The 274330-nt window shown below is 40.4% G+C and overlaps 3 protein-coding genes across 3 annotated transcripts; all 3 read right to left on the reverse strand.

Moving 5' to 3' along the window:
- Nucleotides 1–789: 789 nt before the first annotated feature.
- On the reverse strand, nt 790–34972 carry TGFBR1 (transforming growth factor beta receptor 1). The gene is made up of 9 exons (XM_065753043.1): nt 34793–34972; nt 26483–26734; nt 25650–25892; nt 19215–19445; nt 10992–11159; nt 9823–9979; nt 4516–4640; nt 3757–3887; nt 790–2729 (listed from the first exon to the last, which is right to left on the reverse strand). The coding sequence occupies exons 1-9, from the start codon at nt 34869–34871 to the stop codon at nt 2604–2606; spliced, it is 1512 nt and encodes a 503-aa protein (XP_065609115.1). The 5' UTR covers nt 34872–34972; the 3' UTR covers nt 790–2603.
- Nucleotides 34973–44909: 9937 nt separating this feature from the next.
- On the reverse strand, nt 44910–198010 carry COL15A1 (collagen type XV alpha 1 chain). Its single transcript, XM_065753005.1, has 35 exons — nt 197894–198010; nt 197687–197769; nt 161896–162443; nt 159184–159258; nt 158626–158721; nt 141647–141773; nt 140659–140771; nt 135527–135589; nt 133954–134079; nt 129048–129110; nt 125870–125905; nt 125534–125677; nt 119517–119552; nt 119340–119423; nt 113438–113503; nt 107463–107498; nt 105759–105821; nt 104080–104157; nt 103927–103962; nt 99111–99164; nt 98949–99008; nt 97078–97146; nt 96651–96692; nt 90085–90130; nt 84920–85009; nt 79577–79626; nt 76708–76809; nt 75406–75541; nt 58925–58989; nt 53750–53878; nt 53561–53620; nt 51866–51925; nt 50809–50994; nt 46042–46157; nt 44910–45692 (listed from the first exon to the last, which is right to left on the reverse strand). Exons 1-35 carry the CDS (start codon nt 197902–197904, stop codon nt 45476–45478), a joined length of 3366 nt encoding a protein of 1121 aa, XP_065609077.1. The 5' UTR covers nt 197905–198010; the 3' UTR covers nt 44910–45475.
- A 32196-nt stretch (nt 198011–230206) lies between these two features.
- On the reverse strand, nt 230207–233601 carry LRRC14B (leucine rich repeat containing 14B). Its single transcript, XM_065752175.1, has 2 exons — nt 232697–233601; nt 230207–231189 (listed from the first exon to the last, which is right to left on the reverse strand). Exons 1-2 carry the CDS (start codon nt 233599–233601, stop codon nt 230544–230546), a joined length of 1551 nt encoding a protein of 516 aa, XP_065608247.1. The 3' UTR covers nt 230207–230543.
- Nucleotides 233602–274330: the final 40729 nt, after the last annotated feature.

Genomic DNA, 274330 nt, shown 5'->3' on the forward strand with positions numbered 1-274330 from the left:
AGTTACGTAATATATACAGACACAGCCTTTGTAAAAGGTGTTCAGTTTTTGTAATGTAAAAGAACACAGCATGAAGTTGTGGTATCTGAACTGAGGATACATACAGATCCATTCAGAATTTTCCTGTACTGCATTCGAATATGAACAACATAGTTGTCCCAAAATAATATTTGTAATGTCACACAGTATTGAGTATCCTTCCCATGGCATGATGTTTCTAAATTATGAACTATACCATTTGTACCTATGATAAAGAACCAGGTAAAGCTATGACAAACTCAAAATTTAACACTATTTAAATAGGAAGTCTTTAAAATTAGTAATGGAGCTAATACTGCGTCCTCCTTTCACTGACCAGTTTTCTGTAAGCATTTTTCTGTATCTATAGGACGTGCTAAAGGGGCGTGCCAAATAAGTAGAATGAAGAGTTTAGTTTTACATTCAGTAATTTTGGTCATAATTGGAAAACTCTGTGGCACATAGCTGCTCATTGCATAAAGGTAGTTTGCTTCAAATCCCTATATGAAGTCATTTTGATTTAACTTTGACTGATAGTAGCCAGAAAGCAGTAGTGTCAAAAAGAAACACAACACATAGGTGTGACAGTTGTATGAACATTTCAACCCAACTGTTTTCTACTAAGAACTTATTTTCTATTGTTTTCTGTTTTGGTAACTCATGCACAATGGTGGCTGAAGAAAGAATTTCATTACATGCAGTTCAACCTCTGCTAGTCTGTAATTCCCTTATTGGCCTAGTCTTTTGCCACCTATGCAGCTTTTTTTGTTTGTTTTTACTGGGACCCACCCATCTTACTGCCGTTAACAACTGCATATCACAGACAGAGGGACACAATCTCAGCTACGCTACTATTAGCCATCACCTTGCCATCCCCACTAGCTTTGTGAAAAACCTTCAAGGAGTTATATGCTGAAAAACAAAAAGAAAGCAGAATTAAGGTTACTGCGTGTTGCTTGCCAAGAATACTTCCAGAAAATAGAAGGTTAACTGTTAGGTTACATGCTAATTACCAGGCACATTTACAAACAGAAATCCTGGTAGGCATCAAGGAAGCCAAAGATCAACCAGGCTTTTCCTATCTCTGCAATTAAAACATATACCGGAAACATTTTAAAAAGTTTTTCATGCAGATTCCCCTACTCTCATTCAGAAGTTAGGCAGGAAGGAATTCAGTTTCTAAATAAGCTTGTGAAGATGTTGTGTGGTCCCTACAATTTCTGGCAAAGGTTGACTAAAGCCAGGCATACTGTTCTGTACTCTTAGAATAACACAAGCCATTATAAGCTTTGTTCTTCTAACTCTGAAGAACATTGATGGAATCCACTAGTATTTGTATCTAAAGACCTTCTGCTCACTGGTTTCTGCAGCTCATCACTTTCTTCATATGTGGCACACACAAAATACAGACACATAATATTTACAGGCAGCTTCTAGCTTTCTTGTACAAAAGCCTAAATTAATCTCTCTAGTTACAAATACACTTCACATTCATTTAATTGCCAATACTAGTTTTTAAAGCCTAAAGACTCTGCAGAACCACACAGAAAATATGCTTCTATTATTTAATTTGAAGAAAGAAAATTCTCCCTTAAGATCATCTTAATTTCCTTGCTATTTTTTCTGAAGTAGATGGGTGCTTTAATATTTTAGAATTACCACAAAATAAATCTTCAAATTATGATTCGTGACCTGACCATTACAAAATGTGACAGCGAATTAACCAGTTTATACGATGTGAAACTCATACAGTGGTTTAAAGAGTCAGGTTTTAGTAAAATGAAAAGGTATTCCACAAATTACATACTCACTTGCTGAAATGAGTATGAATTAAATCTTAGCTAGGGAAAGGAACAGTTCATTCTTTGAAATAAAAAGTACCATAGACTTTGTACACTTGCTGGTAAGCATTAAAAGACTCAAAAGCAGCACTTACTGATACAATACAATCTATTTTGAAGGCAATGTAGTGTTTTGAAAATATGAAAAAAAAAATAAAAACAGTAATCATGTATATAGTTGCATAATTTATGTTCCCCACTACTGAATGAGGTCAATTTGCAAATAAAGGTAAGCATTCAAAAGACATACAAACTTTATGGGTAGCAAAGCGTATTCCAACAGTACATTCAAAATCTGAATCAAAGAACTGTAACAGTGGTTCAGAATACTCAATGTACCAGACAGGAATAATGTTGCTTAAGAAGCCATCAATGCACTCTAGAACAATACAGTGAACCACTTCCATTTTCAAAGTGATTTCATTTTCAGTACAGTTTACAAGAAATTAAGACCAGCTATGAACTTTCCAAATACAAACTCATAGGTTAATAAAAGTAAAACTAGTCTACACGATGTTTTATAAGTAACCTTGGAAAGAGGTTCATAGTGCACAGAAAGGACCCAAAACAACTGCTTAGCACATCCACAGAAATCCTAACATAATCCTATGAAGTGTTAAAAGGCAGCAATATCCTTCTGTTCCCCCAGTGAGGTAGAACAATTAACCTTCTTAACACGCCACTCTGGTGCAGATACGGATTTTTACAGTATTTCTTTGTTTGTTTTTGGTAGCAAATCCAGGACTACATCTTTATTCCCTCCTGTTGACTAAGTTGTGATAGTGTTTTCTTAATACGTAAAGCTGTTAGCCTAGCAGCTCCATTGGCATACCAGCATTCCCGCATTATTTTTGCCATTACTCGTAATGCCTGCAAAAGAAAAAAATTATGTGCATTTCTGTTCCCATGTAACCTCTGTTCTGTCTTAGTCTCTTATAACATATTTCTAAAGTCTGTTACTAGTACTACATTGGCATCTTGTATAAGAAAACTCAAATCTTATTTTAAATAGTCTTTTTCTGTAAATAAGAGAACGCTAGTATTAGCACGTGCAAAAGTATTTTAACAAAATTTAATAGCTTGTCTGTAACTATTTTCTAAACTAAATTTTTGCATTACAAAAATACACTAAATTTGCTCTAAATCCAGGTAAAAAGCAGTAGTAAAAAAGAAGGAAGCACTCAATATTAGCATGGAAATGCTGTGTAGCTGAGAATGTACTGAGCAGGTGCTGATCTTTTCTCTGCTAATCAGCAATAAAACCTGAGGGAACCTTGTGAAGCTGCAATATGGTAGATTCATTCATGTTGGATATCAGGAAAAGGTTCTTCACCACAAGGGTGTGGTTGGGTACTGGAACTGGCTCCCCAGGGAAATGGTCTTGGCAGCGAGCCTGCCAGCATTCAAGAAGTATCTGGACAGCACCCTTAGTTATATGGTCTGATTTTCGGATGGTCCTGTGTGGGGCCAGGAGTTGGACTCAATGATCCTTACAGATCCCTTCTAACTTGTGCTAACCTGTAATTCTATGATTCTAGGAAGATTAACTGTATCCTAACCAGATGCTGTACAACCTCCTATTACACTATTTATTCACAATGACACTTCCTATACAATGTTATTGATACTAGCTTTTACTTATATTACCTTCACCTATGCTTCACAGGAATGAATACTAGAATCCTCTATAGAACATTAACTATTCACTTCTATAGGACTTCCTTAAATACTCGTGAATAATCAAAGTTCAAGAACATTCAATAAAGCCATGATGATTAGAAAAAGTTTTCCCACAGGCAATCTTTCTCTCTTCCACAATAAGTACAACTTCTAAGCTGCAGAAATCAATTAAAGCTCTAATGTTCATTAAAACAGCTTTAGAGAGGTTAGACAATACCTCACAGCTCTGCCATCTGTTTGGAATATTGGGCCTTAACTTCTGCTCACAAACAACTTTTTTCATTTCTTCAACAGAAGGATCTGAAGGAACTAGGTCATAATATGGCAACTGGTAATCTTCATGGATTCCTGTAATTGGTTGAAAAAAATCATTTATTTTACCTAGCACTGAAATATCCACTCTACTTTTTACTTATGGCTCTTACTGGTACCATTTTATTTTTCTGCTTTTATTTTTATAAAAAAAATACATCATCACTACAATAACATTTAAGAAAAATCCTTAAGTATTTCTTTACATTACCTTTGAAGACTTTTGAAATACATGTATTTGGAAAAGATAAAAGCTTTGTCAAATCTTTATATGCTATACTAAAGAAATCTTTTGGAAACATACAATTTTGAATAAACTGTACGCTCTACATAAACACATGCCTAGGTCTTAGTTGTGGTGTTTGCCCCTTGATCTCAAGGGCATTTAACTCCAGTCTTTTATTCTCTTTATGTCAAAGTTCTAGAGAGAAAAAAACAAAAACAAAACAAAAACAATAAAGGCAGGACTATTTCCCATATTCTTCAACCAGTATAGTTCATTATTTTACACAGAGGTGGAATCAACCAGACATCATTTACAGGATTTAATAATTAGTGTCTGAAATACACTGCATTGCTCTTAGAGAAAACTGCTTAATCAAGCTTCTATATGCAAGGTTCTGTAAATTAGAAAATTTGAGAGAATTATAAGATTGCTACATACCACCGATTGAACATCGTCGAGCTATTTCCCAAAATACTAATCCCATTGCATAAATGTCTGCTCGTTTGAATGACTCAAAATGTTTCATATTTATGGAATCATCTAAAACTTCAGGTGCCATGTACCTATTTGCAATAAAAGAACAGAAAACATTTGATTTCATAAATACCACCTGTAGAAGAAATTCAGTGTTACTGTTCAGCTCAAAAAACATTTACATGAAAAGGGAGACAGACAGAAATAATGCACTTTACTAAGATTAAGATTTTCAAAGTTTACCTGCATTTGGCATATACATTTACATAAACAAACAAACAAAAACAACAAAACAAAGCATTAAAATAAACAGCTGTAAGATTTAATGTAGTCCTCAAACAGAATTTATCAGGGATAATTAGATTTGATTATTAACAGAAGACACACTTCACAATTTAGAACACAGTAAAGAAAACAGAGTGCCAATTTAAAGAGCAAGGGAATGAAGAGTAGAGAATGGCTTGAGTTGGAAGGGTCCTCAAAGATCATCAAGCATCAAACCCCTGCCACAGGCAGGGAAGCAATCTGCTAGATCAAGAATTAGATCAGATTTCCCAAGGCCCCATCCAACCTGGCCTTAAACACCTCCAGGGACAGGGCATCACCACTGGGCAATCTGTTCCAGCACCTCACCACTTTTTTCTCAGTAAATAGCTTCCACCTGATATCTGATTTAAATCTCCCTTTCTTTAGTTTAAAACCATTCCTGCCATCCCTATCTACCTGTGTAAAAAGTTCATTTCCCTCATATTTATAGACTCCTTTAAATATTGGAAGGCTGCAATGAGGTCTCCCTGCAGCCTTCTCTTTTCCAGGCTGAACAAGCCCAGTTTCTTCAGCCTATCCAGGCCTTGGATCATCTGTATGACCCTTTTCTTGACCCTCCCCAAAACCTCCACATCTTTCCTGTGCCGGGAGCCCCAGACGTGGATGCAGTACTCCAAATGAGACCTCATGAGGGCAGAATAGAGGGGGACAATCACCTCCCTTGCCCAGATTGCCATCATCCCTCTTCTGATGGAATCCAGGATACCATTGGCCTTCTGGACTGCAAGTAAACACTGCTGGCTCATTTTCAGTTTTTCATCCACCAGGACCAGTAAGTCCTTCTCAGCAGGGCTACAGGGGTGAAAAGTCTCAAGTTTTCACAAAAGACAGAACCAGAAAGAATTCCCACATAAAAATACATGGGCAGCAGTTTAGTTAGTTGTTCTTTACACAAAAGAGAGTAGATCAGCAGGAAAAAAAAAGAAAAAAAAAAAGGATTTTTTGAGAATGCTTCTGCGGTATAGGGGAAAAGACTTGCGGGAGATAACACTAAAAGGTAGTTGGAGGGTGAGAGCATTTGCTTCATTATGGTTAACCAACTAAAGATCTTTCATTGTAAAGTAGATAAACAGAAAGCAATATGAAAAGGAACAAGGGGGAGTAAGTAAACGATGAAAAAACAAAGAGCCATAACCATGGTAGACACGTGGTAACTGAGACAGTAATGATGACCAAAAGCCTCCAGCCACTGATTGATGGGCTAATAAGAAACTTCAGGCATAGCTTTCAAGAAGGCCAGTCTGGACTTTTTAATTGCTATTAAGCATGAAAGCAAGGGAAACAAGACTGTGGATATTCATACTGTACTGTGGGACAACATGAAACTTAACAAGCAGTGTTTAGAAGGATGGAACCCTAAAGGAGCAAAACTGAGGGAATACATAAGAAGACCTAACAAAAGGGCCAGGTGCATGTGAACAGTTGCCAGACAGTCTGCTTTTCTGATCAAGCCTGGTCTCTGTCTGCTCATTGCTATATTAGTAAATTTTTTAAACTATCATTCTAAATATCATTTGCCATCCCATACTGCACATGTGCTCTAAGGTCTATATGCCACAACTGGAAAAAGGTGTGATTCAGAGCAACTAGAATCAGATCAGGGATAAAGGTGCCACTCGGCCTGGAGTGCTGTCAGCTAGAGAGGAAGAATGTCTCAGCAGCTGGAAAGGGAGCTACACATCCTAGAAGCATGCACCCAAAGGTCTTTGGAGCATACATCTGGAGTGATAGCTCTTGTGGGAGAACCAGCGTGAGTGAACTCTGGGCCCAGTAAATGCAGTTAAACAGTGGGTGAAGACATCCCTGAGACTGGGTTGCCAGCAACTGGAGCAAGTTGTAGTCTCACTGCCAGTGCCAGCAACTCAAGCAAATGAAGGTTTCTGCTTCAGACACTGGAGTGGGAACATGGGTTATAGTGCACATAGTTCCAGTTTACAGGTACCAGCTTCTTGCAGGACTGGGATAAGAGAAGAAGAGTAAGGGGCTCTCAGCATCAAGAGACTGAAGATGGGATTGCAGGCCACTAGTAACATCCCCCTGCAGATTAAATGCTGAGCACATGAGGTCTCAGATAAAAAAATATTCTTAAGAGTTCCCTGGAAACAATCACTCTGCCTTGTCTGCCTTATAGTATTTGATTCTTCATGATGTAGTCAATGCATCCTACCATAAACCAACATGCATATTATACATACCAGGTGGGTATTTTTTTTTTTTTTGAAAAGTAAATCCAACATGAGTTACATGCTCTGACAATCATGCTTACAAGTTAGTCTTCTAAATGCTCCCTGCAACAGCAAATCTCTTATAGCTGTTCAACAGAGAAAAAGAGATCAAATACTGCTTAAGGTATCTAACGGAAGGTTACCTTTATTGGTAGTACTTAATGTTGGAAGATTAAGTAGCATGCCAGGGCAGAACTCACTGAGTTAGTGACAGCAGCCTGTGGTAATGCTGCCTGAAAGAATGAATGGTATTTATCTGTCAACAAGGTTGTGATATTGATTTCTCAATCTGGTATAGGTCTGACAGATAAACCTAGTAAGTAACATTTAGCAGATTCTAGTGCATCATTCCACATCGCTGCCTCATCAATCTCAAACTGATGTACAAATGAAGCAGGCAAACAAATGACATCAAGGCTCTAGAGACCACCACAGTTACCAGATAAAAGAAAGTAACATGCATAGATTACTGCAATGTCAGCCAACAGTTCTACTTCTGGAACAGCCACAGAAGCTTATATACAATTTTATTCAATCAACAATAGTACAGCTTAAAGACTTAAAAATGCTAGGACTCCATTTTCTTAGCACCAGAGATAGCATGTAAAATACAAGACTGGAAGTGACATACAAAGAAGGAAGGGCTGTCAACAAGAACACAAAAATATGCACTGACCACTAAGGGTTGTTGACGAGAAAGTTCTCCTGAACAGGTACATAAGGCTTACCTTGACTAATTACTGAATGAAATGTATTTATAAATTTATACATCACAGTCTTTAACAAGTCTCAAATGATCCTAGGCCATCTACATTGAAAACTTTAGTCAATACAAATGCAAAATTATAATGAGCATTTCCTGATTTCGACAGGGACTTTGCACACGTATACTGGATTATAATCGTACATTACTTCATGTACAGTATAGTGCTAGAGTGAAGAATATTTAATCTATCTCAAGATCATATGGGAACAGTGGGGACAAGAATACTGAAGGAACCTGAAGGATAGGGGAAATAAGGACAAAGCAAAATATCCCAACCATGATGCTAGTCTGCTAAGCATAATATCTTACTCAAGCACTAATGGAGATGTCTTATTTCCGTACGTCATCCCAGGGACAAGAATTTTAGCAGAAAAAAGATCCCAGAGGCCTGTGGTAATTGTTTTGAACTCATACCCTCAAAGAAGACCAGAAAACAAAGGAAATCCTCCCTCCTGAAAATGTGACTTCTAAGAGGAAACTTAGCTTGCACCCTAGACCATATATTTTACTGCAGATAATCACTGGAAAAATATTAACTTAGTTGACTAAGTCTCTCTAAATTTGCATACAGAGCTTCCATGCACAGAAGAGATACCAGCACTGCTACTCATCAACTGAAGTAAAGTTGTTACTGAAACAGTGAAAGCTGAGCTTTACTATGGAAAAATAAGTGAAGATTCAGCATTACTTACCTAAGAATACACAAGAGGGAAGAAGAAGGGACCAAGCCTTTTTATGAGAATGAACAATTGTCAAAGTGACTAAAGTCTAAAGTGGGCAGTGGACTTAGTCCTGCTGCTGCCCATTGCAGAAAGAGAGCTGCTACATCTTCAACCTTGTGAAGAAGCATGAGGCAATGATTAGTGAGGATTTTGAGGAGGAATAATGCCCAGTATTTTGTAATCTAGCAGAAATTCAGAAAGTAAATCATCTGACCACTTGTGTAGTATTTTTATATTTGGTAAAGGAGTAAGAAAAGCAGAGCTTTAGAATGAAGTAACGGTAAGTAATTTCGGCAACGTAACTGTCAGTAAAATAACTTGCATTGAAATTTCTAAAAGCTTTGCTCACACATACACACATAGTATCACTCACTAATATGAAAAGAAAAAACTAAATCACTTTTAATTTAACAATCAGAGATCACGCAACATCAGTACAGAATATTCTCCAAGACAGCTAGAGCATGTGGCTGAACTGAAAATTGCATAGCCCTAGATCACAGGGTTTCCACACATTTCTCAGTAACCGATTTTAGCACTTAGTACAAGTAGCATGCACTTGTATGCAAGTGCAATTATACAACTCTGAGAAGTTATTTTGAGAATGAGAAAATCTACATTTCTAAATTTAGAGGTAGATTTTTATTTTTTTTTTAAAGGAGTTATTGATTCTTCCATTGATAATTCTGTTTATGCAATAGATGGCATATAATAGAGGCAGACTGCCTTTTTTTTGTATTTCTCTCAAAAATGTAACTCCATGAAAGTCTGTGTTCAAGACAGCACTTTGTTCTACCATATGGGCTTCAGATCTGTAATAAATAAAATTCTGTCCCCGAAAAAAGCAAGGAAAATAGACAAGCAAAAAAAGTACACTTTTTACTTTCACTATCAATATCCTGTCTTACATGCAACCAGACAGCAACAAGGCAAAAAATACAAAGACGAAACAAGTGAAACCTCTACAGTCATAATTTCTGAGGTGTCCCAAGTGTTTTAAAATGTTCAAACATTTCATACACATGCTAGCAATAGAACGCAACAACCAATGTGTGCTTTAAATACAGTTTGTCTAAATCACCAGCTGGAACACAGTGTGCCACAGAACTTTAACTGACATTGTTTACATTTACTTGCTACTTCAGTTTGTAGCTACAAATTTTCTAAATTGAAGAAAAAGCAAAGCATTTTATTAAGAACACGCCTAATACATCACACTAATAATTTTTACCTTTTTGTTCCTACTCTGTGGTTGGGGGCAATGTCAATTGTGTCTGTAGCTGAATCATGCCTAACTGCCAGCCCCAGGTCTGCAATGCAGCATGTTCCATTCTTTTTTACCAATATGTTTTTTGATTTCAAATCTCTGTGGGCAATCGCTGGTTTGCCTGCAAAGAATAAAACAAATCAAAACATGTAAAAGATGATTGCTAATATTCTAAACCTGGTACAGATTTTGTTTCAAATTATGGAATCCCTTCCAGTTCTGCTACTTTATGAGCTCATTCTCAAGGAAATCCCTGAAATCCTTCACTGTGGACTAGCTAGCTGACTGGAGAAGTGCACTAAATGCTTACTGTATTACCCCAGTCTCTGTTGCTTCCCTCCCTCATCTAATGTACATATATACAGTACACTAATACTACTTGCTGTCAAAATACTTTTATCTCTTGAAATAAATCCATAATGATTCCACAAATCAAAATTAGGCACCACATAAGTGTTTTGTATGAAAGATTATTACATAATCACAAAAACTGAATATATCACAGAAGGGAAGGTTAAAAAAAACTCAAGCCCCCAGAATACCTCAACAGATCATCAGTTAGGAAGTTACAAGAGATATCAGTAAAACTTCATATAGGTATTAACAGCAAGGAAGTTTATGTGAGTTTATTTTCTTTGTAAGCTTTGGAAGAAAACCAAAATGATTTTGCAAGAGCAGCCATTTTAGCATGTAAAGGAGTATGGCTGGTGGGTGACAGCTGAAAGAAAAGATGTGGTAAGCAAGAAAGAAGGGATAAGCATTCAAGTATAAAATATTTTCAGAAGTTCATCCCCTTGTTGTTTTTTTTAAGTAGAAGAAAAACTTTCAATTTCATATTTTCTCAGTAGAAACTGATACTGAGACACTGAGACACACTGTCTACATAAAATTAAGATCTTCTTTTAGTTCAGAAATTACTATAGGTCTTAAACAGACATTTTTCAATTAAAATGGCTCCCAAAAGATTATAAAAATATTTTTTTCCGGCTATCTGCAAAAAAAAACTAGTCTGAAAGAATTTAAAGTTCTAAATAAGACAATTACAGTAGAAAGAGCTAAGTGTCATTAAAAACAACAACAACAAAAAGCAGAACTATTTAGCCATGTAACAGACTGAACAATTTTAATATTACCTTGTGTGCCTACAATTTCCATGTGAAGATGAGCAAGGCCACTGGCTGTGGACAAAGCTAATTTTATCATTCCTTCCACAGTTACTGTATACCTGTTCAGGTAATCAAAGAGCGACCCATGTTCGTGATAATCTGACACCAACCACAATTGCGTCCATGTACCATTGTCTGCAAAACAACATTGGCATGAATACCATAAACACAAAAATGCACCCATAGACCCCACACTTATACAGTGCTAAGGAATTACAAACTGTTTCATAACCTCTGCCTGTTGGACTTCAGGTCTTTACTTCTTCCTCTGTAATGGGCTGGTCTTACCACACAATGAACATCTTAGGGAATATTCATTTATTTAAATTAAAAAGCAAACTGCAGAAGCTGATGTCACTAATGTTCCTGCTTAGGGAACAGCACAAATGCATGATGCAAAGCTAATGAAACCAGAACCAGTCTAGTTTAGTACAAAGTTGTCCAGACTATCTATAGAAAAAAACAAACCCATCTAAAAACTTCTGCAAGTCTACTACATGTATATAGCTTAACTTGCATAATTTATTACTGGTTTTTTTTGCTTTACCAGGCTAATTATTTGGGTAGAGTGTTTAAAAGAAAATAACCAATTATCTCCTGCCCTTAATAATACTTCTGCACAACTATATGCTTTCGCAAATCAACTTTTTAAGTTTTATAACTCCTTCAGTCTCTCTCTGTTACCTATCCAGCCTCAGCCTGTGACACAGTATCCACAATGATGAGCAGCCATTGTATTTTTCTCCTGTAGTGGTGACTTGCAAGCAGAAATCTGTCATTTTATCTCAAGAAATAAACCAAATCCCACCACCAGTGACCTTGAATTTGCTGGCCAAAACCGAGATTTTCAGAAAAAATAAGGATAAAAAGAATGAAAAACACTGGTTACGAGAAAACCAGTTTGCTATACGATTTTCCACTGAACTATGAACTGGACAGGCTGTAATACATATGCAAATATCTCAAGTCACAAAAGTGACAGGTAACAACTAAAGTCGTTCAAACCATAAAAATGATGGACATACTGTCTTGAAGTTTATCCACATAAAGACAGCTAATAAATAAGTCAAATCATGGGGAAGAAAGGCTTTTTGACCCAGGAAGCTGAAGTATATCCACAAAAGAACAGTCCTGTCACTAAGTAGTTTTTCTGATTATTTCTTTACTAATGAAAATCTCAAGACAGATCTGAAAAGTACTTCTATAGCTACTTTTGTAGCTATATTTCATAATTATGAAATTGTAATCCAGGACTTCTATCCTGAATTACACAGCCATTACTCCCTAATAACAGGTGAAAACTCAAGCTAAAGATACAAAGAACAAAATCTGAAGAATAGGAAGAAGGGAATGAAGCAATTAGTTCCTATCATAAATATACTGGTTATCAGTCTGAAAGGTATGCAGCTTCTTACAATTCTTTTTTCTTCCTCCAGTCTCCTCAAAAACACACTTGGCTCAGAAAAGTCAGAAGCACAGCACGCCAGATCTGCAGATCACATACTATATATGTTTAAGTACTATTGTGTGGGTGAGAAAACTTTAAAGAAATGCTTCTATTTGAGTGTTTCTAGAGAGGCCAGAGTTACTATTAAAGGAAAAACTGCATCACTAATAATACATTTTTAAAATCACCTGAACACTTCAGGGCAGGAAAATAAAAGTCTAATTTACATTAAATCAATTCGTATACTAGAAAAATAGTTCTAGTTTACTACATTTATAGTTTACTGTGAAATAGGCTTCAAATGTAACTTCACTGAACCAGTTTTATAGAACTACTAGAGAAGGATAAGCATTTACAGGCACAAAAAATATTATTTTCAATATTTATATTCAGTAAGCTCAAAAAAGCTGTAGGAGTTCAAAATGAAATAACATAGTCACAAGTCAGAACATTTCCTTACGTTTAGTCTCCTGCTTCACCAGTTACATTCCCAACTGACTGAACAATGCCTAGACATTAACACTATATACACTGTCATATGCACAGTGATTGACTCATCTTCTATGTTTCTTATGAATGGGATTTTTCACTGTGTATTTAAATTAAGCAGTAAGTACAGAAGTCCAAGAGCAATTTAGTTTAAGCTGCCTACTAGATCTATTGCATTTCAAAGACACTAAACTGCTTAGTGTTACTGTGTTGAGTCAAGACTATATTGTCTATGCATAAAGTTTTTTCCTCAGAACTCCAGGTGCTCATCTAAGAAGAGATCACCCTTCTAATTACAGATCCCTGTTTTCTTTTGTACAACTCTACTACCTGGCAAGGTGCAAAATCATAGGATATTCCAAGTTGGGAGGGACCCATAAGGGCAATCAAATCAATTCCTGGTTCCATACAAGATCACCCAAAATCCAAACCATGTTTCTTTGAGCACAGTCCAAACACTCCTTGACCTCCAGCAGGCTTATGTCATTATATGGAGAATGTGCTACAGTGCCTGACCACCCTCTGGTAATGAAGCTTTTCCCAAACCCCAATGTGACCCTCTCCTGATGCAGCTCTATGCCATTCATTCTCTTGGGTCCTGTCACTGCCATCAGGAAGAAAATATCAACACCATCCCTTCTGCTCCCCTCATAAAGAAGCTGTAGTCTGCCATAGGGCCTCCCTTGGGCTAAACAAACCAAGGGAATTCATCCACTCTTCGTAAGTTTTGCTGTAAAACTATTTGATGGTGAAAGGTCTATGTCTTCCGTGCACCCAATACTTCACACAGCGATCAAGGTGAAGCCTTACCAGCTTAGCAAACAGCGTGACACTCCCTCCTCTTAATCAGCTGGCAGTGCCAGGCTTGATGCACTCCAGGACACAGCTGGCCCTTTTGGCTATCAGGTCATGCTGTTAACTCATATTCAACTTGCCATCAGCCAAAACCTCCAGATCCCTTTCTGTGGGTCTGCTCTCCAACCTCTCGTTCCCCAGTCTGTACATTTATTCAGGGTTACTCCGTCCCAGCTATAAAAATCCAGTGCTTACTCTCCTTCATCTTCATGCAGTTGGTAATCACTTCACCCTCCAATTTGTCAAGATCTCTCTGTAAGGCCTTTGTACCCTCACTGGAGTCAACAGCTCCTCTCAAATTAGTATCATCTGCAAACTTACTTAGTATACCTTCAAGTTTTGTATTCAAGTCATTTATGAAAACATTAAAGAGAACTGTCCCTAAAACAAAGCCTTGCAGAACCCCACTGATGACTGGCCACCAGCCATTTACTGTAATCCTTCGGGACTGACCATAAGACAACTGCTCACCCATGCCATTATGTTTATGTCTAGCTGCATGCCAACTGCTTTGTTCAGAAGGATACTGACAGAAACAGTTTTGAAAACTTTACTGAAATATGAAAAGATTATATTAACTGATTTTGTTTGGTCAGTTTGGTGGGTAATCTTACCATAAAAAGTGATTAAGTTTGTTAAACAAACTTGTCACAAATCCTTGATGACTGTGGACAATGACTGCACTGCCTTTCAGATGTTTTTCAGCAACTCTCAGAATATCTTAATTTTGCCAGGCACTGAAGTGAGACTGATAGGCTTGTCATTACCAATTTTCTTAATCATGGAAATTGAATGTTTGTTAGCTTCTGCTTAAATGGCATTTCTCTAGATTCTCAAGACCACGAAAAATAACTGAAGGGTCTCAAAAAATAACATCAGCTATCTCTTTGAGAACCAGGGATGAATTAGGTCTCACAGATTTATGTGCATCCAGCTAAAGCAGCAAATCTAACACAAGGTCAGAGCTGACTGGGAGTTTATCATTAACACAGTCACAGTGCTCTAACTCAGGGCTCCAGGAGTTCCAGATGTTCATCAATGCTCAAGACAGAGGCAAAGATGACTTCAAACATCTCTATTTTATCTGCATATCTATTCGTAAGGCATCCATCCCCATCAAGTAGTGAAACAATTTTATCTATGATCCTACTTTTGCTACTGACACATTTTATAAAGCCCTTTTGGTTGTTCCTCACAGTACTGGTCAATGTCAACTCAAATCAAGCTTTGGACACACAAATTTTCTTCCTACAATGACAAACAGCATCTCTGTATTCCTCCCAGGCTTATTTCCATTGGCTTTTTCTTTTTCCACTTAAGCCCCAGAAGATGATCCCTGCCCTGTCTGACTTCTGACACAGTGGAATTGTCTGTGACTGGCCTTAAAGAGGTGACACTTAAGAAGAAACCAGCACTGATGGACCTGAATGCCTTAAAGAACAGTTTCCCAGGGATCCTGCCAACTTGTTCCATGAACAGACAGAAGTCTGCACTCCCCATATGTAAAGTTAAAGTTTCGGTGGCAGCTTTCCTCCTATCAAAGATTCTAAACTTGACAAAGTATTATGGCCACCAAGTCCAAGACAGCCACCAATTACAACTTCACTCAAAAGACCCTTTCTGTTTACAAGTAACAAACTTATGTGGGAACCTTTCCTAGCAGGCTCCCTTAGTACCTGTAGCAGGAAGTTGCCACTGACATGCTTTAGGAATCTCCTGGACCTGTTTGTAGCTGCTGCACGGCATTCCCAGTTAACACCTGGCAAGTTGAAATCATCCATAAGAACAAGGGCAACTGACCTAGAGGTATCTCTCACTTCCTCTAAATACTCATTCATTGATGTCATTATTGTGGCTGCATGGATAAGCACAGATTCTCAACCACGCCATCATCATCTGCGAGCTCTCTATAGTCCAGCCCCTTCCTCACAGACAGTAACTGCCTCCTGCCTTGCTTTCCCTGCCTGTCCCTTCAGAAAAGTCAAGAACTGTCCACTGTGACACACTAGTCACAGGTCTCTTCTTAGCAGATTTCACTTATTCCAATGAGATAAAGGCTTTGGGACTTAGCTAAGACTTCTTGCTCCTCTTGCTTTATTCCTCATGTTGCATGTACTACCATAGAAATGTTTTAGATGTGATCCAGTGTGCATAGCACCTTGTGGAAGAGACTAAAGATCATCATTAGCATGCAGCCTTTCAAATATGGTATGCCATTCCATACTACATCACTGGTGAACTTGGTCTTTCCCATTTCCTGAATCTAGTTTAAAGCTCTATAAATCAGTTCTGCTAAGTCCATAAGAAAAAAAAGTCATAGAATCATAGGGGTTGGAAGGGACATCTAGAGATCATCGAGTCCAACCCCCCTGACAAAGCAGGCTCCCTACACCAGGTCACACAGGTAGGCATCCAGGTGGGTCTTGAATATCTCCAGAGAAGGAGATTCCACAACCCCCCTTGGGCAGCCTGTGCCAGTGCTTCGTCACCCTCACTGTAAAGAAGTTCTTGCACACATTCGTGCAGAACCTCCTGTGCTGCAGTTTCTGGCCATTCCTCCTTGCTCTGTCTCCACACACTTCTGAAAAGAGTCTGGCCTCGCCACTTTGTCCCCTACACCTCAGATATTTATAAACCTGGATCAGGTCCCCTCTCAGTCTTCTTTTCTCAAGGTTGAACAGACCCAGTTCACTTAGCCTTTCTTCATAGGAGAGATACTCCAGGCCCTTCACCATCTTTGTGGCCCTGTGCTGGACTCCTTCCAAGAGATCCCTGTCTTTTTTATACTGGATAGCCCAGAACTGGACACAGTACTCCAGATGAGGCCTCATCAAGGCAGAGTAGAGGGGGAGGATCACCTCCCTTGACCTGCTGGCCACACTCTTTTTAATGCATCCCAGAACGTCACTGGCCCTCTTGGCCACGAGAACACTGCTGGCTCATGGTCAACCTGTTGTCCACCAGGACACCCAGGTCCCTCTCTACAGAGTTCCCCTCCAGCAGGTCATCCCCCAGCCTGTACTGGTGCATGCAATTATTCCTCCCTAGGTGCAAGACTCTACACTTGCTTTTGTTAAATTTCATCTGGTTTCTGACTGCCCAGCTCTCCAGCCTGTCCAGGTCTTGCTGAATGGCAGCACAGCCTTCTGGCGTGTCAGCCAATCCTCCCAACTTCAAATCATTTTCAAATCATCTAAGAAAGGAGCTTCCCTTCAGGTGCCAGCAGGCCAGTGTTGTACAGAAAAACCCATAATCAAGAAGCCCAAAACTCTGCTGGTGACTCTAGCCTTGAAGCCATGAATTCATCAGCTGGGTTCACCTGTTACTTTAAATATTGTTCCCTGCTACTGGAAGGATAGAGGAAAACACTACCTGATTCTTTAACCAATTCCCCCTTGGCCCTAATGTCCATTTGATTGCTCCTGGACTTCTTTTTGCTACTCCATTCATATTTAGTGTTTTTACCTTCTTTCCAAATGAAATAAATAAATAAATAAAGCTTGGCTTATTACCCTTTCTGAAAGAAGTCTTTTTTTTCTTTTTTTTTCTTGGTATTATGTATGTTTGCGGCCCTCAGCTAGACTGTAAACAAGCCATGGTCTTACATACAGGCTTACATGAATATTATTAGATACAACAAGTTGAAATGTAGCAGTAAGAACACTGGAGTTCAGCTTTTAGATGGAACCCACTGGAGCATTTACACCTTACTATATTTGACAAGCTAAACATTTATATTTCTTTAGTGACATAAGCAGAACACAAACTATTATGAATTTATTAAGTCTTAAACTGTTGACAGTGTGGTTAATTATTACCTGGTGACCCTGAATGTTCTGGCTGCATAGAAAACAGCATCTGCCATGAAGCTCACAATTACATGACTCACATTATTAAGTATGAAAAAGTAGTTACACTGTCATAATTACATGTAGTGCACAACTTTCCATAACTTTCCATAAGGTAACCTAATTTATCTAGTACAAACAGTATGATCAGAAACTTCAAGCAATTTCAGAATGGTCAAAAAAAAGAAAAATACTGCAAGAATCTAGGTATCTTCTTGGAAACCAATTTAAAGGAGTTAAATAATTTCATCCATTTGCAAGAAGCTTTCTGAAAACATTTTAACATCATGAAAATAACTTGAAGGCAAGAAGTTACTTTCGCAAGACTAATAAAATTTGAAATTCTAAATAATCTTTCAGATTTGTTTTTATAACACTGATTATAGAACATGAATTTGAAGCAATTTAGACAGTCTCCATCTGAATAATATTATTTCTTACAGTTGCCTTATCAAACCTATGCAACCAAATTTCAATTAAAATTAAATTGATTTCACTAAGGTGAAAAAAGCATTTTTCACACTGTTACTCACAAAACAAAAATCTGGACTGGTGCATGTTTGTCCATAAGCCAAATACTAAGTTTTAAAGTTTGACAGTACTGCTTGGTGATGAGAATTCTTACCCCAGACTTATGTTCCAAGTCAAATGTTTAAAAGCTACAAAAACTACCAAATTTCTTATGTTCTCTAGTATAATGCAGTAAAATGTATATCACTGTGCTGTGAAACATCTTTTTTGAAACTGAAACTTTTTTTACTTCCAGAGAAACAGCTTGACTACCACACTAAGATGATCATTTGAGAAACTAATGAATGACATGTGATTTGTATAAACTAGCAAGACCATCCAGTCAATTGCCTTCTTCTCCAGCTAATATCAGAGCTTCAGACAGATAGGCAAAACCATTTCTCAAGAGCAAGGAAACTGTGCTCATTCCTCTGCAGTATGTTGTCTAACATTCTCAGAAATAGACTTATCGTATAAGACAGGCTGATTGAACAAAGCTTTTACTTAAAGAGGTACAGCTTTTATTAAGGCGAATGAACAGAAGTTGAAGTACTTGAATGCATAAATTTACCTGCAAGTATGTAGTGTAGCTTCAGCTTACATATAGTATGAATACAATTATGTCTATGGACATCTGAACTCGTGGTATTAATTAGCACTGGGAACAGAAGTTACTGCCACTGCTTGTAGACTACTGCAGATACTTGACACGTTAAAATTAGCTATCAAACAAAACAAATAAAAACAAATAAAGAAGCCACAAAAACCCCAAACTACATGCTTAGGTTGTTCAGAACATGGAGAAACATAGCTCCAGAAGCCTGTAGAAATTACACCTCACTAAGTATGCAATCCTTTTTTTTTTCAATTTTTAATCTAAAAGATGTAAAGAAAAAAATACAACAAAAATTAAACATATCAAATTAAATGTTCAAGTAACTGTTTTTTTTTAATTCTTAACTGTATACTCACAAAATAATTTTTATAATTACCATTCTGAGAATACAACAATCAGCAAAATTAATTAGTAACATCTCTAACCTTTATTGTCCGCAGCTATGAATCCAAGAATGTTTTCATGTCGTAGCATAACTGTTTGATAAATTTCTGCCTCTCGAAACCATGAGCGCTCTTCTCTTGAAGAGAAGATCTTCACAGCAACTTCTTCTCCTCTCCATTTCCCTCTCCATACTTCCCCAAAGCGACCCTTGCCAATACTTTCTTGAAGTACTATAGTTCGTGCAATTGTTCTTTGTACGAGTAAAGGCAAACCTAAAAAGAAGATTTAACATTAAATTTAAATATCAAAGGAAGCACTTAGCGTAAGAACTAAATATATTATCCATACGCCATTGAGATATTTCTCTTAAAATACACAAACTTTAAGATTTTGACAGCTTGCTGAGAACTTTTAACAAGCATATGGGCAAGATGTTGCCTGCAATCTTAAAAGCCAACACCACAAAAATTGAATCATACTATGCTGCAAGCTGCCTCTACAGTCATTCAAAGGAAGGCACAGACTTTCTGTTTAGAGATGACACAGAGATAGACAACAGGCAGTGACACAACATGAAACACAGTCAAATGATATACAAAACATGAAACAATCAGGAATATGGGTAGTTTTTTTGTTTGTTTGTTTTTGTTAAAGATCTGTCCATAACTCTCTTGGCAAAGCCATACAAGAACATGTCTGCCACTAGTCCACTTACTTGATTTCTTGCTAGACAAGACTTGATCAGTTTCTAAGTTGAAGTTAAAACATGCTTATCAGCAACACTGTCAAACATTCATGCTGATGCCCAAGTACACTAGCAGCCTGTTAGTACTCTCAAACACCTCTAACACTGGAAAACATCCTTGTAACATTTTCCCCATTTCACAGGTCACTCTTGTGCACTTCACTAGCATTATACTTGAGAAAAATGCTTAGATTCATGCAGGATTTACAGCTTCAGAACATCTACATGCTTTCAACTCACTGCACCTCATAACATGCTGCCATGAACTTACACAATAAACAAGAAGCACTGGTATCCCCCAAGCAGGGTGGGTTTTTAAGTCTCTTCTAACTAAGAGGCTTGTTGTAGAATTCTGCAGTGATACTACATTACAGGATGAATCCATCAGCAAGGTTATCTGCTCACAATAAGGTCTTTTGATACTGGGTCATTTCACTTATATCAAACACCTGAATCTATTACTCTATAATCAACGTTCCGGTAGCTGACAGAAAAACCTATATATTTTCCATTTCCTTAAGCTACAGAAAATAAACAACAACTAGAAGCCTGAATAATTACTTTCTCTCTGAACATTCTTTGCAAATAAGATTTCTGAACATTCTTTGCAAATAAGAGCACTAGAAGATGATCTGATCTGGTTGACAGCATTAACATGCTTATGTCTCAGTCTTTGAGAAACACAAATTAAAACATTTCAGTGTTCGTGAGTCCCTTGAGAGTTTCAGATCTAAAGGTATTCCCTGCGTGATCTGTACTGACAATGTATGCACTCCTACATGAAGAAAAAAAATGGAAAAATGCAGATACCAGATATCTAAACATTTTAGGAGACGCAATATTATTTGCAGAGAAAAAAAAAGAAGACAAACTTTTGTTGTAATAGCTATCCTCAGGTCAATTGTGTTGTCTGCTCAAACTGCAAGTGCTTATCTATGAAGCCTAATTTGCATTCTTTATGTATATGTTTTTGAACTGCAGAAAAGGCCAGACAATGACAGGACCAAACTCATTCCTGAAAATGTGAAATTAGAAACTTCTTGCCAGCAGAATCATTCTTAACATTTATGCATTATAGAATCCTTATACAAACTTGGAATACAAGCTGATTTTTGTTCTTGAAAATGGTGATGTGTGCAGTATTTTCTTTTACCACACCTGTTTCCAAGAACTATTTATCTTCCGTTTCAGATGCACTGCTTTCCTCATGCCGTACTATTATGAACACTGCTTGTATAAAAATGATAGCACATCCAAGAATATCAGCTAATCCTGAAATAGATATTAAGCTTTAAATCTTCTAAAAAAGAGTCATGTGTTTTACTTTACAAACCCTTAAATCACTACAAGACAATCAGATTCATTTAGGTTGAAAAAGACATCTAAGATCATCAAGCTCAACCATTAAACTAGCACTGCCGAGTCTACCACTACACCACATCCACAATGACCGCATCTACAAATCTTTTCAGTATCTCCAAGGATGGTGATTCAACTACTTAGCAGTCTGTTCCAAAGCTTCATAACTCATAAAAAAATAAAAATAAAATAATTCCTGATATTCAAGCTAAACCTCCTTTGGCAGAGCTTGGAGCTGTTTCCTCTTGTCCCGTCACTTGTTGCTTGGCAGATTTACCCTCACCTTGCTACAGCCCCCTTTGACGTAGTTGTAGATGGCTATAAGGTCTCACCAAAATCCCCTTTTCTCTTGGCTAAATAACCTCCATTCTTTCAGTTGCAGCTCTGTAGACTTTATCTGTAACTTAACTGCCCTTATTTTGGATGTGCTCCAGCACCTCTATGTCCTTGTAGTGAGAGGCCCAAAACTGAATACAGAATTGCAGATGCAGCCTGGTCCCACCACAACTGAGTAGGACAAGTTCCTAGCCCTGCTGGCTGCACTGTTTCTGGTACAAGCCAGGATGCCATTGGTCCTATTGGCCACTTAAGCATGCTGCTAGCTCATGTTCAGCTGGTTGTCAGTCGTCATGCCCAGGTCCTTTTCTGCAGGGCAGCTCTCTGCCGCTCCACACTACCGCACAGAGTTACCACTTAGCCTTCTTGAACCTCATACAGTTGGCCTTGGCCTATCCAGGTCCCTCTGTGAGCCTTCCTACACTCATGCAGATCAACACTCCTATGTAACTTGATGTCACCTGCAAACTTACTGAGGGTGCCCTCAAACCCCTTGACATTAAGATGCCACAGTACAACTGCATTATTATTATTAAAAATTAAAAAAAAAGTTTCATTTGCTTCTATTTGTTCCAACCTTTCTTTCTTTTTCTACTGTTGATTGTCAGAATCCAGGATTTCCTATTAATCTTAAGTCCACAAGAATTTAACACCCCACAGTGCTGTTTTTCAACTGAGTACTTTCCTCTTTTTGGTATACAAGAAAGAGCTATGTATCATCAGGAACTTGAGCAATTTCATTAACGTATACAGACTGCCTGAAAAGTAGTAGCTGGAGAGGGCCCCAATGTTAGCCTTTATTACATAACACACTGGACACAAGTATATTTCAAGCATAACTTCTTTTTAACTGCATGAAGAAAGACTACAGTCAGTCAGGTGATCAGGAAAACGAGAAAAATTCAAGCCCACATTAAATTCAACACAAGGTCATAACCCTTAGCATCTTATATACAACCACAGTCATCCAATTTATCCCTGAAGCATCCACCATCACCTTCATATCTAAGTATTCTCAAGCCTTCTAAGAATTTTATTTTATTTTAACTTTTCACATGTTAACCATGCTCTGAGAATAGCCTGGACATAGTCCAGCATATGAGAAGTTGGTACCTGGCATGGATAATCCAGTCTACGTTAAAGAGTCAGTTCTAAAACATAAAAGGTAGTCAACAAAAATCAACTGCTAGAAATTCGTTGTTTAATCACTGAACAGTTTATGCTTAAAGACCATCTAGTTTTAACCTCCTGCCATGGGCAAGAATACCTCCCACTAGAGCAAGATGTCCAACCTGGCCTTGAACACTTGCAGGGATGGGGTGTTCACAGCTTCTCTGGGCAACTTGTTCTACAGCCTTGCCACACTCATAGTGAAGAATTTCTTTTGAATGTCTGACTTCAACCTACCCTCTTATACTTTAAAGCTGTTACCTTGTGTCCTGTCATTATGTTCACTAGTAAAAGGTCCCTTCCCAGCTTCCCTGTAGTCTGCCTTCAGGTACTGGAAGGATGCTCTACAGCTTCCCCAAAGCCTTTTCTTCCCAAGATTCAACAACACCAACTCTCTCAGCCTGTCTCCAAGAAAAAATGCTCCAGATCTTTGACCATCTTCATGGCCCTCCTCTCAAACATTTTAACACAATGCTGAATTTACCTTATAAGACTCTGGCCTTAGAAGACTGTTCCTAAAGGCCCACAACTGGTTAAGTCTAATTCTCTCCAAACTTCTGTGAACTGCGAATAAGTTTAAGTAGCTGTACACCTAGTACAACTAGCTTCGGTTGACAATAATTTTTTGATATTCTACTTTTCAAATGCTTCAAGTTCCTTCTTGAACTCACCTACCAATAACAAAAGCTTCACAGCAGTTTTATATGATTCCGTTTCCTTGCAACCAAGTTGCTTCAGACACTTCTAAGCTGGAGAGTAAGAGTGGTTCATTTCAGCCTATGTAATGTCATTATTTCAGAGATTTACATCACAATCTGAAAATCACTCACAGCTTAGAGTGGTTGAGACTTAGAAATTCCCTTAGATCCTTCTGTTGAAGTTTTAGCTTCTACTTTAAATGTTTTATGAACTTCTTTCATCAATTTTCTAATTGTGTTAGGTTTAGCATTATTACCTTTAACAATAGTTTTGTATTTATCACCACAGAAAATGAATCCTAATTCCCTTTACATTTGAGCTCACTTTCAGAATTCTGTACACTCTGATATGCTTCTTTTCAGAGAATACCGTAATACAAGTGCTTCTGATCCCTTTGTAGGATTTTAGGAGAACTTCCATGCCAGCAGCGTGAACACTTTCTTGGGCATACTCTGTGCTGATCAATCAGTGGTTTTATGCCTAAACTAATACCACTAGGAGCTCTGACTTCTGATTTGAGTTCATTTCAAGAGTAAAAAGATGACATTTATAAGTGTGCAGAATGAAAATTCATATTTATATCAAAATGTTGCAGGCATTTTGGGACACTGAAATTATAATTTAAGTACTGGAGCACAAAAGGATGATAATTTAGAAAGTAACTGACAAATCTGGGGACAAAATGATATGTCATGGGAAATACATACACTACTAACAGCACAGAAAAAAAACCCAAAAACAAAAACAACAGTACTTGAAGCACTTCCAGTTCTACTCCCATAACAAAAGGGAAGTACAGAACTTAACAACAGAACATTATGGTTAATACCTGAACAGCTTGAATAACAGCAGAATAACATGGATTTTACTGTAGCTCAAGTGTGACTGTGTGCGAAAGTTACAAAAACATCCAGTCTTCTTGTTTTACAGAGAATGTAATTTTGTCTTTCAGGCATAAAATTAGTGAATAGTGAATAAAATAGTGAATTAGTGGTAAGTTGAACTCAACCTTACTTCCTAGTTTTCTTCCTCTGATGCAGCTATCAGAGGCAATGCTCAAAAACAACAGTAAGTCAGGATTTTCTGAGACTCTAAACCAGGCATGACTGCTCTGAAAACTAAATAATTCCCCTGGCTCGATGCATTTAACACCCACTATTTCCACACCCCCTCTTCCCCCCCCTCCCCAATTATATTTTTTCCTAATTCTGTGCAACTGCAACTGAAGGATTCAGAAACTGATAATTAAATACAAACATTTACTGGCAGAAAACAGCACTGTGGAAGTGCATGGATGTTTCAGCACACACATCTACTAGTAGAAAGATCAATGTTTGACTTCTATATAGTAGAAGGCTGATGAGAAGTTGCCATACACATCTGTTCTGTTACCTAATTCCTATAGGATGTAAGTAACATAACACAGGCCAGAGATTAATTAATTTGTGCAACAATTTGTGTGATGTATTATCCCGTATCAATGCTTACTACACCATGTCGATATGACAGACTGACACAACCCTATTGGCAACTATGTCAGGACTACAGCAAAAACTACATACAGTAAACAAAATTATGGATTCATCCTCCCAGAGGAATACCTATTGAAGACAGAATTTTAAATAAATAAATAAACAATCAAATAAATAATGAAGTCAAGGGATAGAAATTCTTTGAACATAATATGCAGCTATTTGCAACTGACATCTTCTCAGAGAAGAAAACTGGTTGAAGCATTAACTTTGTGCTTAGAACTCAGAATATTCTTCATATACCAATAACTATACGAATTTTTAGTGAGATTAAAAAAAACACAACAGAACAATTCCACAAATTATTTCAGAAACAAGAGATAGGAATTTAACCATGTTGTGCAGAACAAAATGTATATGACTGGACCCTTGCTAATAATAGAAAAGATACTTACAACAACTGAATATACAAGATTTCTATTCCATATCAGATTGAGGATAAATAGTATCTGCAACTCAGCATGACTTTATTTTAGTTATTTCAATGTATTTGAATCTGTACTGATACCAAATGAACCCACTTGAAAGCAGCATATATTCCAGTTTCTTGTGAGTTTATTTGACTTCTTTAAAATAAAAATTGCAAAACTCTTACAAAGCTTTTAAACAAATTATTATTACAGGTATGACATTACCTGATCCAGAGCCTGAAGTTGTCATATCATAAATCAAATCCTTTAAAGTAGTCCCTTCAGATATAAAGGGACGATCCAATGAAGGATCTTCTTCACTTGGCACACGATGATGAATTACAGTACGGTTATGACAAAGATACAGAATCAGCATCAATGAAATGCAGACAAAACAGACAGGTCCAGCAATAACAGCTGCCAGTTCCACAGGTCCTAGACTAGAAGCTGGCCTTCCTGGAGTAGGACCTGATGGTAAAAAAAAAAAAAAGACAGTATTACCATTTCCTTCTATGTAACATCATGAAATACATCAAATTAATTTACTATGTAGTATTTGAATTACTTTAACGTATTTGTTAAGAACTATTCTTCAAAAAGTTATTGTACAATTAAAAAAAAAAAAAAAGTGTTAGAATGGACAAAAGTAACTATTTCAAAGACTATCCAGAATTGAAAGGGATCCACAAGAATCACCAAGCCCAACTCATGGCTACTACACGTGACCACCCAAAATTCAAACCCTACATGCGGGTCCAAACACATATAAATTCTGGCATGCTTGGTGTCGTGTCTACTGCCCTGTGAGTGAACCTGTTCCAGTGTCTGGTCATCTTGGAAACTGATAATATTTAAGCTGTATAGAAGCCTTTGAAACTGGCCATATTGTTCCTATCCAGGATAGTAATATCTTATTCCAAAGCTGAAATTTTATTTGCAGAATTTAAGGTATACTTCAGACCTTCAAGTTCATAATCAACTTCAAAACTGGAACTCTTTCAGAATTTTCCATCATTAAAAAAAAAAATAAATAAAATAAATACATCAAAAACTATTACCTGGTGTTGGAATTGGAAGTTCTATTTTATTGCAGTGGTCTTTGTCACAGCAATGAGGCAAAGTAGTAACTCCATCTCTGGAGGATGGTGCACAAACAAATGGTCTGTCTCGGGGAATCAGATCAATTTCTGCTATACACATGCTATTGTGTATGACTCTATCTGCTATCCTCGTTACTGAGGTAAAACAAAGCCCATCTGTCACACAGGTAAAGTTGTCTTTTGTGCATAAATGGCAGTAACATTGTAATGCTGTATTCAGGAGAAAAAAAAAATGTTAGTCTTGGCAGTCATTTTGAATCACAAAGCAACTCCAACTACAGAAGGATAGTATAAATATCTATAAAACTATAAATAGGATGCTGCTGGCTACCTAAGTAGATTAATACTCTATACTTTACATTATAGCTTTAATTTTTGCTGAGGAAAGGACATATAAATGCTTAATCCTCATTAAAACAAACAACAAAACCTAAATCCTAAACAATTTCCAAACTACTTAAGAACATATCCTTTCACACAAGCATTGTATATTTCATTTTCTTTTGGTGTGAAAATGCAAGAAAACAATGCTTTAATATACTGATATAGGTTGGTTTGACTCAGGTTCATGGTTTATTAAAGCTACCAACTGAATTAGTAATTCAAAGGCAGGAATACTAATCACATACAGGAAGATGTGAAAATCTGGTTTCATTCTTTAAATTGAAAAATTTCCTGGAAAGGTTGTTACTACAAACTTCTTTCTCCACTCCTTCCCATATATACAGTACCAAAGCCAGAAACCAGTGCAATAAAAATAAAGATATCAGTACATGGACTCTACTTGTTCATCTGAGTAGAGCAAAAGCTGCATGATGGCTTTTGAAACAGAAGTGAGGATATACTATTGCCAAAATGAAAAGAACAGTACATTAAGGAGGAAAGGAGTTACCTGTACACACATACACTGAATTTATTGAACGCTGTGCTCACTTCTCAACTAGAGCTAGCATAGAAACTGCGAGTACATGTAAAAGACTGAAACGTAGAGACTTTAACAAATAACACATCACCAATGACCGATTCAAAAAATGCAATGAATCATAAACAATTCTCTTTTACAAGGGTACAAAACGTCACATCAAATGAATATTAAGGGGAAAAGAGCAGAAGATGCCCTGAAACACAGTACTTGTTTTTTCACTGAAATTCCAGATTCTTCACTGAGTTTAAGACAACTACTGCTTGAATTGTCTTGGATTTTCCATCCTTCTCTATCCTTGGATAACACTGGCTAAAAGATGTGAAGAAACAATCTGATCTCAAATATTCATTCCCTCGCAAATTCCTGATTTTAAGTTGTATCCCCATCTTTGACACCTTCTGACAGCATGATTATCAACCAAACCAAAATACAATGTCCTCCATCCTCGGAGAAATAAGGAAACTCTTAACAAAGGCACATCAACAAGAAAGTAACTAGATCTACACTTGAGCAAATTATTTTTAATCCACTGATTTCTACAACATTCACATTAATATTTATTTACTTCCCATAAAATTTTCAGAATATAACTTTATTTAAAAACAACAAAACCTTACAGGCCTTTATCTGACTTGCTTCATCCAATACTTTTTCTAATTTCAGCTGGCGTCCTGTTACAAGTGGTGTCCCCCAAGGGTCAGTTTTGGGGCCCATCTTGTTTAATATCTTTATTGATGACCTAGACGAGGGAATTGAGTGTACCCTCAGTAAGTTTGCAGATGACACAAAGTTGGGAGGATGTGTCAAACTGCCTGAGGGTAGGGAGGCCCTACAGAGGGATTTGGATAGGCTGAACAGCTGGGCTGAGCTCAATGGGATGGGGTTCAATAAGACCAAGTGCCGGGTCCTGCACTTTGGCCACAATAACCCCATGCAATGCTATAGGCTTAGGGCAGAATGGCTTGAAGAATGTAGAGAGGAAAAGGACCTGGAGGTGTTGGTTGATGCTCGGCTCAACATGAGCCGGCAGTGTGCCCAGGTGGCCAAGAAGGCCAACAGCATCCTGGCCTGTATTAGAAATAGCGTAGCCAGCAGGAGCAGGGAGGTGATCATCCCCCTGTACTCAGCTCTGGTACGGCCGCACCTCGAGTACTGTGTTCAGTTTTGGGCCCCTCACTACAAGAAGGACATTGAGGCCCTGGAGCGTGTTGAGAGAAGGGCAACAAAACTGGTGAGGGGTCTGGAGCACAAGTCTTATGAGGAGCGGCTGAGGGAGCTGGGATTGTTTAGTCAGGAGAAGAGGAGGCTCAGAGGAGACCATATTGCACTCTACCACTTCCTGAAGGGGGGTTGTGGTGAGGAGGGGGTGGGCCTCTTCTCCCTGATAAATAACGACAGGACGAGAGGGAATGGCCACACGTTGCGCCGGGGAAGATTTAGATTAGACCTGAGGAAGCATTTCTTTTCTGAAAGAGTGGTCAGGCACTGGAATGGCCTGCCTAGGGAGGTGGTTGAGGCACCATCCCTAGCGCTGTTCAAGAAGCGTTTAGATGAGGTGCTAAAGGATTTGATTTAGTAGTTGGGTAGAGATAGTGATAGGAGGATGGTTGGACTAGATGATCTTATAGGTCCTTTCCAACCTTATGAACTTATGAACTAATTAAGTCATCTTCCGGGTTCACTGTAACAGTAGATGCATCTGAATGCCTGCAGTAACAGACTTTTCAGTGATTTGTTTATTTACACTAAGTCATACTACATAGGATAAGTTACATTAAGTGAAAAAATAGACCTTATTACATTTGTTCATCTTCCTGACCATATACAACTTTAAAAATACACTAGTACCACTCATACTAAATAAAGCATTGATTACATTTCTTGCTCACCTTATTTTGTTCCCACCTTTAATATGTCAGAGTTCCCAATCAGTTTTATTTAACAATTTATACTTCTGTCCCAGTTTGATTCCATTATATTTTAGTCTGTTATTAACACAGCACACTGCTTATACACGACCAAATGGCTTTCTACACAAGTAAGTCCTTCCTTCTGAAGCTATTTTCCTCTTCAAAAAAAGGGAGCAGGAAGGATAACACCTACTCAGCAACAGGCAAGCTTCTGGAAATACAAATTTTTGCTGCTCTCTTGTGGGCACATTCTTAGGGGGAAAATAAATAAATAAAAGCATCAGCCACCTTCCTCCTTTAGTCATTTACATTCTTAATGCCTTACAACTTACAACTGTATAACAGTAGAATTTTTTTTACACTAATAGGAAAACCAAATTAGGTATCATTAGCAACAATCCATATCAAGTGTAGAGGAATGAACTGTAATGTCCATGCCTACATCTCACCTTCTAGTTAGTTATCTGTACTTAAAGAACAAGTATATGAATTTATGAACATGAACACGTTGTAGATGACATTTAACACTAATTGGTTGAGAAAGAACTGCCAATGACTAGCTTATCAGAATAATTTAACTGAATGCAAGTGTTTTCACCTATACTTTGAATCTCTAGGAAAAAAAAATTATCCTGCTATCATCTTCGAGAGAAGTTTTTGCTTCATTTCCAAGTATTTGATTTTTTTTTCCTGACAAAAGCATTATATTTAAAAACAGACAAAGAATCCAGTCAGATCAGCACTTAAAATAAACATTCACAATTGCAGATTGCTCCAGAAGTGATGCCTCCTATTAATTTCCATGGAAACTACAAAGAGCACAGTAATGCTATTTATGATAGTGCAAATTCTCACCTTTGGAATACTATTTTTCATTGTAGTCACTACTATTAGCTATGCATTTCTGTGAATGCTAAACAAGAGTCAGCATGCCACACTTGTAAAAACTGGCATGAGCAGAACTGACTTGCTGTCACCACTGCTGAACTGTACCACCCACTGCCTCATTGTGCTCACATCCGTTATTTGGTCTCCATGAACATTCAGTAAGCATCTATGAATGTCAGCAGGTGCAATTTTTTTTCAGCATAGAGGAATTTACCTTTGCTTCATCTGCACCACTGTATGAGACACACTTTGTCAGACTGACCCTCTACTGCTCTCTGTTGCATGGCAACAAAATGTAATGGAATACTGATGGGAAGATTCCATCTCAAATGCCATACATTTGCCTCTGAGGTGGTGGACCAAAATAATAAAATGAGGTATTACTTTTGGAGCAGCCCTATTTTTCAACTATAGTAGGTTGACAGCTGTATGCCTTAAGAGAATGACTACCGTATCTCATCTCCCAGAGCCAGTAGTATCATTTGGGAATAACACATTCCAATCAATTCTGAACCCTAACCTCTCCCTTCCCCCAGCAAAGCTACTATCACAAAAAGCTCTTGCAGAAGTACTACACCCAAATAAGAGCAAATTTTAATGTTTCAATTCAAGTTTTAGTACATATTTCAAATGGCACAGAACGTTTCTTTTTAAGAAAAACTTAATTACAACAGTGTGTGGACAATTAGCACAAAGCCCACAGTGCAGATATAATGAGCTGGGAACATAAGTGAGATAGAAACTACGCAGACTGTCAAGAAGAGCTCTGTTATTAACACTATATACAAAATGTGAACAGAGGATAATTAATTATAGCCTATTCACTTAAGTTTGAAGAGCTTTTTCAAGTATTTGTGTTCTCAGAAGTAACAAAATTGCATTGTCTTTATTTTGAAACTACATAAATACCTATGAATCACTGTGTACTGTTTGTTTATGTTCAGTAAGACTATTTCATCCAGACAGTTCAGCACAGATCACCTTCAACCAAAGAATTTTTACTGACTTTTCAGCACGTGAATTTCAAACAATGCTAACAAAGTATTTAAAAAGTAGACAAAACTTGTGCCTTTGCTTTTTAGAACACCTCACATCTCAATGCCAGTAACTAAAAGTTTTATACTGTTAATAGTTTTTTCAAATACCTCTGTTTTAGAAATTTCAAAAAATCAAATCAGTAGCTACATGACTTCAGGCCCCAAGAGAAACATGCTGAACAAGAAACTCCAGATCCTACTTTGTGATAGTATAACTCTTCTTCCATAGAAAATACAAGCGAAATCTTGTAAAACCAAGAATAATAATTAAAAAAAAAAAAGTTAAAAAGAAAAAGTGTACCACCAGAAGGAAAAAAAAAACAAAAAAACAGGACTCTGGTTCCATAAGTTGCAATGCTTGAGCAGAGAAAGGATCAAGGCTACCGTGTATCAGAGATAGCAAAAAGATCTTGGGGAAGACAATCAAGTGAGCAAGTAGTGTTCACCGGTATCTTCTTCCTTCTTCCAATAAATTCTGTCAGTCACAAGCAAAACCACAGAAAGGTGATGTTAGCTTCCTATACTCTTATACATGTATTTCCCTCAAACAATACTTACCTCTGAACTCTTTTAAGCTGAAGAAACAAAACTGTTTAGGTACAATATCTGAAATATTACTAAGATATTTTTCAACCATGATATTTCTCTGCTAAGTTACTGTTCTCACAAAGGCACTATTCAAGTTAAATGCTGTTAGGTGTCAGCACTGGTTACCAAATAATTAGGACAGCTTTTACATACATTTCAGCCTTTGTTAAATAAAGCTTTCAATGAGAACAACAGTTCTTGGCAACCAGTGATGCACTCAAGCAAGCAGAAAAACTACTTCATTGAGGCACTATCTACAACTTGCAGGTAACAATAAGGCCTCGTGAAAAATCTCAGCTTCAATGAAGTAGCATTCTGTTCTCTATAGTGCAGGCAACAAACAGCAATACTTGTTACACCATTCATGCCTCTTACAGCAAAACGTAAAAAAAAGTTTTGGTTATCTTTCATAGAAAAGTGTGGTTTAGAAAAACCAAAGATTAAATTTAAACCAGGGTCTTTAACTTTTAGCTTTACTAACAGTATGGGGACTGCTAAGTCACAGTTTGAAACACTGACTGAGCACTTGAAGGAAAGACTGGGTCAGCCCTGGGAGTACAGATGAAGGCAATTCCAGGTGAAGGGCTGGCTCCACCCCTCTTTGATCTCATTTAAGGTCTGACTGCCACTGAGGAAGGATCTCTTGTTAGAGATCTCTCTGGAGTTCTTTCCTTGCAGGCCTAGATCCTTGGAGATGGGTGAGCATTTGTTTTCCTTCCTTTTGTAATATCTCCCTGTTTGCACTGGTCCCTTTGCGTTAATGAAAACAAAAAAAACCTTTCATTTGTACTTCTAAATATACTTCTTAAGCGTACAAATCAAATTTCTATTCTTATGTGTGTTAAGAAATAATTGTGAGAATGCAAGAGAATTGCACCAGAGATTTTGAAAGGTTAAAGACATTTTTAGCTCATATAGTTGATTCACGTTTTCATTTTTCATGGGTTGCCTTACAGATTCAGCAGTATCTGAACAGTAGTTCAGATACTAGCCATTGTGATTTGTGATGTGTCTGACCTCAATTTAAACAGTATGAAAGGATTCACCTGCAGAGTAACACCAGTACACTGCAAAACAGAAGCATCAGAGAACACTTAACTTTTGCCAAGGTAAGACAAAAGAATACTAAGTAGCAGTATGCAAACCATATGTCATCCTTCTTCCACAACTTTGACTGTTGTGTGCTACCATTCACCCCTTTAGTAGCAGAAGACTTGTATGTGAGCTACAGATTAGAAGGCCTGGAGTTCCTACTGCCTTGAATAGGACTGTTATCTTTTCCCACTACCCTGTGCTTTTTTTTTTTTTAAGCAGCAGAACCAAAACAAAGAAAACATGCTGCCACCTACAATCTTCAGGTTTTGTGTGGAAATTTATTAACTCATTTTCACATGATTAAAGAGAATTCTTGACAGAGCAGAAGCATCAAAAGGGAGAAGAATGGTTCAGAACTCAAATCAAGTTAAAATATCCTTCATCTAAAATGGATGTGTTACACACAAGTTATTAAAGCCTGCTACACCTTTTCAAGAATACAAGAAAATAAAATGATGGGTAACTTAAGCCTACTTCACTGTTTCTATACTGAAGATTCTCTACTTTCTGCACTATGAACAGTGACAATGCAGCATTTTAGTTTAGCAAATTGCTTAGCTTTAAGAAATACTTTCTTTACTGTATAAGCACCACCTTCAAGTGAGTTGTGAACAGCACACAGAAACCCCAGGTGTCTTAAAGTCTGAATAAAGTTGTGGTGCTTTTCCACTTCCTCTTTAAAACCCAAAGTAAAATACAACTCAGACATCTGAATTCAGGAACTGATTGTGAAAAGCAGAATTTGTGCCTGTGTTATCATTGTCTAATCACAGAATAAAGTGGAGCCTAAACCAACTAGAGTAGGTGTCTGTACTTCTGTGTATCGCACTAGGGCATGTACAGAACTGCTATTCAAAGAACAAAATGTTTTGTGTAAGTGTATCTCTTTCAGAACGCTGATAACAACTCCTGTTTAGTGCATTAGCTCTGCCCCAGTACAACTCGCCCACTAGAGACCAAAGGCTGAGGGAACAAAATCATTTTACCACATGACGCCCATGGAAGATTTCCTTTCCTCAGGTTTCAGTACTCAAAAAGCAACCACCGCTGACCGTACCGCAGGCTGCGTGCACAGCACAGCAGTTGTCAGAGCAGCCGCCGCTGCGTCACACAGCGCAGCGGGCACCGACGCAGCTCCGTCCCCGCCGGACACCAAGCTGAGGCCCTCAGGCTTGTGCCCCGGTCCCTGCCGGCCTCATCGCCCGCCAGCGGCCTCAGTACACTGGCAGGACCCGCAGGTCGCAGCGGCAGTCGCAGCGGCGCTCCCAGCCCGATGAGGACGGCGGCAGCAGACAAGTTTTCCGACGAGACGTCTTCCGCGGAGGCAGGAGGTTCCTCCGGGCCGCTCCGCTCCAGCCGCCGACACGAGGAGCGCTCCCCCACATAGCACCCAGAGCCGCGGCGACTCGTGCCCCCAAGGAGCGGTAGGGACCAGGCTCCAGCCTGCCGGCACGGGAGCCAGCGAGGGAAAGGAAGCGAGCGAGCTGCCGCCGCCAGAGCGCCGGACGGACAGGGTCCGGGGAAGAGCGGCGGCGACCGCCTTGCGACACCGAACCCGTGCTACCGCCGCCGCCCCTCCCTTGGATCCGACGCCGCACTCGGCCAACAAAGGGACGAGTCGGGCGCGGGCCCCGCAGGGTTCGGACACCGGGAAGGCGGCGACTCCGCCCTAGCCAGCCCCTCCGCCATGTTGTTGAAAGGAACCGACGGGGACCCGCAGGCTGCCGCCGCCGCTGCTCTCCTCTCCCCGCCCCGGGCGCCGATCGCTCGTTTTCCCCTCCCCCCCGTTCCCCGTAGGCACGCACGTACGCACGCACTCACTTACCGGCCCCCCAAGGCAAGAGGACGGCGGCTACCAGCAGGCGCAGCAGGGCCCGGGGCCGCCGAGCGCCCTGTAACGCCATAGTCCGGTCCCGAACCAGCAGAGCCAGTGCGCGCACTCCCGCGCGAGAAATCCGCCGCGCGCCCCCTTTGCCGCTCCTCTCCCCCCCCCCCGCCGAAGAGAGAAACATCAACGCACTCGCGCCTCCCCTCACGCCGCTAGCGCAACTGCTGCGGGGGCGCTGCCTGATTGGCCGCCCTGCCCCGCTCCCCGACCGCCCCGCCCTCGCGGCAGCTGCGGGGACCCTCGACGGTGACCGGCGGCTGCGGAGCGCGACTGTTGTGCGGCGTAGAAGCTGGGGGGCAGGAGGAGCTGCTCGCCACTGGGACGGTGGGTTGGGAGTGAGGACCGCTGTCGCTCGGCCGCCCGGCGGAGAGAAGCGGGCAGGAAGCGGCAGCACGGTGCGCTGCGATGCGCCGAGCTGCTTTCCGCACACAGTGCCTCGAGCAGCTTCCTCCGCAGTCATCGTCGCCCGGCTGAGACGCTATCCCGGCTCAGTGAGTATCGTCGCTGCGGAGGGGTCTCCTGGTCGTGGCTGGCTGGGAGTCGAGGGGCCGCGGTGCCATTGACCGAAGATGTGGGCAGGAGTTGAGCAGCTCTCGGTTTGTCTGAGGAGAGTGGAAAAAAAACATAGCATCTGAGGGATTCCTCTTCGGAAACTGCGGGAGGGACGTGAACCGGGAGAGGCCCTACTACCTTCTCGTCTTGATACTTTTTTTCTGACCAGCGTTGTTCAGTCGGGTGCACGTGTAGTACTCAGACACTTCACGCTCACCTGGTATACCTACGAGACAGCTTTGCGTTTGTGTTACTTGTTCTGAAGCCTGATAGAAATTCAGAAGGAGACGATGGGTCTTCCTGGAGCACGGAGTCACAGCGTGGAGCCTGCATGCGTCGTTTCTTTGTGGAGATAAAAACAGTACTGTTCTCAGTGTGCAGCTCCTTTGTTATTTCACAGCCTGTTCACTCACCCTACGTAAGTGCAGGAATTGTTTGGGAATTAGAAGCGAGCTTGCATGATCCAATGCGGTGTCTGAAATTCTAGTTAAAATTTGCAGCAGCTAGGATCTGCCTGGGTTTCTTGCTTTTATCCCTAGCCTTGTTAGCTTCTGTGTGGTGGGAAGGAGGACAAGCCCTCTTCATCTCCCTTCTGATCACATAACCACTGTCTCAGTGGTTACCTGCTCCGTCTGGAAATTTCCCTTCTCCTGCCTCCTTGGTGCCCTGATTCATCTGCCTGGCTTTTGTGTTCAGATCCTGAATCAGTGCAGTCTTGTAATTCAGTATATGTTTTTATGCTGCTTTTGTTGCTAGGCTTGCTTGCTGTGTAGCAGAATGAGCCAGTACAGATTGCAGGTGCTATTTTTTCTTGCTTCCTATCATCACTGTTTTTGAGATTTTTTTGCAAGCTTTATGTACTATCTCTGCCATGTGATGACTTCCCAGTTCAGTGTTCTGGACAAAAACTTAAACTCTCTTCAGAGCCACACTCAATTCCATATGACAGCAATCTGGTTTCTCCTTCCTATTTGCAGTAGTTCTGCTAATATATTCTTCCTAAAAAGTCTTGTTTCTCCAGCAATACAGTTCACCTGGTGTATGGGAACTACTGAATCACGGCCTGAACCACTGATGGGTCACCTGAGGTGAGCACCGAGTTAGCCATGGGGGCACAGGTGAAGGTGATATACCTGTGTGATTGGAAGGGGTGGAGCCTGGCTCCACCTCTCCCAAACCCCATTTAAGGGCTGACCACCACCAGGGAAGGATCTCTTCTCAGGGATCCCTCCCATGTGGACTCCCCTGCGAACCTTGACATCCTGAAGGTGAGTGAAGGTAAGCCATCTTCTCTTTTGTATTATTTGTATCCCATCTATATAGAACTACTCAAAATATACTATCATGTATGCTATTTCTTTGTGAAGTACTATCCTTGGGAGTTATTTACCCCACACCTGGATAAGAATCCTGATGGTGTAACTGTTCAGAGTGAACTAAGTATTTGTTAATTCAACCTTTTTCCCTTTCTCTCCTTGTTAAGTATAAACAGAAACTAGTTATATTTTTCTCTTGCAAATATTGTTTTAGTGACAGTATTCTTTGTGACAGATGATGGACTGAACATGTGGATTCAATACAAATGCATACTGTATGGAGCTACTGAAGTTGACATCACCAGGCAAGCATGTTCTTAGTTATCCATATATAGAAGTGTGCAAGGGATTAATCCTAGTAATATGCTAGCAGCAGTAAGAAATACTGAGGTATCCTTTAAAATCATAAAACATTAAAAATATAACTTAAGAAAATTGTACTTGGAAAAAAAAATCCTTTAATTTGTCACCCCATGCCATTTGAATTACAGATTGACCACAGAAAATCTCTCTGAAGGAAGGTAAGGAACAGGAAGCAATGAATTAGTGAAGGATTTCTTTCAGGGCTGTAAGTTCAGTTTTAGGGGAAACAGTGAATTAGCGTCCTGAGCAGTGTTTGGCTAAGTTAGTAATTTGAAGTGACAACTCACCAAGATGGTTTCACATCACTTTCAAGTGATGATCGTTGCCAGCATAAATTATTTTCAACAGGCCTTATTGTTCTTTCATAACATGCGCTGTGTAAAGACCTATACTATGTCAGACTGAAGAGCCAAAGTAAGCTCAGAGCTGAAGCAGCAACTTCAAAGCTACCTAAATTGAATTTGTGTAAACAGAGTCACCCTTTTTCCTGCCAAAAGGCTATTGACCTTAAAAGGGCTCTAATAGAGAATTAGACCATGTGGGAAGGTCACTGACCATGAAGGTCAGTCCCTCTTTTTCATGTAAGATTGATCCCTGTGTTCTGTCATCTTTCTTCCACTGTTCTGCATTTAATTAGCCTTTTGTTATTTTTGTGTTCTGGTTCCTTCATATGAGCATCACTGCTTCTTGTGCAATCAAAGTGTTCTGAGTAGGGCTTTTTTTGCTGTACAAGATGGAGCAGTTAGAAGAAAAATGCAAAATACAAACGAAAGCTTGAGAGCATTTGAATTATCAGGGTGGCTCTGTTGGAATTGATCTGTTTAGACTGTCCAAAATTATTTAACCTATTTTTAAAAAGTGCTTGCTACCTGGATTGAGTAAAACAGGTTGTTATACAGGGATTATCTGCAAATTAAACACAGAATTATTTTTTGCCTCTACTAGTATATGGTATTTAGGCATGTTATGCAAAATAAACAGCACCCACAGGGAGACGGTACTAGTTTCATGTCTGTCAAGAATTACTGTCAGATTTTGAATGGTTTTTGAATCCTTTCTAGAAGGTGAAATGTGAAATACTTGGGATTACATGAAAACAAAAAAATCCAAAACACTAAGGATCTACACAGAACATTAAAATATAACTGGTTTTGAAAAGGGACAAATAATAGAAAATTGTACAAAATAAATTGTTCTATGAATTGATCCATGTTTAAACTTAATTGGTACACACATTAACGTGCTACCTAATCCAGCAGGTGCTGGAGTAAAGGATGTGGGCAAATATTTTAGGTTGCCCTGTTTGTTAGTGTTGTACATCTTGGTACGAGTTATCAGTCGTATGGAGGACCTTTATTTCTCACAGATCTGAAACTTATAGCTATGTGAAGAACCACTCCTTGCTCCAGACAAGAAGCCTATCACTGCAAAATGAGATGAGAATAAAAGGATAGCACAACACCTCTGTGTAGGGCAATGAGATGGCGTTTTGAGGACTCTCCTTTGTTTCTTAAATGTATCTGGCCTGAATGTGTAGATTACATAAATATTTGCAAGAGGGTTTTATGTTAAGCCTGGCAAAAATGCGTAGAGGTATTGCTGTTTGTGCCATGAATATCAGAAAAGCATGTCCCATATTTTCACTGCAGGCTTTTTGTTGGGTTAGAACTCCAGCTAGCCCTGAAACCAGACACAATGGTTAAGTACCTGTTAGTATAATTAAACCTTTGTGTTCTCAGAGAAGTAGCAATTGGAACATGTTGTCCTGAACTACATACTGCAAATTGTGACATGGGCCAGAACTATTCCAGGGAATAATTCAGCAATCAGTCATGCCATTTGTACTAATGTTTGTACCCTGGCTCTGATAATTTGCTAGTGTTAATGTAGCCTCAGAGATTGAACTAGCTTCAGTTAAGACCCTGTGGCCTGCGGATTTCAAATACGTAACTAACGCAGAGCTAAACATCAATGACCTATTTTTTTAAGGTTAACATGATTAACATGGCAGAGGTCCTGGTGAATGTTTGGAGACAAAGAAGGCTGAATAAAATTACTGTGAGGTGGTAGTGGTACCAACCAATGGAGAAACGGAGTTGTATACTGGTACTGTTCTTAGGAACATACTTGTTTTGAAGAGCAAGATACAAAACACCTTTCCTTAAGAAGCATTATTTTCACCATCTTGGCTTGAATTTGCTGGTGATCTCATGTCTTTATTCTAAGGTCAGGCAGGGCTATTATTCTCTTTTCTGTGAAACCATCACTAGTTCTGGTCCTGAGACCAGCTTAGGAGAACAGGTTATAATATTACTCCTGATCAGTGCTAAGGTATGATGATGAATTCACTTCTCATGTAGACATTCCCATAGCTTGTGCTGTCTACTATGTGCACTGAGCTTGGAAGAGATACTTTGCAAGAGCGTACATTTCTCTGTAATGGGAAGAGGAGGAGTTGTTTCTTGTTGGATCTCTCTAAGTTCCCTACCAAGCTACTGCTGTACACACAGTAAAATACAAATTGAAGTTGGTCTTCAATGCTTATTCTGGTGCTGTGGAAAACAGAATGCAGCAGATGTACATGAAAGGTGAAACCTTTGTGTGAAGTATGCTGTACCACTGCAGCTGACAACTCTGAAAAGTGTTAAGTTTTCTGTGGGAGAGCAACAGCATCTTTAAAAATAAATAGTTGGAGAAGGACAAGTGAAGGAGGAGGTCAGTCACAAGATAGAAGAAAGGACAAATGAAAAAAAAGTCTCGTTCACTTTCTCTGTACTGCCCATAGAGGATGAAGATGTGCTCTGACTTGAGAGTTTTCTCTCCCGTTGGGCAAAGACTAGTACAGCTGGAGCTGAGCCATCCACTTTGGGTGCACCTTCAACTTAGTCTGTATATACGTGACCACGACCATGACTGAAGAGTAGAACAGGTTTTGTTTTGGGTTGATTTTATTTTATTTTATTTTTAATCACAAATGAAATGGAAGAGGATCTGGCAAGTAGAAGGTCAGAACCATGGTAAGTGGAAGTTGCACTAAGTTAGAGAGTAAACCATTTAAGTGAACAAGTATTGACCCTCTGGCAGGTTAACAATAGGGGACTACATTCAGATGAAAGCTGAGTTGGGAAGTAATTGCTCACTTGGAAATTCTCTAGCCAATTATTGTTGAAGCATTATGGACAAGCAGCAGAGAGGAAACGTTATGTCATAGGTTCTAACTAGATAACAGACCATCAAATAACAGCCAAGTCCTGAACAGATACATTTTTTAAGATATGTGCTTACCATTAACTGTGATATTTCAACACCAAACTGAAATTGAAATTCTAATTCCTTTAAAATCTAGGAGACAGGTTCTCTTCTGTGGGCAGACAAGGGAAAAAACAAAAAAATGCTATACTACCTAAACCTAGGTACAGAAGAGTATCTGCAGTGTCTTTGAAGAACAGTACACGTTCTTTTTTCCCCCCACTTGAATACACAGCTCAAAAGTAAGACCAGATGCTCTATGACTGCACCTAGGCTAATTTTGTTAATTGTCAATCCTTTGAAATGTATGGGTTGCACTTCAGAAACTTACAGCTTTGGCTTCTGTATAGTAGCAATCAAAGGATAAACACTTCATCTCACTGTAGTTCATTCAGGGACAGCAGTGCTCTACTGATCAGTGATGACACATATTTTGTGACATTCTATAGAAAAGATCCTTAAAGTCAATAGGGCCTCCTGATACCTGCCTCTAACAAAGTCAGTGGACCAGAACAGGACTATCGAATATCATCAGCAAATGAGCTAAGGGAGAAAACTTAATATACTAAATATGATAGAGGAATGCAAGATAACACAATACAATACAATATAAATGGAATTTAAACTAATAAATCAAACGAGAGAGCGTCCAAAACTGAAGGCCTTAACTCTAATGCTGTAGACAAGATGGCTGAAGAGCACACACCACAGAGATGAGCAGAAAAAGAGCAGTCTCATGACTCCCAATTACTTTTACCTTTTCCCTCTGAAGGGAAAATAGAAATGGAATAATGAAGTCTTCTGGGAGATGTAGTTTGTTCATTCTCTTCCAAGACTGGAGCTGAAGCATTAACTCCCAGTGCACTGCTTGATTTATGATGTGGAATACTAATAACAGTAAAACCATTACACCTTTCAACAGCGATCTGGTGCTAGTCTAGATGATAGATTCATTTGCTTTAAACACAGTTGCTTACCAGAATTAGCAAATCTTCCTCAAGTACTCTTGACCTTTGTGCTGAACTTCAGAAGTATTCAGCTTTAATAGGGAAACTAATTTAAGTACTGGGTCTAATTTGTCTGTCATACACTTGAGAAACATTACTATATCTCTGCATTTATACCAGGAAGTATAAAGAACCTCGTTGGCTCTGGTTGTAATGACAGAGATTGGTTTATCAAAGGGAAACTTCAGCTTATTAACAGGTCTCTCCTATTGATTCCAGCTTAGCTTAGCTGCCTAGCAGGCATGTGAACACTGCAAGTGTACTTGGCACTGGGACAGCTTCGTGTATAAAGTTGAAGAATGTACAATAGATCTTATAGCCTTGTCAACTGATGTTAGAGGTGGGAAGCAACAGTTAAGACATCCCTGGCACCACATTGATGGTGTCTGACTACCTCAGTTTCCTGCTAAGCTCTAATAGCTATCCAGGGTACAGAAAGAAATTAATTCCACAAATGACTGATACAAGCAGAATGCAGCACGTGTTTATTTTGGGTCAGATTTAAATGCAAGTTTAGTATCTCTTAAAAACTGCATGCTTATTAGTCTTCCCTCCCCCCTCCCTCCTCTCCCCCCCCGCCCCCCACTCTTAAGCACTCTGTGATTTCATCTCCCTGATATTACAGTTGTAGGCAAGGAATATCCAAGTCCCTGTAACTGATGGCTCTAGTTCAGGAGTGGAAGCATAAGAACTGACTTTAATTATTGGGGATAGGGTAAGGGTTCAGGTTATTATTAATTACTTATAATTACTGACTGCAATCATAAACACTCATTATCCCAACTTGGAGAAGCTGAGATCTGCATGTAAAACAATTTATTTTCCCACTTGATTCAGAATGAAATCCCAGTGTACATCTTCCAACTCTTCAAACAGAAGGAACTTAGCATTTCTCAAGAATGCTTAGCATGTTAGGGGAAGGGATGGACTATAAATGAGTGAAATTAGTTGTTTTGCATACGTTTAAAGTGTAATATAAACAATTTTTTGCCTCATTAACATGTAATAATAAAATCTCATCTTTTCAAAGAAAAAAGAAGATATGATTAAGCTGACTTTATATGCTTTTATGGTAAATTAAAGAAATAAGGCTGGATTTCACATCCTTATGTTACATAATAATTAGATCAGTTTAGTGTAGTAAATACGATTTGTCTTCTCTCGATTTTGAAAGAAGCTGCCTAGCAATTTAGTACTCAATTTGTCACCAATTTGGTAAGTATTTGCAACCTAGTCTCCAGGTTAAATCTTTAAAAATAATAATATGATGCTTGACTACCATAGTTACTGCCATATAAAAACCAAGTAAGTGCTTTTTTTAGAGTATTTAGTAGGCAAATACTTAGGCAAGAGACAAGATATGGTGATACTGCTTGTGAGGAATAATAGCATTTAATAGTGACTGCTGTTCCTGATGCTGTGATTTTATATTAATACTTCTTTCACTATGTGAATGTCAGAAGGGTAAGTTCACAAAAACCCTAATCGGGTTCTGCCAGTTAAAACAGGATGCTATTTATTAACATTGCTCCAGGTTTCTTGGTAACAATAGCACCAGAATAAGGACCAGGTTTATCTAGGTTCAGTCCTCCTGCATAAAACACTATTTCCAGAATCTATGGTGGAAAAAAAAATGGCTGCTAAATTAATGTGCAAACAACAGGTTGTAATCTGTAAGTCTTCTGGGAGTTAGATATTTATGTATTAGTACTGAATCTCCATTGAGACTCCAAGGATGCAAGCTCCTTTGTTCTTAAAGCTTTTTGACAAGTCCATCCCTGTAAAATTTAGCACCATCCCTTATTAGCTCAGTACACATGGGACAGTATGTATATATACATACATCAAACACAGGAGTCAGAAAACCAGCATAGCTAAACAAGGACTTGCAAGGAAGACAAATGGATAAGAATGAAATATACAAACAGTGGAAGTAGGGACATATTGCCCGTGAAGAATACAGGGATGCTGTCTGAACATGCAGAGACAGGATCAGGAAAGCCAAGGCAAACTTGGAACTGAAGTTGACAAGGGATGAAAAGAATAGCAAGGGATTCTACATGTATATTGGTCAGAAGACACAGGCCGAAGAGGCTATATTCTCTCTGATAAATTGGAAGTGAGAACTGACTGCAAAAGGCATGAAAAAGGTCAGGTATTCAAAAAGTTCTTTGTTTCAGTCTTCACTGACAGTCAGGCTTCCCAAATCTCTCAAGTCCTAGAACCTTTAAGTGGGAGTAGGGGGAATAAAATAGAGCAAGTTCTGTACCACTTAATGAGACTGAATGTGTACAAGTCTATGGGGCCTGATGACATGCAAGCTAGAGTCCTGAAGGCTGATGTGGTTGCCAAGCCACTCAAAATAATATTCAAAAAGTCGTGGCTGTCAAGTAGATTCCTTGGTTATTTGAAAAATGGAAATGTTACTCCCATTTTTAAGGAGAAATGAAGCCAGAAAACTACAGGCTGGTAAGCCTCAGCTCTATGCCTGGGAAGAAAATGAATGAAGATGATCTTCCTTGGAAGCTATGTTAAGACATACTCAAGATGAGGAGGTGATCTAAGACAGCCATGGTTTCACCAAGGGCAGGTTGTGCCTGATCAATCTGGTGTCCATCTAAACTGGAGCAAAGGCATCAATGGACAAAGGAAGAGCAACAGATGTCATGTACATAGGCTTCTGCAAGACCACATCTTTATCATAAAGAGAGAAGGATTTGAAGAGTGGACTATTTGGTGAATAAGGAATTGATAGAATAATCACAGTCAGAGGATTGCATTTCAGTTGCTTTATGTCCAGGTGGAGGCTTGTGATGAGTAGTGTCCCTAGGGGGTCCAAGTTGAGACTGGTGCTCAGTATCTTTATCAAAGACGTATACACTGGGATCAAGTGCACCCTCAGCAAGTTTGACAACAAACTGAAAGAGATGTCATTTAAAGGGACCGTAACAAGCTCAAGAAGCGGGCCCACATGAACCTAGTAAGGTTCAATAAGGCTAAGTGCAAGGTGTTGTACTTGGGTTGGGACAATGTTATATATGTGTACAGTCTGGGAGAAAGACTCGTTAAGAACAGTCCTGTGGAGGACTAGCAGTCCTCATGGCCAAAAAGCTTGACATGAGCCAGCAGTATGTTCTTGCAGCCTTGGCTGCATCAAAAGAGGGATGGCTAGCAGGGTGAGACTGTTCTCTACTCTTCCATTGTGGGCTCCCTCGTGGAGTATTGCCCCCAGATCTGGCTTCCTCACCTCAAGAAAGACGAGGAGCAGTTGGAGCAGGTGTAGAGGGCCAGAAAGATGATCTGAGGGCTGGAGCACCTCTCATATGAAGAGGGAGCCTTGCTTATTCAGAAGAGAATAAGAAAAGAAGAGGAGAATAAGAGAAGAGAAGGCTCTGGGGTAAACCTCATGGCAGCTTTCCAGTGCTTAAAAGTAGCTTATAATCAGCAGGGAGAACAACTTTATAAATGGTTAGATAGCAAGAAGACAAAGGTGAATGATTTTAAAGTAAAGTAAGGGAGATTCAGATTAGATATTAAGAGGATTTTATTTTATTTTTATTATTTTTATTTTATCATTTTATTTATTATTGAGAAGTTGGTGAGGCATTGGAACAGGTTGGCCAGAGAAGCTGTGGATCCCCATCCCTGGAAGTGTGGAAGGCCAGGTTGATTGGGTTCCTGGACAACTTGATCTAGTGGTTGACAAGCCTCCCCATGGCAAAGTCCCTTCCAATTCAGGCCATTCTATTATATATTCAAATAGTGCTTTGGATATTCAAAATCTATGCAAGTGAAAAGAAGACTTATCTGCAAAACTTATCATTGAGGCAGGCTACTGAATCTCTCTCGTAGCCCATACTTGACTAGTGCCCTTCACTGATCTTTCAGTTAGAAAGACAAGAAACTGAGTGAAATGTTGGCATATCTTGAACCATACAAAGGTTGGGTAGAAAGAAAAGCTTTAAGTGTGCCTCATGAACACTGAATGGTCCACCTAACTGGAATATGGTTTGTGTTGAGGTATGTTTTCTTTGGCTGTTTTTTCCTGAAATACGCAATTACAAAAAATAAAATATTTACACCATCACAAATGAATCTTGTGTGTCAGCTTTTTCTGTCATAATATAAGTGAGTTATTTTCCCTGGGGGTCAGATACAAAACTATTTTCAATACAGAGAACAATAAACTGATTATTACAGCTATATGCTTTCTGATCAAGAAGTTTCCCCATCTTCAGCGGTGATGCTTGTCCCATAGCTGCCAAATCAGCTGTATGCCAGGCTTCACAGTAATTGCTGACCAGTCGAATCCCATTTGTAGTTGAACCATGCCATATTATTTTTTGAGGCCTGAAAAGTGATGTTAATAAGTTATTTGCTGTAAGAAAAATCATTTTTAATACATACGTATTTTAATTCAACTGCATGCCTACATATAGTGACCTTGTTCTGTTCATACTATGTAACCATTATTTTTTGTACTCCTTCTGCTTGAAGCAAAGAGTGGGTATGGAAAGATGAAGGCAGAATGCAAAGGCGGAAAAGGAGAAAACAGTCTCAGTTGTAGCCTATCTGAAATGAAGAAGAAAGATTGCAGAAGAAAATGGAGAATTTTTCATCACGTTTCAAGTCACCCACTTGTACTATCTTTTAAAAATAAATGACGTGTAGAACTTAAAAGATAGTATCATAAACTCACCAGAAAGGATCTGTCATGACATTCCTCCCATCAAAGGAGTATATTGGAACATGAATGTCGAATTGCCCACCATTTCCATTAAATATAGATTCCCAGTTGTTGAAAAGTGTTTCTCCCTGTTAAAATTTCAGTGCTATGTTTATAAACACAATAAACCTGAAAACTACATCATACTTTATTTTTATAAGACTCCTCTACAAATCTAAAATCTTACCTTCTTTTAAAAACATTTAGGATTCTAGCTTTCACATCTTGGATTCTGCATGATGCTTCTGAATGAACTCATCTATCACCTCTGTGCAAAGAGCTCTCTGATCCACACCTTTGCCTTATAGTTTCATCTCTGCTCTATTGTCACTCTAGATATTCAGCTTGATCATAGTCATTGAATCATAGAATGGTTTGGGTTATAAGGGATCTTAAAGATCATGTAGTTCCAACCCCTTGCCATGGGCAGAGAGTCCTCTCTCTAGACCAGACTGTCCAAAGACCCATCCAGTCTGACCATGAACACCTCCAGGGATGAGGCATCTTCTTTGGGCAACCTATTCCAGTGCCTCACCACTATCACAGTGAAGGATTTCTTCCTTCTAGTCAAATCTACTGTTTTAGTTTAAAACCATTATACCTTCTCCTGTTACTACACTTGCTGGTAAACAGTCCCTCTGCATCTTTCTTGTATGCATCCTTTAAGTGTTGGAAGGCTGCAATAGGGTATCCCCTGAGTCTTTTTTAAGCTAAACAACCCAAACTCATTCAACCTATATTTATGGGAGAGGTATTCCAGCCTTCTGATCATGTTCATGGCCATCCTCTGGGGGCCACGTAATACATCTGCATAATGAAGTGGGAGAGTCACTTCCCTTGCCTGGCTGGCTGTATCACTTTTGATTAAGTCCAGGATACAGTTGGCTTTTGGCTGCCAGTGCACACTGCTATTATCTAGTCTGTCATTCAATACCCGCAATTCCTTCTCCACAAGGCTACCCTCAATCCATTAATCGCTCAGTCTGTACTGATACTGGGAATTGCCCCAACATGGACCTGTTGAACTTCATGAGATTTGCATAGGCCCATATCTGGAGTCTATCTAAGTCCCTTTGGATGTCATCTCTTTACCTCTATTTCCACATTTCCTCTATTTCTTCTTTTAACTGTCTAAGGAATTGTTAGAACAGAACAACAGAATGGTTCCTTGGAAGGGACCTCAAGGATCATGAATCTCCAACCCTCCTGCCACAGGCAGGGCCACCAACCTCCCCATTTAATACTAGACCAGGCTGCCCAGGGCTCCATCCAATCTGACCTTGAACACCTGTAGGGACAAGGCATCCACAACCTCTCTGGGCAGCTCATTCCAGCACCTCACCACTCTCATTGTAAAGAACTTCCCCCTGACATCCAATCTAAATCTTCCCTCTTGCGACTTAAAAACATTTCCCCTTGTCCTGCTGTTATCTACCCTTTCAAAGAGTTTACTCCCCTCCTGTTTATAGGCTCCCCTTAGGTACTGAAAGGCTGCAATTAGGTCACCCCACAGCTGCCTTCTCTGGCAGCTCCCTTAGCCTGCTATTGTAGGGGAAGTGCTTCAGCCCCCTGATCATCTTCGTGGCTCTCCTCTGGACCCACTCCAACAGCTCTCTGTCTTGTACTGGAGGCTCCAGACTTGGACACAGTACTCCAGATGGGCCCTCACAAGTGCAGAGCAGAGAGGGACAGTCACCTCCTTGTCCCTGCTAGCCACCCCTTTCCTGATGGAACCTAGGATTCCACATGCTTTTTGAGCTGAAAGAACACACTGCTGGCTCACATTAAGTTTTTCATCCATTCTTCTGGCCCACATGCTTGACTTACTACACAACAGGATTCCCTGCTTCTGGCCTTTTTAATAGTGATACTTGAAAAGAGACGATCTCTCACAGGCCTCTAAACCCTCTAGAGACAGTTCCCAGAGGACACTGCTAACTAGCTCCCAGAGTAGCTTAAAGCTGCTCTTTTAAAATGCAAACTGGCAGTGCTGCTGACTTTTTTTCTTTACACCAAAAATTTTAACTTGACTATTATCACTGTGACCAAGCCAGCCATCTACCATCACATGTCCTGCAAGGTCTTCTCTATTCTCAAACAAATCTAGGAGGGCTTCTTTTCTATTTGTCTTCCTGAGTGCTTGTGACAGGAAATTATCTTCATTGTGCTTTAGGAATATCCCAGGCTTGCTTGGAATCATATAATATTCTGTGTTGAAATGGAACAGAGACCAATGTGCCCACCTTCTGGCTGCACACAAGATCACTCAAAAAGGAGAGAACTGGAGAATTGTCCAAATGCTTCTTGAACTCTGGCAGGAGTGGTGCTGTGACCACTTTTTTGGGGAGTTCATTCAAAGACCGGATCATACTCTTGAAGAATTGTTTCTTAATAGTCAACCTGACTGCCAACTGATGCTGCTCCATGCCACTCTCTTGGGTCCTATTACTGTCACCAGAGCGCAGAGATCAGTACTTGTCCCTCAATTCCCCTTGTGAGGAAGCTGTAGGCTGCCATGAGGCCTCCCCTCAGCCTCCTCTTCTCTGGGCTGAACAAACCAAGTGACCTCAGCAGCCTCATAAATTTTGCTCTTTAGACCCTTCACCATCTTTGTTCCTCTGAGTCTTCATAGGAAGTGTTTTTGGGTTCAGAAGGAGCAGAGCTCTTGCAGACAACCTACTGAGAAGGTGCTGCTGCTTGTTGCAGCAGAATGATATATGTCTGGGAAGTTGAAATCTCTTATAAAGACAAGGGCAACTGGTCCAGAGATTTCTCCTAATTGCCTATAGAATACCTTATCTGAGCTATTGTCCTGCATGGGTGGTCAACAGTACACACCCACAATGACATCATTGTTATTCATCTCCTTGATCCTCACCCACAGGATTTCTACCACATTATCCCTAAGTGTAAAGGCTGTACCAGTCTAATCTCTCATTTACATACAGTCTGACACCTCCATATCACCTGCCCTGCCCGTCCCTCCTGGACAGCCAATCCCAACATTCCAGCCGCGGGACTCATTCCAGCAAGTCTCATTAATACCAATGATATCATAACCCTAGGAAAGGACCAAAGCTTCCAGTTCATCCTATATATTGCTCACACTGCATGTATTGGTATACAAGCATTTCAAATGTGCTCCTGCAGTGCTCCCTGGAGTGGCACAGATGTCCCCATTAACTTTACCACTCTCACTGTGATGTACCAGCCCTTGGCTTTGCATTCCAAATGGTTTCCTCTTCCCTCATTGATCCTAGTGTAAAGCTCTTTAATTCGGTCTTGCCACATTTAGGCCAAGAGATGTTTCCCCCTTTAAGAGGTTTATCCTATCAGGCCTCAGCAAGACTCCAAGTGTGTTTCATGACAGTTAAAATCCAAAATTCTGGTGGAGGTATCATTCTTGGAGCCAGGCATTGATGACCTGCACTTGCCTGTCTCTTACTATTAGTAGGAGAATTGAGGAATATATTTATCTCTCTTCTTGAATCCTTAAGGTATCTTCACATGGCCCTGAAACCTCTTTTGAAAGACTCTGGCTCCTTGATTTGACATTGTTGGTACCCACATAAAAGATCAGGAGTAGGTAATAATATGAAAACTGCTCGTAATCCTTCTGTTTGCCATCCCTGATCTGAGCCCCAGGGAGGCAAAAAACTTTCCTGTGAAGATAATTCAGTCCCTTGAGGAGGTAGTTGCCCACACTACAACTCCCTGCTGTTTCTTCATGGTGCTGGTCTTTCTGCTGCACTTGCTACAAGGGTTTGTATGACCTGACCTTGGTGGGTGAACTTGCACAAATACCTCTCCTTCCATCTATTCTCATTCCTCAAGGAATTGATTACAAGAACTTAGCTAAAGAGAAGATACAGGGATAGTTTTCAATGGAAATACAAATTCTGTATAATTCTGCCACAATGTTGTGACAGACGTTGCAAATGTGAAAGTCGAAAGCTTTGTATCACGCTACCTCTTGAACTGTTTTGAAGTTTTTCTTCCAGTAGAAGGAATGACTTTATCTTTATTTTTTTTTTTTCCCCCAAGGCTGGCATATGTTTCAGAGTAGCATCTATTCATCATTTTTCAATCATCATGAGTTATTTCTTTTGGTTTATTTGGCTGTTCTTCTCTGGGAGCCACCCAATACCACAAAAACTTGGTTTCTTTCCTCAGTTTTAGAATGTGCGTGTTTATGTGAGATCACAACTTGACTCATGTTGCAGACTTCTCAGACTTTCTCCCCACATTTATTGGGATAAATCCAGCATCACTCCTAAGCATAGAATTTGCTTTTGTGTTAAGAAATGAGAAGAAAAATCATCTTAGTCTACTGTGCTCTGTAGTCATACTAGAAATTAGAGCATAGTAACTACCTTTGAGACAAAAAAAAAAACCAACAAAAAAACACTTTTCTGTGTTGATATAAAAAATATCCAGAACAATGAACACCAGACTGTTGACAAAGCAAAAGCATACCTGAAGTAAGCCATTCTCACAGATTTATTTCTACCACAAACTTTAGGACACTTAAAAAAAGTAACCCTTAGAAAGGCAAAGGAAATATGAGCCTGTAACTTCATTACTACCTTTTTCCTCTTGGAGCCTGACTCCAAAATATGAAGCAAAACTTCTTTATAAAACACAGCTTGCACTGAAGCTTTGTGCTTTTCCCATTTTCCAAAGATTTTGGGACACCCAGAACTCAGCATAATCTAACAAGTACTAAGCACTGATTTTTACCTTAAGATTTACTATTGGTAAATTGTTCCGGTCTGTTTTTCTGACAACTGTGACCAGATCTTGTAAATGTGATGAGAGAAAGGCCCTATAGGTAGTCATCAAACCTGCTTGCTGAGCCTGTTGAAAACAGTGAAAGTCTGCTCTCACGTCACCAGAAAATGGTAAGTTTAAAGCCACCAGGTGCAGCTGGAGAGATGAGAAGAAAACCACAATTTAAAAGAAGTTTATAATGTGAAAAAACATATATTTGAAACAACTAGGCCCCATCCCTTGCTAGCAGAAGATATAGTACCTTCCATACCCATATAGAAGTTATTTGCCATCATAATATTATATTTCTAAAATCTATGCAGCCCATAATACACTTATTTATTTTTTGAACAGCTGGGAAACCATGAAGATTATATATATGCTCCTAAAAAATAAAACTATTAAAAGTAGCTAATATTTTTTAAACAACAACAACAACAAAATCCAAGTAAAATCCAAAATCACATAGTCCTGGAAATAAATAGTAAGAGGCAACCATACATCACTTAAAAATTCACTGCTACCAAATACAAATGGTAGCATACTCTATTCAAACCATACAAATGCAAGAACTAGTCAAAATCTTTGTTTTACATGTAACTCTGTTATTTTACTTTCCTTGACAAATATTTAAAGTATTTTAAGAGAAAGCTTATATTCTAAAGTATCTATTTAAAAACAAGCAGCATCATGAAGATAGAAAAAATTCTAACTAGTATTTTGATGATTTCATTGTAACACAATTGTTAGCTTAGAAATTAATGTGCTGCAGATTTCTTGGTACAATCACTAAGTGAAGAGGTATTCCTAACTCAAAATCAGATATAAAAGAAGTTAGGAGACAAAAGTTGTCCAGGAAATCACTTAGAATTCTCTGAGATTTATAAACTGATTTTAAAAAGGTACTTTTAACTTTCTGAAGCAAAATCTGTGAATTTGAGGATGAAATATTACACATCTCCCTGAATACAGAAATTATAATGTTTCAAAACACAGTAAAAAGTTGTAATACAGAACTCATACTTACCGCTGGTTTTCCACTGTTCACATTTGATATTGGATTTGGTATTGGCAGAGATTGAAATTCCTGTTATTTTAACACATGCAGATATATATGTTAAGCATGATACTCAGATCAGAATTTTAGTTACTCAATGATATTCTAAGTAAAGCAAACACTGAATGCTGGGAAATCTGGAACTGTTCTGCCTCAGAAAAATAAACTTGAATCACGTATCCATGTATACTTTATATATAATAAATTTAGTCTGTCACATAAATATGTGTTTGAATGCTGTCCTAATGTCCTGGTTTCTGCTTGGACAGAGTTGTTTTTCTCCATAGTGTCTGGTATAATTCCATGTTTTAGTTTTAGGAGAAAACCAATGTTCATAAAACAAAGTTGCTATTGTTGCTGAATGGCACTGTACAGAGCCAAGGGCACCTCGGTTTCCTCATCTTTTTGTACGGTCCTGCCAGCAAGGGAGCTAGGGGACACAAGGAGCTAGGAAGGGACAGAACAAGGACAACCTGACCTATACTGGTCAAAGGGATCGCTCAGGTTGGAAAAGACCTTCAAGATCATCAAGTCAAACTACAACCTAACCTAACCTGCCCTAACTCTAACTACCCATGCGAAATCATGTCCCTGAGTGCAGCATATTCCATATCATATGACATCATATGATTTTTACTATTGTTTCTCCCATCTCACTTGGACAAGGTGGAGTGAGTGAAAGGCTGTATGGTAATTAGCTGCTTGCTGGGTTAAACCACAACACCCAGACAGAACTGACTTTCTAAATCTGAGTGTAACCATTTTACAACACTCTGTCAGTGCCAGAGTCCACCTGGAGTCCTGCATGGAAGTAGCCTGCCCTTGGCACAGAAGACCAGTTGAGGTAAAGTAAAATAGAAAGGATAAGAAAAATGTGTAAACAGAAAGTGTAATGAGTGGGAACATTTCTTCAGGCCTCAGTAATTCCCTCTCCCAAATGTGTGGAATGCATAGCTAATTCAGAAACAGCAGCATTTTCTTCTCTAGTCATAGAAAGCATAAGTAGTAAGTCAGTGAAAGTTGCACTTGGGAAAATTGTGGTGTCAGCTAGAGATTGCAGACCATTTCTTGTAACATGAGATCAAGACACCTAACCAGTGAGCTAAGTGAACTTCTTTCTGATCTACTCCAATTACATTTTTCCCCTGGTCATCTTCCTTCTCCTGCTCCTTCCTAGCATTCTCTTGCCCTTTCATTATTGCAGCAGTCAGATCAATTAACCTGTTTTCAACAAGACTATGTTTCAGCAACCTGTATAAAGATGATAATGATGTATTACGAATAAAGGACTATAAAACTGTAGAGAAAGCCTGCTTGTCAGAGGTATTTTTCTAAACTTCCGTGGCAGGAACTAGAGTTTGATACAACCGAATTCAGTGTTATGAAACTGAACACTGATTTTTTTTTTTTTTAGTAGGCAGTCTGCTTTGTCCTGCTTTTTATAGAGGATGCTTTGCCTCTGCCATGTTTGGATTCTCATAATATAATGTAAAAAACTAATGGCTGGCCAGCATGAACTAGTTTGCAAGCTTATTTAGTGGTATTTTGAACTGACAGGTCTCAGAAGAAAATCATGTTATGCAGATGCCTGCAAATTCTGCCAGTTTATCACCTGTTTTTACACATTTAGACTCAGTTTTTCACAGTCAAATATTTTGTACTTACATAACTTGATGCAGCTGGAGGAGGAAGGCTCTCATCTGGGACAGGAATTAGCTCACTTAGCTGAAAGAACAGAAAAAGGAAAAATAAAGAAAACCATATGAGTAGTAGCTGCTTCTCCATCCCTGTAAAAATATCCACTACTCTATTTTGAGTAAGAGAGCTGGAAAGGATAGGATAGTCCAGCAGTACCTGCAATTTTCTCCATCCATTTCGAACACGGATAAAAACCTCGCTGGTTTCTCTGAGATAGATTAGTGTACCTTCTGTTACCAAATGAACCTTTTCCAACATACCTTCAATGTTTTGAAATGTTGTTACCTGTCAAACAGCAATACAAAACATTTTGCAAGTTAAATATAAGTTTCATTTGAACACACTAATGTCATGGCTTTTTGCTTAAGAAACTCTCATAAAGTTGGTTTAACATCACTTCATAAAAAAAAAACTTTAACAAAGACATACTTTGGCATATCAACCTCACCATTCTGTGGATTTTAATGGAACTATACAAATAGTTTATTCTGTATAGAGTAAGATGATTATGTCTTTAAAATTTAGCATACAAGATGAAATATGAGCGTTAGGAAGGGACCTCAGCAAGGAGACTTGGTAAGATTTGATTAATATATGCAATTGTAGATGCATTTTTCATACTGTTTTTGTGATCATATTAACATAATTTATTCAGATATTCCTTCTTTTGATTTTCATGGGATGAAATTTTAAATCAGGCATCTGAGTGAAAATGAACACTAATAATGGAGTGAATTCAGATGAGGTAATGATACATTTAAGTTGAGATAAAACCTTGTCGAAGTCCAAACATCATTTTAGAAAGCTTCTTTTAGGACAAAGAAACAGAGGAGAGCAAGCACTTCTATAAGATGCATTTCTGAGAGCACAAGAACCCTCCAGTAGAGGAGGCAGGAAACCAGCATAGCTCAACAAGAACCTGATGGTTAAACTGAAGCTTAAGAAGGACATATACATGGAGTGGGAGCAGTGACACATGGCCTAGGAAGAACACTGGGGTGTAGTCCAAATGTACAGAAATAGAATCAGGAAAGTGCAACCTCAGCAAGTCTGCAGATGACACTGAGTGACATGAAGCTGAGTGGTGCAATGGACAAGCGAGAGGGAAGGGATGCTATCCTGAGGGACCTGGTCAGGCTTGAGAGATGGGCCCATGCCAACCTTGTGAAATTCAACGAGGACAAGTGCAAGGTCCTGCACCTAGGTCAGGGCAATCCCAAACACAGATACAGGTTGGGTGGAGAATGTCTTGAGCGCAGCCCTGAGGAAAAGGATTTGGGGGTGTTGGTTGAAGAGAGATCCAGCATTAACGAACAATGTGCGCTTACAGCCCAGAAGACCAACTGTATCATGAGTTGCATCATGAGAAATGTGACCTAAAAATTGAGGGAATTGATTCTGCCCCTCTACTCTGCTCTTGTGAGTCTACACCTGGAGCACTGCAACCAGTTCTGGGGCTCCCATCACCAGAAGGACAGAATTGCTGGAGCAGGTCCAGAGGAGACAGATGATCAGAGGGCTGGAACACTGCCTCTGTGAGTATAGGCAGAGAGAGCAGGGGATCTTTAGCCTAGAGAAGAGAAAGCTCCAGGTGGACCTTATAACCCCCCCTATAAGGGGGCCTACAGGAAAGCTGAGGAGGACGTTTTATACAGGCATGTAGAAACAGGAAGAGGGGAAATTATTTTAAACTGGAAGAAGGTAGATTTAGACTAGATATTAGGAAGAAATTGATTACTGTGTGGGTGGTGGGACACTGAATCACAGAATCACAGAATTACATGGGTTGGAAGGGACCTCTAGAGATCATATAGTCCAACCCCTCTGCCAAAGCAGTCTCCCTAGACCAGGTTGCACAGGTGGGCATCCAGGTGGGACTTGCAAATCACTAGAGAAGGAGACTCCACCACCCCTCTGGGCAGCCTGTGCCAGTGCTCTGTCACCCTCACTGTGAAGAAGTTCCCACACACATTCGTGCAGAGCTTCCTATGCCTCAGTTTGTGACCATTTCCCCTTGTCCTATCACCATACACTGCTGAGAAGAGTTCAGCCTCATTCTTTTGCTTCCCACTCTTGAGGTATTTACAGACATGAATCAGATCCCTGACTCAAAGTCTTCTTTTTTCCAGGCTGAGCAGTCCCAGGTCTCACAACATTTCCTCATAATGGACGTGTTCTACACCCTTTATCAACTTTGTAGCCTTCTGCTGGACTCTTTCGAGGAGGTCCCTGTCTTCTTTGTACTGGGGAGCCCAGAACTGGACACAATACTCCATGTGAAGCCCCACCAGGGCAAAGTAGAGGAGGAGGATCATCTTCAACCTGCTGGTCTCACTCTTTTTAATGAACCTCAGGATACCATTGGCCTTTTTGGCCACCAAGGCACACCACTGTCATCATGGCCAACCTGTCATCCAGCAGGACAGACCTTCTCAGATCTCTCCTCCAGCAGATCATCCCCCAACCTGTACCAGAGCATACAGTTATTCCTCCCTAGCTTCAAGACTTGATATTTGCTCTTGTTAAACCTCATCTGGTTCCTTTCTGCCCAACTCTCCGGCCAGTCCAGGTCTCATTGAATAGCAGCACAGCCAGCCTCCCTCAGCCGTTCCTCCCAGCTTTGTATCATCAGCAAACTTGCTTAGGGTAGACTCTACCATCATCAAAGTCATTGATGAAGATGCTAAACAGGACTGGACCTAGCACTGACCCCTGAGGAATACCACTAAGTACAGGCCTCCGACTGGACCACCAATCACAACCCTCTGAGCTCTGCCAGTCAGACAATTCTCAATCCACCACACTGTCCACTCATCTACTCCACACTTCCTCAACTTTGTTATAAGGGTGCTGTGCGAGACAAACTGTTCCATCACCTTTCCAGGGACAGGAGTGAGACTGACTGGCTTGTAGTTCCCTGGATCCTCTTTCTTGCCTTTTTTGAAGGCTGGACTGACACTGGCTATCCTCCAGTATTCAGGCACCTCTCCCATTCTCCAAGACCTCTCAAAGACGATAGAGAGAACTGACGCTGCCTGGACACTCTCAGACCATCTCCTCCTTCACCAAAGGGGAGTCTTCCATTCTCCAGACCATATCACTTACCCCCACACTCCAGGAGTTCTGAGGGGGGAGTTCCCACAGTGAAGACAGAGCAAAGAAGGCGTTCAGTATCTCCTCCTTCTCTGCATCTCCTGTTACCAGAACACTGTCCTCATTCAGTAGGGTATCCACATTTTCCCTAGTCTTTCTTTTACTGTTGACAGACTTAAAAAAACCTTTCTTATTACCCATTTTCTTCTTTGCCAGATCCAATTCCAGGTTGTCTTTGGCCTTACTCATTGCATCCCTGCAGGCTCTGACAGCATTCCTATATTCATCCCAAGTGGTCAGACCCTTTTTCCACATTTCATGGACCTTTCTCTTCCCTTTGAGTTTATGCATGAGCTCTTTGCTCATCCACACAGGTCTCCTGCCACCCTTGCCCGATTTCAGGGATGCACCAACCCTGATCTTGGAAGAAGCACTGTTTAAATGCTGACCAGCTCTCACAGGCCCCCTTACCTTCTAACACCCTAGCCCATGGGATAGCTCCAAAAAGGTCCTGGAAGAGATCAAAGTTGGCTCTCCTGAAGTCCAGGGTGGCAATCCTACTTTTTGGTTTGCTTCTTGCGCTCAAGATCTTGAACTCCACCATCTTGTGATCGCTACATCCCAATCTGCCCCTGACCTTCACTTCCCTCACAAGCCCATCCTTATTAGTAAGAACAAGGTCCAGTAACACCCCACTCCTCGTTGTCTCTGCCACCACCTGCATCAGAAAGCTATCTGCGCATAGCCGTCCATGGCAGCATTCCAGTCATGCAAGCTGTCCCACCATGTCTCCATGACTGCTATGAGATCATGGCCTTGCAACCACATGTAGACCTCTAACTCTTCCTATTTATTTCCCATGCTGTCCACATTAGTATACAGGCACTTTAGGGAAGTAGCAGATACAGGTACCCCTAAAGGGATGCAAGAAGATTTCAGGTCAGAGAAGATTTCAGGCAGCTACTGGCTGCCCAAAGAGCTTGTGGATGCTCCCTTCCTGGGAGTTGTTCAAGGCTGTTATGGATGGGGGTTTGAGCAAACTGGTGTAGTGGGATGTGTCCCTGCCTACAGCAGGGGGACTGGGACTTCATGATCTTAACGGTGCCTTCCAACCTAAACCATTCTATGATTCTATGAATAGGACAAAAGGAAGTGGTCTGTAGTTGCACAAGGGGAGATTTAGGTTGAATAGTTGGAATGTTTTTTTCCACTTCAACAGTTGTGTATCTTTGGTATAGGTTTCCTAGTAATGTACTTGGGTCACTCTCCCTGGAAGTATTGAAAAGATATGTAGACGTGCTCCTTAGGGATGTGGTTTAGTGACAGACTTGGCAGTGCTAGGTTAATGCTTGGTCTTGGTGATTTAGAGATTTTTTCCATCCTACATGATTGCATGTTTCTATGAATGCTTTATGAATCATGCAGATGTTAATAGTAATTTGCATATTGTTTTTTTAACGTTGTTTTTGACCTAACTGGTCTTGTAGCTCCTCGTCTGTAACCACATTTCTCTACCTTGTAGCCATTTTTTTTCTCCTTCATCTGTAAGTATTATAAGAATTGTTAGGATGTGAATTTCTGTAAGAAAAAATTGTTAGAAAATATGTGATACTGTGATGGGAAAGCATTCACACTCCCATTAATTCCTTATTTATGATGCAGACGATCAAAAAACCTGGTCATTTATTAGTGCCTTCTCTCATGATTGCCAAAGGTATGCAGATAATTTGATTTTCTGACCTAGCCTGAGAACATGGAAAAGAAAACAATTGCAGTGAAACCTCTGCAGGTTTTAGAATATTTTTAATATTCATTTAATTTAGAAATTAACAAGATATAATTCTTAGTCGTCCTTTTTGCTTCATGGATATCAGGGGTATAATCTGGGATACAACTGAGTCATCTATTAAGAAAAGGAAATAATTTTAGTGTATCTTCTGGCACAATTTTTACATTTGTTAGGGAAGATTACAGTTTTCATCTTAAAATCAAATAACCTGAATTGCTATGAAGTGTTTTTTTTGTTTGTTTGTTTGCATGCTTGCTTTTTTTCTTTTCTTTCCATGTTGCCCTTCCCAGCTGTATGGATTTTTTTTTAATTATGATGTTCATAAAAATAGAAAAAAATCTAACAAAAACACTGGACTGAGCATTCCCTCCTTTATCACTGCTAACAGTGGCCCCCAATAGACTTGGAAAACAAGTTTCAATGGCAAATTCCATATTTTGTTGTCTTACCAGATTCCTGGTTACAGGTGACCCTGGTTCTCCTGGAGGACCTGGTGGTCCAGGCATTGTGGCTGCTAAAACACAACAATAACATGGCACATGTTGAAGGTCATCTGTTTAGAGAGAGGGAACAACAGAAAGAAAGGACCTGGCAGTGTTGCCTAGGAGCCTAGGAGGCAGTGAGAGGTTAAAGTGGCCATGTTCCATAGATAGCCAAGATCTGAACAGCTGTGTTCAAGTCAACTACAGAAAATTCAATCTAAAGGTTTTTATTTATTTATTTAAAGCAATAATGAAACTTAGTCTCCTCTATTCTTTGGGAAGGTAAATTCAACAGATTGGAATATGCTGTGGGTATTGCAAATAAAGATCAACTTAAATCGACCAGGACACTCTTCTGTTGTTAAAAATATGCAGCTCCCACCTATAAAGACTTTGAGAGAGCCATTTTATCCTCTTCTATAAAAGTAAATAAAATCAAACTTTTTATGAGATTAAAAAAAATCACAAGCGTAAATTCAGCTTATGTTTCAAAGCAACAGAATCCTTTGATGCTATGAACCCAAAGCTCTAAGATCGCAGTCCACAGCATAAATTACCTAACACTCTACTCCAGTACTGAATTTTTTCACCTTGAACTGAAAGTCACCGCTTTCTAGAATAGAAAATACAGAGAGATAAAGTAATATTCAGAAGACAGAAAGGAAGAATACTGTGTGAAGGCGATATATGATAATGGTACTCTGAAGCTGCTTAGAAGAAAGAGCTTCCACATGCAAACCCTAGTGAGAATCATGGCAAACCCCAGTGAAGCTCAGTAGCTAATATCTAGACAGATCTTATATTAAGCACAGTTAGAATATTCCTCCTGTAGAGGAAAAGAAATACATAAAGTAGAAGCAACAAAACAGATCCAAAGGTATCCATGAGAATATACTAGTATACTGCTAGGAGTGAATGTAAAAGGCTCAACAAGAAATACAATTAGAAACAGAAAGTCATGATATGAGCTGGTATGACAGAGCAGTAAGAGAATTAATGTTTAGTGGGTTGCTGAGTTGCTGCCACGGTGTTATCCGTGACAGTGACCCAAGGGAAACCGAGAAGGGAGAGAGGAGGGAAAAAAGAAAAAAAAACTGTCAGTGGCCACGCAGCCGCGAGCAGAGCCGCGCGCTCCGGGGGGAGGGGGAAACAGCGGAAAGAGATGGGTCTACAAAAAAACAACGGCACGATCTGAGAAGGAACGGTAACTTAACTAAATCTAATAAAATTGAACAACTGAGAGAGAGAGAAAATTACCAAACCAAAAGCTGTGAGCTTACATTAAGGAGGAAACTGCAGGGGAAGCACACGTGCTGAACCTCCATGGCAGCCCACAGGAACGCGCCCAGGCAGAGCACCGCCTGGCATCCGGTGCGGAGCTCCGCCCCTCTGCTGCTCCCAACAGCATTAACTCCTTAACTGCCTGCATGATGTTCTGGTGTGGAATACCGGCATCAAAACACAAAACCACAACATTCCACCCCTTATTCCACATCATCACATCATGCTTAACACATATCTATACATAACCAAAACAGCAATAACATAAATTACATACAAACATATATATATACATACATACACACGTAATTACAGACTGCATTCCCCCAGCATCAAATTCCCTTGTGGGACACACTGGACGTCCCCATTTTTATCCATTACCCACCAGGTGCACCCAGGTCCCTGCGCAAAAACGGTTCCACGGAGAGGCTTGCCCTTTCCAGAGGCTGGAAGGACACACACTGCTTTTCCCAACATGCCCCTTACATGTACCACAGGGACCTTATCTCCCTCTATGGTCTGTAGGGAGCTGGACTGTGTAGGACCCTCTCAGTTGACTGATCCCCTAGTGTTGACCAACCAGGTGGCTTCTGACAAATTCTTCTCCCAGTGCTTAAATGTTCCGCCACCCATTGCTTTCAACATTGTTTTTAATAACCCGTTGTAGCACTCAATCTTACCAGCAGCTGGTGCATGGTAGGGGATATGATAGATCCATTCAATGCCGTGTTCTCTGTCCCAGATGGCCACAAGAGAATTTTTGAAATGAGTCCCATTATCGGACTCAATTCTTTCTGGAGTGCCATGTCGCCATAGGACTTGTTTCTCGAGCCCTAAGATGGTGTTTCAGGTGGCAGCATGGGGTACTGTGTATGTCTCAAGCCACCCAGTGGTTGCCTCCACCATGGTGAGCACATAATGCTTACCATCGAGAGATCGTGGCAAGGTGATATAATCAACCTGCCACACCTCCCCATATTTATACTTTTCCCATCGCCCTTCCTGCCAGAGAGGTTTCATCCTCTTGGCCTGTTTAATTATGGCACATGTGTCACAGTCATGGATAACCTGTGCAACGGCATCCATAGTTAAGTCCACCCCTTGGTCTCTAGCCCACTTATAGGTCGCATCCCTTCCTTGATGGCCTGAGGTCTCATGGGCCCACCGAGCTAAAAATAGCTCTCCTTTGTTCTGCCAGTCCAAATCGATCTGAGACACCTCAATTCTGGCAGCTCGATCTACCTGATGGTTATTTTTCTGTTCTTCAGTAGCTCGATTCTTGGGCACAAGCATCTACGTGACGCACCTTTACACCCAACTGTCACGGTGTTGTCCGTGACAGTGACCCAAGGGAAAACCGAGAAGGGAGAGGGGAGAGAAAAAAGAAACTGCGTCAGTGGCCCCGCGGCCGCCCGAGCAGAGCCGCGCTCCGGGAGGGGGAGGGGGAAACGGCGGGAAGGGATGGGTCTACAAGAAAACAACGGCACGATTTGAGAAGGAACGGTAACTTTACTAAATCTAATAAAATTGAACAATTGAAAGAGAGAGAAAAAATTTCAAACCAAAAGCTATGAGCTTACGCTAAGGAGGACCCGCAGGGGAAGCACACGTGCTGAACCTCCACGGCAGCCCAGAGCAACGCGCCCAGACCGAGCGCCGCCTGCATCCGGTGCGGAGCTCCGCCCCTCCCCTCTGCTGCTCCCCCAGCATTAACTCCTTAACTGCTGCATGATGCTCTGATGTGGAATACCGGCATCAAAACCACAAAACCACAACATTCCACCCCTTATTCCACATCATCACATCATGCTTAACACACATCTATACATAACCAAACAGTAATAACATGAGTTACATAGAAACATATATATATATATATATACATACATACACACGTAATTACAGACTGCATTCCCCCAGCATCAAATTCCCTTGTGGGACACACTGGACGTCCCCATTTTTATCCATTACCCACCAGGTGCACCCAGGTCCCTGCGCAAAAACGGTTCCACGGAGGGGTTTGCCCTTTCCAGAGGCTGGAAGGACCCACACCGCTTTTCCCAACATGCTCCTCACATGTACCACAGGGACCTTATCTCCCTCTATGGTCTGTAGGGAGCCGGACTGTGTAGGACCCTCTCGGTTGACTGATCCCCTAGTGTTGACCAGCCAGGTGGCTTCTGCCAGATGCTTCTCCCAGTGCTTGAATGTCCCACCACCCATTGCTCTCAACGTGGTTTTTAACAACCCGTTGTAGCGCTCGATCTTACCAGCAGCTGGTGCATGGTAGGGGATATGGTAGATCCATTCAATGCCGTGTTCTTTGGCCCAGATATCCACAAGAGAATTTTTGAAATGAGTCCCATTATCGGACTCAATTCTCTCTGGAGTGCCATGTCTCCATAGGACTTGTCTCTCGAGCCCTAAGATGGTGTTTCGGGCGGTAGCATGGGGTACTGCGTATGTCTCAAGCCACCCAGTGGTCACCTCCACCATGGTGAGCACGTAACGCTTACCATCGCGAGTTCGTGGCAAGGTGATATAATCAACCTGCCACGCCTCCCCATATTTATACTTTTCCCATCGCCCTTCCTGCCAGAGGGGTTTCATCCTCTTGGCCTGTTTAATTATGGCACATGTGTCACAGTCATGGATAACCTGTGCAACGGCATCCATAGTTAAGTCCACCCCTCGGTCTCTAGCCCACTTATAGGTCGCATCCCTTCCTTGATGGCCTGAGGTCTCATGGGCCCACCGAGCTAAAAATAGCTCTCCTTTGTTCTGCCAGTCCAAATCGATCTGAGACACCTCAATTCTGGCAGCTCGATCTACCTGATGGTTATTTTCCTGCTCTTCAGTAGCTCGATTCTTGGGCACATGAGCATCTACATGGCGCACCTTTACACCCAACCTTTTTGTTCGGGCAGCAATGTCTTTCCACAGTTAAGCAGCCCAAATAGGTTTACCCTTCCGTTGCCAGTTGTCCTGTTCCCACTGCTGCAACCACCCCCATAAAGCATTTGCCACCATCCAAGAGTCAGTATAAAGATATAGCATGGGCCACCTCTCCCGTTCAGCCACATCTAAGGCCAGCTGGACGGCCTTTACCTCCGCAAATTGGCTTGACTCTCCTTCTCCTTCGGTGGCCTCTGCAACTCGTCGTGTGGGGCTCCACACAGCAGCCTTCCATCTGCGATGCTTCCCAACAATACGACACGATCCATCAGTGAAGAGGGCATACGTCTTTTCATTCTCTAGTAGTTCGTTATATGGTGGGGCCTCTTTAGCACGTGGTATCTCCTCTGATGGGGATGTTCCAAATTTCTTGCCTTCAGGCCAGTCCATGATCACCTCCAGGATTCCTGGACGGTTGAGGTTCCCCATCCGAGCTCGCTGTGTAATCAGTGCAATCCACTTACTCCAGGTGGCATCGGTAGCATGATGGGTGGGGGGAACCTTTCCTTTGAACATCCAATTCAGCACTGGCAGTCGAGGTGCCAGGAGGAGCTGTGTCTCAGTACCAATTACTTCAGAGGCAGCCCGAACCCCCTCGTATGCGGCCAAAATCTCCTTCTCAGTTGGAGTGTAGCACTCCTCTGAACCCCTGTACGCTCTGCTCCAAAATCCAAGGGGTCGGCCTCGGGTCTCCTCAGAGGCTCTTTGCCACAGACTCCAAGTGGGACCTTTCTCTCCAGCAGCAGTGTAGAGGATGTTTTTCACATCCTGTCCCAACCGAACTGGCCCCAGGGCCACAGCACGGGCTATCTCCTGCTTGATTTGCTCAAAGGCCTGCTGCTGTTCAGGACCCCATGCAAAATTATTCTTTTTCCGAGTCACTTGATAGAGGGGGCTTACTATGAGGCTGTAGTTTGGGATGTGCATCCTCCAAAAACCTACTACACCCAGAAAAGACTGTGTCTCTTTCTTGCTAGTGGGTGGTGACATACTGGTGATTTTGTCAATCACATCTCCTGGAATGTGACGACGTCCATCTTGCCATTTTACTCCTAGGAATTGAATTTCTTGGGCAGGTCCCTTCACTTTGTTCCGTTTAATAGCAAAACCAGCACCCAGAAGAATTTGGATTATTTGCTCTCCTTTTTTAAAAACTTCCTCTGCTGTATCACCCCACACAACAATGTCATCAATATACTGGAGGTGCTCAGGTGCCCCACCCTGTTCCAGTGTGGTTTGAATCAGCCCATGGCAGATGGTTGGGCTGTGTTTCCACCCCTGGGGCAAACGGTTCCAGGTGTACTGAACGCCCCTCCAGGTGAAAGCAAACTGTGGTCTGCACTCTGTGGCCAAAGGAATAGAAAAGAATGCATTGGCAATGTCAATAGTGGCATACCACTTGGCTGCTTTTGACTCCAGTTCATACTGCAGCTCCAACATATCTGGCACAGCAGCACTCAGTGGGGGTGTGACTTCATTCAGGCCACGGTAATCTACCGTCAGCCTCCATTCTCCACTGGCTTTACGCACCGGCCATATGGGGCTGTTAAAAGGTGAGTGAGTCTTGCTGATCACTCCCTGGCTCTCTAGCTGACGGATCAAGTTATGAATGGGGAGCAAGGAATCCCTGTTGGTGCGGTACTGCCGTCTGTGCACTGTTTTTGTAGCGATAGGTACCTGCTGCTCTTTCACTTTCAGTACCCCCACAACAGACGGATCTTCTGACAGGCCAGGTAAAACAGACAGCTGCTGAATGTTGTCTGCATCTACAGCAGCTATTCCAAAAGGCCATCGGTACCCCTTGGGATCCTTGAAATGTCCCCTTCTGAGATAGTCAATACCGAGTATGCATGGAGCCCCCTGTCCAGTCACTATGGGATGCTTCTGCCAGGTTTTACCGGTGAGGCTTATTTCTGCCTCCAACACAGACAGTTCCTGAGAACCCCCAGTCACTCCAGAAATATGAATCAATTCTGTCCCTTTATAACTCGAGGGCATCAGAGTGCACTGTGCACCAGTGTCCACCAGTGCCTTATATCTTTGTGGCTCTAATGTGCCAGGCCATCTAATCCACACAGTCCAATACACTCTGTTATCCCTTTCCCTCCCCTGGCTGAGGGCAGGGCCCCTCTATTGGTTACCTGCAGTGACGGGAGCAATTTCATTGGTGGCTGATCTCTGCTGTAGTTCTCTCACCCGTGCTCGCAGTACAGGAGTGGGTTTTTTATGCCACTTCCTCATGTCCTCTCCGTTTTCTCGTAAGAAGCTCCACATGGCCACACGTGACATGATGTTACTGCCGTCATTTGCTCGTGCAGAGGGGCGGTTGCCTTTGGTGGCCGAGACTTTCAACAGTTTGATCAATTGCTTCATCAGATTCTTTGGGTCATGCTCGTCTTCATCAGGTGTTTCCAATACTGACACAGGTTCATCCCTATTCATCAGTAATGACAGTTCCTCCAGTATAGTTTTCTGTGTCTCCTTAATCTCACCTACTTCTTCTGCTACTATAGCTGCAATGGAAGCACGTGATGGTGGAAACTGCTGTTCAAAGTTTTGGAGAGTAATAGTCAGTTCATAAACTGGGAGTCTTCTGTCTTGACCCTCGAATCTATGGAACATTGCTACCAGTGTACTTGCGTACCTCTCTGGTGCTGTTTTTGAGAGCTTGCGATATACATCAGGTGTGCACCTTACTCTATCAGGATCACGGTCCTGGTGTGGATTGTTAGGGACGAAATTGGGATCATACAGCATCTCTACTACGGCTGTTTCTCTCAAAAATTGGATGCCTTTCTCCACGGTGTTCCATCTTTCCACCTTAGGCTCCAGATCATCTTTGTAAGGGTATCTATCCTTTACAGCCACTAGTACTCGTTCCCAGAGGGTAGCGACTCCATTCAGACATCTGCCAATTCCTCTGTCGATAGCTGGGTCTCGGGCAATGCTTGCCAGTTGGCGGGCTTCACTGCCATCTAGGGACACGCTGCTGGCACCGCTGTCCCAACACCGCAGCAACCAGGTGACAATAGATTCACCCGAGCGCCGTACAAACTCCTTTCTTGAACCTTGTATTTCAGTCATCTTTAGGGGCCGACGAGTAGTGGTAACAGTGACTCCATCATCATCGCTGTCTTCTCCATGTCTCTCACTTTTCTTAGTGGCCTTTTTAGGTGGTGGTGGTGGTGGTGGTGCTGAGGAGGGCCCCTCGCCTGGATCTTCCTTTTTTTTCTCTGCTTCTTCTTTCCGTTCTAGGCGCGAGGACGGCCGTGTCCATTTCTGGCCTTCCACAGGGGCAACCGACACTGATACCGGTGCTTCCTGTGATTGGTCAGGTCTAACTTCGAGGTTTTCATTTTTGCTTTGGACCTTGGTTTGGAAACCATTTCTCTCCAGAATATCAATTATGGCTCGATAAGCACAAGCCAGACCCCAAACAATACATTCCTTCTCAGATCGTCCTGAGTCACATGACTCCTTACCTAAACACTCACTGAATTTCTCAGGATCCCACAGGTGCTCAAGATCAAAATTGCATAACACCGGGGGTCCCCACGCTTCTAATTTCTTTCCTAATTTTTTCCACCTTCCCTGCCATTCAACACTCTCTGGTTTTGAGGAACGCTCCCTCCACATGATGTAAATTACTATTGCAGAGCGTGCATGCAGAAAAACAGATAACACAGTTGCCGGGCTGACATCTTGAATATAGGTAAAGACCTGAAAAGAGTAATTGGAAACCGTTCCAAATGCCGCATAATCCGTCACGTTAGCCAGGGTGTTTAGGTAGGAGGCATGTAACCCCCTCAGCACACTAAAGTAGCTGTATATCCACACTACTCCGGTGCTGAACGCGAGGAGCTTAAAGAGACGCCAGCATGCTATGAGGTACATGAAAAACCTTAGTCCACTCTGCACCAGATTTACAATGGAGTGCCAATACTGCACTGCCCGCATTCTCCACCAATAATTGTCACGGTGTTGTCCGTGACAGTGACCCAAGGGAAAACCGAGAAGGGAGAGGGGAGAGAAAAAAGAAACTGCGTCAGTGGCCCCGCGGCCGCCCGAGCAGAGCCGCGCTCCGGGAGGGGGAGGGGGAAACGGCGGGAAGGGATGGGTCTACAAGAAAACAACGGCACGATTTGAGAAGGAACGGTAACTTTACTAAATCTAATAAAATTGAACAATTGAAAGAGAGAGAAAAAATTTCAAACCAAAAGCTATGAGCTTACGCTAAGGAGGACCCGCAGGGGAAGCACACGTGCTGAACCTCCACGGCAGCCCAGAGCAACGCGCCCAGACCGAGCGCCGCCTGCATCCGGTGCGGAGCTCCGCCCCTCCCCTCTGCTGCTCCCCCAGCATTAACTCCTTAACTGCTGCATGATGCTCTGAGGTGGAATACCGGCATCAAAACCACAAAACCACAACACCAACTTTTTTGTTCGGGCAGCAATGTCTTTCCACAGTTAAGCAGCTCAAATAGGTTTACCCTTCCATTGCCAATTGTCCTGTTCCCACTGCTGCAACCACCCCCATAAAGCATTTGCCACCATCCAAGAGTCAGTATAAAGATATAGCATGGGCCACCTCTCCCATTCAGCAACATCTAAGGCCAGCTGGAAAGCCTTTACCTCTGCAAATTGGCATGACTCTCCTTCTCCTTCGGTGGCCTCTGCAACTCGTTGTGTGGGGCTCCACACAGCAGCCTTCCATCTGCAATGCTTCCCAATGATATGACATGATCCATCACTGAAGAGGGCATATGTCTTTTCATTTTCTGGTAGTTCATTATATGGTGGGGCCTTTTTAGCACGTGGTATCTCCTCTGATGGTGATGTTCCAAATTTCTAGCCTTCAGGCCAGTCCATGATCACCTCCAGGATTCCTGGATGGTTGAGGTTCCCCATCCGAGCTCGCTGTGTAATCAGTGCAATCCACTTACTCCAGGTGGCATCAGTAGCATGATGGGTGGAGGGAACCTTTCCTTTGAAAAATACAGTTCAGCACTGGCAATCGAGGTGCCAGGAGGAGCTGTGTCTCAGTGCCAATTACTTCAGAGGCAGCCCGAACCCCCCTGTATGCTGCCAAAATCTCCTTCTCAGCTGGAGTGTAGCACTCCTCCGAACCCCTGTACGCTCTGCTCCAAAATCCAAGGGGTCAGCCTCAGGTCTCCCCAGAGGCTCTTTGCCACAGACTCCAAGTGGGACCTTTTTCTTGTCCAATCCGTACTGGCTCCAGGGCCACAGCACGGGCTATCTCCTGCTTAATTTGCTCAAAGGCCTGCTGCTGTTCAGGACCCCATGCAAAATTATTCTTTTTTCAGGTCACTTGATAGAGAGGGCTTACTATGAGGCTGTAGTTTGGGATGTGCATCCTCCAAAAACGTACTACACCCAGAAAAGACTGTGTCTCTTTCTTGCTAGTGGGTGGTGACATACTGGTGATTTTGTCAATCACATCTCCTGGAATGTGACGATGTCCATCTTGCCATTTTACTCCTAGGAACTGAATTTCTTGGGCAGGTCCCTTCACTTTGTTCCATTTAATAGCAAAACCAGCACCCAGAAGAATTTGGATTATTCGCTCTCCTTTTTTAAAAACTTCCTCTGCTGTATCACCCCACACAACAATGTCATCAATGTACTGGAGGTGCTCAGGTGCCCCACCCTGTTCCAATGTGGTTTGAATCAGCCCATGGCAAATGGCTGGGCTGTGTTTCCACCCCTGGGGCAAACGGTTCCAGGTGTACTGAACGCCCCTCCAGGTGAAAGCAAACTGTGGTCTGCACTCTGTGGCCAAAGGAACAGAAAAGAATGCATTGGCAATGTCAATGGTGGCATACCACTTGGCTGCTTTTGACTCCAGTTCATACTGCAGCTCCAACGTATCTGGCACAGCAGCACTCAGTGGGGGTGTGACTTCATTCAGGCCACGGTAATCTACCGTCAGCCTCCATTCTCCACTGGCTTTACGCACCGGCCATATGGGGCTGTTAAATGGTGAGTGGGTTTTGCTGATCACTCCCTGGCTCTCTAGCTGACGAATCAAGTTATGAATGGGGAGCAAGGAATCCCTGTTGGTGTGGTACTGCCGTCTGTGCACTGTTTTTGTAGCAATAGGTACCTGCTGCTCTTTCACTTTCAGTACCCCCACAGCAGACGGATCTTCTGACAGGCCAGTTAAAACAGATAGCTGCTGAATGTTGCCTACATCTACAGCAACTATTCCGAAAGCCCATCGGTACCCCTTGGGATCCTTGAAACGTCCCCTTCTGAGATAGTCAATACCGAGTATGCATGGAGCCCCCTGTCCAGTCACTATGGGATGCTTCTGCCAGGTTTTACCAGTGAGGCTGATTTCTGCCTCCAACACAGACAGTTCCTGAGAACCCCCAGTCACTCCAGAAATATGAATCAATTCTGTCCCTTTATAACTCGAGGGCATTAGAGTACACTGTGCACCAGTGTCCACCAGTGCCTTGTATCTTTGTGGCTCTAATGTGCCAGGCCATCTAATCCACACAGTCCAATACACTCTATTATCCCTTTCCCTCCCCTGGCTGAGGGCAGGGCCCCTCTATTGGTTACCTGCAGTGACGGGAGCAATTTCGTCAGTGGCTGATCTCTGCTGTAGTTCTCTCACCCGTGCTCGCAGTGCAGGAGTGGGTTTTTTATGCCACTTCTCATGTCCTCTCCATTTTCTCGTAAGCTCCACATGGCCACACGTGACATGATGCTACTGCTGTCATTTGCTCGAGCAGAGAGGCGGTTGCCTTTGGTGGCTGAGACTTTCATCAGTTTCATCAATTGCTTCATCAGATTCTTTGGGTCATGCTCGTCTTCATCAGGTGTTTCCAATACTGACACAGGTTCATACCTATTCATCAGTAATGACAGTTCCTCCAGTATAATTTTCTGTGTCTTCTTTATCTCACCTACTTCCTCTGCTACTGCTGACACAGCTGCAATGGAAGCATGTAATGGCGGAAACTGTTGTTCAAAGTTTTGAAGTGTAATAATCAATTCATAAACTGGGAGTCTTCTGGCTTGACCCTCGTATCTATGGAATGTTGCTACCAGTGTACTTGCGTACCTCTCTGGTGCTGTTTTTGAGAGCTTACATCAGGTGTACACCTTACTCTATCAGGATCACGGTCCTGGTGTGGATTGTTAGGGACGAAATTGGGATCATACAGCATCTCTACTATGGCTGTTTCTCTCAAAAATTGGATGCCTTTCTCCACGGTGTTCCATCTTTCCACCTTAGGCTCCAGATCATCTTCGTAAGGATATCTATCCTTTACAGCCACTAGTACTCGTTCCCAGAGGGTAGCGACTCCATTCAGACATCTGCTAATTCCTCTGTCGATAGCTGGGTCTCGAGCAATGCTTCCCAGTTGGCGGGCTTCGCTGCCATCTAGGGACATGCTGCTGGCACCGTCCATGCTTGTCCCAACACCGCAGCAACCAGGTGACAACAGATTCACCTGAGCGCCGTACAAACTCCTTTCTTGAACCTTGTATTTCAGTTATCTTTAGGGGCCGACGAATAGTGGTAACAGTGACTTCATCATCATCGCTGTCTTCTCCACGTCTCTCACTTATCTTAGTGGCCTTTCTAGGTGGTGGTGCTGCTGAGGAGGGTCCCTCGCCTGGATCTTCCTCTTCTTTCTCTGCTTCTTCTTCTTTCGGTTCTAGGTGCTTGGACACCCGTGTCCATTTCTGGCCTTCCACAGGGGCAACTGATACTGATGCCGGTGCTTCCTGTGATTGGTCAGGTCTAACTTCAAGGTTTTCATTTTTGCTTTGGACCTTGGTTTGGAAACCATTTCTCTCCAGAATATCAATTATAGCTCGATAAGCACAAGCCAGACCCCAAACAGTCCGTTCCTTCTCAGATCGTCCTGAGTCACATGGCTCCTTACCTAAACACTCACTGAATTTCTCAGGATCCCAAAGGTGCTCAAGATCAAAATTGCGTAACACTGCGGGTCCCCACACTATTAATTTCTTTCCTAATTTTTCCCACTTTCCCTGCCATTCAACACTCTCTGGTTTTGAGGAAGGCTTCCTCCACATGATGTAAAATACTGCTGCCGAGAGTGCATTCAGAAAAACAGATAACACAGTTGCCAGGCTGGCATCCTGAATAGAGGTAAAGACCTGAATAGAGTACCTGGAAACCAATCCAAATGCCGTATAGTCTGTCACATTAGCCAGGGTGTTTAGGCAGGAGACAAGTAACCCCATCAGCACACTAAAGTAGCTGTACACAGATATGACTCCGGTGCTGAACATGAGGAGCTTAAAAAGACGCCAGCATGCTCTAAGGTACATGAAAACCCTTAGCCCACTTAGCACCAGATTTACAATGGTGCACAAATACTGCATTGCCCGCATTCTCCACCAATAATTGTCAAGGTGTTATCCGTGACAGTGACCCAAGGGAAACCAAGAAGGGAGAGAGGAGGGAAAAAAGAAAAAAAAAAAACTGCGTCAGTGGCCACCCAGCCGCCGAGCAGAGCCGCGCACTCCGGGGGGAGGGGGAAACAGTGGGAAGAGATGGGTCTACAAAAAAACAAGGGCACGATCTGAGAAGGAACGGTAACTTAACTAAATCTAATAAAATTGAACAATTGAGAGAGAGAAAAAATTACCAAACCAAAAGCTGTGAGCTTACGTTATGGAGGAAACTGCAGGGGAAGCACACGCGCTGAACCTCAATGGCAGCCGAGAGGAACCGCCCAGGCAGAGCTCCGCCCCTCTGCTGCTCCCCCACAGCATTAACTCCTTAACTGCCTGCATGATGTTCTGGTGTGGAATACCGGCACCAAAACCACAAAACCACAACAGTTGCTGAGGGTTGCTCTGAAAGTAATACTTCTATTTTATTATGCTGGCCCACAGGGTTATAAGTGGACATTGGTGGCATGGTAACAGAGCTTGAACTTTCCCACCAATATTCCATTAAATTTGGTTGCCGTATGCCAGGTGGCAGCAGAGGGGCAGTCTGACAAAATGATATCTGACATGAAAGTGTGTAGGAGACAAAGGTTTGTAATTCCTTGTATAAAAAATTACACTCATTGACATTCATGGACACTTGCTGAATATTTATGAAGACCTAACGGTGGATGTTAATACTGTCAGGCAGTGAGTAGTGTGTTTCAGCAGTGGCAACAACAACAAAAAGACAAACCGTGTTCTAGACAGTAGTAGTACTCAGCTGTCACACCGTGAAATGAAGTGTGTTTCAATCAGCTAACCCATGCGAACAGGTGGATTATGACCAGGAAACTGTTTGTGGACTTGAATATTGGTTTCAGTGCATTGGAAATGATGGTGGAAAAACTGGAATATCACAAAGTTTGCACCAAGTTGTCCCATGAATGCTCACATAGGGAAAGAAAGAACACCATATGCGAATTTGTCAGGACCTATTTAACCAGTTATAGATTTAATGGAATGCATCATTACTGGTAACAAGATGTGGTGTCACCACTACAAGCTGGAGTCAAAATGGCAGACCATGGAGTAGTGACATGTGAATTCTTCATGGAAGAAAAAATTCAAGATGCAGCCCCCAGTGGGTAAAAAAATGTGTAGTGTCATTTGGGATAGGAAAGTGGTGATTCTTCTGGATTTCCTGGAAGCCAGACAAACAATCAACTTTGACCACTACATTAAGACACTGCCTAAGCTGGAAGGCTCAAACTTTGAGAGTCAGGCCAGAGAAGAATATAACCTTTATCTTGCAACATGATAATGCCAGGACCCAGATGAATTTGAAGGCTGTGGAACACTTGTTTGGACTGTCCTATCGTTCCCACCATATAGTTTGGATTTTGTGCCTTCTGACTTCCATCTGTTCAATCTGATGAAAGATGTACTCTATGGGAAACATTTTCCTAGCAACAATACCATCACAGCAGCTGTGAATCAGTGGTCACCTCTGCTGGTACAGATTTTCATGAGCATGGCATGCAGGTTCTTGTTGATCAATGGCAAAATGTAATGGTGGTGAGTATGTTGAAAAATTGTGTTTTGTAGCTGAGAATTTGCTCTATCAATATGTTATTTTTCTGTTTGTGTCTGTTGTAGTCTCCATGGAAATAAACAGGAAGCATTGCTTTCAGAGTGACCTATGTATCTGTGCATGGGGAAGTCTAGCTAGTTTTCAGCACACTGGTAAATCTGTTTTATGAAATATGCACAAACACCTGCAAGGTTCAGCTCCTAGCTACTTCCCAACTCCTACTTTGCTGGGCACTTTCAAAGTATCCAGTTGCTCTCAGCTTATCAAACAGTCCCATAACCCTAAACGTGGACAGATCTGCTCTTCAGTGCTGAAGAAGAAATGGAGTAATGTAGAAATATTCTCTTAACCGTGCTTAGGAGAAATTTGATTGCACACATCTGGGCAGCCTTACTGCAAGACCTACCTAACTCCACTAATCCACAGGTTACTGAATAATTTGGAAACAAACAGACTAAAGGAGAGGAACAGAACATAAGCTAAAGAAGAGTATAAATTTTGCCTTCATCATTTTCAGAGGAACTGGGAACAGTGATCTTGAGTGAGAATTGAATTATGCATTCCTTCTCCCCTGCAAATACCTGCATTAAAATAAAAATTAAAATAACTTGTTTTTTACTGAATTATAACTTTTGAATTGGGAGGCTGCAATTACACACCAATAAAGCAAGCTCTAGTGTTCAATATATATATATATATATATATATATATATATAGGTGAAACTTTGAGAAATGTTGAAAATTGCCTCTCACAAGTTGAAGAATCTATGTTCTGAGGATTCTCTAGAGTGATTCCTTCATACCAGTGGCAGGAAAAGGGGGCTCCTTTCTCACAAGCATTCAAAGGTATTTATCTAGAGATAAGAAAATCCTCTTTCCTCATATTACAGTCAAAACTTCAATAGTGTTGACTAGGTGCCTTAAAGATAGTAAATAAACAAACACCTGTCTTCATAACATTTAGTAAAATGGTCATCCATCAGTGTGCTGCCAAAAGAAGCTTCTTACAAAGCAAAGAGGAAGATGCATAGAAGGGTGATGAAGACTAACAGCAAAGCAGATAAGCTAAAGTGAAAGAAATGGAACAGAAATATATATATTTGTATATATATTCGTCTGACTAGCTAATATTCAGAACTACTTGATGTAAATTACATGAGAAAAGATCTAAAGGCCTGTATGAACTTTATGGATGCCAAGAATATGTCCATTCTTTTATGATCAGAGGCTAATATAGGTAGAGACCTATGTTCCAATGATGAATATAGTAAGGATTACTGCTTCTTCAAATATTCATTAGAGGATGAACATTTCTGGCAGACACTCCATTCATAATATTCACTGAATGAGAGTTTGGAAGTCTCACCTTGTCCCTGGGCAGCTGCATAAACCAGTCCGACTAATTTCAGAAAACACCTGAAGACAACAAATTTGAGACACAGAGATCTGCTTCCCAAACCAACATATTGGAAGCACAGATATTGCTGGAAGCATTCTGATCATTATGTCTCAGAAACAGGTCTTTATATTAAGTAAGCCAACTGAAACTTTGGGCAAGACAAATCTGCGTTATATTCTCTCTATGCAGTTAATGTTGTTAGTGTACTTTCTTCCTTCAGCTAAGATTAGGGAATGCTTTCTGCTGGAATTTCCTGACAGAGGCACAAGGGTCTCTCACTCAGATATCACTGTTGAGAGATCCTCTGACATAACCCTTGATGTGATGTCAGCGGAGCCCAGAAGTCCATCAGAACCTAGTCTAAGTGTCGGACATTAACAGTATGAGGCTTGCAACTAGCAGACCTGTGACCCAGAAGGAATCAGAATTGTTACTGTCTTGAACTCTGACATTTCACTTAAAGCCATGCATGCCTTTAATATAAGTTTGAGGGTATCTCAAGCACCATCTCGTTGACGAAGCTTATGTTATGCATTAGTGCTCCCATAGCACTAGTCAAGGAAAACAAACTGTAGAGTTGTCCCTTTTGTGCTTTCAGTTCAAATCTACACTTCCTACAGAAAAAAGTAGCAATCAGAAAAGTGGGGGAGCAACGTGATTCAAGTACGAAGAGTAGATAGGAAGAATGAAGAACACATACCAAAATAACAGAGTGTGTGGGGGGCATGTAAGTATGCATATGTGCTCACATACATAGTGAAAAGCAAAATCCTCTCACCTGATCCATATATTGCAGGGGGTCCTGGTGGGCCTGGTGGGCCTGGTGGTCCAATTTTTCCATATCCTGGTAAACCAGGTAAGCCAGGCAACCCTGGAGGTCCTCTGGGTCCAACAACTGAATCCCCTTTAGGTCCCTATTAATGATAAAATGTACTTATTTGACTGTATCAATGTTTGTTATGGTATGCTCCATGCCTTTGTCCCTGAGTTTCCTCTTTCAGCCTGGTCATTAAGCCCAAGGCCTTGCTCATACAATGAGGCGCAAAAGCCCTTGACCTTGCTTGGGACTGATAACAATCGAGATATCACTGGAGACTGCAATACTGTCTCAAACTCAGTGCACAAGGGTATAAGAGCAGATACCTGGCTCAACAGGTGCCAAATCTAAATACTATGACTATGAGTCAATTATCTTACTTCACGAATAGCAAGGAGACCAAGAGCCCCTTTGAGCATTCCTAGTTCCTCAGCTAGCTGCACATCAGGATATCCCCTTGTGCAGGAATGCTTCTTGAGGCTGATTATGCTTGTGCAGAGATCCCTTACACCTAAACATGGTGATGTCTTGCTGACACAGATCCTCAGTAAGTGATTTATAGTTTTAACCTCTACTAGTTTTACTGAGATTCACTTTTAGATCAATTCTGCAACCCCATCCTCTATGTAGCAAATTATCAACAGTATCTATCCATTTCAAACCTTGTTAAAGTCACTGTCTTCTTTGTTTAAATTACTATATTGTATCTATTTTATATCAGTAAGTATCTTCCTGCTTCACTTATGATTGAAATGTATACTGCTTAGTTTCTATCTGTGATGATGTCACTGCTGCAGGTTCTTCATCTCTGATGGCAATATTCTCTGATGGCAGGCAACCATACTACTTCTAAGTTATAAGCATTTTTTTTCTAAGAGCCATGGAATCTGAAAATTGTACCCATATATGTTAAAGTAAATTCAAGCAATGAAGTTTCAGACAAGAAAGTTTTCTGGTAGTTCTTGCAAAGATATATATATTTTCCTGTTTTGTATTGCTACTGATAGCATGAATTGACACACTGACATAGTGTGTTAGGCAGCTGAGCATAGCATTGCATCAATTTCTCAAAGCAAATTAATTTAATGCACAATAGTGAAGTTTCTGTGTTTATGCCTAATGGAACTCTGTCTTACTGAGCTGATGGTTAGCACATAAGTATGCATATAGTTCTCATATTGATGCTTATCTCTTATTAGTGTCCTCTAAGTTAAAACAATATGTATTCATAAATAATTATATTATACAACTTATGTATCTTACAACTAATCCTGGTCTTCCAGGTGGTCCAGGTGGTCCTGTCAGGTAAAATCCTCCATTTGGTTCTCCTTTTTCTCCTTTTACACCATTGTCTCCTTTTTCACCCTTTAAAGATAACATAGTATTTGAAGATAACATAGTATTCGCATTCAGCTGAAGCAAGATCAGAACCCCATGCACTCATCTTTTAAAGTTATCTGAAAATTCTAAGCTTAGTAAAGAAGAGCATCTGCTCAACATATTTTTGACACTGCTTCCTTCTTCAGTGATATGGAATAAAAAGGAAGTTGCAAGGATTTCTTAGGTTGTAGACTAGGGAATGTGGGAATAAGGTGCAAACATATGAAAGTGCCTCTGCTGCTGTTTCCTGCTAATTTAAATATCAAAGCTTTGTTCCGTGCTGAAGCTGGAGGCAAAAAGGAAATTGGAAAAAACATAAAAGCTATTTATCTCCCCCACTTAGGAAAAAGCAATTTATGATTGACGTGAATTTGATAATTATTTAAAGGAATGTTATAAAATGATAATGACAGTGCATAGGATAACACAAAAGGACAGGGGAATATGCCAGAGTAACAGAAGAGACATGACACAAAATTGCAGACACTTCAACTGCATCTTTTATATTATCCTACTTCAGTGATTAACAGCTAATTGGGGAAAAGATTGATAGATAAGAAGTGTTTAAATTCTAGATCAGTACAAAATGACCCATAGAAACTGTAGGTTCTACTTCAACTTATTTACTTCTCTTTGTGCTTTTATTTCCTTGAATTTTTTGGTGTCTACTTTGGTAGTAGACTTTTTTGTAATAAACCTGTGAATAGAAGTAGTGAAGGACAAAGCTAGCAGGTAGCTGGAGAAAGTCAATAGAGATTTCTATACATAGTTTTCCCTTTGACTTTTTTTTGCAGTTTCCAGGTAAAAAAAAACAACAACTATAAAGCTTTCTTTAGATAGGTATGAAGGGGGAAGGAGAGGAAATATCACTTGCTAGGGTGGAGTGAATAGTTCAGAGATGTCAACTAGATCAGATGGGGTAGGAGGATGGAGGCTTGGGGATGTTGTCATTGTAAGAGACTGCAGAGAAATAGCTCTGGACCACCCTGTAGGATCTTGTGAGGACTCCCCAGAGGAATTACCATTGTGAATTCCCCACCTGAAATCTTGTGTCCCTTTAGGGGCACCTGTATCTGCTACTTCCCTAAAGTGTCTGTACACTAATGTGCACAGCATGGGAAATAAACAGGAAGAGTTAGAGGTCTATATGTGGTCAAAAGGCCACCATCTCATAGCAATCATGCAGTGTGTTGAAGATAGCTTCCTGATGCAGGTGGTGGCAGAGACGACAAGGAGTGGGGTGTTACTGGACCTTGTTCTTACTAATAAGGATGGGCTTGTTAGGGAAGTAAAGGTCAGGGGCAGATTGGGATACAGCGATCACAAGATGGTGGAGTTCAAGTTTTCGAGCGCAAGAAGCAAACCAACAGTGCTTCTTCCAAGTTCAGGGTTGGTGTGTCCCTGTGCATAAGAAATCGGGCAAGGGTGGCAGGAGACCTGTGTGGATGAGCAAAGAGCTCATGCATAAACTCAAAGGGAAGAGAAAGGTCCATGAAATGTGGAAAAAGGGTCTGACCACTTGGGATGAATATAGGAATGCTGTCAGAGCCTGCAGGGATGCAATGAGTAAGGCCAAAGACAACCTGGAATTGGATCTGGCAAAGAAGAAAATGGGTAATAAGAAAGGTTTTTTTAAGTCTGTCAACAGTAAAAGAAAGACTAGGGAAAATGTGGATCCCCTACTGAATGAGGACGGTGTTCTGGTAACAGGAGATGCAGAGAAGGAGGAGATACTGAACGCCTTCTTTGCTCTGTCTTCACTGTGGGAACTCCCCCCTCAGAACTCCTGGAGTGTGGGGGTAAGTGATATGGTCTGGAGAATGGAAGACTCCCCTTTGGGGAAGGAGGAGATGGTCTGAGAGCGTCCAGGCAACGTCAGTTCTCTCTATCATCTTGGAGAGGTCTTGGAGAATGGGAGAGGTGCCTGAATACTGGAGGATAGCCAGTGTCAGTCCAGCCTTCAAAAAAGGCAAGAAAGAGGATCCAGGGAACTACAAGCCAGTCAGTCTCACTCCTGTCCCTGGAAAGGTGATGGAACAGTTTGTCTCACACAGCATCCTTATAACAAAGTTGAGGAAGTGTGGAATAGATGAGTGGACAGTGTGGCAGATTGAGAATTGTCTGACTGGCAGAGCTCAGAGGGTTGTGATTGGTGGTACAGAGTCCAGTCGGAGGCCTGTACTTATTGGTATTCCTCAGGGGTCATTAAAGTGTCTTCTGTGCACTCAATCAAGTAGAAATGAAATCTGAATATAAGATGGCATCAAGAAGCAGATATGTGTTTTCCTTCACTTTATTTTGTTCAGTGTGTTTGAAAGATAAACAGTAATAAACAGAACTGAATTTCTTTTTGAAGGTTTACTGTTGCTTTTTTTTTTTTTCAAGGGGCCCACTAGGAAATGTATGTCTCTTACATGAGTTGTCATGAAAACAAAAGCATTAATTTATGGCAAATATATTCCAACTTATGTTAGATAACAGTAAATTATGACTCACTTTAATATCTCTGGGAAGGCAAAAAGCCAAATTAATATATTTTTCAAGTTATCTTTATCCTTTTTTAAAGTGTTCCTTACAAGGTATTATGCATAAAATAGTATAGTGAGGTGAAATACACAAAACATATAATTAGATCAACAATTTTATATTTTATTTATTTATTAAATTGCAGCAGCAGAGACAAGGTTATTATGAAGATATAGTAGATGTCAGTAAGATACAAAGAATTCAAATATAAATGGGATATAATTACCTTCATGCTATTAACAAAGTGGCTGAAATATGATGGAGGCAGAGGTGGACCTGTGAAATGAAGAAAAATACAATAAAGTATGATAATTATTTGTAATTTCCTCTTTAAAAGCACTGCTCTCGGTGTTTCTGACTTAGTTTAAGGGAAAGTGATTCACAATATCAGTATTAACATTTAAATCTAACATCGTTAATTTTGTTTCCTAACAAAGCCAGGTTTATATGCCTGGTATTGTCTATTACTACACCTTAACTTCTGAACCTTACTGTAGATGTCAGCCAAATTTGAAAACAAAGAAGTCTCCAAGATGAAAAGTGCATAGTTTTCAAAAAAATGTCAGCTGGGTGTTGGTTGAAAGAGAGGCCTCCAAATTAACTCTGTTAACAGAAATTAAGAGACAAGGAAAGTGTTCTATATGTTTTGCCAGCAATGTCAAAAATGCTTGGAAAATGACTCTTTCCAGGTTCCCATAACAGCTACAGACATTTTCTTCCATTGCATTCTGAACTTTGGGACCAAAACTGCTCCAGCCATATATTTGAGATTTAGATACAGTTAAATCATGTAGACAGTGTATACATTGGTATTTCAAGACTAAAATGCATTGCTAATATTGCAGCTGTTTTGATTTTATTTCAACCCTGACAATTACTGTTCAGTCCATGAAAGGTGATTGATTATAGACAGGTGGATTGATAAGTGTCCATCTCAGATATAGCTTAATTTAACTCTCTGTTGGGCAATATTTGAATTCTTTCTTGTTTGACTGGAAAGCAGAACAGGCCAGGGCAAGGTATCATAGAATCATAGAATGGTTTGGGTTGGAAGGGACCTTTAAAGAGCATCTAGTTCCAACTCCTCTGCTATAGGCAGGAACACCTCCCAATAGACCAGGATGTTCAAAGCCCCATCCAGCCTGGCCCTGAACACCTTCCAGGGAGGGGGCATCTAGAACCTCTCTGGGCAATCTGTTCTAGTGTCTCACTGCCCTCACAGTAAAGGATTTCTTCATAATATCTAGTATGAATCTACCTTCTTCCAGTTTAAAGTCATTTATCCTCATCCTGTTGCTACATGCCTTCTAAAAAGTCCCTCCTCAGCTTTCCTGTAGGCCCCATACAGGTACTAGAAGGCTGCTATAAAGAAATCCCAGAGCCTTCTCTTCCCTAGGCTGAGAACTCTCTCAGCCTGTCCTCACAGGGGAGGTGCTCCAACTTTCTGGTCATCTTTGTAGCCCTCATCTGTACCTACACCAACAGCTCCATGTCCTTCTTGTGTTTGGAGCCCCAGTATTAAATGCAGTACTCCAGGTGGAGTCTCACGAGAGCAGAGTAGAAGGATAGAATCAATTCCCTCAATCTGCTGATTACACTTGTCGTGATGCAGCCTAGGATATGGTTGGCCTTCTGGGCTGGAAGCACACATTACCTGTTCTGAGGAAGAGAAAGGACATCACTCTAAAAGAACAAAAAAAAAAGAAAAACAACCACACCAAGAATGGCTTCAGGTAGGAGAGAAGAGCTGTGATCTGAGATCCAAAGGCTCCACTCACACCAGACAGTAAAACAGCTCCTTAGCCCCAAGATCAAGTAGCGTAGCTTTCATCCATACTGCCGAACTGTAGAAGAGTCTACTTACACACACAATCTGTTGCACTGGTTCCTAGTTTAAGCTATCTCCCAGACTATGTGATGAAACCATTAATTGCTCTAGTCCAACTCCAGACCAGAAAACATGCTAACATTTAAACTGCAGGAAAAACGTCCCGTATGTCCTAGCAATGCCTAGCCAACACAGACAGAGAAGTGGCATACCTAGTTCAGTCCTCTTCTCTAGACATTTTTGATAGGACATTTAGAAATCTTAACATCAACTGGAGAGAAATATGCTCTGTTGCATAACCTGTGCCAGCAGATCAGACATTTTCATTTTGTTTTGTTTTCAGATTGTATGGGAACTGCTGAATCATGTCCTGAACCACTGATTGGTCACCTGAGGTGAACACTGAGTCAGCCATGGGGCCACAGGTGGAGGTGATATACCTGTGTGATTGGAAGAGGTGGAGCCTGGCTCCACCTCTCCCAAACCCCATTTAAGGGCTGACCACCACCAGAGAAGGATCTCTTCTCAGAGATCCCTCCCACATGGAGTCCCCCTGTGAGCCTTGTCATCCTGAAGGTGAGCCATCTTCTCTTTTGTATTATTTGTATACTATCTATATAGACCTACTCAAAATATACCATCATCTATACTATTTCTTTGCGGAGTACCATCCTTGGGAGTTATTTACCCCATGCTTGCTGAGCCAGGCAGACCTAGTGATAATAATTCATACTTACCTAACATGTCCTTTATTTGGAATATGCTTAAAAGGGCCAGGGGGGAGAATGTTACCCCCCTAGACCAGACAATCCCTGGTCTAATTCCAGGGTCCATGGGGTCACCCTACTATGGGTTGGCATCCATTATTGAGAAATGGGGACCCATGCAGGTTCCAGGGATTGCCTCTCCCTCCCCATCTTATTTGACCGACTTTCTCTGATTAGATAAGGTCATACTCATTACAAAGGAGCGGCAGCTAGCCGCCTCTGCAGTAGCCTGGCCTCTAGTAATGGCCATACATAAATTAGATGCTGCAAATATTAACATGGAAACTGAAAATCAATTATTAAGAGAGCGTATTGAGAAACTTGAGCAACAGCTGGGTACATTAACAACCAAAAAGCCTGGCCTAAATGTCCCCACCAGACAAATACAGAGTATATCAGTAGAGGACATCCAAAAATCAGAGGAGGCAGATTTAGATATGGCAGAAAAAAAGATCTCTAAGGCAGATCTCAAAACTCTATCTTTGATGGACCCATTCGAGATTTGGCCTATTATACCTCAAAAAACAAAGAAGACACAAGATAGACCAGCAGGGGTGCCTCCTGACCAATGGCCCCCTGCTGAAACCTGCATCCATGTGACAGCTCGCCCATATACAGCTATTGAGTTGATGGACCTAGTACAGCGGTTCCATCATAAACCAAGGGAAAGCATACCATCATGGCTCCTAAGGTTATGGGATGCAGGAGCTGAAAGTGTTTTAGTGAATGGGACAGAGATGTCAAAATTAGCATCCATAACAATGAACTAGGCCTTGAGGCAAAGGTTATATGTAGCCGTCCACTACAATGATGAAAACCATTCTATTTTAGATTGGTTGATGGCAGCATGTTGCCTAACATGGCCTAACAAGACCGATGTTCCCCTCAACACCAGTTTGTGGTCCTCTATGGAGGACCTCCGGACATACATCCGAGAGTTAGATATGAGGGAGGTTATGTACGCAGGCACTTTTGAAAGCCCCAATACAGAGAAATTTACAGCGGGCATGCGTGATCTAATACTGCAGCAGGCCCCCTCCCACCTCTACAGGATGTTAGTTTCCGTATTTAATCCGTTGGTGGCATCAGAGGCCATCATATAGCAGGCAGCCCAGTTGGTGGCAGATTTAGGAGAAACAGAGTGCGTAAGAACCAAGTGCAGTGTCCATATAGTGGAAGACGCTGAGGCCTTCCCTATTAAAACTAGAAAGCCTGCTCCACGGATACCCCGATCAGGCCCCGTACGGGTATCCTGGAAGACTATGTTCAATGACCTCGCACGGGCTGGGGTTGCGTTTACCAAAACTGATGGGCAACCCAACCATGTTTTGTTACAGCTGTGGAAACAGCTTAAAAATGATCAAAAATTTCAGAGTGCTCCCAGAAAATCGGGAGTATGAATTATACAAGAAACACCACCAAGAACCTGGAATCTGGCTGATGGGGGCACAGGTGGAGGTGATATACCTGTGTGATTGGAAGAGGTGGAGCCTGGCTCCACCTCTCCCAAACCCCATTTAAGGGCTGACCACCACCAGGGAAGGATCACTTCTTGGAGATCCCTCCTACATGGAGTCCCCTGTGAGCTTTGACATCCTGAAGGTGAGCCATCTTCTCTTTTGTATTATTTGTATACTATCTATATAGACCTACTCAAAATATACCATCATCTATACTATTTCTTTGTGAAGTACCATCCTTGGGAGTTATTTACCCCACACAGATGTTGCTGAAGTAGTGCTCATGCAGAATTCCATTAGTCTATCAATAGTAAAATCATACTCACACTCATAGGAGTTTCAGAATGTTGGTGCCCTTTCTTTCAGGGAAAAAGAAAATATATATATACTGCTTTCAGATCTGCTTTCAGATCTGGTTTCTGATCTATAGAAGAACTCAGTTGCTGGAGTAACAGAACTGAATCATTACAGGAATTAATGCTTGCCCAGTGAGATGGCATCTTGTTTCCTCTCCCTTCTTTCATTTTAGCTCCAGTATTACCAAAAGTACTACCAGTATTACAAAAAAGAAGGGTGAAAACTCTTCATAAAGAAAAGAAGTCACAAGACAAAAACAAAACCAACAACAAAACATTTTCATGTTCTACTATTCTGCAATTTCTAGCTTGTGAATTTCCACTGTCAGAGGTTATGTGGTTATCTATGAGACCTGGAGAAATTGTTTATATCAAAGAATTTAGCAACTGCAACAATGGGTAGGAAAATATTTAGAGAAGAAACAGAATTGGTTTAATTGGTAGGCAAATTAATAGATGTTTTATTTTAGGAGGAAGACAGAGGCAAGTCAATCTAACTAGCAATCTAACTAGAATTCTTGTTTTCTCTATCCTTAACAAGATGCAGCTTTACATAAAATCATTAGCATAATCTTTTCTTCTTAAGTAACTGAAATAAACTGGTATGGAAAAGAAAACAACGGTAGGACATTAAATTGCATTAAATACAAAGCCTGGGAATGAGGAGAAATGTAGATAGCGAATAAACTTGCGCAGAAGAGGAAATGTTCTTAATTTCTGAATAGGAATGTTCCTTGCACTTTTTTTCCAAATTAATTAATGAATCGGAAGCACTAGCTGCTACTTCAAGGCATTGGATATTGACCAGCAAAGATTATTAATAAGAAGTTTGATTCATGATCAAAGAGGTGTCCTCTTAAAATAAGCAAAATGTCTTCAATCGAGTCAATTTTGGCTTTGAAACAAAGCTACAGTTTTGTATTAATTATGACTTCATTAGAGAACAAATATTATAAATATGGTACAAATAGTTATTTCCAGAGAATATTTTTTTTTATAACATTATATGCTTTGTTGTTCTGGACCTCTTAAACAAGAAACTAGATATAAGTCTTCAGGTAGTCAAAGCTGTAGTGGAAAGTACCCAAGTGCATTGTTGAACTGCATTTTAAATTAAACACATTCCTTTACAGGGTGCTGGTGACAGATTTAATATACCTGGTGGTCCTGGAGCACCTCTGTTTCCCTTTTCTCCTTTTAAGTCCACTGAATTGTGCAGCCTCCAGCAATCTCCATTTCCTTTAGCATCTGCAATAAAAGCATCACGAAGAAGACAAATTAATGAGAACTTTCAAGCAACAGACTAGACTAGTGACAGTCAAACCACTCAAAATAAGTACAGATTTTCCCGCAGGATATGTCACTCCAGGTCTCTATATGCTTGTATCGCTTTCCTTGTAAACACTGAATGGCTCCCTGATTGTTTTCCCTTATATATCAACCCCAACATGTGTAAAATGACCTTTCTCTTACAAATCAATCTTTCGGTCTTTTTGATGACCTAGTTTGATGACCATAAGACCTGTTGAATAAACCTGTTCTCACTGAATTTGGGAATTTCATGGGACAAGAACAGAAATAATTCCTCAAATGAAGATTTTTTTTTATAACAAATCTTCTACTGTCTCTACAATATAGAAGAAATCAATATATGATATCTATAACTATGGATGTCAAAAATATTACAGCTTATTGCTCTCTTACACCATAAAGACATTATTAATGAAAAAATATTCTCTGAGATCAGAAAAGCTTTTATAATCATTTTCCTTCCAGGCAAACTGAAGATAGAGTTATACTCAAATACATCTGGATAAACTATTTTTCTAGGTATTGTTCAACTTTCGTGGTACTTTACACGATAAAAGATCTAGGTAAGCTGACTTGAGTATTTAGATTTCTCTGATCTTATTTCTTTTCTTTCTGCTTTATTAGTTGTCAGTATATTTACAAAATTCATGTAAAATATCTTTCTGTCACAGTAACATCTTATAGCTATATAGCTACTTTCTTAAGGAAGAAATGCCTTTTCCAGTTTAAGGAGAGGTGATCCTCTCTCAAATAATGAGAAGGTGCTGAAGTATGATGGCAGGGAGGTATAGGACACGTCTGTTGAAGCAGTTTTCACTCATGATAGCCTCAGCCTGTGTTCAGTTGTGACCTATGTTGGGAGTCAATGAATCACTCAGAGCACCGGTGTTTCTCTAATCTGATCTGACTGCATTTGTGAATTTTGTGGGGATAAACACAGATATAACATTGTCTTGCATGGGTACTCAATCTATGCTCCATGACCTGATACTAAATGTAAATAAGACTTTTTTTTGTAAGAAATAAAGATTTAATGATAAGAGACTCCTAATTAGTTTTCTGTGGCAGCACTTGTCTCACTCTCTGCCCTGACATTTTAGGGTGAAAAATATTGCAAATATCTTTCCTTTTTCTAGCTGTGCAGAAGTGCCATGAATATGGAAGAATCAAGATTAACTTCTCTTTAAGATTTGCATTTTACAAGAGAGGTTCCCAAGCAGATCCTCTCTGCCCTTCTTCATTTTTTAGTCATAAGAAGTAAAAGACGATCACGTATATCACCATTTTGGATGACTCTTGGCCTTCAGCTACAAGTCCACATTAAGATGGCTATTGATAGAATGGCAGGGTCTCCTTCTATGGTTTGAAGCCAACTACATGATCTATCAGGTGTACAGATAGTTTTGCAGGTTGCCAGCTGAATATTAACTGTGCATAATCAAAGCAAATTCTGGGGTTGCATCCTTAGAATTATTTTCAAGTCAAGTTTCTAGTTCAGCCATCAGTATTTTAGGCAGTCTTAAAACATCAAGATAAATATGGAACATACAGAAGGAACCTCTAGCTTTCTCTTCTTCAGGAGTTCATTTCTCATCTGCTTAATCCAATCCCCTTATCCTGATCTCTTGCACTCAGTTTTCCTTCTCTTGCTTTCTTTTTTTCTGTTTACACCAAGATGGTGTTGTCTTTCTGACTGTCTCAGTCACTACAGAGGTAGAGGAACTATTCCAGTTGCTGACACCAGTCCACTGACTATTCTGTGGACCATGCTAGTGTACCCAGGTAGTCATTTCTTCCTCCAAAAACAGCCACAAAGCACAGCATCTGATACCATATTCTACTACTGCAATATTTAACTTTTTTGCACATAAGGGATCTGATTTATTTAATTAATCCACAAACTTTCCAGACTCCTTTGTACAGTGATAGGAATACAGTAACTGGGAAAGAGATTCAGGATGCATATTGGAGATTACACTGAGTTTTTTCCACAAAAATGCTATGAAAGCATAATAAAGGTGGGAATTACCCTTCATAGTAAGCTAAATAAAGGGAGGAAGAACTACAGCATAGGAAGTTCCACATGAATGTGCACAAGAACTCCTTTATAGTGAGGGTGACAGAGCACTGGCACAGGCTGCCCAGGGGGGTTGTGGAGTCTCCTTCTCTGGAGATATTGAAGACCTACCTGTGCGATCTGGTGTAGGGAACCTGCTTTGGCAGGGGGGTTGGACTCTATGATCTCTAGAGGTCCCTTCCAACCCCTACAACTCTGGGATTCTGTGAAGATCAAGCATTTCTGAGTTTATTTCCTCCATAATCTTGAGAAGACCTTCTTCATCAGTGTATGCTGTTGGATTGACTACCAACTGACTACTTCCTTTGGATGCTCTGGAACTTCATTTTTTAGCTCCCAAAAGCTCTGAAGGAGCAAAACTGTCACAAAAATTTCTGCTGTTCTTGGAACGGGAGGACTTCTACAGTATTTGATCGTGGCATCACTGACTCAGTCAACATTTACTTAAAAAAAAAATACATATATACATACATATATAGTATGTGCATGCAGAATTGCAACCTGTTCCCCTCTACATGCAATTGAATCTGTCCCTGAAGGAAGATTTTGAGAAACAGCAAAAAGCTAAACTACAGACGCTGGCTTGGTTTATTTTTAATCTCTGGTGCACCCATTAAGCTACAACTTTGTGTTTATCTGGTGGAGTATAACTTCAGAATGGAAAAGGTAAGTAATTTTACAATAAATTGTAAATGGAATGGACTTTTAATGCAAATGGTGACTTTTCCTTCCCAAGCCACAGTAATTACTGTTTGGGCTGGGAACTAGTATGCACTTAGAGAAAAGACACTATAATGAGAAACTGAATACAACCTAGAAGGTTTAAATATTGTCAGAGTACAAATCCTCACTTTCAAGTTCTTATTTAGACAAAGTCTAGAAAGAGAAGGATGTCCTTTTTAGCTTGAAATATTGTAGAGAATTGTTTTGATTAATTAATAAGTTGATTACCATTTCTTGTCATCCTCTCAAGTACAGGCTAATGGACTGATGCAATGAATAATTAATTGGAATCAACTCTTTGAATCAAGGAAAAAAAAAAACCATGAATCCATGGCTTCCTGTAGGCATTTATTCCATTGGATCATGAATTCTTCTTCAAAAACAAAGATATGGACAAAGAAATCAAGAGTCCTTATGTACAGAAAGGGACAAAGAATTGGAAGCTTTTGAATTTTGGCACAGTACTATGCAGCTTAGGCTCTCTGGACCACGTTGTTTGACCGCAGTTCTGGACCCCAGAACAAATGTGGACAGTTTTCCAAGCACAAGACCAACTTATCTGTAAGAAGTGAGTCAGCCATTCTGTCAGAAGGATTTAGAAGGCTCAGGCCTTCACTGGACCCCACAGATTTCACCCTTCTTTAAAGGGAATGAAAACTGAAAAAAACTTCTATTAAAAGGAGTGAAAATTGACAGAACTTCCCCAGTGCAGTAAGAATTTTTCCAGGCATCTCAACCTCCTTTCTATCCAGCCTTATTTACTTTGTCTGCCTTTCAGTATTTTCTAGCTATTCCTGAATCCCAGAAATTACTTTCTTTTCGACAGGCCTCAACTTCCTAGGGTATGAGGCATATAGCAACTTCTGTCTCACCTGAAAACTCAAACACCTTTCAAAAAAATCACCAATATCTTGTGCTTTACATCAGTAACATTCTCTATGGCTCCAGCAGTCAGTTTGTTCCCTCTGTGACAGCTTTCTTTTGATCAATAACATAGTGAAGTTCTCAGGCAAGTACAGTAGGCCCTGAACCAAAGTTGACTTTTAGATGAACTTCACTACCAAATCTTATACCATATATGCAATACAATTGTAATCTATTTTGCTGTTTTAACATGAAATATATTTTGTTGCCAATTTATAAAGGTCTGTTGTAACACTGTGTGACACTAATCCCAATAGGGGATGTTAATTTGTTTAGGGACATGTTTACAGGGCTGTAAAACCTTGTGAGCAGTGGAACCAGATATACGATCTTGTTGAGAAATTTGTGGTTAAAGCCCAAATAGACAGAGACACTCCCTTGAGCCCTGGCCAAGCTTTGGGTAGAATACAACAGGAGGATGACACCAGATGTTTCCGTGCTTAAAGTTACGTAAGCTTATTTATTCAGCTATGTAAAAACTGGACCCAGGTGTAGCAAGTCTGGAGACTTCACCTCCGAGTGGATGCATGGCACAGGACCTCCCAATGGCCAGGAAAGGCTCTCCAAATCCTGCAATCCCTGCAATCACGGCTCTTCAGCAATTGTAGATCTGGATAATGGTAATTAGGTGCAGTTCCTTCCTCTGAGTTCTTGCTGTACTATTTCACTTATTATTTTATTCCTTTAAGCTTAAGTAAAAGTAAACTCAATTATTCAAATTCGGTGCCTGTGTCATTTGTGCTGGCCCCATTCATTATCAAAACAGACAGGAATCATAAGATGAGTGTATTTTGGTATCAGTTAACACAGAGAAGGGAAGTATTTCTGACCTCATCAGTACGACACTGGAGGAATGAGACAACTTGGTTGTTTGGTGGGATTTAATGTCAAGTGGATATTAGAATTTGAATCTGAGGAGCACTGCCAGAGCAGAGAATGGCTTGTCACAGTAGTCTGTGATGCCTGCTTTTCTCACAGTGCTTCTTTGCTCTGACAGAGGGCTCCTAAGATTAGAACCTGTGGAACCTGTGCTGCACTGCTTTATTTATAAGTCTTAGCCTTTGAAGTGCAGACCTATGCTCATTTGTTCCTTGGTCTATGTATTGAGGCTGGACCAAGAGAGAATATTACAGCTTCAAAAGAAAAGGAAGTGAGACCACTATTGTCTTTCCTTTCTCACCCCACCCCCCTTGCCCAGCTCCATAAACTCAGTTATGCAACAACCAAGAAAAATTGTTTGTTCACATCAAGAGCAGCTTATTTAAACCATGCCACAAGAAAAACTCACCATGAACATTAAGAACTTTTTGATTTCCAGGGTAAATACTGCTCACCTATAGACAAAGAAAACTCACTTAAAAATTATCCATATCCATTAACTGGTGGAAATACATCAGTTGGGAAGCCTGACATATCTGCATGCTATCACAAAAAGTATGCAGATTGCTCCAAAAGTAACGTTTCCTGTTTATTTATGTGGAAACAACAGATAAAAAAACACAACAATACTATTTGATAAGCTCTCCACTACAAAACACTACTTTTCAACACAGTATCTGCATGTCTCTCTGGAGCATGGCTTGTCTTTCATGTCACTGTTGCCACTGTTGAAATGGATCGCCCGTGCCTCACTATGCCATCATCCATTGTTTGGGCTCCATAAATGTTCAGTAAGTGCTGATGAATGTCAATGGATGCAATTTTTTCCACGTGGAGAAATTCAATTGCACATCTTTGCTTCATATGCATTTCCATGTCCACTAGGTCAGGTCTCAATCTGAGTTAGAACACTTCCAGTGATGGGGCATCCATGATTTCTCTGAGCAACGTGTTCTAGAACATCACTGTGCTCATACTGAAAATCTCTTCCTAACGTCTAGTCTAAATCTATCCTCTTTTAGTTTAAGACTCTCACCGTTTGTCCTATCACCACACTGCCTAGTAGTGTCTCCTTCTCTTTCTTGTAGCACCCCTTTAAGTACCAGAATGCTGGTAAAATGTACCCTTCTGGAGTCTTCTCTAGGTTAAAGAAACTCAGCCCTCTCAGCCTATCTTTGTAGGATAGGTGCTCTAGCCCACTGATAATTTTTGTTGCCTTTCTCTGGACCACCTAAAAGTCAATATGCTTCATATGCTGGGGGTCTTAGAGCTGAACACAGTACTGAAGATAGGGTCTCAAGAGGGTGGCATAGAAAGGGCAATCACCCCCCTCAACCTGATGGCCACATTTTTTATTTTTTTTAATGCAACCCATGATACAGCTGGGTTTCTAGGCTGAAAGCATACACTGTGAGATGTCATGGTTTTTTTTGTTTTTTTTTTTTTGTCCACCAGTACCCCCATGGCTGTTCTCAGTCCACTCAGTGCCATACTTGCATTCATTTCTGAGACTCTCCAGGCCCAGGTGCAGGACTTCCCACTTGGCCTTGTAGAATTTCATGAGGTTTACATAGGTCTACCTCTCAATACCTCTCATTAGGGTCCCTCTGGATGGCATCCCTGCTTTCTGTTGAATTGACTCCATTACTCATCTTGGTGTCCTTCACAAATTTGCTAAAGGTGCACTTAATTTCACTGTCCACATCACCAACAAAGATGTTAAATCATACCAATTCCAACAAAGACCCTGTAGGTGCATTATTCATCATTGTCATCCACCTCTTATAAGGCTTTCAGTGCAACCATACAGCCAATTCCTTATCTACTGAGTAGTCCATCTGTCAAATTCAGGTCTTCCCATTTTAGAGATATGGATGTTGTATAGGACAGAATCAAAACTTTTCATATGTTCAAGTAGCTGGCATCAACCGTTCTTCCTTTACCCACTAATGATCGAATCCTCCTATAGCAAGTCACCAAATTTGTCACACATTTATTGTCATGAGGTAAAGCCATGTTGGTTATCACAGATCACCTCTTCATTTTTCATGTACCTCAGCACAGTTTCCAGGAGGATCTACTCCATTATTTTGCTGGGTATATAGAAGTGAGATTGACTGGCCTGTAGTTCTCCAGGTTTTCCTTTTTTCCCTGTTTAGAATGGAAGTTGTGTTTCCTATTTTCCATTCAGTGGAAACATTACTGAATTGCCACAACTTCTCAAATATGATGTCTTAGAAACTTTGTCTTTCTAGTTCCCTCAGGACTTTTGAATGCATCTCATCAGGTAAGGTACTTTCAGGTTCCATGGAAGGTTTGGCACCCAATCTGCTCCTATACCTACATTCTGCCAAGGCTACCTGTCTGTACTTCCATCTTGCATAGGCTTTATTTTGTGTTTGACTTTGGCTTCTTGTTCATCCATGTAGACTTCCTGGCATTTTTCCCATTCTTTCTCTTTGCTTGGGTGCATCACTCCTGAGCCTGGAGGAGGTGAATATTGCCTATTGCCTTCAGGACTTCATCCCATGTTACTCTGCCAAGGAGATCCCTGAAGACACTAAAGTGCTTTCCTGAACTTCAGGGAGGTGAGCTTGCTGTTCATCTTCCTCGCAGCCCTAAGGATATTGAGCTTCCTCCATTTCATGGTCACTGCAGCCAGGGCTGCCTTTTACATTCACATTCCCCACAGGCCAGTCCTTATTGGTTAGAATGAGGTCCAGCACAGCACCTCTCCTCATTGGCTCCCCTATAACTTGGAAAAAGAAGCTATCATCAAGGCACCCCAGGAACCTTCTGGATTCAGAGATATTTCTAGAAAACTCAGTCTGATCGACCTCTCTGATTATTATCCTTTATTGATAGTTCAGGCCAGCAGCGATGAGGTCACTGACAGAAGTCTGAGGACTATAGAAAATGATTTTATGGGCTGGAGAGGTTAGCTGATGGAGCAGGCATGCAAGTAGTATTTGCCTGTATTTCAGGCAAAACAGGGAGGACATTAAGAAGATCAAAACACCCGTCTTATAAATACATGGCTGAGAGGCTGATGCAAATGCAAGAATTTTGGGTTCTTTGAACATGGAGTGGTCTACTAAGCACCTGGCCTCAGGTCTGCCAATGGGTAACACCTGTCTCAAAGGGGAAAATGGATCTTTGTCCAGGAGCTGGCAGGACTTTTAGAGACTTGAAACTAGATATGACGGGGAAAGGGGATAGAACCAGGCCCACTAGAGATGAGCCTGGGAAAGCACTAATGGGATTAGGGGTGAGGTGAGGGGCTCAGCTGAAGTGCATCTACAGCAATGCACATAGCATGGGCAACAAAGAAGAAGAGTTGGAAGCTATTGTGGAGCAGGCAAGCTATGACCTAGTTGCCATTGTGGAAACATGGTGGGACCGCTCCCATGACTGGAATGCTGTAATGGATGGCTACAAACTCTTCAGAAAGGATAGGCAAGGAAGGAGGGGTGGCAGCATGGCTCTCTATGTTAGAGAGTGCTTTGATGTTTCTGAGCTTATGGCTGTGGATGATAAGGTTGAATCCCTATGGGTAAAGATCAGGGGAAGGGCTGACAAGGCAGACATCCTGGTGGGCATCTGTTATAGACTGCTGAACCAGGATGAAGAGACAGATGAGGTGTTCTATGAGCAGATGGTAGAAGCTGCACGATCACCAGCCCTTGTCCTCATGGGGAACTTCAACTTCCCCAGCATATGCTGGGAATACAGTATAGTGCAGAAGAAGCAGTCTAGGAGGTTTCTGGAGTATATGGAGGATGACGTTCTGAAGCATCTGGTGAGAGAGCCTATGAGAGGAGCTGCCCCATTTGACCTGCTGTTCGCAAACAAAGAAGGTCTGATGGGAGATGTGGAGGTTGGGAGCTGTCTTGGACAGAAAGACTATGAAATGGTAGAGTTCTTGATTCTTGGTGGAGCCAGGAGGGGAACAGCAAAACTGCTACCTTGGACTTCTGGAGGGCGGACTTTGAATTGTGCAGAAGACTAGTAGGAGGAGTCCCATGGGGTTCAGTCTTAGAGAGTAAAGGGGTTCAAGACTGCTGGTCGCTCTTCAAGAAGGAAGTCTTAAAGGCACAGGAGCAGCCTGCCCCCCTGAGCTGCAAAACAAGCTGGAGGGGAAGAAGACCGGTGTGGATGAATGGGGAGCTATTCTTAAGGCTCCAGGAGAGAAAGAGAATCCACCTCCTGTGGAAGAAGGGAGGGGCAACTCAGAATACAAAGAATTTGTTAAGATGTTCAGAGAGAAAATCAGAAAGGCAAAAGCCCTGCTTGAACTCAACCTGGCTGCTGAAGTAAAAAGGAACAATAAACTCTTTTACAAATAGATCAATAGTAAGAGAAGGACCAAGGAGAATCTCCATTCTTTACTGGATGAGGCTGGGAGCATGACCAGTGAGGATAAGGAAAAGGCTGAGGTTCTGATTGCCTTCTTTACATCTGTCTTTAAAATTCAGGCCAGTTATCCTCAGGGTACTCCACTCTCTGACCTGGAAGTCTCAGCTGGGGAGCAGACAAAACGCCCCATGATTCAGGAGGACACAGTCAGAGACATACTAGTCCAACTGGACTACCGCAAGTCCATGTGGCCAGATTATATTCATTTGAGAGTGCTGAAGAAACTGGCAGGCGTGATAGCTGAGCTGCTTTCCATCATCTATCAGTGCTCCTTCATGACTGGTGAGGTCACAGAAGACTAGAGGCTTGCCAACATGACTCCCATCTACATGAAGGTTTGTAAGGAGGATCCGGGGAACTACAGGCCTGTTAGCTTGACCTTGGTGTCAGGGAAGGTTATGGAGTAGATTGTCCTGACAGAGATCACATGGCATGTGAGGGATGACTGGGTGATCAGGCCTAGCCAGCATGGGTTCATGAAGGGCAGGTCCTTTTTGACCAATCTGATCTCCTATGATCTAGTGACCAACTTGATGGATGAGGGAAAGGCTACCTAGACTTCAGCAAAGCCTTTGACACTGTCTCCCACAGTATTCTCTGGCAGAAGCTGGCAGCCCGTGGCTTGGACTGGTACACTCTTGGCTGGGTAAGGAACTGGCTCAAGGGCCGGGCCCAGAGATGGTGAATGGAATTAAATCCAGCTGACAACCAATCATAAGTGATGTTCCCCAGGGGTCTGTACTGGGGTCTGTCCTCTTCAATATCTTTATTGATGACCTTTATTGATGAGAGCATCGAGTGCACTCTCAGTAAATTTGCAGATGACACCACATTGGCTGGAAGTGTCGATCTACCTGGAGGTAGTGAGGCCCTACAGATGGATCTGGACAGGCTGGATAGCTGGGCTGAGGCCAATGGGATGAGGTTCAACAAGAGAAATTGTTGGGTCCTGCACTTTGGGCACAACAATCCCAGACAACGCTAAAGACCTGGGGCTGAGTGGCTGGAAGACTCTGCGGGAGAAATGGACCTTAGGATGTTGGTTGATGCTCAGCTAAACATGTGTCAGAGATGTGCTCAGGTAGCCAAAAAGGCCAATGGCATCCTGGTTTGTATCAGAAGTAGTGTTGCCAGCAGGAGCAGGGAAGGAATTGTCCCCCTGTACTCAGCACTAGTGAGGCTGCACCTTGAGTACTGTGCTCAGTTTTGGGCCCCTCACTGCAAGAAAGACGTTGAAGCCCTGAAGCATGTCCAGAGAAGGGCAACAAACCTGGTGAGCAGTCTGGAGCAAAAGGTCCTGTGAAGAATGGCTGAGGGATCTGAGATTGTTCAGTGTGGAGAAGAGGAGGCCAAGGGGAGATGTTATTGCTCTCTATAACTACCTGAAGGGAGGTTGTAGTGAGCTGAGGGTCAGTCTCTTCTCTTGTGTAACTAGTGATAGGACTAGAAGGAATGGCTTCAAGCTGTGCCAGGAGAGGTTCAGGCTGGTTGTTAGGAAATACTACTTCTCTGAAAGAGTGGTAAGGCACTGGAATGGGCTGCCCAGGGAGGTGGTGGAGTTACTAAACTTGGAGGTGTTCAAAGAACGTCTGGACGCTGTGTGGAGGGACATGGTTTAGTGAGAACTGTTGGTGATGGGTGGATGGTTGGACTGGGTGATCCTGTTGTTTTTTTCCAACCATGGTGATTCTGTGATTCTGAGTCTTCAATTGCTTATGTCCTGCTGTGTTAGTCCCTCCGACAGATACCAAGTTGACTGAAGATCTTCATGAGGACCAGAGACTGTGAACATGACTCTGCTCCTATCTGTCTATACAGTGCCTATTCTGCCTTAGTTCTCCTAGTCAGGTGACCTGTAGCAGACCCCCACTGTAATGTCACCTAACCCTGTTTTCCCTTTAATCTTTTCCCATTAGCTCTTGGTCAGTTCCTCTATCCCCTAGCAGAGTTCCATGCACTCCAACTGATCACTGGCACAGAAGGTGACCCCCTTCCTGTCCTTCCTAAAAGGCCTATATATTTTCATTACAACACTCCAGTCATGTACTATATGTGAATAGACTGCATATGAGTGTCAAACAAGGAATGTGTTCTTTCTTTTCTGATGCACTTTCCATGTCACACTGAAATATAGAAAAAGTCTTATTTTGAACAGAGAAATTGGAAACACTCGAAGACATAACAACATGGAAACATTACTTGTATGTACATCTAAAAGGTTATTTGTATATGTATATGTAAACATTAGCTTCTCAAAGCAATTCTCAAACTGTAGAAATGTGGGGTTTCGAAAGACATTGAAAGAGACAACCAAGGAATTAAATTGCTTTGAGTGAAAGGTTACCATGTTTTTAGTTCTATATTTTTTACACGTGGCTAACATTGAATATCTAAACACTTAAAAATCTGTTACCTTGGAGGCAAAGTAAAGCATATCTCTGGTGCAAAGCAGAAGTCATGGGGTAAAAAGCTGCTACCCTGGTTGTGCATATAACTACTTTCGTAATGCATTGTCATGGCCATGCATCTTGCGAAGAGCAGATTCTTTTTGTGACTTACTGTATTCTTGCAGTGAGGTCTAGGAGAAACTGGGAAAACTGTCTATTGAAATAGGATGGGAAACAAGTTTAATGAATGTAGGCAATAATACACAACATAATGTACCTAATAATAATATCTTATAGACATAACAAGAAAAAGCCAAGAGGCAAAAATCAGCACCCTCTGAACAGAGCCTGCTTGCTGCTTGGGAGCTCTCAGGGCTCTGTCAGCATGTCCCAATATGTATGCATTGGGAAAAACTTTTATACGACAGTGGCTCATTTAAAGAAATTTCTTCCTATGCATAAAAGCAAGGTAATCCACCCTAAATGCCATTCCTTGAAACAAATTTTGAGATTTTATTTTAGAAAATATTTTAAGAACAGCATATTTCTTCTTCAGAGGAAAAAGATTAACAGATTATTAGATTATTCAGTGTACTTACTCCTTTGATGTGAACAATATGTCCTGGAGGTCCAGGGGGTCCAGGGGGCCCGGGCAAACCAGGAATGCCCTGGTAAAAAAAAAGTGAAATAAAGATAATTAGACAAATCTTTTCAAATGGGCCTAGGGAACAAAGGGCAACAGCCTCAGAGAACATTGTTTAACCAAGAAGTTTTTTTACTTTTTGACTTGAGGGGAGATTGAGCTTTCCATTACAAGGACCAAGCTAAGCTGGAAGGTGAATTTTAGTATTTAGCCTAAATCTATGGAGAACAGAACAGTCTAAAGTTATTATTTCCAGGGGAAAACAAACAAATAAACATTCAGTCAAAAGCACTAAAAATTGATAAGATCTCCAAGATAATTGATAAGATCTTACAATGATAATTGTATCTTCAAGACTATTGATTATTAATTAATTATCGATCAATTAATCATTTAATTAATTATTTAATCAACCATTGATTATTAAATTAATTAATTGTTATTTATCATGCATTTGATTATTTAATTATTTAATTGTTGATTGATTATTGATTATTATTAATTATCTCCAAGATAATTGATAAGATCTCCAAATCATTGATAAGATCTTACAATGGAGGCATAACTGCCCTTCACAAAAAGCCTTAATCAACTCTTCACTGTGTCATTTAAAAACTTGGCTCTGCACCATGTTCAGCTTTCAGTCGGCACTGATGTAAGGTTCAGTGAAATGGCACATCACCTCAGTAATAGCTATAGATCTAGCTAGAGAGCTAGTGATGCATTGATTTTATCTTTTCCTGAGCACTTGAGAAAGTGCTACTAGAAGATGTAGCCTGTTTTGCTTACTTTTTTGCTTTGATTTCCCAGCCTAATAAACTTAATCTAGTGACACAAGTTTTAATAGCTTTACTAAAGTAAACAGTGCAGAAAATTAATCTTGACTCTGTTTGAAGATATGGAGAAATCTGTTCAATATTTTCTGACAGACACTGCTCATCTTTTCTGTTTGCTTTTCTCCAGTTAGAATTTGCCTAATTTCTGGTTTGATCGTCCCACAACCAGGTTTCTATCTCTTCTTAAGTCTAGCTTATTCCTACTTATGATTTCTATGATAAAGTAGTAAGAGGCCCTTGTCTTCTTCTTTTTTCTTCCAGCATATCTCTTATCCAGATGAAATATTATTAGCTGCTGTTGCAGTGAGTGCAATTTTTTTCCAGCACAGATTGGCCCATATCAGAATAGTTACAATCAATACACTAGACTGAAACACACTGCTTATGCTTATTGTTGTGTAGCCCAGTCTTCATGTTTGCCATGAGACCAGTGGAATAAATTCTACTCATCGCTTCTTATTACATAGTTACAGGATGTAGGTGGACATGTATGTGCTATCATCTTGGGAGCATATGCAGTGGTCATTACTGTAGATGCATGTACATGACAACTTAAGCAGGTAATATGTGTCAGTAACCATTTCCTTGTTAGTAGGGCAGCTGACATTTCATGACATACTTACATACTCTTTGGAAATATGCTAGCTATTTAAAAGCCCATGGGGAAATCATCAAACAATGAAGATACTACATAGTTAGGAAAAGGATTTGCAATCTCAAATCATTTGCTATTTGAACCACCTGTGTAGTGAATCACAGACAACTACCTGTTACATCTGGTATCTGAAACAAATAGCTGTATGTGTAAAAATTGTCCAGATGGACCCAGAAGTTGTCTTTCCAGTGACTTTTGTCACATACGAAAAACAGCAGGAACATCTAATAATTTCAAGCCCATTTTAACTTTTTAGTCCTGCCGTCATTTTAAAGGGATTCAGACTTGACTTTAAACTTCAACAGGATTTTTATTCAATTAACTTTAAGAACTTACATTTAATGCCTCGCCTCGTTCACCTTTCACGCCTTTCAGCCCATTCAGTCCTGGACGGCCCTGAAATAAATATGTAACAGCAGAAAAAGAAGTAGAAACAACATAGTATATGTCAGAAATTAGCTGCTCTATCTTTAATCAGTTTGAGAGCTTAACACATACCGGGCGTCCAGGGAAACCAAGTTCTCCTTTCGGTCCAGAAGGTCCTATTGGTCCCTGGCCAAATAAAAAAAAAAAGAGAACAAAATTGAACAAATGCTATATGGAATATATCTATGAGACACATTTTATTAGAAATAGAGGTATATATTTACATTTGCATTAAAAAGTAGTCTGATTGTTGAAAATGTGCTTATTTTTCTCTCTACTTGTTCTTCTAAATGATCTTTGAAGCTGAGAGGCCTGTATAAAACAGTATTAACAGTGTTCTCCGGTTTGGAAAATATTTGTCTTCTGAAATGAAACCTGAATTCTCAGCCATTGTAGTGTGTGCAATTCAAGATTAAGTTGCCATAAATCAAAGCAAAAATAAATGCATCAGCCAGTAGAAAAAAAGCTGTTAGTGGTGTACGCTTTGTGCACCTGCTTTTGGCTTGAACTGTTTTATTACTTATTTTTGAATCAGATCCTGTAAGCCTGTAGATCAGACTGAGACTTCTGATATCTCTGAACTCTGACATGTCTCTTGACAGTTTGGCTATGCGGACTCATTGGGCTGGCAGTTCAAACAGGTCCTTCTTTACACAAGTTACCCCTCAGGCCTTACAGACTGATCAAAAAAGCAGTAAACCTATGGACACCATAAGCTTTTTTCTGCCATCATCTTTCCAAAACTTCCAAAGCTACAGTTTAGACAACCTCTTTACTTATGTGTCAATCTTTCTGGTTTCATATATATATATATTTTTTCCCAGTCTAATGCTCATGAATACTTCTTGCATTATTGCATTTGTGTTTTACCTACAGCCATGGTCCCATGTGCATATGGGAGAAGCGGAAGGCTACACGTAAGTTGAATGCATAAAAACTGAAAGTTAATCTTCTGATACATAAAACATTATTGGTTACATAACCTCTGCCTGTAGATCTCATTCAGATATCTCTTGCAGTTGATAAGTGCTGTGTTTTGTCCCAAAAAATCACAGTATTTTCAATGTGCTTATTCTAACAGACTTTCTGTCACTACCAGCAATATAGCAATTAACTCACACCTATGCTGGTGAAGGAGACATTGGCTATTGCACACCCTACAACAATTTCTTGACATCACTTTAACAGTAACCAATATTTGTTGGTATTGTGACTGCTACTTCAAAGAATAAATAGTAAATAATTGAAAAAGAAGAAATCCTCACCTCTACACTCATTTACTATCAGGGAAAGCAGAGACTAAGAAGGAGGCATGTTTCTGGCAAAACTGAGTCTCCTTACAGTTCAGTTCTGCTGCAATCAATTCAAGGCATAAAACAAGCATGAGCAAATTAAGAGCTAGAAAGATTGCAAGAAGTTACCTGATAATAAACTTCCATTATTTGTGTACACTAAGTTTTGCATCAACAGAATCTTGATGGGTAAATACCATCTGGATTCAAACACCATCCTCTCGACAGTTCATTTTCTGAATTAAGCTACTGTGAAATAGATATAATTTTCAATTATCAAAATATTTTTTCCAAACTCCTCTTTGTCCTTCTGTTCATGTAATATATATTTTTTAAAGTGATTTTAATTTGTGGTAAAATTATCTGGTGTTGATGAGATGATCTATCTTAGGCATTCTTTGATTAGTTTTTTGTAATTTTTGCAATATCAGGTGTCATTAAAAAGAGTTCATTCCAGAATGAATTCCATGGGACAAATAAATTTATAGATTATATAACCTCCAGTTGAATGTTCACTAGTGCTTCCATGTCTGTTTCAATCATACTAAAACTTAGGACTGGAATAGAGATAAAACTGAGAAATGGTTAACAGGTGAATATATTGTTTGCAACATCACTAATGTAATCAGAATTATAAACTGGCTAATGAACATCTGAAACTGTCTGAAGACTTTTATTTCATTTCCTGTTTGAAGGTAACTTTGACCCATGTGATCAGTACTACTGTCTGTTGAAAGCAGTCCACTGGTGTTCTCTGACAGATATTGCACCATCAAGTTTTAAAAATGAGTCAACTCATCTTTTCCTACTCCAATATACAATTATGGAGTTTGATAAAGAAGAAATCAGAATGTTATGGGTTATTTTTGTACTTAACTTCCTATTATTTGAGCCTTAAAAGAACAGTATGATCTTGTATGGGCAATGAAGATGATTAGAAATAGTCTTTTTTTGTTGGTTTAAATAAACAGAAGTCTCTAGATCTCATGCTTTAACTGGGACTTTAAATGTACAAGATTGCACAGAGTGACAATATCAAAGTCACCTGTACTATTTCTTCTGTCAAAGCCTCTGCTTGCTCCACACAGAAGTTACAGAATCCCTGAGACAGAAGCCAGAAGTCAGCTATAAGTGAAAGAACAGAGTGAGGAAGCTGCAGAAGACTGCTTATCAGAAAAGGAAATTTCATTTGCAAAAACAGGGGAGGTGATTTGTTCAGGGTTATCACTAAGGGCTCCTATTAAATAAAGTGTGGTGGTTTGCTTTAATGACAGTGAATAGCATAACCGAGCTGGTAAAAACTTCTAATTTCCCCTGTAGTAGGAGGTCTGATTCAGTCTGTCTCTTTGACATTTTTTTCCTAATAGCACTAACCTCCTGACTATCCCCAGCCAAAATCCTGCTTGTATGTACCTAGTCTATTGTGCTCCAAACTCCTGTGATCCTCACTTCTATTCATCTGAAGTCTCAAAAAGGAGGCAACCCATTATGGGGAATTATTTTAAATTCTGGAAGCTTGCCTATAAGTTTGTTCTGCCCCAATAGCACAGAAAAATGATCACGAGTCCTCAACTATCTCAATGCTGTTCTTGGGGCAGAGCTTGACTTTATGCCAAGTGAAACAGAATAATTGGCACAAATACCCAGATAAGTTAGGCCACCAGACTGGCCAGGTACTCTGAAATTTGTATGTTATTGCTGCACAGGACTAGCAGTAACTACAAAATGTTTTTTTTTGCTGTGGGAAAATGCTAAAAAGAATCATGTTTATCTGCAGTGATGATTGAGCTAGAGGTATGCATTAAGAACCCTAGGCACTAAAAATACACTAAGATGGGAAACTTGCTGGTCAAAATCTTAAGACAGGTTCTGTCCACAAAATTATCCTACAGTGTAATCATTCACATCTGTCTGGCATGAAATTTCTCTGAATGGCCTTGTCTATACACAAACTGTATGAAAGATCTCATGGCAGTACAAAAGGTGGTGTAAACACAGAGCTTGAGACTGACAGAAAAAAGGACATGTCCTGAAGAATGCGGAGCAGTAGGATGAGAGGCAAAAGACACAAGCTAGAACAATGAGAAATTTCAAATAAATGCAGTGAAAGAAGTTATTTATCTTGAAGGTCATTATATAACCAGAACTTGCTGGCCAGAGAGGCTTCAACATCTTCTGAGAGACACTGAAGACTTGACTTCTGCACGTCCCTGAAATAAAGGGACCTGCTTTGGCCAGAGGGGTGTAAAAGGTGTCTCTGAAGTTCACTTTCATTCTAAATTACCCCATGATTTTGTGTCAAGGTGAAAGGATAAACTCCTCCAGCAGCCATAAAGAGGACAAAAGGAACTCTTCTTCTGTTTAGGTGGGATAGCTCTCTCAAGGTATTCTAATGCACAGTATTCAAGCAGTTTATCAACAGTCAGTTGAGTCAGCTAGTCCCTTGTAAAGACCCCAGCAACTGATTGCAAAATGTCCTGTTCACCTTAATGCACAGAATCATAGAATCAAGGAGTCACAGAACAGCTTGGGTTGGAAGGGGCCTCGAAGATTACCTAGATCATAGTTCTAAAGTTGGAATTTTTTGTGATTGCTACAGCCTATACTGCCTCCAGCCTTAACCTCTTTCATGAGCTCATCAGCAACCACAAAAACTACTAACAATAAGTTAGGCACAGTGGAGCTCAGGCTACATAACAGACAGATACAAAGAATGACTCAGGATTGTTGATCTTTGTAAAATGAGAGACTACAGTAAATAAATTCCTGCTCTAACAAAATTATTGTGCTTCTGTACATCTTGTGTCCAGTCAAAGACTTTAGGCCAAGTTTGTGAAACAAGGACACTAAATCCCAATTTCAGTAAATTATCTGATGCTACTTCCTGATGTGCAGCTTCCTCTAAACCCAAGGGAGTTAGTTGCAAATTCTTGGATCTTATAGAAATTGGGGCTGATACCATCTGTTGTGATGAGTTATATAATAGCATCAGAGAATAATTTAGTTCTGGTCGAACCTTTAAAGCAAGGCAAGCTTTTAAATTAGATCCTGCTGTTTAGCATCTTGCTCTGAAATCCACACCGCTCTGAGCACTTAGATCTGTGTTGAACCACTTTTACTCTCATTTTTCTTTTCCTTCTCATAATTTCCCTTGCTGCAAGATCAGTGGTACACATCTTTTTCTTGGGTACCTCTGAGGAGATCTGACTATGCTCTCCATAATTCCCTTCCATTCAGTGGCAGAGAGCAACTAGAGCACCTCTCTCTTTTTATCGTAGGGGCAAACCAGCCTAGTTCACTCACAATCTTCTCATAAGTCATACAAGTTGATAGGTCTGAAGATATTGCATGGATTAGTAAATAATTTGTGCTACCACAATTCAAATCCTCTATCAAGTCAGTAGTTTACAGTACAATATACATAAAAACAATATTTTTTTCTAAAGAACAGTGAATATCTGAAAACATGGATATTGTTTACTGTTTCTATTCAGAAGATATGAAAAATTAAAACAAGCAACATTTACAATTACTGACATCTGTAAAATAAACAAAAAATATCAAAAGAGAATCACTGAAGTTTGGAAATGTCTTACCATTGGTCCCATTGGTCCTACCACTCCAGCTTCACCCTATTGAGGACAGACACATGCAACAATTACAAGGAGAACATCCACAGTACCTATCAGAAGAGGCTGATAACAAGGCCACCCAACATTCTGGAAGAACACAAAACAGTATTAACTCACCTTCTGCCCTTTTCTTCCTAATAGTTCACTTAAAGATCCATCAGCAGTGATAATAGCTCCAGGTTCTCCTTTTTCACCCTGCAATTATAGTCAAAGTAGATCTCACTGAGATAAACTAATGCTTTCTTTTTTAAAAAGACTTTCAATTGCTCTCAGTAGATTATCTGTATGAAAAGTGTACATAAGATCTCTGTCAAAGGGAAATGGGCAATGAAATATTCCTGTGTACTGTCAGCTTAGTTACTGGTTAGTAAATCCTGTTGTAACTGTAAATTCTTTATAGAACACTAAGTAGAAAATGCCAAACTATCAGGAAAGCAAGAATCTTTATTTCTATGTCCTTGGAGCACTATGCAATTCCTTTATCGTTAAGGAACACCAATCTCCAACATTCAAATTATGAACCTCTGAGTTTCTTTTCTTCGATGCATTTTATTGAATAATGGCAACACAATTACAAATTTTAATTCCCAGTGCAAACACGTGATTGCCACCCTAGATCATTCAGTTGTAACTTTCTGCCTTCTATGTCAGGCAGTCTGAGTATCTTGATATAATAGGTTTCCCAAGAAATTTGTTTTGAAACTAACAGTTGCATTGATGATTAAAATAACTCAGGTTACAAATTTCCATTGAGTTTAATCTCCTGCAGATTTAAGGAATATTTTGAAGAGTCCTTGAGGCTTAGTTTTACTGACTTTGTTTTCTGTGAGATTTAACGGATGTGAGGCTGCAATAGAATCATTTTATAATCCTTATAGGGAAATAACCTGGTGTTTACATGTCAGAAACAGACTCTTCAGCAATGTCTGTTGTTACAATGCAAGGGAAAATGGTTTCATACTAAAGGAGTGGAGATTTAGACTGGATTTAAGGAAGAGGTTTTTTTACAATAATGGTGGTGAGGCACTGGAACAAACTGACCAGAGATGTGGTGGAAGCCCTGTCCTCAGACATTTAAGGCCAGACTGGTTCAGGCTCTGAGCAGCCTGATCTGGCTGTATGTAGATGTCCCTGTTCAATGCAGGAGATTTGGACTAGATGACCTTTACAGGACCCTCCCAGCTCTAAGGATTCTATGATTCTGTAATTTTCACTGGTGACAAACAGCTATGGACTGCATGCTGTATTCTTAGAAATCTGCACCAGTGGAGCTGATCCACTGTTAACTGTCACCACTGCTGAAACACATCATCCTCTGTCTCACTGTACTCATATCCACTGTTTGAGCACAGAATTGTTAAGCAAGCATTGATAAATGTCAGTGGGTGCAGACTTTCTTGCGTGGTAGACTTCAATGACACATCTTTGCTTCATCTGCAGTTCCATCTCAGATGTCATTTTGTCAAACTGCCCCTCTGCTGTAATCTGTAATGTGGCAACATAATTGTGTAGAATAGTGGGAAGATTAAAACTGTACTTCAGTAACACCAGTATTTGCCTCTGAAATCCTGGGCCAACATAATAAAATAGGAGGCATTATTTCAGAGCAGCTCTTGTATTATATCAGGTGTCTTGTTCAGCACTCTTTCAAATTTCTCTTAGTACATTTTTTTCACACTAGCTTATAAAATTCCAATCTCTAGTAAAATCAGAATCATAAAACTTACAATGTCACAAATGATTTGTTATCTAGTACGTTTTGTTGTATGTATTTTACGTAAAGCATTTACTCTTACCTGTTGTCCTTTGAGTCCTTTCAATCCAGGCAAACCAATATCACCCTTTGGTCCCCGAGGGCCCTAAGCAAAATCAAATATAAAAAATCCATGGTGAGTTCTGCTGAAAATATTAAGCCATTTCAGGCCATTTTACTACATGCCATTTTAAATAAATGAAACAATGTAAACTTGAATCACTCTAGTTGCAATCTAAGTCTTGATTTACAAGTCTTAGTCTTACAAGACTTAATTGCTGTCTGAATCTATGTATTTCCTAAATCAAATATCAGATAGGGATAATCTGATTAAAAAAAAGGAAAAGAATCTGATGTTTACACATATTCACAGAGGGAAATAAGCAAACGTTAACAAGAATGGAAATTCAGCCTAAAATCTTCTCTTTCCTCCCTACCATACTTTCTCTACACTCTGGTCTGTTTTTTCAATTATTTATTTATTTATTTATTTATTCATCACTAAGTCTGATTTTCAACAGAATTTTTGTAGTTATATTTTCAAGAAACAGGACAATAATATATATATATATATATATTGCTATATATATATTACTTATAGAGAGATTGCATATTCGAAATAGAGATTATTTTTGTATCTGTCCTGTAGTAAAAGTATTCTGGCCAGATCCTCTCTTGTTTTGCAATCTTCTATAATAAGTGCATTCAGAAAATCTTTCTTGTTTACTTGTCAAGAAAAAAAAAATTTACATGATTTCAGTGTTAGTGAAGAGCTATAGAAAATACACAAGGTAGGGATAAATACGGTATTTTCATGGAAAAATTCTGAAAGACTGATTATTAATTATATCATTTTCTAAATATTGTCAGCTCTTTTTTAACTGAATAGCATTTTGAGGGTTTTTTTAAATGATATTTATTTTGTATGGTTTCCTGTGGTATCCTACCATACACAGGACCCAGTAAACAATCCTTTGTATAATTTTGGATTATTTGACAACATTATTTGTCAACTTCCCCAGTTTTGAACTTATTTTCAGGCAGTACAAATGGTCTTGAGATCACATGAACACATCTAAACCATAAAACACTCAAAATAAGGGAAAATAATGTTATCACATTATATAAAATATAGATATGATAATACAAACAATACTATAAGTCACAAAACAGATAATGCTTGTATGAGATAGCATTACGAACACAATAGGGAACATAATATAACGCACTATTTTTGGCTGTGTAATGCTTCTAATATGGCATCCTTAAAAAAAGTGGTTATTCTAAAAAAATTGTTGAATTTTATTAAAAAAATACCCTCTTATGTCTTTTTATCATCCTAAAAGACTTGAGAAATAGTAAACCTAGCAGTTCTCTACAGTGGTAACAAAAAAAAAAAAAAGGCTTAAGGAATAATATAATTCCATATACATATGAAGACAGTGTTTAGAAGCCCATTTTTGTTCCATTTATTCCTATTTCACACAGAACTTTTCCTTTGGTAGTACTTTTTCATTAGACTCTAATATATTTGAACTACAATACTGACTCTGAGATGAGCAGAAATGTGAGTTGTACATATAACAGTATATTTTCCAGGGCTAATTTCTACTGTAAACATTGATTAAAAAATACTGTCTTATAGGAAAATTCATCAGACTTTATACAAATTCTGTTCAATATAGTTCTTGAAATATTAAAACATACTGAAAAACGCTTACTTTGACTGTAGGAACATAATACTTACAGGAAATCCTGGTAAACCTGGCTTACCATCTGGCCCCTGCAAAACACAAAGACTTACTCACAGCCACATAACACAGACTTGGAAAACAGTACGGATTTTCGGTGTATTGTCTAATTTTTGAGTATTAATTGATTGAGTATTAATTTTTGAGTATTGATTGATTTTTGAGTATTGTATTAATTGATTGAGATTAATTTTTGAGTATTAATTGGCTCAGTCCTCGTGATCAACTGCTTTGGAGTCGGCACAGCCGGAGCTGCAGTGGCTGATTGAGGTACAGGGTGGGTTTTCGGGAGGTTCCAGTCTCTCAGGATCCGAGTGAGAGCAGGCAGTCCCAACGGCTGTTCTCGCGAGAGGTTAACGAAGCGTTAACGAGGCGCAGGTGTTAACGAGGTAGGTGTTAACGAGGCATAGGCGTTGCCAGGGTTTCAGCGCCCTCGCCCACACTCCTCAGCTGATTAGGACTGAAGGGGTATATCCCTGAAGGGCTCAGGGAGGGCCGCGAAGTATCACATTACAATTCATATCTATCTATATATTATTATAAACCATTATTTATTTATTTACTCTCAATTTTTTTTTCGTTTCTTTGTTTTTATTTTTTTCTGTCATGGTCTCTACAAGACAGAGGGCTTGCCTTAAGAAGGCTGTGGCAACCCAGACAGAAGGTCTGCCTAGAAGTGTGGCTACACAGGTCTCTGGTTGCAAGGAGTGTCAGAGCCTGCTACTACTAGATGAGGGTGCTAAGCAGTTCTCCTGTGCAAGGTGTGAGCAGGTGGAAGATCTGCTTAACATGGTGGTTGAATTGAAGGAGGAGGTTGAGAGACTGAGGGCCATCAGGGACTGTGAGAGGGAGATTGACTGGTGGAGTAACTCCTTAGAGTGCCAGAGAGAAAGGTACCAGGGAGATCCCCCACAGTTTCTGGTGGACTCCCTGACCTGTCCCCATAGGGCAGAAGGGGGATATCTGAGGGATAGGGCGGGCTGGCAGAGAGTCCCTGCTCGGTGCCGTGGGCGATCTCCCCCTCTGCCTCCCCAGTGCCCCCAGATACCCCTAAGCAATAGATTTGCAGCATTGGAAGTTGAAGAGGTGATAAGGGGTGAAGTGCAGGAAGATTCCCGCAGGAGGTCACCAATGGCAAGGCAGTCACCTCCGTGCATTGAGACTGCTGCTACTAAGAAAGAAAGGAAGGTGATCGTAGTGGGTGGCTCCCTTCTAAAGGGAACTGAGGGCCCCATTTGCAGACCAGACCCAAACCGCAGGGAAGTGTGCTGTCTCCCTGGGGCTCGAATCAGGGACATTACTAGAAGACTCCCGGACTTGATACGCCCCACCGACTACTACCCATTACTAGTAGTTCAGGCAGACTGCAATGAAATATCTCAGAGAAGTCTGCGAACTATGAAAAGAGATTTTAGGGGATTAGGGCGATTAGTTCAAGGGGTGGGAGCACAAGTGGTGTTTGCTTCCATACCTTCTGGGGTGGTGAAGGACACAGAATGGGCTAGGAAAACACAAGTGATGAATAACTGGCTGAGAGGTTGGTGTAGAGATAGACACTTTGGGTTTTTTGACCATGGGACAGTTTACTCGGCTCCTGGCCTGTTATCTGTTGATGGGACACACCTATCCCAAAGGGGGAAACGAATCCTAGCACAGGAGCTAGCTGGACTCATTGAGAGAGCTTTAAACTAGCTGTGACGGGGGAAGGGGATAAAACAGGGCTCTCCAGTAAAGCGCCTAAGGAGGCTGTGCTGGAAAAAGGGGTGAGGCAGATATCTCAGCTGAAGTGCATCTATACCAATGCACGCAGCATGGGCAATAAACAAGAAGAGCTTGAAGCCATTGTGAGGCAGGCTAACTATGACCTTGTAGCTATTACAGAAACATGGTGGGACCTCTCCCATGACTGGAATACTGGGATTGATGGCTACAAGCTCTTCAGAAGGGATAGACAGGGAAGAAAGGGTGGTGGAATAGCTCTCTATATCAAAGAGTGTTTTGATGTTGAAGAACTAGTGGTTGGAAATGACAAAGTAGAGTGTCTATGGATAAGGATCAGGGGGATAGTCTTTAGGAGTGACATCGTGGTGGGGGTCTGTTATAGACCACCTAGTCAGGATGAAGAAATAGATGAGATGTTCTATAAACAACTCGTAAATGTTGCACGATGGCCAGCACTCGTTCTCATGGGGGACTTCAACTTCCCTGATATATGCTGGAAATACAATACTGCGCAGAGGAAGCAGTCCTTGAGATTTCTAGAATGTGTGGATGATTGCTTCCTGACTCAGCTGGTGCAAGAGCCTACCAGGGGAGATGCCTTGCTTGACCTACTTTTCACTAACAGGGAAGGACTAGTAGGGGATGTGAAGGTTGGAGATTGTCTTGGCCGGAGTGACCATGAAATGGTGGAGTTTGCTATTCTGGGTGCCGTCAAGAGGGTGACTAGCAAAACTATTACCTTGGACTTCCAGAGGGCAGACTTTGACCTGTTCAGGACGCTTGTTGCAAGGGTCCCTTGGGACTTGCTCCTGAAGGGTAAAGGGGTCCAGGAAGCCTGGATGCTCCTCAAGATGGAAATCTTAAAGGCACAGGAGCAGGCAGTCCCGGAGTCCTGTAAGTCAAGCCGGAGGAGCAAAAGACCAGTGTGGATGAACCGGGATCTTTTGTTGAGACTCCGAGAGAAAAAGAGAGTCTATGTCCTCTGGAAGATGGGACAGGCTACTTGGGGTGACTACAGAGAACTGGCCAAGATCTGCAGGCAGAAAATTAGAAATGCTAAAGCCCAGCTTGAAATTAGGCTGGCTACTGCTGTAAAGGAGAACAGGAAACCCTTTTACAAATATATTAACAGCAGGAGAAAAACTAAGGAAAATTTCCCTCCTTTACTCAACGAGGCAGGCAATATAACCACAGACGATAAGGAAAAGGCTGAGGTTCTCAATGCCTTCTTCACATCTGTCTTTAATAGACAGGACAGTTATCCACATGGTACTTGCCCTGACCTGGAAGTCCGGGACGGGGTGCATAATGCACCCCCTGTGATTCAAGCAGAGACAGTCAGAGATCTTCTCCTCCATCTGAACTGCCACAAGTCCATGGGGCCAGATGGGATCCACCCAAGGGTGCTGAGGGAGCTAGCAGAGGTGATTGCCGAGCCACTTTCTGCCATCTATCAGCATTCCTGGTTATCTGGAGAGGTCCCACAAGATTGGAGGCTTGCCGATGTGACTCCCATCTTCAAGAAAGGCCGTAAGGAAGACCCGGGGAACTACAGGCCTGTCAGCCTGACCTCGGTATCAGGGAAAGTTATGGAACAGATGATATTGAGGGAGATCACACGACACGTGCATGGCAATAAAGGGATCAGACCCAGCCAGCACGGGTTCACCAGGGGCAGGTCGTGCTTGTCCAACCTCATCTCCTTCTATGACTGGGTGACCAGACAGGTAGATGAGGGAAAGGCTGTTGATGTAGTCTACCTGGACTTCAGCAAGGCCTTTGACACGGTCTCCCACAGTATTCTCCTAAGGAAACTGGCAGCCCGTGGTGTGGACAGGTTCACTCTTCTCTGGGTGGAGAACTGGCTGGAGGGCCGTGCCCAGAGGGTAGTGGTTAATGGAGTTAAGTCCAGCTGGCGTCCTGTAACGAGTGGTGTCCCCCAAGGGTCAGTTTTGGGGCCCATCTTGTTTAATATCTTTATTGATGACCTAGACGAGGGAATTGAGTGTATGCTCAGTAAGTTTGCAGATGACACGAAGCTGGGAGGATGTGTCAAACTGCCTGAGGGTAGGGAGGCCCTTCAGAGGGATTTGGATAGGCTGAACAGCTGGGCTGAGCTCAATGGGATGAGGTTCAATAAGACCAAGTGCCGGGTCCTGCACTTTGGCCACAATAACCCCATGCAATGCTATAGGCTTGGGGCAGAATGGCTTGAAGAATGTAAAGAGGAAAAGGACCTGGGGGTGTTGGTTGATGCTCGGCTCAACATGAGCCGGCAGTGTGCCCAGGTGGCCAAGAAGGCCAACAGCATCCTGGCCTGTATTAGAAATAGTGTAGCCAGCAGGAGCAGGGAGGTGATCATCCCCCTGTACTCAGCTCTGGTACGGCCGCACCTCGAGTACTGTGTTCAGTTTTGGCCCCCTCACTACAAGAAGGACATTGAGGCCCTGGAGCGTGTTCAGAGAAGGGCAACAAAACTGGTGAGGGGCCTGGAGCACAAGTCTTATGAGGAGCGGCTGAGGGAGCTGGGATTGTTCAGTCTGGAGAAGAGGAGGCTCAGAGGAGGCCTTATTGCACTCTACCACTTCCTGAAGGGGGGTTGTGGTGAGGAGGGGGTAGGTCTCTTCTCCCTGATAAGTAATGACAGGACGAGAGGGAATGGCCACAAGTTGCGCCGGGGAAGATTTAGATTAGACCTGAGGAAGCATTTCTTTTCTGAAAGAGTGGTCAGGCACTGGAATGGCCTGCCTAGGGAGGTGGTTGAGGCACCATCCCTAGCGCTGTTCAAGAAGCGTTTAGATGAGGTGCTAAAGGACTTAATTTAGTAGTTGGGTAGAGATAGTGATAGGAGGATGGTTGGACTAGATGATCTTATAGGTCCTTTCCAACCTTATGAACTTATGAACTTATGAACTTATGAACTTATGATCTGGAGTAGCTAAACTGAATTAAGAACATAATTAAACCAGTGGTAAAGTTGTGGTCATTTCAAAATATCTCATGCTTCTAACTTTTTCTGAGACATTCAAATTTACTTTCCAAAACTGAAGGGAAAGATATCCAGGAAAGTCTGAATAAACATGACATTTGTAAATCAGACACTTCTAAGTCTTTTACAGAGTCCACACAGAAATCACAGTAGCCCTCCTCCCTTTTCCATTGAACCCCTGGTTGCCAAGATAGAAAACAGCATGTCAACTAGATTGTGAATATAAATATGGATTTGGATTTGTACTGGTTAAGATTGCCCCACTGTGTTATCTGCAGAGTCACACTTTAGTTCTCATTTAAATCATGTGAACATACATTACTTTAGTCATTATGATAATCCAACCTTCTCCCAGTCTATGATCAACTGCAGTTGAACTGCGGTAATAAACACCACACAGGAGGAGTATCCTATATTCTGGCATCTGTAGTGTCCAGGGATTAAGAGTCTGCTATCAGGTGCACACACTTTTGTTTTTTTATCAGGTTTTGAATGTGAGGGGTATTCACATTCAATAATAAGCAAAATAAAAGCAAGATAATAAGCAAAATAAAATGAACAAACAACAGTCTGCAAATGAAACTGAAGCCATGTTCTTAGTTTGTGGAATTCAAATGTTGTGAAGTGCAATATATTATAGCTTTTCAGGCAAGCTCTACCTAACATGGAACGGACTCTACAGCCTGAAGAAGATAGATTTCTAGTTCTAATTACTAGGATCTAGTCTCAGTAATTTGAAAACCTTACTAGGAACCATCCATCACTTTAAATATTTAACCACAGCCAGAAATTTCACATCTGTTGTTTTATGAGATTTCCTGATTATCATCCACAGATATAATTGCTGTGAAATTAAATTAATACACAGGAGCTTAGTATTCATTGTTGTAATGTCAGGAAGAACTGAATAAAATATTTCATCCCAAGATATCATGAATACAGAAAATAAGAAAAAACATTATGTACATATGCATCCCTATTATTGCATCAGTTACACATTTCTGTCATTCTGATCATATTGTTGAGATTCAGAGCTAAAGCAAGCACTTCAATTCCTTTCTTTCAGGCAAAAGTTTAAGAACTAATTAACCCACACAGAATATATGTGTTCCCTGAAGTACTCTCACACAGCTTATTGCTGAATCTAGTGGGAGTTATACACATTTTTAAAGCACAGGAAACTCTCAGCTTTGGATACTTAAAAAAAACCCAACCATTAAAGACAGAGCAAGGAAATTTAATAAGAGAGCATATACTCACAGGAGGCCCAAGCAGTTTTTCAATTGCGGTGAAGTTAAAAATTCCTTTTGTATCATTGAGAAGTAGCTAAAGAAGTGGTTTAAGATCAAGTTATTTCAAATACCAAACTGAGCACCTGGGGGTATGCATACACTTTTAGAAATCTGCAGAAAGTTAAAACATCTTATTTTAAATATGCTGAGAACACCACAAGTAAGGTCACAGGAAATGTTAGTTGATATAACTTTTGTTACAAATCTGGAATAGCAGTATGTAGCAATTGCATTTTACTCGTTAAGTAAGGATTTCAGAATGTTTTAAAAACTTTCATTAACTGACACATACATTTTTAAGTTTAAAACTGTAACTTCATGTGTTGTAATCTGAGGTCATTTCTCCATGGTAAAGATTAAAATAAAAATTTTATACTCCAGTATGTCACTGGCATTCTGACATGGTGAACTTATCTGACCACAATCTACCTTGTAAATTCAAAGCTAGAATTATGTTTGGGACATGTCTGCATCACACAATGCAGTGCCATGGTAGCAATTCTTAAGTTAGCTCTGATCATGCTGCTGTATCTAGATGGTGCAATACAGAGTAATCAATGAAACTAGCTTGGATCCCCAAAACTGTATAGTTTATCGAGAGTAGTACCATAGCTAATGAGTTCTGAGTCTTATGAAGCCTAAACAGAGAAAAGTAATAACAATGCATTTATGCTTCTTTCTATCCTGGTACTAGTGATCTTTACATTAACTCAGACATCTCTTCAGATTTTGAAAGTTCAAAAGGGTGTACCCCTGCTGTTAAGTGACACAGGCAAACTGATAACAGTAGACAAGGAGAAGGCTGAGGTACTCAACAACATTTTTGCCTCAGTCTTCTCTGATAACTGCTCATCACACAGACCTTGAACAATTGATTTGGAAGGAGGGGCTGGGGAAGCAATGTCCCTCCTGTTGTGAGTGAAGATCACACACATGAACACCTGAGGAACATCAACAAGTCTGTGGGTCCTGTGAGATGCATCCTGAGGGAATTGGCTGATATGGTCACCAAGCTGCTCAATTATATTTGAAAAGTCACAGCAGTCATTTAAAGTCCCTGGAGACCGGAAAAAAGGTAGTATCACATCAATTTTTAAGAAGGCTAAAAAGAATGACCTGGGGAACTACTGACCTGTCAGTCTCACTTCTGTGCTAGGAAAGATTATAGAGCAGATCCTCCTGGAAGCTATGCCAGGACATATGGAAGACAGAGAGGTAATGTGGGAGAAACAGTATGGCTTCACGGAGGGCGAATCCTGCCTTACCAAGCAAGAAGCCTTCTATGATGGTATAACTGCATCAATGGACAAGTGAAGAGCCAATGATGTCATCTATCTGGACTTCAGTTAGGCCTTAGACTTGATTCCCTCTTCTCTCCAAACCAGAAATATATGGATTTGAAGGATGGACTATTCTATGGATGAAAAACTAACTGCAGGATTGAAGCCAGAGAGTGGTGGTCAATGGCTCAATGTCTAGATGGAGATTACTTGATGTGTGGTGCCTCCAGAAGTCAGTGCCCTTAGAGATACTCTTTAAAATATTCATCGTTGACTTTGACAGTGGGGTTGAGTGCAGGTTTGTGGATGACACCAAGCCTTGGAGTGCGGTCAATGTTCCAGGTGGATGGGATGCCATTCAGAGGGACCTAGACAAGCTTGAGCAGTGGGCCCATGTGAATATCATGAAGTTCATCAACCCAAGTGCAAGGTCTTGCACCTGGATTGTGGCAACCCCCACTATCAATACAAGCTGGAGGATGTAAGGATAGAGCACAGCCCTGACAAAAAGGACATGGGGATACTGGTGGATAGGAATCTGGATATGTGCCAGTAATGTCCCCTTGCAGCCAAAAAAGCCAATCATATCCTGGGATACATCAAAAGAAGCATGGTCAGCAGGTTGAGGGAGGTAATCCTGCCCCTCTACTCTGCACTGGTCAGGCCTCACCTGGAATACTGCGCACAGGAGTGGAATCCTCAGTGCAGAAGAGACATAGATCTGTTGGGAGTGCATCCAGAGAAGGGCCACAAAAATGATCCATGGAGTGAAGCACTTCTCCTAGGAGGACAGGCTGAGAGAACTGGGGCTGTTCAGCCTGGAGAAGAGAAGGCTCTGAGGTGAACAAATAGTGGCCTTTCAGTATCTAAAGGGGAGCTACAAGAAAGAAGGTGATGGACTCTTAAGCAGGGTCTGTGGTGACAGGACTAGGGGAAATGGTTTCAAACTTAAAAAGGGTAGATTTAGGTTGGAAATAAGGAAAAAGTATTTTACAGGGAGGGTGGTGAGGAACTGGAACAAGTTGCTCAGAGATGTGGGAGAAGCTACGTGTGTCCCTGGAGGCATTCAAGTCCGGGCTGGAGCAATGTGATCTAACTTGAGGATGTCCTTGTTCATTGCAGAGGAGTTTGACTAGATGACCTTTAAAGGTTCCTTTCTAGTTTAAGGATTCAATGATTTTGCTCATAGAATTAGATTAATGAAGCTGGACCACGACTTTTAATCCAACTTCCTGTTCAAAGCTGGACAAGTGCAGTAGGGTCTCAGACACCTCCTGGAATGAAAATGCCACAGTTTTTTCTTAGCAACCAATTCCAGTATTTGAGCTTCCTCAGGAAAAAAAACAAAACAAAACAAACAAAACAACAACAACAACAAAAAAACCACAAACCTCATATTGAATCAGAATTTCTCACTTTCCAACTTGTGGCCATTCAGGTCTCATGGTAATGCTATATAACTCTATGCAGAGGTTGGCTCCATCTTCTCTGTAACCCCTGATTAGGTAGCTATAAATAGCAACAAAATCTCTCCATAGCCTTATTTTCTCCAGGTTGAACAAAGGCAGTGTTTTCAGCATCCTCACACACCATCTGTACTGGACCCTTACTATCTTGATAGTCCTGCATGGGGCTTTCTTCACTATGTTAACATATTTCTTGTACATGGATGCAGCTGGACATGGTACTCCAGATACAGTTCTGTGAATGCCCATCACAACTTTTTGAGCCCAACACTTGAGCCAATTTTTCACCTATTTTATCATCCTTTTAACTAATTCATAGGTGAACAGCTTGGTGATAAGACTATGGAACACTATGGTTTAAAATCTATAAGCTAACTTTCTAGTTAAATAGGTCTTCTGAATGCTACATAATACAATTGCACATTATGTCGAGTATGTAACTACTTCCACTTTCAGCTGTAGATGAAAAGAGATTCTTATTTAGTTTTGTCATTTGTTTCATTTCTTTCATTATAACACCCCAACAAAGTGATAATATAACCTTGTTTTGAATTCAGAAACATGTACCAAATACTTTTAGAATCTTGATCTAATACCAGAGCAGAACATAGATTCATGTGCCAGGATTCTCTCACACATGAAAAAGTATGTTGTACTGAAGGTACTGTGGAATCTGAATGCCTCTTCTGCATGTAATGATGTCCAGATCATAGCTGCCAGATCACAGACCTTTGTATCATTTGTTCTGAATGTAGTATACAGGACCAAATTTTGAAGTTGGTTTGAAAAAATTCTCATTTAAGTCACTGCTTTGAATGGCTGTTTGACCAGATGTTCTCCCTTCCAACTACTGTATGAGTCTCTGAATACTATTTTTCTAATCTGGGATGTGAGGAACACAATTGCATAGTCTTATTGTATGTCCTACTCTATCCTATGCTAGCTTATCCATCTGAGCATGGCAGTTTATGGTAAACTTTCTGTACTGTGAGTTACTATTGGCATCATGATTCATGCAGTAGAAGTCATTTCTACCAGATGCTGCTCCCTGATTTGTGCCCATATCTTCTACAAAAAAACACTGGAAGACTGTCATTGAAGCAAATAAAAAGTCTGTTTACGTCCTGCAGGCAGCGCTTTTCCTCTCCTTCCTTCTCTTATATATATACACTGTGCATAGTATTAGATTGTGTAGTATTTTGGAATATCAAAGAACAGAAAAATTGGATGTTGTTGTTTTTATATAAGGGCAGACTTCTGACTGATATAGCAGAAGCGAGTAGAGGAGGTAGAAAGGATTGTCAGTTTGTGAGGTGTCAAAAGGTAATGCTGAAGCCTACTGCAGACCTCAGTTTTATCTTAAATTGAAAGAATTACTGCAAGCAGACCTAACAATTTCATTTAGAATTACAGAACCAACTGTTGTGATATGGATATGGGTTTAACCCAGATAGAGCAAATTTCTGAATTGAACGACAGATGTTCTACGTTTTTGGATAATTTAATCTTCTGCCTCAGTATATGTATTTTAAGCAGAGAATAGATGGCTCTTGCTGTACGTCCACGGAATATTTGTTCACTACAGATGTTCATAAAGCCATGTATCTATGCACCCTACTTTGTAAAGGAGCTTACTTCTTAAACTCTGAGGCATTTAGAAAACTGCTTTCTGTACAGATTTTTAATACACTGGGTAAAGTACAGCTTCTAGTAGGCTCAATACATTTCTTTAGCTCAGTGAAAGTAATCCTTATAGAAGTTCAGGAGAATTCAAAGGATGTATGGGAGGTTTCTTCAGAAACATTAGATAGATATGTGAACTGTGACTACCACAGCACATAGAAAGCCATGCAGCTTCCAGCAAAGTAATGTAATTAGTTTTCTATGTCAGCTTAATTAACATTTTTGCATTTCTTATACATGCTGCCCTCCTCCAGTATTTTTGAAGTGTAAATTACTGCAAACAGAGCTATCTAGTCACTAGTATGAATGAATGCCCCACAGTTACACTGTAGCAGGGCTGGGAGAAAACGTAAGTTTTATGTCAACATCTCTGTAACATGCACTCCTCTTCCTTTCACAGCTATTTAAGGAAATTTTAAGTTTCACAGAAACATTATGAAGCATAGAGATGGTGATACTCCCACTTTGAGCAGGTGTTTGAAGTACATGATCTTCGGATATCATCAAATCATGGAATGGCATGGGTTGAAAAGGACCTCAAAGATCATCTAGTTTTGACCCCCCTTCCAACCAACATTTCTGTGTATTTATATTTCTGCTCACCAAGGACTTAGCATGACAAGTCTATGTCAGAAGTTAAGAATAGATAATAATAATAATAAAAAGTAATTCTTTGAGATTGGCTAGTCTGTGGGATGCCAATTTATGCTATATTTGCTGTGAACAGCAAATACTGTAGGTGGATGGTTGGACTAGATGACATTGGAGGTCTTTTCCAAACTCAGTGATTCTGTGATTCTATTATATTTTTTGTCAGTTTGAAAGGGGATTCATCCTAATCTTTAGCTATCATTACTGCTAACTAGAATTATTTTTACAAGGGCTAATGTACTAAAGCCAAACCTGACTCCACAAAAATAGGCAGATAGAGGATATTGGGCAGTTCTAGCTTTAGCTAGAAGCTGAAGTTTCTAGCATTTTACCTTTTGATACTTTTGTCTTTTGCTTACACTACAGAGTCAGTACTCTGGTTTGTATAGTGGATACCTGCTAGAAAAACCAATGCTATATCTCTCTTCTCCATATTGATGTTACTCACATAGCTTGTTATGTTAAACATTCCCAGTTTTGTATTTCTCAGTTTTTTTTATGCGACTTTCACGATTTGTGCACAATCACCTGGTTTTTGGGTTTGAGAGGAGCTCTTATTATTATCCCATAATTCTTGCTATTTACTGTTTTCCCTTCCTCTTTAATCTTTTTGAGATTTAAGAGATACCCCTTTAGATGCAGAGAGATATTAAGATCTTTTGTTTGTTCTTTTTAAGGAGTGGACTTACGACCTGAACATCAACACCAGAACTGACAGTTAGGCAACTACTTGGGAGCTCTTCACTTTAAGTTGAATTACAGAGGTTCTTATGCTTGAAAAAACACTTACCTCTGGTATGGCTATGACTGGTCCTGGTGGTCCTGGTGGCCCAGGTGGACCCACAATATTGCTCCCATCCTGTCCTGGTTCACCCTATTTCAACAACATTACAAATGGAAATCTCATTAAGTAAGTGCTATGCTTAACGTATGTTTCTTAGAAAGAATTAAACCCACCCAATCTCACCTGAGGTCCTGGGTCTCCCTTCTCCCCTTTTGGACCCTTTGCATGATAAAAAAATAAAATAAAATAAGCGTTAATGATTTTAAAAAGAAAATGTTGTTGAAAATTTTGCCCAGAGAGATTGTGTATGCCCTATTCCTGAGGTGTTCAAGGACAGATTGGATGGGGCCCTGGGCAACCTGTTATAGTATTAAATGGTGGCCCTGCCTGTGGCAGGGGGGTAGGAGATTCATGGTCCTTGAAGTCCTTTCCAACCTGTGCCATCCTGTGATTCTGTGAAAATGTAGTTTAACTCCAGAAAACGCTGAAGAGTGAAACACAGGTAAAGCACTGTCCCCAGCCCTCTGAAAGCACAGATGGGACTCAGATTCTCTGTGGGACTGATGTTTAAAATTATTCGACTTTGTTCATAAAAGGCAAATGAAAAGACACCATATCGTCAGTTGGACATTAATTCAACAAGCCTTTCTTTCACTGAAATGAAATCAGATGCGCCTGCCAGCTTCTTCTTTTTTCATCACTGACCACCTCAGTTGTGTTCTGGATTGCCTGATGTACTGAGCAGGAAAACACAAATGAACTGATGAATCATTTTTCATGTAAGTTATTTCTATGCTTTATCAGCCCCTCAAGATTCACTCTTCTGGGGACAGAGACATTTCATTTCATGAGTGAGAGGAAGATGGCAGTGAATGAGCTTCCAGCTGAAGAATTTTATAATGCCTGGGGATATAAAGCAGGAAAAATGCATTTAAACTACCTAAAAACTTGCTGTCTTCCAAATAATTAAAAGCAGAACTAAATTCTGAATAATTAAAAGCAAAAGGATCATCAAAGAATGAGAACTGTCCTCTGGAGAGCTCCATATGGCTTTTGATTAATGAAGAAGGCATTGGCAAAGAATATTGCGCAAGTGTTTCGTGTCTATGATAAATGCTCCACATTAGATAGGAATAATTCAGACCCAGCTCTCCACATGCTGTTAGCAAGTATTGTGGGCTCCAGCTGAACTGTAAGATACAGGTTTAGGAGCAAGTGTGTGTTAGGTGATCATAGCATATGATAGCCCAACCCACCATGCCTCCAAGAAGTCCAGCGATGCCAGATTTTACTTCTGTCCTTGGTCTTCTCCAATATATACTTTATATCAGAGTATATATATAAGTGCAATTATATATATATATATATATTTATATAAAACAGTACTTATATATATATGTATATATAATAAATATATATACCTTTATCCAAGATAATCAGTTTTCAGTTTCATACAAGAAGGCATCTACCATTTCAGAGGGACAAAGTATCTGGATGAACTAATACTGTATGTGGGGACTTCTATGGAGTCAGGATCAGTAGTTCTTATTAGTCATCAGACCTCTTTGCTGGTCCTGCTGTTTCCCTGTCTCCAGAAAAGATCTTTCCAATGCAGCTTCAATAATTCTTCATCACTGCTCCCACCTCTGCTTAGCAAAAGGGTGAGTTGTTAGTTTCCCATAGGGTTTATTTTGTGTGTTACTTCCACTTTCAGTTAAGTGACTCTCTGACCCGAGGTAGAGGTGGGAGAGATATTAAATGTAAATGAAAGTGGGTGGTAGAGCTGTTGGGATGTGGGCCAAAAACTCTTGATAATTCCTACTCTAGTTCAGTGGAAGACTTGCAATTTAGCACTAAGAATCTAATCAATTACTCTGCATTCTATGGGAAAAACAGAAAGTATTACCCTGTAATAATGCAGTTTCACAGAGAAAAATGGATAAAAGAAGGCTGTAAATTCTTAAAGGAATAGCTAAATAGAAAACCACCTTTTTCTTCCTTTTTTTTTTTAATCTGTTTTTCTCTGTTATGTGGAAGAGCAAAGAAAATTGCACAGAATAGCCTCGTGGTTCATCCAAGTGCCAAACTAGCATTGTATTGTTTTAGTAGTGTTTTTTTTTCTTTGTTTCATTTTATTTCCTTTTAAAAAAAAGTTGTTTTTGTTCTGACATATTACTCTTCAAAACATATTTTTGGGTTTTCACAGTAGACAGTACAATGAAAATCAAATAAACAGAGACAGTTCCATGAATATTTTGATAGCTGTCAAAAAAGTAAACAATAAATTATTAAAAATAGTCAGGATAAAAAAAGAATACAGTGCATGACCATGCCAATGCAAATACTTACTTTATGCCCATAACTGAATACTGTGCATTAAATCAGATGTTTCATCTTAAAAGAGATTTTGTGGAAATGGAAAAACTAATGAAAAGAGCAGTGAGAATAATGAAAGGTTCAGAATGGCTGCTAGATGACACATCATGGTGTAAACTATGACTCTAGTGTGGAAAAGGGACAAATAAATAAACGGGTGAATAATACTTTATAGGCTTCTAAACAGGCTGAGCAATTATGAATTCACTTTTCTAATGGAAGAAATAGTGAATATCAAATGAAAATAACTGGAAGAGGTTCATTCTGTTTGTATCTAAGTTGGCAGATCCCCTTGCCTTAAGATCTCATAAGTTATAAATGTCTGTATAAATGTCAGGGAAGGTATCAAGTTAATGCAGAAGAGATCTATGAAGAATTTCAGCAACCATTTCGATTCAAAGAAGTCTCTGAGCCAAAAATTGTTGGAGTCTGGAAGATTACTCAGGATAATTGCAATGTAATACATGCCCTTTTCTAAGGTCAAACCGTATCTAAGCATCTGCTCAAACTTTATCCACTTTTGACTGTTGTTGGAATCAGGATACTGAGATGGATGGATGTGATCCAGTTAAACCACTGAGAATTATCTAGTACTCTGAAGGAATCTCTGAAAGAATAACAGAACTTTAAAGGATCCAAAGACAAATGTCCTTCTGTGCTGAAATTCTTGTGTGATGGAAGAAATTCTAATTAACAGTTTATAAGATTCCAAATTCTCTCTCTTCTTAGGCTTTATTGCAGAACCATGTTCATAAAAGATTTAATATGTCCACTACACTAAGAAAACATTTTCTCGCTTATATTTCTACTTTTGTCTGTGAAAACAAACAAACAAGCAAACAAACCAACCAACCAAAACACCAAGATATGGAAGTTTATTAAGATAATGTTTTGCCTTTAAGGCATTTTCATTTTATACAGCACTGCAGGATAAAACTTGTCTGTGATTGAAAAGGGGATTTAGGAACCTAAGAAACTAATTGGGAAATTTAGGCATCTATATGACTTCTAAAAATGGTTCTTGTAACTTAAGTCTCTTCAGTTCTTGTAGAAAATGGTAAGTGTATGTCTATGACAAAAGTAATCAGGCAGAGGAAATAAGTTTGAACAAATAGCATTCTCCAAAGAATATTGTTATTTCAAGCATGATGGTACAGGGAGATCAGATTTCTATTATTACAGATACTGAATAATTTCATCAACTGATTTGACTATGGCAATTTAGTTTGGAAGAAAAGTCCCAGGATAGTATGTTGTTTTACTGTAAATAAATTACATGCAGACATCCTCGTTTCCATCTCCCTTCATATTTTAAGATTGTAGAGATGTTAATTGCTAAAATAAAATAAGGCTAAGACTGGCTAGATCTTTTTAATCTTTTTCTTCTCCTGAGGATTGAAGAGTCTGACTGTCTTTAAATAACATAGGAACATTCCATTTACAATATATGCATGTGATTGAAATGTATCTATCACAGCAGCAATAATAGTTACTGGAACAATGACCACAGAACAGAGCATTTATATTAATAAAAAATAAGAAAATAATCTTTAGCTTCAAGCAAGATCAAAAAGAAAAGGCTAAAACAACTGTCCTATGCACTATTGCATCAACTTAAGTGATCACAATTACAAATATCTCTGTGAAATGACTAAAAATACATACAGCAGGTAGAATTTATGGCAAATAGAGTGCTGGTACTTTTATTTTATTTTATTTTATTTTATTTTATTTTATTTTATTTTATTTTATTTTATTTTATTTTATTATTTTGTTTTATTTTGTTTTGTTTTGTTTTGTTTTAATAAATAAGCAGGTGTTGGTAGAAGACTGTAGAAATAATTCTGTGAATATTCAGCTAATAGAAGGGTAGATTAATAATTACTTTCATACTGTTTTGTATGGTAACTCTTGATTACAGTAACGTCTCAAATGGAAAAGAAGCCGTTGTTCTGCTCTATTCCTATTCTATTCTATTCTATTCTATTCTATTCTATTCTATTCTATTCTATTCTATTCTATTCTATTCTATTCTATTCTATTCTATTCTATTCTATTCCATTCCATTCCATTCCATTCCATTCCATTCCATTCCATTCCATTCCATTTATAGCTAGAGCTAGGGCTCCAGGAAGGATCAAAACCAGAAAAGACAGGGATGGTAATGGGGAAGATTGGAGAAGACATATGGCATTGTGCTCACATCCTGATTGAGGATTTTGGCCACCTAGATGTTTGCCAGAAGTCCAACTGCCTTACCTCTTCAGGACTAACTAAAAAATAAACATGTTACTGAGGGCTTTGTCCAAATGTCTCCTGAACACTAACAGGCACTGGGTATCAGTGACCTCTCAAGGGTGCCTGTTTCAGTGTTTTATCACTCTCATTCTAAAGAAATAGATCTTAATGCCTTGTCTGAACCTCCCTTCATGCATCTTTGTGCCATTCTCATGTCATTGGTTAGTGGGAAGAAGAGGTTGGCACCTTCCTCTCCACTTTGCCTGTTGAGGAGTTGTAGAGAGCAATGAGATTGCCTGTCTCCTCCAGATTGGACAACCCAAGTGTGCTCAATCTCTCCTCATAGAATACGCCTTCCAGCCTAGAAGGCATGTTTACTGACTTCATTGCCCTCCTTCAGATGCTTTCAAGTACCTTAAAAACCTTTCTGTATCGTGGAACACATGATATTCCAGGTGAGGCTGCACTAGTTCAAAATATAGTGCTATAATCATCAATTTTGACTGGCTGGCTGGCTGGCTATGCTGTATCAAACACATGCCAAAATGTAGTTTGCTTCTTGGCTGCCAGGGCACACTGTTGACTCGTGCTGAGCCTGCTGTTGACTAGAATGTCCAAACTCATTTCTGCTGCACTGCTCTCAAGCCACTTATCTCTCAGTCCGTACCTCTGTCTGGCACTTCTCAGTTCCAGGTGCAGAACCCAGCATTTACCTTTATTGAAACATGTTGATTGTCCAGCATTCCAGTTTTTCTAGATACCTCTGCAAGGTCTCTCTTCCCTCCACGAAGTCATCAGCACCTCCCAGATTAGAATCATCAGCAAGCTTGCTGAGAATGCTGAGAATGCACTCCATTGCTGCACTCAAATCATTGTTAAGAATGTTGAACAGAACTGACCCTAGAAGTGATCAGTGCTAGCCATTATCTGCCAGCTAGATGAATCTCCATTTACTACTGCCATTTGTCTTCTGCTGTTGAACCAGTTAATCACCAAGCATAGTGTGAAACTGATTATCTCACAGCTGGACAACGAGTCCAAAAGTACACTGTGAAGAATGATCCCAAGTGCCTTAGTAAAATGCAGAAAGATTAGCTCTGACACCCACTCTTAATACACCAAATGGATGACCATGACAGAAAGAGATCAAATTACTAAGGCAGGAGTGGCAAGATTCATTAATGAACCCATACTGAGTATGCCTGATAATTTCTTTGTTCTTTAAATGACTTTTAATATCTCCCAGGTCAATCTTATCCTTAACTTTTTCAAGGACTAAGGTAAGACTAATTTCTGTAGTTTCCTGGGTCTTCTGTCATGTAATTCTTGTAGATGGATATAACTCTGACTATCTTCCAGTCATTAAATAAATCCAATCCTTGCATGGTCAATTAGATTGTCCAAGTTCCCATGGTAAAAGGAATTGTAGGTTGCCCATAGGAAAGTGTCAGTCTGTAACAAATGATTCTGTCTGTAACAAATGATTCATCAATTCCTTCTTAGTTGTGAAATATAGAGATGATTACATTGTCCCTTCTTAAGGGAGTAGATCCATAACTGTAATAACATTCTTGATAGTAAAATACCTCAGATCCTGAACTGTAGCTTAGATCTGTAGGTCCAGGAGGTCCAGGGGGCCCAGGGGGCCCAGGGGGCCCAGGTTTCCCAGGAGAACCATCAGCGCCAGCTTCTCCTTTGGGGCCTGCTGGTCCAGTGAATCCAGGATCACCCTAAAATAAGCAGTCAGTCTACTCTTAGTTATCTTGAATATGCACAAGCCAATGCAATTAATTGCTTGGGGTTCCAAACCATAATCTATTAGACTTCTTAGCTACTTCCTGTGACAAGTTATAAGTAACGTATTGGAGTTACACAGTTTTCCCATAAAGTCACCATCTTTTTTTCCTTTTTTTTTTTTTTACCTTTGCACCAGCAGAACCAGGAAGACCTCTATCGCCCTGTAAAAGAAAAGCAATCCTTATTATTTTAAGTAAGAGCACTAACCATGTAAATCAATCAATCAATCAATCTTGGCTGCGATTTCTTAATTAAAATGCCCAACACAAAGTTCTGTGTTGTTTAACTTGATGTCATGATGTCTATTATATAAACCATTAGGCCCCTAAAGTTAAAAAGAAAACAATCCCTTTTTCAGAATTTATAGCAACAAAATGGTTCTGGTCTGGTATACGTACAGATAGCAATATTGTATTTCAATTTTCTGGAGATATTGAAGGTCTAGAGAATCAAACACTATAGGTCATGTCTTCATGCTTTTCAATTTAAATGAGAAAAAATCCTCATGGATGGTAACAGAAATGGAAACTGATACCATATAAGTTGTCTAGGAAACCAAACAAGGGATATGATTACCAGTATAGTTTTAGGCTATTCTGCAGAAATCACGTTATTTGATTTGCTTTTATGTACTTTACTTACATATCATTTTCTCATGTCTAATGTAAAGAAATGACTGAAACGCAGCATGAGAACATTTCTTTTCTAAGTAACATTGAAGCTAATGGGCTTAATCAGTATACTGGCAATCTCTTGTCCTTACATATGCAATAAGAATTGGCTGAGCGAGGTCTGAAAAAAATGGGTAATCATCAGCACTGAAATGATAGCAATCACTTCTTCCAAAATTAATTACCAAAAAACATATTAAATATCACTCCAGGGAACTAACTGACTTTACTTTCCTCTCTTCAGTACATTCTGCAGCTTCTCCCAGCAGTTTATTTTGTATTAACCATGAAAAATGATTATGATTAGATATAGCAATATAGATGAAACCAAGGCTTTCAAAAAAAAAAAAAAAAAAAAAAAAGAGATATCCTATGAAATCCTATTATTCCAAGGTGCTGTGGATTGTATTGAGCAAGAACAATATATAGTGCTTCACTTTTAATTACATTTTATCAATGTATGTAGAAAACAAAATCATAAAACAGGTACAGCAAGGGAAAACGGTCAACTTCTTGCTCTTCATTTCAGTTCTATATTATTTCTGAAAATTATTGTTTTTCTTCCAATTAATTTTCCACATCAAATTCTTCTCCAATAAACAAAAATTCAAGTTTAAACTACTGATTATACATTCTAGTAGTTACCATTCACAGAATCACAGTATCACAGAATGTAGGGGTTGGACAGCACCTCTAGAGATCATCTAGTCCAACCCCCTTTGAAAGCAGCTCCCTAGACCAGGTTGCACAGGTAGGTGTCCAAGTAGCTCTTGAACATCTCCAGAGAAGGAGGCTCCACTACCTCTCTGGGCAGCCTGTTCCAAAAGATGCATTCAAAGATGCATTCTTTATTTTCTGGATAACTGCTAGATCCCATCTGTGCCATAGTTCTACTAACCTCAACCTTTTGAAATCACAGTTTAGAATCTTTATTCTCAATACATCACATTAAAAAACTTATTATTTAATAAATAATCATGTAAATATTCTACTTGTTTAAGAGATACATTTTCATTTCCTTGTAGTATGTGAAGTTTCAATGTGTATTTGTGAATCTATTTTCAAGCTCTTGTGCATAAACCTTGGTATAGAAGGTCACTGAAAACTGAAATTTTCCTATAGCTATTTAACTCTGGGGAAGGCAGAATCACAGGAGGAGGATGGTACAGGGCCTCTGGAGGCCTTCCAATCCCTGTTCCCCTTGAAGTTGAAATATCACCATCTCTACATCACATCAGTCATGGCTCAGTCCAGACTGGGCAAGAAAATCACTGAAATGGAGGTTACATATCCTCTCTGGGCAAAGTGCCACAGTTCTGCACCTCTGGTAGTGAACAGGATTCTCCTAACAGCTTCTTTAAGATGCAGTTTGTGACTAGATTTATCATTTGTTGCAACATCTGGCACAATGAGGAACTGTTTGGCTTCATCAGCTTTGCTGCAGGCCCTTCAGGCAATTGCAGACAGCTATTAGGTCACACCTTTGTCCGCTTTTAGCCAAACTTAACAGTTTCCCACTCCTCCCCTTGTGCTGACTGTAGTACTTAATCCTGCATGAAGCCATTCAGCAAGTCAACAGAAAACTAAGTAGTCCTCTGCTACCATTCGAAATATCTCACCAAATGCTGCATGAAGGCTGGGGTTGCCAGAAGTGTGGGGTTGGGATATCATGGCTGAGAGTGATAGCACTGCAGTGGTAATCGTTAAGACAGATATGAACTACCACAGAAGTGCGCAAAACTTGCTCTGTTAGTGTTCAGCAGGCCTGCTTTTGTGCAACTTGGGATAAAGCACATGAAAGAGACTACAGAATCCAAACACAATTCCAGTAGCTCTTATATGCATACGTACATGTTGTGGTTTTGTGGTTTTGATGCCGGTATTCCACATCAGAGCATCATGCAGGCAGTTAAGGAGTTAATGCTGTGGGAGCCGCAGAGGGGCGGAGCTCCGCACCGGATGCCAGGCGGCGCTCTGCCTGGGCGCGTTCCTCTGGGCTGCCGTGGAGCTTCAGCGAGCGTGATTCCCCTGCCATTCCTCCTTAACGTAAGCTCACAGCTTTTGGTTTGGAAACTTCATTTCTCTCTCAATCGTTCATTTTTATTAGATTTAGTAAAGTTACCGTTCCTTCTCAGATCGTGCCGTTGTTTCTTTTTGTAGACCCATCTCTTCCCGCTGTTTCCCCCTCCCCCCGGAGCGCGCGGCTCTGCTCGGCGGCCACGTGGCCACTGACGCAGTTTTTTTTTCTTTTTCTCTTCTCTCTCTCCGGTTTTCCCTTGGGTCACTGTCACGGATAACACCGTGACAGTACACCATGGAGAAAGCCTTCTTCAATCTGAACTAGGAGCTGGAGCTCATCTTACAGACTTTCCAGCTTTTCATTGGTGAATCACAGTGGAGTAGCTCACCCTGCATATAGAAAACTTCATGCAGCAGAAAATGAGATTGCAGCCATCTGGATTTCTCAAAATGCCTTTTATGATATGTTCTTATAATCTATTAGCAGCCAGATTTTTAAAAAAATGAAGCCAGTCAGCCCTGTGTTGCAAGGACAATAATTTATATTTTTTTATAGCTTAATATTGATGAAGATATCACATTGAAGTAGGAGCAACACAAATATTTAACCTACCTTTTCTCCCTTCTGTCCCGGTGGGCCAACCACTCCATCAAGCCCAGGAAGACCCTCATGACCCTGTTGGATGACAGCAGGTCTGTAGCAGGTGCCATTTGATAGTCTTTTTCTTAGCACACACAGGGAAGCATTTTGCACCAACTCATGAAACAGCAATATAAATTACTAATGTGGTCCTTTACATGGCACCAGGAAGCAGCTCACAAGTTCTGGCACTTTTATTTCATGTCTTCTGACAGTTTGGTTTTGTATCAAAGCATTATTAAAAAGTATACTAATAGAAAACTATATCAAACAATCACACCGTAAAAAGTAACGAAAATTACATAATATAAATATGATGTTTGCATGTAAAATAGCCGATTTATGCAAACAGGTTTTGAAAATACAAACAGATGTGCTGGGATTGACATATACTTCAGCCATCCACGCTTTTGGCAAACTCAAGACCAGATGAGAATGATATGAGGTCAGTATTCAAGTAATCAGAAAGTGGCGCAGGCTTTCCTTGTCATGTCTCACTATTCTCATGCCTTGAAAGATGCATACTTAGCTCTTCACTTGATTTACTGTGTTATATTCATGACAGAGAATGCATTCAAGATGACAGACAGGCTGGGAAAAATTGGCTTTGTAGAGTCAACCAGTCAATCAATACATGTATTAGAGCATGAGTGTCCAACCTTTTGGATTGCCTGGATCGCACTGAGTGAACAGAAATTTTCTTGGGCCACATATAAAATATATAATACGGTTGCAATATGTATGTAACAAAAATTATATATATATATATATATATATGTATATATATATATATTAAAAAATGCAAGAAAACCATAGAACTAGTGGGTCATTTAACCTTGTTTTTGTGAAACTAATGTATTAATATCTGGTTCAATTGAAGTGCAACAATTCTTACGAGTTCTCAAAGTGCTTGTCAGATTTTTTCAATGAAATATTACTATTCTTGTGATTCATCCTTGAAAATAGTTGTTTCACAAATGTGTGTACTGCCAGAAAGTGATGACATGAACGAGGTGTGATTATGGAGCACAAGATATTTTTCTCTGTTAAGATAGGTCTTGTAAAAGTCTAGTAGAGAGACGTGATGAAATTTTTTCTTCAAGTTGTATGTCTGTTTACAACCCAATACATTTCATTTGAAAATTCACTAGTAATGCTGACTGAAAGTGGAGTCATAAATATAAAAAGATAATGATTTTTTTGGAAATCCTGAAACCTGTTCTTAAATTCCTTTATCAAAAATGGAAGCAAGGCTGCTTATGTTCACTGTTCACAGGGCTGTGTTTAGTTATTGCATCAAAATGCACAAAATAATTTTCCATAACTTGAGCTTGCCATGATTTAAGTTTCATTTTGAACGCTGTTATGGTTAGAAACATAGCACAGATAAGCTGATTTTTGCCTTGAAGATGCATGTTTAACTCATTTAAATGTGCAGTGAAATCTACCAAAAATGCTAAACCTGAAAGCTATATTTCATCTTCAGATTCTGGCACAATTTTCCCTTTTGAATCATAGAATCACCAAAGTTGGAAAAGACCTAAAAGATCATCCAGTTAAACCATTCACTTATCACCAATATCTCCCACTAAACAATGTCCCTCAACACAAGATCCAAGTGTTCCTTGAACACCCATAGGGACGGTGACTCCACCACCTCTCTGAGCAGTCCATACCAGTGCCTGACCACCTTTTCAGAGAAGTAGTATTTCCTAGTGTCCAGCCTAAATATCCCTTGGCACAGTTTGAAGACAATTCTCTCTAATCCTATCACTAATTACACGAGAGAAGAGGCCAACCCCCAGCTCACCACAACCCCCCTTCAGGAGGTTATAGAGAGCAATAAGGTCTCCCCTTGGCCTCCTCTTCTCCAAGCTGAACATTCCCAGCTCCTTCAGCCTCTCCCCATAAGGCCTGTGCTCAAGACCCCTCACCAGCCTTGTTGTCCTTCTTTAAGCATGTCTGGCGCCTCAATGTCTTTCCTGCACTGAGGGGGCCCAAAACTGGACAGAGTACTCGAGGTGCAGCCTCACCAGTGCTGAGTACAAGGGGACAATTACTTCTCTTTTCCTGCTGGCAACACTGTTTCTGATGCAAGCCAGGATGCCCTTGGCCTTCTTGGCCGCCTGGGCCCACTGTTGGCTCAAGTTCAGTTGAGCATCAATCAATACCCCCAGGTCCATTTCCTCTACAGTCTTCCAGCCATTCTGCCCCAAGCCTGTAGTGCCGCCTGGAGTTGTTGTGGCCAAAGTACACGACCCGGCATTTGGTGTTGAACCTTTTGGTTCCCTAAGCCACTAGATTTCATTTCACAAATCATAAAACCTTTGATGATCATTTGAATGATGTTATCCATTTTTAAAGCTTTCACAAATAAATTTTCTTGTTGTGCAGTGAAATGATATTTCATTATATGTGTGAACAGTCTAATGCAATTGCATAATGTTCTGTTAGTTTTATAAATCCCTCCTTTTTACCAACCATCACTGGGGCATCATCAGTAGCTATACCAGATATTTCTTCAGTGACATTATATTCATTCTCAATACCTCTAATGAAAATGGCAAGTTGAGCTATATCTGTATTAACTTTCATCTGTTGCCGAAGCATAGAACTTGAAATTAGCACCTTTTACTCTCCATATTTCCTTCAATTGCTGTCTGTATTTCTTCACTTTCCCTGGCTACATTCTGGTGAGATAAACGTTTTTTAGAAAAATTATTTTATTATCAGGACCTATTATATCCACTACTTTGCAAATATTGCATAATAAACTCAACATCAGTAAACAGTTTTGATTTTTTTTTCGATCAGATTTACTTACACATTGCTAGTTTTTTAAACAGAATCTGTTTCAGTTTTAACTTTTTAAAAAAGATTTTGTTGAGATGATATTTTTTTTCAGACTCTATTTTGTATTTTTGAAGCATTCTTCAATATGCATTGAATTTGGTGGCATGTTTTTGCACATAATACCTACTTAAATTGCAATCTTTTGAAATCTGACATGATTTCCTTGCAAACTAGGCATAGTGTCATATTATTTGTCTCGACAAAAATTACTCATCTGTTCATTCTTTGTTGACTATTCTTCCTTTATCCATTTTACTTTTTTGGGTTCTGTTTTCTTTGGAAACACCAAAAGACAGGTTAAAATAGTAGTATCAGCAATCACTGCATTTCACTCAACATGTGGCATAAGTGCATAGGTTCATAGGTTCATTAGGTTGGAAAGGACCTACAAGATCATCTAGTCCAACCATCCTCCTATCACTATCTCTACCCAACTACTAAATCAAATCCCTTAGCACCTCATCTAAATGCTTCTTGAACAGCGCTAGGGATGGTGCCTCAACCACCTCCCTAGGCAGGCCATTCCAGTGCCTGACCACTCTTTCAGAGAAAAAATGTTTCCTCAGGTCTAATCTAAATCTTCCCTGGCACAACTTCTGGCCATTCCCTCTCGTGCTGTCATTATTTATCAGGGAGAAGAGGCCAACCCCCTCCTCACCACAGCCCCCCTTCAGGAAGTGGTAGAGTGCAATAAGGTCTCCTCTGAGCCTCCTTTTCTCCAGACTAAACAATCCCAGCTCCCTCAGCCGCTCCTCATAAGACTTGTGCTCCAGACCCCTCACCAGTTTTGTTGCCCTTCTCTGAACACGCTCCAGGGCCTCAATGTCTTTCTTGTAGTGAGGGGCCCAAAACTGAACACAGTACTCGAGGTGCAGTCGCAGCAGAGCTGAGTACAGGGGGATGATCACCTCCCTGCTCCTGCTGGCTACACTATTTCTAATACAGGCCAGGATGCTGTTGGCCTTCTTAGCCACTTGGGCACACTGCTGGCTCATGTTAAGCCGAGCATCAACCAACACCCCCAGGTCCTTTTCCTCTCTACATTCTTCAAGCCATTCTGCCCTAAGCCTATAGCATTGCATGGGGTTATTGTGGCCAAAGTGCAGGACCCGGCACTTGGTCTTATTGAACCTCATCCCATTGAGCTCAGCCCAGCTATTCAGCCTATCCAGATCCCTCTGAAGGGCTTCCCTACCCTCAGGCAGATGGACACATCCTCCCAACTTGGTGTCATCTGCAAACTTACTGAGGGTATATTCAATCCCCTCGTCTAGGTCATCAATGAAGATATTAAACAAGATTGGCCCCAAAACTGACCCTTGGGGGACACCACTCGTAACAGGACGCCAGCTGGACTTAACTCCATTAACCCTCTGGGTACGGCCCTCCAGCTAGTTCTCCACCCAGAGTAGAGTGAACCTGTCCAAGCCGCCGCATGTAATAGCCGCATGTAATAGATGCAGGCTTTGACGTAACTCAGCGTGTGCAACAGGTGTGAGAGGATAAGATAGCCTTGCACTACACCTTACCCATATCCCAGGGCTGGGCTGGGCACACTTGGTGGGGAAGAACTGCTGCCCTGATGACATGGCAGTGGGCAAGCTGCATTGTAAGCTGTGCTGGGCTACATGTGCCCTGCAGGCTCTGGGTTGGACATACCTGGCTTAGATCTTAGGAAGAAATTATTTACTCATAGGGTAGTAAGGAAGGCACTGAAAAAGGCTGCTTGAAGAAGTTGTGGATGCCCCATCCCTGGGGTAGTTGCAGGTCAGGTTGGATAGGACAGTCTGATGTAGTGGATGGCAATTCTTTCCATGACATAGGAGTTGGAACTAGATGGTCTTTAAGTTCCCTTCCAATCTAGGCCTGTGATTCTATCTATGTTTCAATCTATGATTCTATGAATCTATTAATTTGCAATATTACCAGGAATTATATAGACTGTAGGCTGTTAAGACTGAAAGCCTTAGAACATCCTGCTTTATGGCAGGAACAAATCAAAACTTATCTGTGAATGGTTACTCACTTCAGGGCCCAGTTGAGCAGCAGATCCATCTTCCCCTGGTGACATAGGAGGTCCTACATCTGAATCAGGGGCTGGTTTTCCTGGAAGGCCATGCAATCCTGGACTGCCTGGTGGCCCAGGAAGATCCTGGATAAATTAGAATTGTTAGAATGCCCTGATAGATATACTCAGTTCTCTTTTGGCCAAATTCATTTATTTACTATACATGGAATGGGAGAATTTCATACTAACTGTTCAGGTTCATAAACTGTTCAGGCCTTTGGTCCCTATCCCCCTTCCACTTCAAAAAGAAACAGTTCTAGTTTCATAGATATACTCCTTATGTACGATCTCACTGACTTTCTCTATCCTTGCTCTCTGAATTGTGCCACTTTGTAACATGCTATATTAGGAAATCGAAAACTGAAAAATACTGTGGCTGCTTTCTGTAATCCCATAAATACCTTAGAGATATTCCAATGATTAATCTGAAATGAATTCAGGGGATCATGGAACAAAGGATAATGGTTAGGTATTTCCCCACTGATTTCAGAGGACTTCTTCTATGCTATTAATAGAGCACTCAGGACTCATGATGAAGACCTGACTATGCTTGGTTCTTTTTTAATCCATAACCCTGCTTATGTGAGTACTGTCTCTTAAAATGTATCAGCTCTCAGTGAAGGGGAAGTGCAAGAACAGTGCACCACTTCAGTCTCTAAAACAAGGCTTACTTCAGCTTGTTAACACAGTGCAGTAGAAGTGACAGATTCAGCTAATATGTTAAAGAAGTACTCATCATCCTACTTGTTCTCTTCTGTTTGTGGAGCCTATTGATCCTGCACACAGCTGAACAGCTCATGAACCAGCTCTCTACTACAGCATTTTAAAACATAACCTACAGAAATGAAGCTAGATGTTGTAGCTGCAAAATAAAGTGGTTTTGTTGATTCATACGTTATGCAGTATGCAAGCTCTTTCTGAAGTTGAGATATCCCCAGGAAGATGCTTTGAACATCTCAATTTAACCAGTGGCCAAGTGTAAGTTAATGGCCCAAGACTCAAATTTTACCCATCCAGAAGCATTTATCTTTCATAGTCCTAGTCAACCTTCTTACAACAGTACTAAATTTCTTCACAAAGGCAAACGTACAGGAAAGTGCAAATGACTGTCAAAGAAACTGTGAAAGGTGTTGTGTAAAATATTTCATGCAAGCAAACACAAGTTTTATAGTAGATACTCTAAATTAAAGTAAAAAGATTATGTAATTCCCATCTCCTTTTTACTGCCTTCTCAGAACCAGATTAAAAGCATCTTCTCATTTAAAGAGTCTTCTTGACATTACTTGTTTGTTGTCCTCTTTCTTTCTCACGTCTTCCTGACTTACACACATTTAAGTCTTTGAGATTTTTAAATGAAATCCCCAGTGTTTCCTACACAATATTTTTGAATACTAGGTATTAAATATATATATATTTATATTTCTTTGGGAAATTGTACTATTGTAAAAGAAAATTAATCATCTACAATCTAGATGGGTAAAATGAAGCTCTTTGTTATGTCAATACAAAATAAATATCACAATATACTTACTCTTAAAACCTCAGTTTCTCTATCAACATCTCCAGATCCCAATTCTTCAGATTTCAGTCTAACCTGAAATTAAATTAATCCAGTTTTAAAATACTGCTTCCAAAGGTGGGAAAAATATCACTTGCCAGTTGTAGCAAATACAGTTCTAGTCAATATGGCTGCAGTAAAATGCTATTGGTGAAATAAATAATCTATAGTTCAACAACAATATTTCAGTCATGTCTGATGAGATTCATACTTTTTATTTTGTAGATACCCATCTCCTCATTTACCTAATGATGCTTTATGAGTTGTGACACAGTCCTGCAGGACGCGTAAACAATTTAACTATTTAAATTGACTGAAGACAAAGTACTATCAGAAAAATTTCAACTTCAGAAAGACGCCTATTAAGAATATAATAAAAATCATATCCCAAACTTAGCAACTGTTTCTTACAATGTGTACCCTAGTTAAAAAAACAAATTCTGAGATTCCTTCAGTTGCAATCCAAAAAAAACTTTTTAGAATGGGATATACTAAAGCATTTTCTAAAATATTTCATTAGAAAATATTGTTTAGTTTTAATATTACAATTTGATTGTACTCATCTATATGCAATTTTATGGCTCCAAGATTTTTCAACTTCAAATGAACTTTCTATATTATAAAACCAATAGGGAAAACTATAGTTAGAATGCATACTGCCAATGATTTTTTTTAAAAATCTGTTAAGAAGAAAAAAGTATTTTTAATGGAAAATTTGATATGATTTGTCTGTGGTGGTGGTCAGCCCCTTCTCCCATGCACTTTGAATCAGAGAATCATAGAACCATCAAGGTTGGAAAAGACCTCTAAGATCATCTAGTCCATCTGTCATCAATATTTCCCACTCACCATGTTCCTTGGTACAGCATCTAAATGTTTCTTGAACATCTCCAGGGAAGATGACTCCACTACCTTCCTGGGCAGCCTATTCCAGTGCCTGACCACTCTCTTGGAAAAGAAGTACTTTCTAATGTCCAACTTGAATCTCCCTTGGTGCAACTTGAGGCCATTCCCTCTAGTCATATTGCTAGTTACATGGGAGAAGAGGCTGACTTCAATCTCTCCACAACCTGGAGGACAAAACTGATCATACTTGCAAAACATTGCATTTATTTAACACACATGTTGTTCTCATAAAAAAATTGGCACTCATTTAATTCCTATTTTTTTTTATTTTTTATGTACCTGCAACTGTTTGATCCCACTTGCTTTTTACCTGATACATCTGATGGACTGAATGATGAGAAAAAGTACATTATTGTTTTCCCCCTGACTATCTCACTTTTCTTGCATTTGTCATTCAGTAATTCAATTCTGAGGAGATCTTCATGCAAAATTTGGACATCTCTTCTGCTTGATGATCCTGGTTTCAGGACAGGTGTATATGTAAAGGAGAAATAAGTCACATGTAAGTCTGCTTGTATCACGGAGCATCCCTTGTCTTTGGGAGTGGAAAACTCAGCCTTCACACTACACTGCAAATGCATGAATGTAGCACAGATTCCTGCCCATCTGTCCTGATGCTGCAGGGACACAAGGTAATGTCTTCCTGCCTTGCAGTGGGATTAAAAGCAGCCTGGCTGGCACAAAGCTTTCTTAAAGAGATCTAAGTCAGTATTTAATTATCTTTTCCACATATACATAGCAGTGAGCCTTGAATTTCACCTGTGTTTTGATCTCTTGCCTTCTACATTTGAGAATTCACTGGACAAGTGCGTTCATACATTTTTTTTTTGCTCCCTGCAGCTTTCTCAAATTGTTTCTATAGTGGGAGTGCATTTTATTAATTTACATGTTTTCACTGTCTGCCAGCATGTCCGTTTCCACTGATTTTAATATATCCACATAGATCCTGTCAGCACTTCACACTTGTTTTTCTGGAATTTCTACCACTCTGTAAGTACTACAATGACGAGAAAAAATCCATTTTTCACGTTTGAGTCACAGTCATGTCTAGAATGTATCACTTCTTTGGGAGCACCTCTTGACTGTACCTCTGCATAAATATCACAGTGAAAAAGTGACTGTCAAGGACAGGGAGATCCCTACTCCTAGTGAGATGCAGAACTCCATTCATTCCAAAGGGTGGCCTCTGTGAGAAGAGTCTAGAAGCTGCCTCACATCAGTTCCTGTTCCAGGTGGCTCCAAAATGGACCCATGGCTGGCAGAGCTGAGCCTCAAGCAATGCCAGGTGTGCCTCTGTGACGGTATATTTAAGAAGAGGAAAAATTTCTATGAACAGCAGCTGAGAGAGGATTGAGATCATGTGAGAGAAACAGCCTGCAGTCACCAAGGTCCAAGCAGAAAGAGGTGCGCCAGTCGCCAAGCAGAAGTTCCTCACTGCCCAGTAGAGGCTCATAATGGAGTAGACTGCTCCCTGCAGGAAGACAGCATTATCCCAAATCACCTTTCGAATTTCAGTGGGTAAAGCGTTCCCTTCACTTTCTCTGGCAAATGCTGCTACCATAGATTGCATCCAGATTTGTAATTGGATACAACTAAGGGCTAGACAGACCATTACTCTGAGTTATGGCAAAGGCATCTACAATTAACTAGTGGTCTTTTATATTAGTTCATAGGTTCTGGAGGAGATGGTTCAACATATATACATGGGGGAATATTTAAGGCAGGAAGAGGCCAAATGCTGTCCAGTGATTTATTACAAATATTAAGCAGCTAGGAAATGTGAGGAAGATGGGGAAGGTACCAATAATAAAGAGGGAAATACTAGCAAATAGTTTACAAAACAGGGATAGTCACCACCAGGGATTCAACAATTAAACAACATGATTAAATAGAAGGCATTAATTTTGGAGCAAAGCTCATTTATTTGCTACCACATTATTGGTAAATATAATAATTTTACTTGTTGCTATAGTACTGATAAACTCTGATCTTATAAAACTGAAGTAAATTTACTGCTGTAATAATGATTTCTAATTGTGTTTCTATTACTTCTGTCTACTCACACTGCTCATTAGTGCTATATATTTGCTTCCTGGTAATAATATGTAGCAGCTTTTCACCTATATATAACTATAAACTCTCTTTATTAATCACAGATACACTTGCTAGTAGTGACTTGTAATCTGCAACAAATCAGAATATTTAGAAAATAGTCTCTGTGTTTGTGTACACTATGGAATCCTGTGAACCCACTGTTGCAATTATGTTATGTACCCCCTTCTGTGTAACCCTTTAGGTCATGACAGAGTCACAAAAGGAAGAAAAAGGAAAATATAACATTTGTTTGATGGTTAGAAAACTCTGCAGTTGTCAAGGAATCAGGGAATTGATGAAAATTTTACTGATACATGATTTTATAGTATGTCAAAAGTTTGGGAAAGAATTGGACTAACTTTGAGGCCTTCAACTCACAGGATTTCAAGCTAATGTAATATGTAATTTATATTTACAGAATCACACAACATTCTGATTATGTATTATGCTACATGTTCAATAGACACAGTATCTTTTGAAGTCCAGTATCCCACCAGAGAAGATGACTTTGCTGCATATGATACAGCTATCCTTTTAGGAGTTTCTAGTACTTGCAGAGACATGGGTTAGAGTAGTCTCCTAAAACAGGAGCTAAAAGGGATGCCATTTTTCTTAGTGCAGTGTGAACTTCAAAGTAGAGACAGAATAGTATACTGCATTTTCTTTTGATTTCTGTGTATAGGAGGCAGGTCAACAGATTTCTACCCAAAAGAAGTATTTGATTTCATAAGTGATTTGACAAAAAGTGCTTTTGAAAATGTGATTATACTGAATGCTTTTCATATAATTTAGTTTCTCCTGGTCCTTGCAAGATTTGAATGCCAGTTAAATTACAAACCATCTTTGTCTCCTCAGTTCAGTAATGTACAGGTACACAAAATTTATAGATTGTTTTTCTGTCAAGAAAGACCCTACTAGGTATTTCTATTTGGACATTAAAAAAAAAAAAAAAAAAAAAAGAGCCTGATCTGGATTTTTGGAAGGCATCTCTGATAGCTGAAAGCTGTACAGTTATCTCCTCTTCTAGAGCACCTGTAAAAAATGTACTGGCAGCCTGTAAAGAGATTAGGTTTAGAAGTGAACAGCATCTATCCATGTAATTAATCTGACACAGATATGAACAATACAAGGAACACAGAAAATTTTATCAACTTGCCTCAAGTTTGATCCTTTATAAAGCCTTCTAGTTGTACAGTCCCAATATTTCATTAATCCAAGTATCTTATGCTTGTATATATCAGGATACCTGCCAGTTACACTTTTTAAGAATTGTTCAGCTCCAGGTTCAATTGTCAGCAGGCAGCCCACACTGCTTTCATAAATAAATAGGAGTTGGAGACATTTAGGAGTGAGATCCACTCTGTTGTTACCTACTCAAGATACAGAACAGGATATACATCTTGGATAGTCATTCAAGTTAAATTTGAGTTTATAACTATACGTGTCACATTAGTCTGAGGACAACTAAGGAAAGCCTGTGGCACATAGTACAGGCATAGATCCTTCTGGAGTTTAGTCTGCTTTGGTGTCAGCTTTCTGTATGTATTCAACTGCTAGTAAGGTACTGACATAATGAAATGCTTCTTCGCATTTGATCCTTCACGCACAAGTACTTGGAGAGAATCCAGAGAGTGTCCTTCTAAATCTATATGCCACATTTCTTAAAAAGGAAGCAGGACTTTCAGATGTAAGGTAATTACTGTGGGGTAAACAAGATGCCTAGTTTTAGCTAATTAAAAATCATGGACTTTTGTGGTGAGGATTTACGTTGGTTATTTTTTTTGTTTTGTTTCTCAGTCTCTGTAATGCAAAATGAAAGTGTTGTAAAACTCAAAGAGCATTTTTGTTTGTGAATTAAAGATATCAATGTTACCTCAATGGAAGAAATCATTATATATCCAAACTCTGGCATAGTGTGAACACTTTTCAATTTGTTGTGATGAGAGGACATTCAAGAATTTATGAAGCAATTTCTGGTTTCATATGTGTGTATTCTATGGTGTAATAGATAAAGGCAACAGCTCATGAAAGCACTTAAAGTTCTTGTTTTCCTGCTCTTGAGTAAAAAAAAAAAATAGGGTAGATATTAAACCCATTGTACAGACCTTCTCTCTGCTCACTCCTAGCAAAACACTAGCACCAGAGCCATCTTCTTCTCTTAAGATTTTCTGTGTGACAGCTGTAGATTCTCTGTTGCTTTGTCCAGTTTCCACAATAGCTGAGTCTAAGTAAAATAATCATTCATTAGTGAAAGATAGAACAAAATTACTCTCATTCAGAGATTATTTATCTTAACCTGCTGTTCGCATTTAGTTATGAGAAAAATAAATGACTTAGGTTATTACCAAAATATACAGAGAGAAACATTCCGAGAATTGGTATTAGTATTTTATAATACTGAAATACTTAAGAAGACAGAAAAACAAAAGAAAAGAGAGAATAAAATTATATTTTAACAGTTTACTTTAAGGATATAGACTGTATTACATCTTCTATGTTTCAAGATCATGTCTACCAGTTGCTTATTCTTCACCTATACAGTGCCAAATGCCATACTTCTCACTGACCTGAGGAGAATGGAGAAGACTTTTCTCCTTTCCTTTCCTTCCCTTTGCCTAACTCCTGCAGTGTTGTAGAGTATGACAGCTGTAGCTGCATGTCAGCTTTGTTTATTTATCCATCTATCTATTTAAATGTAAAATTTGAAATATAAACTCTAGTTCAATGGCTTAAACTTCTACACTTAGGAAGGGTAAATTTATTCTCTGCATATATAACAGTGACTGATGTAAGTCACTGATAAGGAGTGAAGTGAGAGATGGGTTGAGTGGTGACTGTATTTGCTAACACTTGTCTTTGCTGCTGTTAAGAAATCATAGTATAACAGATTGTAGTTTCAGTGTTTGACATACCAATTCTTTTCTGACACACAGGATACCCAAAGTCGTAGGGTTTTCACTTTCTGATAGCACCTAAAATATGTCAGTGGCTTCTCATGCATAGGAAAACTAATGAATCTGACGTAGATAACATAAATGACAACTCTTCCTGCCATGCTCCCAAACAAGAAAACAAATAAAAAAGAGGCAGTGCCTTGTTCTTTAATTTTTGCAGGTTCAGAGATTTCTTCCGCTCTGTGATACCCTGAGAAATCGTTCTCTTTCAGATAAGATAACATGGTTGGAGGTGCTTCCACTGCCTCAGCCATTGAATCTTCAGGCTAAAAAAACAAAATCCCCCAAAAAAGTTTAGAAAGAGGTCTTAAAACACATTATAAAGCAAGAATCAACTATCATGTTTCTCAAAGCTTAGTAATAAAAAAATCTACATTTTTGAAGTAAACAAAAAATCAAGATCTCTCCCAAATAATACCTTTCAATTGGCATCATTAAAACTAAAATTTACTAATTGTCAGTAGGTACGCACTCTTTATTTTTTTAATAAATATTTACTTCATCTCTCTTTTCTTCCTCACAATATACATTTAGCTTCTGCCTAGCATCAGATTTCACACAGATTTGGTCAAGATATTGAGAAAACTAGCACAGTTAGATCTGTTCTTCTAGACCAAATGATCTACACTTGACAAGCCTTTGGAGATGGAAAAATATGTAAGGAATATAAAGGTCCTACTACAGATCTGAACCTGAAACTGTCTTAGGGTAGGTAAGGAGTGGTCACTTTTGTAACCTGGTATAAGTTGTGAACAGAAATGTAGCTAGTTTATTCCCTACAGGAGTTCAAGAACTAGAGAAGTGTCAGCTCAGTGTCATGACAATATTATTTCAGGGGGACCTGAATTTTACATATAGTTAAAATTTAAATGTGATAGATGCTGCCATGGTGGCTTGGAACAGACATAATGGGCCAAGAATTCTACTTTTGAACCAGATTAACAAATACAAAATTTTGTAATATGGCTTGATAAAATATTTCCTGAATGTTGTATTTTAACCTAGGCAGCCAGTTAAGTTCTGATGCAGACTCCAACATCAAATACTACTATGCAATCCAGAACATACTTTAGAATCCCCTAAAAAGTATTTTAGATTTTTTTTTTACAATTTTATTTTTTTTAATATTTCTTGTGATCAGTGTGTGAATAATACAAAAAATAGTTTTTAAAATGATAAAACCCATTTGGAACATTTACTTGCAAATTATTTCATTTATTCTAAAGCCAGAAGAGTAATTCTGACCAATACTGACTGGTAAGCCTTACTTTTGTCACTGGAAAAATCATGAAGCAAAAGCCTCTTGGATCACACTTCTAGGCACATGAAGAAGAAGCTAAGCAGGAACAGTCAATGTAGATTAATGAGAGGTAAATCATACCTGATCAACCTGATTGTGTTTTGTTATAAAATGACTGGATTTGTGAATGAGAAGGAGGGGAAACACACAGCCATCCAGGTCTCAGGCTGCAGAGCATGCCTGAGTTTTGTTTCAGTGTCTGACAGCAGAAATGAGTAGCCCTGTGGGAGTTGTGCCCATGTAGAAGAACCACTCAGCCTGGGGTCAAAGTTTTGGGAGGAGTTGAACAAACTGAAAGGCATTAGAGTCAGAGAAGATCGACTGGTGAAATCATGCTTTGCCATCCCTGAAACAGATGCATCAGCTGGCCACAAGGCAAGAAGTGAAGGATCCTCTACCTGCTTGCAACCAGACAGAAGGAAGGCAGACCTAAGAGACAGGGAGAATGAAAACATGTTTCTACTTAGGGTGTTAGGCATTATTCCCTCCCAGCCTACTTTGCCCTCCCAGGTGCCCTTATACAGCAGGTATAAGGCTCTGAAACTAGATGAACAGTCAAGAAGAAATGAAAGGGTATTACTATAGATGACTTCCTTCTGAGGAGAACAGAGGGCCCAATATGCGAACCAGACCTAACCCATATGGAAGCTGTTCAGGTAAAAGATTACTAGAAAACTCACTAGCCTTGCACAGCCCTTGGATTATTATTTGTTTTTCATGAAGGAAGCAATTAAGTAGTGAAAATAAGTCCTAGGGCAATCAAAAGAGACATCAGGACCTAGAGATGATTGGTTAAAAGACTGGAGCCACCAGTAGTGTTTTTCTATAACTTTCTAGTAGCAAGGAATAATATAGAAGGAAGAGACATGCTTAACTGATCAACAAATGGCTCTGATTCTGGTGACTGGTAGAATATATTCTTTTTTTTTTTTTTTATCATGGCATGGTCTGCACAATACCAGGAGTGGTGGTGCTTAGTGGAATACACCTGTTCCAGGGAGGGAAAAAGGATTTTTGTGCATCACTTAGCCAGGGTGATTGAAAGAACTTTAAACTAGCTTGCTAGGGGTAAAGTTTAAGAAACAGGCATTCCACTGATAAGCTATCAGATGGCATGCCAAAAATTTGAGTAACTGCATGCTAGTGAGGTCCATCAGTCTGCTATACAAGGTGCTGGGTACTTAGGAGCATATTTGAAACGTTAAATACCAATGCACACAGAATGAAGAAAAATAAAAATTATCTAGATGCCTTGGCTCAGTCCCAAAGTTACCACATCATTGGCATAAGCAAAATCTAGTGGGAAGAATTTTATGACTAGTGTGACACAGTGGATGGTCAGAAGGGTCAGTCAGGGTGGGTAAAGTGAAGGCAGGGGATTAACCATGTGCAAGGTATAGGCTAGGCTGTATGGAACTCAAAGTTAGCGATGACTCAGCTGAAAGCGTCTGGATAAGGATAAAGGGAAAAGCAGATAATATGGATATCATTGTGGGAGTTATGTGGCAACCAGACAGTTGTCATCACTGATGAATCAGTCATCACTGATGAATTTTCTTTAATGTACTAAGAGATAGCTGTAGATCAGCTGCCCTTGTCCTTATGGGATAGTTTAGTTTCCCAGACATAACTGAGAATACAACACAGCTGATACAAATATGTCCAGAATGTTCCTAAAATACCTTGATGAAGGTGCCCTCAAAGATTTGTTACTTGTAAGTGGAGAGGGTCCGAGGTGTCAAAGAGGTGACTGCTAGACATTTTGACCATAGTCACTATGAAGTAGTCAAATATAAAATCTTTGGTAGTCATAGGAAAACTGCCAGAAAAATGTTGATTGTGGAACTGGGTTGAGTAGACTACAGGCTGTTCAGTTAGTGAGGTCCCCTCAGAAACAGCTTTTGATGATCCTGGGGTTCATCAGTGCTGTTCACTTTTTAAGTACAACTTCTTAAGAGCACAGGAATAGATGATTCCAAAATGTCAGGAGTCAAGAAAGCAGGGCAGAAGGCTGTCCTAGCTGAACAGGGATCATTTTCTGGAGCTTAAGCAGAAAAAGAAAATGTACGGCCACTGAAAGCAAGGTTAGATGACATGGGGAGGAATATGGAGATATTATTCATCATTATAGGAAGTTAACTCACAAGACTGAAGTTCAATTAGAGTTGAAGCTGACCAGTATTGCAGAGGACAAATAAGAAGGGCTTTTTGAAATATTCAAAAAACAAAAGGAGAACCAGAGATAATATTGCTCTGTTATTTGGTGATGATCATCATCTCACAAATAAGGAAATAATAATAAAAACAGAGATTTTTAATGCCTTTTTTGTTTCTGTCTTCAAAGCCGATGATGGGATCTGGGAACCCCAGAGCCCTATGGTGATTCTCTCATAAACTGGGGGGACTGTGGCTGCAGTAATGGTCAACTCCCAGCCAACTCCCAATTTGTACAGGATTTGCTGCTCTACCTTGGTGCACATAGATCTATGAGGCCTGATAGGATTCATGCCATGGTACTCAGCTGGCTGATGTCATTGTGACATCTCTATCAATGATTTTTAATGGTCTTGGAAATCTGAAGAGGTGCCTGTTAATTGGAAAATGACAAACATCGTGCCTGTTTTCAAGAAGAACAGGAAAGTAGAATCTGGCAACTACAAGCCTGTCAGTCTCAGTTTAGTGTCTGGCAGCAGTATGGAGGTGATTATTCTGAGAGTTACTGAAAAGCACTTGAAAGACAATGCTGTCATAGGTCACAATCAATATAGGTTCATGAGTGGAAAGTCCTATTTAACTAACTTAATTTAAATTTTTATGACAGGGTTATCCACCTAGTCAAGCAAGGGAAGCCAGTTGATAACAATCTTTTGGATTTTTGCAAAGGTTCTGATACTATTTCTCACAGTATCCTTCAGGATAAAATGTCCAGCATACAGTTAGACAAAAAATCTAATACGAACAATGAGTTGGGCTCAAAGAATTATAGTAGATTTGGTTACGTCACGCTAGTGATCAGTCACTAGTGGGGTTCTGCGGGATCCTGTTTCGGGCTTTTTATCATTGTCATAAATGATTTGGATGCAGGACTTGTATGCATATTGAGTTTGCAGATGACAGCAATTAGGAGAAGCTGTTGATACCCTTGGTGATAAAATGGCCCTGCAGTGGTCTTGACAAATTACAGAGCTGGGAAATCACTGACTGCATGAAGTTGAACAAGAACAAACATTGGATTTTGTATCTGGGTTGGAGCAACCCTGGATATATCTACAGAAAGAGGTTTGAAGTTCTTGTTCAGAGTAAGTTGAGTATAAGGCAGCAGTGTGCCCAGGCAGCTAAAAGGGCCAACTATATCCTGGGGAGCATCAGGCACAGTATCACTAGCAAGTTGAAGGAAGGGATTGTCCTGCTCTGCTCTGTGCTGATGCAGCCTCCTCTTGAACACTGTGTATAGTTTTGGGCTATACAATATAAAAAAGTTATAAAACAATCCTAAGGCAGCAATGATGGTGAAGGGTCCAGAGCATGGGTGTCAAAAATTCTGGATTTCCTGGGCTGCACTGAATGAAGAATTGTCTTCAGCCACGTGTAAAATATATAATATAGTTAATGCTTGAAAGTAACAGAACTATTTATTTATGTTTATTTATTTATTTAAAAGAGGGCAACAAAATCATAGAACTAGTAGGTCATTTGACCTTATTTTGTGAAACTAATGTAACATCGATGGAAGGCGTTGCAATTCTTAATGAGTTTTCAAGGTGCTCGAGAGAGCTTTTTGATTTCATTTTACTCTTCCTGTACTTCATGCTTGAAAACTGTTCACAAATGTACTGCCAAAAAAAAAAAAAGGATGACATGAACAAGGAGTGATTGTTAAGCATGAGGTATTTTCTTCTCTGATAAGATATCTCTCATGAAAGCCTAGTAAAGAGACGATCAATTTTTTATTTGAATTTTATGTCTGATTGCAACTCTGTACCTTCTGTTTGAAAATTTGTTGCTATTTATGTCAACTGAAAATGGAACTCCATATATACAAAAAACTGATAATTTTCTCAGCCATCTTGAAACTTACTCTCAAGTTCCCATATCAAAATGGAAAGCACGATTTTATCATAAAACATTTAACTTATTATGTTACTTTCATACAAAAAAAGTTCATAAGTTCATAAGGTTGGAAAGGACCTATAAGATCATCTAGTCCAACCATCCTCCTATCACTATCTCTACCCAACTACTAAATTAAATCCTTTAGCACCTCATCTAAAAGAGTGCATTGAACACACAATTGAGTAAATTTACAAATTCTGAGAAAAAGTTAATAAATGTAGGTGTGTCTGTCTTCTGTAATCATGTCTTTAGTATACTTGTGTATTGAGTTTGTTTAGGCAATTTCTACACATATATTGCTCTATATGTCACAATAAGCAGAAAAACAAATCGAATACATACTAGAACTAATAAAAACATATGACAAATTATTTTATAGCTTTTGTGAGCTTTTTGAGATGTTGAAAATTAGAAAGTTTGTCAGCGTCACATGAGTACTCTGGATACTTTTTCCTCAGTGAATATGTTAAATTACATATTTTACAAAATAATAGAAGCTTTTTTAATTAAATAAGAAAACTTAGATGTCTTCTTAATAACATATTATATATGTTATTAACATATATAATAACATATATATTATACATTTATAACATAATGTTATGGTTTTATGATTTTTGTTGTATTGTTGATATTCCACATCATAACATCATGTGGTGTATTGGGAGTTAAAGAGTTAAAGCTCCAGCTCTGTGGATCCTCGATAGTTCTGGGTGTACCTGTCTCAGGAGAGAACTACATTCCCAAGAGTACTTTGAGATGCTTTGCATTTTTACATATTTCCACCCAGAGGGAAAGATAAAAACTGTCTGCGGTCACAGGACTCTCTCTTCCCTTCGGGACCGCGCTCGGCAGTGGGTGTTTGTTGCAGCCGTCCGCCTTCAGCGTTAGCGTAAGGCCTTCGGTTTATCGGACACTCTCTCTCTTGCTCATTTTATTTGATTCATTTGCCTCAATTCCAATTACATTATATTATATTGTGTTATTTTCCTTTCTGATATCTTATTTAGTAAATTAGCTTTCCTCCTCAGATCATTGCCGCTGTTTTGTTCCTAGGCCCATCTCCCTTCTCCTTTTTCCCTTTTCCCCTTCCCCTTCCCCGGGTTGTGGGCCAGTGGGTCCCCTGCCTCAATTGTCACGGTACCGGGTCAAACTGTCCCGCAAACCGGTGACACATAAATATTTTATCTTCACAGGCATGTAGGTAGGTTGAAATATTATTATCATAATCAATGAGCTTTATTTGCCGAGTGGCACAGGCTCATGTAACGTTCATTATACATGTGGGTTTCAGTTTGACTAAGTGCCACAGATGTGAGAAGCAGAATTAGCGTGGCACAGTGCCCTCTTCTCCACAGTGTGCTGTTGTTGCCTGTGTCCACCCTTGAGCTATGTGCAACTGACTCATTAAAAATCACTAAAAATCACTAAAAATCATATAATTTTATAAGTTAACAACTTCATGGGGCCACTGTACTAGCTATCCAGAGCCTCATGACTCACATGGCTGTGAGTTGGACACTCCTAGTCTAGAAAAGAAGGTGTACACAGAGCAGCTGAGGTCACTTATTTGTTCAGATAAAGGAAAGACTGAGGTGTGACCCCATGGCACTCTATACATTCCTGATGACAGGAGTGGAGGGACAGGTACTGATCTCTCTGATGACCAGCAGGACGACCTAAGGGAAGAGCATGAAGCTATGCCAGAGGAGGTTCAAGTTGGATAGTGGGAAAAGATTCTTCACCAAGAGCATGGTTGAGCACTGGAACAAGCTCCCTACAGAGGTGGTCACATTACCAAGTGGAGTTCAAGAAGCTTTTGTACATCTTGGATATATTGTTTCATTTTTGGATGGTCCTTTGAGTAGCCAGGAGTTGGAGCTGATGATCCTTGTGGGTCCCTTCCAATTTGAGATATTCTATGATTCTGTGATCCTTGTGAGCCCTTTTCAACTCAGGATATTCTATAAATTTATGAAACTGGGAGACGGCTATCCAGAGAAGGACCTGAGATTGTCAGTGGATGGAAAGCTGAAAATGAGCTAATAGTGTGTTCTATCAGCAAATAAGTTGTGTATTAGCAGTAGCACTGGCTACAGGCCAGATAGATCCCTAATAGACCTAGGGAAACTGTAAACTTCTTTCATTCAGCACTTGTTAGACCACCTATAGAATACTGATCCAATTTTGGACCCAGTTACAAGACAGATATTAGTAAACTGGAGAGGCTGCAGCATATGCCCAACAAGACAGACAAGATCTAGAGCACTTCCTATGAGCAATCAGTGAAGGAACCGATGTTCTTCAGCCTGGAGGAGAGAAGCCTTCTGTGAGGTTTTGTGGCAGCCTTCCAATATCTACAGTAAGATCATCAGGTATATGGAGCTAGGCTATCACAGTGGTGCTTGGCAGTAGAAATGATAATGGGCATTAAGCTGAAACAAGAGTTATTCTGACTGAAATTAAGGATAAATATTTTCACTATGAGAATAGACATAGGTAGTGTGATCTAACCTGATTGTTGATACTCTTTAGAACAAAAGGTTGGACTAGACAGCCTTTCTGCATACCTGAAATATTGTGATACTTGATTGTATTTTTATGATTGCAAATTGATAAATACATAAAGGTAATGAGAATAAAGGATCTCTGTTCCTGGGAAAAAAAAAAAATCTTATAAAACCAGTACTCCAACGCATGCTAAATGGCTTCAAGACTTGTGAACTAAAAATGAAAACTGCTTTTTTCCTACTTGTCCTTTATGACTTTTCTGAGATAAAGAGTGGTGGTATTTTTTTTTTTTTCTGAGGATACTTTCTTATAGAAGTGCCAAGGACAGTTTTGGGCTGAATAGCAAATTGTCAGGGAAAATGCAGAAAGATTCTTTACAAAAAGAGAAATTATAGAAATTATCAACACCTTATAGAAATTATTAACACCTATATTTTTTTGCTGATTCACTGAGCTAAAAATTATGTAAGGTCCATTAAATGGAAACATTCTGAAACAATCCAAGAATACTATCTATTCCAGCACTCCAGTAGGCAACTGGAAGCAGAGCAAGCAATGTGCCTTTCTGGCAAAGAAGGCCAGCATTATCCTGGTCTGGAATAGGAATAATATTGCCAGCAGATCCGGAAGGGTGATTATTCTGTATTCAAACTCCATGTTAGGTACTGCATCTGGGTTTTAGTTCCCAAGTCCAGTAAAGGACAATGAAGATCATTAAGGAACAAGAACATTTGGCCTATTAGGTAAATATATGAATACAGGAACAGTTTAGACTCAAGAAGACTAGACTCGGAGTGTTCATATGAATGCATGTAACATTTTGATGGGAGAGTAAAGTTGGAGACAGGCCATTATCTGTGGTATCCAAAGGAAGGGCAAGAGACAGTGGAAACAAATTGGAATACAATTAATTCCACTTCTACATCAGAGAAAAACAACCTGTTTTTGTGTGTGGTGGTAGAATATCGGAATGGAAGTACTGTGAGGTCTCCATCCTAGAAGAAATTCAGAACTTACTGGCACACAGCCAATTGCAGTCACTGACACTTGTCATGGTTTTCTGATGTTTTGTTACTGATATTCCACATCATAACATAATGTAGAGTACTGGGAGTTAAAGAGTTAATGCTCCAGTTCCATGTATTCTAGATAGTACCTGGTTCTCAGAAGAGAAGAATTACATACCCCAGAGGACTTCGTGTTTTCATGTTCTGTTCAGAGGGAAAGATAAAACTATTCACATGTCATGAGACGTCCCTTTTTCTCCCTTTCTGCTCTTCTTGGCAACATGTGGGCTCCCCAGCCATCTCGCCTTCAGTAGTGGAGCTAGGTCTTTGATTTTTGGACACTCTCATTTTATTTGATCTATTAGCTTCAATAATATTGTATTATATTGTGTTATTCTGCATTCAGTTATTATATTTACTAAATTAGTTTTCCTCCTCAAATTGTTGCTGCTGTTTTGGTTTTAGGCCCATCTTCCTACCCTTTCCCCTTTTTACTTTCCCACGGAGTGGGTATGTGGGTCCATCCAGCCCATTAGTCATGGAACCAGGCCGAACTGGCTGTAAACCATTGACAACTCTGCTTTGAGAAGGGATTTGGACAATATAATCTTCAGAGGTCCCTTTCAGTCTTAGATATCCTGTGAGTCTGGGAGAAGCATAAGACAGTGTTTAATAAGTTATTTAGAAAATGCATAAAAATTAATCCTTTTTCAAATGTATCAGAAGCAGGAAGCCAGGTCAATATAAAATTAAGTAAAAAGAGTGTTCAGAGAATTTCAGACTATGGCAGAAAAAATAAATTGACATTTTTTTGCAGTCATGTTGACTATGAAGGCGTTGAATGTAGAAATTTCCTTGGTAAACACAGCAAAGAATATGCGTAAAACTTAAGTCTTTGTAAGACAAAGTTAGGAAACACACTGACTAAGTAAATGACAAGAAGTTATCACAACCTGGGAGTTCTGAAGGAGTTAAGCAATGAACTAATTGAAGAATGTGCTATATCAGAGCAATGTCAGCATGGTTTCTGTAAACACATTTCTCAAAAATGTACTGTTTTATTCTAAAGGAATAAATGAAAACTAACAGAAGAGAATCATGCTTTATATAAATGGTGTGGAAATCTTTCTGAAGAATGGTTAAACAGACTGAAATATTTCAGCTTGGCACAAAAAAATGAAAAAATAAAATGTGATAGGAATCTCTGAAATTAACCTGTTTTCCACTAAAGGAACCACCAAAAGAAAGCTGCAGTTAATGTCTGAAGGTAAGCAAAAGGTAGTTCTTTAACTTATTGAATAAGCTAAGGAAATTTTCAGTAGGGAACTGAGAGTGCAAAAATTCCCATGAGTTGGAAAGAATAAACCAAGAGATTCAAGGGGACATACGCAGCTGAGGTCCACTAAACACAGATGTACACACTCCTGGTTCAAGCACTTTCTGAGTCATTGCTCTGGGAAGGAGGAGGAATGAGCAAATTACTGTATGGTGCTGAACTACCTGCCAGGTTAAAGCAAAAAAGACAGTTTGATAGTGTGGGACTTGAAGGGTTGAGATAACAATCTGACTGCAGTGTGTTAACACAAAGTGTTGTGGTAGTTTGACAACTGCTGATCATTATGCTAATTTTTCCCCTACTTATGAAGACTCTTTGAGAGTCTTCTTGTACTGTATTATATAGCACCTTGCTTGCTGTTTATTTTTCCTAACATGTTGGTTATCACCTCTGGGGGTTGCATTAAGGTTTTTATTTTGCTGAGCTGTGTGGCCTTGGCTTATGGGCAGCTGAGAAACTTAATATTTTGTGTGTGTTTGGCGTTGCAGTTGTCCTTGGGCTATGGAAACCATATTGTTGATAGCAATTACACCCTTTGCTTTGTCTCCTCAGGGAGCCAAGCTATGGAAGAGATAGGGGAGGGCATTTGCCAGCAGTTCCTCAGCCTCCCTTTCACCTTTTCTTCTTTGCTTAGAGCTTAAGATCTAGTTACCATAGCTCTTGAGAGTTTTGAATATCTGTAGGATGGTCAAACTAGCATGCTCCTATTGCTGTGCATTGTGAATGTATTTCAGATTATGTTTGAGATTAAACAATTATTTAAGAATATTGCCCAGAATTTTATGACAGATCCTGCAGTGCTCTAACCATTGTGGTGGGCCCTGCCGGTGCCATGACACACACAGTAAGCCCTGTGTTCACTCCAACTTCTGTAACAAGCTCCATGGTTCAACCAGAGAACCAGTCAGTGCCAGTATCAGTTGCCCCTATTAGCAAGATGAAAAAATGTCTATGCAAGTCAGAACATTTAGGAAAGAGATAAGCTTATAAATTCAGAGAAGAGGGTGAAAGTAGACCAATCACAAAAGCAAGAAGAATAGGGAAAGACAGAAACCATCTGACTCCTAATACTGAGTGAGCTGCAAGATTTGTGAAAAGATTACAACAGTTTTACAGGTGATGGTAGAGCCAGAAGCCTGGACTCAGCTGGCAGTGAAGCCAAGCAGCTGAGATCTCTTTCTAGGAAAAATGTCACAGACAAAGCAATTGGAAAGGGGACATAGCCTTTCACCAAATGGCACCAACTCCTGTCAGCTGTGAGGGAAAGATGTCTCTTCAAGGAAGATCTGGTATTTAACTCAGGCAAATAGATCACCATGGAGAAAAGCACTTGGGGGAAATAGCTTTGGTAAAGATGATTCATGGAATTAACTTGGTTGATAATATTAACTCCCAAAATCCAGATGACATGAAATGCACAGGACCAGTGTGGCAGAGAATTGTATGGAATGTACCATCATCACAAACCTGCATCCTGGAAGGAATGAACTGGAAAAATAACAAAAGACCAGCGGTGGATGAAGTGGCTACCTTACTTGGACAAAACAAAGCCTCCCTTTTTCCCTATGAGCCTGTGTCTCAGTTGTGGAAGAAACTGGTTCAGAGGCTCGAAGAAAAGGAAATTTAGGATCAACAACTTTTCCACCTGTACAAACCAGTATTTCATCCATTAGAAGTACGCTTTTGCCCTGCTTGAGAGGGAGGATACAGTGGGTACACACTACATAACAACCTGTGTTTTACCTGTGCAACCATGGAGAAGGTTTTTATTTTTTGCATTTTAGCAAAGACTATGTGGATCAGCTGCACAGCATAAGCTAACACCGAGGGAGCCTTCAAAGAAAGGTAAATAAAAAAGCAAAGCACAGCGGAAGAAGCTGTTGGGAAAGGTGGGAGAAGCCCCGGATGCACGGTAGCACTGACAGCGTGAGAGTGGAGCTGGGGGGTAACAGTGGCTGAACCCCCTCCATCTATACAACCTGTCACTATGTAGTGGAGCAAACAGGACAGGCCAAAAGAGCATGGCACGACACAAGGTTGTTGCCCAGCTGTTTGTACGTGCAATTCCCACAGGGCATGCAAGGAGGGAGAGCGAGCACTCTGAAGGGTAGGGGTAAGTTCTTTAGATGATTATCACATGCTATGTTCAGGGTCAATGCACCTTGAAGTGCAGGATTATCACCCTCCAAGGGTAGAGACTTAATTATGGTATCCACTTGAGGGAGAGATATGGTGTCAGGAAGGATGTTGCAACCCTAACTGGACGCAATTGTAACAGTTCAGACCTCTGGCTGTGTGGAGTGCATAAATCTCTCATTAGCACCATGGAGCAGCAGTCAGAAGGTTGTGTGAGGTGTGAGCAGGTAGATGATCTGCTCTGGCTTGTGGCCAGGCAACAGGATGAAATACATTGATTATAAAGTGTCACTGGGGACAAAATGAAGGAGTGGGGAAACCACAGTTCACCCATGTACCAACAGGCTATTTCAAAGGATAAAACACAAAACCAAGGCAGCCCATGCCGCTTGAGGTTGAGGAAAACAATCAGAAGGCTGGAGGTAAGAACACAAAGGAAAAGAGTGGATGGAGGCAAGTCTGTGCCTGAAGCTGCAAATGAGAACTCTCCTTGCCTATTCCACTCCCACCTCAGGTGCCTCTGTGTAACAGGTATGAGGGTGATAACAGCCCACTCAGTCTAAGACATGGTAACAAAATCTGATCAGGAAAAGCCTTCCCCCAACACCAAGGCTACCTCATTGAAGAAGAGAGAAGTGTTGGCCGTAGGTGATTCCTCCCTACATGGAACTAAGCATCCAATAAGCCAAGCAGAACCTCTTAGAGAAGTCTGCTGTCTTCCTTGTACTCAGGTGAGGGATATTACTGGGGAACTACCTAGCCTGGTACAGGCAACAGACCACAGCCCCTCCCTGATTTTCTGTACAGGGAGAGATGAAGCAGCTACATGTGGGTCAAGGGCTATCAAAAGGGATTTCAGAGCCTTGGGATGACAGCTAAAGGAACTGAATGGACAGATTATCTTTTCTTCTCTGCCTTTTGTATTGGGTAAGAACAAAGATACAAACCAAATGATCTTATCTTTAAATAGCTAGCTTCGTGGCTGGTGCTGTCTCCAGAAGTTTTTTTATTATTTTATTTTATTTTATTTTATTTTATTTTATTTTATTTTATTTTATTTTATTTTATTTTATTTTATTTTATTTTATTTTATTTTATTTTATTTTATTTTATTTTATTTTATTTTATTTTACTATCAATTAGCCTTCATGGTACCAGGTTTGTAAATTCTGGATGGGAATTTGCCTTTCTCAAATGGGGAGAAGGGTCCTTGGGGAAAAGCTAATGGGGCTCATTGGGAAGGCTTTAAACTAGGTGTGAAGAGGGATGAAGGGGATAGTGAGCCTTCCCATCAGAAGGTGTGGGAAGGCATAACTCTATTAGAGCGACAGGTTACTGGCAGGGATCTTGAAGGACCCGCTGCCTTGATGAGGCAGTGACTGCTGGGGCAACAGGAGAAGGTAATGGGGAAAATCAAGGGAAATGCCTAAAAAGAATTAAAGGGTCATCCTTTAAGGTAATGACAAGACCATCTGCCCAGGCGAAGTGCATCTACACCATTGCAGAGAAGAGCTGGCAGATCTTTAGGGAGGCTTTCCTCAGGGTACAAGTGCTCTCTATCCCCTGGTGTAGCAAGTCAGGAAAGGAAGGCAGAGTGTGACTGAAATCAGGTGTGACTGAGCTCAGAGCTGGTGGTCAAACTGAATTGCAAGAAGAAAATGTACATGCAGTAGAAATAGGGAGAGGTACTGTGGGGAGAGTATAAGGAAGCTGCTAGCTGAGTAAGGATGGTGTCAGAAAAGCCAAGGCCCAGCTTGAGCTGTACTTGGCAAGGGATGCCAAAAAGAAAAAGAAAGACTTCTACAAGTAACTTGACCAGAAGGGGAAAGTCCAGGAGAATGTTACCCCCAAGAGAGTGACACAGGCAGGCTATTATTAATAACATACAAGGAGGAGGCTGAGGTACTTAACTTTTTTGCCTTGGTCTTCTCTGATAACTGCTCATTACACAGCCCTCAAACATTTGGTTTGGAAGGAGGGGATTGGGGAAGCATTGTTGTCCCTCCCACTGTAAGTGAAGATCAGGTTGGTGACCACCTGAGGAACCTGATCATCCACAAGTCTGTGGGTCCTGATGAGATGCATCCCAGAGTCCTGAGGGAATTAGCTGATGTAGCTGTGAAGCCACTTTCAATGATATTTGAGAAGTTGTGGCAATTAGGTGAAGTCCCTGCTGACTGGAAAAAAGGCAACATCACAACTATTTTTAAAAAAGGGTAAAAAGGATGATCCTGGGAACTACTAACCTGTCAGTCTCATCTCTATGATGGGGAAGATAATGGAACAGATACTCCTGGAAAGACATGTGGAAGACAGGGAAGTGATACGATGTTGTCACTGCATTAATGGACAACTGAAGAACCACTGATGTCATCTGTCGTTACTTCAGTAAGGTCTTTGACACAGTACCCCACAACATCTGTTTCTCCAGATTGGAAATATATGGACTTGAAGGGTGGACAGTTGAATGAACAAAGAACTGGCTGCAGGATCAAGTCAGAGAATGGTGGTCACTGGCTCAGTGTCTGGATGGAGATTAGTGAAAAGTGTTCCCCAGAGGATGGTGCTGGAGCTGATACTCTTCAATATCTTCAACAGTGACACTGACAGTGGGGTTGAGTCCATCCTGAGCTAGTCTGTGGTTGACGCATAAGCTAAGGGATACAGTTGACACTCCAGACAGACAGGATGCCATTCAGAGGGACCTAGAGAGGCTTGAGCAGTGGGCCCAAGTGAACCTCATGAAGTTCAACAGATCTAAATGCAAGATCTTGCACCTGGATTGTGGCAACCCCAATTAACAATACAAGCTGGGGGATAAAAGAATTGAACACAGCACTGCTGTGAAAGACCTGGAAGTAGTGGTTGATGGAAAGCTGGATGTGAGCCAACAATGTGACATCACAGCCCAGAAAGTCAAAAGTCACCAAGTTATGACGAGGCAAAACCTATTTGTATTTTTGGAGTGATGGGGACTCCACTGTGACTGTCCCAGAAGCTCCATGCATCCTTAGTATAGATTATCTCAACAGATGGTATTTCAAGGACCCAAAAATATATTGGTAGGCTTTTGATATAGCTGCCTTGGAGATGGAGGGCATTGCAGCTGTCTACTTTGCCTGGTCTCTCAGAGGGTCCTTCTGTGGCAGGATTGCTAAGAGTAAAAGAACAGTAGGTATCCATCACTATCACAACTTGTATATTAGTATACGTCAATATTGGACCAGCCTGGACTCCCTGATTCCCATTCATCAGCTGATTCAGCATCTGGAGAACCAAGGAGTAATCAGCAAGACTCACCCACTCTTCAACAGTCCTGTATGGCCAAGTACAAAAGTCCAATGGAGGGTGGAGGCTAACAGTGGACTATTGTGGCCTGAATGAAGTTCTGCCACCACTAAGTGCAGCTTTGCCCAACATACTAGAACTTCAGGATGAACTTGAGTCAGAGGCAGCCAAGTGGTATGCCATGATTTACATTGCTAATCTGTTTTTCTCAATCCCTCTGTCATAGGAATGTTCATTGTGTACCACAAGGTGATTTGATGCTGAGTGAGAACAGCCAATAATTTAAATTGTATGTTAAATTACTGCATAATACTGCATGTCATTGTTATTATAGTAGTTGTATGTCTTGTTAACAGTAATGCAGTAACATCTAACCAGGTTAAAGAACAATGAACTCCAATGGAACCAGAACTATCTGTAAGCAGATAGTTATGACGGATAAAGCCCAAAGTTATGAACTAGATCAGTATCTTTGACAATTTAAATGGATGGCTCATAGACTTTGGAAATAATATGTATGTGCATATATATATTAAAACAAACAAACAACAACAACAACAACCACAAAACTGATTACAGTCACCTAACTTGTTAGGATGTGTGCAAAGTGTGGGACCTGAGCATGGTGTAAATGGTATAGAATAAGGGGTGTATACTTTCTTAGTTTCAGCTGGGACAGAGTTGTTTTCTTCAGAGTGTTTGTTAGGATGCTAAGTTTTGGTTTTAGGAGAAAAACAATACTGGTAACAGACTGACATTTATAGCTGCTGCTGAGCGGTGTTGTACAGAGCCAGGGCCATCCTCAGTGAAGGGCCAAGAAGAGATGGGAGGGAACAGAATAGGACAGCTGGCTTAATCTGACCAAAGGAATATTCCATACCATATGACAATAAGCAGAAAGACTTTTGTTGGGAGTGAAAATTCACCTCACTCTCTTCTGCTGCTCAGGGGGCTAGCTGGGCATCAATTGGCGGGTGGTGATCAAATTATTGTGCATCAGTTGTATACACATTATTGTCCTTTTCCTTTCCTCTGTCTTAGGAAGTAATTTTATTTCAATGCACAAGTTCCACTTTTTTTTTTAATTCTCTCCCCATCCCACTGGGAAAAGGGAGAGTAAGTGAAAGACTGTGCAGTGCTTAGCCACCTGCCAGGTTAAACCACAACAAATGAGTATTCCAGGTAATTGCCAAATTTGTATTCTTTCCTTGTTCTTACACTCTTCTCAAGGTACTTGTTGATTCTCATCAAATAAACCATCCTTTTTGATCCAATGTAGTGCAGTCATTCTTGTGGATAAGTACATGTCCCCAGAGGTGCCTTTGGAAGTTGCTATAAAGAAAAACTAGTGGCAGAATCTACACCTTAATATCTAAAAAAGTAATATTAAACCAGAAAGGCAAAGTGGATTAATCCAGTAAATTTACCCTTATGAGAAGATGAGAAGGTACGAGTTCTTCTTGTGTCTCAGGAATGCCTTCAAATTCTCCAACACTGCCATTGCCACTGATGTCCCCTGAAGCCTGTGTAAACCCAATCATAACAGCCAGTTCATAAAAGTCAGAGGAAAAATAATGTTCTCCAAGGAATTATCTACTTTATGCAGGAAGAACTTGTATCTATGTATGTACATAGATATGTGCTTATGTATTTAATTTCCCAGATTACTGAAGCCTCAGTCTCCTGATGTCAACTTGTTTCAACACTTAGGATATTCCATGAAGACGACCTTTTAGGTAAATGTAAAACACTGTTCAATTTCTGAAAGATGTTACAGACATTTATTTTTTTAATCACAGTTTTGCAGTCTACACAGTAAAAAAATATATAGATTCTTTTATATAGAGAATTTAAAAAAATTATATTATGTTAGTAAGAGTATACACTACATGTAGTCCTATGAAAAATATCCTATGTTAAATGGCTTTGAAATCAGATATACAGACACTGAGAATAGATAAATGAGTATTTGTAAGAGTACTCACATACGGATCATCATCTTCACATTGATCTTCGGTAGCTCTTGGGTCAGATTTGATTGTCAGATGTTGAATTGAGCCCTACATGAAACAACAAAAACAGTTCTAGGAAGTAATATTTCATCTAGTATGCACAAAAATGAAAAATAAATTTAAAGCAGACTATAAAACTGCTTACTTGCTTGGAAAATTACCTGAAACAGTTTTTTTTTTTTTTAATTTTTATTTTTTAAATAAACTCAGTTTAAAAGTATAAATATGTTTTCATGTTTTGGTATTACAGAAAACTTTAAAGCTGCCAGACTATGAGTTTAAGGTCAAGAGAATTGTTACATTGTTTACATATTTCATCTTTCATCTGAAAGATACAGTTTTAGATTCTGACTCAGAATCTTTGAAGTGGTCTGGTTTTTTTTTTTTTTTTTTTTTTTTTATAGTTAAAAAGTACATTGCTATTGCAAAAATTGCAAGTGAAAACCCATAAAGATGAGGCAAAGGATAGTAGGGAATACAGGTAAGTGGTGAAGAGATTTGGGGAGAAACAAGCTTTAAACTTCAAATCAAAGAAAGGAGAAGGGATATCTGATTAACAAATGTTTCTGAGTTTCTGAGCAATTGACATTTCTCATTCTGACATGCTGAAGCAAAAATATTCATCCTAATCATTTAAATCTTGTCTTCTAGATTACAAAGATTCAAAAAAATATGTGGGACATTCCCTTGTTATGAGGCTTAATGGAGTTAGGCGTGATAGACAGATAGGGTAAAAAGGCAAGTATGGACATCTATCATGCATGATCTGTGTCTTCCTGTTCCGTTCACTCTGCATATTTTGCCCTCCTACTCTTGAACTTTCTGTAGGCAAGAGTCTGAAGAAGCTGCCAGATTTAGCCTTTGTCTCTGCATAACTCCTAAAAAAATATATTTATCTTTGTTTTAAACCACAAAACAAACAAACAAACACAAAAGGATATTTCAGTTTAAGAGCAGCTACCATTTGTTTGCACTGCCATGTCTTTTCTTACTTTCTGGCTCCCTGTTTTCAGTGCTGATGTCCTCTCCCTTTCCTAGAAGCTTTGGAGAATTATAAGCAAGGGAATATTTTGAAAGCAACATTTTGGTTGGATTTCGGGATACTTCAGAAAAGAAAAACTTTGAGGTTTTTTAGCTGTTCTTTAACCATCAAAGGCCATGAAACTCATTAAGTTGGTACTTCCTGTATTTGCAGTCAATCTGAGATAACAACTCAGTGATTTGAGTCACTTCTTTTCTCCTAAAATTTAATAATGGCCAAATCAAATATTAAACAATGTAAAACTAACCAAACAGTTTACTGAAACTATACATAAAAGGATACACAGACTCCTGAGCTATCTCTTAGAATTGATTAGTAATTTCCATGTTATGAGTGTTTGGAAATTGGAAATATTATTATGTTTGGAAAACATATTTTTCTTCTCTTGCTTTTATCTGTAGATCTGGAATGGGAAGGAAGCAAAATGAAGAGGCCTAAACTTCTCTAAAATCTACTGTCAGCCATACATTCTAACCAGGAAAGTAGTTGGGGCAAAATATTCTTGCCTGAGCAGCTAATCAGCAACTTAATTTTTCTACCCTAAAATAATTCTGATATATGATACATGAAGAAATAAAAACACAAGGGCACTGTGTGAAGTATACATCACAATTCATAGCAGTCAAGCAAACAGACAAATGGCTGAAATTCGTGTACTCAATATAGCATACAAAAAAGCCTGCTTCAGTGGGAAATGCCTTAGAGTGTAAGCCACTATGCATTGCTTCCACTATATTTCCAGATTTATTGATGATAATCTCATAAACTGATTATCAAACATAAGTCATCCAGGTAGGGTACCAAAACCAACTGATTTTCTTGAATGTTTCTTAATTCCTACTTAGTAATTAGAAAATCCCAATAGTCCAGTCATTCTAAGTGTCTAGGTCGGGTAGCACAAGCAGGCAGTTTTCCTGCATATCCCTGTCTACCACTTATTTGCAACTAATCAATATATCCCTGTAATTTCTAGGTGCTAAGATTAGACATAAATTATACAAACTCATTAATTTGTTGCTTATCTAATGGAACTCAACCTGTCAACACACTTGAGCTTTGGAAAGAATATATTGTTTTCCTAAAGCAAATACTTATCTAAGTTCTTTGCAGCTCTACTAGTTTTTGGGAAGAGACATAGATCTCACAAACTACTGTTCAATTTTTGAAGTACAGAAGAAGTACAAAAACAAGACATAAAAGGTGTGACATTTCCATTACATTTTGGCAATTGGTTCCCTGCTTAATAACTTTGAAAGCTCAATGGCTGAGAATTCCAGACTGAATACAGCAGGAGGATGCTTGCATTCAAGCTTTGCAGTAGTGGTTTAGGTCCATTCCATTTTTCTGGAACACCTGAAAAGCTTCAAGTGATATATAAATTGTAGAAACAGCTTTATTATACGTACATGTTTATCTCTTCCTGATATTGTGTGAAATAAACATACCCTGCTAAAAATAATTTAAAATACTAGATTTTTACAGAGATATTATTCTCAGAAATTAAACAGATGGATATACTGAAATCTGCCTTTCAGATAAAAGACTATATAAATGTGATATATTTACTTTGATATTCCTAGCTCAGAAACTGAGCATTGAGCTCAATATCTGGATCAGATGTGAATTTATCACATTGTACTTACTGTGAACTTTTCCAGTCCTGTGGCTCCTGCATTACCAACAAATATCCCAGAGCCAGACTCAAATACCAAGGCTTGATCCGACCTCTGAAACTGAACTTTCTCATATTCTTCACAGTCCATGAACAAAGTAATGTTGTTCCCCTGAACAGTCACTGTAAATCTATTCCACCTATTGGTCATCACTGGCACTTTAAATGAAGCCGCTTCTCGGGAGATACTAGAGCCAGGTTCCGTATAATACAAAATTATTCTCTGGGTGCTCTCATCAACTGGTGAAAGTCTAATTCCCAAGTAAATAGTTTTCTGGAAGGCATCCGTTATTGCAAATAGCACTCCTCCGCGATCACTGTTTGGTTTCACTGTAACTACAATTGCGAAATTTCTATAGAAAGGCAGTGGTATTATAGCACTTGTCAATCGACCAATGTTGGCATCTGTACCAAAGCTGTATGCTGGAAAACCTCCGTAGCCAGTGACAAAGTAGACAGAAGGAGGGAGTGGAACTCCTATTAACTCTGTGAGATCAAGATGTTCTTTTGAGCCTCGTTCTGTAAAGTATGAGAAAAAAAAACGTTATTTATTCTTGAGGTTCATAGCCCACTTAATTTTAATCATTTTATGAAAGTCTTAAAAACTGTAAAGCAGTGTTAAAGTAGCACTGACATGCTGTTAATGCTTTATGCCCCAGTTCAATTAGTACTTAAACATGTCTAGCTACGTGTATGTGTGAACCTTCGTTGTTTGACTAACTGACTTTACTCATAATGCTAAAAAAAGTTGCACCTAAACATTTAGTGAAACTGGGAGGTAGTAAGTACTTTGTACAAAATGTATTTTACTTTAGTTGGCTATAAACTACAAATAAATCTTATGCAAGTGCTTACAGTATGGATTCAGCAATAATTTTCTCAAATTATATCAGATCACAATCAAAAGAGAGAATGAAAAAATCTCTACAATGTGCACAACACAGTTTCACCAAGCCAGGATAAAAATTGCAGTGGGTTTGTTGTAACCCTTGCAATCAAGCCCCAACATGGGGCAAACTGATTTCACCTATGGCAGGCTGATACTAAATATGTTATATAGGCGAGGAGCTAAAAGCAGACCTGTTTACAAGTACTTTAGTTACAACAGATGGAAGCTAGTCACAGAATCACAGAATTGTGGGTTGGAAGGGACCTTTAGAGATCATCTAGTCTAACCACATTGCCAAAGCAGGCCCCCTAGACCAGTTTGCACAGGTAGGCATCCAGCCAGGTCTTTAACATCTCCAGAGGAGACTCCACAACCTCTCTGGACAGCCTGTGCCAGTGCTCTATCACCTGCAGTGTGAAGAAGTTCCCGTGCACATTTGTGCAGAACTTCCTATGTATCAGTTTGTGACCCCTCATTCTATTGCCACACACTGCTGAGAAGAGTTCAGCTTTGTCCCTTTGCCTCCTGCACCTTAGATATTTATAGATGTGGATCAGATCCCCTCTGAGTCTTCTTTTTCCAAGGCTGAACTGACCGAGGTCTCTCAGCCTTTCCTTGTAAAGGAGGTGTTTCACACCCTTTATCATCTTTGTAGCCCTCTGCTGGACTCTTTTGAGGAGATCCCTGTGTTTTTTGTACCAGGAAGCCCAGAACTGGACACAATATTCCAGGTGGGGTGGGGCCTCACCAGGGCAGATTATAGGGGGAGGATCACTAGATCTTTTTTCTTTTTTTGAAAAAGTATTTACAGAAACTGAGAACAAGTTCCCAGTTCACCTGATGTGGGTAATGTTGAGGCACATGGAGTTGGGTTCTACTTCTGTCTTCCTGACCCCAGATTCTGATGCACTTTATGCTGAAATTATCTGCGTACACTACAGTCATGGTATGAACTGAAGTTTTCTGTCTGTATGCAAACTAATGGGATGTACATTTTTCAAATAGGTAATACTCGGTTTCTTAGAATCTGTGTTCTGAGTCAGTATTTTAATTTCAGCTCAGGACATTCTGGCAACATGAAATACCTCAAGTTCTTCATGTCTGTATGACACATTTCTGTTTCTAATACCTGTAGTATCTCAAGATGCCCCTCTGCCCCACTAGATGCTAAAGGCTGGTTCTAAGCAGTGTGTGTTTTGTACAAGCTAATCAACTCAGGCATGATAATTGGTCATCCAGAATGAGAAATTGAACAATTAACCTCACAACTTTCACCATAGCTTCTCATTAAGGTACTAATGTGCTACTAGTATATCATTTCAAGTATATAACAGGGTGGATGTCTATAATCTACTTACATGGGGAATCCTCTGTTACAGAGGACATACTGGGATGAAAATAAATGGAGAAAAGGACAAAATTATTTGAAATGAAGAAAATTTTACTGACAATACCACCTCTTTGCCTGCAGTCTGATCCCTGAAGACCTATCCTCAGGGTGACAATTTGAAACAAAACTGTACAAAAATTAAAAAATGATAGCAGGGAGTAATTTAAAAGTTGGTTGTAAGATGACTTTTTGCTTCATGATTTGTAAACTTTCCCAAGTTTTTCAATATATACATATTTTTGCAGTGTGGATTGATACAACTTCTTTCCTTTTTTAAACTTACTCAGTTACTGTAACTCCAATAGTTGTATAGGCTGAAAAAATCCAAATGAAATAGTAATAGAAAAGGTATGGTAGTCTATCCAAATCCTGCCAACAAAGTGAACTGAAAAACTTTGCTTAAAATACCCAGTAAAAGTGGAGTAAAATAAATACAACTTGCACTGTGCTCTAAAACCTTGCAAGATGTTTCTGATGTGAGAGGGATGTTTATCAGATGAACTAAACTTCTGCTATTCATTACTCATATGGAATATCGGACTAGGCTATGTGCTGTAGTACTTTCCGTTGTCCTAGTGTCATTGCAAAGATATGAAAAATATTTTCCCTGTCCCAAAGATGTTATAGTCCAGTTGAAATAAATCCCAATTTCTTATCTTCTCTGTGCATTAACCGAACTGCTCCAACTTGGGTCTGTACCATAGAACCCATCCTGCATAAGCAGAGCCCACCAACCTCCTGCTCCACCAGAGACTCCTCTCCACAGGCTGCAGCTCTAGCTTGGGGCCTGTTCCATTGTGGACTTCTCCACGAAACAAAGAGAAACTTCAGTCATTGTGAGAATCTACCATTAACCACATCCCAGGGCAACATGGATGAACAGCAAGCAATTTGGATATGTTTGTGGATCAGTTGTCCCAGTTTTTTTAGTAGATTTCAATTTCCCAGATATAAATTGGTGTATAGGAACTGCTGAATCATGGCCTGAACCACTGATTGGTCACCTGGGGTGAGCACCGAGTTAGCCATGGGGGCACAGGTGAAGGTGATATACCTGTGTGATTGGAAGGTGTGGAGCCTGGCTCCACCACTCCCAAACCTCATTTAAGGGCTGACCACCACCAGGAAAGGATCTCTTCTTGGAGATCCCTCCTACATGGAGTCCTCTGTGAGCCTTGTCATTCTGAAGGTGAGCCATCTTCTCTTTTGTATTATTTGTATCCCATCTATATAGAACTACCCAAAATATACTATCATCTATATTATTTCTTTGTGAAGTACCATCCTTGGGAGTTATTTACCTCACACTTGGCGAGCCAGGCAGCTCTGGTGATAATAATCTATACTTACTAAATATGTCCTTTATTTGGAATATGTTTAAGTGGGCCAGGGGGGAAAACGTTACCCCCCTAGACCAGACAATCCCTAGTCTAATTCTAGGGTTCATGGGGTTGCCCTACTATGGGTTGGCATCCATTATTGAGAAATGGGGACCTATGTGGGTTCTAGGGACTGCCTCTCCCTCCCCATCGTATTTAACTGAGTACTTGCTCGGATTAGATAAGGACATACTTATTACCAAAGAGCAGCGGCTAGTTGCCTCTGCAGTAGCCTGGCCTTTAGTAATGGCCATACTTAAATAAAATACTGCAAATGTTAACATGGAAACTGAAAATCAATTATTAAGAGAGCGTATTGAGAAACTTGAGCAACAGCTGGGTACATTAACAACCAAAAAGCCTGGCCTAAATATCCCCACCAGACAAATACAGAGTATATCAGTAGAGGACATCCAAAAATCAGAGGAGGCAGATTTAGATATGACAGGAAAAAGGATCTCTAAGGCAGATCTTGAAACTCCATTTATGATGGACCCATTCGAGATTTGGCCTATTATAACTCAAAAAACAAAGAAGACACAAGATAGACCAGCAGGGGTGCCTCCTGACCAATGGCCCCCTGCTGAAACCTGCCTCCATGTGACCGCTCGTCCATATACAGCTAATGAGTTGATGGACCTAGTACAATGGTTCCATCAAAAACCAAGGGAAAGCATACCATCATGGCTCCTAAGGTTATGGGATGCAGGAGCTGAAAGTGTTTTAGTGAATGGGACAGAGATGTCAACATTAGCATCCATAACAATAAACCCGGCCTTGAGGCAAGGGTTATATGCAGCTGTCCACTACAATGATGAAAACCATTCTATTGTAGATTGGTTGATGGCAGCATGCCGCCTAACGTGGCCTAATAAAACTGATATTCCTCTCAATACTGGTTTGTGGTCCTCTATGGAGGACCTCCAGGCATACATCAGAGAACTAGGTATGAGGGAGGCTATGTACGCAGATGCTTTTGAAAGCCCTGATACGGAGAAAGTTACAGCGGGCATGAGAGATCTGATACTGCAGCAGGCCCCCTCCCACCTCTACGGGATGCTTGTTTCCATATTAAATCCGTTGATGGCATCAGAGGCCATCATATAGCAGGCAGCCCAGTTGGTGGCAGATTCAGGAGAAACAGAGTGCATAAGAACCAAGTGCAGTGCCCGTATAGTGGAAGATGCTGAGGCCTTCCCTATTAAAACTAAAAAGCCTGCTCCACGGATACCCCGATCAGGCCCCGTACGGGTATCCCGGAAGACTATGTTCAATGACCTCATACAGGCTGGGGTTGTGTTTACCAAAACTGATGGGCAACCCAACCATGATTTGTTACAGCTGTGGAAACAGCTTAAGAATGATCAAAAATTTCAGAGTTCTCCCAGAAAATTGGGAGTACGAATTATACAAGAAACACCAACAACAACCTGGAATCTGGCCAACTTTATAATACCAAACAGGAGGAAAAAACATCCACAGGTGTCATGGGCTACAGTGCCTGAGCCACCTGTTCCAAAAGATTTGGATCTGGCAAAGTTCATGGATTTATGAAAAACACTGGTCCCCATAGGGCCTCCAGATGTGACTGGAGGCCCTATGTAGAATTAACAATATTTTGGTCCAGGACAAATGTGCAGAAGGTGTTGGCTCTAGTGGATACGGCGCAGAAACGTCAATTATATATGGAGACCCAACAAAATTTAAGGGTGATAGAGTGATGATTGGTGGGTATGGGGGACAGACTATTCCAGTCACCCAAACATGGTTGAAATTGGGGGTTGGGCGTCTCCCGCCCTGGGAGAATAAGGTGTCAATTGCCCCAATTCCAGAATATATCCTTTGCATAGACATTCTATGGGGTCTGGCTCTCCAGACAACTGTGGGAGGGTTCAGACTACGGCAGAGGTACATTAGTATCCAGGCAATATGGACAATATTGAGGGGCCATGCGAAAAATGAGCCCATTTGTTTGCCGAAACCACACCGGATTACTAATGTAAGACATTACAGACTCCCGGGGGGACAAGAAGAAATATCAAAGACGGTGCAGGAATTAGAGAAAGTAGGTATTATAAGACCTGCACACAGCCCATATAATTCCCCCATATGGCCAGTACGGAAGTCGGATGGAACATGGAGAATGACGGTGGATTATAGGGAACTGAATAAGGTCACGCCGCCCATCCATGCGGCCGTACCCAATATTGCCTCCTTAATGGACACTCTTAGTAGGAAAATTAATACCTACCATTGTGTCCTGGATTTAGCAAATGCGTTTTTTAGCATACCTATTTCTAAAGAATCACAAGATCAATTTGCATTTACGTGGGGAGGCAGGCAGTGGACCTTTCAGGTCTTGCCACAGGGGTACGTGCACTCACCAACATACTGTCATAATTTGGTGGCACATGACCTGGCTGATTGGAGAAAACCGAACAATGTGAACCTATACCACTATATTGATGACCTCCTGATAACATCCGACTCACTGGAAGCAGTAGGGGAGGTGGCAGATTCATTAACTGCCTACCTAAGTGAAAGAGGATGGGCTATCAATCCTCAAAAAGTGCAAGGTCCAGGACTGTTCGTAAAATTTCTAGGGGTAGTCTGGTCAGGAAAGACCAAAGTGTTACCTGATGCCATCATAGATAAGGTTCAGGCATTTCCAGTTCCTACAACACCAAAGCAGCTGCAGGAATTCCTGGGTATATTGGGATATTGGTGTTCCTTTATACCTCATTTGGTGCAGCTGCTGAGACCTGATTGGCCCTTTTTTGTAAGTCTATATAAAGGGGACTGGGGGAGAACAGAACAGGATGCTTTTCAACAGGCGAAACAGGTGGTTAAACAAGCCCAGGCACTGGGTATATTTGATCCTACCCTCCCAGCTGAGCTAGATGTTCATGTAACTCAAGATGGCTTTGGCTGGGGCCTGTGGCAATGTCAGAGTTCTGTTTGGACCCCCATTGGATTTTGGTCTCAGGTGTGGCATGGAGCAGAGGAAAGATATAGTATGATTGCAAAACAGTTATTGGCTGCCTATTCTGCATTACAAACGGTAGAGCCAATAACCCAAACGGCTGAAGTTATAGTCAAGACTACACTGCCAATTCAGGGGTGGGTAAGAGATCTGACCCACCTTCCTAAGACAGGGGTGGCCCAGGCGCAGATGGTGGCACGATGGGTTGCCTATCTCAGTCAGAGGAGTAGTCTGTCTTCCTCATCACTGAAAGAAGAGCTCCAGAAGATTCTAGGCCCAGTAATGTATCATAGTGATGCACCGAAACAAACCTTGGTTGCTCCACCATAGAAGAGTCCCATCCAGGAAGGAAAATATCCTATTCCTGAAGATGCCTGGTACACGGATGGGTCCAGCAAGGGCAACCCAAGTAAGTGGAGAGCAGTAGCGTACGATCCTGCCACGGACACAATATGGTTCGAAGAGGGGGATGGTCAAGCAGCCAGTGGGCAGAGCTGTGGGCCATGTGGATGGTTATAACCAAAGAACCTGGTGATGGTATCCTGAATATTTGCACAGATAGTTGGGCTGTGTATTGGGGGCTCACTCTTTGGATCACACAGTGGGCCACCCAGGATTGGACTATCCACTCCTGACCGATCTGGGGCAAAGATATGTGGTTAGACATATGGAATGCAGTTAAACACAGAAGTGTATGTGTCTACCATGTTTCTGGTCATCAACCCCTACAGTCACCAGGAAATGATGAAGCTGACACACTGGCCCGAGTTAGATGGGTTGAGAACTCACCATCTGAGAATATCGCTCACTGGCTACATCAAAAGCTGTGGCATGCTGGGCAGAAGACCATGTGGGCAGCTGCTAAAGCATGGAGACTGCCTGTACAACTATTGGACATCACTCAAGCATGCTGAGACTGTGACGCCTGCTCTAAGATAAGACTGAGGTCGTTGCCTGAAACTACAGCCCATCTTGCTAGAGGACACAATCCTCTACAGAGGTGGCAGGTTGATTATATTGGGCCCCTCCCTCGGGCTGAGGGGGCGAGATATGCCCTAACCTGTGTCGACACCGTGAGTGGGCTAATGCAGGCATATCCAGTACCAAAAGCCAACCAGGCATACATTATAAAGGCACTCACAAGGTTGATGGCTGCCTATGGGACACCACAAGTCATCGAGAGTGACCAAGGAAGTCATTTCACGGGTGCAGTGATACAATGCTGGGCAGAAGAAAATAATATTGAGTGGCGATTCCACCTGCCATATAATCCAACATGGGCAGGCCTTATCAAATGTTACAATGGTATTCTCAAGGCTTCCCTGAAGACAGACTCTCAGTCCCTGCAGGGGTGGACAAAGAGACTCCACGAGACCCTGCGGGACCTGAATGAAAGACCTAGAGACAGCAGACCCAGTGCCTTGAAAATGTTACAGACAACGTGGGCCTCCCCACTTAGGATCCAAATTACGGGCACCGATAATGAGGTGAGACCTCAGATTGGCCGTGAGAACAATCTTCTGCTCCCTGCGGACCTAAAACCAGGTACCAATAAAATAAAATGGCCCTGGAAGGTGCAGGTAGGACCACGATGGTGTGGCCTACTTGCACCTTGGGGGAGATTATTGGAGGTGGGGGGTTCGGTAGCCCCTCCAGCAATTGGTACATGGCCTACTGAAATAATGGTTAACACTCCAGCCTTTATTGCTAAGGGGACCCCTATCATGTCTCTGTGGCAGATCAGGACACCCCCTTTGGTGCCTCATATAGTCGTACAGCCACAGACATCGGGTCAAAGGGTTTGGTACAGGCGGCCAGGGCATGCCCCTGTACAGGCTGAAATGTTAACTAAAGACAGGAATATGGCCTGTATCTTACCCTGGAGAGCAGATCTTCCCCTCTTGGTACCTCTAAAACACTTGTATTACTCCCCATAAGTCTATGAGTCACCAGAAGGAACCAAACAATGCTACAGTGTTTCAGAGTTGCAGCATCTGGTGATGGTCTAACCGGGGCTGATGAAGCATAAGATGGACCTGTACTGTGTGATTGCATGCTTCCAGTAGATACCACCGAGCACTGGCCCAAAGGAGAGTTCGACTGATATGCCAATCATCACCCATCTCGGATTACATCAACATGCGTTGCGACGGGCAATTATGTAAGCGTCGCGATGTATTGGGTCTCTGTATCAAGGGGAGCACACCTTATGGTTACTTGATCAGTGGTTCACATTGTGAAGGGGTGGAGTGTATGGGAACTGCTGAATCACAACCTGAACCACTGATTGGTCACCTGGGGTGAGCACCAAGTCAGCCATGGGGGCACAGGTGAAAGTGATATACCTGTGATTGGAAGGGGTGGAGCCTGGCTCCACCTCTCCCAAACCCCATTTAAGGGCTGACCACCACCACCAGGGAAGGATCTCTTCTTGGAGGTCCCTCCCACGTGGAGTCCCCTGTGAGCCTTGTCATTCTAAAGGTGAGCCATCTTCTCTTTTGTATTATTTGTATCCTATCTATATAGAACTACTCAAAATATACCGTCATCTACACTATTTCTTTGTGAAGTACCATCCTTGGGAGTTATTTACCCCACAGCTGGCCCCTCATGTGGGGAGGAGGAACTTCATCTTCCTTTCTTGCCCTTCCACGTGAACTGGCATGCAAACTGACAGGTCATGACCTACTGACACACAATGCCCTGTTTAGCTGTCCTGTTTGCCACACTTCCAGTTGTTCATGCTCTCTAGAGGCTGCCTTTGTATATGTGGGGAGCTTCTGCCATTACTACTGACTTTGCTCACATCATGTTAGAGTCACATCTCATCAGGGGTGGCTCTGCACTTTCTGCTTGAGAAAAGGAGGGAGCTGGAGCACCCTTTCTCACCCTGTACTTATTCTTGTGGTTTTTTTGTGTGTTTTTTTTTTTTTTGCCATGGTTATGCCAAAGTTATAACTCCCCACTAAAGGTCTCCTATCATGAGCCTCCACTCTGAAATTGATCTGCTTGAGGTCTTTGATAAAATGGCTTACTAAAAATTGCTTGACCTGCTACAGAATGAGATTGCTTGTTCCTTCTCTTTTTAAATGTGGTACTTGAAAAGAGACAAGTTTTCATGGATCCCTAAACCATCTAGAGACAATTCCTAGTGAACACTGCTAACTAGCTTCCTTAGTAGCTTAAAGTCTGCTCTCTTAAACTACAGACTGGTAACTCTGCTGAACCTTTTTCATGTTACACCAAAAAATTTGAACTATTTCATGATCACTGTGGCAGACTGCCACCTACCATCATATCTCCTCAAGGTCTTCTCTATTCTCAAACAGATCTAGGAGATCACCTTTCCTAGTTGGCTCATTATGTACTTGTCAAAGGAAGAAGTCTTCAATGTGTTTTAGGAAGTCTCCAAACTTGCTTGTCACAGCAGTTTGATATTTCCAATTGTCAGGTAAATAACTCCCAAGGATGGTACTTCACAAAGAAATAGTATAGATGATGGTATATTTTGAGTAGTTCTATATAGATAGGATACAAATAATACAAAAGAGAAGATGGCTCACCTTCAGAATGACAAGGCTCACAGGGGACTCCACGTGGGAGGGACCTCCAAGAGGAGATCCTTCCCTGGTGGTGGTCAGCCCTTAAATGGGGTTTGGGAGAGGTGGAACCAGGCTCCACCCCTTCCAATCACACAGGTATATCACCTTCACCTGTGCCCCCATGGCTGACTCAGTGCTCACCTCAGGTGACCAATCAGTGGTTCAGGTTGTGATTCAGCAGTTCCCATACACCAGCTCAACTAATACTCATCACCTTTTCAGTAGAACTAAACCTAGCAGTAGTCTACACTCAGCCAAAAGGCATTGCTGAAAAAAAAACATGTCTACTCAGACCCATCACCCACACGAACAAGCAGCTCTCCTGGTCTCTGGCTGCAGGGAGTGCTTGAGCCTGTCACAAGTACTGGAGAGATATTACTTGTGGGCACTGTGAGCAGGTGGATGTTCTAAACTGCCTGGTGCACAGCTAAAAGAGGAGATAGAAAGATAAAGAAGCATTAGGGAGTGTGAAAGGGAGATCAACTAGTGGAGCCACACTGTTCCACTCCTACAAGAAAGTAATAGGTAGGTCACTGCAACTATCAGAGAATCCCCTATCCTCTTATTATCAGGGAGAAGCAGAGGATCTAAGAGACAGGGAAGAGTGGAAACAGGCCCCTGCTTGGGATGGCAGGCAAACCCCCTTCCAGCCTACATCACCTTCTGAGGTGCCCTTGAAGAATAGGTATGAAGACTTGAAGGACAGGCGAGTGAGGATGTTGAAAAATGTCCTTGCAGAGGGTTTTCTTGGGTGACTCAGCCACCTCTATGCCTTAAGACTGCCTCTACAAAGCACAAAGCAAGTATAATTATTATAAGTGACTCCCTTCCTAGGGGAACAGAGGGCTGTCCAGACCCTACTCAGAGTTAAGCCTGCTGCCTCCCTTGAGCCCAAGTGTGGGATGTTACTAGGAAGACCCTTAGTCTGGTACAGCCCCCTGATTATTACCTATTTCTGATAGTGAGGGTTGGCAGAGATGAGTTTTCAGGGAGACACACAAGGGCTATCAAGAGGGATTTTAGGGCACTTGGATAGTTAGCTGAAGGAGTAGGAGCTCAGGTGATCCTTGGTCCTTTCACAAGCAGGGAAAAATACTGAGAGGAGCAGGAAAACCCAACAGATAAACACTTGTTTAAGAGGTCCACAAGGAATTTTTTTTTTTTTTTTGATCATGGGATGATTTATTCAGCACCAGGCCTTCTGGTGACAAATGGAGTTCACCTGTCTCACAGGATGAAAAGAATTCTAGTCCACATGTGGGCAAGACTTGTTCAGAGGCCTTTAAACTACTTTTTGAGGGGAAAGCAGATAAAACCAGGCTCACTAGAGAATAGCCTAGGGTTAGCAAACCAGGGTTGAGGGTGAGATCAAAAGCTCAGCTGAAGTGCATCTACACTGATTCATGTAGTATTAGTAACAAAAAGGAGGTGCTTGAAGGCATTGTGTAGAAGGAAGCTGGCAATAGTGAAATATGGTGGGGTCATTCTCATCACTGAAGTGTGGCAGTAAAGGGCTGTACTTTAGGTGGAAAAGACAAGGGAGCATTTTGATGTTGTAGAGCTCAGTATTGGGAATGATAATGTTTAGTTCTTTCTGGTAAGAATCAGGGAGAAAGCCAAAGAGGCTGGCACCCTGTTGGGAATCTGTTGTAGATTGCCTAACCAGAATGAAGAGAGGGATGACGCATTCTATGAGCAGCTGGCAGAAGTCACATGATCGTAATTCTTTGTTTCTTTGGGGACTTAAACTGACTGAATGTCTGTTGTAAATGCAACACAGCAGGCTTGGAAGCAGCCTAAGAGGCTCCTGGAATATATGGAAGATAACGTCCTGACACAGAGGGAAAGATCTGCATTAGACCTGCTGTTTGCAACAGAGAAGGACTGGTGGGAGATCTGGTAGTTGGAAGCTGTCTTTTCTGGCATAGCAACCACAAAATTATAGAGTTCTCAATTCTTGGAGAAATCTGGAGGTGAGTCAGCAAAACTGCTACCCTGGACTTCTAGGGAGAGCAGACTGAACTGGTGTTGGCAGGGAGAATCCCTTGGGAGTCAATACTGAAAGGCACAGGGGTTCAGGAATGCTGGACAATCCTCATGAAAGAAAGCATAGTCATAGGAACAAGATACATCCTGTGTTAGAAGATCTAGTGAGGAATAAGACTGGCTTGTCTAAGATTCTGAGGAAAAAGAGAGTTTACCATCTTTGGAAGAGGGGTCAGGCGACTCAGGAAAAGTACAGTGATGTTGCTACGGTAGGCAGAGAGAAAATTTAAAAAGCAAAAGACCAGTAAAAACTTTATTGTTAAAGATAATAAAAAATGTTTTTACAGAGACAATGACAGCAAGAGGAGGGCCAAGGAGAATCTCCATTCCTTATTGTATATAATCGAGGAATTATTATCACCAAGGAAAAGGCGGAGTTTCTCAGTGCATTTGCTTCTGTCTTTAATAGTCAGACCAGTTATCCTCAGGGTACTCAGCCCTCTGAGTAGGAAGACAAGGATGGGGAGCAGAAAAAGAAAAACACAATTCAGGAGGAAACACTTAGTGACCTACTTTATCTAGACTGTCCAAGTTGATGAGGTTTCAGTACCCAAAAGTACTGAGGAAGCTGGCAAAAGTGATTGCCAAGGCACTTTCCATCATTTATCAGCAATTTTGGTCAAGCAGGGAGATCCCAGACTGGAGACTTGCCAATGTGACACCGAATTAGAGCAAGGAGGATAGAAGGAGGATCCAGAGAACTGCAGGTCTGTCTGTCCGGACTTGGCATCAGGGAAAGTTACAGAGCAGATTGTCTTTAGTGTGGTCACATGGCATGTGTGCAACAATCAGGGAATCAGACACAGCCAGTATGGGTCCTACTTGATCAACCTGATCTCCTTTTATGACCAGGTAACTTACCCAGTGGATGAGGCAAAGGTAGTGGATATATTCTGTCTAGACATTAGTAAAGCTTTTGACATTGTCTCCCCTGATATTCTTCTGCAGATACTGAGAGCCTGTGGCTTGGACAGATGTAGTCTTCACTGGGTAAAAAAATGACTAGATGATTGGGATGAGAGAGTGGTGATGAAGGGAGCTATGTCTAGCTGCTGACTAGTCAATGGCTGTGTTCCTCAGGGGTTAGTATTGATGCCAGTCATGTTAAATATCTTTATTGATGATCTGCATGAGGGAATTGAGTGCACCCTCAGTAAGTTTGCAAGTGACACCAAGCTGGGAACAAGCATTTATCTGCCTGAGGGTAGGAATGCCCTAGAGGGATCTGAATAGTCTGGAATGATAGACTGAGGCCAATTGTATGAGCTTCAGGAAAAGCAAGTACCAGGTGCAACGCTTTGGTGATAACAACCCCAAGCATCACTACAGGCTTGGGGCAGAGTGGCTGGAAAGCTTTGTGGAGGAAAAGAATCTGGGGGTGTTAATTCACAGCAAGCTGAACATGAGCCAGCAGTGTTCCCAGGTGTCCAAGAAAGTTTGTATCAGTAATAGTGTAGTTGACTAGGGAGGTAATTGTCCCCTTGTCCTTGGCACTGGTGAGGCCACACTTTGAGTACTATGTTTAGCTGTGGGTCCCTCACTGCAGGAAAGACACTGAGGCCTTAGAGCATGCCCAAAGAAGAAGGGCAGTGAAGCTGGTGAGGAGTCTGGAACACAAGACTTTATGAGGTATGGGTGAGCGAACTTGGATTGTTTAGTATAGAGAAGAGGAGGCTCTCAGGAGACCTTGTTGCTGTCTACAGTGACCTGAAGAGAGGCTGTAGCAAGGTGAAAGTAGGCCTCTTCTCCCAGTTAACTAGAAATACCACAGGAATGGTTTTAAGTTGCAGGTTCAGTATATTAAAAAAAATTCTCAGGAAGAGTGGTCAAGCATTGGAACAATCTACCTAGGGAAGTGGTACAGTCACTGTCACTGATGGCTTTCAAGAAAGTGGTAGATGTTGCACTGAGGACATGGTTTAGTGAGCCTGGTGGTGATAGTTGGATGACCAGACTAGATGATCTTGTATGTCTTTTCCAACTTCAGTGATTCTACAGTTCTATGAAAGTATGTCCTAAGTGACCAGGGACACTAGGGCTGTTTAGTCTGGAGAAGAGGCTCAGAAGGACCCTCATTGCTATCTTAAAAATCCTGAAGAGGAGAAGTGCAGTATGAGGTGCTCATCTCTTCTCCATGGTCACTAATGACAAGACACATCTGAATGACACAAAGCTGGACCACAGAAGATTCAGATTGGATTTTCAAAAACATTTTTTTTACTGTGTGTGTCATTGTAAGGTAAATAACTCCCAATGATGGTACTCCACAAGGAGATAGTATAGGAGATGGTATATTTTAAGTAGTTCTATATAAACAGTATACAGATAATACAAAAGAGAAGATGGCTCACCTTTATGATGACAAGGCTCGCAGGGGACTCCACATGGGAGGGACCTCCAAGAAGAGATCCTTCCCTGGTGGTGGTCAGCCCTTAAATGGGGTTTGGGAGAGGTGGAACCAGGCTCCACCCCTTCCACTCACACAGGTATATCACCTTCACCTGTGCCCCCATGGTTGACTTGGTGCTCACCTCAGGTGACCAATCAGTGGTTCGGGCTGTGATCCAGCAGTTCCCATACAGTGGTCAAGCACTATAGCAGGTTTCCTAGAGAGGTTGTTGATGCTAGTTGCCTGTCAGTGTTCAAGAGATAGTTGTATAATGACCTTAGTAATATATTTTAACTTTTGATTACCTCTGAGGTGGTTAGGTAGTTGGAGTTGATGATCTTTGAAGATGAAACTAGTTGATCTTTGAGGCCCTTTTCAACCCAGGCCATTCTATGATTCTATGATCCCTTCCAATTGTGTGTTGTGTTCTAATCTATTTGATTCTATTCTGTTTCTTAGAGTGTTGTTTTTCTCCAGATCCATGCATAAATCTCCTTTTAGTGATAGTGTAAACCCAAAAAGAAGGCTGCAGTCAGTGGGAGCTGTAATACCTATATGGAGAATCAGGCACAGCATTCTTTTGTGCAAAGTGTTTTTCAATAGTCTTTATCGGCTCCCATTCATGTCATTATCACTCTGCTCTCTAGTGGACACAAAAAAAGAAACAACCATGTAGTTCTTGTACCTAAATACTATTAACTAAGTATGCATCTATGTTGCACAGAATATTCTTCCTATTTTTCTCCCATTTGATCTTGCTGCAGTAATGTTTCATTACTGTGCATTCAAACTAATCAGTGAATTTGTTTCTCTTTGATACAAGCCATTTTTTCAGTTTTTCTGATCTAATCACATACTTGACTCTTATTGGCTGTTTATCTAGAACTTCCATATATTTTATATATATATATATAGCACATGGTTGTTTGTTTATAAAACCACAGCCTTTTTAATGTGTACTTCTATTCAATTAACTGTTTTTCTTTGATGATAATGTCTATTTAAAGGATGATTTTTTTTTTCAGCCATAGAAGTATAGGTAATCAGTTATAGCATAGGCATTAAATAGTTACTATACTTCTTTCCCTAGAAACACATGAGAATGAGTGGAAAATATTTAGCAATTTGATTAGTGTGGTAAAGCTAACAGAGCTATTAACCAGTTGATTGAAACCCATCAATTGTTTGATACATTACCTAGGGCAATCTTATGGACTTTCTGTATTTAATATAAACATTCACAGTGAGTCACCTACTTTAATCATAATTAATGATTGTGTGGGTAAACGTGTATGTCACTGTTAAGAAAAACAAAGAAACTTTGGACCTGATACAACCCCAAAGATTTAGGACATGGGCATCATCTATTAAGGGGTATTGCATTCAGATAAATAAATGGCTTACAAGGTGTCACATGCAGAGTGTGAACTAGGCATGATGAGTATAGGAAATGATCACAAGAAGAAAGAGTACTCTGATTTTTCACAAGTGCTAGTGCAAAACACAAAGAGAAATTAATAAAGATCCCCTTCACAGAAAAAAAATCCATACCTAAAGGAATATTTCTCCATTAAAAGACATTCCATAAAACACAATCTACCATCTCTTCCATCCCACCCTATTTTCCCTCTGAACTTTGAAAAACTTGAATTTAGAAACCTGCAAGGACAATAAAACAGGACACAAGTAGTTGAGTAGATTTCTTGGGTGCATTAACAACCTCCTAGTAGATATTACTGAGGATCTGATGAGGGTATGCTGGGCCTCATACTACAAATAAGGAAGAAGCAGCAGAGGATATGACAGTTGGGGGCAACCATCGCTGTACCGATCATTACGTTATTCATGAGGATGAGAAGGTGAAAGGAGAAAAATGGAAGTATTACATCAAGAGATCTGAGTATTTCTTGCTGCTTTGAGCAGGAAACGTTGACTAGAGAGTCTTCAAAGGTTTGTTTCAACCTCAATGATTATTTGATTATATCATTCTAAGCATATTTGTAATGCCACAGTAGTAGTTCCTCCATCTTCTGAAAGACAAATTTGGAAGCAACCTACATTTTTAGTATTTGCACCTGTATTCTCACAAACAGGGTGGTAACAGTTCTGCAGCATTGTAACAAGCATTTTGTAGATCTATACCTGGCAGTCACAAAGTTTTCTAGAGATGAAATAGTTTTCTTCCTATGGGCTGGAATTGTTATTGTCATATAAGATGCCAAATAAGGATGCAAATTGATTCCTTCACACTCCCTTTCAGCTGAAGTAGTCAGGTGTCATCTACACTCGACAAATTCCTCAGGCATATGCAATATACCATACCTAAATCAGATGGCACACTAAGGATAAACAGCCACAACCTTTAGCTCAAGGAGATAGAAAAAAAATGAGAAAATGTATGTTTGAATAACATTACAATTTCTTTAGAAGAAGTCTATCCCAACTAGTTTTCTGTGATGAAGTCAGCACTGAGACTGGTTTTATGCAGTCTATACACTTATGATGCTATAAAATTGCTACTGTATCCAGCCTTGTGCAAGTGTAGCTAGCATGTGTGTGAGAAAGAGTAAGAGCAGGCTACTAGGACGTTTATGATAACTGAACAAAACTAAACTATGTGAGAATGACAGAATCTGTGTTGAATGTAGCTGAATATTACAGCTCTCCAATAGAATGGATCTGTGGCAAGCTTGGTCACCAACTTTGTGGAATGAAAACTGTGTGTAGTGCAAATATGTAAACTACATAAACTGTGACATGGTTGATATCATTATCAGCTTGAGGGACAAGGAGTCTTTAGTTATTGCAAAGCAGCAGGTGCTTTTAAATTTCACCACTAGGCAGCAATGCAGCATTTCATAAATCAGATTAGAGCTTTAGTTTAGGAAGGGAGAGCATTATTATGAATCATCAGTACTGACATCTCCTGTGCCTGCTCTTTCACAACATCTAAGCTAATACATGCTTAATTTCCACAGTGTTCATAGCAAAACAAAAATGAATGATCACCCTGCCCTTCTTGTTTCAAAATAACCTCAGAAAACAAGCAAAATACAGTTAACCAAGTCTGTTGTATATTTTAATGTGGAAAGATTACATTGGTTTTCTCATTTTCTCTTTACCTGTCTTTTTTTGTCTCTTGAATGTAAAGGACACAGATTCTTGCAGTCAAGACTAATGCTCTCATTACCAAAATATGCATTTTCAAGATTATGAAGACAGTTCTCTTTTAAAGTACTGGGAGAGGCGTTTGACAGTTTTCCAGATTTAACAGTTAGAGATGCCAACAGAGGCTGTCTGCCCAGATTGAGAAAGACAGACACGTATTTAAAGACACTGAGCATAGTCTGGTGCACTGACCTGGAGCAAAATTCTCATCTCATATTTGATCTCATCTCAGATTTAAAGGGAAGCCCGGATGGAGAACAGTTACTCAGAAGCTTCTACTGTTGCTCATACTGTCTCTCCTAGCCCCTCACTGCTCTATAAGATTCTGTTCTTAGATCAGTGGCAAAAGGAGGATTATATGAACCGATGAGACTTGTGGGTAACAATTTATTCTAGGAAAATTATAAAACTTAGGTCTATAGAATGGCTAAGGTTGGAAGTGTCCTCAAATATCATCAACCTCCAACTCCCCTGCTGTACTGTTAGCAGGGCTGCCACTTGCGAGTCAACTGGGGCCCGGGGCCCCATCCAACCTGGTTTTGAAAACTTCCTGGGTTGAGGCATCCACAACTTCTCCGGGCAACCTGTTTCAATTACATGTCACCTTCTGAGTAGAGAATTTCTTCCTAACACCTAATCTATATCTCTGCTCTTTTAGTTTTAAACTGTTCCTACTTATCCTATCATTATAAGTGTAAAAAGTTGGTCCCTCTCCTGCTTATAAGATCCCTTCAAGTACTGGAAAGCCGCAGTGAAGTCTCTCTAGAGCCTTCTCCTCTCCAGACTAAACAATATCAACTCCCTCTGTCTGTCTTCATAGGAGAGATGCTCCTACCCTTTGATTGTCTTAATTTTCCTCCTCTGGACCTGCTCCAACAGCTCTGTATCCTTCCTTTGATGGAGGCCCTAGGCCTGGACATAGTACTCCATGTGGGGCCTCATGAAGGCAGAGCTGAGGGTGACAGTCGCTTCCCTCACTCTGCTAGCTCCCCTTTTTTGGTGCTGTCCAAGATACAGTTGGCCGTCTGGGCTGCAAGCACACCCTGTTGGCTCATATTCAGCTATTTGACCAAAATCCTTCTCCAAATGGCTTCTTGAACCTCATTGTTCTCATGGGCCCGATTTTCAAACCTGTCCACGTCCTCCTGAATGGCATCTCTTCCATCTACCTTGTCAGTTGAACAACTCAGTTTAATATAATCTACAAACTTTCTGAGAATGCATTAAATTCTACTGTCTATGCTGCTGATGAAGATGTTGAAGAAAAGCAGTCCCAAAATAGGTTCATAAGTTCATTAGGTTGGAAAGGACCTACAAGATCATCTAGTCCAACCATAAATGGAGTCTTGGGGGACAAAACTTGTGATCAGCCTGCACCTGAACATAGAGCAATTAGCAATAACCCTCTGGCTATGACCATTGAGCCAGTTCCTTATCCACCTAACAGTTCACCTTCAAATCCTTATCTTTTTAATTTAGAGAAAAGGATGTGGTGTGGGAACATGTCAAATACCTTATGTAAGTCCAGGTAGATGACAGCAGTTGCACTTCCTTTGTTTACCAGTGCCATCACTCCATCATAGAAGGCAACCAAATTGATCATGCACAGTCTGCCCTTGGTGAAGCCATACTGCCTATCTTGGATGACCTCCTCATCTCTTCCAGAAGGATCTGTTCCATGCTCTTCCCAGGGACAGACATGAGGTTCACCGGCCTGTAGTTCCTCAGATCTTTCTTTTATCTCTTTCTTACAAATTGAAGTAACTATTCTCTTTTTCAAGTCACCAGGGCCTTTGCCTGACAGCCACAACTTTTCAGATGTGGTGCAGAATGGCTTGACAGCCACATCAGCCCGTTCCTTCAGGATCTTGAGATGCATGTTGTTCAGGTCCATAGGCTTGTACACATTCGGCCTCATGAGGTGGTCTTGGACTTGCTCTGCATTTACACTGGGAGGGATTTTGCACTCTCAACCCTCATCTAGAAGTTCAAGGACAGAGGTGTGAGAAGCCGTCTGACTGGCTGTGAAGACCAACTCGTTAAGTACCTGAGTCTTCTCCATGTCTGAGGAAGCCAATTTTCTCATTTATCAGAGAAAGTACATTCCACTTTTCCTGTCTCTTTTGAACAACGTAGCTAACCAAGTTTATTCCATCTGCACCTTGGCTTTTGTGATCCAGTCTCTGTACCTGGGCAACATCTCTATATTCTTCCCAGGCCACCTACCCTTGCTTCCACTGCATATACTTTATTTTCCCTTCTTTTCCCTCAGTTTAATCAGCAGGTCCTTGCTCAGCCAAACTGGTTTCCTGCTTCCTCTGCTTAGTATTTTATGCTGGGGGATGGAGAACTCTTGCACTCTCAGAAAGGTGTTCTTAAAGTGCTGCCAACTCTGTTTCACTCCTATGTCCCTACAATTTTCCCAGGGGATCAAATTCAATAATTCCTTAAATAACTGGAATTTTGCTGTCCTGAAATTCAGAGTTCTGGCTCTGCTGTCAGGCCCACACTCCTTGAGATAAGGAACTTGACCAAGACATGATCATTACAGCCTACATTGCCTCCAGTACTAATCTGTTTACCAGTTACAATATTCACACCTGAGGTATTTAGCTAATACTATCATAAATCAACAACATCAAAATGTTAGGGCCCTGATCTTGTAAAGGAGGCTTGGCATTATACGTACAGCTTACACATCTTTCTGAAGTCATTTATATCTTAACTACTTATAGTAAGTAACCGTTTTAATACAGGTCTTGATAATGTGAAATTCAATAATTTTTAATGAACACATTGTCACAATTCTGGCCCAATTTGGCCTGGTTATCTGACTAAATGGGACAGGGGAATTCATGGACATATACCTCAAGACGGGCCTTAAAACAAAACAGTGGCAACAAGCTAATTGGAGAAAACTACTTTACGAAACATGATAGTGGAATGCAAGATAACATGATATAATACAATATACTTGCAATTGAAGCTAGTAAATCAAATAAAATGAGTGAATGTCCAATACTGAAGGCCTTACTCCAAATGCAGAAGGTGAGATAGCTATGGAGCACACACCACAGAGACAAGCAGAAGTAAAAAAAAGGGCAGTCTCATGACTCCTGAGCAGTTTTATCTTTCCCTCTGAATGGAAAACAAAAACAGAACAGTGAAGTCTTCTGGGCTTTATAGTTCTTTTTCTCTTCTGAGAAAGGTACCAGAAAACTATTAGCAATACACAGAACTGAAGCGTTAATTCTTTAACTCCCAGTGCACAACATGATGTTATGATCTGGAATACTAATAACAAAAATCATAAAACTATGACAACATACTCAAATAAATCAGATTTTATCCACTTCAACAACAGTATCACCAATTGATGCAATGTCACTCTCCTCAAACTAAATTATCCAGAAAGAGAAACAAAAAATTGAAAGAACGGAAAAAAGAAAAACAAAGCAATCAAGTCACTTATCAAATGTGTTAAGGAAGCACAAAAGAAAATGAGAAATTTTAAAAATAAAGTAGTATAGTGAATTATTCTCTTTATCAGTAAACTTATCAATGAAGGCAGAGTTCCCACATATAGTATTTCACATATAAAATTTAGAATGTCAATATTATTAAGCAGTACTGAACAACTAACAGTCACTATATAAGAAAGAGGGAAATGTATCCTGGACCATACTTCAAAACTCTTCTTTAATTTTGATGTCTTCAAGTAATAAAAATTTAAAAAGTGTATTTATTGGCACAAGTTCAATTACAAACTGGGGCTCTAAGGGAGTGTTATGGTTTTATGATTTTTGTTGTATTGTTGATATTCCACATCATAACATCATGTGGTGTATTGGGAGTTAAAGAGTTAATGCTCCAGCTCTGTGGATCGTCGATAGTTCTGGGTGTACCTGTCTCAGAAGAACTGCATTCCCCAGAGGACTGTACGACGCTTTGCATTTTAACATATTTCCGCCCAGAGGGAAAGATAAAAACTGTCTGCGGTCACGGGACTCTCTCTTCCCTTAGGGACCGAGCGCTCGGCAGTGGGTGTTTGTTGCAGCCGTCTGCCTTCAGTGTTAGCGTAAGGCCTTTGGTTTATCGGACACTCTCTCTCTTGCTCATTTTATTTGATTCATTTGCCTCAATTCCAATTATATTATATTGTGTTATTTTCCTTTCTGATATCTTATTTAGTAAATTAGCTTTCCTCCTCAGATCATTGCTGCTGTTTTGTTCCTAGGCCCATCTCCCTTCTCCTTTTTCCCTCTTCCCCTTCCCCTTCCCCGGGGTGTGGGCCCGTGGGTCCCCTGCCTCAATTGTCACGGTACCGGGTCAAACTGTCCCGCAAACCGGTGACAGGGAGTCAAATTCAGGGAAGTAGTTAATGCATATTTTAAATACTCTTCAGTGCACATGGAGACAGACTGTCGTTTTTATTTCTAGTTGGTAGCAAATAAAAATAAAGATGTGGAACAGAGAAGATACAATTTTATAGAGCTTCACTCTCAGAATAAATATGCATTTTCTCTATTTTCTTTCATCTTTTGGATTTCCACTTCTTCAAATTAAACCATTACAACTGATTTATATTTCTGCTTGCAGTATTTTTAATTGTGGTACACATGCAATACCAGACTGCCTACTCAGAATATACTGTATAGGTCAGCAGCAATAAGGATGTTAAAACACATATCTTAGCTAACTCTGTCACACATATTTTTGTTTAATAATGACAAAATAATTATTTTCTCAGTATAAATTACTGATCAGCAGGACTGATCATAGTCCTGGGACATCAGATTTGCAGATGTATATTTTTGGTAGACACCATAAAAAGAGATGAAACAGAGGAAGTTGAGTTAATTTTGCAGGAATTTCTTCAAAGAAATGAAAGGCAACTCTGGAAAAAGCAAATAAAAATGAGGAGTAGCTGAAATCCCTTCCTTTGTCGAGTCTAAAGATGAGGAGACTGAGGGGAGACAACATGGTGGACTACAGCTTCCTCAGGAGGGGAGTGGAGGAGCAGATGCTGATCTCGCTCTAGTGACAGCGAAGAACCTCAAGGGAATGGCACAGAGCAGTGACAAGGGAGGTTCAGGTGAGATATCAGGAAAATATTCTTCACTGAGTGAGTGGTCAGGCACTGGAACAGGCTCCCCAAGGCAAAGATAATGGCCTGAAGCTGCTGGAGTTCAGGAAGCATCTGGAGCCTGTGTGAAGCCTGGAGTTGGACTCAGTGATCCTTATGGGTCCTTTCTAACTTGGGATATTCTATAATTATCTCATGATTCTATGATTTTCTCCCCTGTTGATATAGCAATAGAAATTGGACAATCCAGCAATATTCCATAAAATTCCTTCAATAAAAGGTCAATCATGAATCAGGTACATGAATGGTAGATCCTGCTTGACAAACTTGATTTCTTTCTATAACAGAGTGACCCGCTTAGTGGACGAAGGTAAGTCTGTCAGTGTGGTGTCCCTGGACTTCAGTAAAGCCTTTGACACTGTCCCCCACAGCATTCTCATGGAGAAGCTGGCTGCCCGTGATTTGGGTCAGCATACACTCTGCTAAGAAAAACACTGGCTGGATGGCTGGGCCCAAAGAGCTGTTCTGGAGTTAAATCCAATTGGTGGTCAGTCACAAGTGGTGTCCCCCAGGGCTTAGTACTGGGGCCACTCCCATTTAACATCTTTATCAATGATCTTGATGAAGGAATTGAGTGCACCCACAGTAAACTTGCAGAGATGGGACACTAAGATGTGTCATTTGCAGAGATGACACTAAGATGGGAGGGAGTGTTGATCTGCTTGAGGATAGAAAGGCACTATAGAAGGACCTGGATAGACTGGATCGATGGGCCAAGGAAAATTGTATGAGTTTCAATAGGGCCAAGTGCTGGCTCCTGCATTTTGGTCACAAGAACCCCAAGTATCTCTACAGGCTTGGGGAGAAGTGGCTAGAAAGTTGCCTGACAGAAAGGGTCCCTGGTTGTGATGATGGACAGTCAGCTGAACATGACAGCAGTGTGCCCAGGAGGCCAAGAAGGCCAACGGCATCCTGACTTGTATCAGGAATGGAGCAGTGAGCAGGACCAGGGAAGTAATCATCCTCCAACTCTCGGCACTGGTGTGGCCTGACCTCAAGTAATGTGTTCAGTTTTGGGCACCTCAAGACTGAAAGGACAATGAAGTGCTGGAGCAAGTCCAAAGAAAAGCAACAAGCCTTGTGAAGAACTTGGAGAATACGTCCTATGAGGAGTGTTTAAAGTAACTGGGGCTGTTTAGTCTGGGGAAAAGAAGGCTGAGGGGAGACCTTGTTACTCTCCTCACATACCTGAAAGGTGATTGCAGTGAGAGGGGGGTTGGTCTCTTCTCACTGGTGACAGGTGAGAGAACAAGGGGAAATGGCCTCATGTTGTGCCAAGGGAGGTTTAGGTTTGGTATCAGGAAAAAATTCTTTATAGATTATTAAGCACTGGAATTGACTCCGCAGGGAGGTGGTTGAGTCACCATCCCTGAATGTGTGTAAAAGCCATCTGGATGTGGTGCTCAGTGATATGATTTAGTGGTGGGTTGTTAGAGTTAATGTAGTACAGTTAGGTTGCTGTTGGGCTTAATGATCTTTAGCGTGTTTTCCAATCTGAACAGTTCTATGATTATGTTTTTTTGTCAAGTGATAAGTAGCAGCAGAGGAGCACACTGACTAAATAGTGTCTGACATGGAAGTGTGTACAAAACAGAGGTATATCACTGAATTCCTTTATGTGGAAAACATTGCATTTACTGATCAACACCTGCTGACAATTGCTACCAAACAGTGGATGTTAGCACAGGCAACAGGTGGTATGTTTCAGCAGTGGCAATAGTAACATCAAAGACAAGCCATATTCTAGCTCAGCTGTCATGCCACAAAATCAAGAACATCTCCATCAGCTTTTCCATCTGAAGTGGCTAATAATGATGAGTATATGTTTTGTAGCTGAGAATTTGCTCTATCAAATAGTGTGATTGTGCTCTTTGGATCTGCTGTTTGTTTTTTCCATCGAAATAAATAGGAGGCATTACTTTCAGATTGACATATGTCTACTTTTATCAAAGCTAGAGTTATCTACAATTGACATCTTTGATCCCTGTCTGGTGACTAAGTGATTTACAGCATGGTAGATAATAATTCATATTAAGATCATCAATTTAAAGTGAAATTTCAGATAATGCAGTTTGCAGCTTGCTAATATTCACTTTAACAAATCTACTATCATGTTGATTTTCTAAAATAACTCTTTTTTATCTGCAACATACCGCCAGCAGTTCTCCATGGGTTATTCACAGCATGGAATAACCAGTAGATATATTCTTGAAAAGCTAAATTCTTCGTTAGATTTTAGGTTGTACTACTGGAAGTAAAATAATAATAGTAATAATATATACATATTTATATTTACTTATGTATATAGATGTTTTAGACAAATGTTTTGTTTTGTACATATATAGCAAAAAATAATTTAATATTATTAATATTAGTAGAATGTTGAATAGCAGAAGTCTCAACAATTTTACTGGTGATAAGCTCAGATATGTGTAATGAAGTAATAACATAGCTTTGATGCATAAAATTTTAATCTTATCTGAACTAATGCTTGCACTTTGATGTCTCAGAATTTCTACAGAAGTTCTTAATCTAGTTGCATTTATAGCATTATGCAAGCTAGGTTCTATGCTCTCTGAATTCTGAGCAGTGAGTTCTTCAGATCCTTCCACTTCCTTTTTCTTCCACCATCAGCTGGAATCATTTTCCTTCTCCGCCTTCTCCTGTTTCCTTCTCATATTCACACAGCTGTCAAGAAAATCTAAAAGAATAAGATCTAGAAGTTTTCTCTCTGATTAGTCTGTCAGCAAGTTATAAATGTACTGCAAACATAAATATCACCCTGCAAACAATCTGTAAAGCACACAAGTATATTAATCCTCTGAAATCTAGACATCAGAATTTCTAGTGGCACTGTGGGATCTGCTAGACATGCAAAATGTACCAGTAATAAAGAATAGTCAAGTAATGGCAGAATATTGCAGTAGATTAGAGGTGAAACAGTTATGAAAACTGAGGAGGAAGAATTGACTTCAAACTGCTTTCTTGATCATCAAAATCTGAGTTGTTTTTTGGAAAAACAGATTAAGGAAACCAATATTCACCTGGGGTGGATTATGGTAATTCTGCTGCTTTCACTACAGTTGTGATGATTTTGTACAATTTAGGATCCACAAACAATACCGAAACTCAGACTCTGTAAATGTGTAAATATGATTGATGGTAAAACTAAACTTGTATTCAACAGTTGTTTTCATATAAGGCTAAGTATGTTTCATGGAGACATTAATTTTATATGATAATTGTAGCTAAAAGTAGAAAGTAAAAACCAGAACACTGACATATACAACACTGAGATCAAAAGTATCGATTCTCTTACATGTTCCCCAGGAAAGCCACTTGCCCACAAAAATTGACTTCTTTGTAAGCTTGGTAGCTTCCCCAGTGGTCTGTTTGGCAGCTGTAATGTTTGGTTGGGAATTACACCAACAAACTAGTTGATACAGCCTGTGGAGTCCTATGAAGGGTTTTTAAGGTTATTTTAAAGAAAGAAAAATAAACACAAAGTAATTTTGGCTAACAGAGTGCAACTACATAACGTTAGACTCAACAGGACAAGACATTTATCTTGTATCTGAATGGATGTCCCTAAAACTGAAATGTTGTGATTATGTTACTTGAACAGACAACTTGAGCTACATAGATGTGAATATCCACCATCATATCTGGTATGCGAACATCTACGGTGACCTGGAATGAACTAGGGAATTCTGATAAGTACAGAAACAAAGACAGGTTTTTAAAACAGGGTGTTGATATCTAGAGTTGTGTCACAGTGAGGTGGTCTATGCCTATCTCATAGAATCATAGAAATTATTCTACTTGACTGACAGACTTTCAGTATTTTATATTTATTTTCTGTAGAACACAATGATATTTAATTAAGCCCACAGATTTATAACTAATTCATACTACTCCATTATATATAAGATATATATAAGATATGATATATATAAGTAAGAATATTTCCTGAGTTCTACTTCTCTAATGAAATAAACATCCTCTACTACAGAAAAGAAATAGAATGTATCATTTCAGTTTCTGTAAATCTAGAGCGAGGGAAAGGTAATTTCAAACTGCATTTGCATACTTGTCAGATCTTTCCTCTTAATTTCCAAGAGCATTCTAAGCTGAGAGAGGAAGCAAATTAGGAATGCCTAAACATGATTCTCCTCTACTTTTGATTTCATCTCTTTATACTTTCATCATACATATTTATGACAGTTGTGCTGTTAGCAAGTAGATTTAAAATTCCCTTCTAAATCTTCATTTTAAAGGCGAAAATAAATAGAAATTTATTTCTTACTATTTTAATCAAATTCACTTCTGACAAAAGATGTTATAACTCTCAAAATGAGTTCACCAAATTATCCTGCATTAAATATGCTATCTAAATATGAAATGCTTCAGTTAGCATCATTTTTAAAACATATCTACAAAGTGAAAGGATTTTTTCAAAGCACACACCACTAGACTGTTTTCTTTATATACATTGCTCTAGTGGCTACCTTTCTTTTTCTACATTCCATAGGAATCTCTTTCATTCCACAAGTTAATCAATGGAGTTACTGTTTGAATTACAGTGGTGTGAATTCACAGTTTGTAAAATATGTTTTTCTAGGTCTAGGCGTATTAAAAAAAATCTTCCACGACGTTGTTGTAACAATTCTTGTTTGTGCAGTTACACTTTATTTATCTCTAGCATGTTGAGTGTTATGAGAGGCCAGAATGAGTAGAACTATTTCCTTTAGTTTCACATTTTAATAATTTTCATATTTTTAAGCACAGATTTTGGAAAACATGTTTATAATCCAGAACAGTCACAATTCTGTGCTTATTCAGTATGTGCTCCAGATATGCACTGCAAAACGAATCTTTCTAACACTACTAGAATGAGTACATAACAAAGGGAAATTTAGTTGAAATACAATATTATTTAAAAAGCGGTCCCTTATATCAGTTACATCATTTGTATACCTAAAACTGGAGCAGGTTTAATTTTTATTCCTTTCTCTTCATTGCTCACCCAAGAACTACTGAGAAAAAGTAGCACCACATGCAACTCTTGCTAATTCCTTCCCACTAACTAGAAAGTCTGTCAGGGACTTCTGTGGGGTTAAAGCATATGTAAAATTCTTGTGTGATATGCTGTGGGCATTCAAGGCCCTATGATCCATATGCTGGATTTCACTTTCAAAATAAGTTGCAATTCAAGGCTCACGCTCACTCTTTTGAAAGGAGACTATTCCAGTCACTAGTTATCAGGGTACTGGCCTCACCAGAGCTCTTCACCTTTGGATGAACAGTCCCATATATGCATATATTCTGGGGGCCAGTAAGCAGGAAAGCAGTTTGGCAGAAAAGGACCAGTAGTGTGCTCTTGCATTAGCAGAGAATGATATCCTGGGGTACACTGGTAGAAGTGTTGTCAGCAGGCTGAGGGAGGTGGTCCTTCCCCTCTGCTCAGCACTGGTGAGGCTGAATCAGTGGCATTATGTCCAGATCTGGGCTTCCTTGTACAGAGAGCTACTGGAGAGAGTGTAACAAAGTGCCAAGAAGATGTTTAAAGCACCTCTTCTGTGAGAAGAGGCTTAGAGACTCTTTAATCTATTTAATTTAGAGAACAGCAGATTAAGGGGGAATATTTTCAGTGTATATAAATATCTAAAATAAGGGTGGAAAAAAGGATGGAGTCAGACTATTTTCAGAGTCCTCTCCCTATGCACAACCAACTACCAAAATTTTGTTATGTAAAGCCAATGCCCCATCAGGCCATGGAGATCCCACATGAACATGTATGCCCTGTAAGGCAAGTCATATTTCACCAAACAGCACAGTTTATTATCTTTCTAGTCAAGGCATGCTGCATGAATTGGCAAAACCACTGCATGAATTTGGAGAAAGCAGAGAAAAAACAAGGAAAAAAACAATCCACATATCCATGTTTCACACACACACACACACACACACACACACACACACACACAATAAAATTAAGTTAAAAAAAAAGAAAGAAAAAGAAGAAAAAAAGGGAAGAAATCCAAAAGGACAGGCAAACTTCAAAGAAAGTACTTCATTTGGAAAACACTAAGAAATAAATTATTTGGAACTCTTTTGAACATCCCAGACATTTTTTTATTTATTATATATATATATATTTTGAGGATTCACCTAACAGAGAGGGGAACAGCATTAGGAAGATATTACCTGTTTTATGCACACTGAAGTTTGCATTTGATGCAATACAAACCTCGGATTTTAGTGGTACAACTTGCATCTATAACGCAGAAGAGATTTCTGGTTTCTCTCATCACAGAACACCTCAGAGACACCAAGCAGGGCCAAGCATTCAGAGCAGCTGTGTCTTAGGGATTCTCTGAAGCAAGTTTTAGACTAGATTAACATCTGTGCAATAGGAGTCCAGTAGTTTGCATCCAAACAAAATCTGGACTCTGAGAGACAATAAAATGAGGCTAACATCCCTCATTTCCCCATTCATTTATTGAAATGGCAGTTGGCAATTGAAATATATATTGGTGTCTGCATTCAACTGTGTGAACCAAGACTGTTCTTACACCAGCACACAAAGTAAATCACTATATTCTGCTCTTCCCAGTCACCTGAAACAGTACTTCATTCTCCCCAGTCATCCTTTCATTTATGCAGTGAGAAGCTATAGTTCAATACATAACACAAGGTCATTGAGATCAGGCATTGTGCTTAGCATGTAAAAAGTAAATTAGAGTTAAAATATTTTAGTGCAATTGATACTTGTTAAAAGTACTACAAACAGTACCTGCAGCAAACAATTTTCACACAACAGCTGCTCCGTAGAACACAGAATGAGTAACAGAGCTACAGGATCCCTTGGGACTCACTCCTGAGGGGTAAAGGGGTCCAGGAAGCCTGGATGCTCCCCCAGATGGAAATCTTAAAGGCACAGGAGCAGGCTGTCCCTGAGTCCCGCAAGTCGAGCCAGAAGGGAAAAAGACCAGTGTGGATGAAAAGGGAACTTTTGTTGAGACTCGAGAGAAAAGAAGAGTGTATGTCCTCTGGAAGATGGGACAGGCTACTTGGGGAGACTACAGAGAACTTGCCAAGATTTGCAGGCAGGAAGTTAGAAATGCAAAAGCCCAGCTCGAACTTAGACTGGCTACTGCTGTAAAGGAGAACAGGAAACCCTTTTACAAATATATTAACAGCAAGAGAAAAACTAAGGAGAATTTGTCTCCTTTACTTGATGAGGCAGGGAATGTAACCACAGATGATAAGGAAAAGGCTGAAGTTCTCAATGCCTTCTTCACATGTCTTCAATAGACAGAGCAGTTGTCCACAGGGTACTTGCCCTGACCTGGAAGTCTGGGACGGAGCGCATAATGCACCCCCTGTGATCCAAGCAGAGACAGTCAGAGATCTCCTCCTCCATCTGAACTGCCACAAGTCCATGGGACCAGATGGGATCCACCCAAGGGTGCTGAGGGAGCTGGCAGAAGTGATTGCCAAGCCGCTTTCTGCCATCTATCAGCATTCATGGTTATCTGGAGAGGTCTCACAAGATTGGAGGCTTGCTGATGTGACTCCCATTTACAAGAAAGGCCGTAAGGAAGACCCGGGGAACTACAGGCCTGTCAGCCTGACCTCGGTATCAGGGAAAGTTATGGAGCAGATGATCTTGAGGGAGATCACACGGCATGTGCATGGCAACCAGGGGATCAGACCCAGCCAGCATGGGTTCACAAAGGGCAGGTTGTGCTTGTCCAACCTCATCTCCTTCTATGACTGGGTGACCAGACAGGTAGATGAGGGAAAGGCTGTTGATGTAGTTTACCTGGACTTCAGCAAGGCCTTTGACACTGTCTCCCACAGTATTCTCCTGGGGAAACTGGCAGCCCGTGGTGTGGACAGGTTCACTCTTCTCTGGGTGGAGAACTGGCTGGAGGGCCGTGCACAGAGGGTTAATGGAGTTAAGTCCAGCTGGTGTTCTGTTACGAGTGGTGTCCTCCAAGGGTTGGTATTGGGGGCCATCTTGTTTAATATCTTTACTGATGACCTAAATGAGGGGATTGAGTGTACCCTCAGTAAGTTTGCAGATGACACCGAGTTGGGAGGATGCGTCAATCTGCCTGAGGGTAGAGACGCCCTTCAGAGGGATCTGGATAGGCTGAATGGGATGAGGTTCGGTAAGGCCAAGTGCCGGGTCCTGCACTTTGGCCAAAATAACCTCATGCAATGCTATAGGCTTAGGGCAGAATGGCTTGAAGAATGTAGAGAGGAAAAGGACCTGGGGGTGTTGGTTGATGCTCGGCTTAACATGAGCCGGCAGTGTGCCCAGGTGGCTAAGAAGGCCAATGGCATCCTGGCCTGTATTAGAAATAGTGTAGCCAGCAGGAGCAGGGAGGTGATCATCCCCCTGTACTCAGCTCTGGTGCGGCCGCACCTCGAGTACTGTGTTCAGTTTTGGCCCCCTCACTACAAGAAGGACATTGAGGCCCTGGAGCGTGTTCAGAGAAGGGCAACAAAACTGGTGAGGGGTCTGGAACACAAGTCTTATGAGGAATGGCTGAGGGAGCTGGGATTGTTTAGTCTGGAGAAAAGGAGGCTCAGAGGAGACCTTATTGCACTCTGCCACTTCCTGAAGGGGGGTTGTGGTGAGGAGGGGGTGGGCCTCTTCTCCCTGGTAACTAATGACAGGATGAGAGGGAATGGCCACAAGTTGTGCTGGGAAAGATTTAGATTAGATTTGAGGAAACATTTTTTCTCTGAAAGAGTGGTCAGGCACTGGAATGGCCTGCCTAGGGAGGTGGTTGAGGCACCATCCCTAGTGCTGTTCAAGAAGCGTTTAGATGAGGTGCTAAGGGATTTGATTAAGTAGCTGAGAGGGTAAGGATGGTGTTAGGAGGATGGTTGGACTAGATGATCTTGTAGGTCCTTTTCAACCTAATGTATCTATGAATCTATGAACCTAGGATAAAGCTGTGAGAAATCTATGAATGGGCATGACAGTGAATAAGCAAGTATATATAATAAACACGTGTACTTTCAGGTGACCACTAGGACTTCAAGAAATTGTGTTGCATCATTTACAGCTGAGTCAGCGCAATACAGAAAGAAGCTACTTTATTATAGTCTTTTTTGTCAGAATAGATCCTTCAAATACCATTTAGTGGCAAAAGAACATAGAACTGAAATTTTAAATTCCTTTTAGATCATGGAAACAGCTGCTTGCTGCAGGCTTCCTGTGTTCCTCTGTTCCTTCAGAGAGGAAATGAAGATAGCCATTATAACACTACATCCATGCCAGGTGGTTTTCTGTTAAGAGGCTTCAAGAAAAAAACATCTGCTAACTGGTAGAATAGCTTAGCGGACAAGAAGTTTATTGTCTTAGAGAATTATCATGTAGAAAATGTTGCAGTGAGAACTATTCTCTTTAGAAAAGTGAGAAAATGGAACAAATTTATTAAATCAAGTTTGTTCTACTGTTCATACAGATGACGACAACTTAACTAAATGATTTTCCATAGTAAATTAGCTATGTTCTGCATGGAAAGATATTTTTAATGGCTGGGAAATCAGGTTAAACTCTGCATTAACTATATGCACAACAGCTGATAACAGCCTGAAGATGTCTCTGAAAAATATACAGTGCCCTATTCAGTTTAAATTCAACTGCACTTTGTGCTGCTCAAATGCTCAAAGTGGAACCCGATTATACAGTGACATCTTAATTAATAAAACAGTGTGCTCCATGCAAAACAGAATTACAATAACTATCCCGTCTTATAAAGGAATATATTTAGCCATCCTTATCAATGTGTAAATCAGTGTGATTTTATGCATGTAATACAATGCAAAGTGCATGCAATAATTACTTGAGAGAAATTATTTTATAGATGTATATATATATAGTAATTTATACTCTTTGTGTCCGTTCATCCTGGAGAAAAAATGCAAGCTAAATGTTTGTATGCATTACATTAGCTGATCAACAGCCAAAGAAAATCAATAATGCAACATTTCTCCATTCTGCTTCTGTCAAGTCAGCTGTCTATTGACAGCCAAGCTATTGCTGAGCATATTATTTAGGGCAGGAAAGTGCTGTTCAGCTCAGTTAATAAAATCCAGATGTCAGTGAGAAATTTGTAAAGCTTCTCTTAAAAAGCATAAACACGACAAAATTGCAGTACCACATGCATTTAAACAATTTGACTTACTTATTTAAAAAAGGTTCATGCTAACTTGAATGACAGGAACTGAAGAACACTGATAACTGCATAGTTATCTGGGAAGAATTAAATATGGCTTCTGCAAGAGGCTAGAGCAAATCAGAGGGAAGATCCTATTAATCAAATTTCATCAGTGTTAGGATTCAGATTTTTTATCTTTAATACTGTTCATAATCCAGCATGTTTTGGACTATCTTCTGAGAATATTCTATTCGCTAGATTAGTTTTTGATTGAAATTTGAAAGCAATGTACAGAAAGCAGCCATAGATGATCAAGGTGAATGAAGACACATTATCTGGTGTGTAATTAACGTATTGGAACATGAAGTGATGCCAGATAAATCCATACAACTTTATTATTATTATTATGTACAGATGCTTAACTGTCATTTAAACAAAGGGGAAATGATAAGGCAATTCAGTAAGACACCAACATACTTTTAACCTTCAAACACAAATCCAAGCAGAACAGATTATTACATCAGCTCAGATTTCATGAACACAAGAGAAAAGCTGCAAAAAATCTCTGTGGTTCAAATGGCTTGGGTGAAAAGGAAAGAAAGGAGGGAGATGTATATTTATGTGTATGTTTGTACTTGTACAGTACTAGCTGCAGTAAAACAGACTATAATCTTCTGACAGAATTCAGAATGCTAGTTCAAGGAACTGATGAGTTTTTTGAACTCCTGTTTATTTACACTCTGAAGCAAAATCCAAGCATTTTTTAAGAGTTTTAATGAAATAATGACCAAATAGTATGCACTTGCTGAACACACAACAGAATTTTAAAATTATGAATGAGTAATTTTATTTTTTTACACTTATACATTCTGACACAACATATAGGATGATCTTAGTATTATATAATAGATATCTAACTTCATTTTAAAATGCTAAACATATATTTTCAGCCATAAATGCATTATGAGGATAGGGAGGAGAGTTCAGCCAATAGAAAGATAGCACAATACTCAATGGACTGGAGAATTCTATAAAGCAGTAATACTAAAGAGGACAGTAAAAAAAAAAAAGTGGATATTATATAAGTTTAACATAAAAAACAACATGTTTAACAGCAGATCAATTAATCTCCCTCTGTTTACACACATTATTTTTATAAAATTCATTGCCATGCTTTCTTTAATTAAAAGGAACTGTGGGAAAGGAAGTAAAAGATATTTCTGAAGTGGTTACACTAAAAGATCTGAAGCAGAAATGACAAGGAGAATTTATCTCTTCCATATAATTACAGTGTCACATAGCAAGGAATATTTTATTCCTATTTCCAGCACTCAGCACCTAGTTTCAGCAGAAGAAAACATTCAAACCAAGCACTGGGAGAAAAAATAAGCAACAGTTCTCTCCAGACCAGATCTCATTCACAACACTGTCATTCATCAGCTCAAGAAAATCTTAACATGTAATGCAATGTGGGAATCTCCATAAGTTTTATCTGCATTCAGATATACACTAACATTTTCCTCTTTCTAATAGCTGAATATAGCTTGTCCTCTAGCAATACAAAATATCAATACAAAAATACAACTTATCTGTAATATAGCAAAACATATTCCTCATTTGCACTTCCAGCATTTATTTACTGAGACAGCTATCTAGATCTTTGACTCTTAGATGTACCTCCAATTCTATGACTGTACTGATAAATGGAAAGCTGTTCTGAAAAATACTGAGTACTTCATACACAGTATCTGTTTCTCTCAGATTATTTCTAATGCTCTTATCACATAATCATCTAGCAGTCATTTACATAACAAATGTACAGCCTACTTCACTCTGAATCAAGACAAAAAAGTGTATTTCATATGAGGATAATTGTTCATACAGGAATACTTATATGCAAATATTTCATCTTTTTAAAAATTGCATATAGACTTTTATAACAGTGATCTTTTTTTTAAATTGAAATCTGAGGCAGTGTATTGAGAAGATGCATTGAAAGAAGAAGCAACTCAGCTCTGTTATAGGAATAAGTGAGACTCAATTACAGGAAAACTTTTCTAAAGGCCAAAAAGGCAAATAAAAATAAATGTATAACTCAAGAGATCTGAAAATCACAATTTGAAAAGATACTCAATGGGAAAAATCTCAGTACAACTTAACGAGAATCAATCACATCTGTACTCACATTGTGACTGGCACATTTCTTATATAGCCTAAATGGCACTTGTATTTACTTCATTTGCTTTCTGCTACCTTTTCCAGATTTTACACACTCAAAAGAATCCAGTATTTTCCACATCTTTAAAGTGCCTTCTGTTGGCTAGTACACTCTGAAGCAATCTTAAGAGTGCAGGCATAATAAGCCATCTTAAATGTGGTGACCAATGCATTTACTTTACTTTCTCTTTTCCAGAAGGAATGGCAATTTAAGCTCTTAACTTGCAACAGCTTCCCTATATGAAATTAAGAACAATAAGCAGCAGAAAAAATGAAAAACTTCAGATTAGAATATCTTTACATATCAAGAAAGCTCATCTTAAAATTAACTCTTACTCGCGATTAACACATGATTTGGAGAAAGCTTACCTTCTATGACCTGAGCTGCTGAACCGGCATGGATTGAGAAGCCTAAGAACAGTAGTAGCACATCCCAGGTCCACCAGGCATGACTGAAGCAGGTGTGTAAAAAAAAAAAGAAAGAAAAAAAAGAGAAGAGGGTAGGAAAAGAATGAGACATAAGAGTGTAATACAGAAGCATGAGGGTTAGACTAATTTAGAAGTGAGAGTTCTTACCATGACAGCATTTTTTGAAAGTCAGTTGAAAGACCTCAAGTGGGAAAAAAGTTCAGTGAACATGAATTTTATACTTCTGAAAATACGTTAATGAAAACTGGAGCCTGCTGTTTCTCCTCCAACGTTCAGACACAAGTGGAACAAAGGCAGCTCTCAGGCTCTCTGTGTGACTCACTGCAATTCAGTGCTCCAACTCTGAAATTTGATTCCACATAGACTTTCCGTCAGACCACAGCCTAAAAGTTCTTACTCTATTTACTGTATGGATAGATGGACACCCCTTTCTGCTGTACATCAGCCCAATGCTGCCATTCTGTGGTGTTACCTTAAGTTACTGTGTTCCCTGAGAAACAGTACCACAGTATTTTCTCTGATTTTAGAAAACTCATTGAAAAAAGAAGTAGCATCTCTCCTGCTCCCACAGGTATGACTCTGCTCATGCGGATGATCTACACGAAATGCTGCTGAAAGAGCCATTAATTTTGTGTGAATACTTAATGTGGATTTCTGACCAAAGCTGAATATTTTTAACACATCTGGATAAAAGAAGGCAACGCAAACCATTTGCCCCTGCATTCCATTAGTTTTAAATCTCTAAACATAAATGGCCTGCGCACTCACTCTTGTTGGATCTTGAGATTTTGTTAGATTCCGATGGTCATTTGTAGCCCTAAGAATTACACAGTATTAACAGGTCCTTGATGTCTGCTGGGTGTACCCTGCCCTGAACATGTGCAGTGAAACTTGTACGTATGCGCTCTGATTTAACTTTGCTGCTTGTCTCTTATTTTAAACCCAACAAGTATCACTTGAATGAGGACATAAGTGTTTAACTTCTGTACAGTTTCCAGCTGTCTTCATTTATGCTAGAGTTTTCCTGCTGGTTAAAAGTCTCCGTTATTCCAGGCAGAAGTCTTGTTTACTTTTCTCAGCTCTGCCAACTGTTTGCATTCCTTAACATTTGAAATGGAAGACTACAATTCTGCTGTTGCAGTCCTTACTTGTTCACTAAGTTAATGGGGCTACGCTTCTAGTCATCTCTGTGTTAAGCAGTTTATTTTTTCCTCCCGATTCTGCAACACAAACTTATAAAAGCTGCACACTTTTAGCCTCTATAACGATAAGACTGAAGAATCATGAGAATATTCTTTTGCAAGAGTAGCATTAGAGAAGCAGTATGCACCAAGGCCTGAGTGACTTAAGAACAGTGCTAGAGAGACAAAGCGCTTTTCTTTGGCCCGAAGCACAGGTAAATAAATGTTTGACATCCAGCCACAGGGAGGTTCACAGCTCAGCTGTGCCATTCATCAATAAGTCTCCTCTTTTTTGTTTCAAACTTCAGCCACGATAACTCCAATTTCTAGTATTAAGCAAGGGATTGCCTGTTCACTGACACTTTTCTTTATGCTCCTTGTGCTTTCTGAAACCTCTCTCATGTGCCCCTTCCAATTGATTGCTTTCTGTACAACAAGAAAGTACTATCTTCCTTGGCCACTTCTTGTACTGCAACCATTCTAATATTGCCAGTCACCTTTTTTAGCCTTTTTCAGAGTTCCTTTTGTTCCACTACATCACTTTTGGTCTTTGGTGGAGATGAAGTAATCATAATTGCACACGATACTAATAATCTCAAGAGTTCTCTGTCGACTTAACAGTGTTCTCTGTGTGTTTCTCAATAACCGCTGCTCTACTTTCTTGACTGCAGTTGAGATGATGTTTTCACAGAACACTCACTCATAAGCCTAATAATTTACTCTTGAGTGGTAGCTTTTTGTGTCATTAGGTTTTCTCTTCCCTCTGTCAATAAATCTCACTAAATTTATAACAAATAGTAGGCATTAATTTCATGCACCATTTTATTTTCCATTCATTCACACTTAGAAGTTCCCTTTGTAATTCTTTGCAGTCCACCCTTGTCTTTATTAAAACAGCAACAGCAAAAACAGCAAAACTCATATAGTCCGCAAACCTAACCACACTCCTTGGATTAGATGAACAATGCGTCGGAGTCCTTTCTCTGGTACAGAGACTGATGATATATTCCTCATTCTTTTAACCAGCTGTTCATACACAAACCTTACTTCTTGTGACATGACTTCCTGAAAAGCTACTGTCAGCCATCCTGAGTACTTCATTTAAGTGATGCATTGCTGCAGGTTGTCCAGTTTGTCCAGAAGCACTGAATGACCTCCTGGCTTTGAGTATCACCAGCTAACTTTAGCTAATCATTTTCTTTTCACAGTGGTTTGATGACAAAGAATCACAGAATGTCAGGGATTGGAAGTGAAAGGACTTCAAAAGATCATCTAGTCCAATCTCCCTGCCAGAGCAGGAGCACTTTGTTTAGATCACACAGGAATGTGTCCAGGTGGGATTTGAATGTCTCCAGAGAAGGAGACCCCATAACTTCTCTGGGAAGCCTTTCAGTGATCTGTTACCCTCATCATGAAGGACTTTTTTCTCAAATTTATGTGGAACCTCCTATGTTTTTTATTTTTGCAGGGTTTTTTTTTTTTTATATTAACTTAGTTTCACCTTCAAATAGATGAGTGGCATTACCAATTTAATTAAAAAGTGTTTAAGATTGAATGGATAGAACTTCAAGTATTTTTCCTCTTTTTTTAACTTCTGTTCATATGAGCATATGATGGTGTAGATGTTACTGTATTTTGTGCAGTTTTGTAAATTATGAAAACAGAAATATATACCTGGTTCATGTCTAACAAGAAAAATGCACAAATAGCTTACATCTTTTATTAATATAATTCTATTGTAATTCAGAATTTGAACTGACAGTTATTTATGTACATACACATTTTAAATCTACTTACCTAGTTTATTCCAGTGCTCCAAAAGTTCCACGGTAAACTGCCGTACTTGTGCAATATATACAGATGGTATACATGAAATATTTGTAGCACTTTTTTATATATGAAAACACTATTGCTTGTCTGCTGGGGAAGAGAGTTTGAGATATTATCTTTTCATGTTTTTGGTGTTGTTTTTTTTTTTAAGGAAACAAAATACAAATTTTGCCATGTTACATTTTTTATCATCGCCTTTCTGGTGCTGTAAGATCTTCCTGCAATTCTCAGTAGAAGTTTAATCTTTCATGTTTGCCATTTCAGACAACAAGGTGAGGCATGGCCAATAAATCTGGATTTGAATGTAGTCAGTTCACAACAGAGACAGTTTCACCAGCCAGGCTTATTATCTCAGTAAGTTTGTACAAGTAACATCAGAGAGATGGGAAATGTGGAAGAGGTAGAGATTGTTTGCAGAGGATGGAAGGTAAAGAAGATAGTGGCTTAGGGAAGAGAAGGAATCTGGGATAAGAGTTGGGTGTGTAAGCACTTACTAACTATTTAATTTCATTGTTTTTGAGAATGGTTGAGGCTAACTATTAAAGAAGTCAATGTGGAATTAGAGACCTAAAGAAGAAAAGAATCTCCTACTAATATTTATATTGGAAGGTAATTTTTAGATGAGATGAGACCAAGTCTGCTAGTCACATGGATGGCTTCAAGGTGAATCAGGTAAGAGGGGAGGATGGATGAGTATCACAGTGAAAAGTATGCAGAAAGGAGTTAAAGCCATTGTTAAAAGCATGGGGCAATAAACTGGGGGAAAAAATGAGAACAAACCAAGAAGAGCACTGTAAACTAGAAAGCTGAAGGAGATGATATCTGGAGATGTCATCTATCAGTGGCAAGGAACGCAAGAGATAACTGCTTTGGAATCAGCACAGCCAGAGCTTCAGTGGCAGAATTTGAGGTACAGGGGGGATTTTCGGGAGGTTCCTGTCTCAGGGGAACCAAGTGAGAGCGGCTAGTCCCTCCAGCTCCTGGCAGTTCTCCCGCAAGAGGCTGACGTGCGTAGATGTTGCCAGGGCAACGGCACCCTCGTCAACACCCTCAGCTCTGAAAATGCCTCAGGGAGGGCAGCTCTCCCTGTGCCACCAGGCCACCAGGCATAGGGAGGAGCTATCTGCGCGTGAGTACCACCACCTTACTGTGCTGCTGTAGGTGTGGGAGCTCATGTGGCAGGGTGCAGGATTACTGTCCCTCCTCTCTTGCAAATCCATCCTATTTATTGCCGGTCTCTGTGTCTGCAGTGTTGTGTTTTATTTTATGTTTATTTTTTTCTTTATATATATATATATATTATTTTTTCTTTTTATTATCATTCATATACGTACATATATCTATTATTATTATTATTATCATTGTTAACTATTTTTATTTATTTATTTTAATTTTAATTTTAATTTATTTATTTTATTCTTTTTATTTTTTTGTGCCATGGTCTCTACTAGACAGAGGGCTTGCCTTAAAAAGGCTGTGGCGACCCAGACAGAAGGTCTGCCTAGAAACGTGGCTACACAGGTCTCTGGTTTCAGGGAGTGCCAAGAGCCTGCTGCTGCTGGAGGAGGGTGGCAAGCAGTTCTCTTGTGTGAGGTGTGAGGTGTGAGCAGGTGGAAGATCTACTTAACATGGTGACAGAGCTGAAAGAGGAGGTTGAGAGACTGAGGGCCATCAGGGACTGCGAGTGGGAGAATGACTGGTGGAGTAGCTCCCTCGAGTGCCAGAGAGAAAGGCGCCGGGGAGATCCCCTGCAATTGGTGGTGGACTCCCTGACCTGTCCCGTTAGGGAGAGGGGGGGGAGGGCTGGCAGAGAGTCCCTGCTCGGTACCGTGGGCAATCTCCCCCTCTGCCTACCTCATGTCCCCATGTCCCCCTAAGCAATAGCTTTGCAGTATTGGACATAGAAGGGGAGATAAGGGGGGAGGTGCGGGGAGATTCCCCCAGGAGGTCACCAATGGCAAGGCAGTCGACTCCGCGCATTGAGACTACCACTGCCAAGAAAGAAAGAAAGGTGATCGTAGTGGGCAGCTCCCTTCTCAAGGGAACTGAGGGCCCCATTTGCAGACTGGACCCAAGCCATAGTGAAGTGTGCTGTCTCCCTGGGGCCCGGGTCAGGGACATAGCTAGAAGACTCCCGGATTTGATACGCCCCACTGACTACTATCCATTACTCATAGTTCAGACAGACAGCGACGAAATAGTTCAGAGAAGCCTGCGAACTATGAAAAGAGATTTCAGGGGTTTAGGGCGAATAGTTCAAGGGGTAGGAGCACAAGTGGTGTTTGCTTCCATACTCTCTGGGGTGGTGAAGGACACGGAATGGGCTAGAAAAACACAGATGATTAATAATTGGCTGAGAGATTGGTGTAGAGACAGACAGTTCGGGTTTTCTGACCATGGGGCAGTTTACTCGGCTCCTGGCCTGTGATCTGTTGATAGAATGCACCTGTCTCAAAGGGGGAAACAAATCCAAGCACAGGAGCTAGCTGGACTCATCGAGAGAGATTTAAACTAGCTGTGACGGGGGAAGGGGATAAAACAAGGCTCACCAGTAAAGAGCCCAGGGGGGCTCTGCTGGAGCAAGGGGTGAGGCAGATGTCTCAGCTGAAGTGCATCTACACCAATGCATGCAGCATGGGCAACAAACAAGAGGAACTTGAAGCCATTGTGAGGCAGGCTAACTGTGACCTTGTGGCTATTACAGAAACATGGTGGGACCCCTCCCACGACTGGAGCACTGGGATTGATGGCTACAAGCTCTTCAGAAGGGATAGACAGAGAAGAAAGGGTGGTGGCATAGCTCTCTATATCAAAGAGTGTCTTGATGTTGAAGAGCTTGAGGTTGGAAATGATAGAGTGTCTGTGGATAAGGATCAGGGGGATGGTCTTTAGGGGTGACATCGTGGTGGGGGTCTGTTATAGACTACCTAGTCAGGATGAAGAGATAGATGAGGTGTTCTACAAGCAACTAGTAGATGTTGCACGATGGCCAGCACTTGTTCTCATGGGGGACTTCAACTTCCCTGACATATGCTGGAAATATAATACTGCGCAGAGGAAGAAGTCCATGAGATTTCTAGAGTGTGTGGAAGATAGCTTCCTGACACAGCTGGTGCAAGAACCTACCAGGGGAGGTGCCCTGCTAGACCTGCTCTTCACTAACAGAGAAGGACTAGTAGGAGATGTGACGGTTGGAGATTGTCTTGGCCAGAGTGACCATGAAATGGTGGAGTTTGCTATTCTTGTTGATGTCAAAAAGGTGACTAGCAAAACTGCTACCTTGGACTTCTGGAGGGCAGACTTTGACCTGTTCAGGATGCTTATTGCAAGGGTCCCTTGGGACTTGCTCCTGAGAGGTAAAGGGGTCCAGGAAGCCTGGATGCTCCTCAAGATGGAAATCTTCAAGGCACAGGAGCAGGCTGTCCCTGAGTCCCGCAAGTTGAGCCGGAAGGGAAAAAGACCAGTGTGGATGAAAAGGGAACTTTTGTTGAGACTCGAGAGAAAAGAAGAGTGTATGTCCTCTGGAAGATGGGACAGGCTACTTGGGGAGACTACAGAGAACTTGCCAAGATTTGCAGGCAGGAAGTTAGAAATGCTAAAGCCCAGCTCGAACTTAGACTGGCTACTGCTGTAAAGGAGAACAGGAAACCCTTTTACGAATATATTAACAGCAAGAGAAAAACTAAGGAGAATTTCTCTCCTTTACTTGATGAGGCAGAGAATGTTACCACAGATGATAAGGAAAAGGCTGAGGTTCTCAATGCCTTCTTCACATCTGTCTTCAATAGACAGAGCAGTTGTCCACAGGGTACTTGCCCTGACCTGGAAGTCTGGGACGGAGCGCATAATGCACCTCCTGTGATCCAAGCAGAGACAGTCAGAGATCTCCTCCTCCATCTGAACTGCCACAAGTCCATGGGACCAGATGGGATCCACCCAAGGGTGCTGAGGGAGCTGGCAGAAGTGATTGCCAAGCCGCTTTCTGCCATCTATCAGCATTCCTGGTTATCTGGAGAGGTCTCACAAGATTGGAGGCTTGCCGATGTGACTCCCATCTACAAGAAAGGCCGTAAGGAAGACTCGGGGAACTACAGGCCTGTCAGCCTGACCTCGGTATCAGGGAAAGTTATGGAGCAGATGATCTTGAGGGAGATCACACGGCACGTGCATGGCAACCAGGGGATCAGACCCAGCCAGCACGGGTTCACAAAGGACAGGTCGTGCTTGTCCAACCTCATCTCCTTCTATGACTGGGTGACCAGACTGGTAGATGAGGGAAAGGCTGTTGATGTAGTTTACCTGGACTTCAGCAAGGCCTTTGACACTGTCTCCCACAGTATTCTCCTGGGGAAACTGGCAGCCCGTGGTGTGGACAGGTTCACTCTTCTCTGGATGGAGAACTGGCTGGAGGGTCGTGCCCAGAGGGTAGTGGTTAATGGAGTTAAGTCCAGCTGGTGTCCTGTTACAAGTGGTGTCCCCCAGGGGTCAGTTTTGGGGCCAGTCTTGTTTAATATCTTCATTGATGACCTAGACGAGGGGATTGAATATACCCCCAGTAAGTTTGCAGATTACACCAAGTTGGGAGGATGTGTCCATCTGCCTGAGGTTAGGGAGGCCCTTCAGAGGGATCTGGATAGGCTGAATAGCTGGGCTGAGCTCAATGGGATGAGGTTCGGTAAGGCCAAGTGCCGGGTCCTGCACTTTGGCCACAATAACCCCATGCAATGCCATAGGCTTGGGGCAAAATGGCTTGAAACCGGTAATCCACATCAGAGCATCATGCAGGCAGTTAAGGAGTTAATGCTGTTGGGAACAGCAGAGGGGCGGAGCTCCGCAACGGATGCCAGGCGGCGCTCTGCCTGGGCGGGTTCCTCTCGGCTGCCCTGGAGGTTCAGCTGGTGTGCTTCCCCTGCAATTCCTCCTTAACATAAGCTCACAGCTTTTGGTTTGGAAACTGTTTTTCTCTCAATTGTTCAACTTTATTAGATTTAGTAAAGTTACCGTTCCTTTTCAAATCGTGCCGTTGTTTCTTTTTGTAGACCCATCTATTCTCGCTGTTTTCCCCTCCCCCCGGAGCGCAAGGCTCTGTTGGGACGGCCACGTGGCCACTGATGCAGTTTTTTTTTTCTTTTTTTTTTTTCTTTTTCTCTTCTGTCTTTCTCTTCGGTTTCCCTTGGGTCACTGTCACGGATTACACCATGACAGGCAGCGTGCCCAGGTGGCTAAGGAGGCCAACGGCATCCTGGCCTGTATTAGAAATAGTGTAGCCAGCAGGAGCAGGGAGGTGATCATCCCCCTGTACTCAGCTCTGGTGCGGCTGCACCTCGAGTACTGTGTTCAGTTTTGGCCCCCTCACTACAAGAAGGACATTGAGGCCCTGGAGCATGTTCAGAGAAGGGCAACAAAACTGGTGAGGGGTCTGGAGCACAAGTCTTATGAGGAGCGGCTGAGGGAGCTGGGATTGTTTAGTCCGGAGAAGAGGAGGCTCAGAGGAGACCTTATTGCACTCTGCCACTTCCTGAAGGGGGGTTGTGGTGAGGAGGGGGTGGGCCTCTTCTCCCTGGTAACTAATGACAGAATGAGAGGGAATGGCCACAAGTTGCGCTGGGAAAGATTTAGATTAGATTTGAGGAAACATTTTTTCTCTGAAAGAGTGGTCAGGCACTGGAATGGCCTGCCTAGGGAGGTGGTTGAGGCACCATCCCTAGTGCTGTTCAAGAAGCGTTTAGATGAGGTGCTAAGGGATTTGATTTAGTAGCCTAGTGGGTAAGGATAGTGTTAGGAGGATGGTTGGACTAGATGATCTTGTATGTCCTTTTCAACCTAATGTATCTATGAATCTATGAATCAAGTATAAACACTGAGACATACGTATTTCCCCTGTATAAACTGATTTAGTCTTCTTCTTGCCTTCATGACTAGAAGGGCAAAACACTTTGTCCAACATGAGGAAGTTGTGGAATGGAAAAAAGGTAGGCAAGGACAACTGGACTAGAGACATAGACTGAAAAAGATTTTAAAGGGATATGGTAAAAAAGTGAGTCACAGTAGGAGGGTGGATGAGTATGCATCTAATAAAACATTACTGAATACAGATTTTCTTTTATTTCCTCTGGTCGAAGCTTTAAGTACAGTGCAAAATGCCTACAACTTGTCATAATTCTGCCATAAAAATGCATCCATGAAACTGCATTCATGAAACCTACTAGCATAGCATGTCTCAGTGCTTGTGCAATACTTCAGTAGTTGCAGTGGCATATGCTATGAATCAAGATAATTTCAGCACTTTTGGTAGCACACACGCATCAGTATTAAATTTTAAGTTTGTGTTCTGAAAGGTAAAAACACTAGAGCTGTTTAATCAAGTCTCTGGCAATTTATTCATGGAAAAACTATGTTTTCCAGAAATGGCTGAACTCATTCTGATGAAGTTCACAGTATTGGGCATAAGACACAAAATCAGAATGCAAAATGCTTTGTTCAGGAAATCCAAAAGCAGTTGAAATTATTCAGTACTGTATGGGAGACAATTCTACAACTGAACATGAGTAGATATTCTGCCTGTAATTTAAACTCACTTGCATGTTAACACTGATTCTATTGCTAAATTAATTTATCATTGGCATCAAGGGTACATAGTTTTAAAGCATATTCAGGAAATAAGTATTTGCTATATTAAGGACTTGCATTGAATTGAAAGGTCTTATTCAGACAAAATGTCATGCATTCCTTTTCTATGGTGAGATCAATAGCCCAGCTGAAATGCATCCACACTGATGCATGCAGTATGGGCAACAAACAGAAGGAGATAGAAACCATTATACAGCAGAAAAACTATGACATAGTCACCATCAACCAAGAATGGTGGAATCACACAAATGGAGTGCTGCAACATTTGATGGCTGTAAGATTTTCAGAAAGGGCCGGCAAGGAACAAGAGGCAGTGGGGTGGCTTTGTATCTTAGGGAGTGTTTTGATTTTGTGCAGCTCAATGCTAGGAATGTCTTTATGGTTAAGGATGTGGAGGAAGGCCAATAAGGCTGATGTCCTTGTGGGAGTCTGTTATAGACTGACCAAGAAAGATGAAGAAGCAGATAAAATATTCTACAAGCTGCTGGCAGAAGTCACATAATTGCTAGTCCTTGCTCTTGTAGGGGACTTCAACTTACAGATGTTTGCAGAAAATACAGTACTGACCTGGAAGGGAAATCTTGAAGGGAAAGCTTAAAGGTGGAGGAACAGGCTGTTCCCTTGTGCTGTGAAGTGAGCTGGTAGGGAAAAGGACTGGCCTGGCTGAACAAGGAGCTTTCACACTAGTGCTGTTTTGTGCTAGTTGTGCAATTTCATCAAGCAGGCTCAGTTCATCTTCAAAATGTTTGAGAAATGAATCTGACAAATGCACAATGTATAGGAAATAAAATATTTAATGAGAATCTTATCCCACTCTGCAAGCTAACTTGACTGAAATACTTTGGTTTTATAAATATTTATAAATGCCATATTTTTAGTGACCTCTTTGACTATTTTTTATACTTGAGTTAATCATGCAAACAACATCTCTAAAATGGGAAAAACCTCTTGTCCCACTGTTTTATATATATTTATATATATATACCCGGCCACTGCCGGGCGCGGTGGCGCACGCCTGTAGTCCCAGCTACTCGGAAGGCTGAGCTCGCCAGATCGCTTGAGCCCAGGAGTTCTGGGCTGCAGTGCGCTATGCCGAGCGGGCGTCCGCGCTAAGGCCGGCATCAATATGGTGAGCCTCGGGGAGCCGGGGCACACCAGGTTGCCTAAGGAGGGGTGAACCGGCCCAGGTCGGAAACGGAGCAGGTCAAAACTCCCGTGCCGGTCAGTAGCGGGATCGCGCTTGTGAATAGCCACTGCAGCGTAGCCTGGGCAACACAGAGAGACGCGGGTTCCTTTTTTACTCTAAATGCACTACATGATGTTATGATGTGGAATACCAGTACCAAAAATCATAAAACCATGACAATGAAATAGGGTTTTTCTGAAAAATAAAGCTCTTCTTTGTAAGTCAGCCAGAAGGCAATGGAAATGTTGACTTTATTGTATGTAATGTCTATTCTGTAAATCATCCTGATAACAAGGACAGAACCAATAAACCATTTTAATGTAAAAAATGAATACAAGTATTTAGCTTAGATACTGGTTAAAAACTAGCCTCATTTTTCAAAGGTTGTCAGGCATCAATTGTTTGATTATTTCAAACAACATGTTTTGATCCAGATATACATTTAAATCACTGTAATGGTTAGAATGAAACCTGATATTTCTAACAGTTGTATTTTTAGATGAAGGCATGATAGCAGAGAAAATAGTAACTTTTTCTTCCAAATCTAGCTGTCATCTTGTTTAAGGTTTAAGAGTCAGTACACCTTATAAATATAAATAAACCCAAGAATTTTGGGAGAAATGGGATCTAACTCTTGAAGAGGAGCAAAACCATGTTTCTTGCAGGACAGTTGACATAGAAAGGCTTTCAACTGGGAGCAACAGGGAAAGGAGAGAACTATAGTAAGAGATCTGTCTGGTTGAACCATTCTATTGTGTTCGAAGACTTGGTGGAATAGTTTCCAGGCCATTTCTGTAGTCAGAAGCATGAGGGAAGTGATCCTACCCCTCATTCCAGCACTGGTGAGGCCACATCTGAAAGTTTGTCTGTATCTGGGCTTCCCAATACAAAATACACATGAACATACTGATAATGTATATGTTCATATGTCCTGCTTGAACAACCAGATCTTCTTCTATGATCAAGTGACCTGTATGTTGGATGAGGGAAAGGTTTTTGAAATTGTATTTCTAGATTTCATCAAAGCCTTCGACATTGTCTCCAACAGTATTGTTCTGAAGAAGTCGGCAGCCCTGCCTGGACAGCTGGGCAAAGAGTGTGGAGGTGAATGGAGTTAAATTCACTTGGTGATTTGTCATGAGTGCTGTTCCCCAGGGACTGGATCTGGATGAGGGCATTGAGTGTACCCTTAGTAAATTTGCAGATTACACCAAGTTGGGAGGAAGTGTCTATCTTCCTGGGAGTAGGAAGATCTTGCAAAGAGATTTGGACAGGCTGAATAGCTGGGTCGAGGTCAATGGAATGAAGTTCAACAGGACCAAGTGCTGAGTCCTGCACTTTGGCCACTAAAACCCCAGAAGTGCTAAAGACTTGGGGCAGAGTGGCAGGAAGACTGTATAGAAGAAATGGACCTGGGGGTATTGGTCGATGCTTGACTGAACATGAGTTGACAGTGTGCCCAGGTGGCCAAGAAGGCCAACGGCATCCTGGCTTGCATCAGAAGTAGCATTGTCAGCAGGAACAAAGAAGTGATTGTCCCTCTGTACTCAGCCCTGGTGAGGACACACCTTGAGTTCTGTGTTCAGTTTTGGGCTCCTTGCTACAAGAAAGACATTGATGCACATTCAGAGAAAGACAGAGAAGCTGGTACGGGGGGGTCTGGAACACAGGTCTTACGAGGAGCAGCTGGGGGAACTGAAATTATTTAGACTGAAGAAGAGGAGGCTCAGGGGTGAACTTATTGCTCTCTACCTGAAGAGAGGTTGTGGTGAAATGGGGATTTGCCTCTTTTCCCTTGTTACTAGCTACAGTACTAGATGGAATGGCCTCAAGTTATGCCAGGGGAGATGTCTGAGAATGTCAGGGAGTGTCTGAATACCAGGGAGAGCCCAGGAAGGAAAATGCAAATTGAAAAGGGTTAACTAAAGTATTGTATTAAAACTAGTGCCACCAAAAATGGATGAAGAGTCTTAGTAATTTGGGACTCCTTTCTGGGAGGCACTGAGGCCCCCATTTGCCACCCTGATAACCTCTCCAGAGAGGTTTGTTGTCTTCTGGTGGCATGTGTCAGTGATGTTAAGGGGACACTACCACATCTGATAAAACAAGAAGACTACTACCTGCTCATTGTCATTCAAGTAGAGTCACAAGGGACAGCAGGAAATTACAGAGCATTAAAAGAAACTTTGCATCCCTTGGAAGGATTTTGAAGTGATCAGGAGCACAAGTAGTGTTCTTCCCTGCCCACCTGACTGCCAGCTGGGACCCAGAAAGAAGGAGAAGAATAGGGGATGATGTTAGAATCAAGATTTTGGGTAGAATCAAGATCTTGGGCCGGCCTTTGAGAGACCAGATGTTTAGGCATCAGATGGAATGCAACTGAGCAGGTGGGGCACAAGTGCTCTGGAGAGCAAGCTGGCTGGATTGATTACCTGAGATTTAAACTAGATTCATCAGGGAAGGGACCAGAGATCCTTGTGGCAGAAGAAGGATCAGAAAATGCTGTCATTTGAGGAAACTGTGGGAAAAAACCTCTCAATTTTCCAATAAAATCTTGTGAAGACTCAGAGATGGTAACACTGCCAATAGCTTGGCTGAAATCTTGCATCCTTCTAGAGGTATCTGCACCCTCTGCTTCCCTAAAGTGCTGTATACCACTTTATGCAACATAAGAAATAAACAGGAAGAACACGAGATCTGTGTGTGGTCACAGTGCCATTAACTCACTGCAATCACTGAGACATATTGGGGCAGCTCATATAACTGGGACACTGTCATGAATAGCTAAACCCTCTGTAGGAAAGACTGGCAAGGCAAGGTGTTGGAGTTGCTCTCTATAGGAGACAGTAACTAGAATGTAACGAGCTCCACCTGGGGGTGATTGATAAAGGAGTGGAGAGCTTATGGGTAAGAATTAAGGGGTGGGCTAACATAGTGACACTGTTGTATTACAGGCCAGGATCAGGAGGAGGAAGTTGATGAGGCGTTTTACAAGCAGCTGGAAGTAGCCTTGTGATCCCAGACACTTGTTCTTATGGGGGACTTTAATCATCCTGATACCTGTTGGATAAGCAATATGGCCAGGCATACACAGTCCAGGATCTTGTGTGGAAGAAGCAAAACAATAAGTAGGATTGCTATCCTAAACTTCAAGAGAGCCAACTTTGATCTCTTCAAAGGCTGGAGATAATGGGCTACAGCATTAACAAGTAAGGGGGACTAAGAGAGCTAGTTAACAGTCAAACACCATTTCTTCTGAGCTTAAGATCAGTGCAACTTTAAGAGTAAGAAATCAGGGAAAGGTGGCAGGAGGCCTGTGTGCATGAGCAAGACCTCATGGATAAACTAAAAGGAAAGAAGAGAGTTCATGAAATGTGGAAAAAGGACCTGACCAGTCAAGAAGAATATAAGAATGTCAGGCCCTGTAGGGATGTAACAAGGAAAACCAAGGTCCTGTTGGAATTAAACCTTGCAAATGAAGTAAAGGTTGACAAGTTTTTTAAGTATGTCAACAGTAAAAGGAAGGCTCAGGAAAATGTGGGTCCTCTACTAAATGAGGTGCACTAGTAACAGGGGATGCTGAGAAGGCAGAGATACTGAACTCCTTTGCTTTAATCTTTACTACTACTGCCCCTTGAGAATCCCAGACCCTGGAGGTAAGAGAGCCTGTGGAATAGTAGGCTTCCCTAGGATTGAAGAGGAGATGGTCAGAGGGTGTCTAGCCAAACTGAGGCACATAAATCGATGGGCCTTGACGGGATGCACCCACATGTGCTGAGAGAGCTTGTAGAGATGATTGCTGAACTTCTCCTTATTATCTGTGAGAAGTTTTGGAAAATGTGAGGGGCACCTGAAGCCTGGAGGGTAGCCAGTGTCATTCCAAACGTCAAAAAGGGCAAGAAGGAGGATCTGGAAAAAAGTAGAGGCCAGTCAGCCTCACCTTCATTCCTGGAAAGGTGATGAAACAACTTATTCTGGATGACATCTCCACGCAATTGGAGGAGAAGAAGGTTGTCAGGAATAGTCAACATGGATTCACCAAGGGGAAACCATGCTGGTTTTATCAGTATTCAATACCATGACATCATGCAGCAAGCTATTTAGTACTGGAAAACCTCATGTGGATTCCAGCTCTCCAAGAGGAAAATATGCTGAGACAGACTACGATTCCCAGAAGTCTCCAGTACTCACCACATGATTTCAGATTCTGGGTAATGGGAGAGAACTCTCTCTTCCTTTCTGGGCAGGGCGGATAGTGGCATGATCGGAAGTTTTTTCTCTCCCATTTGTTTATTACCCACAACTCCCTGTTTTATGCCTCATTATTTTACATTCTTTTACTATCTGTAGTACATTAGTTATCTCGTCTTAATTGGGATATCTCCATTTACTTCTCTCTGAAAAGGGAAAGAATGCAAAAAAAAAAGAGGTCAGGAAGGCTCCTGTTGCTCATGATAACATCAACCAAGCCATGACTTTGATCAAGATGTTAGTCTTCTATAATGTCATCACTGTCTAGGGAGATGGGAGGAGAGCAATGGATGTTGCATACCTTGGCTTCAGCAAGGTGATTGACATTGTCTCCCACAACATCCTTGTTATGAAACTTAGAAAGTGTGGGATAGGTGAGAGGGTAGTGACGTGCTGAAACGTTGCAGAGGGGTTGTGCTTGTTCCATCCCTGGAGGTGTTCAAGGCCGGGTTGAATGGTGCCCTGAGCACCATTTGAACCAGCAATTGGCAAACCTGTCTCTGGCAGGGCTGCTGGAACTTGATTATCCTTGGGGTTCCTTTCAACACAGACATTCTATGATTCTGTTCTGGCTCTGACTCTCCAGCAGTCTCTGGATGCAAGGAATGAGTGGATGGTTTCTGAAGCAGCTTCAAATAGCAGCTTTGTAGCACAGGATCCACCTCCCAAAAGTCAGCACAGGATTTTAAGGGCAGAAATAGTACATACATGAAAGGACACATTAAGGATGAAAGGGGGAAATGGAAGTTTAACTGGTTACAGTTCACAGTAATTACATCGCTGTGAGAGATTCTATAAAACTGGATGCCCTGTTCTGAGTGCAAGGGAAGCAAGTAATCCTTGGAGGATCTAGGGAGAGCTGAAGAGTGCAGCCTATTTTCTGGTATGATGAGCTGAACGTACCTCTCTTGGGGCAGGTGAACTTCTTCAGTTTTCTTTCTCTACCTGAATGTCAACACAGAACTGGGATGAAGAGAAACAGGGCTGGGCAGTAAGGAATAGAAACAAAAGCTTGAATGGCATGAGTTAAACTTGAAAACAGCAGTCAAAAGGTATACTGAGAACAGGCAAAAGGCAAACCAGTCAAATCTCCTACGGTACAGGATGCATAACAAAGCAACAGGGTTAACCTTCACCTGGTGGATCATTAAGGACGTGTAGCTGGGAACCTGTTTGCAGCCAGTTACTTGCCTGCAGCATGTTAGTTAGTGGCTCACAGTCAGTATAGCATATCTGACAGCTACCAAGTTCTCAAATCTCAAATGAAAATGAAAAATAATTTTCTTCATGACATGTTTCAACTTGTGGCACACTATAGAATAGAGAGGCATTCTACACCTATTTACAGAGCAAAAAGAAAGAGCAGCAGAAAATAATATAGAGCATTTTTTAAAGTTAAGTACATTTTTTATAGCTTTGGTATCTGCCACAAGTAGAATGATAGGTATGGTGGCCTTACCTGAGATGGTAGCCATTAATGAGACAATTAAAGTCATATGGAAATAGAAAACCAAAGAATAAAAATAAAATGTAATATCTTACTATTTGGCAAAAGTATGTCTGTTCCAATATATTCAAAATATATTGGTTTATTTTTGGAAAATGCTTTCCAAGTTGCAGCCTGCTTTCATGCAGTTTTATGAACTGCTCTCTCTCTCTTCATTACAGAAAATTCTGTTTTCCATATTGTCCACCTCCACATCTTCAGCTGTGACTTTTATATTCAGATCATTTTCTGGCTGAGGCCTCTGGAATGCCGGTTCCTGAATAGATTTTCACCCAAGATGGGGAGAAGCAGCACATGTTAAAAATGAAACTCACTTGCAGGAAATGTAGCCTACAAATAATGGAGCAGAGAAAAGAAGAAAAGCTGAGCATTTAAGTATCACATAAATGAAACGCATAATGCCAGCAGGAGCCTGATGTGTCTGTTAAAGGATAGATATGATCTAATTATGAGATTGAGATAAATGCATTACCCGTGCACTTCACTCTTTTTCCAAAATTAAAAAAAAGTAGGTAGTTATGCATCTTTAAAATAAGATGCAGGTCAAATTAGCTTTGTGGAATTAGAAGTTTCACATGTTATAAGTGTGACTTTTTATTCTTTATTTTTATTTTAGGAAGAATTGTTCAGCATGCAAACATATTCACGCAATAATGTGTTAAAGGAAGCTATCCAAGCCTAAAAAGAAACCCACTATATTCTTCCTTTCCTTTCACAACCCAAACAAACACATTTTCTGACACACAAATATGGATTGTTCAATATTTCTAAGAGAATTCAGATATCAAGACAAAGTGTATAACCAGAGCTGACCTATTATTAAATGAACTAGTATTTCCAGAAAAAGTAGACATCATTGATGACCCACAAGTTTTCACCAACTTTACCCAATTTGACTGCCTACAAGAAAATACCATTTCTGCCTTCAGATTATGATGCCTTTGTCCAAGTTTGTTAAGCTTTTCATGCAACAAACACTATGGCAGACAACCTGGATATTAAATGGTAGCAGCTGATAAGTCAAAACAATAAAATATAAGTTTCTTAAGGGCCTGAGCTCTTCAACAAGCAGTTCTCCTTGGCAAGAGTACAGCACATCCCTGAAGCCATCTAGAAACTTAGCTCGCAGATGAAAAAATTAAAGACCAATTACTATCCGTTTTCTGTGTTTTCTTTTTATCAGTTTTAAATTAATAAGCATAGGTGGAAACTTGAAATCTGTGACAGAACTGAATGAACAGAAATGCTGAAACAAATCTAAGATACAGAATTACATTTACCAGTGTGTTGTCCTTCTGTGATACCCAACCTGCTACTCATACTGACAATCACTCCTGAAGACTTTGGATATTAATTTCTGATTTATAACAAGCTAGGTATTTCAAATTATTGTGTAGCCAAGTCAGCTGAAGCAAAGTTTCTAAGTGTTAATTTCAAGAGATAGGAAGATTAAGAGAACTTAGATTTTCAATTTTCAAAAATGAAATATGGCAGTTATTTTTAGCTTTGATTCTCTGTGTGTTTTTATCTCAGAGTGTCTAGAATTCCCTGCTTCTTGGAGAGAAGCAAAAAATAAAACAGAAGACTTAACAGTCAAATTTGCTAATTAGAGTAACAAAATGCTAGTTTTACTAACTTCTATCCTCCCCAACTTCTAATTTTTGTGGTTATATAGAAAGAACTGAGCAGTACGTGTTAAGAATTTATATCTCTGATGGAAACAAAAGCAGAATGGAGTGTTCCAACTCAGTTCTAAGTGGGATCTTCTAGTTGTAGTGAAGGATTTAGTTTGTGACAGTTTTGATAGCTGAAAATACGCCAGGAAAAATAAAATTTTCATGTATTTTTGGACCACAAGTGAACTTGTAAAGAGCAGAAAATATTTGAATTTTTAATCTAAGACTTAGTGTGTTTAGTATCATTTGACTGATTTGCAATCAACTCAGGCTCTGTGCAAGTGTACGAAGTTCTTCTGCAGATCAAAGCTACATGATGATCACAGAACTTTTGCTCTGTTACGCAGTAATTTTCTCTCTTATTTAGAACTGCTACAAACAGCAAGAGAAAGGCTTGAATATTATTCATTAAATGAATAATTTTCAAGCTATATTAGCTGGTATGGCAGAGCACAGTTGAGGCTTGCATCTACAGAGGTGACTGCTCAACAAGAACCGAAGTTTTGGATTATTTTTGTTGTTGCTACTAGTCCTGATTTTAGCATATATAAAAATGACATTTTACAAGCACTTGTTTGCACATCTAACCAGTCTCTGTACTAATAAAGAAAATGATGTTTCCTTGGATTCAGAAAAATATAAACAAAGAAGAAACAGGAAAAAAAAATAAGATTAACACAGTGTTCTTTTAGCATAGTCTTGTTTTAGATTTCCTGAAACATTATAATCCAGTGCAGATGTTCATTTGCCTCACTCTTGGCACCTCCTCAGTAACACTTTCTCAGGGATTTGTTATCCCCTTGTTTGTTTGACCTCAATTTTCCCATTCCTTTTATGTAACAATGAGCACTCAGAATGGTGTGAAATAAAACGAAATATATAAAACAAATTACAAAATAACTAACACTATGTAAAGTTGCATACAATATTTATGTGCTTAGAGCAAAAACTGTGATCTGTGCTTATATTTTATCATTTCTTATAGTGATAATGGGTCATATTTGTGAAGTCAAACAAAACGAGTAGTTACTCAATAAAATAAGGGAGGTGAAACTGTAGTAATAAATGTAGTAGTATGGACAGTGTTTACATGTACTAATAAATTTATACAAATGTGCATTACCAGAACTTTTTGAAGAACAGCCTTATGCATTAATCTCTCAGGTAAGTTATTTCTAGTCAAACAAGATTACCTCTAATCAAAGAAGGGCAGACAAGGTCTTCTCAGTTCTTAGTTTCCTCCATGACATTGAAACCTGAATTACAGTTAAGAAGCACATTATGACACTATTAATATGGATGCGAAGACAATACTGCCAAGTTCTTTAACTTCTGAATTGTTCTTTTCTTAAATTAATTTCCCTTCAACAAAAAGGTAGCGGACTATTATGATATTAAACACACCAATAGACATTAATAATTCTAAGAGGCCTCATCAGGAACCTCCATGCATTTTCTCTACCTGTTGTGCCAGGAGCTCTATTGAAAATCAGACCTGCTGTTTCAGTCTATGATATATGTTACAAGTGTGCCTACCCATGGACTTGTCTCTGGTACTACTATCTAAACGGGCTTTGGACCTACATTAATGGTAACCTGTCTCCTGGTTGGACTATAGGATATGTCTAATAGTTCTCTCTCTGGCTTCGACTTTTTCTGTTTTTAACTGGACCTCCTGAGTGAACCCGAGATCTCAGCAATTACTTTTCCCAGATCGTCAGTGGACCCTGTTGCTAGCACTCCACTCTGATTGTCCAGATCAGAAGTAGTAAGGTCACTGCTTGTGTTGTGATCACTCTTGGCTCCAGTCTCACCTTCCCTTGCAGAGCAGTTTGTTCTAGCTTCTCTGTGACACAGCTAAAAATATAAATATAAATATAAATAATAATAATAATAGTAATAATAAACAATGCTATTGTATCACAGTTCTATTTCCATTAGCGTAAAAAAAGTTTATTAAAAAATGCAGCTGTGAGAATACTTTAGGAAAATTACTATTTGTATGAACTTCTCTTGAAGAGAAAAAAACCTCCCCTGGCACAACATGAGGCCATTTCCTCCCCTTGTCCTTTCACCTGTCACCAGTGAGAAGAGACCAACCCCCCTCTCGCTGCAATCACCTTTCAGGTATGTGAGGAGAGTAACAAGGTCTCCCCTCAGCCTTCTTTTCCCCAGACTAAACAGCCCCAGTTACTTTAAACACTCCTCATAGGACGTATTCTCCAAGTCCTTCACAAGGCTTGTTGCTTTTCTTTGGACTTGCTCCAGCACTTCATTGTCCTTTCAGTCTTGAGGTGCCCAAAACTGAACACATTACTTGAGGTCAGGCCACACCAGTGACGAGAGTTGGAGGATGATTACTTCCCTGGTCCTGCTCACTGCTCCATTCCTGATACAAGTCAGGATGCCGTTGGCCTTCTTGGCCTCCTGGGCACACTGCTGTCATGTTCAGCTGACTGTTCATCATCACAACCAGGGACCTTTTCTGTCAGGCAACTTTCTAGCCATTTCTCCCCAAGCCTGTAGGGATACCTGGGGTTCTTGTGACCAAAATGCAGGAGCCAACACTTGGCCCTATTGAAACTCATACAATTTTCCTTGGCCCATCGATCCAGTCTATCCAGGTCCTTCTATAGTGCCTTTCTATCCTCCAGCAGATCAACACTCCCTCCCATCCTAGTGTCCTCTGCAAATTTACTGTGGGTGCACTCAATCCCTTCATCAAGATCATTGATAAAGATGTTAAATGGGAGTGGCCCCAGTACCAAGCCCTGGGGGGCAGCACTCATGACTGACTGCCAATTGGATTTAACTCCACTGACCACAGGTCCTTGGGCCAGCCGGCAAGCCAGTGTTTCAGCCAGCAAGGCATATATCCATCCAGACCATGGGCAGCCAGCTTCTCCATGAGAATGCTGTGGGGGACAGTGTCAAAAGCTTTACTGAAGTCTAGGTAGACCACCTCGACCACCACCTTCATCCACTAAGCAGGTCACCTTGTCATAAAACAAAATCAGGTTTGTCAAACAGGATCTGCTATTCATTAACCCATGCGAACTGGGCCCGATCTCATGATTGACTTTTAATTGATTCATGATGGCTCCTGATATTACCTATTCCATAACCTTCCCTGTCATGAAAGTGAGACTGATAGGTCTGTAGCCACCAGGATTGTCTTTCCAGCCCTTTTTGGAGATGGGTGTCAGTCTGCAGTCCACCTGGACTTTCTCAGTTAACCAGGACTGATGAAAGATGATGGACAGTGGCTTGGAATTTAATGTAATATTTTCAGGAAGGTTCAACTTCTACTGCTGTACCACCAACATTTGCCTCTGACATTGTGATGCAACAGAATAAAATATGAGGCATTACTTTCAGAGAAGCCCTTGTAGTGAATGTCTAGGTCAGGATTCATGCAACAGACACATAGTTTGAATATAATATAAGCAATACTTGCAGTAACTCACTAGAAATATTTGATATGAATGGTTATACTGTTGACCATAAATCAGATTTAAACAGAGTTAGTATCTACATCATGATCTTCACCATCTTTGTAAAACTAATTTTTAGAAACATATTCAGTGGGCTGGTGTTTCTCTAGAGGAAGACTCATTTAACATCCTATGATTTTTATTGTCCCACATTCTTTTATCTCTGCGAGACTTAACAGGGATGTATGATGCTCTCCAGGACATAGAAATCAACACTAGTATTCTATTCTATTCCATTTATTTATTTATTTCCTGTAGTTAAGAATGATACTTATTCCTCTGTTTGCTAAGCAATTTCTTTCCATCTCTGAGATTGTTAAAAAACAAAAGATGAAAGTAAAAACTTGGACCATTTAATCAGAACTTTAATCTACCACTACAGAAAGTCCCGTGTTCCTTTCCAAACAGTGAACCTTCAACAAATTAGTAATTTTAAGTTAATTTTAATTTAAGCTCTTCACCAGTGATCTACAGGTTACTCATGGAAGCTCATTTAATCAGATCCAACTCCCTCTAAGAGCATCATACAGCCAGCTCCTTGTAATTTGAGGAAGGGAGTTGTAATAGAAAATGAATCTACAGGCCCCTTCAGCCTCTATATTTAACAGAATGTCAGCTGAACAATGGTAAACAATGGCACTGAACAAGCAGTGATTAGTGGCAGTTCTGGACAAATGGCAGTTACAGATGAAAGGAAGTTCAGGTCAGAGGAGGTTTAAGAGGAACCTAAAAGCTAACATGACTAGCTAGTAAAAGTCCAATACATGAAAGGAGGTTATTAATATGATGGATTCAGACACTGAGATGATAAAAATTAAACATTAGAAGAGGTTTCCTAGAGGTGGTAGAATCTCAGTCCTTGAGGCTTTTTGGGATCCAGCTAAACTGAGGCCTAAACAATCTTATGTGCTATTCAGTGTTTAGCTGCTTCAAGGTAGTAGATGACCTCCAAGGATGATAATTTTGATTCAGTAACTTTCTTTTAATGTAATGTTTCAGTGTGGTATCTCAAATGTATAGGTATCTCTGAAAGTAATGTCTCCTATTTATTTACATAGAACTTACAATAGATACAGAGTACAATAACATCATTCAATAGAGAAAATTCTTAGCTACAAAACAATGTTTATCAACATGGCCATCACCATTATCTGTTTTGCATCTATGAGCTAACACACTCTTCATTTCATGGTTTGACAGATGTGCATGGACATCTGGATTATTGCTTGTCTTTCACATCACTGTCACCACTGCTGAAATGTACCATCCACTGCCTCACCAGGCTAACATCCAGGAGGAGGCTCCTGGATGCTAGTATGGTTAGGTCAACTTTCCTTGCTGGCTGGACTGTACAAACAGTTGCAGTGTTCTTGGCCCTGTGCAACTCTGCTCAGAAGCTAATAAAATATTGGTGTGTTATCAACATTTTTCTCCCACAGCCAAAACACAGCATAATATCAGACTTTCTGCAGGGCTCATTAATTTTGGAAAAATAAGAAAATACTCCTTCTAAAAGATGTGTGGAAAATCACAAATTTTGGAAAAAACAAAACAAACAAACAAACAAAAAAACCAACACCTGTTGAAACTGACATGCCCTTGGAGGTACTGTTTGCAAACACTCACTTACTATCTTTGCTATCAAATTCCATGAAAATATTTTTTTTAATGTACTGAACAGAAATTCTGGTGTGAAGCCACACCAAGCCAGTGCTAATCATTCTGTGAATAGAAGAGTCCTTGCTGATGTTTTGTAGGACCTCTCTTGCAACTTTACTTTTTGTAATATGGGAGTCTTTATGGCATCAGACACAGAATCTAGAAGCAGAGAGCTGCCTTATTGTGTAACTTCTGTTGTTGCCATGAAGAAGGGGATGGAGGTGTGATAAACTGACAGCGGATAGCAAACTGGGTGAGAACTTCTGTACAGTGAAACAGAGTTGTAAGCTTGCAGCTAAGAACTATGAGAATAAAAAGGTTTCAAGAATTAGGGGGTTTAAACTCTCCTTTGTTAAAAAAAAAGAAAGAGGAAAGAAGAAGCAAGCTGCTTCTAAGTTAGGCATAACTTGTCACGTAAGACTGTGAACTACATAAATGCACCTTCAGAAATTGTCTAGTCAAATGCAGAGTAGAATTGACTGTTCTTCAGTTCTTAACATTCCACTAACATAGTTATGAAAACAACAAGAAAATCTAGTGACTGTGTTCACTTTACAATCTGCTTCAGTTTCAGTAGAATAGAAATGCATTAATGTGACATTCAGTCCTGAAACCTATACACATTCAAACCTAGCCTAAGGAATCATAGAATCACAAGGTTGGAAACAACCTATAAGATCATCTAGTCCAACCGTCTTATCATTACCACTGCTACCACAGGCTACTAAACCATATCTTGCAGCTCCTCATCCAGATGCCTCTTGAACACTTCCAGGGATGGTGACTCCATGACCTCCCTGGGCAGGCCATTCTGTACTGGTCAGTGGCCTGACCACTCTCTGAGAGAAAAAGTTTTTCCTCGTGTCCAACCTAAACCTCCTCTGATACAACTTGTGTCCATTTCCCCGAGTCCTGTCAGTTGCCTGGGAGAACTAAAACTGAACTACCCTGAAAGTTGGCTTGGCTTTGAGTAGGAGGGATGATGGGAGTCTTCCAGACATTTTTTTTTATGAGTCCAGAAGCCATTTCTCCTCTTTCACTTGCCTTTCCTAATCCAATATTTTTTGTAAGTTCTTAACTTTGTTCCTGCCATCACTCTTTTACTGCATTTCCCCTCCTAATTTTCCTCCATTCTCTTCCTTCTGCAAGTGCTCAGTTGTTGTTTTTTTTTTTATGTGTACTGATTTGACTGGAATAGAGTTTATTTTCTTTACAGCGTTATACACACAGAATCATAGAATTTGGATTTGTGACCAAAAACATGTTAACATTTTGAACAAAAGTAATTATATCAAAGAATATTTTGAGTTGGAAGAGACCAGCAAGGATCATCGAGTCAAACTCCTGGTTCCACACAGGACCATCCAAAATTCAAGCCATATTTCTGAGAGCATTGACCAAATATTTTCTGAATTCCAGCAAGCTTGGTTCCATGACCACTGTCCTGAGAGGGACCCTACTCCAGTAACTGACCATTCTCTCAGGATACTTACTCAGTTCATTTTTAATTTGCATAAAAAGCCTTTGAAACTGGCTCTACTATTCCTATCCAGATGTTTTAATAGTGCTAACTGAGTGTCAAAGCCTCTGTTTCTTATAATTTTCCAGCAGCAAGAAGGCTGGGTATGCACAAGAGGCCTGGAGTGGACACAGCCAGGACAGCTGATTCCAGGTGACCACAGAGGTATTTGATACTGCATGATGTCTCACTCAGCCTAAGAGCTGGGTGAAAGGAGAGGCAGAATGGGGAATACATTCAGAGTTATGGCATTCGCTATTATGTATGGTGAAGCCCTACTTCCTAGAAATGGTTGATCATCAGCCATTCTGCAAATCAGTAACAGTGAATCTTTATTCAGCTTTGCATGTGTATGTAGATTTTGCTTTACCTGATTAAACTGTCCTTATCTCAGTCCACAAGTTCTCACACTTGTACCTTCCCATTTTTTTCTCCCATCCCACTGAGGGAGAGGATGAGTGAGCAGCTGTGTCTTGCTTAGCTGCCTACGTGGGGTTAATTAGCAACCCATACTTTCGGAGAACAACTTCCATGTGCCAGACCTGTTACTCCTCCTCTTTGAATTCCTATAACAGAACCATGTTTTCTTCCCTAATCAACTATCCACAACATATTCAGATTACCTCATACCACTGTAGATCATGTGAGACCGAGGAAAGCTGATTCTGCAAAAAAGCAGCCTGTCACTTCTCCAGAAGTCTTAGTCCAGATGAGTACTCTGTTTTATAGATCCTCACCCTAGAAATCCTTCATAGTTTCCCTCCCACTCTAATGCAGGGTCAGATGGTAAACTTGTGGGTCTATGCTTTGTAGAGGCAGAAGTCACAGTTCTAAAGCTAACAAGGTATGGGCTGTTGAGTGAGCTTTGGCTTATGAACAATTCTATTTAGTCAGTAGCTTCAATTAAAAAAGAACAAAACACAGCATTCTAGCATTTATATTGATGTATGATTTTATTATCTCATCTAACAAGAGTATTCATTGCCACAGTAGCACCTTCCTGTTTTCAGTGCTCTGTTGTTCAGTCTTGCATAGTCATGCTAACTGCAGAGACATTCTTCACCAAGGCTGATAATATGTAATAGCAAAGGAAGACTTTCAGGAAGGGGCTTGGCTGAGCTCCCAAACTCTTCCAAAGAATTGGAAGATTAATAGCTTATCTCATGCAGCATGTCTTTTCCGATAGTAGTGGCACTAAAGAGAAATGTGCACAGCTGAAACTATAAAGGCAGGTGAAGAAAAAAAAAAAACAACAGACAATATGAATCTTAGGGATTACAGAAGATAGCAGTATTTTGAATTGATGATACAACACTGTAGCCTGCTATTACTGCCAGTACTTCAGAGTCTGTTGCCAATTGTTTAATAACTTACTCTGCTAATTGACACCATTACCTTCCTTTCCATCCTCATTTTTTTTTTTTGACCGTGGTTCATCTAAGGAAGGTAGTGATGATGACAACATAACCTTTCAAAAAGAGTCAGCAAGGATGCTCAGAAGAAAAAACTGCTTCAGTTTCATTCCTGAAACAGTGAAAGTCTTTCAACTGTTGTTCATTCCTAAAAGCCAACATTTCTTCCATTTGCCCATTCTGCTTCAAAACCCTTTATCCCATACATGGTTTTCCTACACACACTGTCCTGGTTATATCAGTATTCCATATCGTGACACCATGTGACATGCATGATGCAAAGCTGGGAGGAATGGCTGACATGCCAGAGCACTGTGCTGCCATTCAGCGACACCTGGACAGGCTGGAGAGTTGGGTAGAGAGGAACCAGATTAGAGCAAGTGTAGAGTCTTGCATCTAGGGAGGAATAATCGCGTGCACAGGTAAGGGTTGGGGGATGACCTGCTGGAGAGGAGCTCTAAAGAGAGGGACCTGGGTGTTCTGGTGGATGATGGGTTGGCTGTTTGCCAGAAGTGTGCCCTGATGGCCAAGAAAGCCAATGGCATCCTGAAGTACGTTAAAAAAATTGTAGCCAGTGGATCGAGGGAGCTTATCTTCCCCCTCTACTCTGCTCTGGTGAGGCCTCACCTGGAGTACTGTGTCCTGTTCTGGGCTCCCCAGTACAAAAAAGACAGGGATCTCCTGGACAGAGTCCAGCAGAGGGCTACAAAGGTGATAAAGGGCCTGGAGCACCTCTCTTATGAAAAAAGACTGAGAGACCTGGGTCTGTTCAGCCCTGAAAAAAGAAGAGTCAGAGGGGATCTGATCTACATCTGTAAATATCTAAGGTGAAGGGAGGCAAAGGGATGAAGCTGAACTCTTCTCAGCAGTGTGTGGTGAAGGACAGGGAGTAGTGGCCACAAACTAATGCATAGAATGTTCTGCACAAATGTGCATGGGAACTTCTTCACAGTAGGGTTGATGGAGCACTGGAACAGGCTGCCTAGGGTTTGTGGAGTCTCCTTTTCTGGAAGTGTTCAAGACCCTCATATAGACTCCTACATGTGCAACCTAGTCTAGGGAGCCTGCTTTGGCATGGTGGGTGGACTAGATGATCTCTAAAGATCTCTTCCAATCCCTACAATTTTGTGATTCTGTGTTGTTTTTCTCTTATTTTCCCCAAAAGGGAACAAAAAGACCTTGCCCTGTTGCACTTGAAATTGTGACACACCTAAGTAGACTGCTTGTGTTTCTTACAGCATCTGTACTCTGTTCCTTCTCCAGCATTACAATAATTCTTATGGGAAAATTTATTTGCTACCAAGGAATTGCTAACCATCTCACTTCTAATGGAAAAAATTCTTCATGGGTTGTAGCTGCTTAGCCATAAAGTGCTTCTGAAAAAAATATTCTGCACAAAGGAGAAAGATCTTTGTAACAACTTCCACTATTTTATCAAAATAAATTTACATGTGTATCCTTTCATAGTGTTTAGTATTTACAAGCATTTGAAACCGTTGAGCATCTGCAACTTTAGAAACCTAATTTCATTTAGTATAAATTCTGCTGGAGCATTAGTATCAGTATTGTGAAACTGTACACATTTTTGTCCTGTATTACATTATTTTACTACCTAAGACAGCTCAGCATTTGCAAACATGAGAATTTTAACTTTTTCAAAAGCAGCAAAAGGAGTTAATCCTTTATCTTTCTTGAACCTTGTGCTCAATGACAACTTTAAAAATGAGAATTACTTACAATACAAACCTGTAATTAACAGCATGGGAATAAATGGTAAAACAGTTTTATTGTAAAATTTCATAGCATTTTGAGTCCTGTTCCATAAATTAAAATAGCCACAGCTAGCAGTTTCAACTAAAAGGCTCCAGGTTGGTATAACATAAAAAGATTGCCCTTTGGGAGGAGATGTAAGGTTGAATTTTATTGATACCTGCATCCTATTTTTTTCTATGGAAACTGCAATTGAGTAGTTTCAGTACTATTGTACTACTACTAGTATAATTAAGTAGAATAGTACTATTTGATCCAGCAAATTCTCAGCAACAAAACACTGTTTTTCAACATAGTCATCAGCAATGAATAAAAGCCTAAGTGTCACACTTGTAAAAATCTGCACCAGCAGATGTGGTCTATTGTTTCACAGCTGCTATGATGGCATCATTGTTAGGAAGATGTTGCCTGTGTAGTACACCTGCAGCCTGAAAAGATGTAAATCAGAAGGCACTAAATGTGGACTATGTGGTGGGTGTGGTAGGACAGTCCAGGCAAGATTTGACATACTCCGCTATCTTTGAACTGGTATGGGGCCAGTTACATTGTTATATTGGAAGAGAAAGTTTGTCTCCTTCTGTCATGGTTTTATGATTTTTGGTACTGGTATTCCACATCATAACATCATGTAGTGCATTTAGAGTTAAAGAGTAATGCTTCAGCTCTGTGGATCATCGATAGTTCCAGGTATACCTGTCTCAGAAGAGAAGAACTACATTCCCCAGAGGACTTTGTGATGCTTTGCGTTCTTGCATGTTTACGCTCAGAGGGAAAGATAAAAGCTGTCTGCGGTCACAGGACACGCTCTTTCCTTTGGGATCGACTCAACAGTGGGTGCTTACTGCCGTCTGCCTTCAGCGTTAGTGTAAGGCCTTCGGTTTATCGGACACTCTCTCTTGCTCATTTTATTTTATTTATTAGCTTTAATTCCAATTATATTGTATTATATTGTGTTATTTTGCTTTCTGATATCTATTTAGTAAATTAGCTTTCCTCCTCAGATCGTTGCCGCTGTTTTGTTCCTAGGCCCATCTCCCTTTTCCCTTTTCCCTTTCCCCCTTCCCCTTTCCTGGGGCGTGGGTCTGTGGGTCCCCCACACCAATCGTCACGGAACGGGGCCAAACCTACCCATAAACCGTTGACACCTTCCCTGACCTGACACTGGAAGTTTAAGTCTTCAGCTTAGTCAGCATCATGATGAAGGGGTCAGACTTGATGGTTTGTACAGGTTCTGGGAAATCCAGAAGGATCATCACTTTCCTATCCCAAATGACCTTACACATTACTTCACTCTCTGAGGATTGCATCTTGAATGTTCCTTTCCATGGAGAGTTCACACGTCACCACTCCACGGACTACCATTTTGACTCTCCATGAACTACCATTCTGACTCCAGCTTGTAGTAGTGACAACACATCTTGTCATCAGTAATAATGTGTTCCAGGAAACTGTCACCTTCATCCTCTAATTGGTCCAATACGTCCTGACAAATATGCATACTGTGCTCTTTCTTTCCCTATGTGAGTGTTCATGGGATAATCTGGTGCAGACTTTGTGATATTCCAGTGTTACCACCATCATTTCTAATGAATCAAAGCCAATGTTCAGCTCCATAAGCAGTTTCCTGGTCATAATCCACCTGTTTGCATGGATTAGCTGATTGAGACATCCTTCATTTCCTATTTGAGAGCTGTGCACTGCTGTCTGGAACATAGCTTGTCTTTTACGTTGTTGCCACTGCTGAGACATGCCACCCACTGCCTTGCTGTACAAACATGCACTGTTTGATCTCCATTCAGCAAGTGTCAGTGAAGGAGTGTAAATGAGTACAATTTTTTCCACATGGAAGAATTAAATTCCTGCTCTTATCTTCATATGCACTTCTATGTCAGTCAGCATTTTGTCAAACTGCTCCTCTGCTGCCATCTGTTGCACTGTGATAAAATGTAATGGAAGGAATATTGATAAAATGTAATGGTGGGAAGGTTCAACCTTACTGCCATACCTTGAACATCCACCTCTAATATCGTGGACCAGTGTAGTAAAATAGGAGACATTAGTTTTGTAACAGCCCATGTAGAAGATCACAAAGACCTGAAAAAGTTTATGTGATGCTGCAGAGCAGCTGGCTTCACAAAAACAGGATCCAAAGATACTGGAAATGTGGATCCATGTGCTCCAACCACAAGTCAGTCACTCATAACCACTCTGTATGTAGTGATGCATGTGCAGTATTTCCTTAATGCATGTCCTCCATTGTTCATTCTAAACAGGAATAATTGAAAAAGACTTAATAACTACTGATGACAGCAGCACTAAAACTAAAGACAGTGTCTCTAGATCCCAGGCATAAACTGACAGCGTGTGTGTATGATTGAAAATGGAAAATGGGGAGAAGTTTTTGTGATAGACAGGTAATTAAAAGTGTGGGTCAAGACTATTTTTTGGCAAGGAGGAAGCAGAGAGAAAGCTACAGAGAAATAAATACTCCTAAAAAAGTGGTAATCTATGAAAAAACTATTTTCTTTGTACTGAAATAGGACAGGTTGTTGGACTACAGTTTGCTTCTAAAACAGTCAGTCTTCACCTTCAGACAAGTATTTTAGCTAGTCCTGCTGCCACTGTTGAAGAATTACTACCCATAAGTTTGCATCTATTCTAAATGGAATAATCTCCCTCAGCATCAAAATATGTCACTTCTCACACCAAAGATACAGACATTCAGCCTAACAAAATTCAAACCATCTATGTCTGTCTGGGACAACATGGGTCACATCTAGAATAGAAGGAACAGCAGAATCAGAGGGAGGAAAATCTTAAGGGTAGTCAATTGCCTAGGTCGGCTGTTAGTCCTCCTACAGAAGGTCAAAGGGAGGCAAGAACAAGAGCTCATCTGGAACTCTGTGCAACCTCAACTCTGGAACTCAAATAGAACATATGTAACCCAATTTTTTTTTTCCTATGTCATGAATGTTTAGCTTAGCAACTATGATTTCTTTTAGCTTTTTTTAGCACTCTTTGAACACAAATAAATTATGTCCATTCACTTTAAAGACTTAAAGGATCAAAGATATTAAAAAGAAGAATGTAAGTTATGTAGTTATTTAGAAGCCTTCCCTATTCATTTTCCAGAGTTTTAAATGGGATTTTGATTCATTTTTTTCCACACAACACATTTTTGCATAACTACCGTTGTCCTAGACTATCTTTGAAAAACAGCTGAAAGAAGCCAGGTATATTCTACTGGCCAAAACCACAACTTCCACTGAGGGAGCATCTTGAGGTACTTGTCTGTTGGTATCACAAGCATGACTGTGAACTGTCCCAGAACTTCTTTGCAAAATACATTTTGCCGGAGATTTACTTTGTATTGCTGGAGGGAGATAAAGCATAACATGAGCCAGCAGTGTGCACCTGAAGTCTGGAAGTCCAGCTATATCCTGGGTTGCATTAAAAAAGGGGTGGCCATCAGGGAGAGGGAGGTGATTGCCCCCCTCTGCCCAGCTCTTGTGAGGCCCCATCTGGAGTAGTGCATCCAGGCCTGGGGCTCCCAGGACAAGAAAGACACAGAGCTCTTGGAACGGCTCCAGAGGAGGGCCAATAAGATGATTAGAGGGCTGGAGCATCTCTCCTATGAAGAAAGGTTGTGGAAACCTGTCTTGTTTAGCTTGGAGAAGAGAAGGCTCTGGGGAGACCTCATTGTGGCCTTCCAATACTTGAAGGGAACATACAAAAAGGAAGGGAAACAACAGTTTATATGGGTTGATATTGATAGGACAAGGGGGAATGGATTTAAACTAAGACGGGAAATTTAGGTAAGATACTAGGAGGAAGTTTTTCCCTCAGAGGTTGGTGACACACTGGGACAGATTGCCCAGAGAGGCTGTGGATGTCTATCCCTGGAGACATTCAAGACAAGGCTGGATATGGCTCTGTACAATCTGGTCTAGTGGTTGGCAACACTGCCCATGGCAGGGGGTTGAAACTAGATGTTCTTTGAGGTCCTTTTCAACCCAGGCTATTCTATGATCTGCTGCCCCACACTGTGGACACCAACACAGTGTATTAAACAATTCCCCACACAAAAGGAGCTTAACATGTTTGTTGTCATACCTGTTCAGAAGAACGTGAGTTATAGGGACATGGAGATTGTTATACATCCCCCACTTTCAGAATAAACCACAGAGTAACGAACTGAAAGCATGTGGAAGGCCAAGGGCAAAAGCAAAAAATGGTTTAGATGCATGTGAGTATATATATATATATACTTGTATATATATATATATATATATATACACACAGTCATTGAGGGATTCTGCTTTACTTGGGAAAAGACTCTCCTGTCTTTTGTGTTTAGTTTCAAGCCTCACTCCCAAGTCTGGAGGAAACTGTAGGAGAAAGAAAATTTCAGACACCTCATTTTACTGAGGAACAAAATACTTTTTGTGTAAGATAATATTCTATTGAGGGTCTTCCCCTCTTTTGGGAACAAGCTGTATTTACATAAATGGTATGAAGTAGAATAGTTAAAATACCTCTGATAATCATAAACTATTAAAACTACAGTTAAATTCAGCCCAGAAACTGATGAAAACTCAAGACTGATCAATGAAGGACACTGTTCCAGAAAATAAACTAGTTTCTGATTTGGCTGGCCAACTTATCACAGATATGTTACATATTTAACTCATTTTGCTAAGAGAAGTAGTTAACTTTTCTAAAGTCTCTTTGAAGGACTTGATCAAATAAGCTCCCAGTTCATCATTAGTCTCCTGAACAGCTGCATCATAACTCCCAAAGATCGGAGTTGAAGCCTTCACATCCTCCCGATTTGCTTGGAGTAAAATGAAATTAAGCTCCTCTGCTATACTGTCATATTTTCGATGATCAAATCTGCAGAGACTGGCATCGTCAATTGGGTAGGTGATGTCAGTAGGGTAGCAGTCCTTTGGAACTGGAAACTCCACATTTTTCAGAACTGGCAACTCACAGAGAAATGTAAAGAGGTGTTTAAGGGCTTGAGATGACAATGGATTTCCAAGAAACTTAAACTCCTGCAGTTTCTGACAAGGGCTTAATGCTACAATCAACATGTTGACATGAGTGTCTTGGATGTTGCAATCCTCCAAGATAAGACTCCTAAGCACTGGAGAGGAATGGCTAAGAAGCTTAAAGAATGTTGATGGGTAAAGTTCAGGTATATTGTGCCCACTCAGGTCCAGTGCTTCGAAGTGATAAGAATGGATGCTATTTGCTAAATAGACCATATCAGCATGGTTCAATGAGCAGTTAGAAACATCCAACATCTTCAGTGGAGTTTTTAGTGGGCTGTAGAATTAAAAAGAAAAGGGTTTATGGCTTAAAACATCAGAAAACTATTTTCACAAAATTTAACACTTCTATCTATGTTACGAAAGTAGTCATCTGCCACTATCATCTTTTTTTATATAAAAATCTCCTTTTAGAAGTGAAGCATATGTCAACAATGACAAATATATTTTGCTCCCCTTAATAACTACAAATGTTTGGGTTTAAGGGAAATCAATGTTGTAACATTCTATGTGTATATTTTGTTAACATATGTATGTTGTCAGATTCCATTGCTTGCTGAATTAATAACAGATCATTACTACCATAGGAACATTGGTGACTTCTTCTTTCACAAAGATGTTATAATTCAAGAGATTTCAATTATGTCCTTCAAGTAAGGATTCATTTCAAGAGGAAAGCCAATCTGTATTCTAAAATATCAGCTTTTATTTCTAGTTTTGTTTTTATTGTATGTTTTTAAATACCCAAGTGTTTTAAATGTTATATTGTTCTGAAGTTTCAAAGAGAAATTCTGATGAAGAAGGTGGCTAGAAAAAGTGTACCAAAGTGTGCAAATGTTGTAGTTGAACATAAAATAATCTTAACTGATAAAAAGCAAAAAGATCCCTTTCAGATGTAGAGAACCTTAACCAGAATTCTTCCACATACCTAAACTGGATAAAGACTAGAAACTCATAACTTATGCACCTCTCTCCAAAAGTAATGCACCCTATTTATTTTCATGGAAACTACAATAGGTATAAAGAGAATAGTCATGCTATCTGATAAAGCAAATTCTCAGCTACAAAAAAAAATATTTTTTCAACATAGTTACCACCACTGTCTATGCATTTTCACCAGCAATGAGCAACAGCCTGCATGTTGTGGCCACAAAAGTCTACACTGGAGACTTGTTATATTATTAAAAAACTGCCTTTTTCTTTTTTTTGCAGAAATTATTATGAATATTCATAGGTTAGCTTAATTTGCAGTAGAGAAAGGCATCAGATCTGTCCTACCCTGAGACTGAAAGACACAATAAACAACTGAAATCAGTATTAAATCAGTTTAATATCCTTATAGCTATCTAAAATTACCTGTGATATCTATATCTACTGTCAGATTTTTAGAGGAAAGTCATTCACTATAAATCCTGAAAAAGCACTTGGAGTATGACTTAGATCTTGTATCAAAGGCCAGCCCAAGATGATTGAGGTATATGCTCAAGAATGTGACAAACCTAGATGTATCTCTATCTTGTGTTAGTAGCCAAAAGCATATTCTAATCACACTCATTGGTTGGGCTCTGGAAGACTAATAGGAACAATCAGTTCTTCTAAATACATTTGACAGTATATTGGCTTCTCCCCCATCAACTACTCTTTCCTACTTTTCCACTTCTCATACTCACACAACACCTGAGATGAGATATTCTCACTTCACTTATTCTATAACATTTACAGATTACTGATGGCACTAACTACTGTTCTTTAAATTTTAATTGAAAGTAAGATAACCAAGTTACCTGAGCAATTTCTGTAGTCTCCCTGTGAGTATAGAAAATGCCAGGCTGAGCTCAGTCAGTTGTGTCATTTCACCCATCTTTTCTCCGATGGTAGTAAGCATCAGTTCATCTGTAGCTGTGAGTCTCTGCACATTAAATGTTCGAGCTGGCAAGGTCAAGGACATCAATAGAGGGAAGTGGATACTGTTAAGGAGTATTTCCAAGTGTTCCATTTCCAAGCGAACATTGTGAACTACTTCCAGTTTGCGCAACAATGAAGGATCAGTGAGCTTTATGATATAAAAGAATTTCTGCAAAGCCAGGTTGTCAGCTCTTAATGCCACGCAGCAGATCTTCAGTGGACAATAATGCTTCTGCAGCAAGGCCTGCACTACCAGCTCATAGTTGCGTTCTGTAACAAACAAGTCAATTAGCACATCAATACTGATTTCAAAGGTACGTGGCTTGCACTGCGTTTGCTGCAGGTGGACCAGCACTTCTAGACAAAGCTTAGAAAGCAGCTTTGTCCTGGCCCACCTCCCCATTGTCTTCTTACATTCACAAAGCTGAACTTCAACATCTTTTATACCTGTCAGGTCCACCACTTTCAATCTTTTCACACAGGGAGAAGGATGATTCAGCACATAGTCTCTCAGCCCTGTCAGACAGCTCTCCAAGCACACTAAGCATCTCCTATGGCTCAGGTCTTCCTGGTAGTCCATAGTAGTTCCCAGAAGTTTTCCTATATTAAAGTCAGCAAGTGGCCAGGTCTCCACCAAGTCATGAATCACTTCCCTTTGCTCCAGTAAATAGCTGGCTTTAAAAAGAAGAGGAAAAAGATTGTGGGCAACATTGACAAGATTCTTCCTCGCAAACTCTGCATTTGACACGAACGCTTCAGCACTAAGGAATTGGAGAGTCTTCATTGTTTCCTTGAACTTCTTGCTGTTATGGAAGGTGACTTCTGGGTTTAATTAAAGATCATAGTTGCTTATCACTTTCTATTTTTAGTTACAGCTGCTGTTTGCTGCTGAGGGAAGCCTTTTTGGGAATGTAGAATGAAGAATCACATGCTGATCCTCTGCTTTCTATTTTGGAGCTCTTACTCTGAGTCTGCAGCAGAGAACTTTTACAAGACCGTTATTTTTGTGAGCATTAATTCATTTAAATGCTTGTATTTATAACAAAACTAAGCATAAACAAGCTGTAACAGTAAGATAAGTAGAAGATAGAGGTATGAGAATATTTCTGTATCTTTCCTGTGCCATACAAAATGCATTGGAATAAACTAGGTAAGTAGATTTAAAATGTGTATGTACATAAATAACTGTCAGTTCAAATTCTGAATTACAATAGAATTATATTAATAAAAGATGTAAGCTATTTGTGCATTTTTCTTGTTAGACATGAACCAGGTATATATTTCTGTTTTCATAATTTACAAAACTGCACAAAATACAGTAACATCTACACCATCATATGCTCATATGAACAGAAGTTAAAAAAAGAGGAAAAATACTTGAAGTTCTATCTATTCAATCTTAAACACTTTTTAATTAAATTGGTAATGCCACTCATCTATTTGAAGGTGAAACTAAGTTAATATAAAAAAAAAAAAACCTGCAAAAATAAAAAACATAGGAGGTTCCACATAAATTTGAGAAAAAAGTCCTTCATGATGAGGGTAACAGATCACTGAAAGGCTTCCCAGAGAAGTTATGGGGTCTCCTTCTCTGGAGACATTCAAATCCCACCTGGACACATTCCTGTGTGATCTAAACAAAGTGCTCCTGCTCTGGCAGGGAGATTGGACTAGATGATCTTTTGAAGTCCTTTCACTTCCAATCCCTGACATTCTGTGATTCTTTGTCATCAAACCACTGTGAAAAGAAAATGATTAGCTAAAGTTAGCTGGTGATACTCAAAGCCAGGAGGTCATTCAGTGCTTCTGGACAAACTGGACAACCTGCAGCAATGCATCACTTAAATGAAGTACTCAGGATGGCTGACAGTAGCTTTTCAGGAAGTCATGTCACAAGAAGTAAGGTTTGTGTATGAACAGCTGGTTAAAAGAATGAGGAATATATCATCAGTCTCTGTACCAGAGAAAGGATTCCGACGCATTGTTCATCTAATCCAAGGAGTGTGGTTAGGTTTGCGGACTATATGAGTTTTGCTGTTTTTGCTGTTGCTGTTTTAATAAAGACAAGGGTAGACTGCAAAGAATTACAAAGGGAACTTCTAAGTGTGAATGAATGGAAAATAAAATGGTGCATGAAATTAATGCCTACTATTTGTTATAAATTTAGTGAGATTTATTGACAGAGGGAAGAGAAAACCTAATGACACAAAAAGCTACCACTCAAGAGTAAATTATTAGGCTTATGAGTGAGTGTTCTGTGAAAACATCATCTCAACTGCAGTCAAGAAAGTAGAGCAGCGGTTATCGAGAAACACACAGAGAACACTGTTAAGTCGACAGAGAACTCTTGAGATTATTAGTATCGTGTGCAATTATGATTACTTCATCTCCACCAAAGACCAAAAGTGATGTAGTGGAACAAAAGGAACTCTGAAAAAGGCTAAAAAAGGTGACTGGCAATATTAGAATGGTTGCAGTACAAGAAGTGGCCAAGGAAGATAGTACTTTCTTGTTGTACAGAAAGCAATCAATTGGAAGGGGCACATGAGAGAGGTTTCAGAAAGCACAAGGAGCATAAAGAAAAGTGTCAGTGAACAGGCAATCCCTTGCTTAATACTAGAAATTGGAGTTATCGTGGCTGAAGTTTGAAACAAAAAAGAGGAGACTTATTTATGAATGGCACAGCTGAGCTGTGAACCTCCCTGTGGCTGGATGTCAAACATTTATTTACCTGTGCTTCGGGCCAAAGAAAAGCGCTTTGTCTCTCTAGCACTGTTCTTAAGTCACTCAGGCCTTGGTGCATACTGCTTCTCTAATGCTACTCTTGCAAAAGAATATTCTCATGATTCTTCAGTCTTATCGTTATAGAGGCTAAAAGTGTGCAGCTTTTATAAGTTTGTGTTGCAGAATCGGGAGGAAAAAATAAACTGCTTAACACAGAGATGACTAGAAGCGTAGCCCCATTAACTTAGTGAACAAGTAAGGACTGCAACAGCAGAATTGTAGTCTTCCATTTCAAATGTTAAGGAATGCAAACAGTTGGCAGAGCTGAGAAAAGTAAACAAGACTTCTGCCTGGAATAACGGAGACTTTTAACCAGCAGGAAAACTCTAGCATAAATGAAGACAGCTGGAAACTGTACAGAAGTTAAACACTTATGTCCTCATTCAAGTGATACTTGTTGGGTTTAAAATAAGAGACAAGCAGCAAAGTTAAATCGGAGTGCATACGTACAAGTTTCACTGCACATGTTCAGGGCAGGGTACACCCAGCAGACATCAAGGACCTGTTAATACTGTGTAATTCTTAGGGCTACAAATGACCATCGGAATCTAACAAAATCTCAAGATCCAACAAGAGTGAGTTAGCAGGCCATTTATGTTTAGAGATTTAAAACTAATGGAATGCAGGGGCAAATGGTTTGCGTTGCCTTCTTTTATCCAGATGTGTTAAAAATATTCAGCTTTGGTCAGAAATCCACATTAAGTATTCACACAAAATTAATGGCTCTTTCAGCAGCATTTCGTGTAGATCATCCGCATGAGCAGAGTCATACCTGTGGGAGCAGGAGAGATGCTACTTCTTTTTTCAATGAGTTTTCTAAAATCAGAGAAAATACTGTGGTACTGTTTCTCAGGGAACACAGTAACTTGAGGTAACACCACAGAATGGCAGCATTGGGCTGATGTACAGCAGAAAGGGGTGTCCATCTATCCATACAGTAAATAGAGTAAGAACTTTAGGCTGTGGTCTGACGGAAAGTCTATGTGGAATCAAATTTCAGAGTTGGAGCACTGAATTGCAGTGAGTCACACAGAGAGCCTGAGAGCTGCCTTTGTTCCACTTGTGTCTGAACGTTGGAGGAGAAACAGCAGGCTCCAGTTTTCATTAACGTATTTTCAGAAGTATAAAATTCATGTTCACTGAACTTTTTTCCCACTTGAGGTCTTTCAACTGACTTTCAAAAAATGCTGTCATGGTAAGAACTCTGCTGTTACAGAGTTGCTGTTCCTTCTGGAAAAGAGAAAGTAAAGTAAATGCATTGGTCACCACATTTAAGATGGCTTATTATGCCTGGACTTTTAAGATTGCTTCAGAGTGTACTAGCCAACAGAAGGCACTTTAAAGATGTGGAAAATACTGGATTCTTTTGAGTGTGTAAAATCTGGAAAAGGTAGCAGAAAGCAACTGAAGCCAGGTGCCACTTTGGCTATATAAGAAATGTGCCAGTCACAATGTGAGTACAGATGTGACTGATACTCGTTAAGTTGTACTGAGATATTTCCCAGTGAGTGTCTTATCGAATTGTGATTTTCATATCTCCTGAGTTATACGTTTATTTTTACCTGCCTTTTTGGCCTTTTAGTGAAAAGCCTTTCTGTAATTGCTGAATTCCCTCTTCCTTTTACAAGATGTCATATGATATGGAATATAGCTTTGTTCAGTTTAAGTCAGCATTCCTAATTCTGTTTCCTCCCAGCTCCTTGGGCCCTTCATTGAGAATGGCCTTGTCTCTGTACAACATTGCTCAGCTGCAACTGTAGACATCGGTGTGTTACCAATATTGTTTTGTCTCCTAGACCAAAACATAGCAACATAGCATAATATTCTGAAGAATATAATTCTGTCCCAGAAGAAACTAAGACAATATCCACCCCTTATTTCCATGCCACATCTGCTTCGGTCCCACAGTTTCTACACATCCTAACTAATTGCCATCACCCATCTTGCTTTTTGAGATTTATATAAACACATATTATATCCACAGTCTATGGACCATCCATGTACATTGCTCATGGTATTCATTCATTTCATAACTTTGAGCTCCATAACAGTCCTTCAGTGCAGGAGCAATGATTCACAGTGTTGGGTTACTACATGGAGGGGCTAGTTCTGTTTCCATTGTAGTTTGTTCAGGGTAGCTCTTACTGTGCTGCTGTTAACAAAATATATAAAGACCATAATAGTGATGATATGCAATATTACATAGTAATTTAACATTATGCAATTTAAATCACTGGCTGTTCTCACCAAACACCAAATCATTTTGAGGTACACAATGGACATCTCTATCCTTCCACATTACTCACCATATGCACCCAGGCCCTTGATCAAAAGCAATCCCATTAATAGATTTGATTTTGACCAAGGCAAGAATAACTCAGCCCTGCATGATCTTTATGTGCACCACCAAACTTCATTTCCTTCTACAGTATGTAGGAGGTTCGATTGGGCTGTACCAACTTGATTGACTGAATTCTGAGCATTGACTAAACTGGAGGCTTTTGCTAAACTTGTACCACAGTGCTTGAAAATCCCAGCACCCATGCTTTTCAGTATAGTTTTTAACAGTCCATTATCTTGTTCAGTTTTTCCAGAAGCTAGTAAAAAGAATCAAAAAGGTTGGAAAAGACTGAAAGAATCACCCAGTCCAATCGTCTACCTATCACCAATCATTCTCACTAAACCGTGTTCCTCAACACAATGTCTAAATGTTCCTTAAATACCTCCAGGGTCAGTGACTCCACCACACCCCTGGGCAGCCTGTTCCAGTGCCTGACCACTCTTTTGGAGAAGTAGTATTTCCTAAGATCCAGCCTGAATTTCCCCTGGTGCAACTTAAAGCCATTCCTTCTCATCCTTTCCCTAGTTACACAAGAGGAGAGGCTGACCCCTACCCCACCACAACCTCCCTTAAGATTTTATAGAGAACAGTAAGGTCTCCCAGAGCCTCCTCTTCTCCAGACTCAACAATCCCAGCTCCCTCAGCTGTTCCTTATAAGGTCTGTGCTCCAGACCCCTCCCCAGCTTCTTTGCACTTCTCTGGATGCACTTCAGAGCCACAATGTCTTTCTTGCAATGAGGGGTCCAAAACTAAATGCGGTACTTGAGGTACAGCCTTGACAGTGCTGAATACAGGGGGAAAATTACTTCCCTTCTGCTGGCAACAATATTTCTGATACAAGCCAGGATGCCACTGGCCTTCTTGGCCAACTGGGCACACTGCTGGCTCATGTTCAGTCGAGCATTGACCAATGCCCCCAGGTCAATTTCTTCTATGCAGTCTTCCAGCCACTCTGCCCCAAGCCTGCAGCATTGCCTGGGGCTGTTGTGGCCAAAGTGCAGGGCCCAACCAGGCAAGTGCACTTGGTCTTGTTGAACCTCATCCCATTGGCTTCAGCTCAGCTATCCAGCCAGTTCAAATCTCTCTTTAGGGCCTTGCTACCCCCAGGTAGATTGACACTTCCAGCCAACTTGTTGTCATTTGCAAACTTGCTGAGGGTGCACTCAATGCCCTTGTCCAGGTCATCAATAAAGATATTGAAGAGGACAGGTCCCAGGATGGACCTCTGGGGAACATTACTGGTCACCAGCTGAATTTAAGTCCATTCACCACCACTCTCTGGGCCTGGCCCTTAAGCCAGTTCCTTACCCAGCTAAGAGTGTACCTGTCCAAGCCATGGGCTGCCAGCTTCTTCAGGAGAAGTGGATATGCCATGCTCTTTGGCCCAGGTGAATATGAGGTTGTTTCAGATATGAGTCCCTTTTTCTGACTCAGTTCCTTCTAGGATGCCATGTCGCCACAAAACTTGCTTTTCAATACTCAGGACAATATTTTGGATGGTGGCATGACACATGGGATATGTTTCTATCCATCTGGTGGTTGTTTCCATCACTGTAAGCACATAGCATTTATAGTGGTAAGTTTGTGGGAGTGTGATATAATCCATCTGCCAGGCCAACCCATATTTCAGCCATTATTCTCCATACTAAAGAGATTTTATCTACTCATCTTGCTTAATTACAGCGTATGTTTCACATTCAGGAATAGCCTGTGTGATAGAACTCATAGACAAGCCTACCCCTCAGTCCTGAGCCCATCTATACATTGCATGTCTTCCTTGATGGCCTGAAGTGTCATGAGTTAATTGAGCTAGAAATAGTTAATCTTTATGTTGCTACTTCAATCTTATCAGACTGGTTCACCTATTCACTGTTTCCGTGTTCATCAGTGGTACGATTCTTGGATATGCGAGGATCTACATGACATACATTTACATCTATGTTCTTTACTCAGGCAGCCTGGATGGGTTTGCCTTTGTGCTGACAGTTGTCCATTTCCATTGCTTTGTTCAGCAATATTTAAAGCCAGCTTCATTGCCTTCTCAGATTGGTTTGATTCGCCTTTTTCTTCAGAGCACATTTTTTACATCTTGTGCTGCTCAAGGACTACTGCATGAACTATCTCCTGTCAAATTAGTTTGAAGTGTTGTTGTTGCTCAGGGCCTCATGTGAAATCATTCATTTTCTAGGTCACTTGATTTATAGGGTTTACAGTCAGACTGAAGTAAGGGATGTGCAATCTCCATTAACTTACAACACCTAAGAAAGCTTGTGTTTCCTTTTGGTTCTTGATGGAGACATAGCAGTTATTTTATTGATCACATCCATGAGGATCTGACATCCATCTTGCCATTTTATTCCCAGGAGCTAGATTGCCTGTGTAGGTCCCTTGAACACAGAATCACAGAATTGTAGGGATTGGAAGGGATCTCAAGAGATCACCTAGTCCAACACCCCTGCCAAAGCATAGACAAGGTTGCATAGGCGGGTGTCCAGTCAGATCTTGAACGTCTCCAGAGAAGGAGACTCCACCACCTCTCTGTGCAGCCTGTACCAGTGCTCCATCACCTGCACCGTGGAGAAGTTCCCATGCACATTTGTGCAGAATTTCCTACGCATCATTTTTTGGCCATTTGCCCTTGTCCTGTTGCCACGCACTGCTGAGAAGAGTCCAGTCTCATCCCTTTGCCTCCTGATCCTTAGAAATTTATAGGTGTGTATCAGATCCCCTCTGAGTTTTCTTTTTTCAAGGCTGAACAGGCTCAGGTCTCTCAGCCTTTCCTCTTAAGAGAGGTGTTCCACACCCTTTATCATCTTTGCAGCCCTCTGCTGGACACTATCCAGGGGATCCCTGTCTTTTTTGTATGGGGAGCTGGACATGACACTCCAGGTGAGGCCTCACCAGAGCAGAGTAGAGGGTAAGGATCACCTCCCTTGACCTGCTGGCCACGCTCTTTTTAATGCACCCTAGAGTGCATTAAGGGATCTTACTTTGCATTATGGCAAAACAAGCTTTTAGAAGGATTTGAATTATTTTCTTCCCTGTCACGTTGTTGTCCGTGACAGTGACCCAAGGGAAACCGAGAAGGGAGAGGGGAGAGAAAAAGAAACTGCGTCAGTGGCCGCGCGGCCGCCCGAGCAGAGCCGCGCTCCGGGAGGGGGAGGGGGAAACAGCGGGAAGAGATGGGTCTACAAGAAAACAACGGCACGATCTGAGAAGGAACGGTAACTTTACTAAATCTAATAAAATTGAACAATTGAGAGAGAGATAAAAATTTCCAACCCAAAGGCTGTGAGCTTACGTTAAGGAGGACCTGCAGGGGAAGCACACGTGCTGAACCTCCACGGCAGCCCAGAGCAATGCGCCCAGGCCGAGCGCCGCCTTGCATTCGGTGCGGAGCTCCGCCCCTCCCCTCTGCTGCTCCCACAGCATTAACTCCTTAACTGCTGCATGATGCTCTGATGTGGAATACCGGCATCAAAAACACAAAACCACAACATTCCACCCCTTATTCCACATCATCACATCATGCTTAACACACATATATACATAACCAAAACAGTAATAACATAAGTTACACAGAAACATATATATATATACATATACATACATACACACGTAATTACAAACTGCATTCCCCCAATATCAAATTCCCTTGTGGGACACACTGGACGTCCCCATTTTTATCCATTACCCACCAGGTGCACCCAGGTCCCTGCGCAAAAACGCTTCCACGGAGGGGTTTGCCCTTTCCAGAGGCTGGAAGGACCCACACCGCTTTTCCCAACATGCTCCTCACATGTACCATAGGGACCTTATCTCCCCTATGGTCTGTAGGGAGCTGGACTGTGTAGGACCCTCTCGGTTGACTGATCCCCTAGTGTTGACCAGCCAGGTGGCTTCTGCCAGATGCTTCTCCCAGTGCTTGAATGTCCCACCACCCATTGCTCTCAACGTGGTTTTTAACAACCCGTTGTAGCGCTCGATCTTACCAGCAGCTGGTGCATGGTAGGGGATATGGTAGATCCATTCAATGCCGTGTTCTTTGGCCCAGATATCCACAAGAGAATTTTTGAAATGAGTCCCATTATCGGACTCAATTCTCTCTGGGGTGCCATGTCGCCATAGGACTTGTTTCTCGAGCCCTAAGATGGTGTTTCGGGCGGTAGCATGGGGTACTGCATATGTCTCAAGCCACCCAGTGGTCGCCTCCAACATGGTGATAACGTAACGCTTACCATCGCGAGTTCGTGGCAAGGTGATATAATCAACCTGCCACGCCTCCCCATATTTATACTTTTCCCATTGCCCTTCCTGCCAGAGGGGTTTCATCCTCTTGGCCTGTTTAATTATGGCACATGTGTCACAGTCATGGATAACCTGTGCAACGGCATCCATAGTTAAGTCCACCCCTCGGTCTCTAGCCCACTTAGAGGTCGCATCCCTTCCTTGATGGCCTGAGGTCTCATGGGCCCACCGAGCTAAAAATAGCTCTCCTTTGTTCTGCCAGTCCAAATCGATCTGAGACACCTCAATTTTGGCAGCTCAATCTACCTGATGGTTATTTTTCTGCTCTTCAGTAGCTCGATTCTTGGGCACATGAGCATCTACATGACGCACCTTTACACCCAACCTTTTCGTTCGGGCAGCAATGTCTTTCCACAGTTCAGCAGCCCAAATAGGTTTACCCTTCCGTTGCCAGTTGTCCTGTTCCCACTGCTGCAACCACCCCCATAAAGCATTTGCCACCATCCAAGAGTCAGTATAAAGATATAGCATGGGCCACCTCTCCCGTTCAGCCACATCTAAGGCCAGCTGGACAGCCTTTACCTCCGCAAATTGGCTTGACTCTCCTTCTCCTTCGGTGGCCTCTGCAACTCGTTGTGTGGGGCTCCACACAGCAGCCTTCCATCTGCGATGCTTCCCAACAATACGACACCATCCATCAGTGAAGAGGGCATACGTCTTTTCATTCTCTAGTAGTTCGTTATATGGTGGGGCCTCTTTAGCATGTGGTATCTCCTCTGATGGGGATGTTCCAAATTTCTTGCCTTCAGGCCAGTCCATGATCACCTCCAGGATTCCTGGACGGTTGAGGTTCCCCATCCGAGCTCGCTGTGTAATCAGTGCAATCCACTTACTCCAGGTGGCATTGGTAGCATGATGGGTGGGGGGAACCTTTCCTTTGAACATCCAATTCAGCACTGGCAGTCGAGGTGCCAGGAGGAGCTGTGTCTCAGTACCAATTACTTCAGAGGCAGCCCGAACCCCCTCGTATGTGGCCAAAATCTCCTTTTCAGTTGGAGTGTAGCACTCCTCTGAACCCCTGTACGCTCTGCTCCAAAATCCAAGGGGTCGGCCTCGGGTCTCCCCAGAGGCTCTTTGCCACAGACTCCAAGTGGGACCTTTCTCTCCAGCAGCAGTGCAGAGGATGTTTTTCACATCCTGTCCCATCTGTACTGGCCCCAGGGCCACAGCACGGGCTATCTCCTGCTTGATTTGCTCAAAGGCCTGCTGCTGTTCAGGACCCCATGCAAAATTATTCTTTTTCCGAGTCACTTGATAGAGGGGGCTTACTATGAGGCTGTAGTTTGGGATGTGCATCCTCCAAAAACCTACTACACCCAGAAAAGACTGTGTCTCTTTCTTGCTAGTGGGTGGTGACATACTGGTGATTTTGTCAATCACATCTCCTGGAATGTGACGACGTCCATCTTGCCATTTTACTCCTAGGAATTGAATTTCTTGGGCAGGTCCCTTCACTTTGTTCCGTTTAATAGCAAAACCAGCACCCAGAAGAATTTGGATTATTCGCTCTCCTTTTTTAAAAACTTCCTCTGCTGTATCACCCCACACAACAATGTCATCAATATACTGGAGGTGCTCAGGTGCCCCACCCTGTTCCAGTGTGGTTTGAATCAGCCCATGGCAGATGGTTGGGCTGTGTTTCCACCCCTGGGGTAAACGGTTCCAGGTGTACTGAACGCCCCTCCAGGTGAAAGCAAACTGTGGTCTGCACTCTGTGGCCAAAGGAATAGAAAAGAATGCATTGGCAATGTCAATAGTGGCATACCACTTGGCTGCTTTTGACTCCAGTTCATACTGCAGCTCCAACATATCAGGCACAGCAGCACTCAGTGGGGGTGTGACTTCATTCAGGCCACGGTAATCTACCGTCAGCCTCCATTCTCCACTGGCTTTACGCACCGGCCATATGGGGTTGTTAAAAGGTGAGTGAGTCTTGCTGATCACTCCCTGGCTGATGGATCAAGTTATGAATGGGGAGCAAGGAACCCCTGTTGGTGCGGTACTGCCGTCTGTGCACTGTTTTTGTAGCGATAGGTACCTGCTGCTCTTTCACTTTCAGTACCCCCACAACAGATGGATCTTCTGACAGGCCAGGTAAAACAGACAGCTGCTGAATGTTGTCTGCATCTACAGCAGCTATTCCAAAAGCCCATCAGTACCCCTTGGGATCCTTGAAATGTCCCCTTCTGAGATAGTCAATACCGAGTATGCATGGAGCCCCCTGTCCAGTCACTATGGGATGCTTCTGCCAGGTTTTACCGGTGAGGCTTATTTCTGCCTCCAACACAGACAGTTCCTGAGAACTCCCAGTCACTCCAGAAATATGAATCAATTCTGTCCCTTTATAACTCAAGGGCATCAGAGTGCACTGTGCACCAGTGTCCACCAGTGCCTTATATCTTTGTGGCTCTAATGTGCCAGGCCATCTAATCCACACAGTCCAATACACTCTATTATCCCTTTCCCTCCCCTGGCTGAGGGCAGGGCCCCTCTATTGGTTACCTGCAGTGACGGGAGCAATTTCATTGGTGGCTGATCTCTGCTGTAGTTCTCTCACCCGTGCTCGAAGTGCAGGAGTGGGTTTTTTATGCCACTTCCTCATGTCCTCTCTGTTTTCTCGTAAGAAGCTCCACATGGCCACACGTGACATGATGTTACTGCCGTCATTTGCTCGTGCAGAGAGGCGGTTGCCTTTGGTGGCTGAGACTTTCAACAGTTTGATCAATTGCTTCATCAGATTCTTTGGGTCATGCTCGTCTTCATCAGGTGTTTCCAATACTGACACAGGTTCATCCCTATTCATCAGTAATGACAGTTCCTCCAGTATAGTTTCCTGTGTCTTCTTCATCTCACCTACTTCTTCTGCTACTATAGCTGCAATGGAAGCACGTGATGGTGGAAACTGTTGTTCAAAGTTTTGGAGTGTAATAGTTAATTCATAAACTGGGAGTCTTCTGTCTTGACCCTCGAATCTATGGAACATTGCTACCAGTGTACTTGCGTACCTCTCTGGTGCTGTTTTTGAGAGCTTGTGATATACATCAGGTGTGCACCTTACTCTATCAGGATCACGGTCCTGGTGTGGATTGTTAGGGACGAAATTGGGATCATACAGCATCTCTACTACAGCTGTTTCTCTCAAAAATTGGATGCCTTTCTCCACGGTGTTCCATCTTTCCACCTTAGGCTCCAGATCATCTTTGTAAGGGTATCTATCCTTTACAGCCACTAGTACTCGTTCCCAGAGGGTAGCGACTCCATTCAGACATCTGCCAATTCCTCTGTCGATAGCTGGGTCTCGGGCAATGCTTGCCAGTTGGCGGGCTTCGCTGCCATCTAGGGACACGCTGCTGGCACCGCTGTCCCAACACCGCAGCAACCAGGTGACAATAGATTCACCCGAGCGCCGTACAAACTCCTTTCTTGAACCTTGTATTTCAGTCATCTTTAGAGGCCGGCGAGTAGTGGTAACAGTGACTCCATCATCATCGCTGTCTTCTCCATGTCTCTCACTTTTCTTAGTGGCCTTTTTAGGTGGTGGTGGTGGTGCTGAGGAGGGCCCCTCGCCTGGATCTTCCTTTTTTTTCTCTGCTTCTTCTTCTTTCCGTTCTAGGCGCGAAGACGGCCGTGTCCATTTCTGGCCTTCCACAGGGGCAACCAACACTGATACCGGTGCTTCCTGTGATTGGTCAGGTCTAACTTCAAGGTTTTCATTTTTGCTTTGGACCTTGGTTTGGAAACCATTTTTCTCCAGAATATCAATTATGGCTCGATAAGCACAAGCCAGACCCCAAACAATACATTCCTTCTCAGATCGTCCTGAGTCCCATGACTCCTTACCTAAACACTCACTGAATTTCTCAGGATCCCACAAGTGCTCAAGATCAAAATTGCATAACACCGGGGGTCCCCACGCTTCTAATTTCTTTCCTAATTTTTTCCACCTTCCCTGCCATTCAACACTCTCTGGTTTTGAGGAACACTCCCTCCACATGATATAAATTACTATTGCAGAGAGTGCATTCAGAAAAACAGATAACACAGTTGCCGGGCTGACATCTTGAATATAGGTAAAGACCTGAAAAGAGTAATTGGAAACCGTTCCAAATGCCGCATAATCTGTCACGTTAGCCAGGGTGTTTAGGTAGGAGGCATGTAACCCCCTCAGCACACTAAAGTAGCTGTATATCCACATTACTCCGGTGCTGAACACGAGGAGCTTAAAAAGACACCAGCATGCTATAAGGTACATGAAAAACCTTAGTCCACTCTGCACCAGATTTACAATGGAGTGCCAATACTGCACTGCCCGCATTCTCCACCAATAATTGTCACGGTGTTGTCCGTGACAGTGACCCAAGGGAAACCGAGAAGGGAGAGGGGAGAGAAAAAGAAACTGCGTCAGTGGCCGCGCGGCCGCCCGAGCAGAGCCGCGCTCCGGGAGGGGGAGGGGGAAACAGCGGGAAGAGATGGGTCTACAAGAAAACAACGGCACGATCTGAGAAGGAACGGTAACTTTACTAAATCTAATAAAATTGAACAATTGAGAGAGAGATAAAAATTTCCAACCCAAAAGCTGTGAGCTTACGTTAAGGAGGACCTGCAGGGGAAGCACACGTGCTGAACCTCCACGGCAGCCCAGAGCAACGCGCCCAGGCCGTGCGCCGCCTCGCTTTCGGTGCGGAGCTCCGCCCCTCCCCTCTGCTGCTCCCACAGCATTAACTCCTTAACTGCTGCATGATGCTCTGATGTGGAATACCGGCATCAAAACCACAAAACCACAACCTGCTGGCCACGCTCTTTTTAATGCACCCTAGAGTGCATTAAGGGATCTTACTTTGCATTATGGCAAAACAAGCTTTTAGAAGGATTTGAATTATTTTCTTCCCTTTCTCAAAAAACTTCTCCTCTGTTGCATGATGATGTCTTCAATACATTGCAGATGTTTGGGAGCTTCCCTCTGTTCTTGTGTAGTCTTGATTAGCCCATGATAAGAGGCAGGGCTATATTTCCACCCCTGAGGCTGTCAATTCCAGGTATACTGAATGCTCCTCTAAGTAAAATTAAATTGTGGCCTACACTCTGCTGCCAGAGGGATTGAGAAAAACACATTAGCAACGTCAGCTGTGGCATCAAACTTGGCTGCCCTTGTCTCCAGTTCATACTGAAGTTAGCATTCTTAGCAACCCTATGACAGAAGGGCCCTCTGAGAGATAACCCTTGAATGTTTTTCCAGTTCATTCCTGCCAGGGTGCTGGTGTATGATGATGGTAGATTCCATACAATTCTTTGCCACGTTGGTCATGTATATGGATCTTAATAGTGGGTATTGTCATCCAAGTTAATTTAGCATATCTTCTGTAACAAAGCTAGTTCTGTCAGGTCATCTTTCTCCTCCATTTTCCTGGGTTAAATACCAAGTCTTCCTTAAAGAGATATATTTTCCTCATGGCTGATAAGAGTCGTCACCATTGGGTAAAAGACTGTATCTCTTTTCTATTTGTTTTTTCAGTGCCACTTTCCCTAGAAAGAGATCTCAACTTCTTGTCTGCACTGCCTGCTAAATGCAGGCTACTGGCTCTATCATCCCAGCATCAGAACAGCTGTGTGTCAATATGCTCACCCAGCCAATAGACATAATCTTTTCACAAATCTTACAGCCCAGTCAGTTAGAAGTTGGATGGTTTCTTTCTCTTCCTCTTTGTCCTGCTTTTGCCATGGTCCTTCTCCATCTCTGTCTTTTTCTCTGAACTTATAATCTTCTTTCTTTGCTAAATGTTTTGGCTTTGATAAACATTTTTTTTTTGGTCTTGCTTACAGGGACAACTGATACTGGCACTGGTTGGTTCTCTGGTTGAACTGTGGGACTTGTCACAGGGATTGGAATGACCATGGGACTGATTATGAGTGCTCTGGTACCTGTAGGGCCCATCAGAAAGGTTAGACTAACCACAGGATCTGTGAAAAAGGTCAGAGCAACTTCAAGACCTGTTGCAGGGGTTGAAGTAGCCACAGAAACCATCACAAGGGTTGGAGGAGCTGCAGTGCTCTTCGCAAGGGTTGAAGCATCCACAGGGCCTATTGCAGAAGATCCATAGGACCTGTCACAAAATTCAGAGCAGACCCAGAGATTGCTGTGGGGTTTGTAGCAACCAGAAGGGTCATCACAGGAGTTGGAGGGTCTATAGCATTGTCATCAGATCCAGAGGTATTCTCCTCCCCTTGAAGATGCTGAATAGTGTTGAACAGTACTCAGTAGGCATAGGCCAGGCCTCAGCATGCTGCAGTGATTTGTGCCAGGGTGACAGCAGACTTTTTCCAAACGTTTTACTAGTTTTTCAGATTTCTTCAGTTGTTCAGAGGTGAAGTTTCAAATCACTGGGGGTATCCATCACTCTAGGCATCTGCCCATACCATCCTGCACACCATGCCACTCAGAACTCTCACCTCATGACAGATTTCTGGGTGATATTCTTAAATAGTTGTTTAATCTCAAACACAACCTGAAACACATTCATGATATACAGCAATAGGAGCACACTGGTTTGAAAATCCCAATGGTACTCAAAACTCTCAAGAGCTATGATAACTAGCCCTTGAGCTCTAGGCAAAGAAGGAAAGGTGAAAGGGAAGCTGAGGAACTGCTGGAAGGTGTCCTTTCTCCATAGCTGGGCTCCCTGAGGTAACAAAGGAAAGGGTACAAATACTATTAACAATATGGTTTCCATAGCCAAAAGACAACTGCTATGCTGAATACACACAAAACATTAGTTTCTCAGCTGCCAATAATATAAACCAAGGCCACACAGCACAGGAAAATAAAACCTTAATCCATCTCCACAAAGGTGACAAACAGCACAGCAGGGAAAATAAAGAGCGAGCATAGTGCTACACAATATAGTTCCATGAAAAAACTATCAGAGAGCTCCATACATCATGACCAGCAATTATCAAATTACCACAGCACCTTGTGTTAACACAGTACAGTCAGACCCACTGTTATCTCAACCCTTCTTGCTCCATGTTGGGTGCCAAATTGACTGTTGAGGTTTATTCCCTCTTTTTTTTATTGTGCTTTGAATTGATATATTTTTCTGGTCAGTTTAAGGTAATTTTGTTTTTACTTCAAAAACATTCTAGGTCTGAAATTTTTCTGGCTATGCAAGAATATTTCATATATAGTCCTTCTCAGCAAGATAATATTTTTACACAGGTATGGGTAATATTTGTAGAGAATTCTACATGAAATATAGCCTGCAGTTTTCATTATTGATCCCCCAAAATCAGAGGGTCAGAGAAAAAGAGAACACCTTTCTATGAATCTATCTACAGATAACAAAGAGGGATGACAAAGTTTGCTGATGTGTATGGAAAGAAAGGCAGAGGCAATGGAACGATGACATAGGTTTTGTTGGCTCTCAGTGGCAGAGCAATATCCCCCTTGACCACCTCACCCTTTCATACATGCAGAGAGTCTGGCGGCGTTCCATATCTTAAAAAATTTGATCCAGTTCAAAATAATATTAAATCAGAAGTATATTTGCATTTTTTTACCTTTGGTTTCAAATATCATTTCTTAAAACTAGGTATTTGAACCGTCTGTCTTGAACATATCCAAAACACTTAAATCACAGAACACAAGTAAAACTGCATAGCTCTGCTTTATGTCAGAGTATCTACAATATCACATTTTTTCCATATTCTTATAAACAGCTCCAGAAAATGAGCTGCTGGAAGAGAATGAGAGAAGTACGAGAAATTCTGAATATTCAGAAATAAGAAAAATAAGAAAGAAGCTTGCAAGAATGTCTTGGGGAGGGTCATGAAGATGACCAGAGTACTGCAGTACCTCTCCTATGAAGATATGCTGAGAGGGTTGAGATTACTTAGCCTAGAAGAGAGAAGACTCCATGGAGAGCTAGCACAACCTTACAGTATCTAAAGGGGGGCCTACAGTAAAAACAGAGTGCACCTCTCTCTTGTCCTAGTGTCAGGACAAGGAATAAAACAGTAGATTTAGATTTGATCTAGGGAAGAAATTCTTCATCATGTGGGTGGTGATGCACTGGAACAGATGACCCAGAGAAGTTGTGAATGCTCATCACTGGAAGTGTTCAAGGTAAGGTTACATGAGGCTTTGGACACATTGTGATCCAATGCCAAGCTACCTGGGGTAAAGATCACAAGGACTGAGATAAATTAAAATGAATTAAAGTGAAACGCCACAAAACAATCAGTTAAGAATTATATTTGAACAAGGAGCATTTTTAAATTTGTCTGGGAAACATGATTATTTGTGCTTTATAAGAAATGCCCTATTAGAGATAAGCTATGATGATATGCCTTGGGTTATATTCTAATATGACCTGAAAAAAAAAGAGAGAAAAAAGAAAGAGAGACAGAGAAAGAGAGATAAAGATAGAAAGAGACAAGAAGCACCACCTTTTGATCCAGAGGTGTCACAATAGTCAAGGCTGTTCCTTTGGTTGTGGGTATGCACACACAAACTGTCAGACCTTTTATGTGCCCATGGCCTATCCCTCAGGGAGTTCAATAACTAGTTTGTGTAGTTCCATCAAGCATGCTCAGTCCTTCTTCAGAATGTCCTAGAAATGAGTCTGGGCTCTTAAGTGGATGTCAGGTACCTTCTGATGTGATTGAGGTATGGACCTACCTCTGTGCAAACACAATTGAAGATTTAGAATGTTCTGGAAATGGGTCAGGGAGGCTTCAGGGAATCTGTCTCCCCCATGGAGTTTGCCTGATGTCATGTAACAGGCTTTAGTAGTCTCCACAAGGTAAGGAAATCCATGAAGAGGAATGCTAACTCATCTCTGCAAAGCCCCCCCCCAAAAAAAACTTCTCCTAATCTCCTTCTCTGGTGATCTCGTTTTACTCTTCTAGGAACTGTTTGGGACATTAACTTTTTTTGCTTCTTAGCCTCTTACAGTGAAACCTGATCTAGTTGAAGGTATCCCTGTTCAAAACAGAGGAGTTAGCATGTGTGATCTTTAAGATCCCTCTCAGTACAACATAATCCAACCCAATCCAACTCACTTTATAATTTCTAAGGAGGCACACATTAGATTTCTACCAGACAGCCCTTACAAACAGATGTTACAGAGGTAAATAAAGCCTGAAAGCTTTCTAGTATACTTAAAGTATGCAAGTCCACTTTAAGAAATTTACTCCTCCTTTAATTAGCTAGTGGGGAAATATAGGTGATAGGTGGACTGGGTGATCTTGGAGGTAATTTTCAACACTGGTGGTTCTACGATTCTATGATCCCATTTTAAAATGAACATGTCAACAAGCAGAATTTATGGTTTTGTTGTTATTGTTTGTTTGTTTATATTATAACACTGAACAAAGAAAACAATTTACTTAATCATTTATGCCTGTCAAACAATTGTTGAGAGACATAATACATGTCTAGATAGAAATGTGAAAGCTAATTAAAGCCAGCCTTCCTTTTTAGCAGAAATGACTTCAGTACCTCTAACTATAAAAACAGCTTATAAGAATACTTTTTGGCTCAGAGGTTATCATATTTCATTTTCTCTTCTTTTGGGTTGGTCAGGAAAAAGCATTTCTAAGCACTCCTTTTTTAGCCACAGTGTTGATGTTCTCTTGTGTCACCTAATGGTTGTAATTTGTGTTTTAGAATAGAAAATTTCTTGATGAGGAAATATCCCCATTTCTAGAAAAGTGTTCCTTTGACAAAGTAAGAGGAGCAGAGATGCAGTAACATTTCAGCCAAAATGCAGAGATATTTTAACTTCAATATGTACAAAAGCTGAAAACAAGCTCAATACAAACACCATTCTAATCTTACAAGACAGATATGAACTAACTCAGAAAACGTATGTCAAGCTTGGGATGAAATCACTCAGGCAGTGCTCTTGGTTTCACAACTGATTGGCTAGAAAAGTTAACGTGATTCACTGGTGATGACTGGAATGATGGGGGATGATGCACAGCATCTGAGGCATGGACTCAGATGTGGACGATCCAAATAGTATATTACAGGTTTAAACATTCCTTTAACAAATTTTACATATTTTAACAAATTTTCTCTTGTAACTTTACCATCTGCCTTTACATGTCAACAAAATACTCCCCAAAACAGTCCTTAACTGTGCATACAGGTGCTTATCCAATCAGGGTCATGAGTCGTTCCAAATCACGCATTCTTCCTCCAATTGGAGTCTGCCATTGCACAGCTTACTTGAACTTGTTTCCTTTTTCTTCTGTAAATCTGCTTGGTTCTCAGCCTTCCTTTGTCATGCTGTTTATCCTGTTCCACAGCTTCTGCTCTAAATATACTTTCTTGAATTCCCACAATGATGTATCACAATCTCTATGTACAGGCTGTGTAAAATTCAGCAGAGTATATTTGCTTTGGTTCTATATTGTCTTAGCAAGCTGCCCTTGGTCTAACCCAGAACAAATGGCTTCAGTTCCTTTTCTGCCACATATGTGAAACAGATCTTCTTATGTTCCTAATTAAAAATAATAAAAGAACAAAAAATAGTTCTGCTATTCATTTATGCATGTGAGTAATACAGATAATTCGGATTAACACTGTGCCTTCTTAACTCCTTCTATCTTTATTTAAAATACTATTATTTTTGTAGCAGTAATATTCTCTTCTACTTTGCCAACTTCCTCGAATGATTTAGAAATTAATGTGTAGACCTCAATGAGCCACATCTGTACACATGCAAATATGTGTATATATGTTGTGAATGCTCTTCATTCAGCTATTCTGAAATTCTTATACTGATTTTACCAGGTTAGTATTTCTCTATATCTATTTGAACTTATGTACAGAAGTCCTGGTATCCAGCTGTATCCAATGGTATTTAGATGTCAGATGTCAACTAGTACAAACTTGCATTGTCACTTCCAACAAAGTACAGATTTATTTCAGAAGGAAACACTGTGATGACTTTTCCCATTACATCTTTGTCCATGTTCAAGGCATTACTTTCCACTGGTCAGCTGATCTGAATTTCATGAAATCATCATCTTCATCTAATCAAAGCTAATACTCAAGCGTTAGACACATTCCAAAGTAATCTACATTTCAGTATTTATACTAAAACTATTACTTAGAGATAATGATACCTCTTGAACACTACACAAGTGATCTTCTACTGAAAACTGTTGTGTATGAATGCCAGCAAACCTCTTATCTAAACCTGAAAAATGCTGTGGTGTTGTTAATAAAGTAAATAAGAGAGTTCATTTGGCCCAGTTTCATATGTAGCAAAATGAGTGCAATCTTTTCTGAAATCTCTCCCATGAATAAGAAATATAAACAATTTATTTTGAGGACAAAATAAAAATTTTGAGGATGTGCCACAAACAAATGTGTAGAGCCGTTGAAAAGCTGCAAGACTGGCAAGTCAGATGACATCTGTGGTTTTTGAAAATGACAAAAAAAAAAAAAAAAAAAAAAAAGAAAAAAAGCCAAGCATTTGCCATCATGTGTACCAAGGATGTATATAGCTACTGCTTTAGATTCAATAAACAGGAATAAAGATTTATTTGCATCTGATTTTTCAGCATATACAAAAAAAGCTGCAAATTAGTTAGCTAGAGCAACGGTGACATCTAGTGGTGAAAATAGATGTGATCATTTTCAAGATGTGACAAGTTAAAATTTTTTGTGACTTCCAGTTCAATACAACAGGACAGACAATCACAAAATGAGTTGCTTAGATTCGACTAAAACTTTACAACATTTTATAAGTAAATACAAATGTTTTTTATCATCTCTAAAATAGCAATTAATTAAAAATAAAATCTAGAATACAATGTGCCTAGAGAATAAGGGTCATTAAATCCTATTTGGTGTGTACTTATTTATGAGTAGATACGGCGCTGACAGTATGAGTCAAGGAGTAAAAGCTGAATTTGTCTAATTTAATGGAAAAATTAGTCCAACAGGTTTCAGCATATTAAATCTCTTGGAAGTATTCTTATTTTTCTAAGTGAAATATATAAATGCTAATTTACAGTTCTTTTCTGAAAGGAATTGAATCTGAAGATAAGTTTAGGTTGAAAGACACCTCTGGAGGTCATCTGGTCCAATCTACTGTTCAAATGAAGCCCAGTTGACAAGGGTCATGTCCAGGCAGCTTCTGTGTTTCTCCAAGGAGAGAGACTCCACAACCTTTTAGGTTTACATATACTAGTGCTCAGTCACCCACACAACAAAGAAGTGCTTCCTGATTTACAGAAAAAACTTCTAGTGTTTCACTTTCTGCCTGTTACTTCTAGTACCACCTCTGGGCATCACAGAAAAGAGTCCACTCCATCTTCTATGCACCCTTCCTTCACGGTTCTCAGTCTTTCAACATAGGAGAGATGCTCCAGACTTTATCATCATTGCAGCCCTTCATTTGACTCTTTCCAGTATGTCCATATTTGTAGTACTCAGGAGCTCAGAGCAGAACAAACCACTCCAGGTGTGACCTCACTTTCTGAGTAGAGGGGAAGGATGACTTCCCTCAACCATTTGGCAGCACTTTGCCTAATGTAGCCCAGAATATCCTTGCAGTCTTCTTTGCAGCTAGTGCAAACTCCTTGCTCATGTTCAACTTCATGTCCACCAAAATTCCCGGGTCCTTTTCTACCAGACTGCTTTACAGTTCGTAAGCCTCCAGCATATACTGGTGCATGGGTTGTTCCTCCCCAGATGCAGTACTTTTCACTTTTTGTTGAACTGCATGAGATTATTGTCAGCCTCACTAACCTGCCTGTGAATGTCACCAGGGTCCTTTGAGCAATCAGCAAGCTTTATCTCATCTTCAATCTTACTTCAAACTTTGCTCCATCATCAGCGTAGGTGTTGAACAGAACTTAACCCAGTATTGACCTCTGGTATAAACTACCACTCTCTAGCCTCCAACTAGTCTTTGTACCACTGATCACTGCCCTCTGGGTCCGCTCATCCAGCCAGTTTTCAATTCACCTCATTGTCTGCCCAACCAAACTATATAACAACATATATGTGATGATAAAAGTTAACTGTTTTCTTACTGCTTGTAGAGAAGACCTAAAACTCAAGAGGAATTTTGTTTCCATTTTTCCTATTTATGTAATATATATAATAAATTATATATATATATAATAATAGGATTTCTTTTTTTTAAATCTGAATTTTTCCTTGTTATTTTTCTAAATAATATTATTTTCTATACATGACTATAGAACAGAAAGAACTAAGGAATCTTCAATACTATATAGTGACTATGAATAAAGTAAGAGGCCATTTGTTTATAAGTTTAGCATCTTAAGGAGGGCTACAAGAAAGAAAAGGACAGACACTTTAGCAGGGTTGTTCTGATAGGATGAGGGGAAATGCTTTCAAACTAAAAGAGAGGAGATTTAGACTGGATATAAGTAAAAGGTTTTTTATGGTAATGTAGTGAAGCACTGGAACAGGCTGTCCAGATAGGTGATGGATACCTTATTCTGTCCCTGGAGACATTCAAGGTGCCATCTCCAATATGCTTAGAGCAACAGAAAATCAGTCTGTCAAGTAAATAAGTAGTGATTTACTGAGGAGTCAGAAGAAAAACTGATTTCTTAAGTCATACATTTGAATTGAAAGAACTCGACTTCTTGGCAATTAACCTGCAAATGCATTTTTTGTCTCGCACAATTTCCTTCTAAATGTTGCAAGCACACAGCAATGTTGCTGATAAATAGGATGCATCCTTTAATGATCAGAGATATAAATGAATTAGATAAACCTTGTCTATAACACAGGATATGGTAGTTCAGTCACTATTCAGATTCTAGAAGTTGAAGATACATCAGCTGGCATCGCAGGTATGAAAACAACTCTGGTTATGACTCCAATTCATTACAGCAGTTTAAGCATTTTCTTAAGTTAAGCCCATGTCAAAATATTTGGTGAACAACAATCCACAAACAACAGTGGACAAGTAATAATAAGCTGTAAGAATTCTTTGCTTCTCATACACTTCAGACATAGATAAATAGAATATGCATATTTTGATTATTCAGAACTTCTCCAAAACTTGAAAATATGGCTGCTTAATATCTTTTCCCTATTACAATAACGGTTAAAAAAAAAAAAAGATTTATAATGCAATTTAGAGCTAAACGTTACTGTTCAGGGAATGCTTCCAAGAAAAGATCACTGTGGACATACACATTTCTCTAACAGAGAAAGAGGATTTATTTTAACTTGAGTTACTATTTTTACATATAGATGTCATATCCCCCAGTCTTTCTTCTGAAGAAGAAGATAAATTATTAAAAAGAAGACGTATCTCAAATACTTATTCCTTCCACAACGAGTGTTAAACTCGTCCTGGTACTGCACCTTCCCTTGCTCTTTCAAATTTACCTGTTGAGAGAAAATGACAATGTTTTGGCAGATAGCTGCATTGTTTTCATTATCATTAAAGGAGAATGGAAGAATGTGTCAACTCCAGAGTTGAACAGGGAGACATGGTATAACATTCTGGGGATATGTTGCTCTAGGTGCATATCAGCATTTGCTTCGTTCATTAAAACAAATCCATCTGAATCTGTTAGAACTACTTTCAGTTCCAACCAGATAACTGAAAAATTCAGGTACCTGAATTTTTACACACATGCAATTTGTGCACACATGCAATTCCAGAGAGACAGCATATCTAGGCACTTCATTGCTCATATGTGGCACAGGCAGAAGCATTTTAGGGTAGACATGACTTTCATCATTCCTTCTTTTATTAATTATGTTGCACAGCACTGGACTCTCTGGGATTTTGATCCTTAAGTGAATCATACAAGCTTCAGAGCAGTACAAATATAGGTGTTAAAGCATTCCTTTCTGCCTTGCTTGGTCACAGGTTATTTTGGTAAAAAAAAACAACTGTAACATGAAAATCCTCTGAACAGCAAAGGAACAGTTGAAAAGTGCTTACAACACATCCTTGAATATCATCAAGCAGGTAATTTCACAGAACCACAGAACTGCAGGGGTTGAAAGGGATCTCAAGAAACCGTCAAGTCCAATCCCCTCTTCTAAAGAAGGTAGCCTACAGTAGGTTTCAAAGGTCAGCACCCGGACAGGTCTCGAATATCTTCAGAGAAGGAGACTACAACCTCTCTGGGCAATCTGTTCCAGTTCTCCATCACCCTTACCATAAAGAAGTTTTTCCATGTTTGTATGGAGCTTCCTATATTCAATTTTTAGGCCATTGCTCCTTGTCCAACCACTAAGAAGAGCCTGGCCTCATCAGTTTACCTTCCACCACCCTTTTTTCCATGACATAATTGAAATTTCACCATCTTCTAAGCAGCCCTTAGATCACTGAGCTCTTGCTTCTGAACCTTTATGCACTCCTTGATTGTATCAATTATTACATGTGCATATTTGCTCATTTTTTGAATGGGCTTCAGCAGATAAGAGGCCAGATAATACTCCCATAATACTCCCAGATAATAATCCATAATACTCCCTACTGCCCAGATTCTGTTGCTTGTTCTGCAGAAGTAGCAGAAATTAAGTGCTGCTAATCTGTGTTCCCTAAACAACTATAAAATCAACAAGCAATGATCACATAATTCTCATCAAATGAGACGCTAGACTGTAATTACTGTAATTACTGGAGTGAAGATACTGCTAGTCTTTCCTATTTCTCAACTAAGCAGTTTATTTTTACCATTAAATTATTTTTCAGTTAACAGAAGAAAACAAAAGTAAGTCTGCACATAGACTTAGGGAAATTTTCTCAACTGTAGCTGCACTGGTGTTTTATTCTAACAAATGTCAGCAGGACAATCGATGACTAAATTTAGGAAACTGCTCTCTATAGGTATCATTGCTTCCAGATCCAATACTCTGTAAAACTAGGCAGTTGCAGTCATGTGTATTTCATTTTTTTAAGAGAAAAATCTTATCGACATTCCTAACAGCATGGTAACCCTTAAAATAATACTAACATCATATCTACCTTATTTAATTTCTTTAACAAATAATAAAAGATAAGTTCTATAAGAATGGGCTAACAACGAAGTTGTAATAGTTCAGATACTCAAATCAGCACAAACAGAATCACAAATATTTCCCTGTAGAATAGGGAGAAGAGAGAAGAAGACGTCCATATTAATGACTACTCTGACTTCACAAAAGACTGCTTTAACCTCCCCAGAAAGAATGAAAATGGAAGGCAAAAGGAACAGCCTGCCCAACACACAGAAAAATAATGGGAAACTCTCATTATCTGCATTAAATGAATAATCATTTGTTAAAATGTTTGTCCTCTGCTTTTAGAATCATAGAATATTTTGTGTTGGAAAGATCCATACAAATTACCTAGTTCCAACCCTCTCCGCTACATAAATCATTGAAACTATAATGGGCTGCCTTAAAACCAATCCATCTTGGACTTGCACACTTCTAGGGTTGAGGTATCAACTTTTCTGAACAACCTATTCCAATGCCTCTCCATCCTCACAGTAACTACATTTTGTTACTTTTGTACATTAACTATATTTTATGTTTTATGTGTGCTGGTCCAAAAGTAATGCCTCCTGCTTTAGTATGTTAGCCCACTATGCCAAATGCGGATGATGATGGTATGACAAAGAGACTGAACCTTCCCACCAATATTGTTACATGTTGTTACTGTGCAACAGATGGCAGCAGAGGGGTAGGCTAACAAAATCGCATCTGACATGGCAGTGCCTCTGAAGTGAAGGTGTGGAACTGAATTTCTCCATGCAGAAAAAAAAATTGCACCTATTGACATTTATCAGCACTTGCTGAATGTTTCTAGAGTCCAAACAATGGATGTGAGCACAGTGGGTTGGTGAGTGGTACATTTCAGAAGTGGTGACAGTGGCAGTGGTTCACCTCTGGTGGTGCAGATTTACATAGGTGTGTGGCATGCTGGCTCTTGTTCATGGCTGGCAAAAATACTATCTCTATACTCACTCATTTTTTTTTTTGTGGGAATACTTTTTATGGGGGTGGTTATGCAAATGAAAGCAGAGTAACTGGAAATGCGGAGGCAAACTCATTTGAGTTGTTACACTGTGGAAAGATAACTGCTGCCCTGCCAGAAAACCTAGTCACACATATGCTCACTTAGAATCATAGAATCATACATAGATGATGGAATGGTTTGGATTGGAAAGGACTTCTAAGATCATCTACTTCCACCATCCCTGCTATAGGCAAGGGCACTTCCCTCTCAAACAGGTTGCTCAAACCCACATCCAGCCTGGCCTTGAATGCTTTGGGGGAGGGGGGTGCACATCCAAACCTCTCTGGGCAGTACGTTCCAGTGTCTCACCACTTTCACAGTAAATAATTTCTTCCAGATATATAGTCTAAAACTACCTTCTTCCAATTTAAAGTAATTCCCCCTCATCCTGTATACCCTTATAGAAAGTCCCAACGTAGCTTTTCTGTAGGCCTCCTTCAGGTACTGGAAGGCCACTAACATACTCAAGTCAGGACAACGAAGAACATTAAAACAACCAACAATTAGATCAAACCCTTAGAACTGGAGTGGATTGGGTAGATCTGGACTGGCAACATAAAGGAGAATTTTCTCTAGCTCAGCAGGCCTATGACCCCTCAGGTCATAAAGGAAGAAATGCAACATATACTAATGGTCATGTGATCAAGGGATGGACTTGACTATGGACATCATGTTTAGGTTATCCATGCATATGAAACATGTACTGCAAATATACCAAAAATTGATGATTCTTTTTCAGCAATTTTGAAATCTGTTCACAGACTGCACACACATGTCATGTTTTCAGCCCAGACAGAGTTTATTGCACACTAATATGTGGTTGTTGCTGAGCAATAGGCACATGCCCAGGACAAGGTTGAGACACTCAGCAGTACAGAGCCTCTGCCATGATAGCATTGGACAGGAGCTGGGCTGCAGGATAGTCTGTGCTGGGACTTGTATGGCCTGCAGGACATTGGTCAGAGATGCCAGCATAAATGTACAGTATCAGATGTAAAACTGACCATTAGTGATAGTACAGTTGAGATATCATTAATGTGTTCATTATTGCATGTGAGACAGCATGATCTACTAGCATCTGTTTGGCAAAGAAAACTCCAAAAATCTTATTATGATAACAAATATTTTATTGTTTTATTTCTCATCAGAGTTGGTTTGTCTATACCTTCATTGACTATGGAGATACATCATACACTGAAGATGGCAATTAAATCTTAGTTTAAATAGTCAGTATGCAGAATTGAAAACTCCTCTGAAGCTTCACCTTTCCAATAGAATTTTTGATTTTCTATCTTAAACCTCATACATTTTGAAAGCCTCTTTGCCTGGGCTAGCTCAGGATGCAACAAGTCTAGGATGATCAAACTGTGATGTAAGAATTGACAAGAAAAACTTGTTTCCAGGAAAGAAAATTTCTCACTGAAATGAAGACTCCTGGCTGAAGTGACTGGAAATGCTCAGGTTCAGCAGAACTCACTGGAGCTAGCTGGTAAGCTATGATAAATTATACACAAGATGATTTAATGCAAATAAACATTTATTCAGTTCTTTTCTTTCCTCAGAGGTATATCAGGAGAATAATTGCAGAATCACTGAACGGCTCAGGTAAAAGGATTTATAGAGGTCATCTGGTCCAGTCCCCATGCTCAAGCAAGGCCACCCAGAGACATTTGCCCAGGATAATGTCCAGACGAATTTTGAAAATCTCCACCGATGGATATCCTACAATCTCCAAGAAACCTGTGCCAGTGCTCCATCATCCACTCAGCAAGGAAGTGTCTCCTGATGTTTAGAAGGAGTCTTTTGTTTTCCAGGATGTACTCTATGCTTATTGTCCTATCAGTGGGCACCACTGAAACAAATCTGGCTCCATCCTTATTGTATCCTCCCTTCACTGAGAAGATCCTCCTGAACTTTGTCTTCTCTAGACTTAGCATGCTCAATACTCTCAGCCTTTCCTCAAAGGAGAGGTGCTTCAGTCCCTTGATCATCTTTGCGGCCCTTCTTTGAACTGCTGATGTGGTCTCATCAAATCGATATAGGTGAAGGATCACCTCCCTCAAGTTGCTAACATTCCTTTGTTAACACAACCAAAAATAATGCATGGCCATCTTATTGGCAAATGCACGTTGCTAAACTTGTGTTCAGGCTGGTGCTCACCAGGACTTGCAAGACATTTTGTGTCAAGTTGCTTTCCATATGCCAGCCCTCAGTGTTTATTTGTGCATTTGTGCAGGACTTCACATTTCTCTTTGTTGAACTGTGAAAGACAGAAACTGTTTTCCTTTGTCTCAAAGTTTGCTTCGTAAGGCCTTTTCTGGTGTCAAGACTCTGATAACTGCCGGTTATCTAGATGGGTGTTACTGTACCTCATTGTCTCTGCTTATGGTTGTAAAGATAAGCAGAAATAGGTGCAAATAGTCTTTTCGGGGGGGGGGGGGGGGGGGGGAGAGGGGGGGAGGAGCAGCTTGTAGAGGCTGACCACCACAAAAAAAAAGACTACTATGCTCCTGCATGGCAATGAAGGTGACATCCACTTCTGGCTTATCTGTTGGGCCAGACATGTCACACAAAGAGAAAAGGAAAAAACACCTGAGAAGGCCTTCACTGAACTAAAGATTTTGGGGGAGAACTTTCAGAAAAGAACTTTGGAGAAGAACTCCCAAATAAAAAAATCTTTGACGGAGAACTCCCGAAGAGCAAACGGAGAATTCCCTGAGGAGAGAAACTCTTCGGATGAACCTCTTGGCCTTGCTGCGAAGCTTCCCGGCTTTCGCCCATCCCCTGTGGTGACTAGAGAATTCCTGAGATCAATGGACTACGAACCTTGCTGGATCCACGGTGGTGATTATATCTCTCTTGCTTTCTACCAAGACTCCTTGCCTTTTATCTCTTTTCTATCGCTCACCTTCCCTTCCCCATATCACCCATAAACTGGTTGGGCTAACATTTGACCCATTGTGTCTTAATCTCACACCGAGTATACACATAATCAAAGAACCTAGTCTCCCTCCTTTATATTGGAGCGTGACATGAACTTCATGAGGTTCCTGTATGCCCATTTCTGCAGTTTGTTGATGTCTCTCTGAATGGCAGTGTAACCCCTGGTGTATTAGCTACTCCTCCTGGTTTTTTGTTATCTGAAAGTGCATTCTACTCCAACATCCAGATCATTAATGAAGATTGGTACCAAGGAATCATAGAATTATAGAATGATTTGTGTTGGAAGAGAAATTAACGGTCGTTTATTTCCAATCCCCCTGATGTGGGTTGGATTTGTTCCACAAAAATGTGCATGGGAACTTCTTCACAGCAAGGGTGATGAAGCACTGGAACAGGCTGCCCAGAGAGGTTGTGGAGTCTCCTCTTGAGACATTCAAGACCTGGCTGGACATCTACATGTGCAACCTGGTCAAGGGACCGTGCTTTGGCAGGGGGGTTGGTCTAGATGATTTCTAGAGGTCCTTTCCAACCCCTACAACTCTGTGATTCTGTGATTGCCATCTACTAAATGAGGCACTAGATCATGCTGTCCCATCCAACTTGACCATGAACATCTCCAGGGATAGGGGAAGCTGTAGGAAATAATCAAATGTCTGACAGTTGGTCATATTCATAGATTTTTATCACCTCACTTTTCTAAAGTACTTCCAGAACAATTATTTTTAAATGTAGATATTCTACCTCCTTTCTTATTATGTTCAGGCACAAGGAGATGCTGCATCTCTCTGCTTAGTATCAGTAAGAGTGCAACATTCTTCTCTTAGAAAGCCAAATGGAAAATATATCACTTCAGTCCCACACAGAGCTCTGTGTTCATACACTGTTATTCCTCAGATTTTATTCCTATGTGACAAAGAAATCAGAGACTTTAAAATTTGCATTTTATACGAAAAAGTTTTGAAGGCTTTTGGTAGAAATGAGTACATTTCAAAAGGTGATGTAAATGAGCTGTACACTCTAGATGGTGTGTGGAACCCAGACCCTGAATTTGTACACACTGTTAGCTTTGGTTGCTCCTCTGACTATACACATTTACTTTCTAGGTCACTTTCAAGGTGTACTCTGCAACAGGAACAACCAAATCCTGCCTTCTGCTCTCAGGAGAGATTTAGTGGCTATGTGGTCCACAGAATACTTCTAAAGGTAGTATGGCTGAGACAATCTTAGTTTCTATTTCCCCAGTTTGTGATCCAGTTTTATGAAACCCTCTCTTCAAACACATCTGTTGCCTTGCTTCTCTGCATATCCCATGGAGACACAGTGTTAAATGAAAATACTTGAAAGTGACAGGCTTTAATGCAAGGGAACATGGTTAGAAAAAAAGTGTACATACATTATTTTTTATATTTCAAGAATCAGTAAAGCTTCAGAGGAAATGAAAACCCCTAGAGAAAAGTTCAACTGATAAATGTGACTATGTGGTAAAGACTTTTGGGAAGCAGAATTCAGTACTTTCTTCACAGTCATGTCCACATATGCAAGTGTTGCATAACAGCTACATAGTCAGTGCCACTAGCACACCATCTTGCAGTACTGGCTAAAGCTAAAGGGAATAAAGACTATTTATCTTTAAGACTATTATTAGGATCATACTTGTAACTATCACCCCATCTAGGGAACATAAGAGTAATGTATTTCATGTAGCAAGATAAGTCAAGGGTTATAAGGAATAAGGTGTTTAATTCCTATTGTGTTGGAGTGTGCATTCTTTCTGGGAAAATCATTCATTTTAAGAATCAAGAAGGCTACACATGAGCCCAGAAATCCTTAGAATCTTCTACGCTGCAAAAAAGACCATGTTTTCAAAATTAGTACCAAATAAACACCCTCCTATCACATATTCTGAGGATTAATGTATGCACAACATTTTATTCAACTTTTGAAGTGGTCCTATCTCACCCTTCTCTAGGCATACCACATTTTACTCCTCTGCAGTCTGGACTCTTGGTTCCTATATAAACTTCTAGACATGCCCTGGGTTTGTCTAGGACAGAGTTAATTTTCTTTGCAGCCACTGTATGATGTTGCATGCCCTGCTTTTAGCTGGGACATAGTTGATTTTCTCCATAGCATCTGACACTGTATGTTCGCTTTAGGAGAAAAACAATGCTGATAACACACCAGTGTTTTAGATGTTGCAGAGCAGTGCTGTGCAGAGTCAAGGAGATTTCAGTTTTTAAGCTTCTTGTACTGTCCTGCCAGCAAGGGGGCTGAAGGTGCACAAGAGCTGGGAGGGAGCACAACCAGAAAAGCTAACCTAAAACTAGCCAAAGGGATATACTTTACTATATGATACCATGTGAACGAAAACTATAAAACTGAGGAGAATTGATCTGAGAGGCTGTTGCTATGCAAAGACTGGCTGGGCATCAGTTGGCAGGTGGTGAGCAATTGCTTTGTGCATAACTTGTTTTGTGTATATATAGATACATATAGTAACTACTATTATCATCACTGCTCTCTCTTCCCTTTTTGTCCTAGTAAATAGTTTTTATCTGAAACTTTATAATTATTTTTTTCTGATTCTCTCCCCTTTTGTACTGAGCAGAAGAATGAGTGAAAGGCTGTGTGCTGTTTAGATTCTTGTCAGGTTAAACCACAACACCAAGTTTTGAATTCATGATGTAAACAGTGTTGATAACATGACTGATTTTGTTGTTGCTGAGCAATACTTATGCAGAGGCAAAGACTTTTCTGTGTCTAGTGCTACTTTGTCAGTGAGGAGACACAAGAAGATGAGCAAGGACACAGCCAGGATAGCTGACCTAGACTGACCTAAGAGACATTCCATACCATATCGTGTCATGCTCAGTAATAAAGCTGGTGGAAAGAAGGTGGTATACAAAGGGGACATTTGGAGTGACGGTGTTTGTCTCGTCAAGTAATCGTTACATGTTTTGAATATCTGCTTTTCTGGAAATGGCTGAATATCTGCCTCTTGATGGGAAGTAGGGAATAAATTTCCTGTTTTGCTTTGACTATATGCACAACTTTTGCTCTACCAAGAAAAAACATCTTCATTTCAGCCCCTAAATTCTCACACTTTCACTTTTCTGATTGTCTCCCACAACCCACTGCAGGGAGACTGAGCAACCAATTCTGTCGTTCTTAGATATCTGATGATGTTCAATCACAACACCAGGAAGCTTGTCATATTTTCTTGTGGGCACCTCAACTGACCTTCTGCCAGGAAGGTTTTGTTTTGGTGAGCAGAGAAAGTATCTTGAAACATAAAGTGTGTATGAAAAGAGGTGAATCCTGATATCAAACCTATCATGCAAGAATCTATCCTGATCTGGCCTTGATTTGTCAGCTAACTCCTCAGTGATTAGACTAGATGACCTCTAGAAAACACCTAGAAGTTAACCTCTTCTATGATTCTATGATCTTTTGTCTTATGCCTTACAATTTAAATTTTCACTCAGCTACATACAGCTCACAGCTCACAGCTCACTCACACAGAGTCAAATTAAATTTCTTTGAATTACATTTTGAATATAACACTGGTATTCTTAGTACTGAAGATGAATACATCGAAATTTCAGAGCAACAAGTAATTAAATGTTAAATGTGCAAAAATGAAGCGGATTTTACGAATAACAGAAGGGCAGTAGCTCTAAGAATAGCAACTTTGGATGATTATGTGTTCCAGATTGCACTTGAAAAAGGAACTGTAGGTCAACTAATTCACCAGTATTAGGTTTTTAGTACTGAAGGTTTTGTGCAACACATGACCTACCTAAGCTATGAGAAGAACCTACTTTTTGAGGCAGAAGTGATATCACTCAGATCCACAAAAACATCACATAAATTTCACTGTATGTTTACTCTTCAAGTCTTGCCTTTCCATAACTGAGGAGCAGGCTGTCATATCGTTAAGAGAATCTCACTTTAGTTAAGACTTCAGAGTAAACTAGAATATAATTACGACTCCAAGATAGGAGAAGGCCATGGCTGACTCAACTTCACTATATATTTGATCCAATTTAGCAGCTCTGAAATAAAACATTATTCCATGTATCTGAATGTTTATGCTGAAGACAGCTTCCAGTCACCAGTCTCATCAGCTAAGATCATAATACTCACAAATGGTGAAGATTATCCTCTAAAGCAGCCAATAGCAACATATGTATAATGATATATGATGGCTGTAACAGAAATTATTTAGTATGTCTGTGTTGTGTGTCTGTGCCAGCTGTATTACGCTTGTCATTTGGCAAAAGTCTGTGATCTGCTGTGGTGTGATGTACCCCTTGGTCCATTAAGCTAAGAAGTCACTAAATCTGATTCTATCATCATCCTTACCAATGGGTTCAGATGCTGATTTACAAGTTTATTAATTCAAATAGAGTCGTCTGTTCATGACATCTGTATGCTTTATGTAACAAGGGTGACAATGGATGATCCTGCAGCTAGGATGGTCTGGTTGCTATACTTTTCAATCTCTTCAGACCCATACTTAGAAAACAGTATTTATGTAATTCCATTAAATATTACATTCCACAGATGATATATTGAGGGGATTGCACAAAGCAATGTCAGGTGTAGAAACATCATAATGGCACGATTACATCAGAAATGATAGTTTTCACTAAGTTCACAGAGCCTTCTGAGAAAATCAGTTCATACAATACAAGATAGCTTAGATTAGGATTCTTTAATTTCTGAGTCAGAAACAAAGCTAGCAGGCTACCAGACCTCCAAAAAGGCATTGCACAGTAAAATAGAACTCAGAAAGTGGTTTGAATCTTTGCATCAGAAGAATGAGATGCTATCTATCCTTACATATGTAATGTGTAAGTTATAGTGTTGTTATAAGGACATTAGTATGTAAACATACGCATATATACACATGTAGACAAAGCATGGACCTTTTTCTTCTGAGGATGAAAATACTCATTTTATAAAATGAGTATTTTTCTTTTCCTTCCTTCTTCCCTCCCTCCCTCCCTCCCATCTTCCCTTCCTCCCTTCCTTCCTTTCCTTCCTTCCTTCCTTCCTTTTCCTTCCTTCCTTTCTTTCTTTCTCTCTTATTTTGATTAAAGAACAGAAATTCAGTCTACTTTCTCAGAAGTCTTGTATAGAAGGTCTTCTCTAAGTCTGCTAAATAAATGATCTAGCCAAAGCATTGTAATTCCACCAAAATGATACAATTTATTGCCAAAATTTTCATTATGATATATTACTAAAACATTTCTATAAAGATGCATTAGCTAAACAACTTGACTTACTTAAAAATATTTGCAATAAATTGACACCTCTTGGAAAGTTCACAAAAAATGTCCAAGTAGCAGCACTCCACAGAGTGACAATTTAAGGCACATAATCATTTTACAACCTTTTTTACATAAATCTCTGACTAAATCATATATCTGTAAAACATAATTTCATACAATTAACTTCAGAGCTCAGAGAATTCATCAGAAGTCACATACACAATTTTTTTTTTACATTGCTAGGACATAGTGCAGCATAACGAATATTGTTAAAAAGAATTCTGTACATGGAGAAAAATATATAGAAAAGACATCAAATATTCTTCATTTTTTCATTTACAACAAAGTGAGCTATTGTTACATGTTTAATAGCTACTAATTGTGGAATTCTCAATTTGACTTTCTGTGACAGAACATATCATAAACAAACAAAAAAAAATCTGGAGACATTTTTCAGACAGAAAAGCTCAGCAATAACTGAACTGGCCTCACTAGAGGTGAACTGATTTATCAACTGATCATACCAAACTAATTAACAGCTATCTCATATATTAAAAATATAAACTAATACACAGAGCCAGATCCTCACCAGCTCTAAATCTGTGTTACTCTGATGGAAATTAGTGGTCCTTTACTAATTAAAATACATTGAAGAAGCAAGAAAATATTTGTACCATCAGGATTTGTACTGGAATGTGGAAGAAAATAGAAAGAGTAACAAAAAAATGTGAGACAGATGATGAAATCTTACCAACTGCTTTCCTAATATTCCCGCATAAACATAGAGAGAAAATGCCATGGAATAAAAATAAGGAATTATAATCTACTGTATTCTAGTTGGGAGTATTTTTCCACTGTGCAAATGGAGGACAGAAAACCTTTTTTTGAGGACACGAAACATTTCAAACTAAGAAACTTCACAAATTAGAGCTCTGATTTAGAGGCAACTATTCTAGAAAACACCTTCCAGAGTCCTAAGAGCTTCATAAATTTTGAAAACTATTCCAGGGATAAGTCTTTTAACTGCCAAACTGTACATTTTATCCTCTATCTGTTGAACTGTGGAAGTGCTGCACTTTATAATACAGACAAGGCTTCAGGTGTTTGGAAGCCAGTGGAGAGCTAAGCAATTTGTATATAATGCCTTTCCATTTCTTCTGTTGCTAAAAAATGGGCTAGCACTTGTTTTGCAAAAACTTCTAGAACCCACAGCCCTCTCAAAAGCAAACAGAATCCTGCTGTCTTCTTACAGAGAATATAAAGACTGTAGTGTTACTGATGCTTTTGTTTATCATTAAAGAACACAAGAACATGAAAATCTTGTAACAAACTTTAAAAACAGTATATACTTGCATGTGCAACACTTATCTGATGAAAACTTGCATCTGCTGGTTAGGATTTACAATTGCTTTATTGAGGTAGCCTAGGATTACTCTAACAAGCATGCAGAAAACACAAGTCATAACATGTCTCTTCTTCATACTGTAAGACAGCATTGGCCTCTGTACCACAGCAATAAGAATTGAAAGTCTTGTTCAAAGCCAACACCTAACTAGCATATCTCCTACTTTGTTGTTGATACTTCAGCATTATGATATGGGACCGGAAGTTAGATTTTGGCACATCACACTTTCTAAGTGAAAATGTCTGGGATCAGTAATGATCCTGTTATCTGTCTGTGCTGATCACTAAAATTGCAATACCTGCTCCAGTGAGAACAGGATTAAAATACTTTACCAAATAGTATGTGCATATGTATTCAGTTCACAAAACATGGTATTTACATCATGATATTATAAAATTAACTGGGGCTTTTCAGAGTTGAACCTGTGCCAAAGGTGACATATACAGTTGTTTGCAGATTGATAGCCAAGTACAATTACTCCAAGACTCTAAAAGCATAGGTTATGTAACTAGGTTTGCATACAATAACTGTCATTGCACCTCTGCAATTTGAACTAGCCTAACAGGCAATATTAGGAAAGAATATGAAGACAGATAAAAGCTATGGGCCTGAATTTTCACATATTGCTGTGCTCTTATCTGTAAATCTATAATTGGACATTTAACACAGAATGAGCTAGAGCCCATTTCAAAATCTCAGTAGGTATAGTGAAACAACCACCAATTTCCACAGATAAAATAAATTTTACCAAAGAAAGCTGCTGTTGAATCCAGTATTTAGTAATTCAGGTATCTCCCTGAAGTTAACTTAGCTCACTTATGTTCACATGAAGTAGAAATAAGGTACACATTAGGATCGAGGAAGTTGTTAAGCACTCATCTCCTGTTGATGTCACAGAACCTTTACAACTTATAACCACCAAAGATTTCAAGACTGAATTTCAGGACTGGAGTGAATCAGGGCAAAGCAGGCTGGCATGCAGTACTATACATGAATGAGAACTTTCAGAGTTTTCATTTTCATTTAGTCTTCATATAGACTAGCTTTATCAACATCTCCAACAAATCTTCAATGTAATTTAATGTCAAATTCATACATAATAGGAGTCTAATGCAATCTTATTGACTGTTATTTATCAGAGAAGTGAGGAGGGGCTGGGGATAGAAAGTTCACAACACAAGCATACTGCCTTTGTACAGTACTTTGAAACATGGACATCCTGAGTCATCGTGGCACTAACTCTTGTGTCAAAGCAAAACATGGCATCTGAGAGGCCGTTATCCCAACCAGTTACAGAAAGTGCATTATAGATAAATTAATAAGATCATTCAACAGAGTATTTGGAAGATGTCATCCAAAGCAGCAGGACAAATGACAAATATTTACACTTCTGTGAGGCTATTTAAAATAGAGCAGCTTAATTAAGAATATAAAATTTGTTGCTTGTGGTTACATAAGATTAAATTATGAGCTAATTCTGGATATTCTTTCCTACAAAAACCACTGAATAGTGGAAATGATGGTGAATGAAGGAAATGACCATCCAGGAGACCTGGTCAAAATTTTAAGGTGAAGGACTGCCTGAAAAGATTTCTGCCAGAATCAGTACCTCATGATTAATCAGTAACACAAATATTCAGAGCAGTAAAATATTTTTTCTTTAGTTTGCACTTATAAAAGGCACTGATCCACTTCAGCTGGAGTAGAATTAGCAGGCAAGAGGCTAACCATTGACTTTTACATTAATTTCATACAACATAAACACTGCATTCAATAATGAGGCAAAAAATGCAGCCCATTTTGTTTAAAGCATTTACTGGGAATGTATGGCATAAGAAACCACTTATATACTTACAAAAAAAAAAAAACCTTCTCATTTTAGACTTCCAAAAATAATAATTTTTGTAACAGTCTACATGAAAAAAATAACAAGGAGGCAAGTTTTTCCTTCATTATTCACCCTTCTAATATGAATGAGGTCTTCAAACCATAAGTGCAGCAGAAAAGCTCCAGAATTTGTGACATCTTGCCACTTCCTTTGCACCCAAAATCATTCTGCAGCAGGCCCCATAAACCAAGTGGTTTCTTTCTATTTTCACAGAAGACCTTTGTTCAAATTATTCACTCTCAGTTCCTCCTTTCAGGTAAGTCCTGTCTCACAATTGTGTTTCCTCTTGCTCCAAAGAGTGTGGAGGGACATGGCAAGATGCTGGAAGAGATGCTAGTTTTTGAAGCTTAGGGTGTTGAAGAGGTTTTGGCTTGTGAAACGAACGCCGGCTTTGTACACGCCTGGCTGCAATGGATCTGTAATTTCCTTGTACATCAAGCAACATTCTCTTCTCTCTGGGCTCCTTCATGTAAGAGTCTTCCAAGTCTTCAGGTATAAGTAGAGAATTCTCTTCTTGTGAATTCTCTGACTTGTAGCTAACTTCAGAACAATAACCTGAGTTTATTGTCTCTTTGTTATTCATATCTGCATCTGTTTCCCAAAAAAGATCAGGTACACTTGGGTCACAAGAAGCTATATATTCAGAAACAGTAGAAAGAGCGATATTCCCTCTGTTTTCCAAGGAAGAATAGTTTTGTGTCCAAGGCACTTGGAGACAAGATGGAAAGAAGTGGAGGGGATTTTCTGAAACACTTTCATTTTGGTTTAGTTGGTCAGATGTGTAAGGAGGAAATTTGTCATCTGAAGAGGAGTATTCTGTCATTTCAACATCATGGTCCATATCACCTAGAGAATACAATTAATTAGAAACATTTGTACATATACACTTTTTATATTACTATTCAAGCTAATGGGCTTTTCTTCTAACTATTTTTTGAGTGTCTTATTAAAATGAGTAGTTTAAGATCATTTTTGATCTAGTAAACTGTACCTTGTCCCAGTTTCTATTGTGAACAACCTAAAGAGAGTTTATTAAACCTTTTGTCCTTGTTGAGTTTAGTGTTTGCAATGAACATTGCCTGCTTCAAATACTTCGGAGACTGAGCCATCATCTGGTTATTATAATGCATCATCATCTTGAGACATTTAGTCCTGATGTTCACCAAGGATATCTTTTGAAATAAATTGTGCTCTTTAAATAACAGAACAAAATGTTTTAACAGAAAATCAATTTATTCTTAACTGGCATCTATGATCTGTTTTCCTCATACTTTAGATTATGTAGAGAATCATCACATTTCCGCATTTGTTTTCCAAATTGCATTGTTTTATAAAATCTATTAATTGAAATTTCAATATGATTTTCCTATTAGGAGAATTTTATTAATTATGTAATTGAGAGGACTGCTCCTGAGAATAATCAAAGTCACAGATTATTTTCTCATGAAATCTAACTTCCCAAAACACTTCTAAAGAAACACAGCACTCAAAGCCCACTGATTCTGATATTTCAAAGATACCTGCACAAAAACTCATACATAGCAGTTGCTAATGATATAGTCAGTAAGGCAAAAGAAGTGAGGAAAAGAACAAAGGTTAGAAGTTAAATTTCAGAAAGTATTACAGTCAATAGTTTATGACAAATTAAGTGGGAAAAAAAGTGAAGAAGACTTCAGTGTGGATGTCAGGGAGAAGTTTTCCCTTTAGAATGCTGCTTGTTATTCAAGTTTTTAATAAGGATATCAGCATTTAACTCACAGTTCTTTAATTAATCCAGCATTTATTTTAAAACACTATTTTAATAAAACAATCAAAAACATGTTAATAAGAAACTGAATACTCAAACAAACACATCCCTACAGGCTTCTCTATTAAAGTCCTGTTCTTTTTGTAATTATGCTTGAACTAGCACCCCTTCTGCAGGACAGAAGCCAGAACAGAACAAAAACAGAACTTCCTTTCCCCCTTGTTTTCCAAAGATTATCAAATTCTTCTCAAAACAAAATTACGCAGTGTTCATTCTTATACTAAGATCTTTGTCTGAACAAAGTTGCATCAATTAAGTACTTTCAACTGGCCACACTCCTTTATTTGTTGATGAATAGAGGGCAGTAGGTCATACATTTGTCAGGATCAAGGATTCCACAAAAGCTAATTCGTGATAAAACTGACTTTTACATTTCATTGCATAATCAGTGCCCTATGTTCTATTCAATTATGATGGCTGAATTGTGGCCCAACCCATCTCATTTACTGCACTGACTGTAGATTATAAAAACGAAGACTGATCGTATCGTGTGGAAAATTTTCACAGAGCAAGAACTGAAGGGCAATTGAGATATTAATATAAACCCAAAGTTTATTTTTAACTCTAAGACATCAGAGGCAACATGTTATTTACTGTATCAAATTTAATTACTTACTGTGCTAGATGTTTTTTGGTTTTGTGTTTTTGCTTTTAAAATAAGATATGGACTAAGAGAAATTCAAACTTTAAGGATAAAACTAATAAAAACTGCTTCTCCACAGTCTAACTGCTGTGTAATTATCTCTACCTGTGTAGAGGATCTCATGTTTTCTAGTTTAAACATCTTTCATTTATATACCCTTTCTTTATGTAATTTAATGATAGTGTAAGCAGTGTCATTGGGCACTTGTTGCCATGAAACCATTTTCACGTGTTGGGCACTAGATAAAGAATCTGGACAGATTATCAAAACTGATTTGAGGTATCTTAGCAGTAGACTCATTGATCATATTCCATGCTAAGAATGAGACTCAGTCCAGCTCACTGATGGCTCTTTCAGAAGAAGTATTTCCTAACATTCAACCTGAATCTTCCATGGCACAACTTGAGGTCATTCCCTCTAGTCCTGTTGCTAGTTATACAAGAGAAGAAACCAACTCCCACCTCACCACAACCTCCCTTCAAGTAATTGTAGAAAGTAATAAGGTCTCCCTTGAGTCTCCTCTTCTCCAGGCTGAACAATTCCAGCTGCCTCAGCTGCTCCTCATAAGACTTATGCTCCCAACCCCTCATCAGCTTTGTTGCCCTCCTCTAAACATGCTCCAGGGCCTCAATGTCTTGTAGTGAGACTTCCTAAAGTGAACACAGTACTTGAGGTGCGGCCTCACCAGAGAGATGATCACTTCCCTGCTCCTGCTGGCAACACTATTTCCGATACAAGTCAGGATGACACCCTGCTGGCTCACGTTCAGCTAAGCATCAACCAACACCCTCAGGTTTGTTTCTTCTACAGAGTCTTCTAGCCATTCTGCCCCAAGCCTGTAGCATTGCCTGAGATTGTTGTGGTCAAAGTACAGGACCCAGCACTTGGTCTTGTTGAACTTCATCCCGCTGGTCTCAGCCCAGCTATCCAGCCTGTTCAAATCACTCTACTGCTTTTTAAGAGATGTAAATCGAAATTACATTATTTTAGGGAATTCAAATATTAATTACACCTTCTAGAACTGACTAACCAAGAAAAATGAAGTCTCTTGAAACTGGATACAAAACATTCTGATGTTAGAAAAACTTTTTGCTTGT

This window comes from Cyrtonyx montezumae, unplaced genomic scaffold, assembly GCF_038088225.1.
Source record: "Cyrtonyx montezumae isolate F1298 unplaced genomic scaffold, pur_monq_1.0 scaffold_8, whole genome shotgun sequence".
Lineage (NCBI taxonomy): Eukaryota > Metazoa > Chordata > Aves > Galliformes > Odontophoridae > Cyrtonyx > Cyrtonyx montezumae.

Coding starts and splice junctions, on each gene's coding strand:
- TGFBR1 (XM_065753043.1), bottom strand. CDS start 34,871: ATGGCGTTACAGGGCGCTCGGCGGCCCCGGGCCCTGCTGCGCCTGCTG. Junction 25,893..26,482: donor ACTTCCAATTCCAACACCAG/GTAATAGTTTTT, acceptor TTTTACCATCAG/GTCCTACTCCAGGAAGGCCA. Junction 4,641..9,822: donor CACAGAGTAGGAACAAAAAG/GTAAAAATTATT, acceptor TATTGCAAATAG/GTACATGGCACCTGAAGTTT.
- COL15A1 (XM_065753005.1), bottom strand. Junction 141,774..158,625: donor CTTCTCATCTTCTCATAAGG/GTAAATTTACTG, acceptor TTGTTTTTTTAG/CCTGAAGATTCAATGGCTGA. Junction 140,772..141,646: donor TGCAAAAATTAAAGAACAAG/GCACTGCCTCTT, acceptor ACTTAGACTCAG/CTATTGTGGAAACTGGACAA.
- LRRC14B (XM_065752175.1), bottom strand. CDS start 233,601: ATGAAGACTCTCCAATTCCTTAGTGCTGAAGCGTTCGTGTCAAATGCA. Junction 231,190..232,696: donor AGACTACAGAAATTGCTCAG/GTAACTTGGTTA, acceptor TTAATTCTACAG/CCCACTAAAAACTCCACTGA.